We start from the raw sequence: 256,339 nt of genomic DNA, 5'->3' as shown, positions 1-256,339 counted from the left end.
TTTTTAAATTAGCATATATCCCTAACTTCCCTTGCACATACCAACTTAGTTCTCTAGGGCCCCATTTCAGCCTCCAGCAGGAAGAATTACATCAAAAAAATCAAAATCCATTTCAGTCAACAAAGCTCTATGGTTTGTGGTTTGAAATATGGTTGGGTCAGGGTTTAAAGATATTTAAGTAGATTGTCTCTCGGGTCCTTGGCTTTCAGACACAAAGAGACTTTCTTGTGCCTGGAACATGAGGTTTGGAAGTCATTTCTTTTATGTGGTGCATGTTGTCACAAGTCCTGCTATTGGGGACACCTCAAGGCAATCTTCTCAAGGCCCTTACTAGAGGAAAGAGGCACAGACCTCTGTGCTTTTGGGTATACAAACATATTTGGGGTTCACTACTGCTTGTCTCTGGGTTACGATGCTGGAGACAGCTGATGGCTTAGGTGTAAAGTATGCTTCTTGCACAAGGATGAAGACCTGAGGGGGCCTAAGACGGCCAGAGTTTGAATCTGGGATCCTACATAAATAGCCAGGCATGACCAAGTGTGCCTGTAACTCCAACCCCACAGGGGAACAAGAGGCCCAAGATCATCAGAGCCCAGTGACTTCTAGAATCAGTAGAAAAAGAAGAAAAAAAACCTCTGGCTCAAAACAAGATCAGGTAGGAGAATGATGGAGTGGGAAACGTGACATTTTGCTTAGGCCTCCATAGGTGAGCATCCCCATCTGCCGTGAGCATGTGGAATGCCACACCACACCACATCACAAACACATGCCCACACCACATTACATGCACACACACATGTAATAATAATAATATTAAATGATAATGGTAATAATTATGTGCTGGAGATGTGGTAAGGCAAGAAGGGCAGGGCGAGAAGTAGCCATTCATAACACAGCCTTCTTCCTCAGTGTAGGTAGAAACTGCATTTGCCCTTTCGAGCAATCTTCTTTCCTCCACAACGGAGATGGATGTTATAAGAACCAATGCTTCTACTTTCTGGACCTTGGGAAACACAAATTCTTGTCATCTTTAACAAAATCAGGCCTGTACAAATGAATGTCTTGCTTTCTAGCTTACTTTTCAGGAAGATATAAAAATTGCTCCAGCACTTTGATGATGCCTTTTTCCAGGCCTTGCCCCTCTTCCTTCCCCATGGATTCAAGGGGTGGTGTGTGCACAACCCAGAAGCAAACTGAAGCTGCAGGAATTGTGGGGAACACCAGAAATGCATCAGTATCCAGGCCAAGTTCAATGACTGTCAGATGCTGAGCACTTAGTGTTTGCAGGCCCTGCTCTAAGACTGTTTTGTTTGTTTTTATTTTTATTTATAGTATTTATCCTTATTTTTATTTCCCATCTCTTATAGAATTGGATGGATTGGCTAAAGCAGGTACCGCTCCCATCCACTTTGTGATGAGGAAGCCAAGTCTTCAGGGCGAATACCACTAGACTTGTCCAGCTGGGAAGGAGAGGAGATAGGATGTGGGCTCTGTGAGCGATACAGAGTTCTTCATTAGAACCACGCACTGCTCTTCCTCCAGGGGCATTGGGAGCACCCCCAAACCATTGAAGAATAAAAAAAAATCATCAAGGCATTTTCACCATATGGTGTTAACTATCAACTCATTCACACTTTCAAGGGGAGATAGCAACCATGAAAACACTGCACCAGAACATTCCAGAAGAAAAACATTAGCCAACAAATTGTTGCGTTATATCACTCTACTATGAGGAAAAAAAAATGATCAAACTGCCCCGCACCCCTGCAATGAAATTACATTGGCCACATGCCGTATTTGGGTTGTGGATGGCTCTGCCTGAGCCACAAGATTTCCAGTGATCCTGCATTAGTTCCTTGCCTCATTGTGGAGCATGTGTTTATTTTGGCTTGCAGTTCTAGGGGACACAGCTTTGGGGGGGGAGCATGGGGGCACAGCGTGAGGTGAGCGGTCACTTGGCATGCACAGGTGGGGAGCACAGAGCGCTTTCTTCCTCCTTCGCCTCAGTCCGCATCTTCCACCCGTGGAATGCTGATGCCCACGCTCAGGGTGAATCTTCCCTCCACATTACATCTTTTCAGAAACACACCGTAGCCGGTACTGTCTATCTCAGCAAACGATCCCACCAAAAGAAGTCGCTGGAAAGAAAGGGCTTATTTGGGCTTAGGGTTTCAGAAGAAGTTTCATCATGGTGGAGGAGGCGTAGCAGAGCAGAAATCGAGGGCAGGAATTAGTCCCTGGGAGATGTGTATTAAACACCCATAAGGGCTGGATGATTAAACCCCAGATGGCAGACCTCCTATTGCAAGGCTCAATCGCCCAAAGGACCACCAGCTTGGGACCAAGTGTTCAAAATGTATGAGGCTGCGGGGACATTTTCATGTTTAAACTATCACACGCCATCACAGAAAATGGGATCGATTCCTATGGTGATTCCAAACTCTGTCAAGTTGATAATGGAGATTCAGGGATATAGATATCTGTCTAATTAGGAGGCCATGCACTGCCAATTTCATTTATTCCCTATCACCTCAAACTCAACTCATTCACACTCTTAGTTCTAGGAGCTTACTGGCTCCAGAAAGGTTGCTACTCACTCCATCCATGATGATAGATACAAAATAATAAGTTAGATCTTTGTCATTTGCAGGTAAAACTTTTGGAGTGTGAGTCTTATGTTTCTTTATTATTTTGCTCAACATAGATTACATGTTAAATAGCCTTTACCCATCAGAATTTCCATTTCCAGGTTGGTCATACAGCTCCATTGGTAGAGTGCTTGCTTAGCATGCCTAAGGCCCCGGGTTCCACCCACAACACTGCATACACCAGGTATGGTGGCACACTTCTGTAATCCCAGCACACAGGAGGTGGAGACAGGAGGGTCAGGAGTTCAAAGCCATCCTCATTTTCACAGGTAGTTCAAAGCCAACCTCGGCTAGAGATGCTGTCTCAGAAAAATAAATCATAAATAAAAACTTGCATTTCCAAGTTTTGTTCTCTAAACATGAAAGGAGACACTTGTACGTAATAGAGGCAAAATTGTGAAGAGTCTGGGTCTCAGTAAGTGTGAGATTCAGAAATGTCCTGGCGTGTGCTGGCTGTCATAGAATAGTTACCTGTGTCCACGAGGAATGTAGTACGGCGTATGAAAAGTGGGGCATAGTAAGAGGGTAATAAGGAGTGGGACCCCTGGGAGCGGACGCACGGAGAGCAGCAAAAGGGTCAGTGAAAAATGAAGAGTAGGCAATGCAGAGAGTTCAGTCTGAGATGCAGTGTGTAGTCTGAAAGAATACCACGTACCTAAGCAGGCCCTGCTTGCTTTGGGGAACTGGAGCCCGCCCAGTGACATTACAGGCTCCAACAATGAGTTCAGTACATTCTATTTTATTTGCATGGACGTGCGTTTGGTATGAATGACTCTGTACATATGTGTGTGGGCCCATGGGTGTGTGCATATGTGTGCAAATGTAGGTAATCTCTAGAAAACAGTCTTCAGTATCATCCTCAGAAATGCCACCTATCTCCTTTGAGACAGGGTGTCTCATTGAGACGGGTTCTCTCATTGAGACAGATTTCTCATGGAGACAGGATCTTCCATTGAGGTGAAATCTCTCATTGAGTCAGGTTCTCTCATTGAGATGGGATCTCTCATTGAGACAAGATCTTCCATTGAGATGTGATCTCTCATTGAGATGGGATCTCTCATTGACACTGGGTCTCTCATTGAGATGGGATCTCTCATTGAGACGGGATCTCTCATTGAGACGGGATCTCTCATTGGGGCAGGGTGTCTTATGGAGACAGGATCTTTCTCTGTCTTGGAGCTCCGCTTAGGCTACTCTAGCTGGCCAGGAAGTCCCAGGGATCCCCCCGTGTCTGTCTTCTCAGCACTGGGATTGGAAGCATGTGCCACAATGCCTGGCATTTTCTGTGGCTTCTGGGGATTAGCCTCAGGTCCTCTTGCTTTCAAGGCAAGGACTTTCCCAGCTGAGCTCCCTCCCTAGACCCAGTGCATCTTTATTTAAAAGGCATAATTTAAGGCATATTTAAAAGAATATTGAAAGCATATTTACGATGTAAGGCATATTTGTAAGTCATAACATTAGCATGTGTATACACACAGACATACCTATACATATATGGATTGAGGGTTTAGCTCAGTGGTAGAGCAATTGTCTAACAAATGCAAAGCTCCAAGTTTAGACACAGGACCAAAAATAACTAGTAAATAACATATACACAAAAATATATGCCAAGTAGTAAAAGGTGTATCCATATATCTGAAATAGGGCCAAACTGGAGAACTGTCTCCATCATTTGATAATAATTAATTCAATAGATCACTAATTAGCACATCTCTGCTTTGTAAAACATAAACATTAAATAAGACAGAATGTCCTCCTACCAATATGGTCTTTATAAAGTATTTGCCTATGAGAGATTTGTAAGTGTGCAAAGGAACACAGAGAAAGAATTCAATGTGTTAGACTGCAGTGACTTTTCTGCATGGACCCTGCATGGGAATTCCCACCAAGCAACGCTTGCCCAGGCTTTGTGTGTGACTGAAGTGTTTTGTATGACCTACATCGTTTCTCAAGGACAAAGTGCTGAGTGCATGGAAGTGAACCGGAACAACTTAGGCTCCCTAAGTGATGTCAGACCCCGGCTGTGTGCACCCTGAGGGCCAGGAAAGATGCCCTACCTCGTGCAGTTACCACTGTCCATGTCAGCTGGAGTTATCAAATCTATTTTACAGAATTGAGACACGATGTCCTAGCCCCCCATACTATAAGATCCCACCGGGGCATCGCTGCCCAATCAGTAGGTGGGAAATGAAAATCCTTCTGTCTGAGAGAAGTCAGTTGTCTCCTGACAGCTTATGAGGGGAGGCCTGGCTTCCAGGCTGCCTTACTCTTGGACGCTGATCAAGAGCAAGGCGCTGGCTGCTGGCACCTTAGGGAAGCAGGGAAAAGAGAGGAGGCAACAAGATGGCAGGTTGATTCTGCATGCGAGCTTGACATTCTGAGTCCTGGGAACCTGCAGCCCCCTAGCTAGACCGAAGGGCTGTTAAGGAGTTTAAAAAAGAAGTCCGACTGCTTCCAACAATGCATAACAATCAGTCCCATGGGGAATACCTGCAACCCCCCTGAGGAAAGTCCCCAGCAGAATGGGGGCAGGGACAAGGGAAAAGAGAGTAAACACAGGATGTATCCCTACAAAGTATGTTCTTGATAATAATAAGTGGGGGCTGGAGGGATGGCTTAGAAGTTAAGGCATTTGCCTATGAAGCCAAAAGACCCAGGTTTGATTCCCCGGGACCCACGTAAGCCAGATGCGCAAGTGACCCATGAGTCTGGAGTTTGTTTACAGCAGCTGAAGGCCCTGGCCCTCCCTTTCTATCTGTCTGTCTCTCTCTCAAATAAAATAAAATAAATAAACTACCAAAACACACACACACACAAAGAAAAATTCTCACTAAAAACCTGATAACTCTATGAGGTATGTGAGGGGATGCATATGTTAATTAGCTCAATTTAGTCATTCCAGTATGTAAATATACTTCAAAGCATCATGTTGCATGTGGTGAATATATATAATTTCAATAATGTCAATGTAAAAAATAAAGTTTCTTTTTCCTGAAAAAAAAAAATAAATTTCTGCAAGCAGCTTTAGAGACACGGGAGAAGAAATTGTTGGGAACTGTGTGATTTAATGGACTATTTTAAAAAATGAAAAGAAAAAGGTGGATGGACAGGAAACAAAAAAAGAGAAATCAAGATTATGCGTGTTTCAATATTCACAGTGAGTATAATATGAAAAAGACTATCTTGCATATTAATAAAATGGCTAGTTAACTTCAGATTACTTTTTTTTTTTTTTTGGTAGGGTCTTGCTGTAGCCCAGGCTGACGTGGAATTCACTGTGTAGTCTTAGGGTGGCCTCGAACTCGTGGCGATCCCCCTGCCTCTAACTTCAGATTACTTTCTGAGAGTAGTGCCGAGGGGACCTGCGGGCTCGTGGCTTTTCCCTGGGGTCATGCTGGGGCGTCAGTGAATGAAAGCAGTAACCAGCCTCTCAGGAGAACATCTTGGGATGTGTGGCAGACAGCTTCTGGTTTGCTGAGATGAACTTCCCGACCAGGTACAGTTATGGAGGAAGGGATATTTATGGGAGCTTACAGATCCAGGGGAAGTTCCATAAATGGCAGAAGAAGCTGGCCTTCCTTCACAGGACCAAGCAGTGAGAAAGAAGTACAAGCCAAAAGGTCAAAAGCCACAGCACACTTCAGGAACTCCAGCTTGGCACACTTTGCATATTTTTAGATTGAAATCTGAAACCCACCACCACACCTTAAGATCCACCCAGTGACACTGCCTCCAGCCAGGTGGCTGCAGATGCAAACTACAAACAAATTAAAAAAAAAACTGAATATATTGGGGGTCATCTATTCAAACCACCAGAGGATGCCAGGTGAGGACCTATGAGGGCCTGTGGGCTTCTAGATGTCTTTCTTGCAAACATTCTTGCTCCTGGAGGCTGTCAGACCTGAACAGTATGTCCATCCTTGCTCCTGGAGGTGAGCCATCTTCACCTCCTCCCCTCCTCTCCTAATGGTTTGGCTTCCAGATCCACTAAGCAATAAAACTTTGTGTTTGTGGAGGGCTCAGTGATCATGAGAATTCTAACACTGGTCTGCATCCCAATGTGTCTTGGGGTGCTTCATTAGGAAGGGGCCGTCCTAGACTACCTGGGCCAACAAGAAATGCACTATGGTGTGCAAGGAAGTGAACAGTAGCAAAACCAAAGTGGTTGGGTGGACCCAATCCAGGCGGGATGTGAGGAGAGTGAGAAGATAAGAAGGACTTGGTTTCCTTCTGGTATTTTTTTCTTCAGCTTATCACTGTCTCTCCTGTGGCCAAAAGAGGACTGTGATTCAATAAAAAGAAGTGGGGCTGGAGAGATGGCTTAGCAGTTAAAGACATTTGCCTGCCAAGCCAAAAGATCCCTGTTCGACTCTTCAGAACCCACATAAGCCAGATGCACAAGGGGGAGCATGCATCTGGAGTTCGTTGCAATGGCTGGGGTCCTGGAGCACCCTTTGTCTCTCTGCCTCTCTCTCAAATAAATAAAAATGAAGTTTAAAAAAAAGAAGTGAATCCTGCAGCTAAGTAAGTGTTAATCTTAAACTTTGTTATTAACTAATCATTTCTATGATGAATCCCCTTACATTTACTTTCCAATATTGATTTATTCATATAGCATGAGCTAGTAATTAGTTATTGACTCTGTGAAAAACAAATTATTTATCCAACATATATGCTATGATGCACATGATACAAATGAGCTTTAGAATGACCAATGAGTTTTTCAAGCAGCTTAGTTCATACCTGTGTCTAAAAGTTCCCAGTGGCTACTTGGCTACTTACGAAACAATTCCAGTCCCCAGTCATTGGATGGCAGCCCTTAGAGCAGATTTGTTCTAAATACGCTTGTTTGCACAGTGATACAATAGCTAAGAAATAGTGTCAAAGAAACAAGAAGGTGACAGATGAATTTGCTCTTTGACTCAAAGTAGTATTAGAAAGGGGGAATTTCTAAGTTTTACAATTATTTCATGCCAATTCCCTCTTTGTAACAGGCCTTGTCATTTATTCATAAGCCAGTGTACAGGTCACTTTCTCTCTCTCTATATATATATTTTTTTTTCAAATGTACCACGTGACTATACTTTGGTAAAGATGAACTGCAAAATCAATGGGCGTGCCATAAGTTCATAGCCCCTAGTGATACTGGCACCTTCCTTGGTTTGTGTAACCACATTCTGTGATGTTCATATGTGACAACATTGCCCAGTGATCTCACAGCATGTCTCTGTGAAGTGACACATGATTGTAACATGTTCCCAAGTATGGCTGTGTTTTGGAAAAGTCCAGACTCTGAAGCCAGATGGGTTGCTTTCTACCTGTCTTCACAGTCTCTGAAGACAGAGCCAGGAGGACAGTGAATTCAAGGCCAGCCTGGGCTCCATTGCAAGATGCTACCTCAGAACAACAAAAACAAAGAATATTCTAGAAGAGAGATAATTCAGTTCCTAGCTTATGACTTTTTGACTTTCCCATGGTGTCAATGCAATATTCACTCAGTAGAAACAGATCTTCAAGCTCTGAATTTGGATCTCTTCCCCGATGGTGTGCAAGGTGACCCTCCTTCACAGTGCTGGGCAGTGTGGGGACACAGCCATACTCCACAGTGCACCATATTGCCAGCCATTTTTGGATAGAAGTCTTCATTAAATCACATAAGACATTAGATACTTTATTCTAAGATAGGCTTTGAGTTTATCTAGCTGCAAGCTCATAGAAGTGCTCTTAACATGTTTATGGAAGCTGAAGTTCAGCTACGATGCTTGGTAGGTTAGAAGTATTATAATGTTCATCTTTTACCTACTATGTTTTCACATTACAGAGAGAGAGAGGGAGGGAGGGAGAGAGAGAGGGAATTGGCATGCCAGGGCCTCTAGCCACTGTAATTGAACTCCAGACATGTGCAATCCCTTGTGTGCATATGCAACATTATGCACTTGCATCGCTGTGTGTCTGGCTTATGTGGGTCCTAAAGAGTTGAACATGAATCCTTAGGCTTTGCAAGCAAGTGCCTTAACTGCTATGCCATCTCTCCAACCCTATGTTTTTAATTTTGAAAAATATTTTTATCTGTTTATTTTCAAGCAGAGATACAGAGAGAGAGAGGAGAGAGAAAGAGAGGAGAGAGAGATAGGGGAGAGAGAGAAAAAGAGAGAGAGGATATACCAGGGCCTCCAGCTGCTGCAAATGACCTCCAGATGCATGTGTCACTTTGTGCATCTGGCTTTACATTGATGCTGGAGAATCAGACCTTGGTTATTAGTCTTTGCATGCAAGCACCTTTAACTGCTGAGCTGTCTCTCCCAGCCCTGTTTCCAATTTCTGATGGGCTCATGGGGGAATATGACCCCATGGTAAGTTGAGGAGCCGCTGCCTATCAACACCTCAAGACGGACTTAGTTAAGAAAAATCAGTAATTGCTTTTGATAACATTTTCCTGTGGGTTTGAACTTGTTACCATACCTTCTGTCCATGTGCCTTGTCACCATTTTTCCAGGAAACAACTCATGTGCTGTTTCAGGGTTAAAGTGGAAAATACCTGTTGCTTCTTTCCCACAGCTGGCAACCCTGGTCTGGAGCCCATACCTCTTTAGCAGACTTGAAGGAGTTCTCTGGGCCACTGGGAGACCTGGCCTGGCAATGGTATAAATAAAGGAGGCCGTCCATATTTTGTTAAATAAGCTGCTTGGGAAAAGAGAGGCATAGAAAACAAGGTTTTATAACTTTTTAAAATGAAGGCCTTAGAAGAGGGAGGGGAGGCTCTAAGAGAGGCTCTCTTTTGTTTTCAAGTCCTCTCATTAAAAGAAAGAAACAGAGATAGAAATAAAAAAGAAAGAGAGGGGCTGGATAGATGGCTTAGTGGCTAAGGCACTTGCCTGCAAAGCCAAAGGACCCAGGTTCAATTCCCCAGGATGCATGTAAACCAGATGCACAAGGGGGGCATGCATCTGGAGTTCATTCGCAGTGGCTAGAGGTCCTGGCATTCCCATTCTCTCTGTCTTTCTCTCCCCACCCCTCTCTCCCTACCTATTTCTCTCTCAAATAAATAAAGAAAATGAAAATATTAAAAAAGAAAGAGATGCTAGGTGTCAGGTACCCCGCAGAGTCTCTTGTGACCGGTAGGTGGCAGTGTTTCTGAGTCTCGGTGCGGCAGTGACTTGAGCTGAGCTGGCCTGGGCAGAGCTGCTTCAACCATCCAGGAAATGCAAATGAACTAGCTGATTGATTTGCTTTTTTTTTCTTTTTCAGTATCAGTTTGCATTTCTGGATGGGGAGCTTGTGCTTAGGTCTTGAATGTCTTTGAAAAGTTACAGTTTAGTGTCACTTATACGCAGCGGCTGAAGACCCTGGCGGACCCATTCTCTCTCTCTCTCTCTCTCTCTCTCTCTCTCTCTCTCTCTCTCTCTCTCTCTCTCAAAAATGAACGAATGAATAAATAAATAAATTTTCGCCAAAGATGAGCACTGCTAATGGCCTGGGGAAGGAAAACAAGAATACTTGGAGAGGAGAGGAGCTGGGGTTGACTGTCACTCCCAATGGCTCCTCTGGCGGGTTATATAAGGGATGGCGGTCATGAGAATAGTCAGACTGAACTTTGCAAGGATGGCTACAATGGTGATCTTTAGTCGTCAGTGTGGGTAGGAGCCTGCTTATATATCAAAGGTAGGTTGATGTACCACCAAGTGGATTCAACAATTCCTTCAAAAAAATTTTTTTTTCATTTATTTATTTCCAAGCTGAGAAAGAGAGAGAGTGAGGGGAGAGGACACAGAAAATGAATGGGCGCTCCAGGGTCTCTAGCCACTGCAAATAAACTCCAGATGCATGCCCCACTTTGTACATCAGGTTTATGCAGGTACTGGGGCATCAAACCTCAGCTATTATTCTTTGTAAGCAAGAGCCCTAACCTCTGAGACATCTCTCCAGCCCCCCCACAATATCTTTAATAGCAATATTAAATAGGTAGTAAGGAGATGGAGAAGAAATTTGCATTGTATTTGCAAATATCATCTATAGGTCTCATTAATGAGAGAGTGTGAGAAGAAGAGACATTAGATCGACAGCCATATTATTCTCACTCAATCAGATCAAGGTATGCCAATAATGGATACAGTTAATCTCCTCAAATAATAATCGTGGTGGGAATGATGATATTCATGTATATGTCAGCAAATTTTTTTGAATCATATATAATTCACAAAACCATGCATCCCACCAGAATTGTAATTTATTGTAAGTAGTATACAGGTACATGGTAGCTAAATTTCCTATATGTAAAGATCTGGGAATGAAAATCAGTGTTTTCCATGCAAAGACAGGTTTTTTTAAAATTTTTAATTTTTTTTTTTTGCAAAGACAGTTTGTAAAGCACGCAGCCTTGTTCCCTCCCCCATCCCCAGGCCCCATCCAGACAGTCATCTTTGTGCCCTTCCTAGCTTTGAAACCTTCCCTGGACAAGAGAATAAAAAGCCAGACGAAGTGGTTGTCAACTGGGTTTGTGCATCAGACTTAGCTCTGTCTCACACATGTCCTCTCTCTCTCTTTCTCTTTTTTCTCTCTCTCTCTCTCCCTCCCTCCCTTCCTCTCTCTCTGTCTCTCTCTCTCTCTCATGCTTGGATCCTGTATATACCAATTGTGATCCCATGGTTTTGCATCTAAGCCATAGGAGAAGCGTTTCTATGAGAGACTAGTAATTGTCATTGACTGTAGCTGAGCAGTGAGATAAGATGCAGAGCAGACAGGGTCCCCAGACCCAGCATGTGGCTGCTGGGAACTCACAGAAGCTCTTACAGGAATGTTGTCATGCCTGAGCAGGGGCGGGGGGGGGGGGGTGCGCGGGTGTTGGAGTATGGGGGGGGGGCGCTGTTTGCTGAAGAGAAGGGAGCCATAGTGGGGAGGGCCTTCTCACTCAGGGAAAGTGATGTGTTAACTCAAGGTTTGCTAACAAGGGTTTGCTGAATAGTTGTTCAAACTGACGTTGGACACCGTAGATTTAGAACTGGCATCAGTCTGCATCAATTCACAGATTCATCTAACACCTTTGCGGGTGCTGATAGAGAGGTGAATATAGTTCACAAGGACCCATTGTTTTAGAGCAGAGACACAGGAAACTGGTAACTGAAAGAAGGATGCTAATTTTGGAAAATGATGTGCGCGATCAACTAAAAAAGGAAAGCAGAGATGAGCACAGAGTGGGAGGGGGCACAAGAACAGGAGCCCACGAGAGGAAGCTGGATAAACCCAGAAAGATGAGGAGGGAATGGAGCCTTGGAAGGGCCAAGGGGCCGAGGACATAGAGGTCTGTTGCTAAGAGATGGCGGGAGCAGTGGCTGTGTTAGTGAGACAGGATGTGAATGAGAATGAAGCATCCCCCGGCCTCTGCGAGGCGGTGCCCTTCACACCTTACAGCATCATTTATCTCCTGGAAGAGTCCTGCTCAGCTATCTGCTGCTTCTGACCAGACTGAAGCCCTTTCGGGGAGGGCGCTTCTCCTACCGACTTGCACTCCCAAGCATAGCCGTCTGGGTATATATATATATTCTTTAGGCTCTGCAGGCAAGTGCCTTAACCACTAAGCCATCTCTCTCCAGCCCTCAGCCTTTCTTTTTATTCAATGACTTTTAAAAATTGTTTATTTTGGGCTGGAGAGATGACTTAGCACTTAAGTGCTTGCCTGTGAAGCCTAAGGGCTCTGGTTCGAGGCTTGAGTCCCCAGGACCCACGTAAGCTAGATGCACAAGGGGGTGCACGCATCTGGAGTTCGTTTGCAGTGGCTGGAGGCCCTGACACGCCTATTCTCTCTCTCTCTCTCTCTCTCTCTCTCTCTCTCTCTCTCTCTCTTGCTCTCTCTCTCTCTCTCTCTCTCCCTCTCCCTCTTTCCCTCCCTGTCTGTTGTTCTCAAACAAATAAATAAAAGTAAACAAAAAATTTTTAAATTGTTTATTTCAAAACAACACTTGAACATTAAAATAATTTTTTTGTTTGTTTGTTTTTGAGGTAGGGTCTCACTCTGGCCCAGGCTGACCTGGAATTCACTATGTAGTCTCAGGGTGGCCTCAAGTTCACGGCGATCCTCTTACCTCTGCCTCCCGAATGCTGGTAAAATAAATTTCTAAACAAAATCTTTAGAATTTAATTTATTTCCATTTGCCTTCAACTGCTCTGTCTTTGTCGACTTAATCATCCGAAGCTGAATGTGAAAACTTTAAAAATTGACTACAGAGCTGTTGCTAAGGTTCTATAAATTCAAATTATGGCTCTGAAATGTTCTAGAACTTTGGCAACCGCACTTATCTTTGACAATGCATTCTTTTAAAAAAATATTTTGGGCTGGGCGTGGTGGTGCACGCCTTTAATCCCAGCACTCGGGAGGCAGAGGTAGGAGGATCACTGTGAGTTTGAGGCCACTCTGAGACTACATAGTGAATTCCAGGTCAGCCTGGGTTAGACTGAGAGCCTATCTCAAAAAAAAAAAATTTTTTTCACTTTCTTATTTTACATAGAGAAGGAGACAGTACCAGAGGCAGATGCAGAGGCAGAGAGAGTGTGGACACACGAGGATCTCTTGCTGCTGCAAATGAACTCCAGATACATGCACCGCTTGGTCCATCTGGCTTTACGTGAGTACTGGGGAATTGAATCTCGATCATCAGCCTTTGCAAGTAAGCGCCTTTACCCATCTCTCCAGCCCTTGACAATATATTCCTTTTTTAAAAATATATTTTTATTTATTTATTTGAAAGCAGAGATAGGTAGAAGTGGGGGGGGGGAGAATGGGCACACTAGGGGCACCAGCCACTGCAAACAAACTCCAGATGCATGTACCACAGTTTGCATTTGGCTCTGTGTGCATACTGGATAATCAAACCCTGCTTGTTATGCTTTGAAGGCAAGCGCCTTAACTACTAAGCAATATCTCCAGACAGACAGTGTATTCTTTTTAAAAAATATTTTATTTGTTTATATGAGAGAGAGAGAGAGAATGTACATGCTAGGGCCTGGAGCTATTGTATATGAACTCTAGACACATGTGCCACATTGGGCATCTGGCTTATGTGAGTACTGGGGAGTAAAACCTGGGTCCCTAGGCTTTGCAGGTAAGCACCTTAACTGTTGAGACATTGCTCCAGCCCAACAATGTATTCTTTCTAAAAAAAAAAAAAAATTATGTTTTTACTTTTTTTAGAGAGAGAGAGAAAGACATATAGACAGACACACACATATACACAGACAGACAGACAGAGAAAGAATTAGTGTGTCAGGGCCTCAGCTACTGTAATCAAACTCCAGAGGCTTGCACCACCTAATGGGCATGTGTGACCTTGCACTTACCTCACATTTGTATGCCTGGCTTATGTGGGATCTGGAGAGTCAGACATGGGTCCTTAGGTTTTGCAGGCAAGCACCTTAATCACTGAGCAATCTCTCTAGCCCAAAATGTACTCTCTCTTTTTTTCTTTTCCTTTCTTCCTTCCTTCCTTCCTTCCTTCTTTCCTTCCTTCCTTCCTTCCTTCCTTCCTTCCTTCCTTCCTTCCTTCCTTCCTTTCTTCTTCCTTTCCTTCTTTTTTAAATTTTTTGGTTTATTTTTATTTATTTGAGAATGACAGACAGAGAGAAAGAGGCAGATAGAGAAAGAGAGAGAGAGTGGGCATGCCAGGGTCTCCAGCCATTGTAAATGAGCTCTAGACACATGTGCCCCTTTGTGCATCTGGCTAATGTGGGTCCTGGGGAATCGGGCCTCAAACCGTGGTCCTCAGGCTTCACAGGCAAGCACTTAGCCGCTAAGCCATCTCTCCAGCCCTGCCTCACCCCTTTTATTAAGGTAGGGTCTCACTCTAGCTCAGGCTGGCCTGTAATTCACTATGTAATCTCAGGGTGGCCTCGGAGTCACAGTGATCCTTCTATCTCTGCTTCTCAAGTGCTGGGATTAAGGCACGTACCACCACGCTTGGCCCCAACAATGTATTCTTAATTTTCCTGCTGCTCATGATGTCTTTCAACAAACCAGCATCCTATTTCACTTCTGGGCTGACGACTTTAAGCATGAATGCTAACCTTTTCTTTAAACTCCTTATTTGGAATTCTGGCTGTGTATGGGGAGGGATTTAATTGAACCAACCCAGGTTCTGTCTCTGGACATGTTGGGCAGCTCAATATTACCTGGCCAGCCTGCTGTGTCTCGCTGGCTTCATGAAAGCCTTTAACAAAGAGGAAGGATGTCTTGGTACCATCCCTTTTGTGTCCTCATATCCCACATGTACATTTCAGCATCTTTCTTTCTTTGAAATTTTTTATATTGTTGTTCATTTATTTGCAAGCAGAGAGAGATAGAGATCGGAGAGAGACAGAGAGAGACAGAAGAAAGGCAGACAGAGATAGAGAGAATGGGTACACTAGGGCCTCTAGTCACTGCATACAAACTCCAGATGCGTGCACCATCTGTTCATCTGGCCTTATGGGGTTACTAGGGAATCGAACTTGGGTCATCAGGCTTTACAAGCAAGTGCCTCAGCCACTGAGCTATGTCTCCAGCCCCAACATTCTTCTTTCTATACCTGTCACTTTCCACAAGAGACCATGTCCCTTCACTCAGAACAAAGCAGAATTTGATGGGATTTGAAAACAAAGATTCTTCTGTGATGCAGTCAAAAAGACTTCCTTAATAGTATGGGAGTATATATACTGACTTCATGTCATAAAGTCTTAAATTGAAATGCTGCCTTAATTCTAAATGAAGCAGGGTGAGCTATGTTCCCTCTTATTATTATTTTTTTAATCAAAGTGTCAGGAGACACTCATTCGTATTACAGTTTATTGACTTGTTATATTCTACTGGCAAGAGCAAAGTCATTTCGATTTATGGCAATTTAAAATAATTGCTCTGCTCAAAATGGAAGGGGAATTAGGCAGCCTGGTGGATCAACGTGTTCAGGCAATATGTCTCCATATGTCGTCAGCTCGCTGCTCTCCGGCACCTGCTTGAGTCCCGGGCAGGGACACAGAGCGATGAGATCACCACGCAAGCTATAGATCTTGGGCAAGCTAACTGGTTTTCTTGTGCTTGGTAATGAGGAGAGTGTCTCTGGAAAATGGGAAATTGGAGCCTGTCACCTCTCAGCGAACTGATGAGTGATTGGGACTGCTTTGCATCTCTTGGGGGTGAGCATCATTTATTAGTGACTCCTCAGCCCTGAGAGCTTACTGTCATTTCCCATTTTACTTGCAGGACACTGAGAAGTGTATGTTGTCTACCATAATGTTTGAAAACAAAGCGATAGCATTTTCCCCCCACCATTCTTAGAACACTGGCTCTCCCTATCTTGAACAGTTTTAAGAAGGGGGGGTTGGGGAGGTGATTTTCAAGGTGACAATGGCTGAGGACATAAATCAAAATGCTGACTGGAAATTCACTAAAATGCTTCATCTCTTGAGAACATTTGCTGTTCCCAAAATTCCCAGAATCAAAATTCACAAACATCAGTCTGATTTTGATTAGAAAGATCTGTTTGGGGTTTAGAAGTTTTTTTGTGGGGTGGGGTTGGAGGGGAGTTTCAAGATAGGGTCTCACTCTAGCCCAGAAGTAAGGTCTTGCTCTAGCTCAGGCTGACTTGGAATTCACTCTGTAGACTCAGGGTGACCTTGAACTCAGGGCAATCCTGATCCTCCTACCTCTGCCTCCCTGGGATTAAAGGCGTGTGCCACCGTGCCCAGTGGGAATTTAGAAAAGTGTAGTGCAGGAAGGACTCGGAAGGATCTTAGAAGAATGATTTTTTATTATTAAATGAAATTGTTGGAGGGAAGTTTCCAAGTTGTAAGCCATTGTTTCATTCTGTTAAAAAAAAAAAAAAAAAAAAAAAGAACAAGAAAGAAAATTTGGAGAGTGTTTCTCCTGAGGAAAAGCTGTAAGATCACAGAATTGGAAGAGACCTTCAAGATACTTGGTTCCAGACTATCTTCACACTTGAAGTTACAAGGTCATAATGAAGAAACTGTCACTGCCAGAGTAGGAAGAAAATGCTTACATGAAGCAGCGTAACTAGAAATTTAAGCTCGAGGTCATGAACACTGCATAAGACTTCATGAGCAGTTTTTAATTTTATTTACTGCTTTAAAAGACAGCCTGCCTCATGCAGCGTCTCACTGGGGTATGTCTGGAGTCTTGGAAGCTTGACTGCTCCGTGTTTTCTTACCAATGGACCTTGAGAGCTTGTTAGCAGGTTATAGCAGGGAAACCCAAGTGCTCAACCACTCTGGACAGGGGAGGCTGACTTCTTCAATCGAACATACAGCTTCCAGAGGAAAGTGCATGGAGCCGTGAGGGAGGGAGTGGGGAAGACCTGACCTTGCCAGCTGGGGCAGTAGAAGCAATCCTGGTAAGGTGACACATGTTGCAGCCAGATATCCTTACCATCCTCAGTGAGCATTAAAAAAGATGCCAATAGGCATCAAATAAATAAATACAAATAAAATAATTTAATTTTTTTATTTTTATTTATTTATTTGCAAGCAGAGAGTGAGAAAGATAGAGAGAGAAGAGACATACAGGGAGAGAATGGGCGTGCCAAGGCCTCCAGCCACTGCAAACAAACTCCAGACACATGTGCCCCCTTGTGCATCTGGCTAACGTGGGTCCTGGGGAATCGAACCTGGGTCCTTTGGCTTCACAGACAAGGGCCTTAGCCACTAAGCCATCTCTCCAGCCCAAATAAAATATTTTACTTTAAAAAAATGCCAGTGAAAGGGTAGGAGTGTGCTTGCATGCTGGGGCATGTAAAGCTCAGTATTAGATTGCTTGTCTAACATGTGTGAGATTGTCAGTTCCATTCCCAGCACTACAAACAAGGAAGAAAAAAAAGAAAAGCAACAATTAAAATTGGGAAATTTAGGGGATGGAGGGATTTCTTAGTGTTAAGGCATTTGCCTGCAAAAGCCAAAGGACCCAGGGTCGATTCCCCAAGACCCATGTTAGCCAGATGTACAAGAGGGCGCATGTGTCTGGAGTTCATTTGCAGTGGCTGGAGGCCCTGGTGTGCCCATTCTTTCTCTCTCCCTCTCTCTCTCCCTCCTTTCTCTCTCTCAAGTAAAAATAAATCAGCATTTTTTAATGGGAAATTTCAGAATATCATTCATATTGCAATGGCATCATGAAAAGTGTGTGTGTGTGACATATATTCCTTTCTGTGGCTTATGCAAGCTTGGAAAGTGCTGCTTTTCCACTGGAGGATGAGAGGGTGAAAAGAAATGGATTCTTTGCATGTCCTGGCCTCTTGGGCCAGTGACCTCGGCTGAGTAGATTTCATGGCCCATTATATAACACTTACAATTGTTTCCACAGACCGGATTTCTTTCTGTCCATAATACAACCAGAGCCCTATTTTCCAGCTGTTGGGACAAGCACTTTTCTTTAAAAGTGACCATTGTGTTCTGCACTCTCCTGCCCGGTGACTAGTCTAGGCCATGAATCAGCTGTGACTGCCTCTCCATTGTAACTACCTTCACATTTACGCTTGCAATGATTATGACTGTTTCATTGTCACAGCATTTCTTCTACCTTTTTAACAGAAGTATTATTTTGCTGCATACATTTTTCTAGGGCCATTTTTTTTTTTTACCAATATAAAATGCAGGGCAATACATTTAAATCATAGGACTTCATCTTAACCTCGTAAAAAGCACATTCTCTTGAGTCAAAAATGAACCTGCCCAAATTTCCATCTGGAACTCATCCCTTGAGTCCCTGCTGGCTACACACGAAAAGCCAGCATCGGTGAAAATTCCACCTTGTGTGCCATGAAGGTCTGCACATTTGCAAGAGAAAAGGATGGCACCGAGGGCGTGATCCTGGGTACAGACGTTACGGGTCACAGACTAACCGTCTCAGTACTGCCTTGCTTTTCCTATGGCTGTTGCAGCAAATTATCACTTAGGTGACTTAAAACAGTGCAGATTGACTCTGTTCTGTGCGTAAACCCAACTCAGGCCTCTCTGGGCTCACATCAAGTCACTGGCAGGCTGTGTTTTTCGGGAAGCTCTGGATGGAATCCAGTTCCTCCCTGTGCCAGCTCCCAAAGGCTGCTGGATTCCTGGGCTCATGACTCCTTCACTTAGCTTCTGCCGCCCTGTCCCGCCTCCTTCTGCGATTCTGACTTCCCCTCAAGCAGCCTGTGATTGATTACATTGGGCCCAACCAGACAATCTCTCCATGTCAAGTTCCCTAAATATGCCAGCAGCATCCCCTCTGGATAAGGTAACCAATGCACTCCCACGTTTTAGGGTTTAGGGTGCAGCTCCTTGAGAAGCAGGGTCCACTCTGCCCACCACAGGGGCTAGGAGAATGTGCCTAGAAGTACGGGGACAGAGTCCCGAGTGCTCCATCAACTTCCCTTGGTCGGTCGATGTGCCTTTGCTTTTACGGTGCCGTTGCCAAAGCACTGAATCACCAGGATCTTTTACTCTGGACATCTGCAAAACAGAAAGACTAGAAGCTGCGGCCTTTCCTAAAACCATGTACACATCTCTTACTTGTTTCTCTCTGAGGCTGCTCAACACATTTGTTCAAAAATGAGCAACTGGGGCTGGAGAGATGGCTTGGTCTGCAAAGCCTAAGAACTCATGTTAGAGTCTTCACACAGTGTCGCCAGGATGCAAGGTCCTACATGTGCCCAAGGGTGCGCATGCGTCTGGAGTTGCTTCACAGTGGGTAAAGGCTCTGGCACAACCATTGTCTCTTTCTCTCTCTCTCAAAATAAATTTATTTTAAAAATGAGCAATTGAGCCAGGCGTGGCTGTGCACGCCTTTAATCCCAGCACTCGGGAGGCAGAGATAGGAGTATTGCTGTAAAGCATCTCTTCTACCGACATTTTTTCCCCCCTGGGCGTTACTTTTAAGTCTGGATAAGAGACCAGTGCTTACAAAGACAACTCGGGAACAAAGCCCACAGGTGAAGCAGGACAAAGTGGGCATCAGAGCGCATGAGGCAGAGGCTGGGGACCATCAAAGGAAATCTCGAAGAAAAAGCACACAGCAGAAATGTCAAAGCTGCCTGTATCAATAACGGGTCAGCAGTAAAAGACCACAGAGAGGGGGAGTCCGCACACCGGCTGATACAGGAAGCAGTCACACTGCCACTGCCTGTGCCCTGGAGTTCCGCCGAGGGGTAACACGCTCAGTGCACAGCCGTCTCAGGGGACGTCTTCTCTGACTGTGCGACCTCAGCTGGCTTCCTGGAAGACCTGTGTGTGAACTGAATGTGTCTTGCCAGGCCAATAGCTTCTGGAACTTTGAACCTACTCCTCAGTTTATTTTTTGTTGTTGTTGTTTATTTTTATTTATTTATTTGAGAGCGACAGAGAAAGAGGGAGAGAGAGAGAACAGGTGCACCCTTGTGCATCTGGCTAACGTGGGTCCTGGGGAATCGAGCCTCGAACTGGGGTCCTTAGGCTTCACAGACAAGCGCTTAACCGCTAAGCCATCTCTCCAGCCCTCCTCAGTTTCTTGCATCGTGCTGCAGCTATGAGCTATCAAGGTGCAGTGGCCAGCAGCCGAGCCTTGAGGGACACCCAAATCTTCAAGGCAGCTTCTCTCATGGAGCTCTGGCAGGAGGACCTTGACTGGAAGTCTCTCTTCGGAAAGCAGAGCCTTCCTATTTGAAGTTTGTGCCTTTTCAGGGTCCTGTGCTTGAGATTATTATTTTTTTAATTATTTATTTATTTGCGAGCGACAGACACAGAGAGAAAGACAGATAGAGGGAGAGAGAGAGAATGGGCGCGCCAGGGCCTCCAGACTCTGCAAACGAACTCCAGATGCGTGCGCCCCCCTTGTGCATCTGGCTAATGTGGGACCTGGGGAACCGAGCCTCGAACCGGGGTCCTTAGGCTTCACAGGCAAGCCCTTAACCACTAAGCCATCTCTCCAGCCCTCGGGATTATTTTAACCTTCCTATTTTGAGACAGGGTACTATGTCACAGAGGCTAGCCTCAGGCTCACTATGCTGACAGTGGCTTTGGACTCATGATCCTCCTACCTCTACCTCCCAGGTGTCCACATGAGTGCCCTATACTGCCACTCACTGCCTAAAAACATCTTTGAAGGATTAAGCATTGATCCTTTAAAGAATCCTCTTTAACTATCAAAGTAGGCCAATATTAAATACAATAATTACTTAACTCGTGGAAACATCTGCCCAATTTCCAGGTTAGTTTCCTAGCCAATGGTGGGAGTTTAAAATCAAGGGCTGCTAAAAATGTTTATTTGGAAAATGTGCTAAAATTATTCATTCGACCCAAAATAAGTTTATGTCCAAAAAAAAAAAGAGGTGGAAAGATGAAACTGTGGGAACTAACATAAATTGAGATGCCAGAGAATATCGTGTGTGTTCAGAAAGGCTTGGAGCGTTCCCACTGGGACCATTCTACTTGGGTTTTTGTTTCCCTTTCTTGTCTCTCGGACCTAATGGCAGGAGCCATTAGATCCTGCATGATCCTGGTGCAGCTCTGCCAGGTGCACGCGTGCTCCACGGCGATGGGGACACGGCCGGAAATCTGCGACAGTCTTTCTTCCAAATGCCTGTGTGTGAAAAGTGTTTCTCCTAGATGGTATCTATACCCAGTGCATCCCCATCTGTGTTTGTTCATCATGCCCTGTGCCCAGATCCAGTAGGATCTATTTATTTCTAAAAGGAGTGTGCCTTGATCAAATGGGCTTCACGTGTGCCTGCCGTACAGAGTAGAGGCCCTGGGCCGGATGTGGCTCTTTTCCCTGACTGTCTTGATTCAATGGGATCCAGGCATTTTCCAACTGAACAGCTGTGGCTTGGGAAGAATCCAGGTGTTTTTCTCACTGGATATTTGTGGGATTGGCAGATTCTGGGTATTTCCTTTGCTTTCTCTTGCCTGGACTTATTATAACATATACTACATGCGTATATTCCAATGAACTTTGCTTCATCCTAGGGGGAATGGATTCCACAATCAATAATATGAGTAAGTTAAAGAGTGTTTTCTCTTCTGCGTTTGCTAGATAAATGCTTCTGTTTTATATAAATGTGTGGACATTCTAAAAATTCCTTCCTCTGAAAGCAACTGGATTACCTTTCCACAGGGACTACTTATCTACTCAGAAAGTGTGGGCTCACTGGAATGGGGGGAATCACACCTGTTCTCTTTCCTGCTTGTTAAGAACCTGCTGACCTAGGTCTTGGTTTCTCCATCACAAGGTAAGTTAGCCTCCCGAGGTTTGGCCATGCCTATACCCTCTCAGACAGTGGTGTGTGGTTTTTGGTTTCCACATCTTATACAGTATGTAGGAAAATTGGATAGAGTTCAGAGAACAGAAAGAAAATGATGAAAGGGTTGGGGAAGTTAGGAAGTTGGATTATTACAACGAAAAGAAAGCTTGAAGAGAAAGCAAGGTGGGAGTGTGCCAAAGATAAAGAGTTAGGGGCCTCAAACCTTGGGGGCTCATTTGATTGGCCCTTGTGAGGGGAGATGGTAAATCTGACCAATGACTGAAAAGGAGAATAAGCACAATATGAGAGAAAAGGGTACACGGAGAAAGCTAGACAGATATTTTAGTATGTATGTATGTATGTGTGTGTGTGTGTGGTGGCATGTGGATGTAAGCAAACACGCTTAACTACTGAGCCCTTTCTCCAGCAGCAGGTACACAGTCATGTGTGCCTCAGGAGCTCCTGTGCAGAGGCCAGAGGAGAGGGCTGGGTGACCTCCTTATGGCTCTCACAGTTTGTATCTTAGACGTGGCATCCGTCACTGAACCCTGAACAGCAGGTTTTTCAATCAGATTGGTTGGCCAGTACGTCCCAGTGCCTCTCCCTCCCTCTACCCTCTCAGAACTGGGTTTACATGTATGCATGTCTGTGACTGCCTGAACCACTGAACTTATGCCCTCATGGTTGAGCAGCAAGCGTGTTTACCCCGGAGCCACTGACCCTAGGTCCTTACTTAGCTCGAGATTCTATCCCCACATCCACTTTCTGAACAAACACTATTTGCGTGACAATGGGGTTGTTTCCTGATAAACCCACTATAAATTGAGCCTGTCAAAAATGAAAACACATTTAATACTCCTGACAAACAAAACATTCCAGCTTAGCTTGGAAGCTGTGCTGTGAATGCTGCTCTTACTTCTAGCCTGACAGCCAGCTTCAGGGGGATGGCGGCAAACAAGTTGATCAGGTAAACCTATCAAAGCAGAAATCTAGAGCTACAAAGCACTTAGCACTAAATCAGACTGCCAACAGGCCTGCCGTGGTTCAGGGAATATTGTGGAAGAGGGGGCAGAAAGACTGTCAAAGCCAGAGTGGGTGGGAATATCCAGAGGCACAGTATGTCCACTATTCCACTGGGACTGACTGAGGCCTTCACAACCCCACAGTGAATCCCATAGCCTCACCAAGGGGCAGGGGGCGCAGGGAAACAAAGCAGGGACAAGGGAATAAAAGTATATCATCTGTTAAAATTAAAATATATATATTGACCTGATTTTTTTCCATATTCCCAAATAATCAGAGGATTGGGGTTGGGATGTGGCTCAGTGGGTGAAAGTACTATCAGTCCAAGCATGAGACCTTGGGTTTGATGTCCACCATCTACATAGAAAAGCTGGATGTAGCCGTGCATGCCTGTAACGTGCACAAGCCTGTAACCTCAGCACTGAGGCAATCGGAGGCAGGAGGATGGCTGGGGCTCACTGGTGAGTCAGTCTGACCAAAAAAAATTGAGTTCCAGGTTTGGTGAGAGACTCTGAGGGAAGTAAGATGGAAGGGTGATAGAGGAGCGTGCCTGATGGTCTCCTCTTGTGTGCACATGTGCACACATGGGTGGATGCATCTGCACACACACATGTGTGTACATGTACACATCACACATGATATACACACAAGGAAAAGAGCCAGAGGAAAAATATATGTTGATACCTGAAACACATGCTATATAAAATAATTCTATCCTGTTGAATTGGAAATTAGAACAATTATATGTGGAATCAGTTCTCAGAATCAACAAAGAAAAAGAAAGAAAAGGTTATCTTTTCTTTTTGATAGCTTAACTTCTAAGATATGGAGGTGAGCTTGAGCGCCTATAAGGTATTTTTATGTCTCACATGACTCTTGATTTCAAAAACTTAAGAACACAAAATACATTAAATATTGGCTATGCAATATTGCACATTAAATATTGTACATTAAATATCGGCTATGACACTATTAAATCATCTCTATTTCTTAATAAGCTCATAGATAGATATTTATATATTGATCAACTATATATTTATATATTTTTTCTTATATACAATTTATCATGTTTTGTTTTGTTTTCACTTTAAGTAATTGGCTCACATAATTGTGTAGGCTGGCATGTCCAAAAATCTATATGGCAACATATAGCTGGAAATTGGAATGCTTCCCAGTGGTACATGTGGTGAAGGCTTGCTCGCCAGGGTGGTATTATTGGGAGATGATAATCATTAGCCATTGATCATCAGAGCATTGAGATTGTACCCTTGAAGGAAATGGTGGCAATCCAGCCACTTCTCTTGTTTTTTCCCTCCACTATGAAAAGAGCAATTTTCCTGTGCCATGTGCTTCCCCCTCACCCATAGCAACAGGACAACCAATCATGAACTGGAACTTTGAAAACTATGAGTCAAAATAAACATGTTCGCTTTATAAGTTAATTGTGTCTGGAATTTTGTTACAGTGATGCCGAGCTGACTAAGACAAGGAGCTCGGCATGCTGGGAACTCTGTTGGGATGTCTATGCCGTAATCCCGAGAGGGCTCTCTTGTGCAGGGCACTTGCCTTCGCTTTAAAGGCCTTCAGCTGAGCGAAGGAATGGACGCTTCCCCTCATGGAACCCACGCATGGACTACTGAGATATCATGGTCGTAGATGTTGATCACGTCTACAAATTAACGCCAGCAGATCCAGACGTGTGTGACCGAATGGCTGGCCACCTCCGTCTCTCATCTCGGCATGTAACAGTCTCCACGTCAGCTCCAAGTCCTCTCTGGCTCTATCTTTTCAGAAAGATAACATGTGCACAGCAATGGTAAGTGGGGGGGGGGGGCTTGTTGGGGGGAATCCCTGCTGTTGTGCCCCCATCCTAACCTGAAGGACCTTCCTATGGAGATTAGAAGCCCTCCACAACTCAATGGACTCTACTCGCTTGCCTTCAAGAGTAATTTGTAAACAGTTGACATCTGTTAGTTGCACCGCTAAGCAGTCGCTGGCCTCCCGTGGCTGTTCTCTGACGCTGCCCCCCACGCCTACAGCCATGCCAGCTATTGCGGCTCTTCTTTCTGCTCTCTGCCCAGATCCTTTCCAAAGTCTTATACCACTGTGCTGGTGTCCGTGAGCGTTCATGAGACAAGGCGCTCAAGGAAAACTGCAGCAACAATCAATGTCAGGTGGAGGGCTCCTTAGTGACCAGTGACGATGACGAACTCCGGGAAGGACACTGTCTAGTCCGCTGTGATTTCCATCATGTCACTTGCAATGCCCCTGGACATCAGTTTCCTCATCTGCAAGATAGAGGTCATCATAAGGACTCCTTTCCTTTGGGCACGGGATGCTTCAACCACCACTTGGAATGCTTGCTAATTAACTACCGCAATGCCAAGAACTATCTAGATTCCAGGAAGTGGAGTACCTGCGCCATCGCAAGCATAGATTCCCCAGGTGAAGATCCGCCCTGAGCCTCTTCGTCTATCAGAGTTTCTGTTCTTAATGTGAGCAGTTTGCATCCTTCCTTAGACACTCTGGGGGCTAAGAAGCCAGAGTGTGAGATTTCAGATCAGCCCTCAAACATTTACCATAAAAACAAGACTGCGAGAGAAATGATATCTGCCCAATGTACTCTGTTTGCTAATCCATGCTTACGGCTCCTAATGTCCTTACCACTAGGTTATCTCCCCCACAGAACTTGGCAAGACTTGAGTCACTTGCCCCACTTTACAGAGCAGGAGGAGAGCTAGCTGCTCAATTTCTTTCTTTCTTTTTTTTTTTTTTTTAGGGTCTCACTCTGGTCCAGGCTGACCTGGAATTAACTCTGTCATCTCAGGGTGGCCTTGAACTCATGGCAATCCTCCTACCTCTGCCTCCTGAATGCTGCGATTAAAGGCGTGAGCCACCACGCCCGGCTTTAGCTGCTCAATTTCTGACAAGACTCCAGGATGACGCTCCCCTCCAGAGCCTCAGACATCCATGTTTCTTGAGGGTTGGCATCTTGACATCTGTATTATCAAAAACTATTTCTCATCTATCCCAGAAAAATCTCTTTATGTCCTTTACAAAACTGAATTCTGAGTTCTCAGGATGCTACTTAGGACAGTCAATGAAAGGAATTATCAACTGGGCAGGAACCCCTGAATTGCACATGTTTGAATAGCAAAGCCAGAAGACCAATGGAGAAAACGATGTTTGAAGCCGCTGACTTTCCCTTTGTGTCTAAACGAAACCTCTGTTTACAAAGAACATGTCAGTGAAACACACAGGGAAAAGGTCCTGCTTTTCCTCTCAGACCCAAGTAAATATTTGATAGCAAAACTGTTTACACATAAGTTGAAGTTCCGATTGTAAGCAGAGCAAGCTCACAGGACGACTGCAATGAGGACAGCTGTGGAGATAGAATCCATCACCATCACGCAGAAGGATCGTGGGCAATTCATCTTTAGTCAGCGCTTCAGATCTCTACTTTAACAGACTCATCCATCTCCTCCACCATCCAGCCAGCCAACCAACACATCCAGTGTTGAGTGACCTACTTAGTGGGGCATAGCCTCCCCTAGGTGGAAGAAGACAGCGTTGCCTCAGGTCTAAAGAGAGGGTTGAGAGTGTAATAACCAAATACATAGGCAGAAGGAGAAGAGCTGATCTCAGATGCTGACGGCTGCTCTGGAGGAAATACAGTGTGAGAATGGTTCCTGGTGGAGGGGGCCACTGGAAGAGGGGAGCTCCGGGGAGAACTCCTTCAACAGTAAGAAAGGAGACTAAGCTCTGAATGAACAAGAGCCAGCTCTTTGCAAAGTAGAAAGAGATCTAGCCACGAAAAACTCCAGCAATTCAAAGGGCCCAGGATCAGGCAGAAGGCAGTACTATTGGCCTCAGAGAGGTGGCCAGGAACAAGGGCAGCAAGGCAGGTACTTTTAGGACGAGGTCTGAATTATCATCCAAGCCCAATGCAGTCACAGCGCAGGTTCTGAGTTGGTGGTAAACTTTAGTTGGCTTAAAAAAAAAAAAAAAAAAAAAAAAAAAACAACTCTGGATGTTTGGCGGAGAATCACTCATAAAGGGGCAGGAGGGAGTGAAGTTAAGGGGGCTGACTTCTTCCAGCGACATCCCAGAAGGTGAGCCCATTCCAAACAGGCATGCCCAACCTCCCAGTGCCTAAGGGCACTTCATGGGTAAAAAGGGAAGTGTGTATGTGTGTGTGTGTGTGTATGTGTGTGTGTGTGTGTATACACACTTACAACACATCTGTTACAAACGAAAATTTTATTCTATCAGGGGCACAGAGGTGATATGGTTGCCAATTAGTAGTTTTATATATGCTGCTGAATAGGAAAAGGCATTTTACTAGGGCTATAAGGAATTGCTAGGCCGGCTGTGTAATCCTTCCTGAAGGACAGACAGATCGACAGATCAGGATCTAGGGAATTAATCCTTCCTCTCTGGCTCAAATGCAACATTGCAGAAACCATTCGAGCCACGCGGCAGGCAGGTCATTCTTCGGTTCGCAGACACTCCTTTCTCAAAGCGTACCGTATCAGGAGCCTTTTTATCAGTTTGCACCAATGATTATGGATAGCTGAAGGGAAACCTTGACTTTGTGGGGGTTGGTCGGACTTTTCTCCAGCCTCAGCCACAAACTACTTTGAAAGTGCAATGGGCGGCGGCAGGGCGCGCCAGCGAACTTCCCGGCTTAGGGGCGGAGGTGGAGCTGGGCGGAGGAGGTGGAGCCTCAGTGTCCTTCCCCCCCGCTGTCTGTCTGTCCATAAATCAGCATCATAGAGCATGCTGGAAGTGTTACGGCGCCGGAGGCGCCGATGCCTCCAAAGGGGTTCTCAAGCCCAGTCCACGGTCGTCACTCCGGGTGGCAGAGGGGAAGCGACTGGATGCAGAGGGTCGCGCGCGGCATCATCAAGCGAGGTCTGCACCATGTGTGCCACAGACTTCTCGGGTTTTCTGGAAGGGTTCTCCAAGTTCCGCCTCCCCCACCCCTCCTTTGCTGTCATCCCGGCCCAGCTGTGCAAGGGCCTTTGACTCCATCTGTCCGTCCTCCCGGGACCCGTCTCTCGCCAAATGGCGAACACAAGTTTGGCTCTTCCAAGTGATCATTACCCCCACCTTCTTCCCTCGGCCGCAGCCAAGGGGCAGGGCCGACGGAGGGGCCGTCCTGAGCCTCTGCGCCCCCCCTCCCAACCTCTCTCTGTCTCTCTCTCCCCGCAACCTCCGCACCGGGCACGCACCGCCCGGAGGTCAGCCCCGCAGTCACCCGGCCGCTCCTCTCCCCGGCTCGCCCCACGGTCGGTGCAGCCCTCGGGGTCCCTGACCTTCGCCGCGCCCCCATCCTGCTGCAGGGCCGCGGCGCGAAGGTTGGACTTCGCCCTCGCGCGCGCCGCGTCACGCGCGGGGAGGGGTCTGAGCTCGGGTCGGAGGGGGCGCTGCGTGGTCCTCGGCGCCCGGGGAGCGGCGGGGCGGGGGGGGGACGCCGCGGGGAGCGACCGCCCCCGGAGCCTCGCCACAGCCCGCAGCCGGAGCCGCCCCTCCTCCCCGCCCGGCTTCCCTGCATCACTCGCTCCCTCCCTCCCTCCCCGCCCGCCCTCCCTGCCTCCCTCCACCCCAGTCCCCGCCGGGTCCCCAGCCTCTCCCTGCGTGTGCGCGCTTGAAATAATTTTCTCATTTTGGCAAAATAAAGAATGCACCTGACTTTACCAGGGGGAAGCAACCAGGCGAGCAGAACAAGGAACAGATGTAGAAGGACTAGGAGGAGAGAGAAAAAGCGATGGGACTCCTCTAAAGACATCCGGGGGCTGGAGAGGTGGCCGCAGCGGCCTGAGCAGCAGCTGGCGGAGGACCTGCGCACCGCTTGCAGACGTGACCCTGGGAACTCCTGGGGCTCCCGGTTGATTTGCCAAACAGAGTCTTTTCTGCTTGGGCTCCGACACTGAAGGGGTTCCCTGACTGCTCAGCGGTCCCGCCACGAGCTGCTGCCACTTATCACGAGCCTTTCCCGCTACGAGCTGGCGGAGACCTGAGCCCTTCTGGGCCGAGGATGGGCGAAGGGCGTCAGCTGCCCGGGTCACCCGGGGGGCGGCCCGGCGGCGGCGGTGCCAGGGCGCAGAGCTCCCTGCTCGGCTTCTTCGTGCACGCGTGGCTGTGGGCTGCCTCGGGCTCATCCGCTCAGGTCTTCAACCTCAGTCTCTCGGTGGACGAGGGACTTCCCCCTGGCACGCTGGTGGGCGACATCCGCGCGGCGCTGCCGGCCGCGCAGCAACAGGAGGGAGACGGGTTTTTTCTCTCGGAGGACTCGGAGGACTCCCCGCTGCTGGAGGACTTCCACGTGCACCCGGACACCGGCGTCATCCGCACCGCGCGGCGCCTGGACCGCGAGCTGCGGGACCGCTACAGCTTCGTGGCCGCCACGCTCCTGGGCGAGGTGGTGCAGGTGGACATCCGCGTCTGCGACGTCAACGACCACTCGCCCCGCTTTCCCCGGGACTCCGTGCAACTCGACGTCTCCGAGCTGAGCCCTCCGGGTACCGCTTTCCGCCTGCCAGGTGCCCACGACCCCGACGCGGGGCTCTTTAGCATCCAGGGCTACACCCTGGTGGCGGCAGCGTCGCAGCTGCCCGACGACCCCCAGGGACCTCTCTTCCAGTTGCGCTACGGGACGCCGAGGTCTCCACATTCGCCTTCCCGGCCGGGTTCACCGTCGTCGCCCCTGGAACCCCTAGACTTGGTGCTGCTGCGACGTTTAGACCGAGAGGCGGCGGCGGCGCACGAGCTGAACATCGAGGCGTGGGACGGTGGCTCTCCGCGGCGCACGGGCAGCCTGCACGTGCAGCTGCGCGTGCTGGACGAGAATGACAACCCGCCAGTTTTTGAGCAGGAGGAGTACCGCGCCTCCGTCCGGGAGGACGCGCCGGCAGACACCGAGGTGTGTCGCGTGCGCGCCACCGACCGGGACCTGGGGTCCAATGGCCTGGTGCGTTACAGCATCAGGGCGCGGCAGGTGCCCGGGGCGGGCGCAGGTGGCAGGACGCTGGATGACGCGGCCTCCTTCTGGGTGGAGGAGCTGAGCGGCGTGGTGCGGGTCCGGAGACCCCTGGACCGCGAGGCGCGGGCCTGGCACCAGCTGGTGATCGAGGCCCGAGACGGAGGCGCTGAGCCCGAAGTCGCCACGGTGCGCGTGTCCATCGCAGTGCTGGACGTGAATGACAACCGGCCCGCCATTCACGTGCTCTTTCTCACGGAGGGAGGCACGGCCCGGGTCTCCGAGGGCGCCCGGCCAGGTGATTACGTGGCTCGCGTGTCGGTGTCCGACGCAGATGGTGAGCCAGAGAAGGGAGAAGAGGTCGCCGCCGCCGGGGAGCTTGGTGGTGGTCTTGGGGCTGGGAGCATCTCTTTGGCTTTGGAGGGTGGAGAGGGAGCCTTCGCCCTGCGGCCCGGGGGCTCCCCTGGAGTCTTTTTCCTTTGCGTCGAGGAGATGCTGGACAGGGAGAGCCACGATCTGTATGACTTGCGCCTGGTCGCCACTGACGCGGGGTCCCCACCTTTGAGCACGGTGGAGACGCTCCTGCTCCGCGTAGCGGATCTCAACGACCAGCCTCCTGTCTTCAGCCAGGAGCACTATCGGGCTTCGGTGTCCGAGGCGGCGGCCCCAGGCACGGCCGTGGTGTGGGTCAGCGCCTCGGATGCGGACGAGGCTGGCACGGATCACTCCCGACTGCGTTACACTCTTTCCCAGCTATCCACGGACTGTCACCCGGGGGTCCTGTCGCCCGAGGCGGAATGCGGGCCATCATTCGGCATCCATCCTGAAAGCGGTGCCATCAGCACCATCCGAGCTCTAGACCGAGAGCTCCAGGAGACGGTGGAGCTGAGAGTGGAGGTCCAGGACCACGGAGAGCCCCCGCTCTCGGCCACCTGCTTGGTGAGCATTACTGTGGATGACGTAAATGACAACGAGCCCATCTTCCGGAAGCAGGTGTACAATGTCACACTCGCCGAGCACGCTCCAGTTGGACACTGCTTTCTGCAGGTGAGTGTGTCAGGCCCGCGGGGCCAAGCACAAGAGCCAGGAAGGGCTCACCTGGGTGTGCGAGGTGAGTGGTCCTGTGGGCTTGTGTAGCCAGGGGACCTGCTACAGGTGGTGTTGTGCCTGGAGAGAGATGCATGCACGCCCTCTGATCTCCACCGCCCCCCCCCCGCAAGGATTTGGCTGCATGATTGATTGCTAAGGTATTTTCTCCACCACAGGACCTTAACTTTTCCTAGGCGAGAGCCTAGGTCCCCTCATGCTGGGCTTGTACTCCCAAATTTGGTTGAAACTGCCTGATCCAGAGCAGACAGCATACCACAGGAAATGTCACGTATTTTTGGCACTTACACTTGGCATCCCAGGACATAAGGTCGTCTTTGTAGCTGAGTTTTTCAAGGCAGCAAGAGTCTGTCCCTAAACATTGAAAGTATTTTTGGATAGCCATCTGTGCTTCCCACCCTCTTTAGAAGTTTAGGAGGTTGTTGAGGAGTTCAAATTATTTCCATTATTCCTTCTGTGATGGACCCCTCAAGTGAGTCCCTCAGGATTGTAGGAGCAGGGACTCAACTTTGTTTCTCTGTATGCTGCTGTTTGATTCATTTGTTTATTTAAGAGACAGAGCAAGACAGAAGCAGAGAGAGAGAGACGGGGGGGGGGGGGGGGGAGGATGAGAATGGGTGCACCAAGGCCTCTCACTGCAAACGAGCTCCAAACGCATGCACCACCTTTGGTCTGGCTTTCGAACTCTGGTCCTTAGGCTTTGTAGGCAAGCGTCCTAACTGCTGAGCCATCTCTCCACCCTATTTGATTTCTTCCATGTGCAGCTTCCAGAGCTCTCCACTATTAGAAGGACATGTTCCTCCCCCTTTCAGTTACCCCTCCTCACTGTTTCCAACTTCCTGTTTCCTGTCTGAGATAACCAAATGTCCAAGATTGACTTACTCCAAGGACACTTGAAGAAGTAAGAATGAAGATTTGCTTAGCTCTGAGCCTGAGCTGTTTTCCGACCTCTGCTGTGTTCTTCCAGGAAAACGAGGTTTAGCCTCCGTGCACCATGGTCCTGATAACTTTTAGATAAGTGAGGTGCTACTATCTTGTAAAAATAGGTTTGGGGGGGGGCTTTTGATTTTCTTTTTTTTTTAGCCCTATGGATAACAATGATCTTCATTCCTTTCTGTAGCTCCCAACTTCTTGTAGGTTATGAGGTCACATAACCGAATAAGGGGCTTTCGAAAAATTTGGCACCAGGGAAAAGGTTTCTGGGCACACAGTGACCAAAAATTAATTCCAAACTAAACACATAATGAATCCAAGGTATTTCTAACAGCCCTTGACAGACACCTTGGCATCAAGGGACTTTATGTGCATTTGCAACTGCCTGTGTCCTGGGGTCCCGCAACTCCATGGAACATACCTCAGCTCAGGTCACTGTATGCCGTGACCTGCACTGTTCCTGCTGGACACACAGCTTTCCCTTTCTGCTTCCTCCTGCTGCTTCTCCTTCTCCTCTTCCTCCCTCCCATCTTCCCCCTTCTCTTCCCTGCCTGTTTTGGTTTCTCCGTCTCCTTCCCTGTCTCTTTCTTTTTCAGATGATTTCACACATAGCCCAGGCTGGCCTTGAACTTGCTGTGCAGTCCAGGATGCTTTCTGCCTGAGTGTTGGCTTTCCAGGTGCTTACCACCTGCTTTCCGCTCTTAAAGGGACACAGTGGTTTAATTATCCCGACTTTCAGCATGTTTCAGACGGGCACATGTTGCTGCTGGGCATGGTGGTACACACCTTTAATCTCAGCATCCAAGAGGCAGAAGTGGGAGGATTGCCATGACTTTGAGGCCAGCCTGGCACTACAGAGTGGGTTCTGGGTTACCCTGGGCTAGAGTGAGACCCTACCTCAAAAAATAAAAATTACTGATTGAGTTCCATAAATGTATTCAGTGAATTTTAGCTTGGGATTAGGACAGAATTTCTTACAAGTTATGAAGTAGCCCTAAACATACATCCACTGTTTTCTTCAAAATGACATTGTGAGTATCATCATTTACCAACCAAAATGCTGATTAACTTGGAGAAACATGGAAGATATTGTGTGTCTTGTAATATCAAATATTTGGTGAAGAGTTAATTCTTTTTGGAATGATAAGTACATTCCATCTCATTAGTATGCAAATGTGCTCTTGTCCTTAATAAATGTTAAAATTATATGTTTACCAATGAATTGTCTGAAAATAATTTTTATATGATTTAGTATCAATGATGTTTCACCTGTATACCAATTTTATATACCTGGGGGTCCTAAGTCATGTAGAAATTTTGGGAGAGCAAAGATGCTTTAATCTAGATGATCAGCAACTATAAGTTGCTAAGTTTTTAAAAGATGGCTTGATGGGCTGGAGAGATTGCTAAGCGGTTAAGGTGCTTGCCTACAGAACCAAAGGACCCAGGTTCAATTCCCCAGGACCCACATAATCCAGATGCACAAGTTGGTGCATACATCTGAAGTTTGTTTGCAGTAGCTGGAGGTCTGTCTGTCTGTCTCTCTTTCTCTGCTTGCAAATAAAAACAAAATACTTTTTTTTCAAAATGATGGCTTGGACTGGAGGGATGGCTTAGCAGTTAAGGCATTTGTCTGCAAAGCCAAAGGACTTAGGCTCGATTTCCCAGGACCCAAGTAAGCCAGATGCACAAGGCGGGGGTGCATGTGTCTGGAGTTCATTTACAGTGGCAGGAGCCCTGGTGCTTTCTCCCTCTTTCTCCCTGTCAAATAAATAAATAAATTAATTAAATAAATATTTCAAAAAATAAAAAAATAAAAATAAAAAAGGATGGCTTGAAAATCAGTTAATTCTTGCTGCCAAACTAGAGAAGTCTGCAAATTTCAGGCTCACGCTGTCAAAGTGTATCTATGTCTTCCTCAGAGTCTGACATCATATAGGTTGGAGGCTATCTTCTGAGTGACACCTGGTATGGACTTACGTAAGTTCCATGCTGTGACATTAGGCAGAGTTCAGCCATGTGGATAAAGGAGAACTGTAGAAAAGACTGCTACATGGAGGGGAACCCACAGATGTCCAATGTCTGAGGACGGTGTCATGGATCTCCATGAAGTCATGACTCATGGGGAGAGGTGCACTAGGTGAATTCCAAGAGTCTTTCCATCTGGAGGCCCTTAGCATCCCGGCATGAAAACAGTAGAACGTGGCTCCGTTTGAAGGAGAAGAGCAGAATAGATTCCTTGTGACTCTTTTGATTAGAACCTGTCTTTAGAGCTGTTTCTGACATGATGACAAGATTTTGCCACTGGGTGTGCTTTTAGCCCTTTATCATGCATCTGTGTGTGTGCTGAATCCGTGACGGTGGGCATATGACTGCACCTCTTCCAACTATACTGAGGACTTCCAAGGTGGCCTCATGTTGCTGTGGGCAGCATGAAGTGGTACTGGCTAGATTTTCTGGGAATTCTAAGCATTTATCTATCAACTCTCAAAGACCTACAGAGACTCTCTCACTTGCCTCGCTCTGGCATTCCCACAGCAGTTGCGTCCATGTCCAGTGTAATATAAGCTCCCTAGCTCCTGAGGTCCCCTGGCTCCTGGGGACTGCAGAAGAAGAGTGCTTTCTTTATTTCTGTCCTTAGTCTCTCTACCCTTCCCTCATCCTCCCTCTCTCCTTCCCTCCCACCCTCCTTCTCCTCTTTTCCCCCTTCCTGTTCTTTTTTCTTTCTCCTTCTTTTATGTTAATTGCTATGAGACCTTACCATATAGCCCAAAGCTGTCCTTGAATTTACACTCCTCCTGCCTCAGAGCCCAGCTGCTCAACATTCTTTGATATCACTTGCCAAATTTAATCTAATCTCCTCTTGTAGGCCTTCAATCTCCCTCCCTCAAGGGCTCGGTTCAATCACACTGCACAATTACTTGTAATCATCCTTCTGTCTTGCCCTTATCCCTTACTTTAGAAACACACACACACACACACACAAAATAGGAAAACATTCTTTCTTGTATTCTCTGCAAAGAATACCATATCATCTAATTAAAACAAACCAACCCTAGAACCCAAGGCTGGTGGAGAACCCCAGTGGCAAAATCTTGTCATCATGTTAGAAACAGCTCCAAAGACAGGTTCTAATCAAAAGAGTCACAAGGAATCTATTCTGCTCTTCTCCTTCCTCATGATTCCAAATGGCATTCTGGCTCTCTGTGGGTACAGTTCTGGGATTTCTGCCATTCTCACTTGTGCCACAATGCTGACCACCCTCCCCTCTCAGGTGCTTCCGACATAGCGTTATAGTCTTACATCCAGACCAGAGCCCTGGGTTTTAGTTGTTTTTTTTTTAAACTAAATTTGTTGAGGACCACCATATACATACACAGTGTGCCCTGAACGTAACTCTCCTACCCCCCTCATTTCCCCCTTCCCCACCTCCACTGACTGAACATTCTCTTTTTTGGTTCATTTTCTTTTCTCTTTTGATACATATATTCTATCTCTCACACATATGTGTATGTATACACATACACATGTAAACACACACATACACATATACACATCTTCCATCCTCCACAACAACATGTTGATGGGGCCAATATTAATCTTATGCAGATCTCTGCAGGCAACACCAGCCTCTGTGAGGTCCTGAGTGTAGTCACACTTTGGCTCTTGCCTCTCCAGTAGTGCAGACCAGAGCTTCCTAAAGCTTAGAAATATGAAACAATGTAGGAAATGTAGGAACCAACCCAGAGTGTCAGAGCTATGAGCACCTGAACTAAAGTCTAGTCCCAAAGGTTTTCTGTAACGTTTGCTGGCAAAGTGTCCCCCAGAGGTCCATGTATTAAAAGCTTGGTCCCCAGTTTGTTCCTATCAAGAAGTTGTGGAACTTTAAAAAAAAAAAATGAATGTAATGGGAAGTCTTTGGATCACTGGGAGTGTGTCCTTGCAGGAGATTATGGGATCCAGAATCTCCCTTTCTTTTTTCTTTTCCTTTCTTTCCTTATCTTCTTCTTTTCTCTTCTCTTATTTCTTCTCTTCCTTCCTTCCTTTCTTTCTGTTTTTTAATTTTTATTTATTTTTGTTTTTTGAGGTAGAGTCTCACTCTAGCCCAGACTGATATGGACTTCACTATGTAGTCTCAGGGTGACCTCGAACTCATGGTGATCCTCCTACCTCTGCCTACAGAGTACTGGAATTAAAGGCATGCATCAGCCTGTCTGGCTAATCTCCCTTTCTTTAGGCTTCTCAGCCCTGAGGTGAGCAGTTTAATTTCATCATGTGCCCTTGTCATTAGGAGCTACCACAGACTCAAAGCCACAAGGTCATGGATCTCTAAAACTGAGCTTTAAAAAGCAACACAAAACAAAACAAAAAAACCCTTTTGCTTTCCAAGTGTCTTCCCTCAAGGATTTGTTGCAGTAACGAAAAGTGAAGGAGGAGAGCTTTGGGGCACTTTCCTGAAGGTCTTACCTCCTTGCTCCTCATCTGGCCCTGAGTAGGGGAGGGTTGTCAGCATTGTGGGAGAAGTGGAAACAGCAGTAAGAGTGAAAGAAGTTTTATCATCTTATCATGGGTTCCTTGGTATTTTGTGACCTGAATTGCATTGCTTGAGCTGTAACTTTCTGCTTCCTCACCTTAAAGGTGAACCAGCAACAACGTTTCTGTCATGTATGTTAGCACAGAAGCCTGTGTTGTTTTGCCTTCTTTTAAGTGGACCCAGCTTGCTTGCACACATGCACAGGAAGCAGGTAAAATTTCCATCACAGGGCTGGAGAGATGGTTCAGGTGTTAAGGCGCTTGCCTGTAAAGCCTAACGAGCACAAAGTAGCGCATGCGTGTGGAGTTCCTCTGTGGCAGCTAGAGGCCCCGATGTATGCAGTCTCTCTCTTTGTCTCTCTGCTTGCAAATAAATATGTAAAAATTCCATGATGATCACTTGTACTTCATAATATGGCTAGGTGACTTTCCAGCTGCCATCTTCTCTAGTTACCTGGCCTACATAGCCTACCACAGATGTCCCTGGCTTTGTCTGAAGACCCATTTTATGCATCCTGGATGAACTTAACATTCTCTTCCTCCTCCCCACACAGCTGCTATCCAAGGTCAGTCAGCTGGCTTCACTTTTCCAGGTTTATCAGAATATTAGAATATTTGGTTATGTCAAAAAAGGAGAAGTGTTACTTGGAATCTGATACATACACACATGTACATGCACAAACATATATATGTATATATGTATACACACGTATATACATGTATATACATGTATACACATATACATATATGTATATATACATATGTATAATGACTGTCACTATAGGATTTTATTAGTTCTTGATTTTGGAAGGAAAGATTCATTGTATTTCATAAGCCTATCCTCCAAAATAAAGGTTATTAGAAACCTAGAATCATCTAGAGCTGTGTCACATCTCAAATCTCTGATTTTTTTTTTTAATTGCCCGCTGGACTGGAGCCGACCAGGCTTGCCTCAGATTTGTCACAATCCTCCTGCTTCAGCCTCCCAAGTGCTGAGATTCTAGGTTTGTGCCACTAAGTTCAAGTGGTTTGCTCTAAAATAGATTTTTGTCTGGCTTTCTTTTTTTCTTTTTTTCTTTCTTTCTTTCTTTTTTTTTTTTTTTGTATATTAGACTCCTTCTTACTTTGGTTCCTTCTTTGAGACCCCTTGGTCACTAACGCAACCCTTGCTCTCTGATGCCTGTACGTATATCACTGAAACTATACCAATCAAGCTATATGGTAGTTTTTCTAATTTCTTTTCATTTTATTTTCACCACAAGTTTGAGGCCACCCTGAGATCACATAGTGAATTCTAGGTCAGCCTGAGCTAGAGTGAGACCCTACCTTGAAAACCAAAAAGAGAAAAAAAAAAAAAAAAAAAAAAAAAAAGAAAGAAAGAAAAGAAAATTACATCAAGAAAACACATTTGACTACCTTTAAAAAAATTAATTTATTTATTTGAGAGGGACAGACAGAAATATATAGAGAGAAAGAGGCATGGGCTTATGCAGGTAGTGTCAGGCACTGTGAGGCCATGGATATCCAGGCCATTTTGTGTCTGGAGGGAGCATGTTGTAAGGAGTCCTGCCCTTCCCTTGGCTCTTACATTCTTCCCACCTCTTCCGCATTAGACCCTGAGCCTTGGAAGGTGTGATCGAGATATTGCAGTACTGAGCACTGCGGTCATTTCTTTCCATCCTGTTAGTCTTAATTTATAAAAAAAATATATAGGATTTGCTATTGTTGTGTAAATGTTTTGAAGAGATTAAGCATCACTTTTAGCCTTGCTGGAAATGGACTTAGATACTCTTTGTCTACTTGGAAATTTTTCATGTGGTAACTTCCTCAGTTTTTGCACTTGAAAACCCAGAGGAAGTTGTTGTTTACACTGAGACTGACGTGCCCAGTGCTTCAGAGTGTCTGTTATACAAGAAACCACTTAGGAGGAAGAGAGAAGTCCAGGCCTATGCACTGTTTACTCGCCTTTGAAGTAGAGATTATTTTACATAGGAGCTGTTAAAAATCATACAAAGCTCATTCTGTTACGTTAGGCATAAAGAGGGTAACAGTACTTCAGTGCTGGCCGAGCTGTTTCCTGGACTCGTCTTACGGGAAGTTCGAATAGCACTTTGCTCGTGTAGACTCTCATTCTCATGCTTTCGTCTGCTGGACTTCCATTGCCCTTGAGTCGCCAGCATAAAGAAGAGAGGTGACAGGAAGGACAGTTTATACACTGATCTTTGACAATACCCAGGGAAATGGGCTTGGCTACATTAAACATTCAGACTCTACGCTTATTGTAGTACACGCCTAATGCCACAAAATGAATTTGATATGATGACTTCAAGTCTGGAATCTTACCAAGTTTTGAAAAAAAAAAAAAAAAGATAAGAGCTGGAGAGATGATTTAGCAGTTAAGGCACTTGCCTGCAAAGCCAAAGGACCCAGGTTCAATTCCCCAGGACCCATGTAAGCCAGATGCACAAGGTGGCGCATGTATCTGGAGTTCATTTGCAATGGCTGGAGGCCCTGGCGTGCCCATTCATCCACTCTCCATCTCTTTCTCTGCCTCCTTTTTTTTTTTTTTATAAATAAATAAATAAATAATATGTTTTTTGGAACATGCTAATATTCAGGATTGCTGTATCCATTAAATTAGTAGTTGGGCTATATTGTTATGACATTTTCAATTAATTTTAGCATGTGAATAATTGCTACTGTTGTTTAGAATTTGTGACTCTTTTTCTTATAGTTCTTAAAATGATAAAGTTAAATTTATTCCATATAAAAAATCTTTATAGAATCTGCTCTTTCTTTATATTTAGTTTTCCTCTGCCTCATTTTTCATTTTCTCTGCTTAAAAATATTTTTATTTGAGACAGAGAGAGAAAAAGAGAGAAGGAAGAACGAGGTGATAGGTAGAGAGAACGAGTGAGAGAGAAAAGAATGGGCACTCCTGGGCCTCCTACCGCTGCAGACAAACTCCACATGCACTTACCACTTTGTGTATCTGGTTTACACGGGTACTGGGAAAGTGACCCGGGCTGTTAGGCTTTAAAAGTAAGAGCCTTTAACCACTGAGCCATCTCTCCAGCCATCATTTCCTGCTTCTGAAGTTCTAGATACACATATGTTAGATCTTGGTTTTTTCTCAGGCCTTGAGGCTCCACATATTTTTCTTTTCAATGATTTTCCTATTTTCCAGATCTGATGGTCTGTTTGGATTTATTTTCAAGTTCACTATCATGCTCCTCACGGCCATTCTGCTATTGCAACCAAATGACAAACTTTTATTTCAGTTACTGTCATTTTATTGAATTTTAACTTTTGTCTACCTTATGGTTTCTGTATCTCTGCTGATAGTTCTTATCATTCATTCATTATAAGAATGCTTCCCCTTGTCTCATATGGCCGAAATCACAACTTTACATTTTTACACACACACACATAGACACAGAAAGAGACAGACAGAGAGACAGAGAGAGAGAGAGGAGGGAGAAGAGAGACAGAGAGAGAGGGAGAGAGAGAGAAAGAGAGAGAGAGAGAGAGAGAGAAAGAATGGGCATGCTAGGGCCTCTAGCCAATGCAAATGAACTTCAGATGCATGTGTCACCTTGTGCATCTGACTTTAAGCACATACTGGGGAATCGAATCTGGGTCCTTTGGCTTTGCTGACAAGCACCTTAACCACTAAGCCATCTTTCCGGTCCTATAATCACAACTTTAAGGCATTTTTTTCTTTCAATTTTATCATTTGAGTCATCCGAGGTGAGTGTCCTCTTTCTCGTTTCCTTTTAAATAATATTCCATTACTAGTTAGCTATATGTCAGTGATTTTTCATTGCATTCTGGACACATTGGTATGGTAGATTCTGTTATAGTCTTCTGAAAAACTTTGATATTTTAGTTTTAGCAGGCAGTTCACTTGGTTAGATAATTAGAACCTGTAAGTCATTTCAGTCCTATTTTTTTCTTGATTCAGTAGTTTGCAATCTAACCTATGTGTGTGGAACACAGATGTAAATTAGAAATTTACATGGTTTATTTTCAAAATTGGAAACTTCTCCAGAGACTTTCCCTTCTTAGTATGACATCCCTCATCTTACAATGGCTAGAGTAATCCTGAACTGGGTTTTAAGGTTCTTTAGTCCAAAAAGATGATGAATTTCTATTGTAGTATTGCTACCACAATGGGTGCTTATCCTTAGGTTATCAGCACTCCCCAAATAAAAAAGTAAATACAAAAGGCACATAAAATTTGAAATATAGGAAACCCACCCTACCTGTCCATTTTTTCAACTTTTGGCTTCTGAAAATTCTTACTTCTATTCATCCCCCAGAAAATTTATTTCCTTCGCTACATTTTATTCCAACTTTATACCTACCTGCAGGATGATAGCTTTTGGTAGGTGTGTGCCTGGGTATACCAGAAGCAGACCTACTTTTTCCTTAAATTTCAGTTTGTAGTTCAGTGAGATTTAGGCGATTAAAACAATAGTAAGAGGGCTGAGAGGTGGCTCTGTGGACGAGAGCACTTGCCGGGTAAGTAAGAGGACCTGAGTTTGGACCCCAGCACCCATGTAAAAGCCGGCATGACCACTCCTGCTGGGAAGTCCAGCACCAAGGTGCGGTGGAGACGGAGGGATGGGTGGAGAGCTCCAGGTGAGTGAGAGACTTTGTGTCAGGGAGATAAAGTGGTAAAGGTCACGAGTGTCTTCCTCTGGCATGCACATGCGTGTGTACAGGTGTGCGCATTGCTCATATAAGTGCATATCTCACACATGTACCTACCACACACAACACTACACACACACACACACACACACACACACACACACACACACACACCAAAAAGAGGAAACAACAACAGGAGCCCTTTAAAAACAAAGCCTATAGAATCTTTATGTAATTTATATTAGGTTGTTATTGAGTAATATTATTATATATAGCAGCAAAGTTCCTTAGGCTAATCAGTGTTACTAGAGGTAAATCCTAGCAGTTTGGTCTTATGTATATTTCAGTTCACCAGTGATAACAGGTACGTTCATCTATTAGTAAGTCATGAGAATGCAGAAGCAGAATTCAGCTCCATGGATTAATCTGCATTATTTAGGAAATGTCAGTCACTGAGACCATTTGAGGAAAAACTGTCCTTAGCTGGCACTGTATAAATGTTAAAATCCACTTTCTTAAAAATCCTTAAGACTAGCTTTAAAAGAATTTTTTTTTGTTTATTTATTTGAGAGCGACAGATAGAGAGAGAATGGGCGCGCCAGGGTCTCCAGCCACTTCAAACGAACTTCAGACGCGTGCGCCCCCTTGTGCATCTGGCTAACGTGGGTCCTGGGGAACTGAGCCTCGAACCAGGGTCCTTAGGCTTCACAGGCAAGCGCTTAACCACTAAGCCATCTCTCCAGCCCTTAAGACTAGCTTTTAATATGAAAAGGAAGCTTGTATCCAAGCAGAAATTCAAGCTGGGTGTGGTGTCACAAGTTTGTTACCTCAACATGTGAGGTTAGCCTGGGTTACAAAGTGAGTTCAGGCAAGGCTGAGCTGTATAGCAAGATCCTATGTGAAAAAATAATAATAATAACATTTTGAGCCAGGCATGGTGGCACACACCTTTAATCCCAGCACTAGGAAAGCTGAGGTAGGAGGATTGCTGTGAATTTGAGGCCACCCTGAGACTGCAAAGTGAATTCCAGGTCAGCCTGGGCTAGAGGAAGACCCTACCATGAAAAACCAATAAATAAATAAATAAACTATATATACATACATACATACATACATACATACATACACACACACATATATATGCTTTTTGTTGGTTTTAATCCTTTGTAATTCAATGTGCTGGAACACAAGTTCCTCACCAAATTATCTATAGGTACATTTTTCTCCTATCACCTATCAGCTAGGACCTGACCTTTGTTAATTACTCTTTCAAATCACATATATTACAGCTCTTCTATTCCTCATGTTTAAGACTTTGCATGGCTTTGCACTCTTCAGATCAAGTTCAAACTCCAGTCCTAATTCATTCTACGTTCACTTCATTCTTGTTCCACATCTCATGAAGAGCTCACGCCCTCTCCTCTCAGGGTAGCTCTACATCACGCGCTCCCCGGATTCACATGCTGAAGCCCGTAAGTGCCAGTGGGGTGCTGTTTGGATGCTTTGGGGGGTCATTCGGGTTAGGTGGGGTCACGAGGATGGGGCCTGCACGCTGGGATTAGTGTGCATGTGAGTCAGCAGAGGAAAAGGGTGGAGGTAGATCTCTTCCAGCATGTGAAGACCCAGCTCTCTGTAAAGCAGAAGCAGCCCTCACCAGCAGTTGACCTTGACCTTGGACTTCTAGCCACTAGAACTGCGAAAAATAAGTGTCTGCTGTTTAAGGCCCCTCATCTGTGATATATTGTTCCAAAAGCCTAAGCTAAGACACTCTAGTTCTTTCATTTACGAGGAATGTGCTGTCCCTGTTCTTCACCATGGACGTCCCTCCTCCAGCTAACACTTTCTTCTGGAAAATATTTCTCCTTGACTGTGTAGTCCTTCCCTGCCTACACCTGCTAGTTCTGTCTCTGTCTTACAAACACTAAGTCCTTCTTGCCCAGGTAAGTGGCAGGCGTCTGTTTCCTGGCTTGTGGCAACCTTCCTGGGATAATGGCGGAGGCCTGTCTGTCTTGCTTCCTGGTACGCGCTTTCTAAAATGCCAAGCACGCAACAATAAAATCTGTTCAATGGCCAAGTGAAATGACCTGCATGGCATCCTCATAAACGAGCATTGGTGGCTTCTGGAGCTGGGTGGCTCCCACAGGATGACAGTGAGGTCTGTTCTCTTTTATGCTCTTGTGGCTTTCTGGAGGCAAGGCTGCCATTGAACCGTCTGTCATGAGCCTCATAAAGCAGTGAGACAGTTGATATCCCGTTTTATGTGGTAATTTAGTACCAGATAAATCTTTTCATTTCATGTAAAAAAAAAAAAAGAAAGAAAAAACATGAACATTGTCAGGGCCTCTTTTGTAGTGCCAGATTCTAAAACTGCAGAGGTTGCATGTCAGCCAAACTATTACTAAAGGGTTCTTATTTTTTAATTTATTTTTCCATTTGTAACATTTTCATACATAGTGCATTTTGATCTTATCCCTTCCAATTATCCTCTATTTAAAAACTATTTCTATTTATTTACTTGCACACACACACACACACACACACACACACACACACACACACACAGAGAGAGAGAGAGAGAGAGAGAGAGAGAGAGAGAGAGAGAGAGCTTGAGAAGTGAGAATGGGCATGCAAGGACCTCTTGCTACTGCAAATGAACTCCAGAGGTATGCACTACTTTGTGTATTTGGCTTTACATGGGTAATGGGGAATTGAACTTGGGCCAGCAGACTTTGCAAGCAGGTACCTTTAACCACTGAGCTATCTCTCCAGCACCCCAATCACCCTCTCTTATCCCTTTCCTCTCCCATGAACACCCTTCTTATTTCCCATCTTACTTTCATGTACTTTTTAAACCCATTGAGTTAAGTTATGACTTCTTACGTGATCCTGGATGGAAGGGGGCTTCCTGTTGAATGGGCATCTTACCAGTGGATACCCCGCGGATGAGCCTGACTCCTCCTCTCCCAGCAGCCACTCTCCGCCATCAGCTACTCCAGGACTGCCTGGGGTCCCATGTCTCCTTCCCCCATCAACGGTGAGTTATGGACAGGCTCATTCTTGGGCAGGAAACCTCAGCTGCTGCGAGTTCATGAGCGTGGTGGCCACGTTGTCCAGAAGGCAGCATTTCACAGTGCTCCTCTCCATCCTCCTGCTCTTATATCCCCCCCCACTTCCTTATGGTTCCCCAACCTTTGCAGCTTTGGATGGTGTTGCAGTCAGGGTTGCATTGTTGGCAGAAATCGCCCGACAAAGAACAGCTTGTGGGAAAAACAAAAGGTTTATTTTGGCTTACAAACTAGAGGGGAAGCTCCATAATGGCAGGGGAAAACGATGGCATGAGCAGAGGGTGGGCGTCACTGCCTGGCCAACATTAGGTGGACAACAGGAACAGGACAGTGTGCCAAACACTGGCAAGGGGGCATTGGCTATAACACCCATAAGCCTGCCCCCAACAATACACCACCTCCAGGAGGTGTTAATTCCCAAATCTCCATCAGCTGGGAACCTCACATTTAGTATGCCTAAGTTTATGGGGAACACCTGAATCAAGCCACCACAGATGATTTAGATGTTGTGTTTTTAATTTAATTTTTATTTTTTTTTTATTTTTTGTTTGTTTTTATTTATTTATTTGAGAGTGACAGGCAGAGAGAGAGAAAGGCAGATATATATAGAGAGAATAGGTGTGCCAGGGCCTCCAGCAAATGAACTCCAAATGTGTGCGCCCTCTTATGCATCTGGCTAATGAGGGTCCTGGGGAATCGAGCCTTGAACTGGGGTCCTTAGGCTTCATAGGCAAGCGCTTAACCACTAAGCCATCTCTCCAGCCCCTGTTTTTATTTTTTAAATGTCACAAGTTATCAGTCCGTCTAGTCCTTTAGACAGTCTTTAAAAGGCATGTGTATCTCTCATTGTTATCCCAAAACAACTGGCCAATAGGTTCAGAAGAAAGCAGTATTTTAGCTTTCCATTTGGTTCTGGCTTGACAAATCAACCAACTCAAACCTTAAAGGACAAAGGACTAATCGTAGAAGATACATTTTTTGCTTGAATTTGGAAGAATGCCAAGTTGTGAAGCATTTTTCCAAAACCCTTTGAGCAGAAGAGGAACTGACTTATGAACAGTTATGTGCTCAGTGGGAGATGGCAAGGGGAGAGGGGCCAGATGCACTGGAATCTGCCATGTTTGGGGTTTTTATAACTTTAAATTATATTTACATTTTGAAAAAGTTCATATTGACGGGACGGTGTGTGATAGTTCAATACAGTTATATATTGTGTACTGTGTAGCTAAATCAGGTTTCGGGTGCAGTTCTTCAAACATTTAGCCTTTCTTTATGAAGACATTGAGTTCTTTTCTGCATATGAAACAGGTGGCTTGTTATTGTTATCTCGTGCTGTCTTAGTGACACCAGCGTGACCAAACTTCTTGTCTGTACCTAACCGTAACTTAGCGCTTCTATCAACCTCTTTCCATTCTCCTCCCCGATCACCCCTGGCCGCTGGTTACCACCATCCTATTCTCAGCCTTGATGAGATGAACTCGTTCAGGAACCGCATGTGAGTGAGATGCTGCGCTGCTCTTTCTGTAGCTGGCTTCTTCCACTTAGCACACTAATCTGCGGCTCTGAATAAGTCTTTCACTCTTATTTGCTTGTGTGTGGTGCAGTGTTATGTTGTGTTGTGTGTGTGTGTTGTGTGTGGTGTTTGTATGTGTATATTGCAGCACCTCTGTGTTCACCTGCTGCATGGTGTGTTTGACCACCAGTGGCCAGATTGGAAAGTAGGGTGTCAAACTCCATCATCACTCTTCTACATATTTTTTTTAAACTTTATTTATTTGAGAGAGAGAGAGAGAGAGAGAGGCAGAGAGAGGGAGAGAGAGGGAGAGAGAGAGAGAATGGGTACATCAGGGCCTCCAGTTACTGCAAACGAACTCCAGATGCATGTGCCCTCTTGTGCATCTGGCTTACGTGGATCCTGAAGAATTGAACCAGAGTCCATTGGCTTTGCAGGAAAACGCCTTAACCGTTAAGCCATCTCTGCAGCCCCTGTATCGTGTGTTCAACCCATTCATCAGTTGAGACACTCAGGCTGTTCTCATTTCTAGGTGATCATGAAAAGCTATGCAATAAACATGTGACTGGAGACTTTTCTTCATCACTCCGTCTTCATTGCTTGGGCAAATACAGCCAGAAGTCAGGTTGCTGATTCTGATCACAGTTGCGTTCTTAGTTTTTTCTGAGGCACTGTCATACTATTCATAATGGGAACATTAATTTACATTCTCATCAACACTAACCAAGCATTCTCTTTTCTCCACAGCATTGCTTATGTCTCGCTTTTGGGTAACAACCATTTTTTACAACTGTGAGGTGATATTTCACTGTCTTTTCAATCTTCATTTCTTGAATGATTAGCATTTAACACTGCAAAATATAAACTATTCATGAACCTCATTTTATTCATCTAGAGAATGGGATAATAGGGACTTTGAAGAGTAATTTTGAGAGTCAAAGACAATATATTTGATATTTTTATTTCTTTATTTGAGAGGGAGAAAGAGGGAGGAGGCACACACACACACACACACACACACACACACAGAGAGAGAGAGAGAGAGAGAGAGAGAGAGAGAGAGAGAGAGAGAGAGAGAGAATGGGCACATCAGGGCCTATAGCCACTGCAAACGAACTCCAGATGCATGTGTCACCTTGTGCATCTGGCTTATGTGGGTACTGGAGAATCAAACCTAGGTCCTTAGGCTCCATAGGCAAGTGCCTTAATCATTAATCATAAAGACATCTTTAAGGTATCAGCATATGTAAACATTTCAAAGGTGAGGCATTTCTTATGCATCCAGACATGGAAATTCCATCAGACATCCATGTTTCTTGGAATGGCTTTTAATGAGTGGAGTGATTTCTGTGAGGAGCAGTATGGGAGAGATTTACTACAGAAGGGCAAATAGAATGTGAGCCCTCTGCTACTGGATTAATTTTTCTTATTTGCATTGATTTACTCTTTTTGGTCTAACAAATAGTTGGATTGGACATGGTCCTGAAAGCTACATTCTAGTCCTGAGGAAAACTAATTTAAGAAATGGCTGTATTAAGTGCAAAATGTGTGGGTAATTTAGCCCTTGAAAATTCTAACACTTGAAGCTTATCAGCTAAATGAATCTACTCTTTCTATCGCTCTCCAAGGATTAATTTATAGCCCTGCTGGGAAGAACTCTATAGTGTTCTTTTGATTCTTTCAGTGATGGATAAATATCAGGATCTGGAGTTTTTTTGAAACACCAAGCTTTCTATTGAAATCACATATTTTTTCTCCTTTCTCATTTGGTGGGGTTTGATGTGTTAAGGTTAGAATACATATATGAGTTTACTGGGAGCGCTAAGTACACCTGTTTTCATTCATAAAGAATATAAAAGCCATTTATCCCATTCCCTTGTTGAAAAATAATTAATGTGGTGACTATGATTGTTCTGAACAGTAGCAATATATTAACTTTATTATAATTGGAATATCAGGAAAAATGCAAATGATAAACAATAACATAACTTTTAGCTTCATTGTTCTACTGGCTTGTAACTTAAAGTGGAAATTGCAATATTAACATAAAAATTCATTTCTTGGGCTGGAGAGATGGCTTGGTGATTAAGGACCTCACCAGTGATGCCTAAGGACCCAGGTTCAATTCCTCAGTACCCATGTAAGCCAGATGCACAAGTTGACGCATGTATCTGGGTTTGCAGTGGCTAGATGCCCTGGCATGCCCATTCTCTCTTTCTCTCTCTTTCTCTTTCTGCCTCTCTCTCTCTCAAATAAATAAAGTATAAAAAATTGAAAATAAATATTTCTTTTTATTTCTCCTACAGAACAAAGCACACTCCCAATGATAGTGTGTAGTGAACATTTATTGAGTGCTTGGTCTGTGTCACACAGTTTCCGCAGTGTCTGTTACATTCTCTCGATGCCCTCTGTTGAAGGTATTATCCTCGTTGTGTGAATGGGGCAATATCAGACTCGAGCCAGGAGTGACTGTCCCACATTTCCCAGCCGTTTAAGTAGCACAGCAACTTGGCGTGGGGTCTGGGGTCTCAGGGGATGGGTTTTCTGGTGACAGACTCAGATGAAGAACTGCATGAATGAAGCGTACTGTTGAGTGGGGGGCTCCTGGGAACAGGGGCAGATCCCAACTTCAGCTTTGCCTGCAGGGAGCTTGGGTTAGAAGTACTCTTTACATTAGTCCTCCACTGCGTGATGGGGCTGCCCCCAGGAAGGGGCACAACCTCATGCTTGGCTAAGGACAATTTCCAGATACACCCCAGCAGCTAGGTGGAGGAAGAAGGGCCTGGAGCATGGCAGGAACTAACTGTGGACTCTACCATCCACTGTAGCCCACCATCTTCGGAAGTAGGGACTTTGAAAATGTAAGTAGTTAAGGTTTTGGAGAGGAGATCTGACTAGATTTGGGGTAATTCCAGTGACTGGTATCAGAGGATAAAGGAAGAGGAGGCTTGAGATAGAGAGAAAGGCCAGTGGAGATGGGGGCACACAGTGGGTGCTGCCACAAGCCAAGACATAACAGTCTCCAGAAGCATGAAGAGACAGGAGGTGCATTTTCCCAGAGCCTTCAAAGTGCATTTGGCCCTGTTGCTATATGATTTCATATTTCTGACATGCAGAACTGAGGGAATAAATTTACATTGTTTTGGGTCAGCTACTTTAGGGTACTTTATTATGGCTGTCCAAGGAAAGTAATCTAATACCTCTTGTGCTTTTTGGGTGTTCTGGTCTCCTTCTCATTGCTGGGATAAAGCACCTGACCAAAAGCAGCTGGTGGGAGGGAAGGATGTATTCTGGCTTACAGTCCTGAGGTGAAGCTTCATGATGACAGGGGAAAGCATGGCATGAGCAGAGGCTGGACATCATCTCTGCCACAGCAGGTAGAAAATAGCAGCAAGAGAGTGAGCCCAACTCTTACCAAGGAGGAGCTGGCTTTAATGCCCACAAATCTGCTCCCAACAACCCCTTCTCCAGCAAGGCTCCACATACCAAATTGTCATTAACTGGGGGCCAAGCATTCAAAACACATGAGTTTGTGGGGGACATCTGATTCAAACCACCACAATGGGTCATTTGCCTTCTGCAAGTTTATCTCATCTGGAAACTTCCCATACATCACCCCCCCTCCCCCAGGACTCTGGTTAGTTTCTTCTCCTAGAGAAACTGACAAGGACAAGATCAGTGGGTGGAACCACAGCCCTGTTCCCACAGATGATGTGGGGACTTCAGCTGGCATTCATCCTCTCCTACTTGCTCTGGAGCCCCTCACCCTTAGCTAGCATCTCTCCTGGCCAAGGTGGTATGTATGGGATCTTCACCTTCAAGAACTCTGAGCTCATGTCAACATTGGTGTTTCTTGAGCTATAACCATTGCACCATTCCATGGACTGTCCAGGTTCACCAGGCAGCACCGTAAATTTTCCTGGCATTTCCTCTGGGTGTCAGATCAGTTCTCCTTCTGGGTTACATGATGCCAGCAATTCATAATGACCACAGTCAACTGTCCCCAGTAGCACAGGAGGAAGTTTTCTTACTGCAGGTGACTTAGACCAAGAAGACCGAAGGGAGCCAACAGCAGCCCCGGCTTGGTTTCATGTGTTCCATGAAGAGGTGCTCTCTACCCCTGGATGCACAGGACCCAAAGCTGTGGCGGCCCATGTTTTGTACTTTGGTTTGTAGGACCAGCTGCAGTGCAGGAACACCTTCTAGTACCCGAGAACTCTGCCTTTTCGGAGCAGTGACTAAGGAGCTGTTTGCCTCATCCCATAGGTCCTGAGATGTGCCCTGAGCTGGTCCCCATCACACAGCTAAGCAGCCACTGAGCTGGGAGCTGTTGCTCTTTCCAGGATGGTGCCCAGCGACTTCCTGTTCCTTCTCAGGCAACTTTAATTACTGACGGGAAGGAGCAGGTATTTAAAACTCTGCTTTGCTGTTGAGTTGAAATTATCAACTTTCATTAATGAGTAAAATGTTATTGCCACAACAAAACAAACCTCTGTGAGAGATTCCATCCTGCAGGTATAGGGTGTGTGTGTGTGTGTGTGTGTGTGTGTGTGTGTGTGTGTGTGTGTGTAAAGTCGAGTCATCTCGAAACCTATGTACAGTGCTATGCCACACAATATTTTAGTTAATGACAGAAAATATGCAGTAGTTAGTGGCATAGAATTATAATGGAGCTGAGAACCTCCTATGGCCTAGTGACATCCCAGTGCAACACACTCATTGTTTGTGGTGACACCAGCATCAGTGAACCCACCGTACCACCTCACATATAACCACAGTGCACGCAAATGTTCAGCCCTCGATTCTCAGTTTCATCATCATCATAATAATGACAAACGACTGTGTCACCGATTCATGAGTTTACCATGCCATACTGTTCATGAGTACATCGTCTATAGAAATGCTGATTGAGAGGCACTGTGCTGTGTTCCCCAGCAACAGCCTCGGCTTCGTCCTGTGTCTACCGCCTCGCTTGCACGTGGTACACATCTGTACGTAATGTCAGCTGCGATACACAATTCCACTTACAAGGTGTCCATGCTTCTATCCATGCTAGCTTCTCATGAAGAGAAACGTTATAAAATGAGGGGCTGGGAACGGTGTGCAATGCTTAACGTCACTTGCTTGCAAAGCTGGCCAGACTGGGTTCAATTCCCAAGCAAACCATTTAAGTCAGTCACAAAAAGTGTTGCAAGTGTGCAGTGTTCATTTGCAGCAGCAAGAGGCCCTTGGATGCTTACACACACACACACACACACACACACACACAGAATTTAAAAGTGAACAATTTCCAACCTGTTAGTGAAAGAATAAGTTTTTCTGTTGTAGTCAGTCTTTATAAAAAATTTCCTGTAGATGCCAAAACTTTAGAGAGAAAAATGAGAACCTTCTAAGATGTTGCCAAAAGAAGTGTTCTTCACAAATAATTTAAGAGTGTAACTTTTACATTAGATGATGGATAGACATCCAGCAGTTATGCCAATTTAAGAGTGGCTAAGATGACTGTAACTGGTAAGGTGGCAGTTGTGCCATTTGTCTTTAAGACTATAGCAGTCTTTGCGAGATCCAGACAAAGACAATTGGAGCCCACATTATTTTCATACTGCCCAGTAATCACAAATGTGGGACTTGGAAGAGAACTCAGAACAGAGAATTATAATTATTGTCAAGGGGATAAAGTTGAGAAGAGAAAAGAGCCTTTTGAAACTGTGGATTATTTACATCTGTGTGACACCGTTGAGAGCCAGCCAAAGGAGCTGCTCTGCGGTTCCGCGGCCTGAAGCTTTGCTGACATGTTAATTAATACCTCCTTGCAAGGCAAACCACCTTCCTTGCCCAAAGCTGTGCTTTAAATAGCAAGTTGTTTTTGCTATAGACCAACAGGACATAAGCCATGCAGGATTTGTAGTGGCACCCTTCGTGATATCACTGCTAAAGGAAGAACTTGATTGTGTTTTCAGTCGGGAAGCTCTGGGGCATTCAGGTCACCACTTTGGTGAACATCCCTTTCAAAGTTTGCACTGCGCGCATTTCCGTGCTCCGCCTCTGCTTATGCCACCCCTCCTTATACACCCTTTGTAAAGATTTGGCATGGATTTTCATTAACAAGATCTACTCTTCCAGGGACAAGTCCGATCTCAGCCTCTAGAACATTCTCTAGAGTTCAGAGAATGGACAAGGCAGGGAAAATGCTGTGCACGTGACCATGGTCATGGTACAGCTTCGGTGCCGTAGGGCTGGCGGTGAGCGGGGGTTTGTTCTGGGGTTGGCTGTCATGAGATCATACGTGCGTGCGTGTGTGCGTGCGTACGTGTGTGTGTGTGTGTGTGCGCGCCTATCTGTCTCAGGAGGGTCAGTACATATTGAGTTTGACCCTGGATTTATTAACTGAGAAGCAGAAATTATCTGTGACTGAAGAGAGCCAGGAACGTACTAAGACGAGCCAGCTCTAACTTAAATAGAAGCCTAACTTTTTTTTTTTTTTTTTCAACAGCCGACCTTGATGGAAAGAAAGGGAAGTTCAGTGTGATCAATGGTGGGAAGTCTTGCAGACCAGCTTCCCTCCTGCTGGGATTTGAAAGAGCAAAATTTAGTTCAGGCCTACACCGGGACGCATATACGGGAGCCTTAACTGGCACAAATAATGGAGAATGATCTTTCTGTGAGGGAATTGTTCCCTTACAAAACCGGGCTGGCACAAGACACTGCGAACTTGAAACACTTTTAATGTGCAATTTTTAAGTATGTCAGTGTGTCTTGAAGCCACATGGCAATAGTTATAAGCTATAGTCAACACACACACACACATGCATGCACACACATATTCTGGGTCAGTCAATAGAAACCATTTGTAGACTTTTTTTTTTTTTTAACCGCTGTGAAGTGACTGGAAGGAAGTAACTTCTGGCGGGGGATGCTACTGATCAAACTAGGGGCTCATCCATGTGCTGCACCCCGCGGGGCTGCCTGCAGAAACCCAATGGTTCGGGCTCCCCTGCACAGCTGCAAGAATCCACTGGTCCAACCCTCCTCCTCACCTGCAGCCATGGCTGAGTGGTGTTGCTTGACAAAGTCTCTGTGAGGCTCCATCTGCCCTGGCATGACTTAGTTTTAACCTGGTATTAGGAAGGAAAAGTGGGGTGGTAAAAACTTCTTTTCACGGCTTCTGTTTGTGCTGTATGAAATTTTGCGTGGGTAAGAACCTAAATTTATCATAAATTCAGTGGTAGAGAAAGTTTTAGGACTTTCTGATATAGACTTTCCTGTGATATGTATATATGGCAATAAAACTGCTTTCAGTGAACATTGAAAACTGGGTGGAAGCCACTGGTATCTGAAAATCTTACATCATGTAATCCCCACCAAAATGCCAGTAGCAACTTTTACAGAAATAGAAGAAAAGAATCCTGAAACTTATTTAGAGCTACAGAAGACTCTGAATGGCTGAAGTCATTTTAAGTGAGAAGTATGAAGCGGGATGTACCACACCTTATTTCAAAATCTCCTGCAAAGCTACAGATGTGTAGACAATCCCCCCATACATACATACATACACACATATATATGTATTCATAATCATCTATCTATCTATCTATATACATACACACATATACACTACTGGAAAAAGTTCAGGAATAAGACAATGTATATATGAGCAAAGATGTTAGAACACACAATGAGGAAAAGTGAGCATTCTTTAATAAATACTGTTGGTAAGGTTGGGAAATATATTGTTATTGTCCTTCCCTTTTCTTCTGCAAAGTGGTGTGTGTGTGTGTGTGTGTGTGTGTGTGTAAGCTTTCTAGCTTGCTTTGTTTACCGAAAGTGGAGCCTGGGGAATTTTCCATAGCAGCAGATGGAGAACTTTCTTATTGTCACAGTAGCAAGGATCCACTGACTAGAATCCACTGCTTAACCGGACTTTACTGACAGGCTCTGGAGTGATTTCTTACCTTCTGCTCCCAGAACCATGTGCCGTGAATAAGGTGAATCATAGGTCACTTTATATCTTTATATCTGTGAGATGTAACTCCTAAGTGGGACAGATGGGTCAAAGTGTGCTTCTCGTAACACATAATTTTGGAAATGATCATATTTTGCTAAGTATTGCCAACTTCTCTGTGTAGACATTGTGCCTTTTTTTTTGGTACTTCTAATGGCAGCATGTAAGGAGGCATTGCACTCTCTTTCTTGGCTTGACTATCTTACTATCATTTATCTATATTTGCTCTTAGTCACAGCTCTCTAATTTATTTACTGATACTCTTTTTATTTTTTACTGTATGCACTTATAAGACACTTGAAGGCCATTTCATTTATGTATGTGAGAGACCATGAATAAATAGAAAAATAAATTTAGGTGCCTGAATTATTTCACTTAACGCACCATGTTATGAATATATATCTTTTTACACTTTATTCCTCCTTCCACTACACTGTGAGTTACTTCATAACAGCATGGTCTATACCTTATTTATTACTAGTAAAAGGTCAATTCCTAGTGGATATTTGTCATAATAAATTTTGACATCTTAATTTATAGTCTAACTTACATTTGTATCACTATTGAGCTTAGAAGAGATAAGTTGTAGAGCCATTTTAATATAGAGTATAATTGATGAATAAATTTAATGAATGGGTTAATGAATATGAGATTCTTCTTTTCAGAGCAATCTCATGAGAAGCAAAAAAAATACTATTATGGAATGGATTAACCTTGTTGTGTTTAAGTGATTGCTATTATAACATAAATTAAAATGATATTCAATTAGTACATGACATGAGAGCAAATTGAATCCCATACTGTATGGCAGATGAGAAATAGAATGAAAATATTTATAAGGAGAAGTGTCTCATGAATAAATTTGAAGGTTACCATAGAGAACTGTCCAGGTTAAAAAAAATACTAATGCTGAAGGCAGAACTCTGTACTACAGGGCTTTAAAAGATGACACAAATACTCCCCAAAACAGGATAACATGGTTAAACTTTTCTCAGTAACATTGCTACACATTTTATTATTTATTTATTTATTTTATTTGAGACAGAAAGAAAGGGAGAGAGAGGAAGAGAGAGAGAATGGACATGCCAGGGTCTCTAGCCACTGTAAACAAACTCCAGATGCATGTGCCCCCTTGTGCATCTGGCTTTATGTGGGTCCTGGGGAATCGAGCCTGGGCCCTTAAGCTCCGCAGGCAAGTGCCTTAACTGCTGAGGCATCTCTCCCACCCTGCTCCATATTTTAGAGTTATTGCTTTATGGGTTGTATCTAGATGAACTGAAACAACATTCTAAGACATTCAAAATGTGGTATGATTGCTCACAAAACATTTATGTGCAATCAAATTCTGTAGTCATTGTATAAGAATGTCCAGCTGGAGGGCCGCCCGCATTTAGGAATTCCTTGCTTGTGAGACAGCCATGGGCCACTGATTAAGCAGGCAGATGAGGCTCTGTGCTCAGGCCACACATTACTACCAGCTACCTGGGCAGACTAACTTAAGTGTGTATGTGCCAGGCACCATGCACCACAGTGACTGGGCGCGCATGCATCTTCAACATTTTTTTTCATGCTTCCTCAATAATTTTGGCAGGAGCACATAGGAGAATGATTGCACCAGGCTGCAAGGCTTAGGATTAACGAACGTCATTCTCCAAATGCTTACGAGGCATTTAAGGAGGCAACTCTTTTAAACAACTATGACTTACAAAGATGAACATCTTTTATTAAAAGACTACTTGATTAATAATTGACATCTTCAAAATGTCCTTTATGGGGCTGGAGAGATGGCTTTTGTGGTTAAGTCACTTGCCTTGGAAGCCTAAGGACCTAGGTTGTTTTTCCCCTTGTACCCAATGTAAGTCCAGATGCACAAGGTGGTATGTGCATCTGGAATTTGTTTGCAGTGGCCAGAGTCCCTAATACACCCATTCTCTCTCTCTTCTCTCCCCTGCTCTCAAACAAATAAATAAAAGTATTTTAAAAAGAAAAAAAATACCTTATGTATTTTCATGCTGTTTTAAAGGTATGTCAACCTACAAGTATCTATTTTTGTGCAGTTTTTCAAAACATGTAAATATATTGTTTTGTGCTTAGAAATCATTTTACCATCCTTTTTATACTAAAATTACAAATATTGCTTAAAATGTTGGTGTTTTTATATAAAATCCTTATAGTAATTGAATAATTGTTTTGAGTAGTTTCATTATTTTATCAATTTAGAGAGATGGGCTTCTATTTTAAAGATTTTATTTTTATTTATTTATTAAAGATGGGAGGGGGGAGAGAATGGGCATGCCAGGGCCTCCAGGCACTGTAAATGAACCCCAGATGCATGCGCCACCATGTGAATCTGGCTTCTGCGGAACCTGGAGAATCTAACCAGGGTCCTTAGGCTTTGCAGGCAAGTGCCTTAACCACTAAGCCATCTCTCCAGCCCAGCTTCTATGTATAAATTGTGGCGTAGCTATAGTGAGGATAATGTAATTCAAAAATCTAGTTTTAGTAAGAAGAAATATTTAGATATGTTATATTTTGTTAATAAAAATAGAACACGGGGGCTGAAGAGATGGCTTAGTGGTTAAGCGCTTGCCTGTGAAGCCTAAGAACCCCGGTTCGAGGCTCGGTTCCCCAGGTCCCACGTTAGCCAGATGCACAAGGGGGCGCACGCGTCTGGAGTTCGTTTGCAGAGGCTGGAAGCCCTGGCGCGCCCATTCTCTCTCTCTCTCTCCCTCTATCTGTCTTTCTCTCTGTGTCTGTCGCTCTCAAATAAATAAATAAAAAATTAAAAAAAAAATAGAACACGGCATTTTATGCAGGGCAAATGCCCCTCCTTATTCACGTTAAGCTGAATGTATAGTAAAATAGTGTAGGCTCCATCCAAAGTGCAGAAACCAGGTTTAGTCCTACTTCTTTATCTATATGGGTGAGTCCATTAGCACATGAGTGGATTTTATATTCATGGACATTTACATTTTTATTTTCTTAAAAGATTTAATTATATTATTTATTCATTTATTTTCAAGTAGAGAGAGAAAGGAGAGGGATAGAGAAGGGGTGGACACACCAGGGACTTTTGCCATTGCAAACAAACTCCAGATCCATGTGCCACATTGTGCATTTGGCTTTAAATGGGTCTTGGGAAATTGAACTTGGGCTTTCAGGTTTTGCAAGCAAGTGCATTTAACTGCTGAGCCATCTCTTGCACCCAATTTTTATCTTTGTAAAAGTTATTTTGGGGCTGGAGAGATGGCTTAGCGGTTAAGCGCTTGCCTGTGAAGCCTAAGGACCCTGGTTCGAGGCTCGGTTCCCCAGGTCCCATGTTAGCCAGATGCACAAGGTGGCGCACGCGTCTGGAGTTCGTTTGCAGTGGCTGGAGGCCCTGGCGTGCCCATTCTCTCTCTCTCCCTCTCTCTGTCTTTCTCTCTGTGTCTGTCGCTCTCAAATAAATAACTAAAAAAAATTTAAAAAAAAAGTTATTTTGATTGTAAAGAATGACCTTTTTACATAGTTGAACTTATCTCTGCCATGAGTTTCCCTAATCCTTGATATTGTGGGCAACGCATGAATCTCTTTGTGTGTCAGATTTTGACTTCTTTTTTGGGAGGTTGGTTTTGAGGTAGGGTCTCACTCTGGCTCAGGCTGACCTGGAATTCACTCTGTAGTCTCAGGGTGGCCTCAAACTCACAGCGATCCTCCTACTTCTGCCTCCCCAGTGCTGGGATTGAAGGCGTGCGGCACCACGCCCAGCTCTTTTTATTCAGCATGTACTTTCCATGGACACATCGTGCATTGACACTACCCTTTCCCTCCTCCCTGCCCTCATCCCACCGAGGGCCCCCCTCAGTGGGATTGCTGGTGTTCACCATGGGGTTGTGGGTTACAACTTATGACAGCAGCAGCCATTGTGGGGTGAGGGGAATGCCTCTTCCCAACCTGTGGCTCTTAAAATCTTCCCGCCCCCTTTTGGCAAAATTTCCTGAGCCATGGTGGGTGTGTTTTAAGTCTACTTCACTGGTGAGCTCTCCAGAGCCACGGGGTCTCTGCTTTGGTGTGTGTTGAGTATCCTCAGCATCTGTCTCCAGGTTGCCAGGTTCGCCATGGAAGCAGAGCTCTTGCTCAGCTCCCCAGTTCCTCTGTGGTTTCACCAGGGCCCTGGCTGGCTTTCTTACGGTCTTCACTGTGTGTCAAATCAATACATTTACTTGTCTTTAGTTATGGGTAGCATTCATGTTAAAACTCTTTCCTTACTTTTTATTTTTCTCTCCATTCAGATGTTTAACACATTCCCATTACATGTGCTGAAGTTGCTTAAATCCCCCTGAGTGATGTTTCAGATTAGAACGGTTGTCTATTTGTATGCACATGACTCAGAGTCAAGTATCTGCAAGGCATTTGAATTTGATCACTTATTGCTTATAAGATCTTGTAGGAGAAATTAAAGGAATCATTTAACACCTTCCTCTCTCTGTCTCTCTCTGATGATAGTCATTTCCCAGGCACTCAGGTTTTACTCTGAAAATGTGCATATAATAGCATCTTTCTCACTTTTTTATAGGACTGTGATGAGGAGAGAAAGACTGCACGTGATGCCTTTGTGTACCGTAAAGCAATGCGCAAATAAGAGGGTTAATATTTGTAGCTCATTAGTTATTTCATTATGAAGGGCTGGAGACATGGTTTGCAGTTTTCCATACTGCAAACCATGGAAAGGTGGATGGTGAAAGAATCAGATAACATTTATGAAGCCAAAAGTTTAAGGAAAAAAAGTTAATTGCATCATTTGTAACTTGAGAGAGAAGAGAAAACAGTGCAAAATCCACTCCGAGTTTACTTAGTTAGTAAAATCCGTTGTTGGTACTTAGGGGACTGGAGGCCTCTCTTTTTTGGGGGGTGCGGCAGGATGAGAAGAGGGTGTTCCTGCCAGGTGGCTGCTGTTCCTGTCCTGCCTCTGAATTTTAAATGCAGCACATCCCTCGTGTGATTAGCTTACCATCACGTGCAGGGCACTGAATATCAGTATCCACTCTGACCCCAGGGAGAACTTTCTGGGAAGTGTGGAAAGCCAATATGGATGGGAAAGCTTCCCTCTGACCAACTTCCCCTCCTCACCTATCGCTTGGAACAAACACTAAAAAATGTGCTGGTTGAGGCTTGCTTTGCTCTAAATGATAAATACAGTTCCTTTCTGGTGGATCTGATGAAACCAGATGTTCACAGTATTAAGAGCAGGAGGGAAAAGGGTGAGCTTTTTTAAACCTTGGGTGTTTATAATCATTTCATTTTACTTAGTAAAAATATTTTATGGTTTCATACTTAATTACCTATATACCTTTATTGCTCTCTCTCTCTCTCTCTCTCTCTCTCTCTCTGTGTGTGTGTGTGTGTGTGTGTGTGTATGTACGTGTATGTGTGTGGTGCTGGGTATCAAACCCAGGGCCTTGGGCATTGTTGGCAAGTACTCTACCACTAAGCTATAGCCCCAGGACATAGTTACTTTCAGACCTTCCATTCTGAGTTTTTTTAAAAAGTTTTTTTTTTATTTAAAATTTTTTATTTATTTATTTGAGAGCGATAGACACAGAGAGAAAGACAGATAGAGAGAGAGAGAGAGAGAGAATGGGCACGCCAGGGCTTCCAGCCTCTGCAAACGAACTCCAGACGCATGCGCCCCCTTGTGCATCTGGCTAACGTGGGACCTGGGGAACTGAGCCTCGAACCGGGGTCCTTAGGCTTCACAGGCAAGCGCTTAACCGCTAAGCCATCTCTCCAGCCCAAAAAGGTTTTTTTAAATTTTTATTTTTATTTATTTATTTGAGAGAGAGAGAGGGAGGGAAAGTGAGAGAGAGAGAGAGAATGGGCATATCAGTCACCAGAAACTCCAGATGCATGCGCCACCTTATGCTAACATGGGTACTGGGGAATTGAGCCGGGATCCTTAGGCTTGGCAGGCAAGGCCTTTAACTGCTAAGCCATCTCTCTAGCCACCATTCTGAATTTTGATATATCATCATACCATATCTACATCTTTTCCATTTTACAAATATCCTCACTTTATTCCTCTGTCTCAGAAAATATGAAAATAGAAAACAATGTTATACTTTAAAAAGTTAAGTAAATATGCATTTCCCATGGAGATATACCAACTGCTGCTATCATGTGAGATAGAAAGAGTTGTTGGGCTGGAGAGATGGCTTAGCAGTTAAGGTGCTTGCCAGCAAAGCCAAGGACCCAGGTTCAGTTCCCCAGTACACACTTAAAGCCAGATGCACAAAGTGGCACATGTTTCTGGAATTCATTTACAGGCTAGAGGCCCTGGTGTGCCCATTCTCTCTCCCGTTCTTTCCTTCTCTCTATCTGCCTCTCTCTCTCAATCTCTCCCTCTCTCATAAGTAAATAATTATAATATTTAAGTAGGATCTCACTCTAGCCCAGGCTGACCTGGAGTTCACTATGGAGTCTCAGGGTGGCCTCGAACTCATGGTAATTCTCTTACCTCTGCCTCCCGAGTACTGGGATTGGAGGCGTGAGCCACCACACTCGGCTCCATTTTTCTTAAACCTGCATTTATTTGCTTTAAGCAAACCTTAAGCAGCAACACATTGGATATGCAGCAAATGGACCCTTAAGGGAGAACAAAAAAAATGATGTTGCATAGGAAAAAAGACAAATGTTTTTCATGAAAGAAAAACCCTATAAATTATTAATTGATGGGCCTAAAATCCTGTCTGGATTTCGATGCTGCTCCTGTGTGGCGTGGCTTTGGGCCGGGGTGAAGAGCTCCTGCTCATCTTTGTTGTGAGGTTCAGGAAGACTGGTGGGCGTATTTTCCTGAAGACTAGATTTATCTCATGACGCAGTACTGGTCACAGCTCACTGAATTTCTTCTCTTTTCCCTCTGTTAACTAATTTTAGCTTGTTTTGCTCTGGAAACTTATTTAGGTAACATTGGAATTCAATTATATTATTTTAGTCAAAAGCTGAATTTGTGCATGTTCTGAGCATATTTCCAGGCTTGTAACTTATCATTGATATCATGATGTTCATCTAATATTGTATAAGCCAACAATCTTTCCTCACTGTAATCCTTTCCAGTAATTGACATGAAGTTGTAACAGACAGTAAAATAATTGTTAATATTAGTTGATGAATTACTGTGTGCTAGGCAATGTTATTTACTTCCTGTGGAATATCCGATTTAATCTTGATAGCATCCTTACGAGGTGGGGTATGAGATATAGATGTGGAAACTGAGGTTCAAATAGCTAGGAGGTAGTGTACCCAAGAGAAACCAATGGTGAATGGTGGATTGAGGATGCTTACGTTTGGGATATCAAGGTGGGTGGCAACTCTCTCAGGGATGATTGTTCCTAAGAGGAAGCCACACTACTTTACACACGTGATTTTTACGTCGTCATTGACTAAGTCATTCAACAAAAAGTATATCCAGGACTGGAAAGATGGCTCAGAAGTTAAGGTGTTTGCTTGCAAAGCCTAAGAACACGAGTTCAATTCCCTAGTACCCACATAAATCCAGTGGCGCCTGCATCTGGAGCTCATTTGCAGTGTCTGGAGGCCTTGGCACGCCCATCCTCTTTGTCTGTCTGACTGTCTGTCTGTCTCTCTCTGTTCTTGCTAATAAAAAATAAAAATCAATTAAAATGTATACCTAAAAGGGAAGAATTTGCCATTTATTATTTATGGGTCAATATGCCTGCCTTTGTTTTATTCTATAAGCATTTCTAATTAAACCTCTAGGGATGCTTATGAATTAACTCAGTGTGATTGATATGTGATTAATAGCTCCAGATGGAGAACACTAGCTCAGATTTAAGATGTGGCTTAGTATATGTAGCTTAGAAATGTCCCCTGGTCCATGTACAACATTGGTATTCGCCTGTCTATTCATGGCAGCGCTGACTGCTACACAGGGAGGCCAGCTACCATTTCAATAGGTATAATTGGTGGTCTGGCATATTTAATGCTTGGAATACCCTATTTAACTGTTAACTTAGTCCCTATTGAGTTAGCAATCTGGATTAAGTTTTGTAAATTGGGAAAAAATTAGGGGGAGGAAGGCAATGGCAGGACTCCAGGGGAGATAGAATAATTGCCAAAGATACTGCCGTAGGCAGTGGAAGCTCCTTGGGGTTCCTCTGGTTTTGGCCCTCAGTCTCTCGCATTACATTATACAAACCTAAGAGAAAACGATTAGCCAGGGCTCCTGAGAGAGACAGACTGGAGGACATCCCATGAGGCCTAGAGAAGAGCAGGATGGGGGAGAGACATCAAGGGATGGGGGGAGCAGGCGTGAGTGGTTGGTCCCCTTTTGCTCTCCGTTTTGTGAGGAAGAAGGGGGGCACACGCCTCTGGTTTTAAAAATGCTTTAAGATTTTCTTAAAGTACTAGTTGTGGTTTTTTTGGTGAAATATAAGATTTCTGTTGGGACATTCTGTGACGAGCACATTAAAAGGAGGAGCTCTGTCACCCGGCTTCTGCTTCTGTCCCTGGTGCCTAGGCAAAGACGCTACCCAAAGGGGAACAGGCAGGAGTGTAGCCACTTTTGCGAATTGTCAGCCATTGGCTTGTGGTTTGCACTTTATGATGAACAAATGCTTAAGAGGGAGAACAGCACTGACAAATCTAATCTTAAAATTTCCTTCCTTTAAAAATGCAAATAATAGGGCTGGAGAGATGGCTTAGCGGTTAAGCGCTCGCCTGTGAAGCCTAAGGACCCCGGTTCGAGGCTCGGTTCCCCAGGTCCCACGTCAGCCAGATGCATAAAGGGGCGCACGCGTCTGGAGTTCGTTTGCAGAGGCTGGAAGCCCTGGCGCGCCCATTCTCTCTCTCCCTCTATCTGTCTTTCTCTCTGTGTCTGTCGCTCTCAAATAAATAAAAATGAACAAAAATTAAAAAAAATGCAAATAATAATGTAGAGTTGTACAAATTTGAACAGTATGGAGTAATGTGACTTGTATCACATGTCAACTAACATACCCATCCTTTCAAATATTTGACATTTTTGGTGAGAACATTGAATGGTCAACTGTTGTGTCATTAATGGAAGCAGCTAGTGCGTCATCTGACTTCTTGCCACGCAACAACTGGTAATTGCTCGAAGATTTTTCAAAATACTGGCCTTCACGATATAAAGGAAGAGGTGTTTGTTTTTAGAAATATCTCACATGACATGGGGGCAATTTGGAAAGCAGTCTATCACTGTGGTATTGTCTATTCTTGAGCTTCCGTTTTATTTGCTTGAGGGAGAGGTTCAAGAATGAGGTACGGTAATAGTGTGTCCAGGGTTTCATAAGGACTGGTCCTGTTTTGTGCATCTATAATATATTTGTGCCCACGTGGGCAGCTCGTGTGCCACACAGGTTAAGATGTGAACAGGTGACGTGAGCAGTCTAATAAACTTGAGCATTTCATGAAAACAGAAGGCTCTTTTTTTTTTCTTTTAAGTCTCTAGCACTTCTATACTCAAATTCATGTACGTAGATTTTTTTTCCCCATTGTTACTTGGAGAATTTATTTAATACCTTTTCAGATACAAATTGAAAAGTGAAATATGTGATGTGTGCAAGATGGCATTTTGTACTGAGAGTAATCTCAGACTTCTAAGAGTTCATCCGCCATGACGTGGACTTGATCCTTTGAATTTTAAAATAAGGTGGGATCTTATAATGGTAAACACTATAGAGCACTCATATTAGAAATAACAAAAACATTAGTTTTCAACCATGAAGTTACAGGTTGGACATTGAGAACCACAACAGCTGTGTTCTAGCTTGTCCCCAGGAAGCATGGAACGTTCACATACGGAGTTTATGAACCACGTAACTTGATTCTCTAATGAAAATTCCATTTCATTGGGGAGATAGGGTCGATTTTTCTGTTTAAATGGTTAGGAAATTTTACTTAGAATTATAGCACGTTACTGTTTCTATTTGGACAAAAGAAACCCATTCTAAACTGAAATATTTAATTCTCTATAATTGCTTACCATTTGTTGTGTGCATTTTTCTTTTTAACTAATCGTAGTTACTGAGAGTATGTGTGACTGGCGGTTTCAAAGTACAAGTTTTCTGCATGAGCATTCATTTCTGCATCTAGCTGAAGATTAACACGAGGGGAAATACTTCCTAAAAGTTAAAGACACATGAAAGACTGGTTTAATTATAATAATGGAATTGCGTTAATGCTACTACAATATTTTTGTGTCTAGTTTCAATGAAATGATTTTCCAGGTCAGTGGTTCTCCAAGTTGGCCCCTATATCAGTGGCACAAGTATCACCCAATACCTTGTCAGAATGCAGACTCCCACATTTCACCCTCCTTCAGATCTACCGAAGCAGAAACTTCTAGTAGGAACACAGGAAGGGAAGCAGCAGTCTGTTTCAACCTGCTTATTCTGAGAAGCCTGGAATAATTACTGTAACTTGATATCACCTTCCAATTCAGATTTCTCTGTCACAAACCAGATGTTAGAGATTGCATGGATACTCTACAAAATAGCATCGCTGGAGCTAGAGAAGTATACTTGCCTAACGTCCACAAGGCCTCGGGTTCAATCCCATCATCATGCAAACACCCAGAATAATTAAATACTGCTGTTGTTTATTTGGCTAACAGAAGCCCTGTCAGGTAAAGAACTGTTATGGGAGTGAGCCCAGGAGACGTATCAAGGTTCTTTCCTGTTCTCTGTAATGGGGGGTGGCTGCCACAGAGCCAGGCATTGCTTAGTTTCATGGTTGAATCTATCCATGTGTGCACTGATATTCTCTGCGAGCCTGTGAATTTGTGGATGACAAAGACTGCAGCTCAAGCAACTAACATCACCAGCTTTGGCCACTGTTAATGACCCATAGAAAGGGCTCATGAAAGGTTTGCTCAAGAATGAATGTAGGTGCCGGAGAGGTGGCTTAGCGGTTACAGGAGCTTGTCTGTAAAGCCCGAGAACCCAGGTTTGTTTCCCCAGGACCCATGTAAGCCAGATGCACAAGGTGGTGTATGCGTCTGGAGTTCATTTGCAGTGGCTGGAAGCCCTGGCCTGCCCATTCTTATTCTGTCTCTCTCTTCCCTCTCTCTGCTTGCAAATAAATAAACAAAATAAAATAAAGAATGAATTTGCATCAGCCCTGGTGGTTCATGCCTGCAATCCTAAATACTTGGGAGGCTGAGGCAGGAGCATTGGAAGTTTAAGGCTGGCCTTTCAGTGAGACCGTGTCTCAAAATAAACAATACAAATAGAGCTGGGAATATAGCTCAGTGGCAGTGTGGCTGCACAGCCTGCAAGGGCCTGGGGTTCAAACCCTGATACCAACAAAAAAAATACCGTTTTCTTTTAAAAAGAACAGATTTAACATGGTAGTCTGGCTTTCAATCCCATAGCCTCTTAGACATAGCAAATTCAATTTTAAAATTATGTAAAATCTGGGCATTATGTTGAGTACCTGGCATTCAGCTCTGACTCAGAATGCTGAGACAAGTAACTTGAGCCTAGGAGCTAAGAGGCCACACACACACACACACACACACACACACACACACACACACACACACACGAGTCTTATTATAGGGACTTGATATCAGGAAAAAGATGTTCTTGACAACTTTAAAATAAAGAATATAAATGTGTGTGTATATATGTATATATATGCAAAGCTGCCTGATGCATAGATTGCTATGTAAATATTCATATGAATAGCAATATAAAGAACAAAGACAATTAATTGCAGCAGAGAATTCAAGTTCAAATTTAAAGGAAGGTGCGAGCATGTCACTGGTTTCCATCCCAGACCTTTTAGAGAAAAAGAGAATTAATGGAGCCCTATTCTGTCACATACATTCATTAAAGCTCACCGATGCCTACGTGTTGTGTTGTGTTGAGAGTGTGTGTGTATATAAGGTTTCTGAAGTAGTTGCTTAAAGATGCAAACTACCAACTTTCCAGGGAATTTGGCTTGTGGTAGCTTCCTAACGGTCAGACATGTGGCATAGCACATCCTAAGAAGGACCGGAGTGACAAAACTCATCTCACCCTTAAAAAAAACAAGATCAGGGCTTTTTTTTTTTTTTTTTTTTTTTTCCAAAGTAAGGTCTCACTTTAGCCCAGGCTGACTTAGAATTCTGGAATTTATTCTGTAGTCTCAGGGTGGCCTTGAACTCACAGTGATCCTCCTACCTCTGCCTCCCGCGTGCTGGGATTAACGGCATTAGTCACCACGGCAGGTTTTGTTTTGGGTGTGGGGTTGGGGATTGACCCCTGAGTTGCATTCATACTATGCACATGCTCTCCTGACTGGACTACACCCCTACCCTAGAGCACTTTTTCTTTTGACTCATTACAAATTTCAAGTGTGCTTTTGATTAATGGTATTTACTATTTAATAATGCTAGCTTTATCTAGTATCATGTTATTATGTTCACTTTCATAGCATTCTCTGCCAGAAAATATTGTACCTGATACTCATCCAGGAGTCATGTGCCTTACATTTCTAGAATATACTTCTCTTTAGTTCATAAAATTTATAAAAGTATTTTCCCATTTTCATCTTTTAAGTGTTATAATGGGGGTAGTCTTTTGTGGTTAAGAAACACTTGAGCCTGGCCTGGTGGCGCACGCCTTTAATCCCAGCACTAGGGAGGCAGAGGTAGGAGGATCGCTGTGAGTTTGAGGACAGCTGGAGACTACATAGTTAATTCCAGGTTAGCCCTACCTCAAAAAATAAAAGAAATAAAAAAGGACAGCAACCCTTGAACAGTGACTAATACCTGTTTGGAGTATTGTGTTAATTGAAAAAACACAGTGAGTGCCATACGGGGGAAAGCTGTGCAGTAGAGTTCTTATTTGGGGTCCCCAGTCTGTCCCATGGTAAGTCTCATCTAAATCCATTCGTTGTGTGCCAAATGGAGTTCAACAAACCTCTAACACGGGATTAGTTTGATAAAGAAATGAACTAATGTGCATGAACAGTTTTTTTGTTTGTTTCTTTGTATATATTTGAGAGTGACAGACAGAGAGAGAAAGAGGCAGAGAGACAGAGAGAGAGAGAGAAAATGGGTGCTCCAGGGCCTCCAGCCATTGCAAATGAACTCCAGATGCGTGCACCCCCTTGTGCATCTGGCTAACGTGGGTCCTGGGGAATTGAGCCTCGAACCGGGGTCCTTAGGCTTCACAGGCAAGTGCTTAACCACTAAGCCATCTCTCCAGCCCCAGAGTTTTTAATATACAAATCTACACTCTCAGAAATTGAAGGAACTTATATTGCAAAATATATGTTAAAAGACAGGATCCAAACAGTTGCCAGAAGTATCTAATTTTTTTCCATTCCCATCTCTTCCTTCCTATGATATTTCCCCTGACAATTGGTGAAGTTAGATGAGGCTTTGTTTATATAGAATGGCCCAGGCCCAGTTGCTCTCATGAGCTGGCTGGCTCTTTCTGCAGTACATTTGTTATCGAGCTTAAAGGGTTGGTAAATTAATTATAGATTCTAAGGAAGAAATCAGACACAGAGAAAGGAGGACGGACAATCAGCCCAGACCTGCCACATTCGGCCCTGGCTGGGTTTTGTACGGCTTTGCCAGTTTGTAATGTCGGTCTCCTAACGCGTTTACAGACAAACTGGGTGTACATCGCTATTATTTTCAATTTTTGTCATCACAAGGTTCATGCACAGCTGCTTCCCGTTAACGTCTTCGAAGACACAGCCTGCTGTGACACACATTTTGACAAGGAATAGTTAAAGAGCCATGGTTTAACATAAAAACTGAGTCAGCTAATATTTCACTTATCAAATCAATGGGGCCCTGAATCCCTGACCATGTAGGTCAGGCCACAGGGTAAGCTACACAGGACACATTTGATGGCAAAAGCAGCTATACTGGAAGCTGGAATTTTTTTTTTTTTTTTATGAGCATGTTCAAGGGTATGTTATCCCCCACACTTTCCTTATCACCCCCCCAAAAAAAAATTCAGAAGAGAGTGTAACACAAGTTTGCAAACAGATGGGGAGAGAAAGACTGAGGCTTGGAAGTGCTGTTTGGGCAAGCAAGGCCTGGGGGCGGGGAAAGTGAAATTGATGGGAAAAATTTAGGGGACAGCCCAAACTCCATGGGTGCATTAACGGTGAGCTGTGTCACTGACAGCGTGCTCTGGGCTCCCGGTGTCTCCCCTGCCCTTGCGCTGTCTGTGGAGTAAATTCAGACAACACACGGAGCCTGAGGAGAGTTGATTGCACAGCTTGGTGGAAAGTGGACAGGAGGCAAAGGACCAGGTAAGGAGGGAAACTGATGGGACCACTCAGGACACAGTGGTGACAGGGAGCTTTGTGTGGGGCACGTGCTCAAGTGGTGGCAGTGGACACTGGCCAGTCACTGGGCGGCTGTGGACTGTTTTCTAAGGCTGAGGTGCAGGTGGCTTCCTTGGGGGGCATTTTCCTGGTCAGAGCACTGACAGGCCTCTTTGGATTATCTGTGGAAAGGATGGACAATGGCCTGTCTTTGTCCTCCTCTGAAAAGTCCCCTGCTGGCCAGTAATTTTGTAATCCTCCTGGCAGTTCCCAAAGCCAAGTCTCTACCAAGAGCTGGAGATGCAATTCCAGATCCCGTTCTTTTGACGACAAAGCAAAAACCAAGTAGGTTAAGAGGGATTAAGGGAAGAAAAATGAGGCAGTGAATAAATCTATAAAAACAGCCATGCTTTCTCAGATGACAGCAGCCTTCCCTTGATGAGCCCCAACAAAACGCTGCTGCCCTTACCTTCCTTCCTTGCATAAGGTATTTTAATTAATTATTTATTTATTTTTATTTATTTATTTGAGAGTGACAGACAAAGAGGCAGAGAGAGAATGGGCACACCGGGGCCTCCAGCCACTGCAAATGAACTCCAGATGCATGCACCCCCTTGTGTATCTGGCTTACATGGGTCCTGGGGAATGGAGCCTCAAACTGGGATCCTTAGGCATCACAGGCAAGCACTTAACCGCTAAGCTATCTCTCCAGCCCGCATATGCTATTTTAAATCTCAAAGAGTGACAACTAGGTTGTTTTTCCTTCCCTTGACCTGGAACTTAGCAATGAAGGTGCTTGTCTGCAAAGCCTAAGGTCTTGAGTCCGATTCCCTAGGATCCACGTACAGCCAGATTCACAAAGTGACACATGCATTTGGAGTTCACTTGCAGTGGTTGGAGGCTCTGGCACACCCATTCTCTCTCTGTTCCTCTCTCTCTGCTTCCTTTGCCCTCTCTCTGTCATAAGGAAAGAAAGAGAGAAAGAAAGAAAGAAAGAAAGAAAGAAAGAAAGAAAGAAAGAAAGAAAGAAAGAAAGAAAGAAGGAGTAAAGAAATTTACACTCTCAGTATTCACTATTGGTTATTGGAAACTGTTACAAACATGCTTGTATCATGTGAAATTAAAGAGTAACCAGATTGAAATGACATTTTCCCTGTAAACCTTATGGCTAATCCTTTCTTATTTCAAGAACATTAGCCATTCTTACACGTCTGTATTCTTAGTATTCTATAATTGTGGTTTTGAAAGAAGCTTGCCTTAAAAATAATATTAATGGATTTCTTTAACTCTACATATAGTATGTGCTCATTTTATACAAATGCAAACGATAAAAAGCTTGAGGAAAATAAATAGAAATCACTCGCATGACAGAAGTGAATACACTTAATGTTGTGGCATCTCCTTCAGGCACTTTAAACAATGTGCACACACAACAAGGATCCTTAAACAGTGTCTGCAGATATCTATAGAAGTAGAGGGACAGCTGTGAGACCAAATCCCCACCCAGACACAGCTTCTCTATGAGTTGGTGACTGTGGCCTTTAGAGTCACAACAAAAGAAGAAAGACCAAACCAAACCAAAGTTACCCTCCAAGAAATCCCAATGGTGACTGCCATTCATGAATACTCATAAGCTTTTGAGCCAATGAACTTATCCCATGTTCCCTACATAGACTTCTTCCTCTTCCTCCTCCTCCTCTTCTTTTCTTAAAGGCAAGCCCAGCAAACTGGCCTCTTTTTTATGAAAGAGGGAGGGGGGGAATTGGTGTGCCAGGGCCTCCAGCCACTGTAATCAAACTCCAGATGCGTGCGCCCCCTTGTGTGCATGTGGGGTCTTGTGCTTGCATCATCTTGTGCATCTGGCTGAGGTGGGATCTAGTAGAACATGGATCCTTAGGTTTCGCAGGCAAGCGCCTTAACTGCTAAGTCATCTCTCCAATGCTAGACTTACTTCTAAAAATGCTGCACATCAAGGAGCGGGACTTTAAGGTCGCACTGAGTATGCTTAGAGAGAGAGAGAAAAGAACGACTTCTGTGCTGCTGTCTGTCCTCTCCTAGATTCCTTTGGACTGTGGACCCAGGGGAGCAACTCAGCGCCAGGGAGATGGTTAGGCAGTTCTTGTGCAGACACATTGCAGAAGGTCTGATCCTCAGTGGAGTGCTTCTCTTGGGAAACACATAGACAGGTGGTACACAGCCTATGGTAATGCAGGGTTGGTGTGACCACCTGAGGAGGCAGGCCAGAGCCATTGAAGTTGGGCTGTGGCTGTCAATTGTGAGACTCCATGTGTCTGAGAGAACCTGTACAGGATCTACACAGACAGAAACAGTTTCTGAGTGTGAGTGTATGTGTGTATCTGTGAGAAAAGAGAGATAGAAAGGGAACTATCATGTCATTAAAGGAAGTCAATAACAACTTCTCATTCTATTTTCTACTTAACATATTGAATATTTACTCACATAATTTTCTTTGAAAACATGATTTTAAAAGATATTTTTAGTTTATTTAATAATTTTCATTTTTATGTATTTATTAGAGAGAGAGAGAGAGAGAGAGAGAGAGAGAGAGAGAGAAACAGTGTGTCTGTGTGAAAATGGGTATGCTAGGGACTCTAGCCACTGCAAATGAACTCCACATGCATGCACCATCATGTGCATTTGGCTTATGTGGGACCTAAAGAATAGAACCTGAGTCCTTAGGCTTTGCAGGCAAGTGCCTTAACCACTGAACAATCTCTGCAGCCCTGAAAACATGATTTTAAAATGGATATGAGCATTTGATCATGTGTATGCTGCCATTTATTATTTTATTTATGCATACCTAGGTTTTATTTTTTTCAGTTTTAAGGTAAGATAAATATTTGCATTTATGTTTTTGACAATAGTGTAAATGATTTCTTTAGCATAAATTCCTCCAATGAGATTGCTGGATTAAAGGATGTCTTCATTTTTTAAGGTTTGGAATGGCCATCATTTATTTGCTTTCCATGGCTCCCCTAAGTCCACTTGTCATTCCATCTATTTAAAAAAATTCTTCTCTGGCTGGAGAGATGGCTCAGCAGTTAAGGCACTTGCCTGTGAAGCCTAAGGGTCTAGGTTTGATTCCCCAGTAACCATGTAAGCCAGTTGCACAAGGTGGCACTTGTGTCTAGAGTTCATTTGCAGTGGCTAGAGGCCCTGGCACACTCATTCTCTCTCTCTCCCTCTTTCCCTCTTTCTTTCTTTCTCTCCCAAATAAAAAGTAAAATATTAAAAGCATTCTTTTATTTCCCATGTAAAAATATATTACATAAACTCTTTGATAGTAAGTTAAGCATTTTTCTTGTGTTTTTCTATGTGGTTTTGTAAAGACTTTAGTTTTTTTTCTTCTGTCTGTTTTTCTCACAGGATATTGGCCTTGATCATATTAGTTTTGCAAAAAGTCCTTTGTGTATTATAGGCATCAACATTTTATATTCATTCTTTCCTCTGCACTTTCAATTGTTTTCAATGTGTACACGTTTCAAACCTCCATGTAGCAGATCCTTTTCTATTTCCTTTAGTGGCTTTTAAAATCTTCCATAACTGGATGCAAAACAAAATAACAGTTAAATATTTTAAGTAAAATAAAGCTGGAATCTCAAATTAAACCACATGCCAAAATTAATTCCAGCTGGAACAAGGAGCCACTCAATTCTCTCTGCCATAAACGAGGATTTCTTGTTCCCCATCACTGTCTGGCTTGTTTCTGTTGGAGTGATCCCTAGAGCTCACAGTAGGGGACAGTTTTACAGGTATGGATCCTTCTTGGATCAGGATGGGCACCTGCTCGTGCAGCCTGAAGATGCCCACTCCTGCTTCAGAGTCCTGGATTAGTGCCATAGGCAATGGTTTATAGGTTCTTTGAAGCATTCTGTAATCCTCATGTTGGTAGAACTGGTGAGAAACTCTACTGATGCATTTGGGATTTATCTGTACCTCCCGTAACTTTTTGATTTTTAGGGCTGGGTACCAAATGCAGGACCTTGCCCTTGCTAAGCAAGTGCTTTACTAGTGAGCTGAGTAAAGGAGATCTCAAGTGTGGGATCCAGGGTTAGCCTCTGCATTTTCTCACTTCTGTCCCCAGCATGACATCTTGCTGTGAACTGGAAAACAGAGTTCCTTCATGAGCTCTGGCTCGGCTTCTCAGGTTTGGCTCCCACCACGGTACACAGGACGAAATCTCCATCTGGCCGCAGGCATGACGCAGTCCCCCGCTGCCCAGCTCTTCCTGCTCTTCGGTGGTTCTAGCCAGTCCCGTTTGTGTCTGAGCAATGGCTGGTGGGAGTTTTAGAATATGTGGTCCTCCTTTCTTCTCAAGGTGGAGCTGCTTGCCAACATCCTTTCAGATGTATGCACAGCTGTTATCCCGAGGATGACATTTCTGTGATAAGGAAATCAAAGGACACAGCTGGCGGGATCTGTCCCACTCATTTGAAATAAGGAACAAATACAGCTGGCTGCTTTTATTCCATACCATTCAATTAAAAGTTTTTAAATATATTTATTTATTTTCAAGGAGAGAGAGAGAGAGAGAGGGAGGGAGGGAGGGAGAGAGAGAGAGAGAGAGAGAGAGAGAGAGAATGGGTGCCCAGGGCCTCCCGCTACTGCAAACAGACTCCAGATGCGTGCACCACTTTGTAAATCTGGCTTTAAGTGGGTTCTGAGGAATCAAACTCTGGCTGTGGTGGTTAGGCTTTGCAGACAAGTGCCTCAACCACTAAGCTATCTCTCCAGCCCTTCTGCAACAATTTTGCCTATAGCAGTTAGGTCCATCCTGCTTAGTTCCAAATAAAGTTCAAGGTTTAGATAGGTTTAGATTTTCACCTTAAAGGTTTGTGAAATAAAACTCACTTTTTCATGTTTTAAGCTTTTTTTTTTTCTTTAGCAGAGCATGTTTGCATGCCTTATTTTAAAAATATTTTAATCTATTTGAGAGAAAGGGTGTGTGTGTGTGTGTCCTCTTGACACTGCAAAAGAACTCTAGAAGCATGTTCCACATTGTGCATCTAGCTTTACATGGCTTTGCAAGCGAGTGCCTTTAACTGCTGATCCATCTCCACAGCGCCATGCATTCTTGATAAGCTGCTGTTTGTTAGAGATTGAGTGTAAACAGTGCACAATGATGTCAATATTCTTTCCACGCTATGTAGGACTTATGCTGAGCTATGGTATCAAGCTGCAGGATAAGTTATGTGCATTAACATGGACACACAACATGTGCTGAGGACTGGAGAGATGGTTCAGTGGTTAAAGGTGGTTGCTTCAAAGGCAGACGACCTGGGTTCAATTCCCCAGCACCCACCTGAACTCATGTGCCTGGAGTTCATTGCAGCAGCAGGAACTCTTGGTGTACACCACCACCCCTCCACAAAGAAAGAGAGAGAGAAAGAAAGATTTAAAAACCTGTGAAAGTAACTAGAAAAACAGGTCTTGTGTTCATGTTGTAGTGTGTCACAAGTGCTGGGTGACATTATTAATGAGCCTTTGAGAAATCACAAAGGTATCTGGAGAAAAGAGCTGGATCGTATCCACTAAACAGCTCATCCTGTTCACCTAATATTGAGCTTCTCTGCTGAGACCACCCTTTGATGAACATTCAGATGGCTGTAAATATCTTCAGGTATTATTTTCCCAGTTTAGGAAGGTGATCCATATTCTTTTCCTGTAAACTTCCCTTTGCACCACTTTTTTCCCCCCAGCTTCCTGACCTGCTAACCTATTAATTGGCTACATCCTATGAATCAGTATAGACTTGGACCTTTGTCCATCTCTCCTTCCAAGTGGAATGGACGTCCAGATGCACAGTTTGAAGTTCTGCCCGCTGGGAGGATTTCCCTTCACTACTGTCCTTCATGGAATCCCAGAAGTGAGCTGCGGGTTGCAGCTGTCTGTGTGCAGGTGGTGTTTGCTTAGCACACAGACTCATCTGCAGTAAATCACGTCTGTTTTCTCCCCATGAGGTCACAGAGGAGGATAGAGATAGTATAGCAAGAGTCAGGATGATCAGGGGTATGTTCTCCTCTTCCTGTACCTTCAAGGTCATTTTATGACTTATTTGTGCCTTCAAGGTCATTTTGAGTGCACACACAAATTTATATATATTTCTCCATTTCACAATAGGGTGCTGCTGGCCAGGCCTCACTTAAAATCTAATTCATCATAGGCATGGTAAGTTGGTAAACCATGCTTAACTCTCTACCTCTATAAAAGCTCATTTGTAAGTCAAAGCTATTTCTTGAAGGAAAGACTAGTCTGGAAAAAAAAAAAAGCTTATTCCCGTGTGGTAGTCTGAATGTCTGTGCCCCATCGACTCAGGTGTTGTGTTAAAGCCTGTGAAACACGGATCTCCAGCCACCTGGCTGGAGGAGGTGTCACCTGGGGCAGATCCTGGGGTCCGGCCCACAGGGGTGTCTGGGGCCAGATCTGATTTCCAACTCAAAGGAGCAGGAGAGCGGTGTGGCCCCTGGGGAGGCCCCTGCTCTTTGCTGCTGGTTTGCTGTTTTGTTGCTTCTGGTGTCCTCCGGCTGGTGATGGTTTTTCTCTGCTCGGGTATGTAGAGCGCGGCTTCTTCCGCCACTGATGGAACTTCTCCCTGGATCTGTCACCTTGAAGTAAGCCCCTTCCTCCCCTAAACTGTGCCTGGTTTGGATGCTCCTCCCAGCACCACGAAGCTAGGTACAACAACCTGTCATTCCCCATCACAAGTTTGAGGCTAGCCTAGGGCAGGAAGCGAGGCTGGATCTCGAAGCACAAGTAGGGATGGTGCAAAAGTCATCCACGAGGGGCAGCAGAGCTCTGAGCCCTGTACCAAGGCTCTGTGCTCGGGTCACCTGGGGGAGCCTGCCCGAGGCTCCGGAAAGGGCATCTCTGACGTCCACGTTACCTTCAGCACCGCTGCAAGTGCTGGGTCATGTGCGCCAACAGGCAGGACATCTTCCCCAGCTTTTGCCTGTAGAGTTTTCTCCGATTATGGGTCTCACTATACATTAGCAGCTTTCAGTTACTCACTAACTGGGCTGGACTAGTACAACCAAGTGGGGAGTATGCCACCCCCAAACTTCAAGGAGGTTTACTCGACGTTGTACCTCTTGAATTTTTTTTTTTCTTCTTTTATTTGTTTGTTTTGTAGTCTCAGATTGGTCTTGACTCACCACAATCCTCCTACCTCTGCCTCCCCTGTGCTGGGATTAAATGTGTGTGCCACCACGCCCTCTACATCATGATTCTTTATTTGGGGACAGGACCAGATGCAATATCTTACTCACTTTGCAAGGACCTAGTAACGTGCCACGTCTCTGACTCCCAGAAATTTCACTGTAGTGAAAGGCTCTTGAACTTTTGCTTAATGAAATCAAGATATTTTCCAGTATTTTTTTTTTCATTCCAAGAGGGATATATTTCCTGACCTCTCACACCATCCCATCCCATATTAAGCAGTCTATAGTGGCTATTAATTTTCAGTGAAGTTATTTAGAATAGCTCCCAGCACAAAGTTAAGAAAGCAGCAGTTATTATTTCTGGGGATTGGTGTAGAAAGCCTGCTGTGAGGATATCTCATTAGAAGAGGTCCAGTCCAACCCAGTATTCCAGTCCAAAAACCTAAAACTCTCTAGTATTCAACAGCGTTCATGTGCCCTGTCTGCGATGGCTAAGTTTTGTTATAAACTTGATTAGATTAGAAATGGAGTGAGAGATGCTCTTTGGGAGAGCATGAAACTGTTTCCAGGAAAGATGAACTTGCAAGTTATATTTATGCTTTAGTGAGAGCTACAAAGAATGGTATGGTAATATGTGAACTTCTGTCGGGGGAGAGAAAGGGTGGGCAAGTCGTATCTGACCAAGTACTGTAAATGTGGCTGGAATCCAAAGGGTAATTAGGAAACTAGATAGGAAAAATAACTGGAGAGCTGGGCAAGAATGACTTCTGTAGAAGCCAGAAACTCTGTGGCCAGAGGGGGGGAGGACAGGGGCCAGGTTAAGGACTTTTGTCTATATCAAAAGCCACTGGGCTGTCTTAAAGCATGGGGCAGGGACAGTCACAAGCATCTCCCAAGGATGCCAGTGCCAGGAAAGAAGTTGGAGACATAGTCACACATACTTGTGGTAATCGAGGTGAGGAGTAGCAACTGGGATGTGACTGGTGGCTGGAGCCATGGACAGGAAGGACCAGACCTGAGAAGTCCTTAGGAGGTGTGAAGGGGTAGGAGGGAGTGGACACGGAGTGTGACCCAGGATTCCTGTTACTTGCTTGGGTTAGTAGAGTAAGCTCATAATTTAGATTTTTTATATTGAAGACCGCTGAGGCATGCGTGGTGTTATAAAACTGCCCATCAGGGTTCCGTCCTCAAGATACGAAATCATGAGCAAGTCCTGAGTTGGGTTTGAATCAAGTCGTCTGGAAGGAGGAGAGTGGCGACAACTAATTACCAGAGATTGTGGGAAGAACTTGTGAAAGAAAGCTGGGGGAGGGTGGATTCTGTGAAATGAAGGAAACTAACAGATTAGGGGGAGAGGGACTAAGGATAAGCTCCTAAGGCAGGGCATGCCTGTCGCAGGCTCAGCACAAGGCAACTCATTCAAACACCAGGACTTTTAGTTGAACTTAGGACATGAACCCAGAGGATTGAAATAGGTTAGGGGATGGGTGAAGAATAAATGGGTGTGAGGGGATATAGTCCCTGAATGCAGACAGTTTTCTGGAGAATTCTGTCTCCTGGACAAAGGGCAGATGGAAGCAAATATGGGGTTGAGAGAGCGTCTTTCATTTGAGGGCTGTTTTCTGATCAGAGTCAGCTCTACTCAGATTGTTTCTTGAGCAGATATCATTCCCTTTAAAATGTGGTGTGTTCGATTTCATTCCTTTAAAAACTCTCGCAGAGAGTAGGCGCTCATCAGACCATTGCGTACTAATTTCAACCTTCCAGCAATGGCAATTCCACAGCTAAATGTGCTCACCTGGTGATATGAAGTCTCCAGGAGACTTCCCCTCAAAATCCACCGTGCTGAGAACAAAGAGTAGTTTGAAAGAAACCATACAGAATCCAGACCTCTTCCTAAATCTGTTCAAAACAGGAAAGCTTCTAACATTAAGGATTCTAACAAGTTGCAAATGTAATTTTCAGTGAGGTGAATGTTTACACACATAGATTTGGGAGGACCAACACAGGGACTCCATACACCATTCACTCAGTTTCTCCCAATGGGAACACTTCAACGTTTTACAAAATAGCGGCTTCGATTCTGCTGTAATCCACTTGCTTGCACTCTGTGTGCATGTGTGTGCATGTGCCTGGGTGTGTTTTGAGGGGTGCATCCTCATATGCGTGCATATGTGATAGGATGCATTTTGTTTCTTCTTCGTAATCACAGTTAGCTTATCACCATAAATTGGATGAAAGAAAAAGCTAATCTTCTAATTCGGAGTACTTGGTGGCCAATTATATATACACACATAAACAAAGGAGGAAAAATTAGCAACTCGCTTGCCTTCTTTTCCGTGACAAGTTAACTTGCTTTACTTTTGAAATGTAATTAATTCAAAACGCCTTCTGGAAGCAGCCACAGGGCTCCCATGTAAGGGAGGTGCGGCAGGTGGAAGGATTAGCACAGCAGCTGGAGGGAGGCCACTGAGGTTCAGGCTCCAGCTCTGTCTTTCCCTCTCTGGTGTTAAGCAGGTCACTTAACGTCCCCCGGGCTCAGCTCCCTCCGATTCTGCAGAGTGGAGACGTGATCCTGCCTCCCACACTCGTCTGGGGGACTCAGGAGGTAGCTGTCTGCGAACCACTCTGGTGCCTTGCTCAGGGTTAGTTCCTTACAGGCTGTCTAGTCTATAGGTCCGTGGAAATTCCAGATCCAGGTTCGGGGACTTCTTTCTTTTCTGTGTGAAGTGAGAACTTCTCTTGGCAACAGGTCTGCGGTAACCAGTGTCCACTGAACGTTCAGAACAAATTCTCACATGTTGCATCCGTTCCACTCCCAGCGACTGTAAGTTCTCATAAAATATTTTTATTTCAGAGCCGTGATCAAAAGCCTTAGCCATAACCTCTTTAACCTTCACATATTTGATGTATACTATTATGGGCTAGACTTTGAAATCTGTTATTTTCTGAGAAATCTTATTGATTTATTAATAGCTGACACCACACTGCTAACGTAGGCGAGTCAGACTCATTATTGGAACAGAAGGTGAAGTGTTCTGACAGGAAAATGGAGATGAAATTAGAAAAAAAATTCTCCCAGGAATACCCTCATCTTTTACAAATTCAGTAATGAAACTCGTTTCTCCATTGTACCCTGAGAGGTTTTGAAGTCATTTTCAGAGAGAGATTAATGCATTCTTATAATTAGGATTCTTTAATAAGTTTTGTTCCTTTCAGGGATCTGGGAAGGCTCAACCAGAGGCAGGTGACCTGTGCTGTTATCAGAGGGGACTTAGTACACCAACGACCCGACTGTCCTGGAATAGGTGGTTCTGGGGGAAGTGTGAAGAGTAAATAATACACTAAAGAACACACACACACAGGGCTGGCAAGATTTCTCAGTGGTTAGAGGCCCTTGCTTGCAGAGCCTACCAGCCTGGGGTTCTCATGTACTCATGTTAAGCCAGGCACACACAAGTGGCACACGTGTCTGGAGTTTGTTTGCAGTGGTAAGAGGCCATGGTGCATCCCTTCTCTCGGTTTCTCAAATAAATAAATGAAAATAATTATAAAAGGAATACACACACACACACACACACACACACATTTTCTTTGGTTACTTGAAAAAGTGCATCCTGTTATGAATACCTTGGAGAAATACAGTCTCTTTTTATGTCGTTTTTCTAGAGTTTGATGATAAGAACAACTCATGCATTAATTTATTTAGTGAATGTTTATTTATTTAAATATTTTATTTATTTATTTATTTATTTATTTATTTGTGAGTGAGAGAGAATGGGTACACCAGGGCCTCCATCCACTGCAAATGGACTCCAGACACATGAAGCGCCTTGTGCATTTGGCTTACATGGGTCCTGGGGAATCAAACCTGGGTCCTTTGACTTCATAGGCAAATGCCTTAATCACTCAGCCATCTCCTCAGCCCCAAATACTTATTTATTGCTGCATGACTAGGTTCCAGGTTCCCTTCTAGGCCCTGGAGGTAACATGGAGCAATGGAGTCGCTGCCTTTGGGGACTCATGCCAACGGGAGGGAGATGAAGAAATGGTCATTTACTGTGCGCGGTGACGGGCGCCGTGAAGGGAATCTGACAGCAACGGGCAGCCAGAGAGGCAGTGGGTGCTTTGCACGTAAGGTGTTCAGATAAGGTGTCCCTGAAGAGGTGCCATTTGACCTAAGGGCTTCATGTAGTCAGGAGCCAGTGGCTCTGCCCAGCTCTGTGGGACAGAGCTGTCTAGGCAGAAGAGAGCAAAAGATACTCATGCTGAGGAAGGAGCCTGGGGCTGGTGTTGGGAACTTCCAGAAGCTGAGGGAGGAAGAACAGGGAGAATAGGAGAATGAGACCTGGGCACGCAGCCAGGGGCTAACTGAGGGGTGTGCCACGCAGATTCATGGCACAGATTGACGTGTTATCCTGAGGAAGGCTTTTGAGGTCAGTGAAATGATGTGATCTGATTTATCTTTTATTGATTGATTGATTTAGTTGTTGCATCAATCAGTTTTGTTGCTTGTGACCCAACACCAGAGGGAAGAAAGGAGGGTGTTGCAGTCAGGTTCACATTGCTGGTAGAAATCACCCAACCAAGAGCAGCTTGTGAGGAAAAAGAGGTTTATTTTGGCTTACAGGCTTGAGGGGAAAATGATGGCATGAGCAGAGGGTGGACATTACCCCTGACCCACATAAGGTGGACAACAGGAACAGGAGAGTGTCACACACTGGCATGGGGACACTGGCTCTAACGCCCATAAGCCCGACCCCAACAATACACTGCCTCCAGGAGAAGTTAATTCCCAAATCTCCATCAGCTGGGAACCTAGCATTCAGAACCCCTAAGTTTATCGGGGACAACTGAATCAAACCACCAGAGAGGGCTATATTATTTAATTCTCAGCTTCAGAAGTTTCAGTCTGTCCTGGAAGGAAAGCTTTGGCCCAGTGACCCACTTCGTCCAACACCTTCTCGTTCCCACCACCCTCCACTATCTCATCATCTTATGAACCCATCAAAGGATTAATCCTTGCACTGGGTTGGAGTCTTCAAGAGCCAACCATCTCTAGAAACACCTTCACAGATGCACACGTAGGTGAACCTACTAGTTCCTCAATCCAGTCAAAGCAACAACCATCATCAACCATCACACTTACTGATTTGTGGTCAGGGACTGAACCCAGGTTTCTGTGAACAAGCCACACTGACCTAAATCCTCAGCCCCGATGTACCGTCCAGGAGGATCTCCTTGGACTGTGTGGAGAGATGCATGGTGCTGGCGCTGGTGTCGTGACAGCTTGTGGAGGGAAGAAGCATGGTGATGGTGATGGGGTGGTGACGGCACATGATTCCAAACAGGGATTGCCATTGCAGTGGAGCAGGCATAGCACGGGGAGACCATCCAGTTGGTAGCTAGTCCCTAGAAGGTGAAGGTCATATGCAGAGAAGAGGTGAAGACAGGGCCATTTTACTGGTGAGGGACGCAGATTACTCAGCGTACGGTGGAGTGGCTTGGAGAGATCAGTAAGTGTGAGTTCCCATCAGTGACAAGGTAGACAGAGCTTTACGTGGCAAGGGCCTAGAGCTTCAGGCTCTGCCATCTACGTGGACTTTGTTGTACACGTTTGAGGGATGATGACACAATCTGTCCTGAAGGTCGCAGAGGAGAGACATGACCAGATAATTGTGCCTTCCTTCTTGGGACCTTGCATGCTTGCATCACCTTGTATGTCTGGCTTATGTGGGACTTGGATAGTTGAACATGGGTCCTTAGGTTTTACAGGCAAGCACTTTAACTGCTAAGCCATCTTTTCAGCCCTGTATTCATATTGTTGGTTCTTAATAAAATCAATATTAAATATTATAATATTTATATAATACTGAATCAAATATTCTTAATAAAATAAATATTAAATATTAACAATAAATATTTAAAATAAAAATATAAGCAGAGATGTTTTCAACTTAAAAAAAAAAAAACTTTAGTAAGGGATTAAGTCTTCTGAGTCCACATTCAAAAGAATTAAGCCAGTTGAATTATGCTAACCAACAGGTGTTGCATGCATCACTGTTTCTCTTAACTTTGAAAAGAGGGTGCTCTTCTGCAATAGGATCTTTGAAACTAAACAGGTGAAAGAAATGTTCTGAAATGTTTACTCATGACGTACAACTTGGCTAATCATCATTGCTGTGAACACAAACGTTTACTCTTTTCCAGTGTACTGTGCTTTTGAACACATTACTTAGTTTTAAAAATGCATTTTGACTCATGTAGGCTGAAGGGAAAAAATTATAGATGATCTACCGTGCTTAATTCATGAAGCATAATCGCACTCCTTCTTCAATTTCTGAAGCGGGCATCATCTCATTGGTTCCCGGAGACTTAACAGTTTGCTGCAGCTGATGTGGGAATCTTTTGAACTTACTACTTTATCATACTGAAGAAATTTTGGCTAAAGTTTTAAAATATGATCAAATCAATTTCCCCTTGACTTTTAAGTCACCAAGGTTTTCGTTCTATTTTAGTACATGGTTACAGCAAAGGCTAAGAGCCCTTTCTTTTGAAAGCATTCTGATATCAAAGGACTGTCAGGGCTGGAGGAAACTTCTTTATTTTTGCCCATGCCAGCACCAGTTTGAGTCATTTTTCTAAAACCCTGGAAAAGTTCAAAGAGATTTCATAGCAACTCTTAACTTACTGGTAAGATATATATATGTGTATTTTGCACAATATAGCTCCAGGCCTCCCAAACTCTTTCCAATGGCATATGAAGTAATCAGCATATGAAAGACATTATTTGGTGAAATCCAAAAAGTCTGAATTGTGTGTCAAGAAAGGTTTACTTTGATTTTTTAATGCCTTTCTTTATATCTTCTTTAATATTATGTTCTTTGGTATTATAATTTCTTAGCCTTTATGAAGAAGCAGGGTAAAACAAATTATTTTTGTATAAATAATAGGATGACTTGTGATTTTTAATTTTTTTTAATTTAGAGAGAGTGAGAAAGAAAGAATGAGTGAGAGGGAGAGAGAATTGGCATGTCAGTGGCCACCGCCACTTGAACTCCAGACACATACACCACCGTGTGCATATGTGCGGCCTTGCACCCTTGCATCGCCTTATGCATTTGGCTTACATGGGATCTGGAGAGTCAAACATGGGTCCTTAGTCTTCACAGGCAAGTGCCTTAACTGCTAAGCCATCTCTCCAGCCCTATCTTGTGATTTTTATGTCTCATCAATATAGAATGAAGGGCTGGAGAGATGGCTTAGCAGTTAAAGTGCTTGCCTGCAAAGCCTAAGGACCTAGGTTCAACTCCCCAGAACCCATGTAAGCCAGATGCACATGATGGTACATGCATCTGGTGTTCATTTGCAGTGGCTGCAGGCCCTGGCATGCCCGTTTTCTCTCTCCCTCTCCTCTTTCTGTCTCTCTCTCCCTCAAATAAATAAATAGATAAAATGAAAAAACATTAAAAAAAATAGAACAAAGTTATGTGCAACCATTTGCAATATTTTATCTAGCCTGTGAATTGTTAATTGTGCAAAATTGGTTTAGGAGTAATACAGTTGCATCTGAAAATGATTTTCAGTTTCCCAAAAGGTTGTGGTCTATAAGTAGACATGGAGTAATATGGTATTATTCAATTATACTGAGCAGAAAGAACCCTTAGATGAATGTCATTAAATATATTTTTTTAAAAAGTGAAGAAACACTGTTCTGATCTTTTGAGATAAAAGCTCAGCTCCACAATGCAAGGGCCACCACCATGATAAGAATATAGACAGATTTTGAAATCAAATCCAAATTGCACATTTGCTATGGTTTGAATAAGTTTCCCCCAAAGGCCCGTGTGATGAAAGCTTGATCGCTAGCCTGGGGTGCTATTGGAAGGAGGTAGAAACTTTTTAAGAAGTGGGGTCTGATAGAGAGCACTTAGGTCCCTGGGGGTGCACCCTCAAAGGGTCTGTTGGGAACTGACTCCCGCTCTTTCCCTCTTCCCATCCCCCACGGGCTCGCTCCAGGCTGTCCCCTTCAGGAACAAGCTGCTTCCCTCCACGTGGACACACAATGCGGACAACTGACTGTGACTATGGTCCTACGTCATCTTTTCCTCTTTAGAGGGTGTCTGTCTTAAAATGTGCATTTTTTGTTGTTGTTGCAGTGATGGAAAGCTAAAACAATATTCTCCAAGTGCAACTTCAGTTGTTTGCTAACCATTAAATCATCAGCTAAAGATAACACACAGGCCCCAGGGCAGGAGGGTTCTAAAGCAGGGTGCAGCTTCCTTAGCGCCCCCTTCCTCTGCGGGGACAGGAGGTAGAGAAAGTCAATCCCCTGGCCTGGAGCGTTTCTGTCCGTGTAAGTGCAGACAGCTCTGAGACCACAGAGGAAGAATGGATAACATCCCAGAAAGTGGTTAGGGCAGGACTCAGCAGAGAAAAGACTTCAGAAAGAGAAGCGGTAAACTTAGACGGAAAAACAATTACATTTTTGTTTTTCAATTAGCTCCATGTGAAGTTTTCTTTAACGACTATGTTGCAAACCCCAGAAGTATTATCAGTCCCTGGACTTCACTGGTAGAAACCATAGATAGCTCCACATTACAATGAAGTTGCTACCTTTACCTTGAAATGTTGCCTGTGGTTTTGATTACATGGAAATTACTAGGCCTTGCCCTAAGTCTTATTATATAGCATGTTAATAAAACATGAATCTTATAAATCTCCGATTTTCATATTTATAGCTTCTGTTGGACCAGAAACGTCACAAAGTCAAAAGGAAAAATGATGCCACGGAATGAATATAAACACAGACAAGATTATTTGTAGCAATTAACTTCTCATTCTTGGGACAAAATACCTAACTAGAAGTGGCATCTGGGAGAAAAGGACTTATTGTAGCTTACAGGTGTTTTTTTTTTTTTTTTTTTTTTTTAACAAGAGAGAGAAAGAGAAAGAGAGAGGGCACATCATTACTTCATATGCCATTGGAAAGAGTTTGGGAGGCCTGGAGCTATATTGTGTAAACCAACTCCAGATGCATGTGCCATCTTATGCATCTGGCTTACGTGAGTACCAGGGAATTAAATGTGGGTCTTTAGCTACTGAGCCACCTCTTGTGCCCACAGCTTACAGTTTCAATGATAAATCTCATCATGACAGGGAAAGTGTGGTGAGACAGCAGAACATCACATCTTGTCACCTCAGCTGGGCGGAAGTCGTCTCAGTGAGCACCTGTCACAGCTAGTATTGTTGGACTAATGACCCCCTTCCGCAAGCAAGGCCTCACCTCCACAACTTTCCCAAACTGTCACCAACCAAGGACTAAGCATTCAAAACCTATGAGCCTGTCGGGGAGATTTCATTCAAACTGCTGCAATAATCATAACAAATATAGAGCTATCAGAGTGCATTTATTTATGCAATTAAGGGAAAAATCATTGGCTTATCAAAGAAGACCTAAGAAAACATTATATAGGAAGATATTAAAATGGCCGATGCAATTATAAATATATTAATATGACCAGTAGAAAATTAATGTGAAACAATTAACTGATAACATTTTAGCAAACTGTCAAAAATTTAGATTTAAAATATAAAGTGAATTGACAAAGGAGTCCTTTCTTAAGGTTGGGATGAATTGGTAAATCCATTTTTTAAGATCTTTTTTTTTATTTGTTTGAAAGAGACATAGAGAGAAACAGAGAGACAGAAAAAGAGAATGAGAATGGGTGCTCCAGAGCCTGTGGCCACTGCAAGCAAACTCCAGATGCATGTGCCACCTTGTGCATCTGGCTTATGTGGGCCCTGGGGAATTGAATCTGGGTCATTTGACTTTGTAGGTAAGTGCCTTCCCCACTAATCTATCTCTCCAGCCCAGTAAATCCTTTTTTAAGGACAATTTGGTAATAGCTTTGAAATTTTGTTGTTTTCAGACAAGATTTTGAAGTAGCCAAGACTGTCCTTAAACTTGTGATCCTTCTGCCACAGGCTCCCTAGTGCTGGGATTAGAGATGTGTGGCACCATGCCAGATGTCAGTGTTTATTAAAATATTACTGAGTGCTGATGCATAAATCTTACCTTCAATTTTATGTACGTATTGGCATATATGCATATAGGTGTATGTTATAAGCAGTACTTTCCTTGTGAAAATCCTGAGGAGACTTAAATGTCCATTAGTAGGAAAAATTATTAAATATATTAAATATTTATGGTGGCATCATAAAAGTTACAGATACAGCCATATCTCCTGAAATGGAAACTCTTGTCAGATAAAATGGTTGCATGGAAAGTCACCAGGAAAATATGCACCACAGTTCTGTTTATGTAGAAACATAATGAAGCCAAAACCCCAGCAGCATCCAGAGAGCATGGAAAATTGTGCTAATGGCCATGAGCCTGACTCCTCATGGACGCTCCCTTTGGCGGAAGGAGGGGGAGTTGAGAAGGGTGAGTGATAAATGGGTTCGTCTTTACACTCCTCTGTAGTGGTTTGTGATGGATTTCCGTTGGTATGTTACTTCATAAGTAAGAAAAAGCAAAACAACAACAGCAACAACAAAAAAAATCATTGCATCTACTGCATAAGCAAATTATTTAAACTACTTTGTGTTAAATGTCCCAGGAAATGCATGTGCCTTTTGGAAAGAGATTTATTAAATTTCACTGTGATAAAGAAAAGAAGGTGTGGCCGGATGTGGTGGTGCATACCTGTAATTCCAGCACTTGGGAGGCAGAGGTAGGAGGATCGCTGTGAGTTCAAGGTCACTGTGAGTCTATGCAGTTAATTCCAGGTCAGCCTGGGCCCAGAGTGTGACCCTACCTTGAAAAAAAAAGAGGGTGAGATGAATGGAAAAGAGATAGCATTGCATGCTTGCCTGTGAAGCCTACGGACCCACGCTCAACTCTCCAGATCCCATGTAAGCCAGACACAGAAGATGACACAAACATGCAATTTCACACATAGCACAAGGAGGCACATGTGTCTGGAGTTGGATTGTTGTGGCTGGAGGCCCTGGCACATCAATTCTCTCTCTCTCATAAAATTACAAAAAAAGAATAAATAAATAAATAAAGAAAGAAATAAAGAAAAGAAGAGATAAGAGGAGCTGAATGAAAGGGGAGATTATCAGATTCTTAAATTAGATGCTTCATTAAAAATCAGCATACAAAGAAGCGGGCTTCAGTATGGACGGATGTCATTTCATTTTGCTTATAGACATTTCCCTTTCAAACTGCATTCCCCATTTTCCTAACCCTCTTGGTTGTTCCAGCTGCAGAAGCACTGCATTCTAGTTTGGAAATCAAGCCAGGAAATTAGAAAAAATATGTATTTAACATATGATATACTTAGATAATACACAGTAACTATAGAGCTACTTCATAGGTATTAGCAGCACACATAATTAGATAATTTATTAAGAGAACCACAAAGAACCATGAATGTAAAAACGTTCAACTTCACCATTAATAATAACCAAAAAAAGAAAATCAGCTGGAGAGATGGCTCAGCAGTCAAAGACCCCTGCTTGAAAGTTGGCAGTAAAAGTCATCTTGTTTTTTTTCTTGAAAATGTGGCATTACTAAAAGAAAAATAACCTGCTGGTTCAGAGTAACTTAGTTAAGTACTCAGGAAGCACCCTGCATAAGCACTCTGATGCATTCACAGGGTCATTATTCTGTGACCTACCCTTACTTTTACTGCTTGTACTAAAACAAGCAGAGAGTCAGAAAGTTTGTTAATAGGGATGTTCTCATAATTTTACATATAAAATTTAGCTTAGAAATTATGCAAAGATCCAGTAATAGGAGATTTCTCAAATACATATGATTTTCTATAATAGCTTTATATTTATTGATGTAGAAAATATTAGCCATCATGATAAGTGTAGAGATCATAAATTTGCATGGATTATATAAATTTTTCTTATATGTAAAACATAAAAATTCATTACAGTCTTAAAACACTTTGAGTTTTGAGGATTTTTTTGCTCTTTGTGCAATTGTATTTCTAGACTATTATACAACACTGTATCATTATGTAGTGAAATACTTCTTAAAAATTTGAAAGGCAACAGAAAATAATCCTTCAATATTAAGTGACAGTTGCTAATAAGCGAGGTGGTATGATCCTAATTTTATTCTAAAAAGTCAACTTTAACAAGATTCTAAAAAAGAGAGAAAAATACATCAACAGTGCATAGGCTTTTGGCTTTTGTATTGTTTATCACTAGTTATGAGTGTTTTATAACACAACTTAAAGCACTAATATGTAGACAAAGTTTTACTTTATTTTGAGAAGTCCCATTCAGGTATCTCTTGTAATCATGAGGAAAAGTTTCATTTATTCAAAAAAAACCCTGAAGTTCTCATTTACTGCTTTGTATGTCTTAGAAGTGCTTTCAAAACCAACATTTTTCCCATATAGCCTTTATATAATCTTAAAATTAGGTTGAAGTGTTTATCTAACTATATTTTGAAGTGTCAATTTGCAGATACAGAATTCTTGGTTGACATTTTTTCATCCAATGCTATAAATATATCATCCCATGTCCCTCTGTCCTTTTTGTTGTTGTTGTTCATTTTTATTTATTTGAGAGTGACAGAGAGAGAGAAAGAGGCAGAGAGAGAGAGAGAGAATGGGCACGCCAGAGCCTCTAGCCACAGCAAAGGAACTCCAGACACATGCGCCCCCTTGTGCATTTGGCTAACGTGGGTCCTGGGGAATTGAGCCTCGAACCGGGGTCCTTAGGCTTCACAGGCAAGCGCTTAACCACTAAGCCATCTCTGTAGCCCCTCCCTTTGTCCTTTTTGATTTTTGATAAGAAACGAGTTGTTAGTCTTTTGTAGAACACTGTACATGATGTTTCTTTTCTGTAGTATTTTAATAGCTCGTCAATGTCTACCATGGCGTGATCAAGATGGCAATCAAAATTAACCATCACAGGGCTGGAGGGATGGGTTAGAAGTTAAAGCATTTGCCTGCAAAGCCTAAGGACCCAGGTTTGATCCCCCAGGTCCCACATAAGCCAGATGCACAAAGTGGCACATGTGTCTGGAGTTCATTTGCAGCGGCAGGAGGCCTTGGCTTGCCCATTGTCTCTCTTTCTCTCCCTCTTTCTCTGTCAAATAAATAAATAAAAGTAAAATATATATTTTTAAAAAAAGAACAAAGGAACCTCAAGATGTGGCTCACATAGGGTCAGACATGGAGAGCCCAGAGCTTGGTGGAAGAGGATAGGGACAGCTGCCAGATTGTTTGAGAGTATTTCTCTCTTTCATTCCCCTAATCCATTATCTTAAAACGTTTAGTCTCCATGCCTATCATTTCTGTTACTCCTCTGCCTATTTTGACGTGCATATTTAATTTTAAGTCTAAAACCAGCACTTGCACTTTCCTGTGGAAGAACGTAGGGCCACCATTCCCTCCTCCCTGACCGTGTGTGGCCGTGGTTTATTAGAAAGAGTTGCTATAAGGCGATGTCCTGTGATAAAGAGGATGAGGCACTGGGAGTTATGTGGCTTACACTAACAGAGCATACTCTGACAGTCTTATAAAATAACTTGTTTTAAATTACAACTTGACAAATCACAGTTCCATTAAAAACCAAGTCTTTTCATAACTTTATGCTAAAGTCCCTGTCTTTTTTTAGTCACTTCCAGGAAATAAGTTTTGTTCCGTTTAAGTCACACACGAAAAATCTTATTCCAGTAAATTGTATCCCAAGCTCCCTGTCACCATCAAAACTCGGGATTAGTTGAGCGTTCAGGGTCACCCTGCACTTCGGGAGAGAGGTGTTTGCTGTGGTTTGTCAATACTTTTCCTTGGTGCCCTGTGTTGAACTGTGCATTCAGTTGTATTCCAATAAAAATCTCAGCAGGGTTTTTCTTTCTTTCTTTCTTTTTTAATTTGGTGAAATGTGACAAACTGACTCTAAAGTGTCTATAAATACAGAGTTCTGAGAATAACTTTGGCACTCAAGGCAAAGGAAGAGGATGTGGCGACTGAACAGAAGTCTAATAGTAAAAGCAAAGGAATTAAGACAGTGCCTTGCTCACATGGGGACAGACAGGTCTATGAATGGAGGAGAAGCATGCTCAGAAATAAAACTGTGCACACAGGCCCTTGACTTATTTCAGAATTGGCACTGTGAAGAGCCACAGGGCAAGATGGTCTTTTTCAGTAAATGGAACTGGGATAATTGAGAATTTAGAAGGATGAAATGAAATGGAATCCCCCAAAGTCACTGAACTAGGAGATCTTGAAATTATATCCCATATATGTAATTGTATTAGATGATGAAAGGGATCGATAAATCTTTGAAGAAATGATGAGTGCTACAGCGCCACCACACAGTTCATGTTAAAGGTTAAAAAATTACATATTTCAGATTACTTTTCCCCTGGGAGTGCATGCCCACCAGGCTAGAAGAGAGTCTGCTCCACAGAGACTTGTGTAGATCACAGCTGGCCTCTTATCTTGGGGATTATCAACACCTCGCCTCAAGGAGAACCCTGATTTTCCTTGGCCTGGGGTCTTCATTTGTCTAATCAGAGTCTTTGGGGGATACCGAACCAGGGGAGGATATAATTTCCAATTTATATATGTGTATAATAAGTGTGTATCTGTACAGGCAAACATGTGTCATGGAGATGTGTCTGGAGGACAGAGGACAATCTCAAGATGTTCTCCCACCTTCTTGGAGACAGGGTCTCTCGCTGCTCCAGGCAAACACCACACTGTCTGCTCCTTGAACTTCCGGTTTTCCTAGCCCTGCCTGACAGTGTTGTAGGTGGCCTGTGGTCACAGAAGCATGGGCGGCTTTGTGTCCAGCTTTACACGGGTGCTGGGGAAGACCACACTTGCATCAGCTGGCTTTGCAAGCAAGTGCCTTTAGTAGCCGAGTCCACTCCCAAGCCCCTGGAGAGATGGCTTAGCAGTTAAGGTGCTTGCCTGTGAAGCCTAAGGGCCCATGTTCTACCCTCCAGATCCCATGTTAGCCAGACATACCGAGATGAGACCTACAGAGATGAGGCAAGCGCAAGGTCACACGTGTACACTAGGGGACACAGCTGTCTGGATTTTGACTGCAGTGGCTGAGGCCCTGGTTTGCCAGTTCTCTATCTCTCTTCTCTCTCTGTCTAAAAGTTTTTTTTTTTTTTAAAGTTGCAGAATTTGGGGATTCAGGAGAGGTTTCCTAAACTTCCGAGCCTCCATTTTGGGTCTTCATCCTATTTTTAACAAAGAATTGATAAAAACAGATTCAAGAAAAATCAATTATGAATTATTGAGTTTATTTAGGGAGAAATCAGAAAACGTGGGGATAATTTAAGGGAAATTGGGGTCCAGGACAGGTCTGGGGCAGAGCCACAAGCGCATAGGAGATGGGAAACACACACTTGTGTGGAAGGTACAGCATAGTTCGTGAGGTTCATTCAAGAGAAATGGAGTTTTAGGAAGAGGCTGGGGCAGAGCCGCAGGAGTGGAGAAAAAGAGCCTAGTAGTTCGGTTTGGGAGATTCAGAAGAAACACACACTTGTGTGGAAGGCACAGCACCGCTGTGAACCTCGCCATGGAAGGAAGTTCACGGTAAGTACCGATGACTTGAGAATAGGAGAGAGAGAGAGCCTAGGTGGTGAGATATAGGTAGTAAAGAGTTATATCCATGGTTGTCCCGAGGTTAGAGGAATGACCCAGGTAGCAGGCCGATGGTTTAGAGGAAGCAAGCACCTGGCAGGTCTAGAGTGTAAAGGAAATGCACACGTGGTAGACTCAGAGATCATACATGTAATTTAAGTAATAGACTCAGAGCTCAGAGGCCAATCATATGTGTAATTAAAGTGAGGAGTTGCCCCAAAGCCTAAAGCAGAGGCAAGTGGAAAATTTACCCAGGCCAAGAAACAGTTCTCTGCTCTCCCCCCACCCCTGGCTGGCTGGGGGTGGGGAGGGGCAGGGTCAGACTGACATTTATTCAGGCAGAGATCACAGGGCAGAAAGGGGACAGGAGAGAGAGAGAGAGAGAGAGAGAGAGAGAGAGAGAGAGAAGGGAGAGAGAAAGACGGAGGGAGCCCACAGTGGGCTAGTCAGTTGAACGTGTATTCTTCCGTCAGATTCAGGTATGTGAGAAGGCGAAACATGGTTTGTAGATTCAAAGGGCAGAGCACAAAGCCCAGCCCAGCAAGATAGTGTCCTAGACTGGACAGCAGAGGTCGCTGTACCATTGTGATGGATCTGTGTCACACATAGGTTCCATTCTTGCCAAGGAGGGGTGCGCGGGGGTGGCATCTGCAGGTTCTCTCTGGGCTTCGTCCCCGACTGAAACTGCCTAACAGATGCTAGCTTTCTCGTGCGTCTCCTTCATAATCACTCCAGATGCACATGTTTACTCTGTGTCATTCTTGTGCTAAACACGTCACATTATCCAATTTATTCCCACTACACCACCAGAACATGGGACCCCCATTTCATAGAAACAGCACTTTAAGCACAGGACATGGATGACTTGTTCAAGTTTACACAGAGAGTAAGAAGCGGACAGAGCTAGGGGACAAACTCAGCTGAGTCCTTCTCCAGCGGCCTGGCCACTCACTGCTGTCTAATGCTTCTTATTAAATGCAGAAGGAATCAGTTACAGAAGGGCGATTTTTGAAATTGTTTGGCAATAGAACAAATCTTGGATAACTTAAGTTGGAAAAAAAAAATATCTTTTGGAGCTTTAATCATGAATCCAAAGTCTAGGAAACTAGAGTGAGGCTGTGTGCGGAGAGCCAGGTCATGATGCTGAAGCGACCCGAGTAATCCTGCTACCACAAAGGCTGGATTCTAGACTGTGCCTTGACTTTGTTGCACTGCCTCAAAAATGTTAAGTTTTCTTGTAGGAGCATCTGTTTGGCCAAACACAGGGGACCTGCCCGTAGTCCATCGCCAAGAGTGAGGGGAGGGAGTCACGGGCCTCTCCCAGCTTTCCCAGTGAGACACGTGGCTTGGCTGAGTATCAGAACCTGCACTGAAGATGCTCTCCCGCAGCAGGAAGGGAGACAGCAAGTAACCAGAAAGGGTGCGGGGGTCGCGGCAGCCCTTATGTCTGCAGTCCTGTGTTCACTGTGGCTCCAGCTCTGCCCAGATGGTCAGAAAGGGCAGAGAGGCCCCTCATCTCATCCCAGCAATCAGGGTGGCCGCCTGCAGGAATCAGAGGAAGGCTTATTAAACAAAAGCTCCTTTTCCTTGCACAGGAACTAAGTGACCCCAGTTCAAACACCACTGCCAGGCTATGCTTCATGTTTTAAAGATTTTTCCCATGTGTTTAGAACCACAGTCACACGTCTTGCCAGACAAATTCTCCACCCCCTTTTTTTATGTTCTCTAAGTCCCTCAGCTGCATTATCTTGTCACCTACTTGTCACTTTCCTATTTCTTTTTGAGGTAGGATAGGAAGACAAGAAGAATTATGGAAGCATGGGGAGAAAGGGGCACCCCACTGGAGTGTGGTTAGCCTCTCACCAGTTGAGAATCAAGGATTTCAACGCAATTAGCATTCGCCGGTAAAGGTTGCCAACATAAAGACAGTGTTTCTTGTAAGAAAGTTAAAATAACACCAAACCAGACTTCAAGCCTAAATGTATGCGATCTCTGGTAGTGCATCAATTCTCTAATGGATCCCTTCTTGGAAATCTCACAGACAAGACTGTTCACTTTGTTGACAGCGGAGCTATCCTAACTTCCTACATCCCTGTGAGCTGCACTTTTACCTTCCCCCTTGTAATGCGGCCAGACACAGCTCAGGAACCCAGCTAGAATCTCATTTGTGATTCTCAACAACCCCTTGAAGATAATAGCTTCACAAGTCACCAAACCCTACGTACAGTGATTGTAAAGATAATCAGGTGTGACTCTCCCTGGAGAAGCCCACGCTCACACTTGGTATGTCATAATCTTCCCCTGAGCACCCACCTCCCGTTCTACGAATCCCTATGCTTAAAGCCTATGTAAAAAACTGCCCCCCCTTATGTGTATGTGTGTTTTACACAGCGTATGTGCGTGGGTACACATGTGTGCAGATGGAAGTCAGAGGTTGACATTGGGTGTCTCTCTCCATTTTACGGAGGCAACGCCTCTCATCGGGACCCCCGGCTCGCCCATTGGGCTACTTGAGCTTGCCAGCTAGCCCTGCGGCTCCCGTTTCTGCCCATCAGTGCTGGAATGACAGGTGGGCTACCACAGTAGCCAGTGCTTACATGGGCACTGGGGATCTGAACTCTGGGGCCTTCAAGTGCCTTATCCACTGACCCTTCTCCCCAGTACCCCAAAATACCTGTCAATAAACTCCAACTCTGCTTCCTGCTGGCCAAGGCGAAGATTGCCGCTGTCACCTCAGTGGAGATGGTTGACTAGGAGCTCCCAGGCTGTGTCTGCCCCCACCTTCGCAGACACTTTGGCACTAATACCCATGTATTGACCAAATCTTTTCAGTATGTTCACTTTTTAAAAGTATGTTTTTTTTTTCTTTTCAGTTTTTAAAACAATATTTTTATTTGTTTATTTATTTGACCGAGAGAGAGAGAGAGAGAGAATGGGTATGCCAGGGCCCTAGCCACAGCAAATGAATTCCAGACACATACGGCCCCTTGTGCATCTGACTAAAATGGGTTCTGGGGAATCGAACCTGGGTTCTTTGGCTTTGCAGGCAAACGCCTTAACCACAAAGCCATCCCTCCAGCTCTTCTTTTCTTTTTCTTTTTCTTTTAGAGAGACAGAGAGAGAGAGAGAGAGAGAGAGAGAGAGAGAGAGAGAGAGAGAGAATTGGCACACCAGGGTCTCAGCCACTGCAATCGAACTCTGGAAGCTTGTGCCACCTAGTGAGCGTGTGCAACCTTGTACTTGTTTGGCCTTTGTGCGTCTGGCATAAGTGGGACCTAGAAAGTAGAACATGGGCCCTTAGGCTTCACAGGCAAGTGCATTAACTGCTAAGCCATCTCTCCAGGCCAGTATGTGTGCACTTTTTAATAACCAGAATAACCTTTTATTTCCACCCTTGTTTGTACTTCCGTGACTTGCTTTGTGTCTAAACTGGATTTCTTATCTCTGCTTGCTGTGGCTTTCAGAATGCCTTGCCTGTGGCTACCAAGTCAGTCTGAAGCTCAGTTCCAGTTGTTTCACCCTCACAGCTCCACGAGATTCAAAGGCTGTTCAGAGCACAGTGCAGCAAGGCTCCTGAGTAACTCTCTGGCCTGGTGTCCCATTCACCAGCCTCATATACATGACGCTTCAGCCAAAATACAAGTGGACCCTATCTGTGGGCAGCAAAAGATTGCCTCCCACAATATACTTCATCACAGAGTTCCAGTGGAGAGGTCCTCAGTTTACAGATGAGGAGTAAAATGGCCGCACGGGCCTTGGTCAAGGTCTCTCCAGAAGTGTGGGACATTGCTGAGTTGCAAACCCTTCTTTAAAGCCCAGAGTTCTTCCTCTTCTTCTCAGCATAGCAGACAACCTCTTTGCATTAACCTCTTCACTTCTTTTGTCTGAAATGCTTGGCCTTCCCTCCATTCTTCCCCATCACTCCATCTCTCTCTTCTTCCATCTTCCCTCTCCTCCTTCCTCTTCTTCTATTTTCTTTCTTTCTTTCTTCCTCCCTCCCTCCCTCCTTTTCTTTCCTTTTTTGAGGCAAGCCCAATAGACTGGTCTTTTTTATGAGAAAGAGAGAGAGAGAGAGAGAGAGAATTCGCATGCCAGGGCCTCTAGTCACTACAATTGAACTCCAGATGTGTGCAACGTCTTGGGCACATGTGCAGATGTGCAAACTTGCACACTTGTGTCACTTTGTGCATCTGGCTTTATGTGAGTACTGAGATTCGGAGGAATCAAGCTTAGGTCATTGGCATTTGCAGGCAAGTGCCTTAAACACTAAGCCATCCCTCCAGCCCTCCTCTGGTCATTTTGCAGCAAGTTTTCACTCCATGGGCCGAGCTGGCCTGGAACTCATGGCACAAGCCACCGCATCAATCCTTCGTTTCTCACGTGGTTACATTTTTTTTTTTTCTTAGCCTTCACGGCATAACTGCCACTGTCTGGGTTTGTCATATTTGAATCAAGGTAGCTGGGGGCCATGGCTGTCTCTGTCTTCCTGTGAATATTCGTAGCTGCGTTCTTCCCAAGCAAGCCTTGGAAGAAGCCACACGCCATGCAGAGCTTACCACGTCATCCTGTGTCCTCACCAATGAATGAAAGGCACCCTGGTCCAAGGACACAAAAGATGAAAGTATGGTATGGCTGCCACCAACTTGGGTAATCTTTCCTCTGCTGGACATACGTTACTGCCTGTCACTTAGAAATCATTAAGGCAGCGAGATTTAGCTGCATATATTCAGATGAGATAGCAGGTTCTTTTGTGTGTTTGTTACAGGAAGACGCGGACAGTCCCTCGGTGACGCTGGGGCTGAGGTGGCTGTAGAGTGTATGTAGTCTGCCATGTAATTCTCTTCTAGGCAGGCTATAAATTTATCCAGAGGGGAAGAAAAGAAAGAAGCAAAGAACAAATAAACAGAGACCCACAAGTAAACCAAGCCAGGTCACAAATAAAGGGCAGGACAGGGAGAAAGCTCCAGGGTCCGTGCACATCTGTCCCCAGGGCATCCAGATCCATGGGCGCTAGCAAGATGGCCACTGCAGAATGTTCCAGCAGTGGTGCATAGCTTGGATCAGCAAGGACTCCCAAACAAAGGGCGCTGTGTTCAAAGGCTTTGTCCCCACCTTGTGGCATCACTGGGAGATTGTGAAACCTTTAAGATGCAGGGCTTAGTGGGCAACAGAAAGTCTGGTCACGAAGGGGTTATCGTGGCCCAGGGCTCTTCCTGTTTCTGGGTGCTTCTCTGATGATATGAATGTGAACAGACTTCTGCCACAACTTTCTGCCAGGATGCACTATGTCCACAGACCCCGAGGAACAGGGCCCTGAGGACGACGAGCCAAAATAAACCTTTCCTGCTCTTAATTCAATTATGTCCGCTTTTTTGTCCCAGTGATGGAAAGCTGACTGACTGATACAAGCAGTGAAATGACATGTGATGCTGAATGTGTCCCCATTTCTTGATCTGGGTCATCGTAGCTCTCAGAGTTTGGGTAGGCCCCTGGCAAAGAAACAGTTAGACACGTTCAACCGGGGAAAGGGGTCTTTAGGGTGCAGACTACAAAGACAATGACTGTGGCTCCTTTTAAAAAGCTCTGTTTGGGGCTGGAGAGATGGCTTAGCAGTTAAGCGCTTGCCTGTGAAGCCTAAGGACCCCGGTTCGAGGCTTGGTTCCCCAGGTCCCACGTTAGCCAGATGCACAAGGGGGTGCACACATCTGGAGCTCGTTTGCAGAGGCTGGAAGCTCTGGCGCGCCCATTCTCTCTCTCTCCCTCTATCTATCTCTCTCTCTGTGTCTGTCTCTCAAATAAATAAATAAATAATTAAAAAAAAAAAAGCTCTATTTAAAAGCAGACAACTATGGTTCATCTAAGCACTGTGGCTTTGAGAGTGACTTTATAGCCATGTGTTTGCTTTAGCTACGTGGCACTTGATGAACCAGAAATGCACTCACTTTCCATTGTAGGCTGTGAGCTCTTTGAAACGGACCCTCAGTTCCCGGTAAGTGTGAAAACACGGAGTCCTCCGGAAAAGCCGAGATGTGTCAGTTTAGGCCTCGAACTTAATAACAAAGGGGAATCGTCAATGTCCATTTGGCCTCTAATTAGAGTAGTGATTTTTGAATTCTTATTAGATGGTTTTCCAGGCACATTTGGCCTCGAACTCCTGATCCTCTTTAGCAGTATCCTACCTGCATGCGTTACCATGACCAGTTCCAGTCACATTTGGGAACACAAGTGATGTTAGTGGATGAAATCGTTCTGTCAGGAAGGAATGTACTTAGCTTGGAAACTGTACTGGGCTAGGAATTTAAGCACAGAGCAAAGTGCTTCGAATGCCACTTAAAGAGTGGGGGTGGGCTGGAGAGATGGCTTAGCGGTTAAGCGCTTGCCTGTGAAGCCTAAGGACCCCGGTTCGAGGCTCGGTTCCCCAGGTCCCACGTTAGCCAGATGCACAAGGGGGCGCACGCGTCTGGAGTTCGTTTGCAGAGGCTGGAAGCCCTGGCGCGCCCACTCTCTCTCTCCCCCTCTATCTGTCTTTCTCTCTGTGTCTGTCACTCTCAAATAAAATAAAATAAAATAAAATAAAATAAAATAAAATAAAATAAAATAAAATAAAATAAAAAAATAAATAAATAAAATAAAATAAAATAAAATAAAAGAGTGGGGGTAACTGGGGTTTGCACACTGCAGGAAGCAGGTACAAGTCTGGCTCCTCGGGCAGCGCTAGCGCCTTGAAAAGTAGTCAGTCCCTTCATTCAGCTTGTGACTTTGGGGATGACCTTGAAGTTAAATCTCCTGACAGAAGGGACGCGGCTTGCCAGGCCCGTTGCGCAGCCGCGGTGAATATCGGCTTGTCACCTGTTATTTGCTCGCGATCCCTCAGCCCTGCGATCCTGTTTATCTGCTGCTGTCGAGGCGTGCTTATCAGGAATCTGCCGTCTGTAGCCCCGTCACTCTGGCTGGGAAAAAAGATGTTAATTAAAAAAGAAATAGAGCTGCCAGAAGTGAGTTATTGAGTTCTGTGGTTATCTTGGGGCTTTACCTGTTGGAGACGTCACTGTCACAGGGGAAGGGGGAGCTCGGCAGCCGGAGTCCGCTGGCTGCCATTGCCTTGCAAAATGGGGGCGTTCCAACATGTGCAGATAACATAATCTTAAATAGGGGGGGCTTGAAGATTACATCTGCTTTTTGTCACACATCGGCTATAATCACATTGGTGGGAAAGGCTTACTGAGGCAAAAAGACTAGTTTACGGAAACCCAATAAGGTTTCTGACAAGCTCCCATTCCCCAACCCTCCGTGTGCCTTCACGCTATTCATTCTGAAATCTGAGAGATTCTAGTTTGATCCAGTAATCCAGCTGAATGTCTACGTGATTCATTTTCTCAAAGGAGAATTCATTTTCTTGTTGTTTGGGACTGTAGCGTGCTTTCATCTTCGCTTTTTTTTTCTGGTTCTCTCCATCTGCGGTACAACTTCCTTTTTTCCATATCCTGTATCTTCTCATTTTATTTCCCGCCTTATAATCATTGTTTAAGGACAAAGGAAGCCTTTTATTTCTTTTTTAGATGCTACACATGTTTTCTTGAAATGTTCAAAGACTTTCCTCCACGGTTCCCTTTTCATGCCATTATATTCAGCTCAGTGAATAACTTTTAGTTACATCTCTGAGTCACAGTTGTTTAGGGCTTGACTTACTTTTCTTCCTCTTGAATTCTTTTAGTCTCCAAGCTGCTTATTTTACTGGGTGCTTCTGCCCCACGCTCCATTTCTGGTGTCCACGAGTACAGCCACGGAGGCTTTATGTACCTGAGTTTGCTTATATGCTTGCAAAGTAGCAAGTCCTCAATGGGCATTTGTCAAAAGACCCTACTATGGACATCTTACACATCATGGTTTAAAAATAAGGTGTACATATGTTGTCAATGCCAGCAGGCTTGGAGACGATAAAGTGCGATGTTTTGAGACTCTGTGTTGAAAGTGTGATCTCTAAACCAGCAACAGGAGCATCACCTGGGACAGTGTTGGAAATTTAGACTCCAAGACCCCACCCAAGAGTCGTGGAATCAGTTTCCATCTCACCTAGATCCCCAGGTGATGTGTGTGCGTTTCACACCGAAGGAAAGTGTCCAGAAGTGTGCATAGCATTGATGAAGGCATTTGATTTTAATCATTACTAATGATGGCGAAAATGCGAAGACAGAGATTGGAGGGTGAGTTCTCTTCAGTGGTGAGAAGAGCCGTCGTTGGATTCTTTGTTTCCACTGCTAGAAAGACACTGTGCCAGGGCTTCCAGCCAAGCCCACTGTTTTTGATTTGTTCACAGTTCAACAAATCACTTTCGGATGCCTGTATGATATAGGAAAGAATGAGACACGGCCCTTGGTTTTGTGAAACTTGTATTTTAGCAGGAGTGGCAATCAATTTTTCAAGCATTAAAAATGATTTTTGAGGTCATAAGAAGGAATGAAGTATTGACAAATGGTGTAACACCAGTGAACTTTGAAAATGTTGTGCTCAGCGAAAAACGGCACCAATAGCCACAGAAAAATGCATGTCATGAGGCCTTTCAAATGAAGAGTCCAAGAGATGGCGCTCCACAGAGACAGATTCAGTCTCGTGTTAGCTTGGGATAAGGCTTAAGAAAGGAGCACAGGCGGATGATCACAGCGGAAGGGCACGAGACCTCCTTTCAAGGAGACGTCAAATCCTAAATTCCACTGTGATAATGGGCTGTTCCTATCTACTAAATTCCACTGAATACAACACTCTAAGAGGGCACATCTTATGCTCTGTGAACCATATGCAGTTATCCTATTGGATATAAATTGCATCCCAATAAATTGGTTATAAGTTATTTTGTCAGGGTGTCGGAGGAGTATCACTCACCATGAGTCTAGGTTATGGAGGCTTCGGGTCTGAACAAAAGAGACTTGGACATGGTGTCCCTGTAGCTAAGCTTAGGTGTGTATGAGAGGATGGCCAGGGCAGGGCAAGGAGAGCGCAGAGCATTCTAGACACAGAAGGTACATTGACTGGGGACTGCAGTGGGAGCCACATGGCACATTTGAGGCTAGTGTCAACTAGGAGAGCTAAGGGGAGGCATGTCAAAGAGGGAGACTAGGGGCTGGGGAGATGGCTTAGCAGTTAAGGCGCTTGCCTGCAAAGCCCAAGGACTCATGTTCGACGCTTCCAGATCCCACGCAAGCCAGACGCACAAAGGTGAGGCAAGTTCAAGGTTGTGCATGCCCACTAGATGGCACAAGCTTTGGGAGTTTGATTGCAGTGGCTGAGGCCCTGGTATGCCAATTCTCTCCTTCTCTCTCTGTCTCTCTAGAAGAAAAAAATAAAATAAAATAAAAAGAAGAAGACTAGGAAGATGAGAGCACCTGTTTCATTTTGCCAGGATCTAGAATCATCTAGGAGACAAATCCTGAACATGACTGTGAGAGAGTTTCTAGATTAGATTAACTGAGGTGAGAAGACCCACTTTAACTGTGGGCAACACATGCCATGGGCTACGGTGCTATACTTAATAAAAAGGGGAAGAGGCTGGAGGGATGACTTAGTGGTTAAGGCATTTGCCTACAAAGCCAAAGAACTCAGGTTCGGTTCCCCAGGACCCACGTTAGCCAGATGCACAAAGGGGCACATGTGTCTGGAGTTGGAGGCCCAGGCGCACCCATTCTCTCTCTCTCTCTCTCTCTCTCTTTCTCTCTCTCTGCTTCCCGACTGCAGATAGAATGTGCCCAGCTACCTCCTGCTTTTGTCACCATGCCTTCCCTGTAACCCTTGAAAGTGTAAGCACAAACAAACCCTCCCTCCCTTAAGATGCTTCTCATAGGGTATTTAGTCACAGCAACAAGAAAAGTAAGACATACAGGTGATGAGTGAGGTCACTGACAAAGACGAAACCGATTAAGGAGAGAGCGTGGTGTGAGAAGAAAAGACCTCTGAGCCCGTCAGCATTTCAAGATTGAACAGCCCGGTGTCAGCCTGGGAGACTAAGATAAACAAGCCAGGGAAGGAAGAGGAAAGACATGGATGTGGGTCGGTCAAGCCAGCAGGGGAGCATGCATCATAGAACAATGCGTGGTGAACTTCATTGACAAATGCTAGCTGATGCAATAAAATAAACATGGAGCAAGCCCTCTGGTCGTAGCACGATTCCCAATCTTGGAGTAGAGATTAATTTGGTAGCCATGGCAACCAAATCAGCAAAAACGATACGGTGGTAGGAGGAGGAGGGGAGGGGCACAGGACCTTCTCCTGAGATTCCAGTTATCACTCCTTTCTGGTCCTCCTCCCAGATGCCCCTGGGAGATGTTTGAATGAATAGGAAGTGGAAGGTTAACTGGAATGGGGAACCCAAGATACAGGGCCCAAGAGGCCATCATCCATAACAGCGTAGGACGTGACAGTGACGTGGCTGTGTTGGAGCCACCCATTCCTCATGCTATAAGGACCCCTCTCCCTGCTCAGTAAGCAAGCAGCCTAATAAACTCACTTGTTCACCACATTGGAATCTGGTCTGTCATTAGTGTCTCATCTGGGATGAATAGATGTTTCTTCACCTCGTTCTCCTCAGGAAAAGTTAATGCAAGAAACACAGAAGCAATTGGTGACTTTAGCAAGACATCTTTCAGTATGGGTAGTGTGACTGTAAACCCTATTGAAGCAGACTGTGAAAGTAGACGGGCCAGGGACCATGCTCGGCGGCTCGCCTTTTAAGTATGATGGCTGGTGACGGCCCAAGTTTCACTCTCCACAACCCACGTGAAAAGCTGGGCAGGGCCAAGCTTGTCTATTACCCCAGTCCAGGGATGGGGGTAGAGGTCAGATAATCACTGGGGTTCACCTGTAAAATCAGCAGCCCCGAGTTGCAGAGGAGACCCCCGTCTCAAGGAAGTATGTGCACATGGCGCAAAGGCACTGAAAATTCTTCTATGGCCTCTGCACGCACCTGCACATTTGTACACATGCATGCATACGCTGCATCTCAAAACTCTTCACACATACACACACAAAGGAGAAAACGAAGGAAATACAAGTAAGACTGTTGTGACTGAGCTGTCTAGCTACAGCAGGATGAGAGACGAAAGGTTGTAACTGCAACAGAAAATGGGTGCCGGGCAGCGTGAGTTCCCACAGGTCAGAATAGTCTAGTATGTCGAGAAAATTCTTGAAGGGGAATCATGTGACTCTTAAATTATGTTAATGTTTAATGGGCTGTTGCATATTATCAATATTTCCTGAGCTTCCATGCTGGGTCAGGCATTTTCCCTAGAACTAAGTTTATAGCAATGAAAATCCGTTTCTGCCCTTAGGTTACTTTTCATAATGTCTCCTGAATTATAAAAGTTCCCTTAGGCCACCTTCTGAGTTTCACCTGAAATCCTTCTCCATTATCTCAACATCTGTCACAGCAAGGATGGTCAAAAATTGCTGACTTGGTATTCAGCCTACATTCATGAGCATAGTTTTGGGGTTAGTTTGCTTCTTCTAGTAACTATAGCATGTATATTATGTACAGTAGTGATATTCAAGTTACTGGTAAGGATTAGACTTAGTAATACCCATCACCCACTAAAAGCAAAAGAACACTTTTCCTTTGAGGGCTGAGGAGACGGCCCAGTGGTTAAATAAAGGTGCTTGCTTGCAGAGCATCCTGGCCTGGGTCCAGTTCCCTATCCCCGCTCCTGCGAAGCCAAATGTCCACTTGCTTGCAGCTGCCAGAGGCCCTGGCCCACAAACCCACACTTACGCACATGTGCAATTCACACAGGTGCACGCACACACACACACACACCAGCAAATAAGCTATAAAAAGGACATCTTTTCTCTGGAGCTGCTTAGACCTTAGAGTTCCCTCCGGTGTGTTATGGTTCAATTAGGTGTCAGTCTGACTGGCAAGAAATGCAGGTAACTCACAGAGCATCACTTCTGGATAGGTCTACAACAGTGTTTCTGGAAGAGAGTGACATTTGAACCAACAGGCTAGGAAAGGACCCTTCTCCCCTTATGTGAGGGAGAGACATTCAGTCAGTTGAGGCTTTTGCAGACCAAAGGGGGCTTAGGACACCTTGTGCATATGGTTTTACATGGGTAATGGGGAATCGAACCTGGGTCCTTTGGCTTTGCTGGCAAGTGCCTTAATTGCTAAGCCATCTCTTCAGTCCCTCTAGGTTTTCTGGGCTTCATCCTCTGGAACTTGCCTCCCATCCCCCTCTATTTCTTCAGGTTTTCAGGCCTTTGATATCAGGTTGAGAGTTACCCCATTAGGCTTCCCTTGTCCGCAGGCCTTTGGATTTAGACTGAGCTATGCCACTTTCTTCAAATTGCACATGGGGTATACTGGGGCTTTTCGGGCTCTCTCATCGTGTGAGCCAATTCCCATCATAAATTCTCTCTCCTATGTCTGTGCACATATATGTCCTATTGCTTCAGTTTCCCTGGGATAGTGTACAATGCTGAAATCATTAATATTCCAATCTCCTCCCACAGGGCTCCAAGAGCTCAGTGTCTTCTCACAGCAAGTAATTAGGTGATTGCTCTCTGGAATGAAACAAACAGCTGGGATTCCTTTTTGTCTCTCACCTCTTCTCTCCATCTGGTCTCTTCAACCCATTTAGTCCATTTTGGTATGTATGTCAAACCTGTGGCCGTTGTGACAAGCCTCAGTGTTTCTCACCTTGGTTAATCTAAAAATCTCCTAAGCATTTTATTTGTCCTTTCCTAGATCATGACTTGGCTGTTACCAGAGAGGGTATTCTTTTATTAAATTTTTTTTTGTTTACTTTTATTTATTTATTTGAGAGTGGCAGACGGAGAAAGAGGCAGATAGAGAAAGAGAGAGAATGGGCGCGCCAGGGCTTCCAGCCATTGCAAATGAACTCCAGACCCGTGCACCCCCTTGTGCATCTGGCTAACGTGGGTCCTGGGGAATCAAGCCTCGAACTGGGGTCCTTAGGCTTTCACAGGCAAGTGCTTAACCGCTAAGCCATCTCTCCAGCCCACCAGAGAGGATATTCTTAAGTGCAAGGCCACACCTGGCCTCATTCAAGAAACATTCAGGAGACATTTGAATTCTCTGTTGTCTCCTCCCTGCCTATAGATTCCTGTAGATTCTCCTCCCCTTTTCCCCTACTTATCAGTAAGTAACTCCCAAATCCTTGCCTGCGCATTATTTTCTTCTTGGGATTTCTGTCTTACTTGCTTTGTTTTTTCCCATTTTGAGACATACTTCTCCCTCTCTTGGAATCTCCCCTAGCATTTTCAGACAGAGGCAGGAGCTAACCTTCCTCTCTGGACCCACAGTGTCCTGCAAAGCCTCCCCAAGGATGCTTTGCATTTTTTTCCATTACTGTTCAATTTCCCCCACAAAACAATGTGCTTCGGTTTCTTGTAAATATGCAATGGAGAACTTGATATCCAAGTAAGTGAAAAACCTATTTACAGCAATTCAGATCTGAACTTTGCTCTATAGAAAGACAAAATGCTTCCCCCCCCCCCCCGCCCACTGACTTAATATAACTTGAGATGCCCAAGAATATCATTAGCAAGTCAAATTAGAAAACAGCTGGCGTGTGCCAGAAATTGTCACCTTTTGTCAGTTTTTATAGCGAACAAACAAGCTCAAGTTTCATTGCCGACTTTCCTAAAATAAACATTTTAATAAATACTTTTAAAATTCCTTTGTTATGTCCTGTCTTCTGTGATGTCAGGGAGCTTCTGGCACGTTCTAGGCCAACACTGAGCTGGGCTCAGGAAGCCTAGCCTTAGTCATCAGTGCATCAAGGCCACGTGCCTAACTTTGGGCATATTCTGGAGTCCCCATTCCCACATGTGCAAAGGCATGCATCTGTTCATCTTAGTGCCTTTCCCATTTGTTCTGTTATGTCAGCCTCTGGAGATACAGACACTTTGAAAATTCTCATGTTAACTAGGAAGACATTATCAAAAAAAAATTGATTATATAAAGTAAAATGAAATAAAGGATCCCTGCCTACCCCTAGCTGAAACTATAGAAGAAGAGGGAAAATTAGCAAGAATGATGCTTTCTTGGTGAATCTGACATCAGCACAAGGTGGAGGAGATAGACACTGAGGACACTCAACACCTACCAAACCAGAGACCCAGAGATCCAGAGGCTCCTAAGAGCCCATCACTGAAGTAGACTTAAAACCCACCCACCATGGCTCGGGAATTTTGTGGAAGAGGGGGCAGAAAGACTATCAGAGCCACAAGTTGGGACAATATGCATAGATACATTGCCTCTCCCCCACAAATGACGGCTGCCCCCACAATGCACGACCCACAATCCCCATGGGGATGACCACAGCCCCAGTGGGAAGGGTCACTTTGGAGGGGGAAAGGGATGAGGGTAAAGATGGTACCAACAAGTGCTGTTCACCTACTCAGTAACTAATAAAAGAAAAGTGAGGGGAAAAAATCAGATTACCAGTAAAACCGTCCACCATTAAAAAAAAAAAAAAAAAAAAAAAAAACCTGCTCATGAATAAAGGAAACCTTTCCACAGGAAGGATGGAGCATGGGTTTCTTTTTTCTATTTATTATTTTTTTTTTTTTTGTGCTGAAACCACTTGGTGGTGGCTCACTGTTTCTACCACCCACTTGTATTTGCTTTCAGATAAGCAAAGCTGAACTTGGAAAAATTATTGTAACTGGAAAGCTAAAGAAACAAAAGGGAAAATTCTATCAACTTTTTTTTTCTAAACATTGAGAAAATAGCACACAATTCTATTCAGATGATGTAATATAGAAAGAAAATTGTACTGTAACTGAGCATTAGTTTTTCCTATTCGGAGGCTGGGTTTTGCTCCTTTGTTTTCTAGGTTTCTGTAATAATTATTTTTATTATGAATATATATTATAAATATTATATATATATATGCTATATATATATACACACACACACAACATATATATGTACATATGTGTGTGTGTGTGTGTGTTTTCTTTAACTTCAACCATGACAGGGTTAGAGTTAGCAAATAAAAGCACAGGATATCCAGTTAAATTTGAATTTCAGATATAATAGTGAATAGTTGTTGCTTTGGTTTCATTTGGATTTTTCAGTATACACGTGTTCCAAAACAGCATACAGAACAATCTGATTTCTGAAACAGTTGCTGTCCACCACTCCATGAATGTTTGCATGTTTTTCTTGTGCAAGGTCCAAAAACATCCCAAGGTCTCCTTTGAAGCCACTTATAAGGACCGCAGTTGCTCCGAGGGAGTTAATTCAAACAGCTGTTGAGCAATAGCAAAGTGCTTTAGCGTGGATGTAAATCAACGTGCACCTGGCCTAGGCAGTCTAGTCAGGGTTACTAACCCCGAGCATTAGGCTATGGGAAATGTGCTCACACTGCACCTGAGAGTTTGCAACATACACAGGAAAGACTGACTCTGTGTCCTCCTGTCCCCTGAGGAGCCACACCAGGCGGTGATAAGGGTGTCTGGGTGCCGTTCTGGCCTGTGTACTGTTCCGGGGGCTTCTTACAGAGGGCTGTGCACCACAATGGCTTCATTTAACCAGATCCAGAACCACGCCCTCTTGTGGCAACTCCACAGATGTGCTTAGTGCCAAAGAAGGGAAGTTGGTTAGTTTTGGCCCTTGTAATGTAGATTATATGGGAAATAAAATGAGCGAAGCTGACTCGAGATGTGAACCTTTGCTACGATTGTGTAAGAACCGTATAAGCAAGGCCTGAGCCGGCTCGAAGGTTTGGGAAAGCAACAACAGAAATTGTGTTGTCACACCCAGGAGATGGGTCTCACTTAGAGACGTTGCATAACTTAAGATGTCCCCAGGTTCTCCTTTGTGGACACTGTGTGGAATTAGATGAAGCTAGGCTGTGATCCCAAGGGACTTGAAGGTTGGATGCCTTCAACTGATAATGGAGTGGCACCCCAGAGGCAGTGGACTCCCAGAGACTGGGAGAGGCTAAAAGCTGTAATTCTGCCAACCTGAGGCTATTGAGGATGGTGAGGAAGGAAGAAAGCTCTGTTGTAAATGAGTCGTGGGTTCTAACTAAAGGTGAATATAATTAAGTTCATATGGAGGTCAAATATGTGAGGTCAAAATTGTGAAATGGGTCACTAATATTTGACACAGAAGGTTCTAAATTAGTCCAGCTAACTTAATGAAAATACCACTGAAATTCCTCTCAAACTCCTCAAAATCCTCTTTATTCTTATGACTGTACTTTTCTCATGCACTGACTTGCTCATCGAATGGACTCCATCGAGGTTCCGGGCGTCGTCACGAGCATCGGTCAATGATAGCCACATGTTAGGCATCGAACAGCTGCTGAGGAGGACAGAGTGTCACAGGGGTGAGCCTTCACCACACCCACATGAGCTCATCTAGGGACCATAGCCCCAACTTCACCCTGTTAGCAGCTGTCAGAGCAAAGCTGTCCCCTCCTGACTTTCCACAATCCCCTGCCAAGGTGCATTCAGATCATTCCGAGTCCTCTTCACTCCATCCACGCTTCCTTCCCCCATGGCTCACGGAATCTCCTTCAGGGAAGAGACGGGCAAGGCCTCACTGCTAGGTTTTCTTTTACTTGTGCTCTCTGTATTCAGGACCTCCATCAACTGTAAGAATAACAAGAAAAAAACCCAGACTTCATATTTATGGGTACTGATGTCTAGAACTTTAAAGACATATTTTTTGTTTGTTTGTTTTGTTTTTCAAGGTAGGGTCTCACTCTAGCCAAGGCTGACCTGGAATTCACTATGTAGTCTCAGGATGGCCTTGAACTCACGGCGATCCACCTACCTTTGCCTCCCGAGTGCTGGGATTAAAGGTGTGTTCCACCACACCTGGCTTAAAGACATACTTTTTGACGGGGGGGGGAATTGAAGTTGGGTGGCTATTTATTGACCATAGTGAATTTTTGTTTTGAGTAAAGAAACAAGTGCACTCATGATGTCAAACACGTTTCTTTAATTGAACCTAATTGTTTTTGGCAACTGTCATATTCCCCTTGGCCAAAAAAAAAAAAAAAAAAGTTGTTTGGAGATACTGGTTTTTTTCACTTTATCTTACACTCTCTTGGAATATTTTTGTTTTGTTTCTCCTAATGTCAGAATCCTAGCTTCAGGAAGGTCATGAACAGCATTAAGCATTTTGTGTTTTTATTAGACTTAAAGATATACCCCATTTGAGTTCTGAATTGCTACTTTGCTGTGCGTCTTGAAAAGGGGAAAATAGGTTTATAATAAACCTATTATATTGGAATCTTCTTCTAAACATATAAATGTATTGTTTTGAATTGGAACACATACACACATATTGAATTTATTTATTTATTCACAAAACATTCATTGACTACTTCCTGTTTGTCTGGCACTGTTCTAGAAGATGGGCCCCGTAATGCTTGTGTGGAGTTATTATTAGATTTTGTAGCAATGGGATTCCTGAATGCAAAGTTCAGTCAATTAAAATAATAAAAAATTTTCACATATTAAAAATAAGGAATTGGGCTTCTGCGTGAGAATGAAAATACTTAGTAGCAGAGGCCAGTAAGTTAAAAAGGAGACATAAAGGGTAGAGAAAGGAAGGGAGGAGGATACTTAATAGGTTGATATTGTATATATGTAATTACAATGATTGTAATGGGGAGGTAATATGATGGAGAATGGAATTTCAAATGGGAAAGTGTGGGGGTGGGGAGGGAGGGAATTACCATGGGATATATTTTATAATCATGGAAAATGTTAATAAAAATTTAAAAAAATAAGGAAAATGAAACACATGCATTCATTTGAGTTTCAACAGGACCCAAGCTTCACTCAATTTGGACATTTTGAGAAAAGTTTAATAAAATTCTAGTCACAAAAGCAATGACAGGGTGTGAGCTGGGAAATTCCATGAATTAGTGCCATTCTGGGGGCTAGTAGCTGAGATAACCCCAAGGTAGAGGATGCAGACACCAGAAGGACAGGGAGGACAGAGGGACAAGGGAAGTCTCAGAGTTTCTCATTGCAGTGAGATTTCCTTCATCTTCTGGGTTTCCACAGAAAATGAACCAAGAAAGAGAGCCTCCAACCTCACTGGCTCCCCACTGATCTAGTTCATTGGAAGTCAGGTGGAGACAGAAATATGACACCATCCACTCATGCAGGTTGGCTTTAGAGGGCTCAGAGTAATCATACAAGGCGAAACTGGGTGTCAACAAAGATCCGCCCACACGAACGGTGTCACTCTTGCCTTAGAGGGTCTTTACTTTGGAAGATGGGGAGACATTTCTTGGGGCAACCGTCATTGAAACTGGGCGTCGCAAGTCATTAGCTGTTGGAGAGGAGGAAGGAAAATGTCCAAGGAATTTAAGATGTCATGGGCCAGACTGCGCAGATGGGGACTGTCTTAGGAGCAAGCTGGTTACAGTGGCAAATGACACTGATCCTCTTAGAACCCAACTCCTAATTAAAAATAAATGTATTCTCTTCTAACCTTCCTCTGAAGGTAAATTTTGCATCTATTAGTATTGGCTCCCTTTCTCCCTTTTTCTCTTCCTTCCCCTTACTATTTCTCTCACAAAAAAAAAAAAAAAACACAAAACATTTATTTGCTTGAGGGAGGGAGGGGGAGAGAGAAAGGGAGAGTGGGCATGCCAGGGCCTCTCACCATTGCAAACAAACTCTAGAGCATGCGCCACCTTGTGCATCTGGTTTTATGTGGGTACTGAGGAATCAAAACTGGGTTTTTTGTCTTTGCAGGCAAGTGCCTTAACCACTAGGCCATCTCTCCAGCCCTTACTATTTCTCTATATTGCCTTCCTTATCTCTGTCTTCTCAACAAACACTTAAGACCACCCACCCTTTGTATAATTGCTATAAGTAAGCAGTATGTTACTGCCTTACACAAGCTCTTTGCTCTCACTAGTCAGAGCTTAGTTTCAGCATTCCAGAAGATTTCGGAGCCATTCAGCCGGATGATCATAACAATTACTGCTACATATGGAATATTTGCTGTGTACCGGACATGGTTCTTACTTGAGATTTGGTTTGTCTTAAAAAGGAGACATGAAAGTCTTAGAAGGGACTTTTGGAATGATCTTGCACGTTTGGGTTCTACACAGCTGCGTTTGGTTGTTGGAGAAGGGCTCGTTTGCTGAAATATTAATTTGTCTGATTATCTACTGCTCATCCCATGTGTATAATGTATCAGTGACTTTTCTGGATAACGTGGCAAATATCCAAGGAAGGCCGGAAGGGCTTAGCCCAGCTTACAGTTCTAGGGAATGGGGGCCAACATGGTGGGGAAGGCTGGGGCTGGGATCCACAGGTCACGTGGTGTCCAAGATCAGAAAGCAGACAGCAATGAACACGGAACACAGGTGCTCAGCACGCTGCCTCCTTTATATTCAGTCCAGGCCTGCCCGCACGTCAGGGAACGATGCCATCTATGGGTCCTTGGATCCTCGGGGTCGCGGACCCAGGCTACCATAGAGGGTTAGGGTCATGAGTGCAAGGAAAGATCCACTTTCAGGGGGCAGTCTCTGTGAACAGCTCGTGTATTTGTCAAGGAAATGGGCTTATCAGCAGTTGAGAGCGGGAAGAGGGTCCTAAGGAGATTGGTGGGTTCAAAGGCTGCTAGCTGATGCCTGGGGACATTCATTCATTCCAGCACATGGGGAAAGAGTCAGGTGATCTACATAGTGTGAAGGCTGCTGGCTGATAAGGAATTTCCTAGGCAACTGGCCAAAGGTCACAGGGCTATGGGCAGAGCCTAAGTGTGGCCTCCTATAGCCCGGGGGTCCTTACCCATGCTCAGCAGCTCAGACCCGTCTCCTGAAGGCTCCAGCTTGTGCCTGGCAGTGCCCCACAGCCATCAGTTAGAGTGGCTCTTCCCACCTCAGTTTACCTAATCTAGAAACATCCTCACAGCAATGCCTAGGGACTGGTTTCCATAGTGCTCCTACATCCCATCAAGTTGACAAGGTTTAGTTTCACACATGGGATCTCAAACTCTAAAGCTGAGTGTTTTCTCAGTGAGAGAGCCATACATACTGAGAGCAAGCCCAGTGTGACTTTCTTCTTGGTAGAAACATTTCTGGGATTCCTGGCCACTCAGAGGCAGAGAACTGAGATGGAAGATGAGCTTGCAGAGAGGACCAGCTTGAGGCTAAGCTCTAGGAGATCCTGAAGGTGAGAGGGGGTGAGGACAGAGTGAGCTGAGTTCCATCCCAGAGGAATGAACAGCATGATTGCGCTCTGTACCCACAGAGAGGGTTCTTCAGACATGTGCTGTGGGATCACTGTATATTCCATGCCAATAAAATATAGAATCCATTTTTTAAATATTTTTTATTTATTTATTTGAGAGTAACAGACACAGAGAGAAAGACAGATAGAGGGAGAGAGAGAGAATGGGCGCGCCAGGGCTTCCAGCCACTGCAAACGAACTCCAGACGCATGCGCCCCCTTGTGCATCTGGCTAACGTGGGACCTGGGGAACCAAGCCTCGAACCGGGGTCCTGAGGCTTCATAGGCGAGCGCTTAACCGCTAAGCCATCTCTCCAGCCCTAGAATCCATTTTTTAAAACTTTTATTTTTATTAGAGAGAGAGAGAGGCAGAGGGAGAGAGAGAATGGGCATGCCAGGACCTTCAGGCACTGCAAACGAACTCCAGATGCATGCATCCCCCCTCTTATGCATCTGACTTATGTGGGCCCTGGGGAATTGAACTTGGGTCCTTTGGCTTTGCAGACAAATGCCTTAACTGCTAAGACATCTCTCCAACCCCAGAATCCATTTTTTTTTTTTTAAAGAGCTCATTGTGTTACCTAACTAGCACTTTTATCCTTTTTTTTCCTTTCTGAGAACTGCATTTCCCTCAGAACTCTTACATCTTTCCATTTATTTATTTATTTTATCTATTTGAGAGAGAAAGAGGGAGAGGGAGAGGGAGAGGGAGAGGGAGAGGGAGAGAGAGAGAGAGAGAGAGAGAGAGAGAGAGAGAGAGAGAGAGAGAGAGAGAATGGGTGTGCCAGGGCCTTCAACTGCTGCAAACAAACTCCAGACACATGCACCATCTTGTGCATCTATCTGGCTTATGTGTGTCCTGGGGGAATTGAACCTGGGCCCTTAGGTTTTGAGGGAAACTCCTTAACCACTAAGCTGTCTCTCCAGCCCCAAATCTTTCCATTTTAAATCTAAGCTAGTTTAAAGAAATACTCCACATACAAACATGATGTCTTGCCTTAGAAAAGGCTAAGATAGTTCCCTGTTTCATTTATCTGTTATGGATTGATCTATCAAAGTTTTTATTGAAAGAGTTTCACTGCTTGTCCTTTTAAATTTTTTGCATTACATATAGTGTAGATGCCATCATAATATTTAAATTAGATGGATCATTGGGGTGAAAATTAGATGATATTATTAATGTGATTTTAAAAATGATCTGGTTAAATGTATTTCACAAGAGCGAAGTGTTTTAAACTTGCATTTTTGTTTCAAAATTCTCGAATCTAAGTATTTAATCAGCTAATCTTAAAGTTGTACTGGCATTAATTTTTATTTTAAACTTACTTTCAAAGGTTAATTTTGTATCAAATACATCTAGAGGTGAAAGACATTTAGCAGAGACCCTAAGGGATTGCCCGTGGGTGGAACATGGAGGAAGGATGGTATTCATGGTGGATGGGGGAACAAGAAGGAGGACCCACTTTCTGATAGTCTCAATTTTTGAATGAGATAGGAAGAGAAGAGGCTAGGAAGAAGGAGAAAATGCCAGATGTAGTAATGGGAATGCATGGAGATTAGCTTTCGTCCTGCCTGTGACAGAAAACGTTCCTCCTGGAGCTATTATAGAACAATTAAACACGCTTTGCAAACACCAGCACAGGCTGACTGTGAGGGACCCTGGGAAAGTCACAGGCAGCAGCGTGCTGGAGTCCAGGAGGAATGGAATCCAGGGTGCGTGGAGCACTCCACTGCATGACTGAGGACTCACTGACTCTGTGCCCTTAGCAGCAGCAGAGAGCCCGGAACCTCTGTGTTCATGGTGAATGGTGTGAACACTTTGAGACAAAGGGCTGGAAGGGCAGAGCACTCTTGAGAATTAAAAAAACAAAAAAATCACACCTGTCAATTTAAAAACAAATTGTTAGGGGCTGGAAAAATGACTCGGTGGTTAAAGCGCTTGCCTGCAAAGCCTAAGGGCATGGGTTCGATTCCCCAGTACCCACATAAAGCCAGATGCACAAGGTGGCATATGCAGCTGGCATTCATTTGCGATGAGTAGTGGCCCTGGTGTGCCTATTCTATCTGCCCCTTTCTCTCTAAATAAATAAATAAATATTTAAAAAAGCGTTCATATGTATACTCAGCTTACGAATATCTATTAGGACAAGGTAGAAACTAGAGTTTAGACTTGCCCCCTGAGTTCTGCCTCCACATACCTGAAGCCTGAAGTTGGGAAGCAAGTAGGAGTTGAGGAAAGAAGGGACGAGAACAAAGTGAGCTTGCACAGCAGATGAGGAGACCGGATATGAGACCCTTGGGAAGCTGACAGCCAAGGCCGGGAGGAATCTGCCTAACTAGAAATCCAGACCTGTATTCAAAGAACACTCATAAGAAGGAAAGACAGCCAAAGCCCCCAGTCTCAAGCAGAAACATCCCCGAGGCCCGGGATTCAGTTCCTTTAGGGTCTTTCATCCCCCCCTGCATTTCTGTCACCTGTATGTCTGCATGGACGGCCTTTCCTGACCCGTTGCAGACCGCAGCACGTGTTGGGAAGTCTCTAGACTGCTTAGGTCTTTGGGAAGAGTGGGATGCCTCCTAAATCTTCTAGCATCTGGCGTTTACTGCATTCATGTGGGGAAGGACTGGGACCTCTGGCATCTTCGGTTTCTTGAGAGACCAAGGGAAGCGATAAAGGAGAGGAGGGGAGGTTATAGCTAGATAATGGTCAGGTCCTTCCCAACACTGTCACATACAGCCCAGGTCCACGATGTGTGAGCCAAAGCTCTGGAGTATGAGGTCAGGAGCAGACAGGGAAATTGACAGTGTTTGTGAAACACAGAGGGGGAAAAAGAAGGTGGGAAGAGGGCTGGAGAGATGGCTTAGCAGTTAAGCGCTTGCCTGTGAAGCCTAAGGACCCCGGTTCGAGGCTCGGTTCCCCAGGTCCCACGTTAGCCAGATGCACAAGGGGGCGCACGCGTCTGGAGTTCGTTTGCAGAGGCTGGAAGCCCTGGCGCGCCCATTCTCTCTCTCTCCCTCTATCTGTCTTTCTCTCTGTGTCTGTCGCTCTCAAATAAATAAATAAAATAAAAAAAAAAAGAAGGTGGGAAGAGAAGATTCACTTCCCACCAGACAATGCCATGTATGACTACACTGGGAAGTAAATTGAGTAGTAGGTTTGTAAGGATTCCAGAAAGTTCTCTTAGAGTAAGATTTAGGTAGATGAAGGAATTTAGACATTAATATTCCCATGTGGTATTGGTTCTCACAAGAAAACCAAGGAACTGTCTTTGCACGCCAACCTCCAAGATACTGGAATGTTCCTCCCTCTCAAAACAGCATAAAACCAAACCGAATGTATGGGACAGTGGTTTTCAGGTGTTGGAGAACAGGCTGAGCCGGACTCGGAGCTCATGAGAAGAGAAGCACAGCAGAGGAGCCCGTGTTCACCCTGGATTCGGGTTCAGTTTGTGACATGAGGAGGTGGAGTCGGAATGCAGTAATGTTCTGAGAGGAACAAATGGGGGTTCAAGGCTTCTAAACGCAAGAAAAGAAGCTGATGAAAATAGAGCACCAGAATCAGTTTGCCAGAGGCCCGTGGCCCCAGGCCAGTGCTGTGAGGGGCAGCTGAGGGTTTGCAGTGAGAACAGAACCGGCATGGTAAAACTCAACTTCACTCAGTGATAGGAGATGCGGGAGTTCCATCTTGGAGCTGAGACACCCTGCTCAACAATTTGAACATTCTATTTATTTACTTATTTATTGAGAGAGAGAAGGAGAGAGAATGGGCAAGCCAGGGCCTCTAGCTACTGCAGATGAACTCTAGACGCATGTGCCCACCTCGTGCATCTGGCTTTATGTGGGTACTGTGAAATCAAACCTGGGTCCTTTGGCTTTGCAGGCAACTGCCTTAACTGCTAAGCCATCTGTACAGACCCTGAATATCTTTTTAGCTTATAGAAAAGCCATAACCTAACAGTGCTCCTTCAAGTAAGGGCCATGTCCTTGGGACAAACATGGCATCCTATTAAGGAATACATAATTCAGGCCATTCACAATATATCGCACACAGTGTCCAATGGACACTGCAGATCTGCACAGATAATATAAGCGGGAAAAAATGATTTATCCAAACCTGAGAAATAGATCTCCAAACAACACATTACAGTTGTCAGACAAGGACGATAAAACAGCTTTTGAAATGAGCACAAGGGATCAAGGGAAAGGATGGGTAGAATGAGGGAAATGATCAGGTATGGTAGCAAAATGTAGAAACTATAAAAATTACCTAGATGGAAAATATACAGATGAAAAGGACAATATCTGGAAAAGAGGTCTAATCTAAAAAGTGGAGTGGGGACTGGAGAGATTGCTCTGTGGTTAAGGTGCGTGCTGCACATGCTAATGACCAGGCTTTGATTCCCCAGTACCCACATGTAAAAGCAGATGCAGAGAGCGGCACATACACCTGGAGTTCGTGACAGAGGCCATAGGCCCTGGTGAGCCCATCCCATTCTCAATCTCTCCTTGCAAATAAATTAAAAAAAATTAAAGTATGACTTTTTAAATGGAATGGGCAATTGATATTGATCAAGTAGACAAAAGAAGAAGGAATTAGGGAAAATAACAAGAAGGAAAGAAAGGGAAAGATGGAAAGAAAGAAAAGAAAGGAAAGGAAAGGAAACTCCATCAATATCCAGCACATAAATTTGAGCAGCTCTACCTTTTACTAGATGTAATTGGCACTTATAGAACCCTCTACCCAAAAGTGCTGAATATGCAGTACTTTTAAATACATGTAAACTGCTCAATATAAATCACCTGCTGGGCCATAAAAACACGTCAGCACACTTACACAGTTAAAGTTATCAATTTTGTGGGCACTTGAAACGTTCTGTATTTTCATTGGCTGGTTTGATTACATGTGTCCACATATAATGTGCCTAGACAGACATAGATATAAGTTAAAAGCCATCCAACCTTATCCATGGCCTGTGTGTAGTGAGGGGGAAGGCCCGAGCTAAAAGCATGGACTTTGCACTTTTTTATTTTGGTTTGTCGAGCTAGGGTCTCACTCTAGCCCAGGCTGAACTGGAATTCACCCCGTATCCTCAGGGTGGCCTCGAACTCACAGAGATCCTACTGCCTCTGCCTCCCCAGTGCTGGGATTAAAGGCTTGTGCCACCATGCCCGGCTGACTCTGCACATTTTTAAGTGATATGCACTTGGGAGGTCATAGGTTGGGACCACAGATAGGTGTTCTCATTCTTGGTAGCAATGTTGATAAAGGAAGAGGGGATTGTGAGAGCAGCATCGTGTTTTGTGGCCTTCAGGCATAGGGAAAAGAGAAAGATTCCTAAGAGGGCTTTAGAAGGAGTTTTTTTCTTATTGGTTATTGGTTTTTTTTTTTTATTAATTAGAAACTTTGTTGTACAGACAGGCATGTGTAGGTAGGTCCCATTCCCTTCCTCCTGACCCCGTTCCAGTGAGGGGTCTCCTCAGTGGGGTTAATCATCATAGATAATGAGTTATGAGTTAGGACCGTAGCAGTTTTATTTAAGAGTCACCGCTGATGTACCAGAAGCACATTTTATTTTAATTATTTATTAGAGAGAGAGCGAGAAAGAGGCAGATAGATAGATAGAGAGACAGAGAAAGAGAGAGAGCAGGAGAGGATGGGCACACTAGGGCCTGCAGTTGCTGCAGACAAACTCCAGATGCATGCACCACCTTGTTCATGTGCCTTGCATGGATACTGGGGAATCGAACCTGGGTCTTTAGGCTTCACAGGCAAGTGCCTTAACTACCAAACCATCCCTTCAGCTCAAGCAGTTACATTTGAAACTATGCAGAGGCTTTCATCATCCTCTAAGGGGAGACTTGAGCGAAGAGCTCGCTCACCGTTCCTGGCCCTCAGAGTGGGCTCATGCTGCTTCTGGACATGCCGGGCACTCCAGCGAGGCCTCTGAGGGCTCCGCTTGCTAAGGCAGGTCAAAGCAGCTCAGGAGAGTCAGCATTTTCAAACCCCTTGTTTCACCATCAAACTCAATGCCCTGATAACACTGGAGAGGAAGTGGATGGCATGGTACCAAGGTGTGCAGTGTCCATTGCTGACTTCTGAAGGAGATGGCCCTTGAAGGAACTTTTACAGGTGAAGCAGGAATGTAGAAGTGGTTTTTTCTAAAACTCATCACGTAGGACCCCACAGGTGACTGACAGGAGGAACAAAGGGGGGCGTCTCCCCGCTTTCCCTTTGCCGACCCTGTTTTCCTTGGACCACTGCCTTGCCTCTGCAGGTCAGCACGTCCATTCCTCAAGGTGCAGCAGTGTAAGTGACCTCATCCCCCTTCAATACTAAAGTCGTTATCCTACACCTGCGGTCACCTTGGATTCCAGACAGAACAGTCCCTCTCAGGACAGTCCCTGATGAGGGCCACTCTGCATGAAGATGAGGCTGTACCCGGAGCCGACGTCCTCTGTCCTGAGAATGATCTTGTCCTCTCAAACAATAACGACTTTTGAGGACCATGGACCACACCTAAATCAGGGCTGCTTAATTGTGCATTCCTCTTGCCCCAATTCTTCCTCTATTTAAGCCTAAAAGCTCATTTCGGTCCTCAGATGAAGTTGGGTCAGTGGACCCAGTTCATTGTTACGTTTCCTAATGTGGACACACTGAATAGACTTCTCATTCTCTCTCTCTCTCTCTCTGTCTCTCTCTCCCTTTTGTCATTACTCTTCTCTCTAATTGGCATGTTGGCGATGGGTGACAGAGCATAGGTCACTGCAGACAGGTCCCGTGGTGGGTTTTGACCGTAAAACTCTCGCTGTATTTTATATTGTTCCACAACATGGGATGGCTGGTCTTCAAGACCTAGTCACTTTTAAAGCAAATCCTTCTGGTGATTTCTTCCTGAGTTGCTTGCACAAGGTGAAACGCCCTATGGATTTATGTGTTCTTGTAGTTCGTTCAGAGCAGTTTTGAATTCCCTCTCTGTTCTTTCACTCCCAGAGAGACCCTTAGGTTTCTCTGGCTGTTCAGAAACAGCTTGGAGCTATGGAAACCTCGACAGAACATTCTGGGCACAGCTGGAATTTACTCTGTGTACAGCTCAGTCAGTAATGACAGCCATTAGTTATGGATTCAATTTCTCAGCACATGGATCTCCTTGTCACCAACTCCCTCTGCTGGCCTTGACTTTGCATCTTACTCCTGAACTCTGTTCCCCATCAAATACGATTTTTATCTGCTTGGAGTATTAAAAATAGCAACTCCAAACAACAACAAAAAAACCCAAAATGTGTTTATTTATAAACATAAGTAGTCAATGAAACTTAATTGCTCACAGTAGTTTTCCACCCCACATTCCAGCCCGTCTACTGTCCCACTTTGTGGGTCACTAGCTCGGGCCCGCCACGCCTCAACACACCATCGTTGGGGTCAGCAACAAAGCATCTCTCGCATAATGTGCTCTCTCTCTTTGCTAAATATAAAGTCCTGAAAATATGTATTTCCATAAACGGTCACTAACTATTAACAGATTTGTGCTCCTGAGTTTTTTCTTTCTTTCTTTCTTTCTTGTTTTTTTTTTTTTGGCAAAATCTAATGTTAAAATTGTGCATGCCATCTGATTTAGAGGAGTGATTAAAATCAAAGGGGTAAGGGTGGGTAGGTAAAAGCTGAATTATTCTTAACAGTTCTGGGAAAGATACCATATTTTAAAATCAATCCAGAATGGAAATGGAAGTTGCTTTCAGGCATGACAGTCTAGTATTTGCAGTTCTGTTTCTGTTTTCAGCTCTCCCAGAAGGCACATATCATGAAGTATTTCATGGAACTCCCAGTCCCCTCTTACGATGGTGGTTTTTGGAGGCCAGGAACAAAAACCACCGAGGGCTCGGACTGATCTGTATTTCCTAGCCCCCTTCCACCTAGTGAGAAGGAGGTGTGAGTAGAAAGCAAAATCCTGCCTAGGAATTCTGCATCCTTCTAAACCTTCTGCCAGAGCCTTGGGCTGTGGTATGCAGTCCTGTACTGAACAATCTCCATGTAGAGCAACTTAATGAGCCTGACCCTGGTTTCGAGTAGGAATGGAGAACTGAACTTTTTGACTCAGTAAATTAATATGACTGTAGAGACAGGGCCTGGCGGTCAGTAATGGTGAAGGGTCCCACTTGAAATCTCACTGGAATGAGAATGACTAAGAGTGTCACAAACCCAGGGAAAGCTTTATAAAAACAGGGATCTAATAGCGTTTACTTTCCAAAATCTACTCAACTTTTGGAAGTTATTCTACATTATAAGCACATTATTTGAGACATGCCTCATGGCTGATTCTCACAGCAACGTGTTGAGGTGTGGTGGCGGAGAATTCTGGAACTGCACGATGTGAAAATAGAAGGGGTGGCTTGGATGGGAAAAACAGAATTGTAGAAGGAGAATGAGAGCTAATAACAGTTGAATTTGTTGAGAATTTATTATGTATTATTAGACATTGGGTACTTCCAGTATATTATTTCCTCCAAATCTTTGCAGTAACCCTGACAAGTCACAATTATCATCAGTTAACACAAGGGATGAACTCAGGATTCAAACTCCTGTCTACAGCTCCAATTTTTATAGAGCAGATACAATTTACTTTACTTATGCAATTGTTTATTCAAATGAATAAATGATGGCCTGGGTTTGATTCCCCGGTATCCATGTTAAGTCAGATTCACATAGTGGGGCATGCATCTGGAGTTTGTTTGCCATGGAAGGAAGCCTTGGTGTTCCCATATTCACTATCAGTCTCTCTCAATTAGGTAAAAATGTATGTTTCTAAACCAAGAAGAAAAAAGCAAACTCAGGCATGGTGGCACATGCCTTTAATCCTAGTACTTGGGAGGATGAGATAGGAGTGTAGTGAGTCCAAGAGACTACAGAGACTCCTGAGACTTCATAGTGAATTCCAGGTTAGCCTGGGGTAGAGCCAGACCCTACCTCAAAAAAAAAAAAAAAAAAAAAAAAAAGAAAGAAAGAAAGAAAAGAAAAAGAAAACAAGAGAGACAACATTTTCCTCACCTAACTTTCTAACCTATAAAATGGCAATTAGAATTCTTTCCCTGCAGAAGCACTCAATGGTGGAAGCATGTGGAATGAGCTGGCACACCCCACACACATAAGGTTTCATCAATAACTACAAGGCTTTTTGCCCCATTTTGTTAGCATCTCACTTGTCCTCATATGCATTTCTTTACTCAGAGTACTCCACAGCTTTCCAAGAAAACCTTCCCTGAGTTTCTTTATAGAACAGTTTATAGTTAACTACATGGGTAAGAATAGCTGCACTCTGGAAACGTGTTAACCCTTCATTTAAATTTGATGGCCTTCTCGGTGGAAAAATAGAGCTTGCTCAATGAGAAGAAAATGCTTCCTATAGGAAAGAGGATCTCGCTTCCTGCCCAGGCTAGACCAGGCTAGAACCAAGCAAGGAGGTGTGGGCGTCTCTTCACACACAGCTAGTGGCCACTGTAGGACTGACCTAGGTGGGTGTTACTGCCGTGGACTGGCAAAACCAGGACCACCAGTCCGAGGGAAAACAGGGCCTTGGGAGGTGGGCAAAGAGTCAGCGAAGTGACAAACAGACACACACACACAAGGTTGATGTATCTGAGTGTGCTTTACTGAAGTAGAGCATCAGGTTATATACAATTCTGGCTGCATAAGCTTAGCCTTTGTTTATTTAAGCGGTACAATTTGTATGAATAGCCTGTTCCAGGAGAGGCACAAATACATTGAGTAAAGATTACAATCACAAATTTAATAGTTAATATCTCACCAAAATCAGTGTTAGACAGTCAGTGGTTACAAATGACATTTGGTTTTTAACCTGCTTCAAGCATCAAGCAGTTTTAACAAAAGTTCTAACAGGGCAACTTCATAGCTCTAATATATTTTCTTCCTTGAACCATGCCATAAAAATGTAAGCAAGCACGAAGGTGGCCTCAACCTAGCAAGTCTGCCCACAAAAGTTAAAGAATACCAAGAACCATGCTTCCCACCATTGTATACTCGTGTATCTCCATTCTTATATACTCCTGGATAAGGCGATGGTTCATCGAATTGGTTCTGGTCCTCGGAATTTTGACTATGGCTTGAAACAATAGCGGGGTCTTTGGAGGAAATGTCACACCATCACGTGACTCAATTTTTTGGGAACATGTTCCATATCTAATTTTTACTAAATTGTGAAAGAACGTCATGCTGCTGTCATGTGTCAGGAACAGAACAGTAGTAAAGAAGAAAACGGCTATTAGAGAGCAGCAAAAGGTGCTACAAGCCTGGAGAATGCATGTCCTTCCAGGGGGCTTTCTTCCTTGAAGCTTTCGCCTCAGCCTGGTGAACAAGTCACGCAGACTCCGCTGGAGTTGGCGTGGCATGTTATGGTTGGGCAACTGGGGGATCATGAGGTCTATTTTGAGGAGGTGCTTTGTTCAAGGATGTTAGCCTGTGTATCATAGGTGGCATTTTGAAAAGCCCAGAGCCTTCAGCTACTGCGTGGGCATCGCTGGAGCAGGCACCTACGTGGAGGTACACAGGATGCTGGCTGAAGAAGCCAGATATGGATGGGGAGATGTCAGCAAGCAAGAATGAAGCACTTTTGCCATAAAGTGCATTATGCACGTAGTGTGAAGATACGTGCCACTTCTGCTGAATGGTGACATTAGTAATGGTGATACCAAAAAAAATTAAAAAAAACAAATCTAAGATTTATTACTTTAGAGACAAGTTTCATGTAGCCCAGGCTTGCCTTGAACTCACTATGTAGTTAAGGATGACCTTGAGCATCTGATTCTCCTACATCTACCTCCTGAGTGCTGGAATTCTAGGCCTGAGCTACCACACCCAATTTATAGGGTGTTGGAGGTCAAAGCCAGGAACCTGAGCGTGCTAGGCCGGCGCTCTGGAAAGTGAGCTGAGTCCGTCTTCAGCCCTCGAGTGGACTGTCGACCCCAAACACTCCCCAGGCTGACATTTCTTGGTCAGATGTCAATCATACATCTTTTATGCTTGGTGCATCCATTTCCATTGTTTTCTTTTTTTAATTGGTAAAATATTATGCACTTCATTTACTCTATAACCAGTGTGGAGCTATTAACTAAACTATGCAAAATTCAGTAAAATGAAAATAAAGTCAAATAAAAAGGAAAGTGAGATGAAACGAGGATGGACTTAACACCTGGAAGTACATTAGGATATCGCACACATACAAAGAGAAAGAAAGGGTGGTGTGGGTCTCAAAACAAGATTCATGGAGCCTCCAAGTTAGAGATGTCTCTGCCACTCAAGAGAATAAGGGTTGGCTTTCTATGATGTCACAACTTACAGGAGTGTTTTCTCCCCCATATGTCTTCATCAAGGGAGCATCGAAATCTGATGGCGAATGTCCCAAGCAGTATGTTTAAGACGCAGGCACTACTGTGCTAAAGGGAGCGCAGGGGAACGGCAGGCTGCAGCACGGCCCCCGCTGCCGCGCGAGCTCCCACGCGCTGCCTCTTGCTAGAGTGAGTCCAACTTTCCATGCTTTAACATTTGCTAAGTGTGACCCTGATCCCTTTGCAGGTGTGAAAACTGAAGCCATTAACTGTGGTTTAGTGCGTTGGAGTGCATACTAGAACTTGCAGCCCTTAAATTTCTCTCGCTGACTTCTCACTTTGCCTTGTGACCATTTGTATTTTGCATTAGGCATGTTCAAGCCAACAGATCTCTCGTGAGTCTAGAGGGCGCCTCCCTGCGCTTCTGTCTGCGAGGTGCGTCCTGCCGGTGGGAAGATCTCTGTGCATAAACACAGGGTGACTCTTTGTTTCACAAAACATATGCAGAAGTCAAACAACTAACAGGAAAGCTCATATGATTCCAATTTATGAGTCTCAGTCCCCAAAGAGGAGTTTAAGCATGAATCCTTTGGGGGAAAAAAATCCAAAATCCAGCTCCTTTAGACTTCGCAGATGTTGCAAGCTCTCCTTCACGGGGTGGGGACTGGGAGGCTCTCAGCAATCACCCGACATGGAACCTAGTTTCGGAACCCAAATGCAAATGAGCTGAGGATGAAGTGTTTACAAAAATATATCATTTAAAGAAACAAACATTTCCCATGCTTGCGCCCCAAGAGAGAGCACCTGCTGGTACTGTGGGGAAGGGTCGCTCAGGTTTTTATTTTCTATGGAAATAGTGAAGTGAATGTAACTGTACAGTGGTCTTCTGTCCGAGCTAGAATGTTGGTCAGAAGAAGATGCATTTTAGCTTCTCTCTGGTCATGTGGTGGCATGCCGTGGCCTAGCAACGTTGACAACTGGACAGGCCACTCAGGGAACCTAGTGTGTGCTGCTTATCCTCTGCTGAAGCAGACACAGGAGGATGACGCAGAGAGTCACTGGGGTTGAAATGTCACCCTTCCCTCTGGAGTCCTGTTGTCTGACCCAACTGGTGTCCAGAGGGTGCTGAGAGGTCAGCCCATGCGCTGAGGCAGTTAACCTTCTAGTTGCTGACCAGAAACAGCCTATGGGAGGAAAGGGGCTCACTTCAGTTTACAGTTTCAAGGACATTTTCATCATGGGGGGGGGGAAGCATGGCAAACCCAGGTAGCCTGGCATCCCATTTATGCCATCCCATCCCTTCAGCTAGGAAGAAACAGCAGGTGTGAGCCTGGCCAGGGACAGGGGCTGCATTATAAAATCCCCAGGCCTGCCATGCCTGTTTGACAACTTCTCTCCTTGACAATATGTCCTTGTTATTTTCCTCTGTTGTGTACCATTAAACCTGTTTATTCTTTTATTTATATATTTAAGTATGTGTGCCTATATTTTTAAAAACTATTTTCCTTCCTTATTTATTTATTTGATAGGGAGAGAGAATGAGAGAGAGAGAGAATGGGCATGCCAGAGCCTCCAGTCACTGCCAAGGAACTGCAGACACATGCAACCCTTATGCATCTGGTTAACATAAGGTGGTTCCTAGGGAATCAAACCAGGGTCCTTTGGCTTTGCAGGCAAGCGCCTTAACCTCTAAGCCATCCCACCAGCCCAGGTGCAGATAATTTTGAGACAGTGTCTCAGTATGAAGCCTAGTCTGGGCTGGAGCTCTTGATCCTCCTGCCTCGGTGAGTGATGTGATAAGAGACGTACACCACCACTGTACTCCCCTTGTCATTGGTGGGGCAAAGCACCCCGCACAAAGCAGCTGACAGGAGGAAAGCATTCACTACTGTCTCACAGTGTGGAGGAGAAGCCTCTTGATGGTAGTGAGAAGCGTGACATGAGCAGGAGCTGGGCATCACCTCTACCACAGCAGATAGAAGATAGACATAGGTGAACAAGCTGAACTCTGAAAAGGTGGAGCTGTGTATAATGTCACTCCTCAGTTCTCCCCCTCCAACACACCTCCTCCAGCAAAGCTCCACCTCCCAAATTGCCATCAGGTGCAGAGCAACTATTCAAAACACACGAGTCTATGGGGAGACATGTGATCCAAACCACCATGCCTGACTTGCTTTTACTTTTAAATAAGTGCATACTATCATACTATAGCAAATAAAATTAATTAATTCCATTTTGAAGGAACTTTTCATTATTTCTCATTTTTTTATTGGAAAATGAGGATGTTTTCTACTCAACACTGGACTTCCTCAACATCTTCTTGTTCTGGAAAAACAATACATAAGCTTTAGCACAAAGCTTCGTTACTACTGCAATCCAGTATTTACTTGCTTGCACTTCTCTTATTCATCATTTCAGCACATTGTGTAATTCTCATGGTTCTAGGTTGAGAGACATAGCTAGTTAGAAGTCACCTTCTCATTTCTTGGACAAAACACCTGACCAGAAAGAGCTTACAGGATCATAGTGTTTTTGTCATACAGTTTCAAGAGGAAGTTTCATCATAACAGGGAAAACATGGGAACAACGGGAAGCTGGCTGGCACGCTCACGTGTAAGGAGTAAGTAGGAAGCAGCCAGTGTGAGCTACCTGGTGCTGGTGAAGGGCTGGTCAACGAAGTACAAAGTCCCACCCAGTGACACACCTCCTCCAGTACGGCTCCGCCTCCCTAATGCTCCACAACGTCCCCAAACTGCCACCAGCAATATTCAAAACACATGTGTCTATGGGGGGACATTTCATTCAAAACACCACACTAGTCTATTTTGTGGCGACCCCTCCTTTTTAGGTAATTTTTCTTGAAGTTATGAAAAAGTATAGAAGGCTAAGTCCTGCTTTCTGACCTAAGCCACAGGGTAGAAGGGGTCTCCATGGCATTGGGGAGGAGTGAGAGAGGCTTGCCTATGCAATGAGTGGGCGGAGCTCAAAGTTCTGTTTCAGTTTTGCTAAATGTGAGATGCCCATCAAAAGTAAGCAGGACTTCTAGTTGCAATTTTATAATACATGTACATAATGTGTTTCGATCATAATCCCCTCCTACTGTCTTTTCTTGTCCTCCATCTCTGCCTCCTTTTCACTGAACCTCTTCTTATTTCCTTCTAGTCCCTCTTGTAGTTTGATGTCCTTTCCCCCCTTGAATATTTAACCCCACTAAGTCTAATTAGGGTTGCCTTCATGAGTAAGCTGTTTTTTAAAAAATTTTATTTATTTCCTTATTTACTTATTTGTTTATTTGCATGCATAGAGAAACAGAGAGAAGAGAGAGAGAGAGAACTGAAGAAAAAATAAAGAAAGAAAAGGGCATGCCAGGCCCTCCAGCCACTGCTTCTTTTTTAAAGCTTGAATATTTTTTATTTTTATTTTTTATTATTTTTAATTTTTAAGTATTAATTTATTATTATTTAAAGTTATTATTTATTTTATATGTTAGAGAGAGAGAGAAAATATCAGTGCACTAGGCTTCCGCCACTGCAAATTAACTCGACAGATGCACCACTTTGTGCACCTGGGTTTATGTGGGGCACTGGGGAATCAAATTCTGCTCACTTGGTGTTGTAGGCAAGTGCCTTTACTGCTGAGCCATCTCTCCAGCTCTGACATGGCTTTTAAAGTATGGTGGTACTTGATCCTTAATTCCATGCCACCAATAGTCACTATTTATTCTTTCCCAGATGAGCATCTTACTGATGTGAAAGATTTGAGCTCGTTGACTTACTGCGGGTGGAGGTGAGTTCAGGAAGCACTTTTGTGTGGTTGGGAAATGGGCCCATGACTCTTCTCCTCTGGATTTAACTTCTTCCCATCCTTTCAGCACAAAACCTTCAGATGGGTTTTTGTTCTCCATTTGGTTTGCATATGTACATGCATAGAGAAAGGGTAAATTTGACTAGTAAAATGAAGCATTTGTCACATATAAAGTCATGATAGAAAGGTTTACCTCTATTGCCCTCTGAGTATTTATGTTAATGTCCATATATTGGTACTGCTTTCACATTTTGTTAGAGAAGTTTCTTTTCTCAAATAGTTGTAACTGCTGGGGAGACTTACAACAGGTCCAAGTGCCTAGAAGAAGTTACGGTGGAGTTATACTAAAGGAGACAGTTCTATTCACTTTCCAAGGCTCAGAGGGCATTGTAGAAGAGGTGACAGAAAAAATATAAGAACCAGTGGATGGGGGTGGGGTGGCTGGAGAGATAGCTAAGTGGTTAAAGGCACTTGTTAGCAAATATTATGTCCCAGGTTCGATTCCCCAGTGCCCATGTAAAGTCGTATGCATAAAGTGGTGCATGTCTCAAGTTGTTTTGCAGTGGTAAGAGCCTAGTGTGCTGAGTTTTCTCTCTTTCTCTCTAACTTTAAAAAAGAAGAAAGGATAGGGAGGAGTGTTTTAAAAAGATACCATCCAGACACAAAATGGTTGGTGCATTTCTACCTCATAGCAGCCGTTGCTATCTGCCCCAGATCTACATAACATTGCACCCAGAGCATGTTGTCATGGATGATGTAGGAGGGCAAAATAAAATATCAAAATAGCAGAGGGACCAATTGGACAAAAACAAGGGTGTTCAATGGAGGAGAAGATGGGAGAAGGGAGGCAAAGAAGGGTGGTGGGAGGGGATTATGATCAGGGTACTATAAGTGTATATACGGAGGTTGCCAATTTAAAAACTGAGAAAAAAGAGATTTACTTCCAGTTGATCCTAAAGGTAAGTGCCTATAATCCAAGCACTGGGGAAATAGAGAAAGGAAGATCAGGAGTTCAGGGTCACCCTAGGTTACATGAGACCCCATCTTTAAGACTAGCCCAAGACTAAGATGAGGATGAGAAAGAGGAAGATTTAACAAACAATTTAGCTTCTACATTTATGCTAAGTGAATAGAAAAGAAGCAATGGATATTGCTGACATGACCAGGTGGAACACAATCACAGAGTCTGTATGAACTATTAAGATGCATTGGACTTAAGTAATTAAAATTATATTACTTATTTTTTAAAATCATAATCTATTTTGAGAGATAGACAAAGAGAGCAAGACACAGAGAGAGAGGAGGGGGAGGGGGAGGTGGAGAGAGAATAGATGAACCAGGTCTTCCTGCTGCTGCAAATTAACTCCAGATGCATGTGACACTTTATGCAGCTGACTTTATGTGAATATTGAAGAATTGAACCCAGGCCTTCAGTCTTGGTAAACAAGAACCTTTAATTGTTGAACCCTATTATTTGGTTTTGATGTGACAGGCATACATTATATAATTTAATGGAGTTCACCATGATATTTTAACCTATACATACAACATGTACTAAGCAGCCTCCTGTGTTAAAATTGATTTTCTCTTGATTAGCTCCTTGCTTCAGATCAGTGGTTGGTAAACTATGGTACATGCACCAGAACCAGCCTGTTGCATGTCTGTGCCACCTGTGAGCTAAGCATGGCCTACATACTATTTAATGATTGATAAAAAGGAGATAAATAGTATTTCTTGACAAATGAAAAATAAATGGAATATAGATTTTGGTTTTCTTAAATAAGTAGTTTAGTATTTTTTTTTAAGGGAGAGAGAGAGACAGAGAGGAGAGGTTGAGAACTGGCATGCCAGGCCCTCAGCCACTATAATCTAATTGAATTCCAGACACTTTCACCACCCAGTGGGCATGTGAGACCTTGCGCTTGTGTATCTGGCTAATGTGGGATCTAGAGAGTAGAGCATGGGTCCTTGGGCTTCGCAGGCAAGCGCCTTAACTGCTGAGCCATCTCTCCAGCCCTTAGATAACTTTTTTTTATTGGAACACAACTATTCACCTGCAACTGTCTATAGCCCTTCTGAGCTGCGATGGCTGCATGGAGCAGTTATAAGAGAGGCTATATGACCCCCAAAGCATAAAGTATGTGCCATCTGGACCAAATTCAGAAGTTTTCCTAGCTCTGGGGTAGAAGTGAATCATTCTGTTGGGGTGTACGTCAGTGCCAGAACACTTGCATGGCATGTGTGAGGCCGGTTGTTTTATCTCTATCATGGAAAAAATAAAAATAAAACAGCAAACAAAACAGAAATGACTGATGGTGTGGACCCTGTGACTCATACACATCCATCCTATAATGAGTTCTTAAGAATGAGATGCTGGAAAAGATGTGTTAATATTGGCAGGATTAATAGATGGCAGGTGCCGACCAGGTACCAATTTATTTTTAGAGTCAGATTTTTTTCATGCCCAGCTTTCTTCCTAATATGGTTCCTCTGAAATTATTTTTGTAAATTTGTAAAGATTACTGGAATTAAAACATGAAATCATTTATTTCTCACATTAGAACATTTGGCTTTTCTCTGATTTTTATAACCCTATACATTTTTGACATACATAATGTATGTTTCATCAGTATTTTACATGGATATTTAAAATTTTTATTAACAATTTTCATGCTTGAACATAGTGTAATTTGATCAACATTCCTTCCCACTACCTTATTTTGCCTCTTCTCCTGCACTCCCATTCCATTGAACCCCTTCTTTCCAACTAGCTCCTCTTCCGTTTTGATGTCTTTTGGGGGTACTCCTCCATCATCCACGTCAAAATGTTGCGGGATCAGTATTCTGCAGGTTTTATGGAAGCAACGACAGCCACGTTAGGGCCATAAATGCCACAATTGCTTCATGTGTGGATAATAGTGTTCCCAAAAGACTCTTTTCCTCTCTCCTGGCTCTTACATTATTTCAATTCCCTTTTGCACAATTTTCTCTGATAGAAGGCATGGAGGGCATGATAGAGATGTCTCATTTAGTGCTGAACACTCAATGGTCACTTATTCTCAGCATTTTGTTGAGTCTTTCCACTAGTCACATCCATCGGCCAAAAGAAGCCCCCCTGACCAAAGATGAGAGCAGCACTAATCTATGGGCATAAACATAATGTAAAATTTAGAGGACAATTTGATAAACATATCATGTCCATTTTAGGCAAACAAAACTGTTAGCTTCCCTAGTAAGGTCAAAGACTTTCCCAGCCATGGGCTTTTGACTAAGCTTTAATTACCAGGCATGAATTCCCTCTTGTAGAGTGAGCCTCAGGCTCAGTCGACAGAGCTGCTGGTTATTTCCATCACAATGATACCACTATTACAACAGTGTGTTAGTTGGATATTTTTCTAACTAGTTACAATATTGTGGACATTTTTTTTAAATTTATTTATTTATTTGAGAGCGACAGACACAGAGAGAAAGACAGATAGAGGGAGAGAGAGAGAATGGGCGCACCAGGGCTTCCAGCCTCTGCAAACGAACTCCAGACGCGTGCGCCCCCTTGTGCATCTGGCTAACGTGGGACCTGGGGAACCGAGCCTCGAACCGGGGTCCTTAGGCTTCACAGGCAAGCGCTTAACCGCTAAACCATCTCTCCAGCCCTATTGTGGACATTTTTAATGTATCTTTAAATAATACAGTTTTCCTATGTACTTTAAATTTTACCCTAATGGTGAATTATAATTCATTTAGCACTTCATTGTTGGATATTGGGATTCTAGATTAATATTATATTGTATATATTTTATGCAAATACATATATATATGAAAATATTGAATTAAATGAACATTTTTAGACTTTGAAGAATATTTATCATGTATAAGAAATTTATTTCCATATAATAGATATTTGATACATCTTTTCTACCACTTAATACTTTAATGTTATCAATTTGTAAGGCACAATTACTTTTCATTATTTTTATGAGTGTGGAAATTTAATTTCTTAAATATATTTATCTTTTTAATTGTTCATTTTCTTGGCTTCAGATATATATAATAAATATATACTCATATCTACATTTATATATATATGTCACATATGTCATATGAAATCTGCCCTTTGTGTATGATATTTTTTGACATAGTGCAGTATCACATGCTTGTATTATCATTGTTATGTTCTTTTTACTTTTTCCTTTGTAATTTTTGTCCATTATTTTAGTTCCTAAATTTCTTTTTTATCTTCAAGTTTGTTTTCAGTCTGCAGATTAGCCAGATCTATACTTGTGTTTTCAATGATTTCATTATTTACATTTAACATACCTGTGTAGAATTTGCTTGAGCATGAAGATATTGATCAAACTTGAGTTTTCCTCCATGTACTTTGCCAATTTTTCAAGCAATTTATGTGGGTCACCCCAAATTCCTTAGTGGTTTCCTTTGTAATTGTACAAAAAAAAATGTAGTCTGACCAGGATCTGTTGCAGACCTTACTTTGGTGCTCACAGATCTGCCTGCAAGTTCTTGTTTTAGATGCACTGTTTGCTTGTTTTTGAGGTAAGGTTTCGCTCTAGTCCAGGCTGACTTGGAATTCACTATGTACTCTCAGAGTGGCCTTAAAACTCATGGCGATCCTCCTACCTGTGCCTGCCAAGTGCTGGGATTACAGGCGTGCGCCACCATGCCCAACATATTGCACTGTTTTAATTGCTAGCGATGTAGCACTCCAGGAGACAAGAGATCCTCCTACTCCATCTACTCAGGGTTTGTTTTTGTTGTTTTTTTCTTTTTTGGTGGGGCATGGGTAGACAGAAGACACTAATTAAGAACTTGACTTAGTGATTTCTTAATCTCATTCTTTAATTAAGGCAATGAATATATAACATTTTTTGACTGTAACTTAAGAATATGTACTCAATTTATTAATCTCATAGCTATATCACCTTGTTTTTAATATTTTATTTGTTTATTTATTGGGAAGAGAGAGAGAGGAGGGGATAGGTATGTCGGGGCTTCCAGCTACCACAAATGAACACCAGACACATGCATCTGGTTTATGTGGATTCTGGGGAATCGAACTGAGGTCCTTTGGCTCTGCAGGCAAATGCTTTAATTTCCAAGCCATCTCTCCAGCCCTCAGAAGTCTTTAAAAATCTCATTTTCCACATGAGGTAGTAATCACTCCTCGATCGTTTGAGGTGATGTTTGCAGGTTCCTGGCATAAGGACATCAATGGGACTTTTGTGAAGTCAGCATTCATACTCCAGTGAGTAATCAGTATGGATTAAACCCACACTGGAGAGACAGAGGTAGGAGGATCTCTGTGAATTCAAGGCCAGCCTGAGACTACATAGTGAATTCCAGGTCATCCTGGGCTACAGAGAGACCCTAGCTCATACCATCCCACTCCCCCACAAAACAGAAGCAGCCCCATAACAACAGCTCACACCACTGTTTGGAAGCCTAGAGGACCACAGAGCTAGGAAGCCAACTGAGGATAGTCCATTAGGGTGTGTACGGAGGTCAGATTGGGGTGACAGAGAGGGATGTTCCAACGAGCAGGGCAGATTAGCTGTGTGAAGGCTTCTGAGTGGCTCAGATCATAAGGAAGGAAACTGATGATCAACTTTGGCAAGCCAGGGTTGATCGTTGGTGAACCTGCTAAAATTGTGTTCGGTGAGTGTTGCAGTCCAGTTCGCATTGCTGGTAGAAATCACCCAACAAGAGTAGCTTCTGGGAAAAAGAGATTTATTTTGGCTTACAGGCTCGAGGGGAAGCTCCACAATGGCAGGGGGAAACGATGGCATGAGCAGAGGGTGGACATCACCCCCTGGTCAACAGAAGGTGGACAACAGCAACAGGAGGGTGTGCCAAACACTGGCATGGGGAAACTGGCTATAAAGCCCTTAAGCCCACCCCCCACAATACACTCCCTCCAGGAGGCATTAATTCCCAAATCTCTATCAGCTGGGAACCTAGCATTCAGAATACCTAAGTTTATGGGGGACACCTGAATCAAACCACCACAGTGAGTAGCACACTTGCAAGCCCATTGGTTTTCTATGTTGAATCCAACTTTGCAACTTTATATCTCCATTAAATGTGAGATAGACCAGAATCTGGGAGTATCGTCCTGATTCACAATAGGCTTAAAGCAAAATCATCAACTCCATCTTGGTGTAAAAGGTAATTGAATGGAAGGGAGGGGTTGAGAGACACAGGGAGTGGTACCCACCAAGAGTGGATTCTAGGATGTAGGCCTCCTGAGCTCCCTCAGGTCTCCAGTTCATGTCCCGAGACTGAGATAACAGAATGGACGTCATCAAGTAACTTCTTGCTCTTAGTTCACTAATTATTCCTCAGGAAGTGGTGCATGAAGCTTCTTGTTTTAGCTTTCCCTGTGACTAAGAAAGCCTTTTCCATTTTGTAATTTTCAAATTGTCTGAAATTTTTATATCTGTTGCTAAATTGAAAGTCTCATTAAGATTACATATTAATCCTAATCATTCAAGACCCATTGTTAGTAGGGGATATGTTGGTAAGGAATAGTGGAGGGCTGAGGAGATGGCTCAGCTGTTTAAGGCACTTGCTTGCAAAGCCTACTGGCCCAAGATCACTTCCCCAACAACCCATGTAAAATGGGATGCAAATGTGGCACAAGCCTCTGGTGGTGTTTATTCACAACGTGAAAAGACCTGGTGCATGTGCGCGTGCGCACACACACACACACACACACACACACACACACACACACACATATGCAAAGGAAGAAAAAGTAAGGAAAGAAAGAAATAATAAATAAAAAAGAAAAGGAAGGATGGAGAAAGAGAGAATGGAAGGAAGAAAGATCAGGAAAGCTGGGTGATATTTCTAGGTGGTTGGTCCCAGCTTATGGATTGCCATGAGTTCGAGGCCACCCTGAGACTACCTAGTGAATTCTAGGTCAGCCTGGGCTAGAGTGAGACCCTACCTTGTAAAACCAAAAAAAAAAAAAAAGTTATATATATATGGATACATATATCTATATATATATGTGGAGAAATACCCTCTTCTTATATGTTCTGAGACATGGACTCTGAAACACCAACATAAACCGTGATCAGTACATTTATCCCACTTTCAATTCTCTATGTTTTGATCTACAGTGGAAGCAAGAAAACCTGCCTTTATGTATGCCAAAACACTTGTTCCTAACTGCTATTAAAATGAAGTTTTAATTAAAATTTATTTAAAAAATTTATTAAAATGAAGTTTAGTCCATTTTATTGTCTCCTAATCCAACCAGTTCATGAGACGTGTTGTCTTTGGGAACATAAGGTTAGGTAGTTATTGACAGCTGACAGAGTACAACACACCACATGTCAAATCTCTGTAGCAGGAAAATGTATGGATTTTCAGGTTCTGCCCATCTAATGAGAAGTCACTCAAAACTGTTAGCAGATTTCAGAGGATATGAGATATCTGAGACAGAGGAAGTGAATAGCTGTAGACTGCGACAGGATATAAGATTGCATTTGTTTGGAGTTTTGTCTGGCCTAGTTCTTCTGCACCTGACCGTTATTGGCATTTTGGGCCAGGTAACCTTCTGCCATGGAATCTGTCCCATGACTTGTGGAACAATTACCAGTGTTTCAGACCACAACCCGCTAGCTGCCAGTACAATATCCGCCCTGGCTGTGACGGCCAGAAATGTCTCCAAGCAATCCGGGGTACCCTGTTGGTTGAAAATCACCCCAGACGTCACATCTCACTTGTCCCACACAGCACGCTACAGAGATGGGCTTATGGGAAGCTTGGTTGTTGAAACGAGTTGGAGATGGAGTTTCATTTGGGAAGTGTAACTAAGGAATCAGCATTGCATATATATTGTGTAGATGAGAGAACAGATCTGTTTTTCCAATTTTAATTTAAAAGACTATAGTAATACCGAAAATCCAGAAATATTTATTAAAAATATTTTATAATTATTTATGAGAGAAAGGAGAGAGAGAGAGAGAATGGGTATGTTAGGGCCTCTAGTCACTGCAGACGAACTCCAGATGCATGTGCCACCATGTGCCTCTGGCTAACTTGGGTATTGGGAAAACAAACTTGGGTCCTTAGGCGGCAAGTAAGTGCCTTGACTGCTCATCCATCTTTCCAGCCCCCAGAAATATTTTTTTAGCCTCTCTCCAAAAAGCATAATTACAGAAATATGGTTGAATTGGAAGTTTTTTTCCCCAAAGCCATCCTGTTGCAAGTGGACACAGAGAGAGACAACTTTCCTGAGTTTAATTTTCCATTTGTTTAAATTTCACTACATGATAGAGACTATTCGGACACTTAAGCCATCCTGTTCATTGGTACTCATGTACAGGTTAAGTGGCACTGGGGACAGACACTTTGTTTATCCTATCCTCTACATTCCTTAGCTTCCTGTGCAGGGAAACGTGAATTGACATAAGCTGGGGACTGAGGAATTTACAGCCAACTGTCCCCTGCTTTTCGGTCCCGAGGCCCTATCAAGGTGAAGTGGATTAGACAAGGGAGTGTTCCTTGTGCCTATTGTGCGTGCTCTTCCTCTCTCCCAGGAACGCAGACGCTGGGCTTTCTTAGTTAATCTGATCACTTCACTTCCAAGTTCTTTCACTTTGTTTTTGTGCTACCCCAGGGGGAATTTGACCACACAAATCCCAGGTCCAGCCCTCATGGCTGGGACATCAGTGCTAGTGACCTTTCTTCACGTTAGCACTATTGTGGCTAGCAAGACACATGCCAAATGGATAGAAAGTTATTTGGTTTTAGTGACAAATCCATAAAGAGATAGACCCAAGTAAACTGAAAACAAAGTTCTGCTTGTATAAGGACAGGAATGCTATGAATAATGGCAAATTGTGTATAGTTCTTAATTATGCATATATAGGTATAGATGTATAAAGCTGAAGTTCAAATATATATATATACAGACATGATTTTAACTTATGTATTGAGAGGAATTAAAATGAAGAGGTTTGCACTTTCACAATAATGTAGTAGCCTAATGTCAATGAATGTATATGTCTCAATGACACTGTAAAAGCTTCAGGACAGCAGACAGAAACACACCCATAACCTGGGCGTGGTGGCGCACATCTTTAATCCTAGCACTTGAGAAGCAGAGGCAGGAGGATCACTGTGACTTCGAGGCCGCCCTGAGACTCCATGGTGAATTCCGGCTCTGCCTGGGCAGGAGTGAGATCCTACCTCAAAAAAAAAAAAAAAGAAAGAAAGAAACACAGTACCTTGGAGTCAGTCCAATATCTATATTATATTGTGCCTGGTTAAAATCTCTCCAAAATGTATCACTTTCAATTCTTCATCCAATCCTGATTGTGTCTTTCACAGTGCAGTTCAGTAAAGAGCAGAGTTACCCATGAGGGGGTGGGCATTATTTGGAATGTTCTTACACATGATGTAGGACACTCTGTTTAAGGAAGTGAGATCTGGGATTTTCTTTTCAGTAACTAAAACACAACATGGCAAGAGTTCGGGTGGCATGCAGCACAGATATGCCCGGACCATTAAGAGCTTGTCTCTGTTGTTACTGCCTGGGTAGGAATCCTTGGCAAGTTACCCAAGTTCCCTGGTTTGATTTTTCTGATCTGCAAATGGATATCTGATATGCCTATGTTATAGGCTATAAACATGTAAAAAACGTTAACACCTTAGGAGCACACCCCACCCGTTTGAACAGTCTTCCTCCCTCCCTCCTTTTAAATACTTCCCTTGTTCTCTCACTACCTCTTTCTTTCTCTTCCCTTAATTTGCTTCATTATTGTAAGTGCTATTTCGACCACTGCTGTTATTATTCAATGGGTTGTAAATCAAAGGAATTGTATTGAGCCGATGAACTCAAGAACTTCAGAGCTCTGTGCAGCCTGCCGTATTTCTCATAATGTAGACACCCTCTTCCACTTATACCTGAGGTCCAGTGGTCTAAGAATATTAATGGAAAAATTCTAGAAATACAGGTTTTCACTGCTATTCTTAGTAGTGTGATGAAATCTTGCATTGTCCTCCTTTCCACTAGGGACATAAATCATCTCTTTTCCCAGAATATTCACACCATATTGTTACGTGCTCCTGGGTTGAGAAGGCAATGAGAGAGAGAGAGAGAGAGAGAGAGAGAGAGGAATAGAGAGAGATCTTACATAATGTTTGTTTAGGTGTATCTGGGGTGTTGTAAATTTCACAGTGTACTTGCTTATAAATTGAACTTTATCATAGGTATGCACGTTTAAGAAAGAGCTAAGTATAGAGTTGGCTACTACTCTGTTTCAGCGCACACTAGGTTTTGGAATGCACCCCTCCCCCCTTGATGAAGAGGGTCCACTCGGGTATGTACATTGCATGGTTAGTACAAGCAACATGTGTGTTTTCATAATTCCAGCTGTTTCATGCTTTCTCCTGGGCACAGGCCTGCTGACAGAAAGGGCATGTAGTGGAGCAGAAGTGGCCTTCCCTGGGTCAGCTATCACTCTGTGCCTATGTACCTGCTTTGGTGAGCAGAGAATGACCAGTACGGCACTCCCTTGTGCGCACTGGGCAACCGTGGCAGTATGTGGTTGGCATGACTGTACAGGGCCCTGGCAGGGACATCATTCCCAACAGGAAGCCTAGCCTGTGCAGTGAGGTGCCTGCCCATGTCATCCCACAGGGTGAGTTCTGTCAACAGCGTTGGATTTCTACTCATCATGCCGCCTCATGCATTGATGGCATTGCTGCTCTCAAAGGACGAGGTATATGAATTATCTGATGGAGGACGAACGTGGAGACAGATTTGCCAGGCAGGGAAGAGGGAGAGGAGATAGCCTATGCTTCCTGAGTAGCTATGGGGTGACTTGGTGGCACAGTTGAATGATGGTCATAACTCAAGATCAGCTGAGCTGTCGTGCAGGCACATCTACAGCCTTACTGAACACCCCCCTCTCTCGCAGGTCAAAGCCTCGGATGCTGACGCAGGGCTCTATGGCGTTGTGGGGTATTCTCTCGATGATGGATTCCAAAGTTACAAGGCGCCTCCCATGTTCCAGATTGACCCACAGGATGGGCGAATCTGTGTGTCCCAAGATATTGACAGGGAACGGGATCCGACCACTTTTGATCTGCTGGTGAAAGCTAAGGATGGGGTAAGTCTTTCCATTTGACATCCTAAGCATCCTGAAAAGCAAGCCACCATACACACTTCCCAGAGTGGCAACAATGATCAAGTCGCTAACTGTGCTTCATGTATCCATGTCCTATGTCTTTCTCTAGAGTCTTCTTGAAGCTAATACCAGGCATTATATTACTTTATCCATCAGTACTTATAGACCATCTTTAACAAGTAATGACTTTAAAGAAAGCTCTGAGATACATTAGCAATAAATCTCTGGTAGCACCCAATATCTGTATCGTGTTAAATTTTCTGGCTTATCTAAGCACATATTTTAATTGGTTTATTTGAATCCACAGCTAGTATGCTCGCACATTAATTTGTTCTGTATGTCCCTTAAGTTTCAGCCCTGCCCTGGCCATGCCCACGACATTACTTGAGATACAAAAAAACAGGTCACATGTCCTGTAAATTTTCCATGTGTTAAAAGAGGTTGATTGCATTCTTGGAATTCGTTTAATTTGTTCTTTTATTTCTACCATTTCCTTCAAAGTAGCATTTAGAGCAGAAACCTGAGTAGTTCCCAGGCTCGTTCAGTGATGCGCATTTCCAGTCCTGTCAGGATGGACCATCATCTCAGCAGGGGCTGCAAAACGGTGACCTTCTATTGTTCTCTTACGCTTACTTCCTGGGCGGCTACAACCAAAGTGGTCTTACACGAACTCTTCATTGCTTGAAATATAATGTACACAGGAAAGGGAAGAGACCGCTGTTTTCCCTCATTATTTTTGCCATTTTTAGAATGGTCAGTTGACACTTTAACTGTCTCCAAATGTGACCATTTTTTTTTTTCCTAATCTGAATGTAAATTCCTGGATTCTTATATATTTGACACTGCTGACCTTTACTATTGTTCATATTGACCCAGATTTGACCACTCTTGACTAGGTTATGGTATCTGTTTAAAAGAACTCTTAAGTTGATATATAAAACGCATACAGAAAAGTGCATAAAATCCAATACCCAACCCTTCTCTTCCCCAGAATAACCTCTATTGACTTCTAACACCAAACACTGCTGTGCTGGCCTTTTAATTTTCATTTAGTGAAAATATGCAGTGTATTTTCAGTTTTTATTTTCTTTTGCTAGGAGAATCATTTACACTATTGTGTGCAGCAAGTCCACTCATCCTTACTAGTCTATACCATGCTTTTTATATGAATATATGATCATTTCCATTGATTCTCTAATTATTGGTATCCAACTTAGCTCTTACGAATAGCCTATTAACATTTTCTTAAAAATAAAATTACTTTTAAATTGATGCATAAAAATAAAATATGCATATTAGTGGAGTAATATACAGTGTTTTAATACATACATAATAATGTAATATTTTAATCAGGTTAAATATGCCCACCTGCTCAAACATTCATTATTGATCTTTTTGCTGTTGAGCCATCATGTCAGCCAGGAGAGTACTATTCACCTCCTAAAAGAATCAATTTATTCTCAGAATGAGCGTAGAAGGACACACCTAATCTTGGTAAAGGTAAAGATCATGGAGTTTCTGTCCTCTTTTTTTTTTTTTTTTTTTTTTTATTTCTTTATTTGAGAGAGGGAGAGAGAGAAGGAATGGTTGTGCCAGGGCTTCCAGCCACAGCAAACAAACTCCAGACACAAGCGCCACCTTTTGCATCTGCCTTACATGGGTCCTGTCGATCCTGGGTCCTTTGGTTTTGCAGGCAAACACCTTGACTGCTAAGCCATCCCTCCAGCCCCAAGTTTCTGTCTTCTAAGTTCTCTTAGAATCACATGATTGGAAATGGGTTATCAAGATTCTTAAACTTCTAACAGCTTCCTGACCTTCATTTGTTTGACCTAAAACTACTTGCAATGTACATTATGTTTACCTGAAATGCACATACACATACGTATGTGAAATATGTGGGATTATGTGTCTATATGTCCATGCACATCCTTTGTATCTGCAAACACAAGTAAGCATTTATGCCTATGCACACGTATGGAGTTTTCCAGCATGTAGCCATCACTGTGTAATCTTCATGAAATTTCTGTTACACTGTGGTTTCAGCAGATTTTTCTCTGCATCTCCCATAAAAGTACTGAGCAATATTGACTGGCATTACATTGCTCAGACACTCATCATCCAAAAGGCTGGTAAAAATGGTAAATAAAAATTGATAAGGGAAAAACTAGTAATGACTTGGTAGCCTGCCCCTAAATATAACCTGAACTGGGTCCATAAAATAAATTAATTCAGATGTGATATGTAAACTTGGAGCCATGGACTTTGGTTCCTAATGAATTTACTTAAAACAAAGAGCTGAACCTTGACAGAAGTCCTTTAACTTTTTGTGATCATGCTGACAATCTGTGTTTCTTTTCCTTAGCTTTTTTCTCTTTCTAATAAATGTCCTATTCGTCCTTGGTAAGAAAATTGCTGAAAACTCATTTGCAGGCAGTTCCTAAGAGATTTTTATCTGTCAGTGGAGTAATTTTTCTTATAAAATACCCTAGATGTTCTGTGCTGTTTTTCCAACTGCTCTATTTATCTTGATGACGAGTGTCAATATTTTTTTAAATCCAGTCACCTCTCCTACTTTGCTGACACTACATCTGAAATGTCCTATTTTTGCCCCCACTGTTGCTGATACTGCTGTGTATCTCATGCACCAAAGCCACGGTAAGGATGCTGTGAAATTACATAATGGAAACAAATAATTGCACTGTGATGGCAATCAAGTAGTTTTCCACAATACGGCTCTATAATTCTATTATCCCGTCCTTATAAAAAAGTTTTATATTTCTTTTTTACCTCATGTATTCCCAATGGAGTTCTTATTTGTGGATTTAGGGTTTTTATTAACATCTTTCCCTTTATTTTCTGATCACTTTCTGCATTCTGTAGTTGAAATATATGTCTGAGATAAAACATTCCAGCTCCATCACGCCCGTTTACTGGAGGCTTAAAGAAAGATTTGACAGATATAAAATGTAGAGAGTAAATTGGCCTGATGCCTCCACACTATTTATATTCATGATGAGAGGTGGATATTGAAATTATGCTATGTGATATGTATGCACGCTGAATCCAGAGAGCAAAAGTTCTCGGTAAAACAGTTAATTCTTTCAAATTCTAGTGGCTTATTACTTCATAAAGTGTTCAAGCTCTTTTACCCTGCCTTTGTTTTACTGATGGCCACTCCCACGCCCGCCATTCCAAGAATGCAATTGCCCAATAACTAGACGTTTTGTGGGCTGTATCTACAATGGATCACCCACCATTCTTTCATATACTGCACATACTGCAGGGAAGGGATGTGAAATGTCTTATATACCACTTTCTTCCTTCCTATCTGCAAAACATTACATGTCTCCACCACAATCCACATTTTCATTCTCACCCTGCTCAGTTCAACTTGCAACTCATTATAAACTAAATTTTGTCTTTGTCTCTTTATCTCCTAACCCTGATGGTTAGCCTGTGACCTGAGGGCACCAATTCTCTTCCTTCTCAGAGATTCCCAGGACGCCACTCATTATAATCCTGGACATGGTGCTTGTTGCCTAGCATCCAAGTTACTTCTTTTCCTTTCTCTATCAACTCACGTCGGAATCTAACAGACATACCTCTGTTTGTTGCTGTAACCAGCCCTTAACCCTTAGGACCTTTAAACCTAGCTCACGTCATCATCTTTCTTTCCACCAGTGCATTAGCCATCTTTACATCACTGCAAGAAAACACCTACAATGATTATTAGCTCTTTTTATTTGAGATGATGGGGTGTGTGTGTGTGTGTGTGTGTGTGTGTGTGTGTGTGTGTTGGTTGCTAGTATATACACAGCTATGCAAACAGATGTGGATGTATTTTCTCTTTAGAATCTCTCTGGATATGGGGCTGAGTTTTACATGAACCCCAACAATACACTAGTTTCTGCTCCACATAGGACTGGGGATACAGATGTGTGTGGCCACACCCACGTTTCCATGGGTCCTGGGGAAATGAATTTGAGGAGTCTTAGGCCCTCATGCTTACAACAAGTGCTCTTACATGCTGAGCCTTCTAATAATTAAACTGTAAAGAGAAAAAGTTCAGCTTGGTTCATGGGCTGAAGGTGTGAGCCTGTGATTGAGTGGACCTGTTGATTTAGGCTGCTGGAAAGTCCTCAACATATGACAGAGTAAACAGCCCATCTCCTGATCCAGAAAACAAAGAGACAGAGGCCAGAGTCCCACCATCCTCGCCAAAGGCACATCCCCAGGGACCTAAGGACTTCCCACAAGGACTCATAGCCTAAAGATCTACAGCATCTCCCAACAGTGCCACCCTGGGGACCAAGCCCTTAACACATGGGCCTCTGTGGAGACCTTCACCATCCAAACTAGAGCAACCAGTGCATTCTACCATTTCTTGGCTCTTTTACTTTCCCAAGCCCCCCCAAATCCCAAGCCTCCTCATTCTCTGGGTTTCTCACTTGCAAAACTCACCACCAGCACTCACCCCCTCCCAGAAGTCTTGATTTCAAGCGTGTTCTCCTCAACTGCCACTGTTGGTAGTTCTTCCCCCAGGGTGCCCGACTTTAACATTGCCAGCTCCATTGCCCAGAAATTCTCCTGGTAGAAGCCTAGCTTGTCTTCTCAGCACTAGGCTTTTTCTGACCTTGTGTCTCTCAGTAGCTGGAAACACCTGCAATCGAGGAACATGGCTGCTTGAGAGTTCTTTCCTAAGCACCAACAAGCCTTTCTTCTACCTGTCTCTGCTTGTCCCTCCAGGCTTCAAAGTACCATCCACTCCAACCTTCTCTAAGATTTCACTTTTATATTGACTTTTTTTCTTTTTCCTGAACCATCAGTGTTGCAAATTCTCTTGTGTGGCTTCAATAAGCAAACGCGGCATAATAGTAATTGATACCTTAATAGCTAGACACATCTTAATTTCATATGCTTTCTTAGAAATAAAACTTTTAGAACATTTTATTACTTTTCTCTGTTTCATAGCAAACATGTCTTCTTTATTCCACTTTCAAAGTTCATATATTCATCCTTTTCTCCCTACCTCTCTAGAAAAGCTGTGTTTATCAGCAGGATTATGATTTATTTATTTTCATTTCATTCAACCTTTCAATGAATATGAAAACAGTCTTTGAATGCCTCTTAACTTAGCTTTGGAGACGTAAAATTGATATTTCTTTTCTTTAGGAAGCTGAGGCCTCATTTCTCTTCATCTTTTGTACATGGGGTTTAGACTGAAATGCATTGGCATAGAAAGCTCCGTAGAATGCAAGGAGACTCATGAGAGCTATGAGTTGTGAAGAACAGACATTAATATTCTACTATGTAAAAATCCCAGAAAGCAAGTACGAAGAGAAAAGAAAGTAGATAATTTCCGAGGTAGAAATATCAGTAGGAAAATTTACATATCAGCTGACTGCCCGAGGCAAACTTCCAAGTCTTTTACAGCTTGGAGCATTCTAGATGTACTTACACTTTTTTTGTTTGTTTGTTTGTTTTTGGTTTTCAAGGTATGGTCTCACTCTGCTCCAGGCTGACCTGGAATTAACTATGTAGTCTCAGGGTGGCCTTGAACTGGTGGCAATCCTCCTACCACTGCTGGTATTAAAGGTGTGCGTCACCACACCCAGCAAGATGTACTTACACTTTTTACAGCCTAATTTGAGAGAGATTGCTTAGGAGTCTCTTAACATGATTTCAAAACTTAATTGATTAAAATTAACCAAAGTGACCTATGATTTGTTGATGGAAACAATGAGGTACAATTAATATTCATGCAAGAATTTAGGGGATGTGTTAGTTGCATGTTACAATGCAACAAATTATTCCGCGAGTTAATAGTTTAAAGTAACATAGTTGCTAAGAGCCAGGAGCATCGGGGTGGCTGGCTGGAGTGGTACTGCCAGGAGTGCTTCTATCAGAATAGTTTCTACGTGCTGGGCAGAAGGTTGTTACAGAGCCTTGGGAAGGGAACTCATTAAGAGGCTGGAGAAATGTGTTCATTTAACTTTCTTCATACTGTATCTTATAGGATAATGGCTTCCTAACATGCTCCTTCCAAAGAGCATTCTAGCTGGGTGGGGCGATTCATGCTTACTTTAATCCCAGCACTGGGGAGTCGGAGACAGGAGGATCTCTCATGAGTTCAAGGCCAGCCTTGAGCTACAGAGTGAGTCCCAGGTCAGCTTAGACTAAAGTGAGACCCTGCCTTCCAAAACAAACAAACAAAATCAAAATAAAACAAAAGAGAGTTTTATGGTCCAAAATGTATGTATAGGGTCACGACTTGACATGACTATAGCCATCTTGATTGTGACTTATCCCAAGTCCTGTGTCATAAAGTCATTAATACAGTCAGCTGAGCATTTTGTGTTGTTAGCTATAATGTCTCATATAGGGATTTGGGAAGAAAACATTAGATCTTGGAATTTTTATCCTTTAAGATTTCATTTTTAGTGTAACTAATTACTAATATGATAATAAGTATAAACAATTTGTTAATAAATAAAGACATAAAGCACTGAAAGACACACCAGGTTTTCACTGATGGAGTCCACTGCATGCTGAGTGAAGTCTGTCCTTCTTAGCTTCTGATTACTCAAGTCCAGGAGGTAGTCAAGGCTAAAACAGCCTCTGTTCGGTGTTCATGGGTCATTTTGTAATACATCTGTATGTGATGTAGCCCCACAATGCTATACCTTTGTTACTAAGGCTCCAAAAACTTAACTGCTGAGAGAACGGATGGGAACTTATATGAGACTGATCATGGTTTTTAAATCCTTCTCAGTGTGTCTATTCATACATTCTGTCATGAATTGTGAACTGCTTGAACACAGGGCACTGCCCCAGACACTACTGAATTTATATGTGCACTGCATGACCCTTCTAAACTGCCAACAATGCAAAATTCCAACATTAAATCTGTCTAACCCTAAGTATTTAGGACAAGGAGTCTGTGAGATCTTGTGTGCGGGGGTGGGGGGGGGAAGGCACTGTTTCTGCTGGGTTGGACATGCTCATTATTGCTTTCTTAAGTCAGAGTGGCTGTGACCACTGGCTGGAAGCACTCATGAGATTGAGCCTACTGATATCCCCACGAGGACGTAGACTTTACACCACAGAAAAATGCTGACCCTTTGATTCACAGGACATCACAGTCAACGGCTCAGAAGAACTTAGTTCCAGTTCAGATCTGCCACATATGGTCTTGGGCATCTTGAGCAAGTCACCAGCCTCTCTGGTTCCTTGTCGCAATAGAAGAGAAGCCACAGAGATTTGTAAAAAGAGAGATGATAAGTATGGAAAGGATAAGTGATAGAAATGCCAGTTAGAGAATTCATAACTAGTTCTCAGAAGAGGGAAGCTCCCCTATGTGATTAAGTCAGCAAACAGTGGATTTACATTACCAAAAAACAAAATGGTGCGACTGAAATCTTTTAATTATTTCCTTGTGAAAACATACATTGTTCTATGACAGTTTATTCTCTTTGTTGTCTAGCTAGCACTGGCTTATTTTATTTTTTAAATAGGGTTATCTTATTTGGAATCGTCATGGAAATAAGATCTCTGTTCACCTGGTGGTGTATTAATAGCTTCTGCATATCTTCCTTCTTTTTATTCCTTTGCTTACCTGCCTTCTCAGTCCCTCTTCTACTCCAGTGACCGCCTGAGCCCAAGGAGAACGCAGTAGGATAGGGAGAAGGAGGGAGGGATCAAAGGTGAGAGGCCAGGCATCCAGCACAGTCGGCTGTGTGTCAGATGTCCCCAAGGAGTCTCTACACAGTGGCGGTCAGCCCGTGGCCACCGTGTCCGCGTCTCTTGGGGTTAGTGCCGCTTGTCTGCATTCGCTGGGGATGGAAGCCCTTCTCTCCCAGTACATGACCAGCGCTGATCACCTCATTACTTCTGCTCATGAGCAGTCATCATGTCCCCTGCTCTTGTCAGTGACTGTCAGCACTCTGATACATTTTTCATCTCTGAGAGAGCATGGAAAAATCATGTTCATTTTAATCATGTATTTCTCAGTCCTTCCTTTTTATTCCCAAAAGCGTGGTGGACATGGAACCACAGGGCGTGAGAGCCACGTCCAGATTCATGATTAACTTCACCCCCAGCCACGTGGTCCCTCTGCGCCCCGTGTCTCACAGCCCTTTTTCTCTTGCCAAGCCTCCTTCTCTGTTCTTCCATTTCCTCTTGACTCAGTGCCTCTGCCACACCAGAGAAAGGGAACAAAAAGAAAGAAGACAGGAAAGGGAGGGGGGGGCACAGGAGTGAGAGCCCAAAGGCTATTGTGACTTAGCAAGGATTTTTGTCAAAGCTGAAAGTCTCAAAAATGTCCCAGATGCAAATGGAAAATGGTGTCTGCAAACGGGAACAGATGTTTCACTTCGGAGCGGTGACGACAAGGATGGCTCCCTCCTCGGTGCTGGATGGAGCCGGCATAAAATAAACACGCTTCCCTGCTCTCTAACGCTCGAAGCCTGCTCCCCACTCCTGCCCCCGCCGCCCTCCCGTCCCCCCTGAGCCGCCCGTAGAGCAGCAGTTAACGCTGAGGTGCCCCAGCATGACAGAGCCCTGGTGCTTGCAGAACACCACGGTGGCCCTCTAGGGCTCGTGCTGCCTCTCTGCCATCATCCCCCGCCTTCCTTGCCCTGTCACCTCCTCTCCAGGGAGACGCTCCGTGCTCCTGCGTCAGAGATTTTGCACTGGGTCCTTCCTCTGTGTGGTAATCTTTTCTTCCAGGTGATGGAAGCCTAGCTCCCTCATGGAGGCCTGTCTACCCTCAAATATGATTTTTAAAAGATATTTTATTTTTATTTATTTATTTATTGACAGAGAAAGAGGGAGAGAGAGAGAGAAAGAAAGAGAGAGAAAATGGGCATGCCAGGGCCTCCAGACACTGCAAACAAACACCAGACATGTGTTCCCCCTTTTGCATCCGGCTTATGTGGGTCCTGGGGAATCGAACCTGGGTCCCTTGGCTTTGCAGGCAAACGCCTTAACCGCTAAGCCATCCCTCCAGCCCAAATTGTGATTTCTTAGTGAAATTTTCATGCCATGCTATGATATAGGAACTCATATCCTAAAATAAGACTAAAACCACCATATATGAATATGTATATTATTTATATATGTGTAAAGGCTATTTTACGATCATTGTTAATTATTGTGTCCCTGTACCACACACACAACAAACCCACATGCACACACACACATTCATTTCATTGTTTTTAAGTCTATTTGGGTCTGGAGAAATGGCTTAGCAGTTAAGACACTTGCCTGTAAAGCCAAGGACCCAGGTTCAATTCCCCAGGACCCACATACATAAGGTGGCACACATATCTGGCATTTATTTTCAATGGCTAGAGGCTCTGGCACACCAATTCTCTCTCTCTCTCTCTTTCTCTCTGTCTCTCAAAATAAATAAATGAAACTTTAAAAATTTAAAGCCTTTGGGGGATTGTTGTTGACAATGCTGTATACGAGTGTTCAGCCGAGACATGTTGTAATACCTGTTCGTTCATCTCAAAGGGTGGTCTAAGTGCCCAAGCTTTCGTCCGCGTGGAGCTGGAGGATGTGAATGACAACCACCCCGTGTTTGCCCCATCAACCTACATGACCAGCATCAGTGGCCAGAGCCAGCCAGGCACTGAGGTCATCAACGTATTTGCCAGTGACAGGGATTCTGGGACGTATGGGACGGTGGCGTATGAACTCATTCCCGGAGACCTGTCGTCTCTTTTTACCATTGACTCCACCACAGGTATGTGATCTTGAGACAGTTTTTACCCTCTGTTTAGTAAACTTCTTCTGAACTATTTAAACAGTCAAAATAAAAGTAGAAAAGTGATTTTCTAAGACAGGGGTCTTACAGGTTCAACTTTGTAGAGGATACTGTGGTGAATCATTGTTGTTATTTATTTTATTTGCAGGGAGGAGAGAGAGAGAAGGAGAAAGGGAGGGAAAGAGAAGAGGGGACAGAATGGATATACCATGGCTTCTTGCCACTGCAGATGAACCCCGGATGCATGCACTTAGAGCATGCAGTTTTATGTAGGTACAGGGGAATTGAACCTCAGCCGTCAAGCTTTGCAAACAAGTACCTGTAACCGCTGAGTGTCTGCCCAGCCCTGCCATGTGCATTGAAGAAAAGGCTGGTGTTTGTCATTTGCTAAGACCTGAATCTAAGGCCCAGCTTTGTTTGTTTTGACCTTGTAACTTTTGGTGGTCTCAGCTTCCCAGTACTGCTAATAATTACAATGTTGCAAAGTCGGTGTGAGAACTAAAGGCAGTAAATATTTGGAAACCATTAGCCAGTTGTATTTATTTTGCAAATGTTCATCTCCCTTAGTTCGTGTGAACATTCAATCTAAGGATGGCAGCCTAATTTCAATGTCTTAAAAGATGTTAGTAGGTTAGAGCTGAGGTACAATAGCTGCCTTTCTTTGTTCTAGCATCTGCATTTCTTTTGACCTTTGGGTTTTAGTTTTCCTGTTTCTAAAATGATACCTAAAGTTCTTTTTGTTCCTCCACACTGTCATTGCATATCCGCCAAAGAACTCCAGTGGGCAAACAGAATCTCCTAGAATAATAAATATCTGAGAGATTATCTTCACTTTCTGCTCGCTTGTTGCTAACAAAGTAATGTTGGGAATATTTGGTTCCAAGAAAGCTCCAAATTCCAAGTATACTGTTTTATAATACTTTTAAGATACCTAGAGGTATTTTGATTGCAAAATGAAGCTATAAGACAAGAGTTCTTTTCTCTTTCACGTGTCTTCACCAGATCTGAGAAATGGACCACAGGAGTTTCTCTTGTAAAGACAATGATTGTGCCAGCCAAGGATGAAGAAAGACATTGCACATTGCCTTACTCTGTCTATACAACGTCTTTGTGATAACCACTGGCGTTTAAAGCCAGTCAACTTCTGCACAGGAAATGCAGCCTGCTGAGTCAGTCTGTCCTTCCTCTCAGCCCCACAAGTTAGAGGCAATGCTCCGGCCTGGGTGCTGCTGGCTTGTGTGATGGCTGGGAATTCATTGTTTACCCTGGCACTCATTACAAGACAAAACTTTCTTGCTCAAAATAATCCACCGACATGTAGTTCCTTTAACATTTCAGAGATCTGAAGAGAATACTTTTGTAGGAAATTAAGTCTGCTTATCTTCGCTTTTTCAAAATTCATCTTAGCCGAGGTCCTTAACTGCCTGTAGAGTCATCAGGCCCCATAGGGCACTATCCTTGCCAAAACAATATATAGGTCAGCCATAATCGGGAAACAGGATCTAAAAGCACTGAGTGAATTGTTTTTAAAAGACAACAACAGACTCATCAGCCTGGCTTCCCTGGGAAAGCTTGAAGAATGAATGGTACTGCATTCTGTTTATAGAAGTGACTTCTGTCACCCTATGGTCCACAGCCAGCCCTGTGCTGCCCTTCCTGCGTGACAAAGACCATCACTAATCACAGAGAATACCTTCTCGGGCTGTTATCTAGGAAAATACTACAGGTTATCCTTTCATTTCTTTCCTTTTTAAAAGCAAAGACCAAATTTGTAATGGAAATAGCCTTGGGTTACTATTGTTGGCAATTTCAATGGCCGTGAATTTAGGTGGAAGACATTTCTCAAGCAAATAGCATTTGGGATTTGGCTGTATTTAATCACATATTGTGAGTGATCCAGTAGGCCTGGTAATGGTTTATTTTAACCTTTAGAGAATGGAGCAGCATCATGACTAGCTGTGGGAAAGGGATGTTCAGAGAACAGACAGTCTCCATCCCGAACCACTGAGTTCCAGAAACCCACTTGTGGAACCTGAGAACTCGTGTATGCTTTTGGCGCACCAAGAGGTGCGTTACCATATGCATAAATTATGAAATGATTAAATCAAGCTAATGAGCATCTATCGAGTCACATATTTCTTTGTAGTGAGCATATGTAAGATCTTTCTTGGTAATTTTTAAGTATACAGATTACAATGAATTATAGTCAATATATTACAATAGAGCTATAGAAATTATTATCCTTATGATAGAACTTATTATCTGACTTAAACTAAACGCCTTTTGACCAGTCTTTTGTTTTCCCCAATTCTAGCTCATGGTAACTTCTCATTCTACCTTCAGCTGCTACAAAATTGACATTTTTGGTTCCACATACCAGTGAGATCAGGCAGTTTGTCTTTCTGCACGTGGCTTATTTCCCTCAGCAAAATGTCCCTTAGGTTTGCCCATGTTGACGCAAAGATGGAATGTCAGTCGACCAAAGATACCTGTTAATAATAAGCTTGGTCCTAGGACTGTGGCTCTGCCAGTAAGTGTTTGTGCCATCAGTGAATATATGGCATCCGGAAATAACTGGAAAATGGTTTAAATTCTTCCTACAGCCTTCTAAGAAATCGCATGGAAGTTTTACTGATAACATGAAACAAAGCTTAATTTAAAATCATTGTTGAGATGCAGTGCGGTCGGTAACCCTGTGGCATTCCACCCTTTTTTCTTTAGGGCTCTTAGACTCTCTCTTAGGTTACTTCTGTGGAAATTTTATCTTTTCTCCCCTCCTTTTATTTCTTGATTTATGCTATTTCCTTCCAGGTGTCACTCTGCCCTTTACCTTAGCAATGCCAGCCTCAGCGTCTTTGGCAACTCTCCCTTCCTAAACTCCATCCTCACTGGGTGGGCAGGAGGAAGAGGGGTCTTGCCCAGCCCTGACACCTGATGAGTCCATCTACCCACGATGGCTCCTGAAATCCTCACACATCTCTTCGGGACAGCCACTCTTTTCCTTTGGGGGCTCTGCGACTCCTTTCATATGGACGATTTCTATACCAGACGATGTTATTTTACATAATTTGTGCTGCAGGATCATGTTTTTCTGAAGATGAGAGATTACTCATTGATCTGTCTGTGCCACGACGAGACTCATGCATTAAAAATAGAGCTCTTTGACTTACTGAGTTCGTCTGGTAAGAGAAATGTTTTGGAGAAAACTGGAAAGGGGTATGGCCATGTCATGGTTGTTTTCTCTTGTGGGTTTATCTTCCTGTTCTGTTTTTGGTTTTCTAAGTTTGTTGTTGATCCAAAAAATATTTTTGGAGGATGTGTTTGGGCACTCAGAGAGAGATACTGAATTGAGCCTTCACGTCTCCTATTCTCAGCTCATTGGCTTGCTTTGATGTGGGCACAATGCAGACCATTCTGTTTTGAGTTTTAAAGGAAGGAACACAAGCAGTGTGCTTATTAATAGCTTGCTTTCGTGTATTTTCATCCCACTTTATAAATAAGATGTAAAATATTTTCCTGTATTTTTGAAGTAATCTCTTTAGGAGCATTAAAACCAGCAACGCATTGTTATTTGAATTTGTCCTCTTTATTTGGTAGGTTTACACTAAAGAGAAACTTGACTGGCAATTTGGATTCCTTTAAGGTGACAGTTTCAAGCATTTGGGTTGAGCATTTACTGCCCCCTAAAACTTATGGTTTTATTACGGCTACTTTTGATTAAACGCTTGTGTTTTACCTTTTGCTTTAAAAAAAAAAATAGAAGCATGGTAATTATATAAGGAAATCCATTAAAGTCCTATAAAGAATGTAGCATATCTACTCAAGGCAAATAACAGAAGCAAGGGCGTCTGTGAGACTCATCGATGTGATCATGGTGTAGCAGGTTCTGTTCTAGGTGTTCAGAATAAACCAGTGAATAATGCAGACAGACCTTCCTCTCATAACGCTTTGAGCAATAGGGTCACATTGCCTATCCTGCTGTCTGGTCTGGGTGTGTAGTGCTTAGCACTACAAAAGAACAAATAATCAAGAGTTAACATACTGCCAGGCCAGGGCAGCCATGCCTCAGTGTTTCAGGCAATCACTTGTTTCTGTGGGTCGTGTGGATTTTAACAAGTCATGTGGCATGGGCTGGTTTTCTTTATTTCAAGGGTAGGTTCTTTCCTGATATTCATTTTGTACTCAGATTTCATATCATATGAAGATTCTCATAATTCTTCCTGACTTCCATTTTCCTGCACTCAACATTTGATGTTCTGCTATGTATTTAATAAATTAATACCATACCTCACTGTAGAAGGATGCAAGCCCGCTCATGAAAAATATATAATGATTTTCTTGTTTATGCAAGACAGAGTCTGAGATTAATCGTGAGCACCTAATAAGTAAGTGTTACTTTCAAAGGAAACAAAGGCATGGGAGAGAATTTTCTCAGTAGCTTTCTCATTACAAGATCCTAGACAGCCAGATGGAAAGATTTTTATGAACCAGCTGAGATTGAAATTGTAGGTGGAGGGGATCCAGTGACTTGTCTAAAGGTTGAAAGAGGCGATGTATGGTCAAGATGGTTAAGATAATGTTTCAAACCAGGCGTGGTGTTCTAGGAGGAAAGGGTTCATTTCAGCTCATGGTCTCAGGGACGTCTCATCATGGAGGAAAGCATGGCCCAAGCAGAGGCTGGGCTTGGAACAGAGGTGATAAACACCCAGGTTTTCCCTCAGTGACACGCCTCCTCTAGCATGACTCCACCTCCCAAATTGCCACCAGGTAGGGATTGAGGACAAGGCTTAATCATAAACACATGAAGCTGTGGGACACTTTCCGTTCCTACCACTGGCAGTTTGTAGGTCTGAACAATACTTGGTATTTCTCCTGGATACAGATGATTTCTCTCTCTCTCTCTCTTTCTTTCTTTCTTTTTTTTTCTTTTCTTTTTTTTTTTTTTTTATGTAGGGTCTCACTCCAGCACAGCCTGACCTCGAATTCACTCTGTATTCTCAGGGTGGCCTTCAACTCACAGCAATCTTCCTACTCTGCCTCCTGAGTGCTGGGATTAAAGGTGTGCGCCACCATGCCCAGTTTAATACAGATGATTTCTGAGGGAGAGAGGGATACGGGGTTGTCTTTGGATTCTGTCTCAGGACCAGACGACCTGCTACCAATTCTGCAGCAGACTAATAATAAACAATCCCAGCACTTATATATTCACTTCTGCTAAGGTAGCTTCTGATTATAAATTAGAAAGTTGATCAAAATGAAAACAAAGAAGAAGAAAAAACAGCAACAGGATGGTATCTGCTATAATTTGAGTATTGAATGTCGCCAACGGGCCCACATGTTAAAGGCTTGGCCTTCAGCCCGTGGTGCTTTGGGAAATTAGGGGAAGCTTTAGGCAGTGAGGCCTTGTCAGGGTGTAAAGGATCTTATATGGGTGCCTTGAAGGGCATCTTGGGACCTTACTCCCTCTCTCTGACCACTGTAAGGTGAGCAGTCTCCTCTGTCTTCTCTGTCATCATGAGGTTCCATCTCCCCCTCCAGTCCCAAAAGCCATGTGCTCAACTTCCACAGACTGAAACCTTCAAGACTATGAGCCCCCAGAATCCCTTTTTACAAGCTGATTGTCTCAGGTATTTGTGACAGTAATGGAAAGTGGACTGGCCATGCCTGTAAGGGACAGTGAGTTGTTTTTTTAAAAAAATTTTTATTTATTTATTTGAGAGCGACAGACACAGAGAGAAAGACAGATAGAGGGGGAGAGAGAGAATGGGCGCGCCAGGGCTTCCAGCCTCTGCAAACGAACTCCAGACGCGTGCGCCCCCTTGTGCATCTGGCTAACGTGGGACCTGGGGAACCGAGCCTCGAACCGGGGTCCATAGGCTTCACAGGCAAGCGCTTAACCACTAAGCCATCACTCCAGCCTGGGACAGTGGGTTTTAAACTACAGCCCAGGCTAACGACAGCTGTGTGGGTGTTAGGTCACTGTGACAATGCCAGCCAAGGAAGAGCTTCCTTTCCCTCACCCACCCCTCGTGCCTTCTCTCCCTGCCCCTTTCTTGAATGCCGGACGTTCAGAAAGTCAATGACTGTTGACCCTACCTGTCACAGCAAGTGGAGAGTTCTAATATTACATCACTTTTATGTTTTATTATTAACTTTTAGGTTGCGACTCCAAGCAGCAGAAAAGATTTTAACTGGTCGATAGTGACTGTTGAAATCATAGGAGGTTCCAGAATTTTCACTTAGTTTTGAACAGTTAGCTGCATACGATAAATTTAAATAGGAAAAAGAAAAAAAAAAAAGAAAACAGTCGTTCTATGACAGCATCCCATTAGGTGGGTCGTGTCACCATCGGTGCTCCATGTCGAGGTGACAGCAGGCTCTACCTCTCTTTGAAGGGGAGCGTGTGGGCAGTTGAGTCGCGGCAGGGCATAGTTAGCGAGGTGGTTTATGAAAGAACGCGAGCGCGTGGCAGAGAGCCTACGCCTGTTTATTATGGGAATTACGGTCTTGTGTAAAAGCGTGGAGCATCAGTGTGACATGATGAAAGCTCTGCTTAAGGAAAATGACTCCAGCATTAGCGAGCTAGGTGAAATGCGGGAGTAGAAATTTCGAATCAGGAGGCTAGGTCCTGGTGTAATGAGGTTTGTACTTAAGAAGCCGGCAATAAAAAAGAGCAGAATTAACTGAGTGGAGGATATTGTAGAGGGAAATGTTAAAGGAGCGGTAACTAACTGGATTTATTAATGATGGAGAGCATGCATCACATATGATTTCTTAATTTTAACTAAGGTGGTTTATAGTCCAACTGGCCTAATTGACAAATGACTCAGGGGAAATATCATCTGTGAAAAGGCATAGAACTGCAATTCAGGAGAATAAGCACAGATACTAGAGGAAATTTAGCTATCGAAGTCAAGAAAACATGAATATTTTGAAGGAAAGAGTGATTTTTCAAGTTTTATGTAATAATTACAGTTAGAGCTTGTTAAAAATGAAATTCCCGTGGCTAGAGAGATGGCTCAGCAGTGAAGTGTGCTTCCTGCACAAGCATGAGGGGCTGAGAGACCCTGAGACCACCAGAATTCAAATCTCCAAATTCCACATAAATATTTGGCCAGAGTCAAGTCTACCTATAACACTAAATCCTACAGGAGAGCAAAACCTGATTGTCCTCAGAGCCCTATCAGCTTGAGACTCAGTAAAGAGACTCCATCTCAAATGATGGCGTGGGCCACTTTACAGTCAACTCTGGTCCACTGTAGATGAAGGCCTCTCCACCACAGGGTAGAAGTGTGGGGAATCTTATTTTCTCAAACTCCCCAGTGTGGATGAAGATTGTCAAGGACACTCTCTGACCCTTCAGGGAATAGGACAGAAAACTTAGTATTCAGGTAGAGGGATGATTAGAAGTCAGGGGAGAAAGGAAGATCACTGAGAGGCCCAAAGGGTAATTAGAAAGAAAACAACTATAGAAACCCTGAAAGGAAAGAGTCAGAGAACAAGGGGACATCATGTGTCAGAGAGCTACCAGAGAGATTGCAGGAGTTCATGATGTCATCCACTGTCCACTCCTATGTCCATCCTGTCCACAGTCTTTGTCTCAAGTGTGTTTCTTATAAATAACACATGACTAGGTTCATTTTAAAATTGGTATATTTTTTAAAATATTTATTTATTTGAGAGAGAGAGAGAGAGAGAGAAACAGAAAGAGACAGAGAGGAAGAGGTAGGCAGAGAGAGAGTGAGTATGGGCCTCCTGTTACTACAAATGAAATCCAGACATGTGAGCCACTTTGTGCATCTGGGTTTACCTGGGTACTGGGGAATTGAATGCAGGATATCAGGCTTTGCAAGAAAGCATGTTTAACCACTGAGCCATCTCGCCAGCCCTAAATTTATATTTTAACTAGAGTATTGTGCCTTATTTTACAAAGTCTTTTCTAGTTTAAATATAAGAGCAATTTTCAGTCTCATTTCTTCTAATGTAGTACTTCTTTTTCTTTTACTTTTTAATTGTGTATGTGTATGTGTATGTGTGTGTGTGTGTGTGTGTGAGAGAGAGAGAGAGAGAGAGAGAGAGAGAGAGAGAGAGAGAGAGAGAGAGAGAGAATTGGCATGCTAAGGTCTTCAGGCACTGCAATGGAACTCCAGAAGTGTGCACCACCTTGCGCACATGCGTGATCTTGTGCATGTGTCACCTTGTGCATCATGGGATTACATGGGATCTGGGGAATCAAATGTGGGTCCATTCACAGGCAGGTGCCTTGACTGTTACGCCATCTCTCCAGGCTGTTACTACACTGCTAGTTTTTCTCCTTCTTCTTCTTCTTTGTCAAGGTAGGGCTTCTCTCTAGCCCAGGCTCACCTGGAGTTCACTATGGAGTCTGAGGGTGGCCTCAAACTCACAGTGATCCCCCTACCTCTGCCTCCTGAGTGCTTGGATTAAAGGCGTGCTCCACCATACCTGGTAAGCCCTAGTACTTCTCTTTTACTATATTTATTTATTTATGAGAAATAGGAAGAGAGAGAAAGAGAGAGAGAGAGAGAGAGAGAATGAGCATGCTAGGGCCACTAGCCACTGCAAATGAACTCTAGTAACATGCTACTTTGTGCATCTGGCTTTATGTGGGCACTGGGGAATCAAGCCCTGGTACTTAGGCTTTGCAGGCAAGCACCTTAACTGCTGAGCCATCTCTTCAGCTCCTCCACCCCTTTTAAACTGTTGTCTTGGATATTTTTTTAAGAGAACTCTTTAACTCTGAAGATGAAGACTAGTTTTTCTGGAAAGTATTTGTGTTTATTTTGCTCAGGTGTCCTAAAGAAATATGTCTACACTGTGTCTGTGTGTTTGTATGCATGTGTGTTATGTGTGTATGTGTTTGGGTGTGTATGTATTTGTTTTGTGCGTATGTGTATGTATGGGTATATATGTGTGTATGTGTATTTGTGTGTGTGCGTGTGATCATTTCCTATGTAAAGTCTATACCATTAGAAAAAATAAAAACCATTCTTAGCTTGAAATGTTTCACATTATCCTGTATTGCGAATTCAGACTGCAAATTAATGCAAGAGCTGTTTTATGTTTAAGAAGCCTCAAAAGGAATTTTTATTGCCTGTATTTAGCACCAAATTTCAAGTCAGACAATATTCTTAGAATTCTCCTGGGGATGAAATGGTTTATGCTAGCTCAGCCTTAAACTGAAACTTTGTGGGCCTAATTTTATTACACAAATTCTTGAGGGACTTTCAGTCCTTAGCCTTTCTTTGCCTATAAAAATCGGTGGTCTGGTCTCTCGCCTTCTGAGCAGCACCAAGTCACTAATAGGAAAGCTCACTCCCAGACGCTAGGATTTGGCAAATGCCCCAAAGCACAGAGCTCAGTTGGGGCTCCTGCTTAATCTCTGTGTTCCTGACATCGCTTAATTTTTATTCTTCTTTATGGTTAATTTACTTAAGCACTTCAGAGGACATGTTTTGTCTTGTTTTGTTTTGTGTTTTAATTCCACAGAGCGATCACTTTCAGGAAAGGCATCAAAGTACTAAGTGAAGAAACTGAAGTCCACCACTAATGTTCCTTCCAGTTGTTCTCAGCATTGGTCTGTGGTTATCACATATGTGATAGTTAATTTCACCAATATTACCTTATGGCCATCATGATTGAGGCCCAGGGGAAAGCCTTGAATGAGGAGACATTGGGAGCACTTGCAAAGAGACAGGATGCATGAAAGGCTGCCTCTAGATGCCTGGCTCTGAAAGATTCCCAGCCCGACTCCTCCACAGTTGGAGGGATGGTAACCCATCTCACCCAGAAGGTCACAGTTAGCTGAGTGAGGATGACAGAGGCTGTTGCTTATGATGTTTGCTTTATTGACTTAGAAAAGACTCTTTATTTAGTCTGGTTGGTTGAGATAACTTAGGGCCTGCGATGACTCTAGATAGGACTTGAAAACCTTTATAAAAGTATTACAAATGCAAACATTTAATGTAATGGTTGACAGTAATAGCCCTTTCATTTCTGCACAAACATATGGCTTCACAATATATGTTGGCAGTTAGGTCACTCTATATTGCAGTAGGTTGGAAATGGCTAGTTATAACTGTGATTAATTTGTTTTGAACATACATAGCTAGTAGAAATAGCAAATGTCTTATGGCATCCCACGCTTTCATTTAAGGTTAAACATTTCAATAATCAAATTTGTTAAATAAACAGTATCAGTTTGGGAGACTCTGCTTATGAAGGCATTTTGAACCTTTCCAACCTCAGTCATCTGCAGTTGTCTGTTTTGAGGATGGTGATAGATGCCGCATGACAGCTTTTAGAATTTGTATTATCATAGCAGCCTTATATTTTTGGTAACTTACCAACTGTATTATAACACCAATGGGTGGTGAATATCATTCCTCAGCTACACCCCTCCTAGCCCCCAGCCCCATCCACACTACGTCCTTCATGCATTTGGGAACTAGTGTAATAGCTTCTTTTCTGACCAAAACACTCTTTGGAGACACACTTTATTGGAGCTCTTAGAAGGCTTCCTTCTACTTTTCTTTTCTTCTATTGTCTATTTTTCCCAGTTCCCTTTGCTTCATTTGGGCCGTGCTGAAAGGAAAATATGCTTCTCTCAAACACCCAAGTTCACAACTGCTTTCCTCAGGGGTGCCTTTCATGTCAGCCAGTCTACAGTGGGACCTGTCATCTTTTTTTTGAATAATACTTCATTTACTTGCAAGAAGAGAGAGAGAGAGAGGGAGAGAGAGAGAGAGGGAGAGAAAAAGAGAGAAAATGGGCACATTCGGAACTCTAACTACTGTAAATGAACTCCAGATGCATGTGCTACTTGGTGCATTTGGCATTATGTGGCTACTGGGGAATTGAACCAGGGTCATTTGGCATGCATGCAAGTGCTTTAACTATTGAGCCGTCTCTCCAGCCTTTGGAACCTGTCATATTGGCTAGAAGATATGGCTCTTCTTAACCTTCTGCCCATCCCTTTGACCCATTAACCTACCCCCTGAGGTCTGAATTCTCAGTTAATTTCTTATACTTTACACTTTTGAAGCGCTGGTATTGTTATGATGTTGAAATAAGAATGAATGGCCCTGCTTTGAATTCTGCAGGTCATTTCTTTGCAGAGAAATGTTTTCTTATAAATTTTAAAGTGTTTCTGATGGTAAATATGTAAACTAAAGTTATAGAATGCGATGAACTATTTTATGTTAGAATAATTAAAATCAAAAGAATTCAGTATACAATGATATGGAATATGAGTTTCATTAAAAAGTTTCTGAAAACTTGCCACATGGAAAATGCCATGGCTGTTTCTTCACCAAGTTCCTCAGAATTCTTCCAGGTAGAAGCCATTAGTGCCCTGTGTTCCCAGTGAAGACTCAAATGTTCAGAGGACATTGGTGACTTGTGTAATGTGAGATGTCTAGGACAGACAGGCATCAGCTCACCACATCAAACTGGAAAACTTCAAATGGGTAGAGTCTAATTTCTGAAGCAAAGCCAAGACTTTAAAAAGTGAAGAGTTTTGATTGGTCATCATCTTCCATAGATTTTTACTGGAATTATCTCTCCATCTTCTTATTTTTATTTTTTTTAAATTCCAAAATAAGTCAAGATTCTGGTTTACTATTCAAGGAGTATTCATCAGTTATCTTTTTGTTTATTTTCTGGAAAGTAATTATAATATCCCATTGAAATATGTATCATGTGAGTCAGCATTTGGTTACAACTGCCACATGCAAAAAAATAAAATAAAACAAAATGCATGAGTTTCTTGATAAAAGCTATAATTTCCCTTAGCCACTAAACCCAAAATAGACCTAAAAGACTAATCATGGAAACATGATTTTATTCTGCACATTTAGCCATACTTTAAAAAATAATTTATTTCCATTGTCAAAATGTTTCTATAAAGAAGACCAAATTATATGTTATTGAACATACAAGACTATAGTAATCTAGTCTATAAATAATGATGAATTTTCTGAAGTAAAATCTGTAGACAATCCATTGGTCTGCCGGCCAACGGAACCCCAGAGGCACTCACGTTGGCATCCTATGTCACTAAGCAGAAACTACGTTAATTACCTTATCTTGCAGGAAGTCAGAAAGATCACAGGCCAAATCCCCAAGTGGTGCAGTTAATGCTGTCGTTATAAGGAACCCCTCTACTTTATGTGGGTCCTGGGGAGTTGAACAGGGATCCTTTGGTTTTGCAGGAGAGTGCCTTAACTGCTAAGCCATCTCTCTAGCCCTCATGTCTAATTTTAATCAAAGAATTGAATAAAATAAGACTGAGAAGGATAATCATGGAATAATCACGTTTATTTGGGAAGAACAGAACCAAGGAAAGACAGAGCCCACATGGAGGGCCTGAAGAAAACAACCATAGAGAGGAGAGAAAAGAAGGTTCAAAGAGCTCCTGCCTTGTGCGGGGCTGGAGGGGATAAAGAGCCCACGTGGAGAGGACGGGGTCGGGGGCCTCCCAGGAGTGTCCTAGGAGGAAACTTGCCAGCAGCTGGAAGTTCAGGGATGGTCAGGAAGGACAGAGACATTGTTCTTTCCTCGCAAACATATCTATAAACTTATGGTGATGGGCCCTACCTTCCCGCTCAGGTGAACCAGAGTGAGGGGTGATTGGTCTGGGCTAGGCACTTTCTCAAGAAGAGGCTAGCCAAGTTCTGGGGTCCAAGCTTGACTCAATAGAGTGTTAGGATTAGACTTAAATCCTAGGACAGATCCCCCTCCCTGGAGGGGCCCATGTTGTTTGTGGAAAAACAGCTGTAGGGAAGTAGGCAAGAGATAAGAGGTCAGGTCATCCTTTGATCTCTAGAAAGTGTAGACTTTTTGTCTTTTCAGGGTCCCAGTCACCCTAACTGCCTAAAAGAACTACCTGACTCTCAGTAGGGTATTTGGGGCTCCCCAAAACACAGTTATATTGTTCATATATGTCAGCATCTAGGTTTATAAAGTTAGACAGGCTATTAAGTGATTGTGAAACATTAACTTCAGAGGATACGTATAAATCCCAATAAAAGCAATAGTAGGTCTATGCACAGAAATAGGATGAGTGGAAAATACGAATCCATCTAAGACTGATTTAAATGAAACTAATTCATTAGGGAGCTGCGGCGCGTTCATACAAATCATGCCATCCCAGCCTCGTTCACAGCGTAGTAAGTATAGCTGCTTCGCCTTCCCAGTGACTGTCTCATGTTTGCTTTTCTTCTCACAGCCTACAGAATATTGATGTGACTCAAGTCTCCCAGCTTTCCCTTCCCTCAGAAGATGTTTAAGTTACTTATGATCAAGTCTTTCCTACTGCATGGAATTACCCCCCAAAGTGCCTTGCAAACCTCAGGAAGGAGGAAAGGGAACTTGTATTGTACTATGCACATGGAAGGCAATGTGCTAAGCGGTTATTCGCATTGCTATTTAATTGATCCTCACAGCAACCCTGGATCAGCAACGACACTGATCTCATTCTGCGGGCTATTTACAGTCGATTAACAGACCCAACCTTACGGAATTGCTCAAGGTCAACTAGGAATGGACAAAGTCAGGGTTTGAACCCAGCTAGATCTGATTTTGAGCATCCACCTCCATGGCTTTTTATGAGTCTGTAAACTCTAAGGAATGGATGTGTTTGTTGACTTGCTTCTAGGAATAAACTCCCCACATGGGAAATGACTGAGCTGCCACGTTTATGCAGTCTGGTTATGCTAACATTTAATCAAAACCATTCACCTAGTACTGAGAACATAAAATTAGCATATAGAAATATAACCTCCATAGCATTTGAAGGCTGCGAGTCACAAGCAAGGTAGGGATAAAAATCATCACAAGCTTCATTCGGTTGTCTGTGGGGCGCTGAATGCAGGGGAAAGATTGGCATTTTAAACCTCAGAGAATGATTGTGTGATTGAAGTGCACCCCGTTGATTAAAGTGGTGTTTTAACTGTCACAGAAGTATCGCTTATGCCATCCTGAGCAGGTTCACAAGACTTGCATATGTCCAATCACAAGTCAAAAATTTTCACTGACAATCAAGGTATTTTTAATTGTCTAGTTTTGTGGCACTATATTTGCTGTTTGTTGCAGTTAAGTATTTGACATAAAGTAAAAGGAACAGGGTTAAACTGTACGTGATTAGGATCCAGTATGAGGGGGAATTTTATTTATTTATGGTTCTGATGCTTGCCTTGGAGCTATGAGCTGTTTTCTTATAGTTGTTTCAACACCAGAGTGCCTCTCATTGGCTAGTGACAGATTTGCATGGTCTCAAGACGTAGCTCAATGAGCAAATGACTTTTCAGGGACCCTTGGACAGTGGCTTAAATGAAGGGCTAGATACGAATCTGTATGGTAACTTTCTTTATTAAGCTGGAAATGAGGTACTCTTCAAGGGTAATGTCATCAAAATAACTGACTAGGTTGATTATCACATTTGACACTAATATTAGATTGATTAATGCTAAAAAGTTGTGGGGTGTTTTACCTAATTTGCTGATTTTAAGTGCAATGAAAGCCAAAAGAAACCCTTCATTAACACCAGAGTCTTCAGGACTGAACCCTAAGTGGACCAGCATTTTGTTTTGTTTTGTTTTTTCAAGGTAGGGTTTCACTCTAGCTCAGGCTGCCCTGGAATTCACTATGGAGTCTCAGGGTGACCTCGAACTCATGGCAATCCTCCTGCCTCTGCCTCCCAGTGCTGGGATTAAAGGCATGCACCACCACGCCCAGCTGGACTAACATTTTTAGGGGCTGTATGTCCTGTTCTATTACCTATCATTGAACTAGTACTATAAAGTCTTACTTCTTAGGCGTATAAAAATAAATTTAATATTTGACTTAAAGTACTACTCCTGTGTTGCTCTTATGTCAAGGGCTGCATGTTTGTACCCTTCCAAAATCTGAGACTGTAGTAGTTCCCAGTAGCATAGCATTGGGAGGCGGGATTTGGGGGCTTTAATTATGTCTAACAGATGTTTTGAAGATGGAGGTCCCATGCCGGGATTAGAGTCCTCAAAACTTCATCACGCGTCATGCCACGTATTCCCAATCAATGGAAAGACAGCCAACTGCAAACCAGAAGGGAGCCCTTCATAGACATGGGATCTGCAGCTGCCTTCAGAACTGTGGACAATAAATTTCTTTGTTCAGTCTACCTGGGATGTGTTATTATTTTTTTTTTTGTAGCATCCCAGATTGACAAAGACATCTTCTCTTTCTTCTCTTTGCAATTCCTTTCACTAATCTCAAGCAGAATCTTGCACTTTTGTTGACTCATTCAATAATTGTTTGTGGTGTCCCTTCTCTGGGTCTGGGACAGTCCCAGGCCCTGGTTGGTGAGGAATAGATATTCTCCTTGTCCTTGGGGGCCTCATGGGAAGCAGTATTGTCACCATGTTTCAAGTTACAGCAGCCACACCACAGCATTCAGCACATCTTCAGTACAGTGCCCTGTACTCTCTGCATGTCTGAATCTAGCTGCACACCACCTTCTGAGATGTTAGCTACAAGGAGATTCTTTGTAGCTGAAGGTGCCTTCTTTGAGGTGTCGTCTCATAGCTCCAAGTCCACGGTGGCTCTGCCTCCTCTTCCCTTTCACATGAGTAATACCGCCTTTTCCACAGACTTAGAGAATGTCACAGCTTCCTGCTGTTATTGCATGTCTCCCTCTTCTGACTCATAGGATCACTCAATTTAATTAAATGTCCTCTAAAATCATTGGGCTTGCACACACACAAATAATAATATTAATAGTAAGGCTTAAAACCAGGAAGAGGAAGTGTAGCAGTTAGTCTGAAGGTAGCAGAATAAAGGCAATGTCCCAATTTAAAGATATCCAGACATGAGGAATTGTCTCTTACTCTTGAGAGGGTCAAATCTCATGTCCCATCCAGGCTTTCAGTTGATTGGATAAGAGCCATCCACATTACAGAGAACATGCTATTGTATTCCATTTGTGGCTTTTAAATGTTCATCTCATTTAAAGACACTAGCAGAGATATATCCAGAATAATGAGTAATCGCAATATTGGGTCAACCCAGACTCAGTCAAATTGATAGAAATTTAAACACCACACAATAGTCTTCAACAAACCAGGTGCCATTCTCAGTATTGATTTGCATATTAGGTACTTACTGAATTTCCCTTTTCCAATGTAGGAATTATTTACTTAGCATCAGCCCTCAGTCATCTGGAACCCACCACAATTCTCCTGATGGTCCTTGCTCGTGATGGTGGTGGGCTCACAGCTGCCGTCAACGCAGATGTCACTGTGCACGTCCTGCAGAGCACACTAGCTCCGGCTGAATTTGAAAGACCGAAGTACACGTTCTCAGTGTATGAAGATGTGCCCCAAGACAGTCTTGTTGGAACAGTGAAAGCAAGGGAGTCCTTGAGTAAGTACCTAATTATGCTGTGCCACCTACCATTCATTATTGGAAACTTTCATAATTTAGTGGGCTACACAATCTTAAATAAGCCTTTCCTTCCCTGTATACAAGGTGGAAACTGTCCAGTCCATGGCTTGTTGATGTTTTTTTCAACACTGTCTCTACCCACCTGTAGCAGACACCTTCAGGTTCACTGACATGAACTGCTAGACCAGGCACAGTTAGGGAGGAAGGGATTTATTGAAGTTTATAGATCCAGGGGAGGTTCCCTAATGGCAGAAGAAGCTAGCCTGCTTTCATGGGACCAAACACAGAGAGAGAAGCACAAGCCTAAAAGCCAAAAGCCACACAGCACAGCACACCTCAGGAACACCAGGTGGAACTAGGGACTTTGCATATCTTTAGATTGGAATTTTAAACCCACCACCACACCTTAAGATCCACCAAATGACACCTCCTCTAGCCATGTGGCTACAGATGCAAAGTACAAACAGATAAAACACTGAATATAGAGGCCATTTATTCAAACTACCACACCACCTTATATATATATATTTTTTTTCCTAACAAAAGTAGTATGTATATTTGAAAGAATTCTTAAATAGTGCAGAATGATTATCCTGCAATCAACTCACTAAAACACACATACTTGACCATTTTTAATAAAAAATAGACCTTACTGTTTATTATATAATTTACCCCCCAGTTTACTTTATATAGCTTTCCAGATAAAGTACATTAACACTCTATCTTACTACATAGCAAGTTTCAGTGTTTTAACTTCAATTTTATTTAAATATTTCCTTTTTATGCTAACAATTGGGGTTACTCTAACATCACCTGCTAGTCCAAATAGTACTTGAGAAAGTGTCACTACACGTGTCCCTTCAGAACAAGCTCTGTGAGGGAATCCTCTCTCCGGGGGTTTGTCCTTTTCCCTTCTGTGCAGTTACACTGGGACAAAACACCTGACCAAAAGCAGCTGACAGTAGGAAAGGATTTGTTTCAGCCTACAGTCTAAAGTAAAAGTTTCATGATGGCAAAGCAAACATGGCAGAGCAGAGGCTGGACCACCTCTGCCATGGCAGGTGGAGAATAGCCGCAGGAGAGCGAGCTGAGCTCTAGAAAGAGGGCGTCGGCCGGGACGCCACACACACCACTCTTAGCAGCACACCTCCTCCTGCCTGGCTCCACCTCTCAAATTGCTATAAGCTGGAGAACTCCCGGGCATTCAGAACATGTGAGGTTAAGGGGAGCCTCTGATTCAAACTACCAGCCCTTCTATCTCTCTTCTCTCCCTCCCTCAGCTTCTGAGGGGGTTCTTCATACTAGATATCAAAGAAAAATGTGAACCTAAATGGGCTTCCTCAAATAAATAAGTAGAGGATGCCAAATTATTTTATGAATACTTTCCCTTTTACCTAACACAAAAAAAAAAGGTGAAAAAAAGGGAGTGAAACATATAGCTGCCTTTCATATACCGACAATTTTCTTTGTATGAGCCTGCATGTCGGGCCCATATGTGTACACTGGTGTGTGTGACACACACACACACACACACACACACACTCCTAAACCATGTGTTCACTTTTCAGTAACCTTTGGGGACAGGAAAGGGAACACATTGCACAATATTCTCTGTAGATGGCGTGTTAGGTATCTCTGCGTTCCCCACAAGCTCATTGCCTTAGTTTGCATGCAGTGATTACACTCTCTTTTCAGATTCCTCAGAACCAATCTCTTACCACATTTCCTCTGGCAATCTGGACGGCAAGTTCTCCATTCACCCTTGGCTGGGCACAATTCGCACCCAGGAGCCTCTGGATCATGAAGCCCAGCCCGTGGTGGTCCTCACCATCCAGGCACAGCTGGGCAACTCCCCCATCTGCAGCAGCACTGAAGTCAATATAACGGTCATTGACATCAATGACCATCACCCGGAGTTTCACACTGCCTCTGATGAGATCAGAATACCCAAGACCACACCTCCTGGCACAGCCTTGTACCTGGCCCGTGCAGAAGACAAGGACAGTGGCCTGAATGGACTCATCCACTACTCTGTTGCAAGCCCGAAGCCAAGCATCTTCAGCATGGACCGTGCACAAGGTCTGCTGTACCTCAGTGGGAGCCTGGGGGGTGATGTACCTCAGGAACTCACGCTGACCATCATGGCAGAGGACCACGGCTCTCCTCCTCAGGCCTCTCTGATGATGTTGACCATCGTTATTGAAAGCCAAGAGCAAAGGCCAGCCTTGGCTTTTGAAAATCTGGTCTATCAAGTGGAAGTGAGTGAGAATCTCCCACTGATGACTCAAATACTGCAAATCCAGGCCTACCCACCGGGTCCATGGTGCCCAGTCTCACAGGTGGTCTACTCCCTGGACGCCAGTGCTGACTCTGCAGTGTTCAGAATGCACCCTCACACGGGGTGCATTTATCTGCGGAGGCAACTCGACTCTGAGTCTACATACATGTACAGGTTCAGAGTGTTTGCCCGGATCCTGGGGGACACAAGATCACAAAATGTGAGCACATCCGTAATTGTGCGTGTCCTGGACGAGAATGACAATTCCCCCATGTTCTTGCATGACAGGTTGTTTTTGAAAGTGGAAGAGAGTCCTGTTCCCCTAGGGGTAATAGGCAGAATCACAGCTGTTGATGCAGACTCTGGGAAGAATGGACTTTTATCCTATTTCCTTTTGTCTGATGGAAAATTCTTCAAGATGAACCCTAACACAGGTAGCTCTTTGCGGCTTCTACCTATGCCTTTAAAATTAGATTCAAAAATAAGAATAAATAAAGCATTAGATAGCCTAGCTTTAATACATGCAGTTAAAAATTACAAGTTGGTTTTTTTTTTTTGTTGTTGTTGTTGTTGTTTTGTTTTTTGAGGAAGGGTTTAACTGTAGCCCAGGCTAACCTGGAATTTATGATGTAGTCTCAGTGTGGCCTGGAACTCATGGTGATCCTCCTACCTCTGCCTCCTGAGTGTTGGGATTAAAGGTGTGTGCCACCATGCCCTGCAAAAATCACAAATTTTAGTAAGCCTAATTTTAGTAAGTAAAATTTAGTGAAAACTTGTGGTTTTTAAAATGGAGTTGAAATTGAAAAGAAATTGATCTATAAAGATTCATGTTTCTCTGTCCCCTCCACCCCATCACACCTTGTTACGCAGTCCCATGCCTCACAAGATCTCAGCCAACATCCCATTGCCTGCGAGGCAGACGGGGCTCCCATCGAATTGGAATGAGGCTAAAAATTCCCATTGCCCGGAGTTTAAATGTAGATGTTCCTTGTCTCAGTATAGTTAGGTATAGCGATATTTTCCCTATGTAGAATTGCCTATTGTGTGCAGTATAATGGCCAGCCATACAGGTTTGTAGCCCAAGAACAAGAGGATGTAGGCCCGCTGACGGGATATATAGTAAAGCCTACGTGTACAGTAGGCTGCCATGAAGTCTGCACAGCTATCACGTTGGTCAGTGACGCAGGCTCAGAGTGCATCCATATCGCTAAGTGTATGTGACTATCCTGATATTACATTAGAGATGTGATCAGGTTGGGATTGAATACCTCCATTCTAAAGGTTAGTTGTTGGCAACTGTCTCGAAAAGACACCCCCCCACGCACACACACACATGTCTTGGATAGACTGTCCTTTTCCCAATCCAACTTTATTCCTGAAACTTTCCTACTGGGGCTCTTTTCTGGTAATCTAGCAAATCTAATGAATGTGGAACCCTGCTGCTCGTCCCTTATTGCAGAAAAATGTTTGTCTTCAATTGTTCTTTTTTCATCGATAGACTACTTTTTAAAACAAAGACTCAAGAAGTATTTTATGAAGCATAAATGTCATCAAGAAGCAGTAGGAAGTAATTTATCAGTTAAGATTTCAACATCACTCTAAGAACATATGTGTCCAGTTCATTTTGGTAAGGGAATCAGAGGGCATGGGGAATAATTACAGGGATGTAGTTTATCTTTGAAGCCAATTTGAAAGTTAAATGTAAACCATTACTGTCTTTTTAACTTTATATTGTATGAATGTATAAGGACATCATTCAGAACTTGGCAGGCCACCCACCTTTCACCCCTGTGTGTGGAGCAGTATTCAGAGTCAGGGGTCAGGGGTGCTCTAGCTTTGATCATGACCTCCACTCATTGTCCAGGCCAGCTCCAGGCCAGGCCCCCCCAGTTCCTTCCACCCTCATCCTCAGAACAGCTGCTACATAAAGTCAGCAATGTTTTATGAAATAAAAGTCAGTTAGCTCATCATGTCTTTGGGCTTTTCAGAATTACAGATTTGAACTTTAAAAATGTGGTTGTGTATATGAGTTTTCTTGAAGTCACGGTGACAGCACACACTATTTAAATGCAGTTTATGTAGAGAATAGCTGTAGTAAACCCTGTATGTAAGCTCACTGACTCATCAGCATACCCAAATATGGGTTGTGATCCTCATTGCAGATTTCTGTTTCATACAGTGTCACTTTATTTGGATTGGGAGGGGGAAACAGAATCTCAGCGAGAATGGCAGCAGTGTAGAGTCTTCATATTTACTTTCTCACAAAAAGATTTCTTCAAAAATGTTGAAGAAACTGGCTTTTGGGCTGAGTGTGAGAGCAAAAGGCATGAGGGGGTATGTGACCTCCAAAAGGGGACAGGCACTCGGGATTCTAAGCAGGAGCCTCCGAGACGGAAATGTGTGGGGCTGCACCCAAACAGCGTGTTTCCAGACACGACTTGTAACACTCAGACTGTGGATCGTTGCTATTTACTTGGGCTATAAAATTCGAGGCATACCCGCCATGACACAGCAGTTCTTCCAGCAAGGCTCCACCTCCTTGCTGATCCACAAGTTTCCTGAACAGCGGCATGAGCTGGGGATTAAGTATTTAAACACATGAGCCTATCCGGGACATTTTACCTTCAAACCGCAGCACAGTCCTAAGAGGTGACCTCTAAGAGGTCATGAGATGGGGATCTGGGACCCAAACCCAACCTAAAGAAGAATAGGTAGTAATTCTAACTGTTCCAAAATCATTTGTCTTATGAACTCATTTCTGGTTGTAAATAAATGTCACGTGAAAAATAACAAATGATATGTTTGAAGTGGTGTTTTCTGGAGCAACTTCAACGATTTGATTTTATTTCTTTTTTTTTGCTTTGAGACAGTGCCTTGTTGCTGTGTAACCCAGGCCGCCCCGCAGCACATTCAGTCAGCAGTCCCACCGGCCTGTGCTGCTGGGTGGCCCTGGCTGTCACCCTGCTGTTCAGAGCTTTGCCCTTGGCCTTCCTTCCCGTGGACTTGTTCAGAGGTGGCCCCTGAGCACCCCAGTGTCTTCATCATGTTCTGCCCTGTGTTCCCCAGGCGAACTGATCAGCTGGTTGGCCTTGGATCGTGAGCATCAGAGACACCATCAGATGACCGTCCTAGTGACTGACCACGGCTCCCCACCACGGAATGCCACCACGATGGTTTATGTCACCGTTACCGACATCAACGATAACAGGCCGTTTTTCCCACAGTGTCTCCCTGGGAAGGAATTTCATATCAAGGTTTGTGACTTAGCTTTACAGGAAACTTGTACTATTCCTTGTTAGACGTTTGTCTGGAGCACCATCTTGTGGTAAAAGATGTGAAATTGTTAAACCAGTCTTGGTGGAGCAAAATATATTTGTGGGGCATCTAGAAAGAGTGCACTGGTTAGAATGACAGGGAGGAGCCGGAGGAAGGAGAAGAGGAGGAAGAGAAAGAGAAGCAGAAGGAAGAGGAAGAGAATAGATGTGCATACTCTGGAATTGCACCTCCAGTTTGATAAAAATCCCCATAGTTCTTCCCTGTGTGCGCAGACTACTGACACCTGAATACTAGTGATGTTCACATGTGCGTTGCGTTATACCATTTAGCGTACATCTCAAAATCACTTCTTACCACTGAGTGACGCATGGCACTAAGATGGTGGGTTGAGGGCTGGAGAGACGGCTTAGCAGTTAAGCGCTTGCCTGTGAAGCCTAAGGACCCCGGTTCGAGGCTGAATTCCCCAGGTCCCACGTTAGCCAGATGCACAAGGGGGCGCACGCGTCTGGGGTAAGTTTGCAGTGGCTGGAAGCCCTGGCGCGCCCATTCTCTCTCTCTCCCTCTATCGGTCTTTCTCTCTGTGTCTGTTGCTCTCAAATAAATAAATAAAAAATGAACAAAAAATATTTAAAAAAAAAAAGATGGTGGGTTGAAAGCAGAGACAATGTAATCATGAAGTGGGTAGAGGTACATCCAGTGGTTGTACATGTGGTCTTGGTTAGCACAAACTCTTAATTATATGTACATTAAATAAACATTTAACTATATTTATATTTTTATTATATTATCTCCTAGTTTTTTTATTTTGGTTTTGCTTGTTTATAGTGTATATAATGCATCAGCATATTAGTTTATGCACAGGATAAGTTAATATATTGTGGAAGCATTCCTAATACTTTTGAAAGGATAGAGTGTATACACATAATGTTGTCAACTACAGTTCCAAAACAATTGAGTTGTCTATTCAAACTGAAAAGATGGCTCAGCAGTTATAAACGCTTGCTTGTGAAGTCTGCTGAACTGTGTTCGGGTCCCCAGGAATCCATGTAAAACCAGACAGGCATTCATTTCCAGTGGCAAGAGACCCATACACACACACACACACACACACACACACACGTGCAAAAGTAAATAAATAAACATTTTAAATATCTCGTATCTTATTGGACAGTTGAGCTTCACATTTAAATTTCATTATTCTGGGAAAATTCCTGTTAATAATGTGATATTTTTCCTGTGTAAAGTGCATTTCCTGAAACAACAGCTCATGTTTATCTTACCGTCTTTTGAGTTGTGATAAGCAGCCCAAAGAGTAACTTGAAAAAAAATCACTTAAATGAGAAAATGCTAGAATTCTTTTAAAGCATCTAACATAGAAAATTAGTTAAGTTGATTTCCTTTATTATTATCTATTTGCTCAATTAGTTCAGATATCCAGATAACATGTACAAACTGAGTAAAAATTTATATTTCTAAGATGGATTATTTCCATGGACTTCTGTCCATACAACTTCTATATGACAGACATTTGAATGGTATTCAGATTCAAAAGGTTAAAAGTACCTAGTGTAATGGGTTTATTTCATTTATACATCCATTGATACTTCATTTTAAACTTCCACTGGCTCATTTATAAGCCATTTGTTTTGATGACAGGTTCTGGAAGGGCAGCCCGTCAATATGTTGGTGACAACCGTGTTCGCAAAGGATCCTGATGAAGGAACCAGTGCAGAAGTGACATATTCAGTCTCGTCAGGTAAATGTCACCATGTATGAAGAGTTAAGAGCACTTAGAATTCCTTCTGTCATTTACCACTTGTCTCTCTCCATAGCCAACTTTCAGTATAGCCATCAGGAATGACCTTCATTTTTTGCACATATGTAATGCATGTGGTATGTATGGACGTATGTGTGGGGTGATCCCCATGTGCTTGCTCACCTGTGGTAGCAGGATAAGAACTTGGGGCGTCTGCCTCCTTCACTCGCCTGCCTATTTTTCCTTGGGACGGAGGCTCTTGCTCACTCTGGAGATTGAAGGTAGAGAGCTCCAGGGTTCCTCCGCTCTCTGTTTCCCATAGGACTGGAGCTACAGGCATGTGTAGCCACACTCAGCGTGTTCATGTGATGTGGAGACTCCAATCAGGGGCCGTCTCCAGCCCCTCTCAGGCCCTCGGGCTTGCACAGGAAGCACGCTTAACCACCGAGCCACCTCTGCAACCCCGCCTTCATTTTTTTTTTTTTTTTTAAGGAAGACTGTCTTAAGTTTTGTAGAAACTTATAGCTGCTTTCCTGTATCTTAAATACAAACCATCTTAATAAGAAATTTGCAATTATCTGAAGTCTACAAATTGAAAGTGAAGCGGAAGCTGATGGATAGGAGTTGTGTTTAATGTGTGGAAAGTATCATGCGCTCGTGAGTCTCTATGATGGCCATTACTCATTAGAGCAGTTTAAGTCATGTCTACCTGCATGATACCATAAGTCATAAACATGGACTGTGGTATATGGAGGCTTTATTGAAATATAATTACTTTTAAGGGTTTTGATTTTCTTTTAAATGTACAGTCATCAGACTGGTTCCAGTAATTGGTTTTACTTGGCATTGCATTTGCAACCATTTGTTAGACCATTTGGTGTTTTACCTTGTTGGACAACAAGCATAGGAAATCAAGACAACAGTGCTCTTGCCTGCGGATGACTGGGTTGTCTTCATGGAAAGCCTAGGAGATAGAACAGACAAGCCCAGGAATTAATGTCAGCACGTTCTCTGGGAGTAACGTCAACACGGAAAGCTTCCTAGCATTTCAAAGTGAAGCAGTTTTACAAATGTCTATCACAGAGATTCTCTAGAACAGCACAGGATACCGGTGGGTTTTACTACAACACTAAAGAACCCCAAAATCCAAGGCCCTTTGCTCCCTCAGACTTCTCCTGAGTCAGGGGATAGTATGCAATTCCTATTAGTAATACATGCCATGTTTTGATAAGGGGGTCCCCTCAAGTTGTATAAGACTCTGAACCACATGCATCAAAATCCATGTCTACACTATTCTCATTCAACATGTATAAGACCTCCATGAAGAAATTTATAATTTCAATGAATGACATGAATGATAAATAAGAAATAGCTATGTCATATTCATGCCAGAAAGACTTAGTAGCCTAAGGATAAAAATGTTTCAAAATGTATTTATTAGCTGAGTGGTGAGTAGGGAGTGGTGGAATTTGACAAGCTAGTTCTGATGTCATATAGACTAGCACAAAGAAAAAAAGAATGGTGAATATTATGTCAAAAGAAAAGTGGAAGACTTGCTCTACAAAAGCTTAATTTTTAAAGCTTTGGAAATTAAAATATTATTGTTTTAAAGCCTTGATTACAGACTTCAGCTCATCTCACATGCATGACGATTTGATACACCATATGTGCATGTAGGTAGAACATCAGTTATGATGCAGATGTAATTAGTGACCCATATGGAAAAATAAAATAGTCTACCTACTTCTCAGCATAGAGAAGATGGTTTAATTCAATTTGAAGACCCTTAACTTGTATAAAAGACTATGTCATTATTTGACATTGAGGCTAAAGACTCATGTTTAGACAATCAAAGCAAACATTTCAAAGGAATTGGTAAATGAAACTGTATTAAGAGTCAACACTCCAGAAAATGTGCCTTTGTTTATGCTGTTATAAGTCAGATCGCACAATGGGAAAAAATAATTGCGACTCATATAACCAGTATGGAATTGCATTCTGACTTTCTTCAGAATTCCTAACCATAAGGAAAGGATAAATTGTTAAATAAATTAAGTGGACAGAAGATACTAACAGAAAAGAAGTCAGAATGATCAAAGCTATGCTAGGGCATAATCTCTTGGCATGTGTTTGAAGAACAGCGAAATGGCATCTGATAAACTTAGAGGTTTGGTGTGGCTATGCGCTGCCCTGGAAGTTCAAATCCTCTTTTATACTTTCAACTGGCAGGTGTGTTCAGCCTTTGGGCACTGTGACACAACATTGTCATCCACAAAGTTTATACTCAAGTCACAAAAATAGAAAACCCTCAAAATCAATCTTCTCAGTAAGTTTGTGATTATGTGATGGGCCACATTCATAAGCCACCCTTGGTGGCATGTGGCCTGTAGACTGTAGGTTGGGCTCATGTACTGGAGCAGTGTGTGTGTGTGCAGCGCAGGAAAGGATGGAGCATTTATGCAAGCATGGTTTTACATGCATGCAAACTACGGTGTGCTCCAATGGAACCCTCTACAGCAACGAAAACGATTGTCCACATCCAGCTGGACAAACCTTGAAGTTTAATTGAAAAACGCAACTTAGAAAAAAGAAAACGAATTACATCTTAGGTTGTACCACCTTTCGCTGGGAAAGAAACCAGTGGTTCTCTCCGTCACATGACTAAGAGGGGAATCAGAGAGTGAGGTTCACTTTCATGCGGCTTGGACGCCACAAAGAGGACCGGTAAATAATTCTCCACCTGGAAATATTTCTTATCTTTCTCAATCTCTAGACATGTGAACAGTCAATTGTACAGAGGTAACAAGCCCGAGAAGCGAGAAAAGCCTCTCCCCCCCATCCTTCCATTAGCCCCCACTCAATTTGCACTTTCTGATCTTTTTAAATTTATGGATTTTTTTTTTTTTTTACAAAAGGTTGCACACATAGGCCCCTTCTCTTGCACCCCAATTCTGTGGAGGGTCTTCGGTGGGCCTATTGGTATTCATTGTGGGGACCAAGAGGTCTCAGTCAGTCTCAGCAGGGAAGGGGGAAACACAGTGTCTCAGGCTGTTCCCACCCACCCTGAGGCTCTTATAATCTTTCCGCCCCCCTCTTCCACAATGCCGTCTGGTCCTTTGCAAGCAAGCCTTAAAATGTGTCCCCTGGCTGTTCTGTCAGTTAGGTCAGTGAAATCTTTGTGCCATTATCCCTCTGTTTCATTCTGAGCTCGCGAAGAATATGAAATACCTGGGAAGGGCAATGGGGAGTGGATAGGAACACACACACACACAGAGCTATGATCCTTTAATAATGCCATTACCTCAAAACCGGTAAGCCAGGCTCCACGTGGACCATGAACTATGAAGATAAACCCCCACATCGGTTAGGAAGGTGACTGCACAGGGGAATAGGGGGGAATGTGATGGGAGCATACCACTTTCTTTATTTCATCATTTCTTTTTTTAAAAAATTTTTTGAAGAAATATTGAGAATCAATAAGCCAATAAGGATGGTCATTTTTTTAAATTATTTTTTAAATTTTATTTATTTATTTGAGAGTGACAGACACAGAGAGAAAGACAGATAAGAGGGAGAGAGAGAATGGGCGCGCCAGGGCTTCCAGCCTCTGCAAACGAACTCCAGACGCGTGCGCCCCCTTGTGCATCTGGCTAACATGGGACCTGGGGAACTGAGCCTCGAACCGGGGTCCTTAGGCTTCACAGGCAAGCGCTTAACCGCTAAACCATCTCTCCAGCCCCATTTTTTTTTAATTTTTGAGACACTTTTAAATTAGCTTCCAATATGATACTTGAGGCAAGCAAAATAAAAGTACAGTGAAATAAGCGGTATGTTATGTTTACTACATCTCATTAAAAAATATAGGCAACTACAAAAAGAATACAATAAGAAACAAGATAAAAAGTAGTCTAATGGCACCAGGAACCTTCATCATTCACAAGAAGCATTCTACAGAATTCCTGTGAGACAGGAGAGAGGAGATTAAAACAGAAAACATGGGCTGGAGAGATGGCTTAATGGTTAAGCACTTGCCTGAGATGCCTAAGGACCCCAGTTTAAGGCTCAATTCCCCAGGACCCACATTAACCAGATGCGCAAGGGGTCACACGTGTCTGGAGTTCTTTTGCAGTGGCTGGAGGCCTGAAACGCCCATTTTCTCTCTCTGTCTTTCTCTCCTCTCTCTCTCTCTCTGCTTCTTTCTCTCTCTGTCTGTCGCTCTCAAATCAATAAATAAAAATAAAAAAATAAAAAAACAGAAATCATAACTAGTAAGTTATGTAACTTCCTGTTCCATCCTCTGAATTTCTCAGCGATGATTCATTTTATTTGCTGTTCTGTCCCCTGCAACTGGTAAAGAATTGATCAATGATGGTGACTCAAAAACTATTAAATCAGAGAATAAAACACTGTCTGTTCAAGATTTACCTGAAGTTTTGGATTGATAGAAGTAATCAGATTTTACTGAACTTCCCAACCTATTATTTAACTAAGCACATTGAAGTACAAACCTGAATGATTAGAATTAATATGAATGTATGATAAACTTTAGTGTGCATATACATCTATTCTCTGTCCACGGAGAAGGTCTGGACACCCTAACTAATCCAGAAACACTGAGCATCCTTCCTGTCCAAAACGTGGTCTCACAGAACTATTATCTGCCAGGAGGAGTCAGAAGTCTTGGACAGGAAATCCACCATTCTGTACGCAGATACAGGGAAGTTGATAAAGACTTCTGGGATCATGTCCAAAAGACCCATCCATAAAGATAATAATAAATAAAATGTTGGAACCCCTTCCTGTAATGAGCCCTTTCTCTGGGTTACCATGAAGTAATTGGAAGGAAATTTCTTTTTATTGGAATACTCTAGCCAATAAATAAAGGGGGATAAAAGGGACATATTATATGTGTTATAATACTTAATGAATCCACAGATTAGACATTGAACCAAAAGGACCAACATTAAGACCCAAGGGCAGCCAGGTGTGTGACTCTGAGGGGAATGCAGCATTTGTGAAGGAATCAGGCCCAAAAGTCCACCTGAACCTCATCATTTTTTTGGCTCTTCTGCCAGATTTAAAGTACTTCAAGGAAACAAGCATTAGAGGAAAATACAGAGGAAATTATATAGCCACGTATTAGAAATGTTAACCACCAAATATAGACCACAGAAAACTTCAGGATGCGTGATCCAGTCTCTTCAGCACATGAATTAAAATTAAAATTAAAATTAAAACACATGAATTAAAATGAATTAATACAGATATGGGTGGAAGAATTATGTTGATTGGAGAACTCTGCAATATATTGACTTTAATTTGGTGCAAATTTGAATACACTTAAAAAAACCAGATAGTTAGAAGTTGAAATCTTCCTGGACAATTTAATAATATTAAGGGATCCTTATGACTTCGTGTGTGTGTGTGTTTAGTGTGTGCCATGTGGTGTGTATTCTGTCTGCCTATGTGTGTGCAGATGGGCGCACCTTGTTAACGCATGTGGAGGCCCAAAGGGAACATGGAGGACCCTCCTCTATTGCTCGTGTGCTTGTTTCTTGAGACAGAGTGTCTCACTGAGTGTGGAGCAGCTCCTATGATCAGACGACTGAGCAGCAGCCCCAGCCATTTTCCAGTCTCTGCTTTCCCAGGACTGTGGTTATAGGCTTGTGCGACAAAGCCCAGCTGTCTACGTGGGTTCCTAAGAATTGAACTTGGGGTGAATCAAGCCCTCCTGCTTCTCATGCTTGAATGGCAAGGGCTCTTATCCACATAGCCATCTCCCAAGCCCCTACTTTTTAACGCGTGATATGGTACTGATTATTTAAAACTGTCTTTTCGAAATTCATTTTATAACGCACAGGGGGAGTAATAGGATTACAGAGACTTGCTCCAGAAGTACTTGTGGAAAGCACATGCGTAAGTGAGGAATCCATGAAATAAAATGGACATAGAATTTATAATTATTGAAGTTTGAAACTACATAATATGCACAAGGAGTTTATTATGTTTAAATTTTAATCTTAATCCTTCCTTAATCTACTCTTTCCTTCCTTCTCTTCCCTTTCTCCCTTCCTTCCTTCTTCCCTTCCTCCCCCTTCTGTCCTTTCTTCTTCCTTCCTTGCTTTCTTCCTTTCTTCATTCTTTCCTTCCTTCATTCCTTCCTTCTTTCCTTCCCGTCTTCCTCTCTTTTCCTTCCTTTGAGACCGGGTCATATGATGTAGCCCAGGTTGGTCTAGAGCATTTAGTCCTCCTGGTGGGTTAAGGGAAGGCACTCACCATACTCAGATATCTACTTTTTCATCTTAATATGTTTGAAACTTTTTAAGAAAATCTCTTATGTATATTGTCCATAACTTAGTGGCATTTAAAATTTTTAATTTATTTTTAACTTCACATAAAATATATAAAAGTGGCACAGATTAGTGGATTACTACACATTGTTGGAACATATGTACCCATTTTATAAGGTTTGAATAGGGGGGCTGGAGAGATGACTTAATAGTTAAAGTACTTGCCTACAAGCCAAAAGACCCAGGTTCAATTCTCCAAGACCCACAAAAGCCAGATGCCACAAGGTGGTGCATGTGTCTGGAGTTCGTTTGCAGTGGCTAGAGACCCTGGCCCACCCATTTTCTCTTTCTCTCTCTCTCTCTTTCTCAAACAATAAATAAAAATAAATAAAAAAGTTTTAAAAAAGATTTGAATAGTGTAAACATATCCATCTCCTAATATTCTCAAAGAACTCAAAGCAAAGTAAATATTCCTAAAGAATGGAGATAAACTCCTTTTACTGATCTTTGTTTTCTGCCTTGTTACTATTAGTTTCTTAATCTCTGTGTTTATCTAGACAATTATCCTGCTCACTTCAAGATTGATGCCAACAATGGTGAAATCAGAACCACTACAATCCTGTCACACCATTATAGACCTGCCTATAGGATGACAGTCACCGCCCGTGACCAGGGAACACCTCCACTTCAAGGAGAGGCAATTATTAACATCCAGGTAAGGGAACATTCTGATATCAGTTGATGATTACACAAGTATGTAGAATGAAGCTTTACCCAGTGTTTGGATAATATTCTAAGAGCATGTTATGCTTAGTACTTCACTTATATAGAGCTAGAAGAATTTCTTTTAAAAATAGTATTTATTTGAGAGCTGGTCTGGTGGTTCTGTCAGGGGAGCGTAGTTACTCATGTACATGTACCCATGACCGAAGACCAGTCCTCCTCTATTCGGAGAAGTTCGTCCTCTTCTGCCAAGCGGGCAGCTTTTGGAGGGACTCACATGGAGCAGAGAGGAAGGGAGGGGACACCCACCTAGCTAGCCAGATCAGCCAAATCATCCCTGGTGATCAGTGGGGTGACAGATGTCACAACTAGATCACCCTCACATCCAAAGTAATATTTATTTATTAAATTTGTGTGTGTGTGTGAGAGAGAGAGAGAGAGAGAGAGAGAAAGAGAGAGAGGGAGAGAGAGACTGAGAGAGAAAATGGGCATGCCAGATCCTCTTATTTCCAATATATATATGCTACATTGTACATCTGCTTTTACTTGGGTACTGGGGGATCAAACCCAGGTCACTGGCTTTGCAAGCAAGTACCTTTCACTGCTAATCCATCTTCTCAGCCCTAAGTCATATGATTGTTTTAAAATCTCTTTCACAGAAAGTGAGAGAGAGAGAGAAAGAGGAAGATAGGGAGAATGGGCATACCAGGCCTCTAGCCAATGCAAACAAATTGCAGATGCACATGCCACCATGTGCATCTGGCTTGTGCGTATACTGTGGAATTGAACCTGGGACCTTAGGCTCCATAGGCAAGTGCCTTAACTGCTAAGGCATCTCTCTAGCTCCCAGATGATTTTTTAAAATTATTTAAATTTTTTAAATTATTTTTAAAATTATTTAAAATTAACAAGATATTCATCCATGTATGGACACTTATGTTGCCTTATGTATGAGAAATCAAGAGCCTTCTCTCATATTTATGACTGCAGGGACCTGATGAATCTGTAGGTGAGCCTTTAAACACATCTGTTTGTAAACAAATGGTCACAGTATAAATCATGGAGTTGTTTTTTTGTTCACTTGTTAAGACTTAGAACTATTCCTCAAGGTCTGTTTTAAAGTTCTATGTTACCCATAATGAATAAACAAGCTATGTGAAGTCTTCATAGCAGGAAAAGTTACCTCAACCAGTCAAAAATAGGTGACTATGTTAAGCTAGAGTCTTTGTTGGTGCCCATGACAATCAATAATATTAATATAGGTACATAAAGGCACATATGCAATAAGAGTAAATTTCCCTAAGGCTTCTTCTTTCAATCTCTATCCTTCATAGATTAAAAAATATGGACTGGTAGGAAAACTGACATGTTCATACCTCAGGTGTTCTGTGTAAGACAGAGATACTTGATATTTGTTTATTTTAAAAATGTTTATTTCTTTGAGATGCAAGGGAGAGAGAGAGAATGTGTGGGGGGGTGTATGGATGCACCAGGGCCTCCTGAAACTGCAAATGAACTCCAGACATATGCACCACTCTGTGTATTATCTGGATACTGGGGAACCAGACCCTGTCCATCAGTCCATCAGGCTTTGCAAGCAAGTGCCTTTAACAACCGAGCCATCTCTCCAGCCCTGATACTTGATATTCAAATGTACAAACATGTCATTATCAGTAGAGAGGTCTCTATGATTCCTGGCAATTTACAAAAGTAGCTATCCAACACTTTCTTTCACTAGTCTCACAAAACTATCATTTCATGCCTTGTAGCAAGTGCAAATTTCTGTAGTTTCTTCTCGCCTCAATATGCAACATTTAGTCTTCTGAGACATACTAAAATTACATTAAAATTTTCTTCTCACTAAATGACATATTTATGTATGTGTTATATACATATATATTGATATCTAAAATAAATATACATATATATTTATATATAAAATAAAGCACAAGTAGGATTTAGCTTCCAAACAATATCATAATCATATCTACAATTATATTTCAATGCTGATATTTAACAATCTTTTTAAATGTTTTAAATTAACAGCTGTTTTTGTTTTGTTCTTACTTCAGGTGATACCACTATCCAAAGGGAGAATGTTTGTTTCTCAGAATATCAGACATTTAGTTATCCCAGAAAACATGAAGCCCACAAAAATAATGAGTGTGATGAAGTCACCGGATCACTTTCCGCCACATCCTAGCGGACAACCCCACTTCAGTCTTGTTCCAGAGGACAAAGATGGCCACTTTGAAATTGACAGCTTGACAGGAGACTTGTTCCTGTCTAAGGAACTTGACTATGAAGTGACGTCTCATTATCTCTTCAGGGTGATTGCTCGAGACCACAGCCAGAGTCCTCCCCTGAACAGTACCATCTTCCTCAGCGTTGATGTGGAAGATCAGAATGACCATACCCCATCTTTCCAGGATGAGTTTATTGTGATAAGTATACAAGAGAATGTCCCTATAGGGACTCCAGTATATGTCTTCAATGCCAAAGACGGTGATGGCAGCTTCCTGAACAGTAGGGTACAGTACCTCATGGAATCCCATCATGTTGGAATGAATCCGTTCCTCATCCACCCATCCTCTGGCACACTGGTCACTGCGTGTCCCCTGGACAGAGAGCGCGCTTCAACTTTTCTCCTGACCATAACTGCATGTGACCAGGCTGTCAATGTGACGGACCGGCGGTGGGGGTCACTGGTGGCTGAAGTGGTGATCTTGGACGTCAATGACCACAGCCCCGCTTTTGTGAGCTCTCCCCTTGCCCATGTCAGAGAGGATGCTGCTGTGGGCTCCCTGGTGCACCGGGTCAGTGCCCAGGACCCAGACGCAGGAAAGAATGGAGAAGTAGCGTACCGCATCCTCTCAGGAAATGAGAACTCAACCTTTGTGCTGGATGAGTCATCAGGTACAGTGCCCTGCATACACTTCTATTTTATTTTATTTTATTTTATTTTATTTTATTTTATTTTATTTTATTTTATTTTATTTTATTTTATTTTATTTTATTCTACTGTAGTAAGAATTTTTGTTATTATTGTTGTTGTTAGAGACAGGGTCTCATGTAGCTCAGGCTGGCCTCCAACTTGATATCTCTCTGAGAATGACCATGAACTCCTGACCCTCCTGTCTGTACCACCCAAGTACTGGGATTACATGTGTGCACCATCATGCTCAACTTTGTACTCATAAAACTTAACGAATATTAAGACTTACCTTTGTAACATTGTTACTTGCACAATTCATTCCTCTTTTTTTTAAATTTCTTTGTTCATTTTTTATTTATTTATTTGAGAGCGACAGACACAGAGAGAAAGACAGATAGAGGGAGAGAGAGAGAATGGGCGCGCCAGGGCCTCCAGCCTCTGCAAACGAACTCCAGATGCGTGCGCCCCCTTGTGCATCTGGCTAACGTGGGACCTGGGGAACCGAGCCTCGAACCGAGGTCCTTAGGCTTCACAGGCAAGCACTTAACCGCTATGCCATCTCTCCAGCCCCATTCCTCTTTTTTTTAAAAAAATTTTTTTGGTTTATTTTTATTTATTTATTTGAGAGCGACAGAGAAAGAGGCAGAGAGAGAGAGAGAGAGAGAGAGAGAGAGAGAGAGAGAGAAAGAGAGAGAATGCGTGCGCCAGGGCTTCCAGCCACTGTAGACGAAATTCCAGATGCGTGCACCCCCTTGTGCATCTGGCTAACGTGGGTCCTGGGGAATCAAGCCTCGAACCGGGGTCCTTAGGCTTCACAGGCAAGCACTTAACCGCTAAGCCATCTCTCCAGCCCCAATTCATTCCTCTTGAGTGTGGGCGCAATGGTATGAACAGATCTGTGTATCCTAGTCATCTTGCTTAGCTCAAACTTCTCTGTTCCCCATTGTCCCCTTGAGCCAGCACTTGACCCGCACCATACCACTTTATGAGTCTGTGAACTTGACTATCTCAAGTACTGAAATAATATAGTTTGTGTCTATTACTGGATTATATTATTTAACAAGATGTCCTCAAAATCTATTCATGTTGTCACATACTATAAGCCTTCCTTCCGATTTTTTTAGAGGATAGGAATGTCAAGGTCTAAATTTTTTGGCTCATTATGCTGATTAACCTATATATGCTGATTAACCTATATATGATAAACATAGATGTTGCATTTTCAGAATCAACTTTCATTGGCCCATTTGCTATTATCTGTGCTTTGTAGCCCGCTCACATCTCATAGACTAGATACGCAATAGCTCCCCTAATGTTTCATTGAAGTTGGAAAGGGTCCTTAAAGTGTCATTGACATGACAAATTAACATTTTTTTAAAGACCTTGACGTGGAAACTCATCTCTACATTATGTAAACAAATATTTCTAAACAATTGGAAATAATACCTATGATTTCATGGCTGAATCCATGTGCATAGTAAGGCTCTTGCTTTTCACATCAATTGTAACACTAGTCTTTTGTTTGTTTGTTTGTTTCCTTTTTCTAGTTAGACCTTCACTCTCACCCAGGCTGACTTGGAACTCACTCTGTAGCTCCTCGAATTCGAAAGCAATCCTCCTACCTCAGTCTCCCGAGTGCTGCTATTAATGGCACACCTTACTTTTTACAAAAGCATCTCCTCACTGTCAAATGCTCTACAGAAATGTCACTCACCATATCTTCAATTGTCTTGCTGTCTTGGCCTGGCCAGAGAAGCAGGGCATGTTTTAGCGTCACTTGAAAACTAAGCACAAAGGGTCAGCCTTATGAATTTGGAAAGGAACTTCCCTCAACTTTATTTTCAGGGGATAGTAAAATATGAATGGGCCACAGAATCAATCTCTAAAATGTACTCATTTCAACATGAACTTCGGGGCGGGGGGGTTGGACATCTCAGATGTGTACAATCTGGCCAGTTGTTAAAAGGAGCATTATTTGGAATGGAATCGAATGTATAGGATTTTGGAAGTTGTGATTAGAGTCTGGCTGTATTCTGTTGGAAAATTTTATCAGAATATTTATTAAATCCTGTACATATGGTTCCATTCTGAGGCATGCATACACACCACCTACATGCCCAGCTGAGGAGAGATACTCCAGACACAGGCTGTGGATTCCTGCTATAGCTATAGCTCTCCAAGGACCCGTTTTAATGGTACTTAAAATGCTTTCCAAGATGGCTAAGGAAAGTCTATTTCAGATTGTTAAAGAGGACGAATAAAATTGAATTGTGTCTTTGTAACGTGGGGCTCATGAATCTTGAGCAATTTCACTGGCTATTTCATTTGAGATATTTTTCAAAGACATAAAATGATAATTGCAGAATGCATTCGCAGGAGATATGATTTTTCTCCCCCTCTCTGAAGGCTTGTGTTTCTTATGAAGAAGACATAGTGAGCTTTTCAGTGGCTAATGGCTGTGTACTACCAAGCGATGAGTAATTGTTGAAAAACCATTTCATAAAATTGGACTCAGTAGACCTTTTAAATTCCTTAAATAAAAGTTCTTTGAGATGCCACTGACAATCTCAAAAAAAGAATGTGACAATCACAATCAGAGAATGGCTCTCCATGGGATGCATTTCTTATTGGGCCCATGTGTTTACATGGTAGTGGGACAGAGACACATTTCATTTGTGAAATGTAGTGTCTGATTTTCACCATCTTTGCTCTCTATTGTTAAGAAAGCAAATGCCATTTAAGCGAGAGTAAATATAAACAGACAATGGCTTTAGAAGAAAACAAATGTCCTCATCTAGATGGACTCACATTTTTATAACTTGGCTACTTTCACATACGTCATGTCACATAAAGCTACAATGTTGTTAATATCATAGCATCATAGGTATTTTTAAGGTGAGGGAAATGTTGGATAGGTAAATAACTTTGATGTTCAGTCAGCACACAATGCTATAGAATAGAAATTCCTTTGTCATTCATCCTTACATTTTAAATTAACTTTTCTGACTAAAAATGTTAACTTTTTATTGCCAAAAAATATAAATTTCAAGTTAGTCTAATATATTTCATTCTCTTTTTATGATTCACTTTTGTTTTAATTTTTATTTATGAGAAAGAGAAAGAGAGAGAATGGGTACAGCAGGCCTTCTTGCTACAGCAAATAAACTTCAGACACAGGTACCACTTTGTGTGTCTGGCTTTACGAACTGGGGAAATCAAACCCAGTTCATCAGGTTTTACATGCAAGTGCTTTTAACCACTGCACCATCTCCCCAGCCCATGATTATCTTTTTATCAATGAAAACTTCTAAGGTTTTAACCTTGTAAGGCATTTTATTTCTTGGTAGAAGAAATATAGCTAACCTAGGAGGGTATTCATAACTTTCTGTGTTTCCTCTTTCAAACCAGGCTTTCTACTGACAACTTGTCCTTTGGACTATGAAGTCAAAACTCAGTACATCTTGACTTTCCTGGCCCTTGATGGTGGCATACCATCACTTTCTTCAACCCAGACAATGACAATTACTCTCCTTGATGTGAATGATGAGACACCAGTGTTTAAGCAACACCTGTATGAAGCTTCAGTTAAAGAAAACCAAAGGTCAAGAGAGTTTGTCATAAAGGTTGAAGCTGAGGACAGAGACTCAGGTAATTATAAACCTATGGAAACCTGGAAACTTATCCTAAACAAAATACTCCCAATTTATAGTTGACATAAAATGATAAATAATAAAATAAAATAATAGTTATGGAAGATCTGTTCATTGCTAGTTATTTTAAACTTCTATTATTATGAGACACAAAGGTAATATGCACTTTTATATAGTATTTGTTCTTATTGAACTTTTTTATTGTTGAGAGGGTTATACCCACTTAACATAATTTATTGATTTGACTATGATAGCAAACAGAAAGGCATCACATGTGATGGGTGCACTGGGCATAAGAAGACAATGGTCCATTATTTCTTGAGACTATATTTCCGAAGCTATGGTGTTAGCATTGGACTACCTGGGTTTGAATCTTAGTTATTTCTAACTTAAGCTGTGTAACCTTGAACAAATTACTTATCTTTCCTATTCCTCTTGTCTGTTAAAAAGAGATAACAGTACTTAATTTGTTAATTTTGTTACCAGTATTAAGGAATTATTATGTAAAATGAGCGCTTTTACCACTGTCAGGCACAAGGCAATATCAACTTCTATTATAGACCATAAATGCAGAGAAATGACTTTGAGGCTAAGTATCCATGAACATCTCAGATTTGTTTTCATTATCACTGTGGCTCTTTGGGCACATAAAGTCCAAATCTTTAGTAAAATTCTGTTCTCATTTTAAGCAAAACAATGACAAAAAGTATTGTGTTGTATCCTGTTGCTAGCATAACAGAAAATTCCAGATTTCCATCTGAACTGATACAAATAATTTAATAAGCCAGTCCTTAAGTTTCCTTTTGTGTGTACAAGCAGCATTCTATGGAGCATAAAGTGTCTTCTTGTCCTTGCAAGGGTGATCATAGATATTTCCATAGAAAGAGCAGCATTAATCATAGCATTTCCTCATCAGTCATTGACCAAAGGAGAAAAAGTATTTTTTTTTTGATCCTTCCAACTACATATCATTTGGTTACTTTGGGGAAACATGTCTTAATGAAATGCTTTGACATACATTTATCTGTATGTGATTGCTAGGCACACTAATTTCCAGCACTAACTTAACTTTTCGCTGTCTGACCAGAGTGGGGCAGTATGATTCTAGAATTCCCTTCCGCTGCTCAGAACCACAGGGGTGGAGCATGCTCACAGTGTTAGTGTCAGTCTGCACTTGAGTTTATTTGGCACAAATCTGGCGGTGTTGTTTGTCTTGGGGGTTCCAGGGACCATGGGGAATATACATCAGCATTGTGTTTCACAGTAATTCCTGTTCAATAAAATCCTATTAGGATGCTCTCTGTTGTAATGGAAACTACAAAGAGTGCAGGCGTACCACGAAACCATTGCTGTGTGACTTAGTCACCGGGTGAGAAGCTTTCTCCTCTCAGCCTTACTATGTACTGTTAATCTAAATATTCTACGACGAACTCTGCTGAAATGATTTCGTTTCCCATAATATTGAGAGGGGAGAAAAGAACTTCTCTCTCAAATTTTCTCAGAAATTAACTAAAGATGATAAAATCCTTAATGTACTCTTTTATTTTTTACTATCAAGCTGCCTATTATTTTTTTTATTTTTTTTAATTTTTATTAACATTTTCCATGATTATAAAATATATCCCATGGTAATTCCCTCCCTCCCCACCCCCACACTTTCCCGTTTGAAATTCCATTCTCCATCATATTACCTCCCCATTACAATCATTGTAATTACATATATACAATATCAACCTATTAAGTATCCTCCTCCCTTCCTTTCTCCACCCTTTATGTCTCCTTTTCAACTTACTGGCCTCTGCTACTAAGTATTTTCATTCTCACGCAGAAGCCCAGTCATCTGTAGCTAGGATCCACATATGAGAGAGAACATGTGGCGCTTGGCTTTCTGGGCCTGGGTTACCTCACTTAGTATAATACTTTCCAGGTCCATCCATTTTTCTGCAAATTTCATAACTTCATTTTTCTTTACCGCTGAGTAGAACTCCATTGTATAAATGTACCACATCTTCATTATCCACTCATCTGTTGAGGGACATCTAGGCTGGTTCCATTTCCCAGCTATTATAAATTGAGCAGCAATAAACATGGTTGAGCATGTACTTCTAAGGAAATGAGATGAGTCCTTTGGATATATTCAAGCTGCCTATTATTAATGACACTAGTTTTAGAATTCATAGCCTGCATCCTGTTGAAAATGATTGAGTTCCAAGCTCATGATTACAGAGATCATGATTACAACTGAAAATTTACATGCAAAATTGTTGATTTTTTTTATTTGCTTTACTGGGTGTTCAAAATGCATTATAACACCTTTGTAAGTCTCAGGAATCCTTACATATTTTAGAGATGGTTTGAGTTTACTGGAAATCTCCATGTTTTCTAATGAGGCACGAACTGTGAAGCAGGCTGTTATGTAAATATCAGTTATGTTTGAAATTTCCCCTCAATCTTTTGTTTTGTTTTGTTTTATTTTTACTTAGTAGGTTAAGACAATGAAACAGGATTATACAAGATAATTAAATGACGTACTTGAGAATTTTAGCATAACTGGCATTGGGTTGGAATTTATGAATGGTTTACTTATAGCATGCATTTAAAAAAATACTATAGCATTACTTAATTACAGAGAACTTAACATATGTTTTCTGGCATTCTACAACGCAGTTTGAAAAAAAATATGTAAGCACACTGTTTTGTTTGGCATCCAAAACCCACAGAGATTTGAATGTTTATGTTGTATGACTCATACTAATTCCAGCAGGAGTTTCCTCTTGTATTAAAAAAAAAAAACTACCAGATTTTTAACTGGGGTATTAAAACCCCTCCAGCATTCGGTGCCCCCAACAAAGCTCCATTGTTAATGACGAAGGACCTGCCCTTGCGGGTGCCATCCCACCTCCCTGGAGGGAGATGTTTCTCCCTAGGGAAGGTGACTTACTTGGGCTGGTACAGTTACCCATTAGTGGATTATACACAATGATTTAACAGGATATTGATATGCAGAAATATAAAATTTGTTAATGAGATGTTATTTTCTATTCCATTAAAAATGCATTCTCTTGGGGCTGGAGGGATGGCTTAGCAGTTAAGGCACTTGCCTGCAAAGCCTAAGGACCCAGGTTCAATTCTCCAGGACCCACATAAACCAGATGCACAAGGTAATGCATGCATCTCCAGTTGGTTTGCACTGGCTAGAGGCCCTGGTGTGCCTATTCTCTACCTTACTCTGTCTCTGTCTCTCTCCCTCTATCAAACAAAAAAAAATTAAATATTTTTTTTAAAAAATGCACTTCTGGGCTGGAGAGATGGTTTAGTGGTTAAGGTGCTTGCCTATGAAGCCTGAGAACCCTTGTGCGACTCTCCAGATCCCACAGAAGCCAGAGGCACAAAGGTGAGGCAAGCACAAAGTCGCCTATGTCCAATAGGTGGCGCATGAGTTTGATTGCAGTGCCTGGAGGTCCTGGTGCCAATTCTCTCTGTCTCTCAATCTCAATTTTTCTCCAAATTAACTAATTAATTAAGCAAAAACCATTCTCTACCTGGCATCACCTTGAATAAACTACATCTGTTTCTTGACATGACTTCCTCTGTGTAAGATGTACAATGTTACCCTCCAAAGCTCCTCTTGGAGCCAGAGAAAACAGTACTTACTTTTCTAAGATGCCATTAATCATAAGAGGCATCTACTATCAGATACGTAAAATGCTGGGGCGGGGGGGGAGATGAGTCTGGAAGTAATGAAAGGAGATAAGTAAGGTTCCTTACCCCCTTCACTGCTGAAGTACACTATACTAGGCATTGTCCTCATGAACAATTATAAGGCACCATCTATATACCTTTTAAAGGAAAAGTACTTGTGCCTGTACCGAAGAACAGAGAGGTAAAAAAATAGCTCCTCCTCTTCATTCTGTTCCTCAGTTTTGGGACTCTAATCCAGGGAATTTCAAATGCTACACAATTGCTTTACCACTGAGCTACATCCATAGCCCCAGATGCCAAAATGACATAATCACCTTGTGTAAAACATATGGTTCTAGTGGACACTCCAGCTGGCTATTCAGGGTACTTTGCCAGTTTCGCCGCGCAGTGGCATTTCTTCTGGGTTATCCACCGAGGCACGATGCCCATCACAGCTCACCTGCGTGTTATCGGTAGTGACTCACTGACAGGCTTTGGATCCTGTGCCAAGAGCTCGTCCTGCGTTCCTACATTCAGCCCGACCCCAGGATGCAGAATGAGAGCCGCAGGACTTGGGCAACCCATCCGTCTCACTCGTTTTGTGCCCAGTTCTAACATTTTTGGTTTTACCCAAGTCCAAACATAAGAAATTCGAGGTGGACTAGGACTTTGGGCCCTTCAAAGCTTGAATTTCCCCACCTGAGGTCCTGGGCATTGCCAGAGGAAGTCACAGTGACAGGCCAGGTGGTCACCACCTGCCCGGGCTCTGGTGCTTGGGCTAAAGTCTTACGACCGCTCTGCTGGCCTTCTGTGGATGGCTAGTTGGTCCTCTTCATGTAAATTTTCTCTATGTAGACTCAAAATATAGATGTATTTGCAGAAAGATCAAAACAACTACAACAATAACAACAACAACAACAAAATAAGGACCAATCATGACCTCACTAGATTACAGATGATCCCTGGAAAATCTCTGGTCTATGTTCTGGCTGCATTGGATGCGCTATACTATAACTGTGTATTTTTTTTTTTCACATATCTGCCTCCCATCTAGGCTCTGAACTTCTGGATTCAGTATGTTTTATTTACTTCACACTCAGATCACTAGGGTAGTGTAAGATAAGATAAACTCAAGCAGTGATTTTGTCTCTACGGTCTCAGCAAGCCAAGCATGTGAGACATTGATGGCCTTGGGCTGCCTGCCCTCGAAATTGATCATTAATTCACTAATTTAATTCTTTTGACAATTCAGCAGGCATGTCCTCCTGTGGCTTTAGAAATATCTCAGGGGTGGATATTGTGCGATTAATGAATACGTGGAAAAAATGGTCTTCCTAAAATGTTGGCCAGAATATTATACTTTGTCCCTGTCAGAATTTCCTATTAATTTCTTATAGTCTGTGTATGGGGATAAATTTCTCTCTTTGACCTTAATAGGAAGACATTTTAAGATGTGGCTTCAGCACTTATACAGTACTTAAAACTCCAGTCACTCCTCCATCTTCTACTTTAGAACAGGATTTTCAATTACATTTTCCTACAAAAGTCAATATTTTAAAAACTTACAGGTCTGTTTATGATGTCTGTTTCTCCGTTCTGATTCGGCAGCAAGATGACAGCTATGGTTAACTCATAATAAAGTGAGTGTGGCTGCATGCCAGCCAATTTCTACAAAACAAGGATGAGACCAGATTTGCCCACTGATCTGGATTTTGCCATCCCCATTGTCTAACATGAATGGCTCATAAAGGCATCAAAATGACTGCTTTTTGTTTATCAGATCCAAGTATCACAAAGTCATCAAAGATGTAGACTGATGGGACATTCCACTGGACACCCAGGTCACTAATATCTCTGTTGAGTCAATGCTGGTAAAGAGTGAATGTCTGAGTACAGATATCCTGGTTTTTTTTTGTTTTGTTTTGTTTTCCGAAGTAAATGCAAGTGACTTCTGGTAGTCCTTATAAATTAAAGTGTTTTTTTCTTCAAATATGGTCTCATGACTAGTGACATATTCACCCATAGCCCACAGAGGACATCTCCCACACAAGATGTCACGGAGAGTGGTGTCCTCCTAAGTAGTTTAATTCCTAGTGTCTTTATGGAGGGAGGCTCCTCTGAACTCTGGATAAATTTACTGAGGTGAGGATGGGCATGCCAGCCACAGAAAACCCATCTTTCTTTCCCCATTTCCTTGCATTTTGGATTCTTTGCAGAACAGTATTTTAGAGAGGATTTGGCTTCTCAACTGCAGTTGATTGTAGGGTCACACTGAATCCAATCAATCCAATGGTCACGGACAAACCCAATGAGCCAACACTTTCAATTCAGAATCCCTAGTTGATATACTCTATCAGTAATTCTATCACTAGCCAATGCTATGTTCTAGCTTCCCACACACTTCCCTTCTTCCATGGATCAGTGTCTTTAGACATGATTTTTACATGCGTGCCTCTGATTTGCCAGCATCAGTGGTTATCATTCTCTGACTGAGCCAGGTTTGCTCTCTGCTGCCTGGAGTATATCAGAACATAACTGGATTTTGGTTTGAGTGGGACTAGGCACCCCCCCCCCCCCCGCAATGTATCAGCCACTGAGTTTGTTTGGGTCTGATGTGGACAGAGAGGTAGGTATTTGGGGGCTTTCCTAGTAGTCCAGCAATTTTCTCAGAGTTGAGCAGCATGTTCACAGTCTCAGCTTATAACTTACTTTCTGTAAATCTGTGGTGCATTCAGAAACATCACCCGATATTACCCCCCTCTTCACCACCGTGCAGTCGGAGTTAGGGCCACTCGACGTGCTAACTTCATCATGGTCCAACCCAGAGTACCACTTACTTCACCACTTTATCACTGAAAGCAAATTTCCCCTGGCAAGAGACTTAACACTGTATCCAAGGATGAAACATGCCAGAATCCCAGCTATAGAAGACCTTTTCCTTTTGCCAAGTAATCATATCTGTCAGGAAAATTAGATGCTGTAATATAGATGCTGGACATTGAATAAGCAAAGACAGACTATGAAGAACTCCCAGAAAATGAAAAAGAAAGAGAAAAAAAAGAAAAAAAAAACCTCTAGGGAGCAAATAACTTGTGAGGCAAAGAGGAGTTTGGGAGCTGAGGAAGAACATGAAGGAGGAGAGCATGCAGAGCCGGGATGGAACAGCTTTCCTGGTCAAAATAGGGGACACCTACTTCTTCCTCTTTCTGACTTTCAGTCTCCTTCTAGTGTCCTTGTGTGACAACTCTTGGAGGAAGTAAAGGGAAAAGCACATGTGTGGTCTCAGATCCTAGCATCAGGGACCAGAACAGGAAGAATGGATGGAAGTGAAGCAAAGAGAACGGCAATTCCAAGCCCGTCCCCACAGAAACAGACAGCCTGCTTGGGGAATATAAGAGAAGTCCAGGAACATAAGGAGCGAGTCTGTGAGGAGAGGTGGGGAACTAAACAGGTCCATCACATGAAGGGCTTTGTAGATGCTGAGAAAGTGTTTGGACTTTGTTTTGAGCTCACTGACGCTCATTTTTCCCCTCTCCCTCTCTACTGGTTAATTCCTGCTCATCTTCAGGATCCCGTAGGAAGCAACCAGGCTTAGCCAGTGCTTGGTTTTCTCATGTGGAATTTTAATCACGTTTGCTTGTCAGCATCCAAGACTGTGCCATAAGGCCCGTGAGGACAAAGACTTTGTGTCCTTGCTAGCACCTGTATTTTTAGCACATGGCCTGTTACCCTGGAGCTCTGTTGATTGAATGGGATAATCAGTGCACAATCCACCTATCTGGGACAGCCTCCCTGCTCTGTTCCCTCATAGCTGCATACATCCCATCACTCCACAGCTCACTGAGTTCATTGTCTCTTGCACTAATGGGGCATTCTGATGACCAAGATAATTATCGTAGCAATGCCCTTTCCACTCGGGTCTCCGTTCGTGACTGGGACCGAGTACTTAAAGGGAAACTGGATTCACGTTGGTTCAGAGCGCCAGCGCTTCCAGCAGACACGGAACACCGCGGTAGGGAAGACATCGCAGTAGGGGCTGGAGGGCACTAGTCTCATCCACCCACAGCTAAGCAGCCGAGAGACAGAAGCTGGAGAGACGGAGACAGAGCGGGAAGTGGGGCTGGGCTATGCACCTCAATAGGTATCCCCGGACAGGCTCCACCTCCCAAAGATTCCACCACCTCTCCAAACAGGGCCACCAGCTGGGGACCAAGGGTTCAAATCCACGAGCCCATGGGGGGCATCTGACTGAAGACAGCACTGACATTAGGTGAACAGGCATTGCATGAATAAGCACATGAGGAAAAGAGGAGAGGAGGGAAAGAAAGAAAGAAGGAAAGAAAGGAAATAACCAAACAGCGGGAGGTCAAGGCAGCTACGTGGCACCATCTGTATAGGGATAGAAACTAACATCCTTAGAAGGGGCAGAACACAGGATGGATGTGCGTGGTGAGATGCTAATTAAAGGACATCAGTTGCTAATGAACGTAAATCACTGTATCCCATTCCAGAAATCAGTGAAAAAATGTCATAAAGAAATGGCAAGGACCACCTCTGGGGCTCAGTAGAGGTGTACTTACCAAGCATGAAAGACACTGTACCTAGTACCATAAGACAAACTCTATATATGTCATTTGCAAAAAAAAATAGCAAAAACAACTTTTTAAATTTTCTACTCCTCTTTCCCTATTTCTCTCCTCTTCATTTATTCTACCTGATATTTTTAAATGCCAAACAGCAGTACATGATGCCTTAGATAAGAGAAATGGTTAAGAACTACAGATGACCAGCAGATTTATGACCAGAAAATCATCAGTTAGAGCAGAAAGAGTAGCTTGGAATGACGGTGGGCTTTCGTTCACTCCAGAGAATGGACAACATTGCTCAATAAAATTTGGCTACCAAAAAATAAACAACAACAACAACAAAAAGCAGCAGGAGAAAGGAAAGCTTACTTTTTGTAGATAGAGAAGAATATACTTAAGGCAAGAAAATTCTTTTGGAGAAAGACTACTGCTGGTAGGAAAATTCTAAGAGAGACCATGGATGAGTTGCCTGTGCCACTGAGATGGAAATTTGAAAGGCAAAGTACAGGGCAGGTTTGGAAAGTGGAGAGAGTTCTTCCTTACTGCTTTTTCTTTCTTTCCGTGAAGGAGCCTGTGAGACTGAGCCAGGAGGCACTGGGTAGGAAGGAGAGAGACTTCACGGAGGTGGGGTGACTGAGGACAGCTGCCAAGATGGCAGAGACATTTCACTGGCCTCAGATTGTGCTGGTGTGACTGTTTCTTCCTCCGGGCCTCTGTGGGATAATCAAGGAGAGCAGAGGAGCTGAGGCTGTGATGGGCATCTCTAGCCAACAGCCATGTGGCCTGAGGAAAAAGCAGAGGGACACTCAGGCTGGGCTGGTGCTCCAGAGGAAGTCACCTAAGAGAGGACATCGTCCTCGAGGGATGTATTAAAGGAGTCACAGGGCTGCAGGGACTGAGGTCTCAGAGTGGGGAGTAGAGAGTGCTGTGTACCCACACAGGCACATGCCCATCTTTCACCAGCAACGTGCCCCCTGGATCTTGCAAGGATCTCCAGGTGCAGATTTCCAACGTCTCGTAATGTGATGGAATTAGGCAAAACCATTGTGATTTCATTTTAGTTTTCTTAGCTCTCTTGTTTGTTTTCTGAAGGATTACCAGAGGGTGGGCACAGTGGTGGGGGGGAGGGGCTTGCAAAGAGGTAAGTCACTACTTACAACCACAAGAAGGTGGGAAGAATTATGTCTCAAAGTATGTGGCATCACATGTCTCACTGCAGATAGGAGATTGGCTGCTAGGTCAGCCGAAGAGCAAGGCATGAACAAACACTCAGCAGCCACTCGGTGGGTTACCTCCTAAGGCTGAGAATAAACAGGGTCCTATTACTGAGCACAGACTCTTAACTAGTGGCTAACCTACAGAAATTATCATCTGCCCCACAAGCTTACAATTATGTCGTTAAATCATAATCATGGGTGTTAGAAGGAGTAATTAGGAATACGTTGTAGAATTGCACACTCATAAGAAAAATTTTATGGGCAGGGAAAAATCCCGAACATTCACTAAGGTGAGGTCTCACAAGACTTTTGAAAATCATACATTTCGGCTCATGAGACCTTTATTTCACAAGAGCATGCAGAGAGGGTTTACTCTGACCTTAATTAGAAGACTGTTTAAGAATCCAGCTTTTCTTATCTATGGCCTAACGTGTGCATAAGAAAATGGTCAAATTACCCAAAGAGATAATTGCTAAGTTGTTTTTTAATCTCTTCCTGAAGGAGTCAATTCCAAACTTCAGTTTGAAATCATGCCGGGGGCTTTCTTTGGGTTGTTTGAGATCAATCCTGACACAGGAGAGGTGGTGACGGCTGCCACGCTGGACAGAGAAGCTGAGGAAGTCTTCACTCTCCGAGGTAAGGCACCTCGCCCTCACTCTGTGTATCCTTATAAAATCCAGACAAGGGTTGCAAAGATGGCCCAGCAGGTAAGGCACGTGCCTGCAAAACCTAACGACTTCAGGTGGAATCCCCAGCTCCCATGAAAAGCCAGTGGCACAAAGTGGTATATGCATCTGGAGTTTATTTGCAGTGGCTGGAGGCCTTGGCATGCCTATTCTCTCTCTCATCTCTGTACCTCTCTGTTTGCAAATAAACTACATATATATACGCACACACACATACACATACACATACATACATATATTCAGAAAGGTCACAGGGTCAGTAGGATGTCTTTAAATGAAATGTTGTAGATATAGGTCTCTCAGTTAGTAGTGTGCTCTGTCTATGGGGAACAGGACAGCTGAGAGAGGAGTTGATGGCCACAATTCATCCATCATTGTGTTTTTTGTCAGTACTTGTACGAGACGCGGGAGTCCCTTCATTATCCAGCACCACAACAATTCTCTGCACAGTCGAAGATGAAAACGATCATCCCCCAGTGCCTGTTGCCCCCAGTCATGCCATTGAGGTTCTGGAAAACCGAGAGCCAGAGGTCGTCTACACTGTGTGGGCTTTTGATATGGATGCAGGCAGTAATGGAGTGGTCACATATCACATCGTTGGTAAGCATTTGTAAATCAGAATTCTCTCCACGGTGCAAATTGCAGGATGATTCTACTTGGTAGCTGTTGTGTTGTCCTGCAAAATCTGCACCCACTGATGGCTTCCCGCAAGGTTTCCTCACCACCTCTTCCCATGGCCACTGTGATCCGTTGCTGTCCAAGTTCTTTAAAAATGGGCTCTTTAAATTCTCCTGAATTTACTTCTACAGTAAACGCTAGGTGGTATACAGATTTCCTAATTTGTCTCTTCCATAGAATGAGTTATTTATTTTTATATTCTGAATTAATGTTTTTCCTACATCCTTGTAGAATTTATGAAAACAAAATAGATTTTTATGCTTTAAAGTTCAGTTAGGGCTGGAGAAATGGCTTAGGGGTTAAGGCATTTGCCTGAAAAAACTAAGGACCCTGGTTTGATTCCCCAAGACCCACATTAACCAGATGCACAAGGGGGCACATGCATCTGGAATTCGCTTGCAGTGGCTGGAGGCCCTAGCACACCCATTCTCTCTCTCTCTTTCTCTCAAATAAATAAATTAAAAAAAATTTTTTAAAAGAGCAACTTACCTGAGCAGTACTGATTTTTTTGTGTTAGTCAGCTTTCTGTAACAGCCATACCTGAGAGTGAAAAGTTAGTGGGGGTCACAGGTTTGGATCTTCCTGTTCATCATCATGAGCAGTGTTGCTTTGGGCCTAGGGAAGCACATGCCAGACCAAACCTTCCAGCATCATGATCTAGGAAACGTAAGAGTGAAGGAAGGAGCCAGATGCCCATCAACCCTTCCAAGGTCACATCCACTGTGACCTAAATCCATGGGAGATCTAGTCAAGGGTCCAGCTAATTGTTACAAAGCAGTAGGTCTCACATCCAAAGCATCCGAGGATGTGTCACGGGGTACACACCAATGGGGCATGACTGGTGTAGTGAGTAACATTTGGGAAAATTATTATAATCTGTTATTTCTTTATCATTTTATTATTTATTTATTAGTTACAGAGGGACTGAGGGATAGAGAATAGGAGAGCCAGGGCCTCCAGCCACTGCAAACAAACTCCAGATGCATGCACCATGATGTGCATCTGGTTAAAGTGGGACCTGGAGAACTGAACCTGGGTCCTTAGTCTTTGCAGGCTAGCTTCTTAACTGCTAAGCCATCTCTCCAGCCCTGTTAATTTTTGATTGATATAAAAATGGATATACTGTTTCTTATGCTTGAATCTTCATTGCAAATGAAACACACATTGCAATGTTCTCAAGAAAAGAAACGTATGACTACATAAAGTTGTAAATACACACAAAAATTATTCAAGGTGGGCTGGAGAGATTGCACAGTGGTTAAAGCACCTGACTGTGAAGTTTAAGGACCCAAGTTTGATTCCTCAGTACCCACGTAAGCCAGACGTACACGATGGTGAATGCATGTAGAGTTCTTTTGCAGTGGCTGGAGGCCCTGGCATGCCCATTATCTCTCTTTGCTTTTATTTCTCTCATAAATAAATAACTATATTTTAAAAAATCACTCAAGGGCTAGAGAAATGGCTAGGGGTTAAGACACTTGTGTGCAAAGCATAAGAACCCAGGTTCAATTCCCCAGTACCCACATAATGCCAAAGGCACAAAGTGACACATGCATCTGGAGTTTTTCAGTAAGTAGATGCCCTGGTGTGCCCATTCTCTCTCTCTTCTCTTTGCCTGTCTTTGTTTGTGAATAAATAAAATTAAAAAGCCATTCAAGATGTATATACCAAGATGTATAGTGAATGATATTGCTCATCTCCTGTTGGAAAATTTATAAGGGAAGGATGGAGTTTACCATGCTCACTGTTCTCAGAACCTACAAAAGTACTAAGATCTAGCAATCTGCAAATAAACATTCCCAAATGACTAAGTGAACACATTGTAATGCTGGGAAAAGTATATGGCTTTTTTGATTCAAATACATTTTCAATTGTTTCCCACAACAGATGGAAATACTGATGACTACTTTGCCATTCATGAAAGGTCAGGAGAGCTCTCAACCACTCGTGCTTTGGACCGGGAGCAAATCCACAATTTCACCCTCATTATTCTGTGCTCTGACCTGGGGCATCCACCTCGGAGCTCTGTGATGCAGTTGCAAGTCAGGGTTTTAGACGACAATGACCACAGCCCTTCCTTTCCCATGCTACATTACCACTCGTCTGTGAGGGAAGATGCCCCGGTGGGAACCGTGGTCGTGACACTTACTGCTGTGGACAGGGACGAGGGCCTCAATGGGCAGACAGAGTACTTTCTGCTGGATCAAAGTTCTGGTGCGTTCACTATCGACCTGCTGACAGGCGTTATGAGAACTGGCCTCCCTCTTGACCGAGAATCCAGATCTCAGCACACATTTCAAGTTGTGGCCAGAGACTGCAGTGTCCAAGGCCCAAGAAGCACTGTGGTTACTATAACGATATCTGTCACCGATACCAATGACAACTACCCCATTTGGGAACAGAACCCTGTGGATGTTTTTCTTTCTCCCAGTCTACCTATAAAGCACACCATTGCTCATCTGAGAGCCCACGACCCAGATGCAGGAGCCAACGGGACTGTCACTTTCAGTTTTGAAGGCGCGCCCTCACTGTTCTCCATTGATGAATACACTGGGGACATCAAGCTTCAGCAACACCCGGCTTCAGCATACTTTCCCACGTGGCTGCTGGTAAAAGCCACAGATCAAGGGGCTCCAGCGAGGACAAGCACAGGTCTCTTGGTCGTTCACATGGAAGGAGAAGAGGTGAAGATCACCTTCAGCCACTCTCTATACGAAGGACTTGTGAGTGAGAACTGTGAGGCAGGTGAGTGACCCCCCCCCATCCGACACCCCAGTTTGGGGGAAAAATGTTTCTGTTGGTCTTCACGCCTGTGTGTGTGCATTTACCCGTTGTTTCTCTGGTTTTCTCTGAGGTGAGGTTGTGTGTTCCCTCTGCTTTCTGTCGTTTTGTCTCTGCGGGGTCTTTTGCGCTCCCGCGTGTATTTTCAGATTGCCTTTCCTGTTTCTTTGGGAAAATGTTATTAGAATTTTGATGGGGATTGCATCCAGTCTATAGATCCCTTTCCATAACATAGCCATTTTCACATTATTATTATTATTTTTTTGGTCAGTTCATGGGTATGAGCGCTCTTCTGTTGTTTTTGTTTTCCTCAAGTAATTTAAAGATTTTTATTGGAAACAATTTTTACATTCTCAATTAGGTTGATTACTAGGTATTTTATTGGGTAGAAAAAACTTATGAATGGAAAATTTTCCTGCAATCAACCAGCCAGACAAGAGTTACACACTTATGCAACAGTGGCACACAGCCTCTGCGGGTAACCATCTGTTCTCTGACTGAACAGGAGGCCCGCTCAGTGGGAGAGGCCTTGTTTCCCGATTTCTTTCTCCACATGTTTATCATCAGTAGGTAAGAAAGTTACTGCTCTTTTGTATATTTCTTTGTACCCTGCTACACTTTTGCAAGTGTCAGACCTAAGTCTCCTAATGGATTCTCCAAGGTCTTCTAAGCATAGGATCATGCTGCCTACAAACAGTGATATTTTTACTTCTTCTTTTCCTAGTTGTATCTCGTTAATTTCTTTCTCATTTAATTGCTCAGTCTAATTCTTAAAGCACTATAGTAAGTATGGTCTGGCAGAATTAACACCCTTCTCTGTTTCCTGATATTTGAAGGAACACTTTCTATTTCTCCCAGTTTCATATCATGTTGACTGCAAGCTTGTCATTTATAGCCCTTTTAAAATGCTGAGTCATGTTTCTTCTATTTCTCTAGTTTCTTCTGAGCTTTTATCATGCCTTTCTAAAAGCAATTTTTTCCTGCTCCTATTGAGATGAGATTTCTGTCCTATAATCTATCTGTGAGCTATATTACATTTATTGGTTGCATATGTTGATAACCATTCTCGTATCTCTGGATTGAGATCAACTTGGCCATGGTGTATGATCTTAATGTGTTTTTAATTCTGTTTGCAAGTATCTTATTGGCACTCTTTTCATCCATGTTTAGCAGGGAAACTGGTCTATGGTTTTATTTTGGTGGTATCCTTTTCGGGTTTGAGGATCAGGCATCATAGAATGAGGGTTCCTTCCTTCTGTATTTTATGGCATTGTGTGGAATAGAAGTTTTGGTATTCTTCAAAGGTTTCATAGATCTGTCCAGTCCTAGGTGTGGCTTTGGTGGGAAGCTTACTGCTGCAAACTCAACTCATTATGGATCTGGTTAAGTAGTTTGTGTCCTCTTGGTTTCGTTATTTTTTTCTTGATTTAATTTTGATATAACCTATATGTCTAGGAAACTATTGGATTCTTCTAGATATTCCAGCATTTTGTTAATATGAACTTTTAAAGCATTTCCTAATGATCAGCTGGATTTCAATGGAATTTGTTATAAATGCCAAGTTTTCAATTCTGATTTTATTAATTTGGATCTTTTTCTTTTCTTTCCTCTGTTACTTTCAGTTAGTTTTCGATCTCTTTTTTTTTTTTTCAAAGAGCTAGCTCTTGGCTTGAATTCATGTGTTATTGTTTTAGTCACTGTTTCATTAATTTCTGTCCTGATCTTTATTACTTGCCGTTTATTGCTTTCATGTTAGGATTGTTCTTGTTTCCCAAGGCCTTGAAGAATAGCACTGTGTTATTTACTTGAGATTTTTTATTTTATTTTATTGTGTGTATATATGTCTGTGCCGTGTGTGTGTGTGTGTGTGTGTGTGTGTGTGTGTGTGCTTGGGTCCAGAGTATGATAAGGGTTGTCTTCCTCAATTGTTCCATTTCATTTTACCAACAGAATAAAGGGTCTCTCACTTGAGCCCAGAGCTCACAATTCAGCTAGTCTAGGTATCCAGCTGGCCAAGGACTTTCCTTGTCTCTGCTTCCCTGTGCTCTGGGATTGCAGACAGTCTACCATCCCCTCCTAGCACAGAAGCTGGTGGTCTGAGCTCTGATCCCCATAATTGCCTGGCAAGTGCTGTATCCACAGAGCAATTGCCCCAGCTTTCTCTGGTTTTTATTATTTATTTATTTATTTGCAAGAAGAGACAGAGATAGACAGAAGAGAGGTAGACAGAAGGAATAGGTTCACCAAGTCTTGCAGCCACTGCAAACAAACTCCAGAAGTATGCAGCACTTTGTGCATCAGGCTTTACATGCGTAATGGGGAATTGAACCCAGCTTGTTAGGCTTTGCTGGCAAGTACCTTAACAGCTGAGCCTTTTCTCTGATTTTTAATATAAGCAGTCATGGCTGTCAACTTTCCTATTGGATCAGCCTTTGCTATAGCTCAAAGGTTTGAACAAAATGTGCTTTCACCTTTAACAAATTCTAGGGATTTTTAAAAATATTGTGCATTTGCAAGCAGAATATTAGAGTGAGAGAAAGAGAGAGTCATAGAGGGAGAGAATGGGCACACCAGGGTCTCTTGCCATTGCAAATGCTAATGAACTCCAGATGTATGTGCCACTTTGTGTAGCATCTGGCTTTATATGGGTACTGCGGATCAATCCCAGCTCACCAGACTTTGCAAGAAGGAACCTTTCCAGCTCCCAATTCTAAGAATTTTTTCAATTTCCCTCCATATTTCTTCAGTGTTACACTGGGCATCCTAGGCTCTATTGTTCAGTCTCCTAGTATTTATATCAAGTTTCTTCCGCCTTTATTGGTGGTTGTATTCCTGTAGAATGACGTCCAGAAGGAAGGCTTCCATGGGACTGATTCATGCTGTCTTAAGTTACTTGTAATTCCCTTCCCCACCTCCTCGACCCTTACCTCTTGAAAACCCTCCCATCTCTCTCTTCTGTCCCTCACCTAGCCTGGTAAATATTTCCTCCTTTTCTCCCTTCTTCTTTCTCCTGGCCTCCTTCTAGTCTCAGGTCCATATTCCTGACACTTACTGTCATTTACACACATCTCCACTTGATCCAAGTTAGAATCCGCAGATGAGAGACAACAAGAGACTTTTGTCTTTCTGTGCCTGGCTGACCTAGCTTAAAATGACTCCCTCCCCCCCATGACCCCAACACCATCCATCTTCCTACAGATTTCATTTTTCCCTTAACCACTGTGGAGAATTCCATTGTGTGTATGTTCTTCACCTGTCTCTCTCCCAGGGCCTGTGGCAGGTTGGATTTGGTGTCCCTGACTTGTGAGATCTCCCTATGTTTAGACACCCAGGGTAGCCCAGTTGTAAGCAACATGATACCTGTGAAGATGGCGGCTGACCATTGTCATCTGAGTCATATCTAGTGACAAAGTGGAATTCGGCCCTTTCCAGAGAAGTCACGGTCTCACCAAAACCCTCACCTGAATCTGAGGCTGCTGAGAACGGTGGGCTTGGTGTGTGAGCAGTGACCCCAGCCTCTTTCCAGCAGGGGCCCCTGGACGTGGCTGCTGTCTTCTTGCCATTTTCTTTCTTTACACGTTTCTGCTCCTTAAGAGTATTCCCAGCACTCTATCTCTGTTTGGAATAGAGTACATTCTTTCTTAGCCTGACCCTTGTACATCTCCCAGAGGCAGCTTCTCATGGGCCACATTACCTGCAGGTCTTAAATCTTTTGAAAAGTTTAGAATAAACCCTTGAGAACCCACAGTGTTGAAATCTACTACACGACACCCAGCAGCCTTCCAGAAGTCACTTTAGTCTTTCCTTCCTTTTACTTCCAGTTCTCTAGGTATCCCAGTGAAGTTGAGCCGGCAACACTCCTCCTCAGTCCGTGCTATTCAGAACTGCATGAATTTCTTTAAATTATCCTGAGGGAGAAAGTTGCCATTATGGATTATGTTGATACCCTGGCTCAAAGGAAGTGCTCAGGATTAGAAAAAGCTGAAATAATACTGAAACATGAGACACAGGAGGACACTCTAGCCAGTAAGATATTTTTAATATTGTAAAATAAGTAACATAGATCTTGATGTTTTGGAGGGAAAAATACCGTCTTCCCGCACCTTGGCAGAGGACGCAGTGAGCTGCCGCCCTCCGTCAGCTGAGCAATGTGGGGACGGGAGCCGGGTTCCCGTGGCAGGCTGGCCGAGCCCGGCATGCCTCCCCTGCCCACGCTGAACAAGCTCGCCTTCTTCTCTCTAAGCAGAGATGGCAATGTCCTCCTCACAAGGATGCTGTGGGAACTAAATTGGGTTGTAGGAGGACAGTCGTCATCGTGGCTGCTGCTGGATGCCATCTGTGCTAATCCTTACTTGAAGTGCACAAAGTTAGCGGCGCAAGTCCTCAGCAGAGCTGGCCATCGCCACACAGCCGTACGATCATTAGGGAATCCTCGCAGCTTTTAAAGCGCTGCCATTGGGTTCATTTTCTCCTCAAACTCGTTAAGTATCAAACTTTCCCGAAAAGAGGCTCTGTGTTGCTGGTGAGTGTGGGAATTTTTATCATGCTGGAAAAGAAACAAGGAAACAAACATTTTCTTATTCCTGCTTCATTCCTTAGGACCAGCCTCATGGCAACATGAAATTCACTGTGCGTACCATGTAGACAGCCACGCACAATATGGAGTTCATTACCTTAGCTCTGCGGGAGACAAAAACAAACAAACAAAAAAAAGTTGTAGGCAAGATCAAGTTTTCTCAGAGGAAGATGCATCCTCCCTAAGGTAGTTTTTATCTTGTAAGTTATCCCAGCTCCACAGCTCCACATCCAGGCCTCACCTAGAGAAGCTCAAGGTTTCATTTTATCAACATAACAAGGGGCTTCTTCTCCCAACAGTGGGACTTGTCAACCAATATGAAAGAGACTTTTAAATGTACCACGATGCCAGTTTGATAAATTTATTGGCTCAACTATGCTGAATGGATTACCAGGGTGATGCTGAAGTGACTCAGTCTCCCTGGGGCGGAGGGGCGGGTCTGATATTGGAAGCCAAAGTGCTATCAGAAAGAGACTTGCCTATCCTAACTCATTCAGAGCTAGATGCAATTCAAGTGTCGAATGCCATCAGCTGGGTGTGACCTTCTCCTGGAGAATAGCTTCACTGGCAATGCCAAGCGGGATTTAGTGATGCTCTGCTGACCTGGGACAGGCTGCAGCTCCCGGCTCAGTAGCTCCCCTTTAATTCACACACTCTGCAGCCTGGCTTTCTGTTATCTCCGTCAGCATTTCTGCCCTGGAGGCTGTTTATTATTTCTTCAGGAAATGTTTGCATGACTCTGTTTGAGTCATGATGTTTTGTCTATAAATAGAATGGGGATACAATTTTTATTTAATTTTATTTTTTATGATTAACAACTTCCATAACTGTAAACAATATCCGGTGGCAATTCCCTCCCTATCCCCGCTTTCCCCTTTGAAACTCCACTCTCCATCATATCCCCTCTCCCTCTCAATCAGTCTCTTTTATTTTGATGCCATGATCTTTTCCTTTTATTATGATGGTCTTGTGTAGGTAGTGTCAGGCACTGTGAGGTATTAATAATCCCGCCTGTGTCCTCTATCTGTGGATAAGACTTCTGCTCTTCTACAACTTGCAAGATGTTAGGATTGTTCTAGCAGAAATGCAGAGGAGGTATTCAGTCTTGGACAGATACCGATAAAATATGTGGTCCTTCCTACAAACAGAGATGGCTCCTAAGGAAGGGTGCTCTGTGGAAGGAAGGGCCATCCCCCTTCTGGGCAGAAAGAAGCATGGAAAACAAGTTGTCAGCCTTAAGCATAGGGGCTGACACTTTCCTTGACACTGCGATCCAGGAAGAGCCAATGAGATGGTGTGAACTAAAAGCTGATAGCAAGGCTGGAGAGATGGCTTAGCTGTTGAGGCGCTTGCCTGGGAACTTAAGAATTCCTGTTCAAATCCTCCAGATCCACTTGCAATCAGCTGCAACGGTGATGCAAGTGTGCAATGCCACGCATGCCCACAAGGGGGCGGAAGACTCTGGAGTTCACCAACAGTGGCTGAAAGGCCCTGGCGCTGGCTCGTAAGCTAGCTCTCTCTCTCTCAAAAATAAAAATAAAACATAAAAGCTGAAAGCAGAGGCCACTCTACGAAACTACCGCCTAGTGGGGTGGCCCTTTGTAAATACAGAACAAGGGGCCCCAGAGCAAGATGTGTCGCATGCTTAGGCAATGGGAAGGTGCGAAGGGATGTTCTATCCTTGTTCAGCGCTTGCAAGGCCTAGAAGCCGCAGCTGCTCCACCATGGACGCAGATGAGCAGAGCACAGGCCTGCAGCTCTCCTCTGGGGAACACCAGGGAATGGGGTGAGCTCATCCCCAAGTGTGTGCATGGTCAGCCGGAGACGCAGAATCACACGACAGTGGATCAAAGGGTCCAGTGTCACTGAAGGTTAGCAGAAGGGCTGAGTCAGCCAGGGTGGAGCTCTGAGCTCGACCACAACGTCCGCCAGATTCATTAAGAGCTGGAGGCCAGCTCATATGTATCTCCCTTCACCATTGCAGGATCCCCACCCACTCACGAGTGCCACTTCCCCCACCCCTTTTAAATTTTATTTTTATATAGAGAGAGAGACAGAATTTGCACGCCAGGGCCTCAGCCACTGCAATCAAGCTCCAGACACTTGCGACCCCTAGTGGGCATGCGCGGCCTTGCACCGGCCTCACCTGTGTGCTTCTGGCTAACCTAGGATCTGGAGAGTCCAACGTGGGTCGTCAGGCTTTGCAGGCAAGTGCCTTAACCGCTAAGTCATCTCTCCAGCCCTCCAGGGCCATCTTAACTGAGCAGCGCAGGAGGGAGGAGAACTGAAGTACTGAGCGTGTTCTCAAAGACGTCCTTTACTTACAAATAGCATTTAGAGGGAATATACTAAGATGATATTAAATAGCTTTTTCAAGATGGGTATCTTTTTCCTATTATCAAAGTTGGTTAGACTTTATGACAAAATGCCTAGGGGGGGGGGACATTCAAAACTTTCTCTAAAAGGAAGACAGGTTTGTTTTGGCTCATTATTCCAAACGTTTTATACCATGGTCTCTTGTTCTCATCACCACAAGCCTGCATCAGGGGTGGAACATCATGGCAGGGAGTTCATGGCACAGAAATCTGCTCTAGAAGTCCAAAAGGAGAGAAAGGAATGGGCCAGAAACAAAACATGCCCTCCGATATTCCACCCCAACGAGGTCTCACGTCTTCAAGTTTCCACTACCATCCAGTCGTCTGTTTAATTATGAGCTACCAGTGGGTTTGTTGATGAAGGTGGACCCCCCATGATCCCGTCTCTCCAAAGTCCCCACCTTCACCACGTGGCCTTCTGAAGACGAATAAGAGTGCTACTCATAAGATGTAGTAGAGCAATCATTTAAAAATGAACCATCATTTTTGGGCTGGAGGAATGGCTTAGCAGTTAAGGCATTTGCCTGCAAAGACAAAGAACCCAGGTTCAATTCCCCAGGACCCACATTAGCCAGATGGACAAAGGAACACATGCATCTGGAGTTCAGTTGCAGTGGGTTGGAGGCCCTGGCGCACCCATTCTCTCTCTCTCACTTTTGCTCTGTCAAATAAACAAATAAATGAAAAATAAATAAAAATACACTATCTTCTGGGTGTGGTGGTTCACGCCTTTAATCCCACCACTCAGGAGGCAGAGGTAGGAGGACCACCATGAGTTTGAGGCCACCCTGAGACTCCATAGTGAATTCCAGATCAGCCTGAGCTAGAGTGAAACCCTACTTCAAAAGATAGATAAATAAATAAATAAATAAATAAACTATCACTTTATTTAAAATGATAAAAATAAACAACTGGGCTGGACAGTTAAGGTGCTTTCCTGCAATGCCTAACAACCTGAGTTTGATTCCCTGGTTCCCACTTAAAGCCAGATGTACAACATGGCACGTGCATCTGGTGTTTATTTGCAGCAGCTGAAGGACCAGGCATGACTACTCTCTTTGTCTGTCTCTCTTTTCTCCATCTCTCTCTCTCTGCTTTCAAATAAATTAAAAAAAAAAAAACTGTCACTTTAATTGCTCAGTGTTATGTTTTAACATTCAGAGCGAAGCAGTCTTATTCTCATTAAAAATTATATTAGTCTGGGCTGGAGAGATGGCTTAGCAGTTAAGCACTTGCCTGTGAAGTCTAAGGACCCCAGTTTGAGGCTCGACTCCCCATGACCCACCTTAGCCAGATGCACAAGGGGCACATGCACCTGTAGTTCATTCGCAGTGGCTGGAAGCCCTGGCACACCCATTCTCTATCTCTATCTGCCTCTTTCTCCCTCTGTCTATCTGTCACTCTCAAATAAATAAATAAATATTTTTTAAAAAATTATATTAGTCTGATTTCATAAGAGAAATCAAAACTCTATCAGCTGTTGATAGCTTCTTGGTTTTTGAAACTCATTCTATAATTAGCATTCAGAGTGCCATTGACGTAACAGTCTGTGTGATAGTATTAAAGACTTATTTTAAGATACTTGAGCCCAGGGTGGAGAGATATCTTGGCAATTAAGGCACTTGTCTGCAAAGCCTAGGAACCCAGGTTCGAGTCCCCAGTACACTAGTGACAGTGCATGAGAGGGTGGCATCAGTATGCCATCCAAGTTGGAGGACTATTGCTTCTACAACAACCATGAGGAAGGCTGGGGCCCTATTGACAGTGCCTGAGAGGGGGGCACCTGACAAAGGCAGAGAGCAATCGGGCAGAAGGTGGGCAAAATAAAGATGAAAGAATGACAAAAATTTCAGCTTTCTGGCTGTTCCCAGAGCAAAAGTGAGTAGGTGTTTGGTTTCCACACGTGGAATGGGCTATGATGCCTTGGGAAGAATTCACCTGAGGTGGACTAGAATGTTACCTTGTTAGAAGCAGGTAGGAATAGCCAGAAAGGAAGACGTGCCTGGAGTAGCATGCGTCAAATAAGGCAGCTAGGACTATAAGGGAATGACATCGGTAACGGAATACGGGGCAAAGGGAGCCAAAAGAAGTCCTGAGGAGTGAGGAGGCTTAGTTGACATGATTCAATATTTGGTCTAAAAATAGATTCCAAGAGCGGAGACCCACCAACGTGAATTCTAGGTCATCAAGCTGCGGCTTCTTATAGGAACGGTTCACAACTAAACTGAATCTAGCACCTTAGGAGGACTTGGTAACTTCAGAGAGAATGATCCAGCCAGTTTTATTTCAGAAGCCACAGGACAGCACTGTGCAAAGTGAAATGGAGACAGAGAATTTCAGAGCATCTTTCCAGGCTTTGGTTGTGAAGGGCAAGAAAAGAATGTGACGAGAATATGTTTAGAAGCGGAGGGGTGTTTTGTTCTATTTTGAAAGCTGGAAGAGATTTTGATATTTGTGATTTATGGCACTTGAAGTTTACTAGGAATTTACAATAATATTTAATTCAAAAGAAGACGAAGACATTCGGCTAGAAATACATAGATGTCCTCTCTTTTATTTTTGTTTTTAATTAGCACCTATTGTTTGTGGATGTTTGAAGGCTGGTTTTCATATTATTTTAAGGATAACAATGCCATCTTCCCAAACAGCTATTTTGACAAACCAACGGAATCATTGAAACAGCAAATTGTGGGTTGCAGAGACACAGCTCAGTGGATGAAAAGCTCAGGACTGAGGCTGGAGCACCCGAGCGTTATCTCCAGACCCCGCATTAAAACAAACAAACAGACAAAAGCAGCCTGGAAGCGATGACAGACTTCTGCCATTGCAGCATGCTGAGGGTGAGGGAGGTGACAGAGACGGGACGATTGCCCAGAACCTCATGGCACACACAGCAAGCCGCAGAGTAAGAAGCGAGAGCGAGGACCCCTGCCTCAAATGAGGTGGGTAGGGAAGGGACTGACCTCCACGTTGTCCTCTGACCTCCACGTGCAGGCTGTGGCATGTGCACCTGAGTTCTCCCTCTCCTCCTTCACCTCCCCTTCTCTTTCTCTCTCTCTCTTACACACAGACACACACAGAGAAATAAATAATTTTAGGGCTAAAGTGATGGTTGAGCAGTTAAGACACTCAGCTGCAAAGCTTAGGGACCCAAGTTCACTTCCCCAGTACCCACGTAAAGCCAGATGCACAAAGTGGCACACATGCGTCTGGAGTTTGTTTGCAGTGGCAGGAGGACTTGGTGTGCCCATTCTGTCTGTCTGTCTGTATGTATGTCTCTCTTCTATCTCTTTCTGCTTACATTTTTTTTAAAAAAATATTTAAAATAAAATAATTTTAAAAGCAAAGATTTTTGCATTCACTATTTAGTAAGTAAAAGTACCTCAGAAGGCATTTCTTTTAAGTGAAATATAATTGAGAGATGTGTTGTGTATCTCAACACTAAAGCTGAGATTGGCCCTTTCAGAGATGCTGAGTGACCTTCCTGGATTCAATTGGTTCTAGAACAGGGTCTGGAGTTCCATGGACTGGGAAGGAAGGTATAGACAGGTCTTGAAAATGTGGAAAAAATCTAAAGTCCGAGCGGTGATGTGTGAATAGTGGCCCAAAAAGAAGTGGCTGGGCAATGAGGGGAGAAGTTCAGAAACACCAAGCCCACAGCAAGATATGGACTCAGGCCCCTATGGCCTCCACTGTGAGAGATGTGGTGAGAACATCCAGGGGTCATTTCAGTTCCTTCCTTTGTCTACGTGGTTGTGTGTACTTTTAAATAATTGAACACAACTATCTATAGGTAATCACTACAAAATATTGGCCATCACAGTCTGTAATACCATCATGGAGGGAGTATAATTCAGATTTAATTAATTGCATTTACTTCTCACTGCATGTATTAACTATTCTTTTTTTTTTTTACAAGGTGTTTAAAAACATTTATTGCATGAATGATGATTTGCCTTGAGGCTTGAAGATCATTTTTCACACACTCTCTCTCTTGTTTGTTTGTTTGTTTGTTTTTTCAAAGTAAGGTTTCACTCTAGTCCAGGCTGACCTGAAATTCACTACGGAGTCTCAGGTGGCCTCAAACTTACGGTGATCCTCCTACCTTTGCCTCCCGAGTGCTATAATTAAAGGCATGTGCCACCACGCTCAGCTTATTTTTTTGTTGTTTTATTATCATTTATTTTTCTTTTCACCATTTTTATTTTTAACATTTTCCATGATTATAAAAAATATCCCATGGTAATACTCTCCCTCCCCCCAATATTAACTACTCTTTTCTATATGTCTCTTTTGAAAAAAAAAAAAAACTTTAAAGTCAGTGAGAATTCAGTAACTTCCTCTGTTATTTTTTTATTTTCTTGGCATCTACAAAATCTAATGTGTTTAAGAACACATTCAACTCCTATCATCTAGTTTTCAATTCTTTCACAAATTTTGGGAAATGATCCTTTTAACCATATATATTTCATGGATTGATTCCCTTTCTTCTTCCTTCCCTCCTCCCCTCCCTCCTTCCTACCACTCCTTTATCCTTCCCTCCTTTACCTTTCCCTCTCTCCCTTTCTTCCTCCTCCCTTCTTCCTTCTTTCCTTTCTTTCTTCCTCCTCCTTCTCTTTCTTTGGAGAAAGCTTTCCTATCAATTCAGCTATTTTTTTTTTTTTTTTTTGTAATGAGAGGGACAAATCAAACTTTTCTCCCTCTCAATGTGGCCAAAACATACACTGTAAATGCTAGACATTCGTAAGTGCACAGCACTCCCACAGTGTGCTGTGTTCTGTAGAAGGTCTCAGACAACCTTCATATTCACGATGAAATTATGTACCCAGTGAGCAAGTTTCCCCTGACACTTTGTCTAGCCCATGGCTAATGCCATTCTTCCTCTCCTCCTGAGATTATGGCTGCTTTAGATACTTTGCAGAAGTAGAATCATACATCTTTGTCTATTGTGATTACCTTATTTGGCATAATGTACTCAACATTTATCTGTTTGGAGCATATATCAGCATTTCTTTCTTTTTATAAATAGTATTTGTTTATTTAAGAAAGAGGGTGAGAGAGAAAAAGATGAAGAGTCTGACAGAGAGAGGGAATGGGTGTGCCAGGGGCTTCAGACACTACAAACAAACTCCAGACTCATGTACCACCTTGTGCATCTGGTTTACACGAGTATTGGGGAATGGAACCTGGGTCCTTTGGCTTTGAAGGAAAGTGCCTTAACCACGAAGGCATCTCCTTAGCACAGATTTCTTTCTTTTTTAAGGCTAAATAACATCCTATTATATGTTTCTACCATGTTTGGACTATCCTTTATCAGTTGATAAACATTTGGGTTGTGTCCAACTGTGGGTTATTGTGAATACTGCTAAAGTGTAGATGAGATTATAATGACCTAGAGATACTGTCCAAAGTTATTTTGAATATATATCCAGAAGAGGAACTGTCAGATCATATGGTTTTTATTTATTTTTAGCTGTAAGTGGTGGCACACACTTGTATTCTCAGCACTTGGATTACAGAGGAAAGAAAACCAGCATCTTGAGAACAGGTGGGCTCCAAAGTGTGTGCCACATTGATTTAAGCTATTAAACCTTCCTTGCATTCCAGAAATTAGCTCTACTTGATTATGGTGTCAGACCCCGTAACATGCTGTGTATTTCTGTTTGTTGATATTTTCTTGAGGATTTTTTCACATACAGTCATCAGGAATGTTGGTCTATAGTTTTCTTTTCTTCTTATAGCTCTGCCTGGCTTTGGTATGCTGGTTCCATAAAATGAGTTTGGAAAATTCCTTCCTCATACTAAATTTTTAGAAACAGTTTGAAAAGGTTTGGCATTGTTTATTCTTAAAATGTTTGTGAGAATTCCCAGTGAAGACATCTCATCTTTTGATGTTGTTTGTTTGTTGATTGCTGATTTAATCTACTTATTAATATATTTATTTTTTTATTTCTACATAATTCAGTCTTGGTAGGTTGTATATTATTAGAGGTGTATATATTCTTCTCAGATACCTAATTTATTGGTATATTTGTTCAAGATAGTCTCTTGTTTTAATTGTCTACAGTCCTTGTAATAATGTCAATTCTACCACTTCCAATATATTTTTTGAAGGCAGGGTTTCACTGTAGCCCACACTGAACTGGAACTCACTGTGTAGTCCCAAGCTGGCCTAGAATGCATGGTGATCCTCTACCTCCTGAGTGCTGGGACTAAAGGTGAGTGCTGCCACATCCAGCTTGACTTCTGTTTTTTGTTGAGTCATTTGTCTATTTAGTATAGCTATAGTTCGTTATTTAAAAATATATTTAAAAATTGAGCCAGGCGTGGTGGCGCACGCCTTTAATCCCAGCACTCAGGAGGCAGAGGTAGGAGGATCGCCAAGAGTTCAAGGCCACCCTGAGAATACATAGTGAATTCCAGGTCAGCCTGAGCTAGAGTGAGACCCCACCTTAGGAAAAAAAAAAAAATTGGACTGGGGAGAAGGCTTAGCAGTTAAGGAGCTTGCCTGTGAAGCCTAAGGACTTATTTTCAGCATTCCCGGTCCGACATAAGCCAGATGCACTGTGACACAAACGTGCAAAGTTACATAGCATTCAAGGGGGGTTATGCATATAGAGTTCAATTGCAATGGCTGGAGACCTTGGTGTGCCAATTCTCTCTCTCTCTCTCTTTCTCTCTTTTTCACACACTCTCTCATTAAAAAGTTTTTTTTTTAATGAAATAAAAAATTCTAGTGCTTTTATTTTCTGTAGCTTATTTTTGCTCTAATCTTCATTACCTCCTTACTTTTACTAATTTGGGGTTGAATTTGTTCTTTTTATACTACCTTGCATTGTAACATTGTGTTGCTGATTTGATATTTCTTTTCTTAATGTAGGTGTTTTTCATTAGTAACTTCCTCTCAGTAATGTTTCTGTTGCATCATATAAATCTTAGTATGTGGTTTCTGTTTTCATCCCAAAATGCTTTCTTTCTAATTTCCTTTTTATTCCTTTCTTATGCATTGGTTGTTCACATATTTGAGACTTTTCCAGTTTTCCTTTCACTAATGATTTCAAGTTTCATTCTGTTGTGGTTGGAAAAGACATTTGGTATGATTTCAGTTTCGCTAAATTTATTAGTTCTTCTTTTGTGACTTAATATGTGAGCTATCCCAGAGAATGTGCTATGTGCTTGAGGTGAATGTGTATTCCTCCATGTTAGAGTAAGGTGTTCTGTGTATGTCTACTGAACACGGTTGGTCTACAGTGTTATTCAGGTTCCCTGTTCTGATTAATCTTCTCTTTGATGTATCAGCTATTGAAAGTAGGATCCTAACGCCCTCACCTGCTTTTGGTTTTCTGTTGTCCCCACTTCAGTTAAATCGTCGGCTTCCTATGTAAGCATATACTCACCATGGCTACATATTGCTAGTGAACTGAGCACTTCATTAAGTTGTAAATGTCCCTCTGTCTCTTGCAAGAGTTTTCAACTTAAAGGCTACTTTGCCTGATAGAATTATGGCTGCCCCTGCTTTATTTTGGACAGAATTCCATCAGTATTTCCTTGTGTCCTTCCACCTTCAGCCTGTGTTTGTGTCCTTGCATCTAAAGGTGCTTTCTGACAAACAAGCAAAGCTGAAATTTCAGGTTTCTCAGCTTAGGAAACTTCAGTGTTCTTTCCCCTGTTGTCTGACTCCTTTCTTTCCTCCAGCCTTCCGGACTCTTTGAACACACACATGTACAAAGCAACCCAATTTTGATATACAAAATTACATACTGTATTTTTTATTATTTTTTATTTGTTTGACAAAATGAAAGAGGGAGAGAGAGAGAGAGCACAAATGGTTGTGCTATGGTCTCTAGCCCCTGCAAAATCCAGATGCATGCGCCACCTTGTGCATTTGGTTTATGTGGGTCCTGGGAAATTGAACCTAGGTCCTTTGGCTTTGCAGGCAAGTGCCTTAACTACCAATCCACCCCTTCAGTCCTACATACCTTATTATGATGTTCTTAATGTTGCTGAGCAAAGTTGGTAGATACTGTACATTCACAAATAAATGAATGTTTAACAACATAATGTGATGGCTAGGGAGATGGCACCCATGTAAATAGCTGGGAATAGCGATGTGTGCCTATATCACTGGTCCTATGGGAATTCAAGAATCACTGGGGCTTAGTGATCGGTCGGTCTGATTGAAAATGGCAGTTACAAGGCTGGAGAGATGGCATAGCACTTAAGGCACTTGCCTGTGAAGCCTAAAGATACAGGTTGATTCCCCAGTACCCACGTAAGCCAGATGTATGAGGTGGCATACGCATCTGGAGTTCATTTGTAGTGGCTGGAGGCCCTGGCATGCCCATTCCCTCCCCCTTCCCTTGAATAAATAAATGAACACAATATTAAAAGAGAAAGAAAATGGCAGTTATAGGCTCAGTGAGAAACTCCATCTCAAAGAAACACAAGGGTAAGAAAAGACAAGGTCACCTTGTGCTCTCCTCTGGCCTCTGCAGATACACACAGAAGGGCACACATATACAAACATGTATATGACACACGTGCACACACACACACATACACGCACTCACTGCATAAACTAAAAAGGACTATATTAATTATAAAAATGTATGAAGTATAGTATGATAACCTGATACACAACACAGTGTGTAGTATTCAATCAGAACACTTAATTCTGTCTTGAACTTTAATAACCCCAAGGACTGAGCTCCCTTCTACCTGGCTTGCCACCTTTACCACACAGCACCCTGCGTGATTGGCCTGATGAGGACAGTAACCGTCACATCGATGAATATGTTCTATGAAGCAAATCGTGCCCAGGGTTTGCTCTTACTTTTCCATGAGGTTTTCTTTTTCTACCAATGTTCTGCTTTATTCAATTTAACAGGTACTTCTGTGGTTACCATAAAGGCTTTTGCTCCTGATTCAACTCAAGACAGTGTTAAGTATTCAATTTTCAGTGGGAATGAAGATGGAGTTTTTTCCCTGGATTCCAACTCAGGTAATCCTCCTCTATATTATGGTAGCTTTTATTTTCTTTTCCACTTAATGTTTATAGTGATAAGTAGTTCTGTAAATTTTTGAAGGCAGAAATTGTTTGTGGTAAATAACCTTTAGGGTAAACAAGAATTATTATGGGACCTGATGATGAGCAATTATGAGAAACGTGAAGCTATAAAGGCATTTGTTTACACACATACACACTAATACATGTCATATGTGTGTGTGTGTGTGTGTGTGTGTGTGTGTGTTCACTAAGAATTATGTTCCTACAATTTCCAAATCAGACCATGTCTATCCCACCCTTTGAGTTTTTTGAGATAAATTGGTTTGTATTGATCATTTATCTATCTGCTGGGAAAACCGGTTATTTAAAATTGTGTACTCAGTCCTTGTGCTTAACACACATTTTTGCTGGTTTTGTGATTCTAGACACAATTAATTTCTTGTGTCTTATTAATATGCCCTGCTAGCTTCTGGCTTCCCACAATAGCCGTAAGATGTACTCATGTGCATCATTTTAGGAACTTCAAGTAGACTAGTCACATGCCCTGTGACTCCCTCATAAAGCTATGTTTTATTTTTTTTTCATGTCTTTGTCTTTTTAATTTTTAGTTTAGGAATCAATATTTTTCATTTCCAGAATGTATTAGACAGCTCCATGATGCTGGAATGAATATCTAAAACAGACAGAGTTCATGTAAGGATGAGGTTTATTTCAAGCTTACAGATCTAGCAGCAAGTTCCGTCAGTGGTGGGAGAACTCACTTCCATGTGTCCAAGAGAGACAACCAAATAGCCAGAGAAAAAGCAAAAGCAACATGCATGAACTGGCAGCCAGCAGGACCCCAGAGCTCAGACCTTTCTGCATACATTTGGGCTAGAATTCAGATCTGTCCCCCGGACACACCTTTGAGCTGAACCCCAGGATCTGTCCCCCAGTGACACCTGCAACAGTCAGGCAGCTGGAAACCCAAGCTATAAGCTTAATAAAACACTTGAGTCTATGGGAGAAATATGTTGAAACGACCACACCGGAAGTTCTCTGGCTGGCTTTCAGCTGGTTGTTTGGTTGGTTGAGTTTTTATTTGTCTGTTTTGTGTCATTATTTTTGAGCCAGAGTCTAGTGTATAGCCTGGACTTGAATGGAACTTGTTGACTAGCCTAGGCTGGCCTTGAATTTGTGAGGTCTGCAGGTATCTACTACCATCATGCCTGGATCTCCGGTTATTTTTCAACTCTTTTTGGCCTTTAATAGTAAAAAAAAAAAAAAAAAAAAAAAAAAAAAATTAAAAACATCTTTTCTTCCTTGATCATGTTTCCAAACTTCTTTACATTTAAAGCAGAGAGAGCTGAGGTCGTAGTCAGTGCTGAAGTGATTGCCTAGACTATGAAGGTCCTTGGGTTCAACATCTAGCACCATGAAATGCAGGTCTATCCATGTGTGATTGCAAGTTTATACATTCACAGACTATATGATTCTGTGTCCAGCTTTGTCTGACGGCCTGTACAATTCCATTCTGTCAACACAACATGACATCTCTGTGGCTCTTTTGTTTGCAAACAATGTGCCACTTCTTTTCCTTTGAACTTGTATCTGTGGAGCCTTTGAAACTCTGTGTCCTGTAGGAAAGATTTTGTTAGACAATGTCCTTTAATTCTGAAGAGCTCTTAAACCATTCACGACTCTGGTGACCGTCATGGGAAGTGTTATGGTCAGAGCCTGGACCCTGGTCGTCCCAGATGGCTAGGCTTAGCCCCCTCATCCTCAACACACCAATGAAGGAGACAAGACGTGGTAAAAAAAAAAAAAATGCAAACAAACATAGAAAGGAGATTTATTCAATGTGGCTATTTTGGGAAGAAGCAGGGGGACCAGTAGCTCTCAAGTCCATCTTTCTGGTACCAACATGAGGCCTAGGTTAATATAAAGCACCAAAGGGACTCCTAATTAATGAAGCAGTCTCAGTCAAGGTGTGGTCTCACCTGATGTCGCCAACCCATCATCATCTTGGTTCAGAGATGTTCTGTAAGATGATCTGAAAAGTTATCAGATCTGTGATTTCTTCCTCTAGCTGTCGCCAAGGCACCAGTCTTTCTGTTCCCCCAACACAGCATTCTCATTTGCGGGGCTTGGGGTTCCATTGTTGCAGTAGTCTTATGGCCAGTGGGTGACAGGCAGGTGTTTCTCCTCACAACATCTCTTGCCACAGTGGCTGGTTACATAGCTATCATAAGTTCAGTCTTAATTGGGTCTCTGAAATGGTAGATTTCCCTCCCCTTCATCCAGAGAGTGGGTTTTTTTTTTATTGTTTTCTCATTTGGACTCTACATAGCCTTTGAATTTCCTTTGGGATGCTGTCTTTCCTACTAGGCCCATAATCATTTGCGAATTTTTCCTCACTGTGTTTTCAGTTATCAGAAATGAACCTCAAAGTAGAATGTCTTGGCTCACACATGGGCTATTACTACCTTTATTATTTCCCAGGATTCCTGTCTTATCTGAGGATATGTTATGTAAGGATAAAAGAGCTGATATGAATGATAATAACCATGACCTCTAAAATTATGGTCACTTTTCTTAAGGGTAAAACTGCAAGGAACTCTGACTATAGTGACAAACCGAAGGTTAAATTTGTACTTAAATTTCATGTCGCCTTTCATTGAAAACATCTACTGCTACCTGAGTCAGTGGGGATCTTGGAGTTTGATGAAGATAGTGTGTATAAATAACAGATGGTATCATTTGGGCCATTATTTGGTAGAGTTACATCAAACAAAATGAACAAATTTTTCATGTTTCAAAAGACAAAGTAGCCAGGCATGGTGGTACATGCATATACAATCTCAGCACTCAAGAGACAGAGGTAGGAGGTTTGCTGTGAGTTCAAGGTCAGACTGGGTTAGACACTCTACCAACAAAAAAAAACCAAAAAACAAAAAACCCAAAAGCATAATACTAGCAGGAATGAGTTTAAAGGCTAGCAAATAACAAATAATATTTTCTCATATGCTTTGCTTTGGGTTTATGTCCACAGTGGGTGATTGAAATAATCCAATTAAGTACCATTTGAAGAGTCTCAATCTCACTTTGATGTGCATTGTATGACTCAGACAAAGACCATGCATGTCTCTATGTGGGGAAATGTTCCTACAGTTTCATTCTCAGGCTATTCCGTAACCAGCAATGCACCATGGATCCAGGAATGTAAAGGTGACGTCTGTAAAACTTCTTGTCACAAGATGTGGGTTTCACCTCAGTAGTGCTTGCATTTCCCTGGTGACCACCCCTTCGATGGCTCTGAGAAAAGCAAAGCGTGGACTCAGTAGGTGTGCCAGCCTCAAGCCATCTCACAGACTGGCTATATTGTCTTTTCCACTTACACAATTTGCACAGGCACGTGCCAATTATTATGTCAGGAGTAAAACGGAAACAAGGAAAGCTTTAGAACATTAGATCCATTCCACATGCTAAATCTCAATTACCAAAGCTGTAATGCAAGCCTGCCATGTGCGAAACCTGCTTGGATCCTCACGTAGTTGGAACGAGCTCAACTAGAGGATACTGAAAGTTCACTATTTCCCTTTACAACAAGTGTGTGGTGACTTGACATTCTGCTCACAGCAGATAGAAGTTTGCGTGAGACCTTCAGTCCCATGTTTACCTCGGGCTTCTCTACCACTTGGGGTGCAGCAATCAATCTTTACACCACACAGACTTCAGAAGGCCAGCGAGTTTCATCTCAATGACTTTGCTGCTGCCAAAAGTTAAAGCTGCCCAAAATTCTGTCAGCTGTGGTTTTATAGAAGTATTTTTGCCCTACTACTCAATTAATGCCAAAATCTCATGTCAAAAAATGACGCTGAGGGGCTGGAGAGATGGCTTAGCAGTTAAGGCATTTGCCTATGAAGCCAAACAACCTAGGTTCAATCCCAGAGAACCCATTTAAAATAATATTTTTCAAAATGTCAGTGAGGTTATGACATTTTAAAATTGGAAGTAGAGTTACCAAGTGCTTGCTGTAGAGCTGCTGTTGCTTTGAGGAAGGGTCTCATGGTGGATCAGGCTGATCTGGAACTCACTATGTAGCTCAGGCCAGCCTTGAGCTCATAGTGTGCCTCCTACTCCAACTTATACCATGAAGAGGCGGGCCACCAACGATGAGCTCTTAATATATGAGATAAATGATTTTTCCAAATAACAGAACATAAACCGGGAAATCTGTATATGATCAATACTAGAGACGCAGTACCAGGACAGACTATGACTCCTTGGGTACCATTAGTTAACTTCTAGGTAACTACTAGAGGGCCGGAAGGTTTTCTGGACCAGACTGATTATCTGAGAAACTGGTTCAAACCAAACAATAAGTATGGCTTCTGGAACATTTTTCCCCAGATAAAGGACAGGGTTTTCCCCAAAAAGCTCACACTCCTAAAGGTCCATGTGTATTGAATTTTCTTCTAAATTCAGAGTTCAAGGAGATACTAAACCAACAGCTGAGGATGTAAGGACACAATACCACAGTAGAAGGGCCGTGGAATCTTCTAGTGACTGCAAAGACAGTTGTTCCTCACAGCACCCCTGTGAATTCGTATACTCAATTTACACAAGAGAAGCCTTGCATGTATTGGACCTGAATAACTTACTTCAAGTCACAGAAGTTAGTAAGGCAGGGAGACAGGTAGTTAACCTGAATTAACTTATATTCACATGTCTCTACTCCAGAGCAGTGCTCCTTTATAAAATCTCAATTTCATGGAACTTCTGACAATCAAACACAACTTAGTAAGAATAACATTAAGTTGGATCAAAAGTTTTGTTTTAAAGTGGAGGGGAAAAAAAGCAATAAAAATTAGAAAAGGTACATGTATGAGTGGTTTCTTAAATTAGTGGAGAAACTTGAGCCATGGTGCCTAATGTCGCCCAAATTCCACTTCTGTGACCCAGATTGTATTTTACATGAAAACGTGAGGGCAATACTAAATGCCATCTTAAGCAGCCCCTGAGCTATGGGCACTATGAGGCTATAGGCACTGGGGATATGATGGAGTGCAAAACACAGGTGGACGGTCCTCTCCTGGTTCACCTTACAATCGAGGGGCAGCAAGAGAACTAAAACAAGTACACAGCAAAGACGTGGGCGTCTGAACATTCATGAGCTGTGGGAGAGTCTGCCGGGTGCTGACATAGTGTGATGGTACTCATCAGAAAAGACGCCAGAGGAAGGTCTAAGCAGAGCCATTCCAAGCAGACAGAGTTGCACACAGGTCAACTCTAAAATGAGTGACAAATGTAGGATAAGGGTGTTACACGCACAGCACAGAAGAAACAGGAGCAAGTGACCCTGCAGGCTAATGGTGCTTATCACCCTAGCTGTGGAAAACAACCGAAAGTCTTTATGTAGGACAATGGCAAAAAAAAAAAAAAAAAAAAAAAAAAAGTTTCTTTTTTTACTGACTTTAGAGTGGAAAATGGATTGATGGGGGGAGTAGGCAAATTCTGAGGCAATGAGCATGGAGGGAAGTGCTGGTGATTCCTAGGAGGCCAGCCACAATGGAAACATGTAGAGTCAAGAAATGTTTTAAATGCAGACTGTGTAGACATGATAGTAGGCTAAATATGGAGAGATAGGGTAGAGTTAAGAGAAAGTTCCAGATTGTAGACATTTCATACTTTCCTTCTCCATGAATGTTTGAAGTCTGCAAATATCTTCCAACTTTTTCCACAATGACCTAGTGATAACCTATGAGTCAATGGTGTTTTGGGACATTGTTAAGTAATACCATCATCACCTTTTCTTTTCTTTTTTTTCTCCTTGGCAATAACAACAGGACAGCTCACTGTGGAAGAACCCAAGTTTCTTGACTTTGAAATCAGGAATGAAATTCAACTCATTGTTTTTGCGGAGAGCAGTGGACATAGAGCCTACAGCCAAGTATCAGTGTCCATACAAGATGTAAATGATAACTCCCCACGCTTTGACCGAAGATCCTACCAAGCATCAGTGTCTGAAGGCCAACTCTTCAATGCTCATGTCATACAGGTATCTGTGTGTGTGTGTGTGTGTGTGTGTGTGTATCAAGCAATGCATGTCAAAGTATCTCTGGCTCATAGTCAACACATAAATTAAAAGTTAAATGTCTCTAACGCATCTACAGCATGTTATGGATGGATTGGATGAAACTTCAGCCTGAAGAAAATCTGAAATTTCTGCTTTCTCTCTCTTTTTTCTCTTTGTTCATTCTCAGCTCAGTTCCTGGAGCTCTGTTTTCTCTAGGGACACTGTAAGCATTACCAAAGATTCTTCAGGGACATTCACACAAGCTGACTAGTCTTAAAAGTGCATAGGAGGGGCTGGAGGGATGGCTTAGCAATTAAGGCATTTGCCTGCAAAGCCAAAGGACCCAGGTTTGATCCACCAGGACCCACATAAGCCAGGCGCACAAGGTGACCCATGCATCTGGAGTTTGTTTGCAGTGGCTGGAGGACCTGGTGTGCCCATTCTCTCTGTCTGTCTGTCTGTCCCTCTGTCTCTCTCTCTCTCTCTCTCTCTCTCTCAAGTAAACAGATAAATAAAAACTTAAAAATACATACTAGATTTAGTGGGGAGGTTGGAAATGAATGTATAAAACTGAATGTTACCCAATGCTGTGATAGAGTGTGCATTGAGCAAGTGTCATGAGAGAAAAGAGAGAAGGAGTGCACCTCCTCCCACGGGGAAAGAGCAGTGCTCTTCAGCATGGTGTGTGCACTGGGCCCTAGAGGGTGAGCAGGCACAGAGACATGCTGTCAGGACCAGAGAGAATGTGTTCGTGTGATCACGTGTTCAAGTTCAAAGCCCCGCCTTTCTCTGATGGTTTCTCCACGTGCGTCAGGACTGTTGACCAGTTGTCTCTTCTCTTCACCATTGCACTGAGCGTTACAGCCATGACAGGGGGATTCAAAACACCCACAGACACCCGCAAAGCTGAAGTCAGCATCACTTCCTGGCGGTGTTCACCGTGGGGAGAGACATTTCTTTTGTTTCTAAAAGGTTGCTGGTATGATCCAACCTCATCGTTAGTATGTCTTGGGCTTTCTCTCTGGGCTGGCTGAAGTCAGGGAGTTCCATGACCTGCTTCTAGACTTGATAGTCTTCCTGGGCAGCCTTCTTAACTTGAACGAACAGGAAAATGCCAGGTCTCCTGAGGCATGTGATCCTCCCTGTGGGCAGAGACCAGTAGCGCTCTTACTTGTCTAGCTCTGTGTCCTTTGTCCCCAAACCACAGCCCAGCATACCAAGGTTCCTCTTGGCTGATTGATCTGGAAGGGCGATCTCTTTATTCTGGCTTTAGCAAAGATTGGGATGTCTACAAGCATCAGGACATCTCCTTTTCTGATCGTTCTCATTGCTGCCCAGTGATGCTGCCAGGTGGCATGGCAGATAACGCAGTGCCACTTTGTCATAGGAAGAGCCCTGCCCTGGGTCATGGAACGCTGTTCTCTGTCCCATCTGCTGACACGGTAGGGCCAGACTGCTGGGTGTGGGATCAGGGTAGCTGACGGCACTTTGTGAGCCCAGATACACACATGGAGAGGGCCACATGCGCCCGGCTTCCAGGAGGTGGAGTCACCGACAAAAACAATGAACCTTATTCACAGCATTTAGTTCCCAAGGAGCCAGCACTGCATTTCTCTGTGTGTTCAGAAAGCTGGGGATGTAGAAGGCTCAAGAGGTTGTGCCACCTGGCATGGCATTCCTATTTGTTTTTTCATCCTATCAAGTCATGTGCTGCACTCTCCTTTTGGTCCCACAAATTTCCTTGAAGGAAGCAGTCTTTTCTTTCCCTATGGGATACAACCTTGACATGATTGTCAAGCCTCTAACTTGCCCAACCAAAGATGTTATGAATGCCCTCCGACAGACTTCCTCTCAATGGAACATGAGTCTTGCGTGAAAAGACATCAAGACAGGTGTAAAACAGCGCTCACTCACTTTGAAGGTGACAACTCAGGATACATGTGGATCCCCAGAGTTTTACAATTCTTTCTTGTGTTTACCAGGGAGCTAGACACATTTCTTTTCCCATGATAAGCTTTACCAGTATACTAAAGGGTTGGTACTCCATCCTGAGAAATCACACATCCTAGAACTCTTATCTGCCATGCTTAAGACATAGAACCTCAGAGGATTTTATTTGTTCCCACTTGGAAACTAGTTTTGTGTCCTGATGATCCCAAAGGACACTGTTGCTGCCTTTCTGTTCCATGGAGCTGGACTATGTGCTTTTCTTTTTTCTTTTTCTTTTTTTTTAATTTTTATTTATTTATTTATTTGAGAGCATCAGACACAGAGAGAAAGACAGATAGAGGGAGAGATAGAGAGTGGGTGCGCCAGGGCTTCCAGCCACTGCAAACGAACTCCAGACGCGTGTGCCCCCTTGTGCATCTGGCAAACGTGGGACCTGGGGAACCGAGCCTCAAACCGGGGTCCTTAGGCTTCACAGGCAAGCGCTTAACCGCTAAGCCATATCTCCAGCCCAACTATGTGCTTTTCTGATGGTGTCCTGAGTGTGCCATGTCCTCCTCATGGTCCCTTGAGAATTCTAGTGGCTGTGTGAAGGACGGATTGAGGAAGAAGGAATTAGAAGCAAACACCCACTAGGACATCAGTGGAGTAGCCACAGAGAGAGAGAGGATACACGACTTGAGGCAGAGGGTCCCAGAGCATGTAAAAATGTTAATTAAGACAATTCAATAATTCTCCACCTTCTTGTTAAATAAGCTCTTGGCTCCACTGATATAAATGATTGAGTGATCAAGACTTAGTGTAAATTGAGCAGTATATGTCCATGGAGTATAATGGAAAACTTTTGTTCTCTCAATTATTTCAGTAGATCATCAAATAAATAATGAGAACCTGAACTTATTAGCACTAAGTTTAAGTTTTGTTGCATTATTAAAGGATTTATCAAATTGAAACTTTAAAACAATATTAAAAACCTACACATTGACCCATTTTAGGGTCAGTACCTTTAAGTTGATAAGAAAGAGCAAAGAAAAGTTATCATTCAGTTGAAAGTTTCCAGTGACATTCATTTCCTTTTCTTGTACCAGCATGAATTCAGAAACAGAACTGGAAATCTCCTATTCAAGAAAATTAGATACTTTCCCCCCAGTAATCTTGCCTGTTGCAAAACTATAGCTCAAAACATGTGAGGGTTATCTGGAAATCCCCTGGATGAGTGTACAAAAACTTTCCCTCGCGTTTTCCAGTTTATTAGCATAAGGTTAAGCACATGTTTCAGCTGCAGGCTGGCATTGTTACAAGCAGTTTTTAGGATGCATTGGACAGCCTGTGATTCTTTTGTATACATTTTTCTCCAAAGCAGGTACAGCAGATATGGCAGGTTACATCTTTCCTAATGGAGCAGTTGGTTTCTCACAGGTTTTTGCTACTGACTTGGATGGGGGGTTGAATGGCCTGGTCGAATATTCCATCATCTCTGGCAACCAAGATGAAGCCTTCCAGGTGGACGCGCTGTGCGGGGTGATAACCACAAACGCCATCCTGGATCGTGAGTCCACCGGCTCCTACAGGTGTGTGCGCAGCCGCGTCTGTTACAATGCTAGACCCCTGCCCGTGCTTTCTCCCCACACTGCTGCCTCCCGGCCTGGAAGCCGAGTGGTGCCGTGTGCTTTCCCATCCTAACCCTAACCCTAACCCTAACGCAGCTTGCCATCACCTTTGGATATGCTGAGATGGCTTTAGGAATGTTTTGCTGTCTCGGGGGGGGGGGGGGGGGGAGGGAGGGGGTGAATGGACTAGTTCCAAAATTTTAAAGTAAATTTAAGTTTGATTTAAATTTGATGGTGTTTGTTGAATATCTACTGCCCTCTGAAAACGTTTGTTGTTACTGTTCTTAACAAAAAAAAAAATTAAAGACTAAAATGTTGCTCTTTTTAAAAATTTCTATTCTTTTGTATAGGCAAGTACGCCCCTGTCATCAGGGTCGCTGTCGCAGTACTGTGTTTAGCAGAAATGATCCTATTCAAAGCACATGCTCAGCATCTTAAAAAATGTTGCCTAGGGCTGGAGAGATGGCTTAGTGGTTAAGCGCTTGCCTGTGAAGCCTAAGGACCCCCGTTCGAGGCTCGGTTCCCCAGGACCCACGTTAGCCAGATGCACAAGGGGGCGCACGTGTCTGGAGTTCGTTTGCAGTGGCTGGAAGCTCTGTCGCGTCCATTCTCTCCCTCTCACTCTCTCTCTCTCTCTCTCTCTCTCTCTCTCTCACGCGCTCGCACGCGCGCTCTCTGCCTCTTTCTCTCTCTGTCACTCTCAAATAAATAAATAAAAATGAACAAAAAATAAAAATGTCGCCTAGACTCCAAGGGACACCAGCTTTACACAGAACTCTATACATGGGAGAATAAGAGTGCCATGACCTTCTGGGGTGTTTTAAAAAGTGTTACTAAAGTCTAGACTTACATGCACAGACATAATTACATACGCAGATATTTGTGTCATTCTAATCTGTAAAAACAATGTGCTCTAAGAAAAGTTAAACAGTCGTGAATGGTATTTCTTAAAAAAAAAGCTATGGCAAAGCCCTTCCAAGGAACACCATAAAACTAATTTTTAAATTGTATTTATTTATTGATTTATGATAGAAATAGGCAAAAAGAGAGAGAGAGAAGAGAGAGTAAGAGAGAGAGAGAGAAAGAATGGGTGCACCAGGACCTCTAGCCACTACAAACAAATTCCAGATGCATGGGCCACCACTTGCATCTGGCTTACGTGGGTCCTGGGGACTTGAACATGGGTCCTTAGTTTTCACAGGCAATTGCCTTAACCGCTAAGCTTTCTCTCCAGCCCCATAAGACTGATTTTCCCAAACAAAAGAGTCTGCCTGTGCTTGCACACAAGAAGGGGCTCACCAGAGCGCTTACGCAGCAGGACTTTGAAGGAAAGCACACTCCTTGGCTTAAAGCACCCCTGGGAGAAAGTGTCAGCCTTATTTTGTTGGTCTTCAGCGAAATAGTAGGGTTAGCCTGTGGTCAGGGAGAAGCTTGGCTTTCATAGTGTACATTTTAGTGTGTTTTCTATTTGCATTTTGTTTTTATGTCTTTGCCAAAAGCCTTGCACATTGGGTAGCCAATCCCCTTTGTCCGTGGGGAACATGTTCCAAGGCCTCCAGCAAAGACCTGAGATTTAGTACTAAACCTTACATGCCTCATGTGTTTTTCTTTTCCTAAATGCCCCAGAGGATTGTCACACAGCACCAGAGGTCACCTGTCCTTCCACATTTTATGCTCTGGTGCCCCCTCGGCATCACTAATATTGAACTTTGGGATAACAAGCAAATAAAGGGAGGGCTTCTTAAATGCAACACTGCTATGCTTCTGTAGCTAAATGAAAACCAAGATGAGTGCTAAGTAACTAAGAGGCGGGCAGTATATGCAGTGTGGACACACTGGGCAGGGTGATAACAAAGGGGCAGGACAGAGCACATGAAATGTCATCATGCTCCTCAGAGTAGTTGGCAATTTGAAATGTATGAATTGTTTGTTTCTGGGATCTTCTATTTTAACACTTTTGGGTAGGCATTGCCCGTGGGTAATTGAAACCATAAAAAGCAAAACCATGGTCAAAGGGAGGAGATGTGTGTGTGATGTGCTTCACTTAATCCTTGTGCAGATCTCACAGGGACATTGATACGAGCATCTTTTCAAGTTACTGATAAGGAAATCTCCATGCAGTGGCTTACTTTGGGTCACAGTACAATTTAGGGATCACATTTGATTATCCTAATCCTGAGTCACACTATTTCCCCCATGGAAGCTACAGAGCAAGCCTCTTATTTGAGGGGGAAAAAAACAACAAAAAAACAGGAACACAAAAGACTGTCAATATTCCCAGCTCTTTTCATGTTTTATGAGGAAAATGCAATACATTCGTGTGGTTAGGCAAGAGAGTCGGTTAAAATGGAATATGTTACTAGGAGGATTGGGCTAATTGGCCACTGAAAAATCTTCCAACTCTGAAGGTTTGATTAAGTATTTTGTTTGGTTTTTATGTAATATATTTCAAAATATTGCTTCAAACATATTGCAAAAAGTCTAAAGCCTTATCCTGCATTAAGGATTGGGAAACATTTTAGTAGGATTTTATACTCATTGATTGTTGTACTTAATATATAAATATATTAAACCTTCTTCTTGCCAGTTTGCTTCCATAGTAATTTTCAGCAGGAAGCATTTCCCTTTCCATAGAGGACAGCAGGTAAATTTCTGTTCAAGGGCCGCTTGATTGATTACAGCCTCAGAGATGATTGGCAAGCTGGTATGTTCTAGGAACTAAGCACTTTCCAGTTGCAATGCTTCTCTGTTACAAAGTTCTTCTTACTCAATGAGCCTAATTAGCAAGTAAATATAACTTCTTTCAACTTTTTTTCCTATTTGCGTCATAGTTTCTAGGTTCACAACAGTTAAATTAGTCCCAATATTTAAAATTGCCTTTCTCTAATTCTCTATGAAAAATTTAACTGGAAATTTGGAGAAGCAAAAACAGAGAAATTGTTGGCCCCCAACTGCAACACACACACACACACACACACACACACACACACACATACATCTCTGGCATCACCAAAGCAAAGACGTTTTCTACGACTTTCCCCGCATCCACTCCCAAACCATCCCATTGTGTGCAGTTTGTGTTTTTCTTTAAAAATAAAATATAGGGTGGTTTCTGTGAATGCTTTTGAAAGGGTATCTTTATATAAATTTCATATATCTTTTCTCATTGAGAAAAATTATCCTCCGTTTCAGTCCTTCAATTTAAAACATAAAATGAGAGAATAAAGCAATCGTAGTGCCAGTGATAATTCTACTGACTATAAATGCATTAGATAAATAAGTTTCGTTTTCACAGTAAGGCACATTTCAGAAAGCTCAATGGGAGGATGAGGAATTATAAAATAGGCATTGAATACTGTCTGCTCGGTAGATGTACTTTTATGAAAACTTATTTCCCAGGCAGGAATCTGGGACACACAGACACACAGTCCTTATTCTCTGGGAGTTGAAGAATTGAGTTCCAGCAAAACCATCGCAAAGAACGTGTTCGTGATCCCCAGCGTAGCCATTCGTGGAGTGCCTCATCATTGACTATTGATTATGTAACTGAATTCTTAGACTAGCTGTGCTCAACAGAATGAAGCACTTAATCTCAGAGAAGTGAAGTTGTTTGGATGAGAACCCGAAGTTGGTAAATAAATATTTCTCTACTGGTCAGAGTAGTGGCCACATAGGTGTTTCTCAGGGTTGAAAGCGAAGCTTCAAATAATGGAAGTGATATTAACAAAGTAACCCCAGCTTGCAATTGGGAAATAACATATGCTCAACTGTTGTGAGCATGGGAAATGAAGTGGGAATCACTGCTGTCTGTCGCTGGGCTTATAATTGATACACGGAGGGGTACCACTGTGTAAATTGGTAATTTTATTTATTTATTTATTTATGAGAAAGACACAGGAGAGAGAAAGAGAGAGAATGAGCATGATAGGGCCTCCAGCCATTGCAAACGAACTCCAGATGCATATGCCCCCTTGTGCATCTGGCTTACATGGGACCTGGTGAATCTAACCAAGGTCCTTTGGCTTTGCAGACAAGTGCCTTAACCACTAAGCCATCACTCCAGCCCTAATTTGGTAATTTAAATCCATTTAAGCTTTGAAACACTATATGGCCAAAATTTTTAATTATTTAAGGAACTTGAAATTAATACGAGAAAAAGATCCTAGACAACTTGTTAATTTAGACGTTTTAAAAACCCTTCTAGAGGGCTGGAGTGATGGCTTAGCGGTTAAGCGCTTGCCTATGAAGCCTAAGGACCCCGGTTCGAGGCTCGGTTCCCCAGGTCCCACGTTAGCCAGATGCACAAGGGGGCGCATGCGTCTGGAGTTCGTTTGCAGAGGCTGGAAGCCCTGGAGCGCCCATTTTGTCTCTCTCCCTCTATCTGTCTTTCTCTCTGTGTCTGTTGCTCTCAAATAAACAAATAAATAATTTTAAAAAATATTAAAAAAAAAAACCCTTCTAGGGCTAGGGCAAGTCCTCAAGGTAAGAAAGCAATTTGCCAGGGACAATGCTCAAGTCATAGGATAGCCTATTGAATGTGACTGAAACAAATAGGAATCGTAGAGGCTGGCTGGGTACAGGCAAGTTTTGCTGGGCTCTCTATGTCATAGAATGGAAATTGTAATGTAACTTGTGACCACTTGAGTGAATGAGTGTTTGGATCTCATGTTGAGAAGGTATCTTGTAGGTAGAAATTATTTGCAGGTCATAAAACCACCATCAGGCAAACATGGAAAGCCAGATAGCATAGAAAGGAAGTCTAAACCTTAAAAAAAAAAAAAAAAAAAAAAAAAGTTAAAGGTAAAATATCATGGGGCTGGGAAGATGGCTCAGCGGCTGAATGTGCTTGCTTGCAATAGTCCAGGGTTTAGTTTCCCCCCATAAGCCAGATGAAAAAAAGTGACAGAAGATACACTATTATCTGATATTTGTAAGGGGCAAGAGACCCTGGTGCATCCATAAACAACTATACACACAAACAATAAGCAAATGTATTTAAGAATAAAGCAGTAATTGTGAAATAATAGTGTGAGCATGAAAAGAGCCATAGGATTCCATGCTCTCTGTCACGTGATCTATAACTGACATGCAGAAACTTAATACATCTCAAACTTACAATATAGAATTTAATTAAGACTGGAAACGGTGCGTGCTCACAGGGCCTCGCCTCATGCTGGCACAGGAAGTGCACTGAACTGCTGAGCCATCTCTCCAGCCCTAAAGCACCTTGCTTTTTTCAGCAGTGTAAAATTAGAAGATAGGAATGTCATCTCGTGGTGTTGAGTGGGTTTTAGGACTGGATTGCTTTTAAGCATGAGATTGACATGTACGTGTATAGCCACAAAGGAAGTAGCCAGTAGATGGATAAAGGGTTTGGAGAGATGACTCAGCAGTTAGGTGAGCTTTCTGAGCAAGCATGAGGGTCTGAGGAAACTCGAGACTCCTGGAGTTCAAATCTCCAGATCCCATGATGTGGCCACAGCTACTGTAACTCTGGTTCCATGGGGGAGCAGAGACCCAAAAATGGATGGAGCCCCACAAGTCTGGACACAGGTGGGAAAGAGAGAGAGAGAAAGTGTGTCTCCACCTCAAAACAAGATCAGACAAAAAGAGCAATGGAACAGGGCATCCATAGTTCCACTCCAGCCACCACAGGCAAGAAACACCCTCGAAGCTTATAGGGTGCTACAAAGGTACACATGTGCATGCACACACACACACACACACACACACACACACACACACAGGCAACACTTCAAAATATCATATGGATAATGCTGAAAGATTTTTGTTTATTTAACATATTTTCTGACTTAAAATTTCACTGCTACCAAATTAATATTTATATTATATGTATTATATATTAATATACACTATATAACATTAATTATTATATTAATATATGGCATGCATTAATATATATCATATAATATTATACATAATATAATCATTAATAGTAATATGTATGCATATATACACATACATATTAAAATATCAGCTTATAAGTAAAATATACTATAATAAAATATATTAAAAATCAAATAATTGGATAGAATATGAGTCTGCTTATATGAAAGTCAGCAACCACTGGTTGCCCTCTCCTGGAACAATACATTTCTCTAGGATTCTCCATTAGAATAACCGATATCGCCATTATTTCTCAGCTTTCCATTAGTCAGCCTTCCATCCCTCCGGTAAGGTACTGGACATAATCAACTGAAGAGGAAAAAAAGGCTTGTCTGGGCTTATGGTTTCAGAGGTCTCTGTCCATGGTTGGTTGGCTCCTTGCTTTGAGCTTCTGGTCCTCACAGCAGGCAGCGTGTTAGAGAGCCAAGCCATTTTTCCTCATGGTGGCCAGGAAGTAAAAGAAAGAGCAAGGGGCCAAGTTCCCACTAAACTTGATATGGAGCTCATTAAAAACTATCTTCTGTTAGCCACCATGTCTTAAAGGTTCAACCCTATCTCCAGACTGCCACAGACAGGGCACCACGCCTTTAGCGAATGCATGGGTCTGCGAGGGAAGTCCAGGTCCCTTCTGTAAGAATTTCCTTTCCTGGTAATGGTGTAAAATATGTAACCTTACATTGCAGCTCTCGCTCTCTCTCTTTATACTCCTATGACTGTTTTTCATTAAATCAATTGCCAGTGTTCATATCATATGACTAGAGATCTTTCCATCATAGCTAGGGCATGCTGTGTGATTTGTCCCTCCTCATCTTGAGCTAATAGTTCACATTCGTTTTTGTTCACCCAATGTGCTGTGATCATGCACTTCATACCTTTTAATGTTTCATCAGCTCTGTGACATCCCCTGTCTCCTTTCCCTCTAGGTGCATCTCATATCAAATATTGTATTAAATCTTTTCCCTACCTCGTTGGGTTCCATCCGTGATCTCTTTTCTTCTCCTGGTCCAGTCCAGCTGATCTAGGGCGCTAAGCACGTCAGGGCTGTTATCTATCAACTCTCTTATGCTTTGCCATTGAGCCTATGATCCTCATGTCCCCTGTCTTTCTTTTAATTTTTTTTCTACCAGTAGCTTTAAGGGAAAAGATACCAGACACAGCTGGTGTATCTAAAAATGCATTCAATTATATTCTCAAGTATGATATATATAACAGATGGTACAAAGGTAGAAAGAATCTTAAATTTTTGAAATCATTTTTTTAATCTTCTGAAACCTAGGTTTTCTGTAGAGCAGTCTCATGCAGTTCTCATTATTTTACTTTATATGATTCCTTCCCTTCTCCATGGATGTTTTAGATTATTCTTTTACTTCTCATTGCTTCACTTCTCTCTGAGAAGGAATCTCTGCTTCTCACTATCATTTGCCATGAGTATAAAAATCAAGCATTCTTTTGCCCGAGAATGAAAAGCATTGGATGACAGCGACATGGTTCTCCGGCTCGTTCCATTGTATTTCTACCTCACCACCTAACCCCACTCTCGGTCGTACCCCAGGTCTCCCCTTATTTACTGCTCCTCCTTCATCATTATCTGCCTCAGAATATATTTTGCAGAGAAATTATTGGAGCAATAGAGGTCCATACCCAAGCTGAGATATACACAAAGAAGTAGGTCATATGACCCCTAGCCACACACATACATAGACCCGCATCATTAACACCCCTCCATGTAGCTATTAACACACAAGTTTAGTCCATTTGTTCAGTTAATGAAGCCATATGGATACGCCATTATCACCCAAACTCATCATTTACATTGGACTCCAGTTTAGAGCTGTAATTAGTGAATGCCTTCTTCTAAGCTCTGATTTTTAAATATTTCGTTTACTTACTTATTCATTCATGAGAAAGAGATGAGAGATAGAAAGAGAGAGAGAGAGAAAGAGAGAGAGACTGGGTCCACCAGGGCCTCTAGTCACTGCAAACAAACTGCAGATGCATGGCCGGCCTGTGCATCTGAGTTACATGGGTACTGGGGAATTGAACCTTGGTCCTTAGGTTTTGCAGACAAGCACCTTAACCCATAAATCATCATCCAGTCCTCTGATTATTTTTTTAAACACACTTGGCTAAAACTACTCCTTAATGTCAAATATTCCAGAAACTTTAATCCTTCTTATCTATTTCACCTCCAACATCTCCTGTCATTTCATTTTAACTTTCTACACCACATGTTCTGTTAAATTTCTCATCGATCATTTTAGTGGAATTTTTGGAAGAGAAGATAAATTTGAGAAGTAAGTCTTCCATCTTTCACCAGAAATCTTAGTTCCTTTTATAGATATTTCCAATGTTAGCTGCTATTTTATTTATTCTTAGAATTTCAGAAGGAACAAAGAAATTCTTGATAGATATTTCATTAAGATATATTTGAGAGAATTTTTGAAAATTCCTCCACCAACCACTTCAGCATTTTAAGGCAATTAAATAAGATCCCACATGGCCAATCAATGTCCTCATTTTAAGTTTGACATGGCGAAAGAAGTTTCCCATGTTTGGGAGAATAGGAAAATATATTCCGGAGTTACAACGGGCCTGTTCTTAGTCTGGTCAGCTTCATTTCCCTCTCTGCTGATCACACAGTCAGGGCAGTGGTTCTGCAGCGTGCAGCCAACTGGACAGACTGCAACCACGGGCTTCACAAACACTGCCAAGGAGCCTTCAGAGCCAGCTTGATGTCTCACAGGCTCTGGGTAGATTCTCAGCAGATCAGCTTTCCTCATTTTGCATTTGCTCCTTAAGCCACTGGGAAACTTTTTTCTTGCTCTTATTATTTTGACACAGAATAACGTATTTCTTTCCATATCAAAGAATCACACTGTTTTTCTCCCCACCTGACATAGGCAGTACATGATACCCAGAGGCTGTAACATTAGAAAAATAAGGGTCTTTGTGGCTGTGATGGAAGAGCTGATGGAGCCTTAACTTTGACATCTGGGCTGACACTTTGGGTCACGTGGGAAGGGCAGCTGAAGGAACAAAATATTAGGAACTGATTAATTTTTCAGAAAAATCTTTCCATGTGTACCTGATGAAAGGTCATGCTAACAAAGTAAATTTCCCATGGAAAATTATTTGGAGACTATAGAACTGTCAAATTCGAGTGGCATTTTTGTTGTTTCCCCCCCAACTTTTCAAGTACAGAAGGCAGTACCCTGTTGGCTTCCCGAATGGTAAACAGTGATTGTTTGTTCTTAATTGGAGTTCAAAACAAGAAAGAGTTGGGACTTATGTTATAACATTTTAAATTTTAGGGCTGAGAAATAAACAACAATTGAAACATGAATGGGTCCACCTTGAAGACTTTGTTTCTTAAAAGACCAATACCACCTCTGAACTAAAGATGGTGTTGAGTTTACGGCTCAACTGCTTCTCCCGCAGACTTATCACAAGCTCATGATGACCCACTAGTGGCCCGTGTATAAGCAGCAAGAGAAGCATACTGAGAAGGGAGTTAAAGAGTAGCTCAGCTTTTGAGTTGAGCCCAAGCTAAACTTGAATTATGACTCTGCTGTGTACTAAAGGTATAACCTTGGGCAAACTGTAAGATACCAGCACTCAGCATTTGTTTTCATATTTTATTTATTTACTTATTTATTTATGAGAAAGACAGAAATAGAATGGATGTTCCAGGCCTCCAGCCACTGCCAACAGACTCCAGGTGCATGTGCTACCTTGTGTATCTGACTTTTGTGGGTGCTGGATAATAAAACCTGGGTTATTGTGATTTGCAGGCAAGCACCTTTAACCACTAAGCAATCTCTACAACCCAAGCACTCAACAGTTTTAAAGGAAAGAAGATTAGGCAGTGAGATGCTCTCAAGGAACTTATGGATAAGGCAGACAAATACAACATCAAAATATATTTATATCTCTATCTATCTATCTATCTCTATCTCTATCTCTATCCATATCTATCTATCTATCTATCTATCTATCTATCTATCTATCTATCTATCTATCTATCTATCTATATGTCTGGCTGAGGAGATGGCTCAGTAGTTAAAACCAGATGTACAAAGTTTGTTTCTAGGGGCAAGAGGCTCTGGTGTGTCCTCCCATAAATAAAATATATGTATATAAAGAAACTGATTATACTTACCAAAGTACCTGCTTTGGCAAAAGGGCATGTAGTGTGCTATGAGGGAAGATTAGGAGGCTTCCAAATCACATGAAAGTTAAAGACATCTCACCAGAGGTATGAGCTTTGAAAGGAACCAGAGTCTATGGCTGGGAATTCTGGGTAGAATCTGGCATGTCTTAAGAGGCTGTATGTACGTGCTTGGCATTGAAATAGCTTTGACATAGATACTGACGAAAAGGTTTAAATAGGGGTCCGAGTTTTCAAATTACAATTGCAATTGAGCCTCTATAAAAGGATGCAATAAGAAAACAATAATGAAACGGGCAGACCACTGGGGCTATAGGCACTGAGCAGCCCAGGTATTCACTTTCCTGCATTTTGGCCAGAAAGTGCCGTACATTCCTGCATTTGGTACTGAAACCCCCATCCCATGTGCCAATTTGCCTACACTGTGCTAGTTGTAAAAGCACTAGATGTTTCCATGTCCTTGGAAACCTGAGTCTGTCAAGATAGGAGTGAAATAGATAGCAATGCTTATCCAAGTGACCTCCAGGTAATAAAGCTGATCAGATTTGTAATTAGGTAGATGTTGTAAAGATGATAAGGGAAAAGGAGAAATGTGGTCTGTAGCTTGACTGACAGAAAGGTCAATTGTAGCATCACCCAGGAGAGGTTGAATGACATCATAGAAATGCTTTCAGAACAGGACCTTTCAGCTCTACTTCCCAGTCCTAGCCCGTCGTGCACCTTGAAAAATATTTTTGTTATTAATTTGTAGGGAGGGGGAGAGTGAGTGTATCTTGCCACTGCAAATGAACTCCAGATTTATGTGCCACCTTGGGCACCTAGCTTTACATGGGTACTGGGAAAATCAAAGCCAGGCTCTCAGGTCTCACAAGCAGGTGCCACCAACTACTGAGCCATCTCTGCAGCTCACAGAACCCACCTTTCACATTCATTCATCATAGCAATGTGCTCTCATAATTCTCTAATTTTTATTTATTTGAGATTTGAATATTTAAAAAGTCAGTATAAAACAGTCTTTACTGGTTCTATGCTTTGATGTCATGATAAGAAAGAAATATATAAGGTAGACTGGGCATGGTAGCACACACCTTAAACCCCACACTCGGGAGGCACCACTGAGAGTTCGAGGCCACCCTGAGACTACATAGTGAATTCCAGGTCAGCTTGAGCTAGAGAGATCCTGCCCTAAAAAACAAAACAAACAAAAAAAAAGAAAAGAAATATGTAAGGTAAGTGCAATCCCTGTATCCAATGTACTAGTGTTGATATCTGTTTTTATAGGCTGTTCTTAGTAGAATAGGATTGAATTTTAAAGTCTCTCTCCCAGAAATGGTGTATGTATTTTGACATTAATACCTCATGATCCCTGGCACCTTGCTAGGTTTGCTTCTCTAAACATGTCAAAACCACACAAAATTCAAGCTACCAGTCTTATGAAACAAATTCTAAATGATGCCATTTAGCAAAGACCATGAGGGAGAAATAAAAGGGCTAGACAGCTCATTTAAAAATTTTCAACTAGATTTGATATTTATGTTATTTTTATAGTACTTGGATAGTGTATAACATTCCTTGATTCTTTTCCAAACCAGCTTGATTGTGCAAGCCACAGATAAAGGGATGCCCAAGCTCTCTGACACAACTCTGATAAAGGTTCAAGTGGCTGATATAAATGACAATGCTCCCATCTTCCTCCCCTCCGAAGCTGTGGAAATAGCAGAAAGTAAGTGTCACTACTTAGAATAGTGATTCTGATTAAGTTGTATAATTTATCATTTTATTCAGCCAGATACTATGTTAAATATAAATGCTAGTGTTCAATAGCTATGCAAGCTAAGCAATTTCATCTTTATTTTATAAATAGCAAATGGTCTACAAGTAAAGAAGTTTCTAAAATGTTCCTGATATTTTACTATGTTCACTTTCCAAACAAAATGTAACCACCACTCTCACTGTGGTATATAGTCCAGAAATCTCTACACATAAGGACGTCTAAAGCTATTATTTTCCACAAATAAAACATTTCTCCAGCTTTGCCTTCCACTTGCGGATATATTTTGCTTAATATGATGGGAAGTGTTCTTACAAATCCTAAGCTTTAGTTTTAAAATACAACAATGTGCCTTCTATAAGTCTACCACAAGAATAAACTGCATAAATCAAAGCTCACCCAACAGGGTAAGGTGTGACTGGCACCCTCCAAAAATGCTCAGGCTTAAGATTTAAATGGTATTAAGTCTCGTGTCATGTACTCTGTGTGTGGGGAGGGTGTTTCTTGGTGAATAAAATTGCAAATTTGCTTCCCTCATTACCATTATTTATACTATAGCCTTTCTTGATACCTTTAATTTTGAGAAACAAGGAAGGGGAAGCAATGTATGCCACTATAAAACAGATTTTCTTTGAAGATAAGTACTAGGCAATAAGTACTAATTCTAATATCTATATAAAAATATCTTCATCCAAATCTAGCTTGCTTTTCAGAACTTTATGTTTTGTATTAATGTTCTCACCCACACCGCCTCTCAATATCTGATTTGGACACAGAAACAATACAATACTGATACTTAGGATCTCAATTCTGGAATTGTGTTGTATGCATATGATGAAAAATTAAATATTGAGGGCTAGAGATATGGCTTAGTTATTAAGGCATTTAAAGGCAAAGCCAAAAGACCCAGGTTCAATTCCCCAAGATCCACGTAAGCCAGACACACAAGGAGGCACATGCATCAGGAGTGCGTTTGCAGTGGCTAGAAGCCCCGTCACACATATTCTCTCTCTTTCTACCTGTATCTCTAAAAAATTAAAATTGATTCGACTGTACTTCCTCATTTTTCTACCCTGTGTTCAATTTTTACTTTTATTGGACTCATAAATTCTTTATAGTTTTGGCATAGTTCACAGTGAAATATGTGTGAAAAATCTTGCCAAAAAGAAAAAAAAAAAAGAGCAAATCATTTTGGACTTAAGACGAACCCACTTGGATTGAACTATTAAAGAAATGCCTTTCAGTGGATGGGTTTTGATGGAAGCTGACACTGGCCATGATTATTGCAGATTCTTTGCCAGGTGTGACTGTATCCCGGGTGTCAGCTTATGATGCGGACTTGAATCCAGCCTTAACCTTCAGCTTTGCCAACAAGAGCAACCCCGGAGGCCACTTCACCATCGATCAGCACACTGCAGTCGTGACACTGGCAAAAACATTGGATTTTGAAGACACCACTGACTATGAGCTGCTTGTCCGGGTTTCTGACTCAGTACACCAAGCAGAGGCGCCCCTCGTGGTCCGTGTGCTGGACGTCAATGATAACCCTCCAGTGTTTCCTCAAGATTTCTATCAGGTAAAGAGTTAGGAAGATGTGGGACTGAAAACAGCAGTGGGTAATGCTGGCCGGCTCTGAGGGACCAATTTAGGTCATAAGCATTGTTTTCTCAGTACTAAGTTAATGTTACAGACTTTATCCTTAATTCTGTCATACTAGAAATACATATAGACTCGAATGTCTCATTTCATTCAGTTTACTAACCATAATGATCACCAACCTTCTAAAGCAATTTTTGCTGGTGTTGGAGTCTAAGTTGTTCATAAAAATGGAACTTGCTTAGTATTTGCAACGTCACAGATAAGACAAGGGAGTGAGGATTATCTGAGGTTAACCTGAAAATTTTCCTTCTTTCTAAAGTATTCTTTTAGAATGCACAGGTCAATACTTTATAGAAAGTAACCATGAGCAAGTCTGTGCAGTGAAGATGTTAGAATTTGAAGCACATTGTAAGTCAGGGCATTGAGAGCATCCTAGTAAAGATTTAGACATGGATTCAAGCACGCTTGCATGAAACAAAGGCGAGGTTTCTGTGTTACCAGAAGGGGAAAGCTAACTTAGTAACAGTCCTACCTGAGGACTTCCTTGAGTTATACCATGCTTAGCAATGTAGTGATACACTAGTGACTTCACTGGCTTATGCTACAAGACATAATTTAGAAGGAAATATTTTCCCAATTAAAGTCAAAGCTACATGAAATTCAGTTTTTTGTCTGAAGTAGGAGCTATTAATATAATCATTGCAATATATCAGGTCTAGACATTAATATATTTATGAAAGGCAGGTTTCTATAATTAGAATGAAGGGAATGGCCTCTGGTTCTGGCCCTGCTCATGCAAATTGATTTTTGTTTAAATATTTTTTAAACTTTCTTTTAATTGACAGCTTCCATACTTACAAATGGTAAACCATGGTAACTCCCTCCCCTTCCCACTTTCCCCTTCGCATATCCACTCTCCATCATATACCCCCTTCCTTAATCAGTCTTTCTTTTATTTTGATGTCATCATCTTTTCCTCCTATTATGAAGGTCTTGTGAAGGTAGTGCCAGGCACCATGAGGTCATGGATATCCAGGCCATTTTGTACCTAGAAGAGTGCATCGTAAGGAGTCCTAACCGTCCTTTGGCTCTTACATTCTTTCCACCACCTCTTCTGCAATTGGCTCTGAGCCTTGGAAGGTGTGATAGAGATGTTTCAGTGCTGAGCACTCCTCTGTCACTTCTCAGCACTATGGTGCTTTTTGAGTCATCAGAGGTCACTGCCATCTGAAAAGAGAAGCTTCTATAACTAAAAATGAGAGTAGCATTAGTACGAGCAGTTTGGTACACATAATGCATTCATTTAGCCAAACAGGAGCAGGCATTACACTCCTAAGGCTCATGAGCTCCCTGACCATAGGTTTTTGATTCGATTTACAGTACCAGGTCATGCACATGTCTTTAACCTTATCATGTCCTTTTCTGTCCTTTGCCTCAGGCCACACTTGCTGAATCAACACCTGGAGGGTACCCAGTACTGACTGTGTCTGCCACAGACTCAGAAAGCAATGGGAACATTTCTTACAGAATCCGGTCCTCTGTTGAGGACTTCTCCATTGATCCCACAAATGGTGAGCTATGTACTATGGCTTTAGCATCTCACAGGTCTGCGTGACAGGGTGGAATCTGAACCCTCCAAAAATCCTGCTCCCCCTCCACTCCCTGTAGCCCTAAGTGCTGCCTTCTTAACTATCCACACTACACTAGCGAAGGCTTGTGGCTCTTCTTAGCAGCTCACTGGCCAGAAAGCAAAGGACATCAGTTCCATGTTAGTAAATGCATAGAAATTCAGAGACCACCCCCCCCAGCTCATGTGTCCATTCAAACACGGTTCCAGAAATTGTCCCAGGACCCAACAAGAATGAAAATAACACTGAAAGGATAATATGACTGAAGACTTCTTCACATGACTCAAGTTTGGAATCTGTTTTTGTTTTTTTTTTTTAAGATAGGTGTTAAAAAAATTCAGAAACAGCGTCCTATGTTCAGTTAAGACAAGCATAATCAAGAAAGAAAAGTGATTCAAATGTCCTTCTCTACTTATTGAGAACCATGGGGTGATCTGTTTCATTTGATATCTTGCAAGACTCTGTGTATTTTTGCCAGAGAACAGGATGTTTATGGGGTGAAATGCATTCGGATAGGCAATTTCTGATTAGAAGAGTTGAACAGAGTACAGTGGCTGTCAACCACTGGATGGCCATGTAAAATCTAAACTTGGAGAAGGTGATCACTATCAATACAATAGCTTAGCAGGGTATACCCTAGGAAAGAATGACAGATGAGACATGTGACAGTGTGTTCCCCTCTCTGCCCACCCCTGCATCGCAACCTAGGAAGAACTGAGGCACCCGTTACCATCATGGTTTCCTGAGAGAAGACTTTAGTCCTAAAATATCAAAATAAGTCCCAGAGGGCATTTATAAAGGGAGAAACAGGAAATGTCACATTGCTTGTGGATGAATGACTAATGGACGAACAAAACATGTCATGAATGAAGCTGTCCTTTCTGTGTTTGTCTTTGTCTCTCTTTCTCATCTCAGATGGCATCAGATGTTGGCATCTACTGTCCTAGCAATGTATTTGCCTGATAGGTGTTATCATCCAAAATTATAGCACAATGTTGATTAGAATGTTTTGAGGCACAAAGTGTTACTAAGTCAATTGAGGCCATGCTGTGACTCTCTACTTGAAAAGTGGCATTTAAGTGTCCATATTCAGTATTCATTTGTAGTGACCATACTTAAAACACATTTGTCTTAAAAAATGTTCTTACATACATAATTTCTAGGGAAGATATTTTTATAATTAAGCAAGAGTTAAGGTCTACATTACAGGGCTGAAGAGCTTGCTTAGTGGTTAAAGAACTTGCCTGGGAAGCCCAAGGCCCCAGGGTTCTGTTCCCAAGGACCCATGTAAGCCAGATACACAAGGTGGCACATGCATCTGGAGTTCCTTTGTAGTGGCTGGATGCCCTGGCAACTCCAATCTCTATCTGCCTCCTTCTCCCTCTCTGTTTCTCTTTCGCTCTCTCAAATAAATAAATAAAGTATTAAAAAACTTTTTAGAAGCCTACATTATTATTTTTACTGACTTCACTTGGTGAATTTGGCTAGAATAAGCTTCTGATGGTATTTTCAAAATAAACTTAAACGTGTGTGTGTGTGTATGTGTGTGTGTGGGGGGATGTTTTACAGGGGATTGAATTAAGGGCCTGGAATATGTTAGACACATTCTCTACCACTAATTTATTTCCAAAAACCTTTACTTTTAATCTTTATTTGGTGAAGATAATCATCTTGCCTCAACTTCCCAACTAGCCAGATTACAGGAATACACTCTCCATGCCCAGCTCAGAATAAGTATCTTGATGTCAGAATATTGCTATATACATATTTATGAGTAATAGAATAGAATATAAACTTGTCAAACAAAAATCAGTTTCCTTTTTAAAATAGTAGTGAAATGACTATTATGAAATAAAATTCAGAAAAAAATTATGGAAAAGACAGCTTCAAGTATCACATGTCTTTTAGAGTGGAAATGATGAAAACTATTTCTGGATCTTAAGTATAAAATGTATTAATTCTAAATTTCTATTTGGACTTACTCTTGGTTAGGATAATACAACTAAAAAAAAAAAAAATACCCAAACGTGTTTCAGTATTCAATAAGCATTTGCTAGCTACATGGGACATAAACACTTAATTTCTCAACATTGATATACTATGTCTTATTTTTCAGGCACCATAGTCACTACCCGTCCAATATTACTTCTGGATAAAATATCAACATTTCGGTTTCTTGTTGAAGCCAGTGATGGTGGAATTCCTGCCCTAACGACTCTTACATTAGTTGAGATAGAAATACAAGATGCAAATAATTATGCCCCTGAGTTTTCAGTGGGACACTATAACCTTAGCTTGCACGAAGATGTTCCAACCGGAAGCACACTCATGACATTTTCCACTATTGACTATGACTGGACTCTTGACAACACACGTGTCGAATATTCCATCCTCAGTGGTAACTCGAAGAATACCTTCCACGTAGAAATTAACTTAGCTCACTCAGAATATCCTCATCAGCAAGCTGGTTCCCTTGTGCTGCGTCACCCTCTGGACAGAGAAGCTCAGGCCAGCCATACCCTTATCATTCTGGCATCTGACCAAGGCTGCCCTCCGTTGAGTGCCACAGCCGTCGTAGGCATACAAGTGCTCGATGCCAATGACAACCCACCCACTTTCAGCAGCCGAGAGTACCATGCCCAGGTCAAGGAAAACACCCCTGTCGGAAGCCACATCACTGTCGTGTCAGCCAGTGACCGAGACGTGGGTTCACATGCGGAAGTCACCTATGGCATCGTTTCTGGAAATGAGAAGGAACATTTCTACTTAGAAGAAAAGACTGGTGTTGTGTATCTGATTAAACCTCTAGACTATGAAGAGATGATAAAATTTGCTTTAACCATCCAAGCTACAGATGAAAACCGACGCCATGCTGCGTTTGCGATAGTGTTTGTCCATGTCTTGGACGACAATGACCATGCACCTCAGTTTATGTCATCTACCTTGAATTGCACTGTTGCTGAAAGTCTGCCTGCTTTCTCCACTATATGCTCGGTCAAGGCTTTGGATTTTGATGCGGGTCCTTATGGAGAAGTGACTCATTCTATATTGTCACCCTGTCTGGTCACACACGGAACACCGCCCTCTCAAAATCTCTTTGTCATTGACCCTTTGACGGGGGATATTAGTGCTAAGCAAATGCTTGACTATGAAAGTGTTGACAAATACTGTCTCTTGGTTCAGGCTAAAGACAGAGGCGGCTCCACGGCCTCCTTGGTTGTTTGGGTGGAAGTTGAAGGCGTTGATGAATTTGAACCCATCTTCACTCAGGATCAGTATTTTTTCAACCTCCTGGAAAAGAATCAAGGGCGACAGCTTATTGGCAGGGTGGAAGCGTCAGATGCAGATGCTGGAGTAGATGGGGCCATTCTCTACTCCCTGGGAACCTCATCCCCTTTCTTCTCAGTAAACAAAACCAATGGCAATATTTACTGGATGAGGGGTCCTTTCCTAATAAATAGCCAAATTAGCAAAGAAGACACCTTTGAGGTGAAGATAATTGCTCACAGCCCGAAACCGAGCTCCAGGTTCACATCGTGCACTGTGTTTGTGAACGTGTCTTGGGCCTCCGAGGGAAGCCACTCCGCGGTCTTTGCACAGAGCTTCTCGGTCAGTCTCGCCGTCTCCTGCTCAGTGTTCCTCTTATTGGCCTGTACTCTGCTCATACTGATTTTCAGACATAAGCACAAAGGCCCACTGCACAGCTATGAGGAGACGAAGACGTCGCCACCTCCAGAGGCCGATCTGAAACTGGCCACGGATGCCAGCAAGCTCAAGGAGGCAGAGGAGACCCTGGTGTGCAAGGTGGCCTCGGGGCCTGGTGGCCTGGTGCCCACAGAATGGCTCAACTTAATGAGCCTCATGGGCGAGGACGCTGGCTTGTACAGGCTGTCCACCTCCAGCGGCCACTGCTCCGTAGAAGGAGAGACGGCAGAAGACAAGGAAATCCAGAGGATCAACGAGCATCCTTACAGGAAGGACTCGGGCTCCCCCCTGAGTGATCGGGGATCCAGGGTGCCAGACTCGGGCGTCCCCAGGGACTCAGACCAGCTTTCTTGTTTGTCTGAGGAGACAGACATGATGGCCGGTGCTGAGGCAGCAGAAGGCAGCCGTCCGTTTGAGGGAGTTGAAAGCTGCCAGGCCGTCTATAACCCAGATGATGTGTCATCCCAGAAGACAGAGGTGACAGCAGCTCTCTCGGCTGACAGCCAGAGACAGCCCCTCCCGTCAGCTGAGCAGGGCGCAAGATGTGCAGGGCTTTCGACTCACACTGACTCTGGCGAGCATGCAAAAGGCGTCTACCCCTGGGATTTTCTCCTCGTTTGGGAGCCCAGGTTTCAGCCCCTTGCCCCAGTCTTTAATGATATTGCCAAGCTCAAGGACGAGCATTCCCAGACTCCTGGCGTTTCAAAAGACACGTCTTTTGTCCACCCACCGCCTCTGATCACAGCCATAGCCCAGCCCGGGATTAAGGCGGTTCCACCACGCATGCCAGCCTCAGCCCTGGGGCAGCTTCCTCCGACATTCCCCCGCTCCCCCCTTCCCTACCACAGCGGGGCTCTGCCAGAGGCCATGACTCCCAGCTTTTCACCATCTCTGTCCCTCCTGACCATGCAGACTCCCACCAGGAGGCCGCGGGTGCCAGATGGAGAGTTATTAGGTATGCACAGAAGTGTCACATGCCACGAACTGAAGACAGAGGGCGAAGCTGAGCTCTAAGGCAGCAGTGGGGCCACTCCTGTTCACCTCCCTCAAGCCGGCCCCTGGGGACTGGACCCAACCACCCTTCCCCAGAGCAAGTGACTTCATCTCGCCAGGGTTTTGAAAACTCTCGCATTTAAGTTTCTTGATTTTCTTCTAGCCTTAACGAGAAGATATTTCTTCTTTTGGATGTTATGTTTTGTTCTCAGGACTCATATCTGTGTACTGGCCTTTCCTAAATGATTATTTTCTATGATTAGATTTCAAAAGGACACGATGAACTTTATTGACCACCACAAGGTTCGGATACAAACGAGAGTCCAGAGTGTACGTGCTCATAGGACCTCTGAAAACGCTGCTATAGATAAAACAAAGAAAGATTGACAAGCTAGGAGACGAGGCTGGGATAGAAAGTAACAGTGAGGGACAAGCTTATGTTTTAAAGTGACAGTTTGGGGGTCTGATGCAGAGATTCGTTTCTCTTCTTCTCCCCATACCACACCTGGGGGCGGGGGTAGCCACTATTTGCATTTGAAAATGCGTGTAGTTGGAAATACATTGAGCAACCATGAATGAAATATGTTAGAGTTTTAGGCCAATAGGGCAAAACAAAACAAGCATTCTTGACTGAATGAGGCAGATCATGTTCTTGACATGGGCAAGGATAGATAGAAGAAATAGTTACATGTCTGCCAGAGACACGTTGACTTGGCCTTTTCTACAAATGATATTTTTTTCTTCAGTATTCTGTCTTGTAAGGCCATAGATATACACAATTAAAAGATTAATTTATAGAAATGTCTCCATTTTATTTTTTTCCACACAGAGGAACTTTGAGAATGAAATAATTTATCCCACTCAATGTCCATTTTAGAAGTTGTGTAGATAAAATTGTGTTATTAGCTAGTGATAAATTTCACAGAGTAATTTAGCAGTATATTTTTAAATGATTTTTTTTTTAACATGAAAAACTTCTACTTTAAGAGCTAAGGACAGATGCCAGGAACCTCTTTCCCATTAGCAGCATGTGCGCACTTGCCTTCAGTGGTCATTGCCTGGAGCGGATTGACGACACGGGGCAATCCATTCTCTTCTGCACAGTTCCTGCTTCGGAAACACGGTGGTGTTATCTGGGACTTACATGCACTGTTACTTCTTTCTCTCAGTGAGCCCAAGAGCACATCAGAGATGCTTCTCCCCTTCAGCCAGACGGAGCACATGCTGGCAATGGTGGCCCAGAGGGTCAGGCTTCGGGATCACAGTTTAGGAATTCTAATGTGAAATTTCAAGGGCCTCTGGATACTTTTCTTAGTTGTTTGGGTGGGCTTCGGCTATAGAAATGTTTTCTCTGTGTTTTATTATTTTTCCTTGTGCCTCATCCATGAAATTAGGTGAAGTAATTTTGTTTTACTTTAAAAACATTGCAGGTGAATTGAGATCTACTTCTGCAGACAAATAGTTTAAAGGCTTCCTGTGCCAATATGCATTACACATTGCCACAAAGCTTTGCGGACTCAAGTTGAAAGCACGTGTATAAACTCACATTAGTAAGTGCACAGGACATGAAGGTTTTTAGACAAGGCTGGAATTCTAGGGAAAGTCATTTAGGTGTGGAGCATCTTAATATTACAATACAGGGGCTGGGAAGATGGCTCTGAAGTTCAAGGCGCATTTTATTCAAGCCCGCTAGTCTGAATGTGATCGTCCTCAGCTCCCACGCAAAGTGGGATGCAAAGGGGTGCATGGCCTGTAATCCCGAAGTGCCTGTGGCAAGGAGAGGCAGGGCCGGGAGAATCCAGAAGCTCACAAGAAGAAACCTGAAAGACCCTGTTTCAAAGAAAATGTAGGAGAGTTGAAACACCCAGACATACTCCTTTGACTTCCACACACACACAGTACATGCACACATATATGCATACGTGCAAATAAATAAAGGAATAATCATAGAAATTAAATATTACAACATAGACTCATGTCTCCTTGTCTTCATTACATATGGGGAAGGTATTTCATCACTTTTATTTAAAAATAATTGCAATTGTTTCACTGTTCCAGTTACTGTCTCTTCAGCAGGCTGCATTGAACAGAGGGGGGAAAACTATGCTATTTTTTTTTTTTTTGCTAACTATATGTGAAACTTTTATTTTGTAACAGAATTATTTGTGTAAGCATGACCTTTCTGTTGTTTTTAAACAAGTTTTTTTTTAAATTCACTTATGCTTTTAAAAGAACACTCCATCTAACCCTTCCCCAAGCTATTTGCCTGTGATCTATCTCTGTACATGAATTTGTATTTTTTTCTAGCTATTTCATAAAAACAGAAGACAAGACATGTTTCAAGTTCCTTACCAATATTTAGCATTTCTTTAATTGATGGCTTTATTAATACTGTTTCCAGCACCATGCTCCCATCAAACAAATGTCATGAGTGGAGTTAGGAGTACAAATCTGAAAATGCTGGCCAAGTGTTAGTAATAAATCATGTGTCCAAACTAGAGAGTTTGTTTCTTTCTAAGTAAACAATATAATTTCTACAGTTCTCCTTCACGTTTAATATTAAGTTGCCTCATATGTTCCATGTTACTTAGCTGATCTCGACACTGGCTTTAGCGCTCTGGAGGGGTACAGAACTTGTTAGTGGAAAATCATATTAAGCCCCCAAATTCATAAGCTATAAAATAAAAGACAGTTGTCTCTTGTGGAATTTTGGCTGCCTGAAATTCTGGACTGGCTTGTTGGCAGCCTTAAAAATACTGGTGTAAATCAGTACCAAATGGATATCAAAATTCTTCAGCCCAGTAGTAATCATTGAATTGGCTTCCAAAACAGATTCCTGGGCAAATATAGGGGGAAAATGCTGTATCTTTAGGGATTTGTTCATTTCACTGTTTTTAAAAATAATAAAATGTGTTATCCACTACTGGCAGCCTACAAATGCACATTGAGACCATATTAGACAACCAGGTGGGAAAAGATCTACGATAGGGGTGAAAATTAATCATGAGCTTAGAGCTATTTCTACCCAAACATTCCAAACCTACACATTACTTTTGCTTCCATTTGCCACTTTGTCTATAACTTTAAGCTGCAAAGAACATGCCATAACTCAGGGCCTAAGATGATGGGCTGTTTCCAAGTGATGAAATCCATGGAGTGAGTGTTACCAATGAGTCTCACATGGCATTGTAGATAAGCTGGTTGCATTCCTTTTCACAGCACATTTTGCCTGGGCGCAGAAGTACAGATCCATCTGCTCATGTAAAGAGGGTGAGAATGGAAGATCACTGGTTCAGGAGAGTCCAGGGGTCAGCAGCGTAGCAGAGACTCCACTTAGGACCCGAAGCAGGTGTGAGTTCCTGCCCATTTCAGACGTGGGAGGAGAGGAGGACGTAGATAATAAAGGATGGAGGAGAGAATACAGGATTAAATGTGCAAAGGCATAGTGTAGGATGCAGGCAGAGAAATGCAAGAAAGCAAAAGGATTAGGACTTACGGGGCTGGAGAGATGGTTTAGCAGTTACAGTGTTTGACTGCAAAGCCCAACAACCCAGGTTATATTCCCCAGTACCCACAGGTACATGCACAAAATGACACACGCATCTGAAGTGCATTTGCAATAGCTAGATGCCCTGACGTACCTATTCTCTCTCTCTTTCCCTCTCTCTTGTCTCTGTGTTTTCTGTTTGTAGATAAATAAATAAATACATATTTTTTAAAAGGGTTAGGACTTAGAAGTTATCCTTACTAATTCACTTTCCCTTTACTGGGTCATGATTTCCAGGAATCTCTTTCTGCCTTCCTTTTGTTTTTAAGATTTTGATTTATTTTTATTTTTTTGCCTAAAGAAATATGATTATATGAAATTTCCTTTTTGTAAACTCTTTCCGTTCATTTTATTATTTATTTACAGAGAGAGAGAAGATAATGGGCATGCTAGGGCCTTAGCCACTGCAAACGAACTCCGGACGCATGCGCCCCCTTGTGGCATCTGGCTTAAGTGGGCCTTTAGGCTTCGCAGGCAAATGTCTTAATGGCAAAGCTTTGACCTATTTGTTTTTGTTTCTATTTTTTAATTGTGAACTTTACCTTGTGAACGTATTGCATATTGGTTATATTCACCTAGAATTACAGTTTTATTTTCCCTCTCCCCTACCTCCATTCCCCTGAGGGCTCTCCTCAGTTATCTGTATTCTATTGGGGGAGGGGGTTGTAAGAGCCGCAAGATAGAAAAGAGTGTCCTGAAACATTGTCCCCTGACAGGTGCATTCATGACTCCTCCTTCCTTATGATTTATCAAATTATAAAACTAAAGCTAGGTGAAAATTAACTAAAATACATCTTACTACAAAACACACACTTATTCCTCACCCCTGCTGTCAGTGAATTTCAGAAGAAGCAGAAAGAATGATTATCCATGCTCTCCAATTTGTCATCATGCCACAGTATTAAATAGCTTACTTTGGATATGTAATTAAAATAGTTCAGGAGTAGTTGTGGTACAATACGTAATTTTAGGACCTAATCTCCCTCTCTCCCCACACTCCAGGTAGTTAGTCCTTTTTGTGAGGAAAAAAAAAGCATTCTTACTTGATTTTGTAGACAAATTTTATATTTTACATAACTTTAAAAGAACTACTTTATTTTTATTTATTTACTTCTGAGAGACACACAGAGAGAATGGGAGTGCCAGGGCCCGTAGTCACTACAAACAAACTCCAGACAGATGCACCACCACGTGCATCTGGCTTACATGGGTTCTGGCTAATTGAACCTGGTTCCTTACACTTCACAGGCAAGTGCCTTAACCACTAAGCCATCTTTCCAGCCCCAGTTCTACATAACTGTCAAGACACAGTTTAAGACATGAAGCATAGGCAATCGTTTATTCACAAGAATTCAATTTTATTTCAACGCTGGCAATGCAAACGAGCCTAATTCCATCTAGATGAAAGAAAAGTGTCTATTAGAAACAGAATTATGGCAATCAGAGGCGGATACGGTGCCAAATGGCTCAAGTATCGAACTATACCTTTCTCTTATAAACTTAGCACTTGGCTATTTGATGACAATTAGCACATCCTACTGTCTGCATCTATATAGCTTTGTTGATTTCACCCAATGCATTTGCTAAACCAAAACTGTAGAGTGCGTAATGTAAGAGGGAAAGGCATGCCAAATAAATACCAGACACACAAGTGCATCTCTTGAATGAGAAAGCATCCTTTTGGTTAGACAACTAAATACATGGATTTCCTTGTTAGATAGTCAACCCTGAGGGCAAAGGCCTGGGCTCCAGTTATATTTATGAAGCACAGATGGTTTCTAAGAATAAATGAGGACATTTGTGACAGGGCGTGGAGTGTGTCACCATTAGGTGACAGTTCTGGCAGACCTCTGTGGTTTTAGGCATGCTGTGGGACAGAAAAAGAAAGTGTAGTGTCTTAATGATCGAGCCTAAGGAACTAGGTTCACATCAATATTGGGATGCTGACGTGGGAGGGTGCTGTGAGTTCAAGGTCAGCCTGGACTACAGAGTGAGTTCCAGGTCAGTCTTCACCAACGAGACCCTACCTCAATAAACTATGTGTCCTCTACGTACACACACACACACACACACACACACACACACACACATCCTATTAGAATAGCTTAGGAAAAGCCTCGAGAGCAGATGAAGGATAGCTTGTTTTCTCTTCCGCTCTCCCTTCCTCTAAATGTAAATGTATATTTTGTGTGTTTTATAAGTAAGAGAAACAACCTGGAAGTGGCATTCTTAAGCTCATTGTTTGAGGCAGTAGCAAGACATAGCTAAGCAGGTTGACTTAAATTTTATTTTGGAGCTTGTAATCAGCCACGGTTCTCCATGGCCAGCAGAGTGGAGTTTTGTCAGAATGAAAGAAGAATCCAGTTTGGCAGGTATGCCTAGACTGTGCATCTCAAAATTTGTTCACATTTAAGGTAAATAAATAAATAAATAAACCAAGAATATCTGAGAAAATTTGATAGAAGTAAAACTATGTAGATTATATTCCTGAACATCTTTTAAAATGACTGATGAAAAACTACTTGGGGCCCAACTGAAACTAAGGACAACTGGCGAAATAAGCAAGGGTGATGTTTTCCTGTGAACCGGATACCAGCACAAAGGGGAAGGAGATCAACGCAGAGAAAAATCAACTCCTACCAAATCAGAGAGCAAATCCTCAGAGGCCCCCAACACCTCAGCACTGAAGCAGACCAAAAATGAACCCAACATGGCTCAGGGAAATCTTGCAGAAGAGGGGGCGGAAAGAATGTCAGAGTCACATGTTGGGTCATGATTTGCAGAGACATTTATCATACCAATAACTGGGGGCTAACTCCACAATGCACGACCCATTTACATCAACAAGGAGGGTCTAATGGGAGGGGGTAGATCACAGATGAGCCTAAATAATGGTACCAAACTGCCTGTATTCACTGAAATGAAAACTAATAAATTAAATTTAAAAAAAAGAAAAAAAGAAAACAAAAAAAAAAAAAAGAAAAACTACTTGGGGCAATAAAACAGTAAAGATGCAAAATATAAATGATTGTGCAAAAATCACATCAATATCCATCTGTCTAAATAAAATCTTGATGAGCAAAGCTATTTAGGAAGAAAATGACAACACCTCCCAAGAGACCCGGAGTAAAATAGAATGGGTATGTTTAAGTAGAAAAACTCAGTGCTAGAAATTTTTCAATTGTTTCTAAGTAAATTTATAAGTTTAATCTGATATAAATACCATTTTGTAGACTTAACTAGCAATCATGCCTTTTATTTGAAAATAAGCAAGAATAGCCGGGCGTGGTGGCACATGCCTTTAATCCCAGCACTCGGGAGGGAGGCAGAGGTAGAAGAATCACTGTGACTTCGAGACCACCCTGAGACTACCTAGTGAATTCCAGCTCAGCCTGAGCTAAAGTGAGACCCTACCTCAAAAAAAAAAAAAAAAAGAAGAAGCAAGAATAGCTATTAAACACTGTAAATATTGATCATTGTTTGTAATCATACATGTGCTCAAATAGTTCTAACTTTTTCATATGAAATCTGATGCCTCCATGATTAAACTAGGGTGGTGTTGGCCCATGACTAGATGAGATCAATGGAACATAAGGGAAAATACAGAAGAGGATACAAACGAATCCAAGCCTTCCAGCAATGGGACTGTTTCTAGTTGGGTACCAGCTGTACTACTGAGAAGCACAAAATCTGAGTAATTATAATAATTGTTCAAAGGGAAATTACACATCATACACAACCTGATAGCATATGGAAATACAATGTATGAAAAAGGTAGCACATCAACTCAAAAAAAAAAAAAAAAACAAATAAAAAGATTTCTTTGCAACAGGGTTTCTTCACAAAGCCCAGCTGGTCTCAAACTCACAATCCTATTGCCTCAGACACCAAACACAGGGATAATAAGAGAACTGAGTGATAAATTTTATTTAAAAATGTCTATCGTGGCAAATATTGCTAAACCAATCAGTGTCTGGGAGGATGGAATCTGTGGCCACATGTCAGCCTCATGGTGAGACAGGCTGAGGCAAGGGTCAAAAGATGGTGAAGCAAGACCAGCTCCTAAAAGGAACATATGCTTTTCACATCATGCAATGAGACACACGCTACTTTCCACTGCTAACCTGTGTGCATACCTCATTGGCTAAACCATGAACTCGCCAGTGTGGAGTGCTAATTTACAGATTTTGCTTACATACCAAACAGAAGGCAACCACTTTATAGTGTTAGTAACAGATTCTTCCTGTCATCTCTAAACTTAGCTGCTTTAAACTTGTAATGTTGATTCTTTTTTTTTTTTTGTCAATTGGAATTTGCTATTTATTTTTCTCTCCAGCTAATAACGTGGAAATAATTTGCATATTCTTAGAAAAAGATTAATTTATTCCTTCAGTTTCCAATACAGACAGATACCAACAGAAGATAAAATACTTAATGCAGAAATAAAAATAAAATTGGAATCATCAAGTCAAAAAGTATAATCATCTCTGTAGCAGTATCTAGTAATCTATCTCAGTGGCAATATCTAGTAATGCTGAAGATAGAACCCATGGCTCTGCTCACCTTAGGCAAGTACTCAGCCATTAACTTACACCTTCAGCCCAAGTTAAAGACTCTTTATCTTACAAAGCTGTTTAATTCCATTTCTACTTATATCCTTCCCCTAGAAATCTCTCTCATGCCATCCAAAACATAAATGAATAGAAAAACTCAAAGTAACATGCCTGGCTCAGGTCTGGATCATTCTACTATGGTGTTGCTATAGGGGATATATATATATATGCAGAAGAAAGTCCTAAAATAGGGTCTAAGTACAATGGGGGCCAGAGCTAGACTAAGGCTTAAAACTAGGAACTGAATATGGCTGATGATCCCCCTTTTCCTCCCAATTAGGTGAAAAATGGTGAATTCTTGAGCAGGTGGGACCTTGAGAACCTGAAGGGAAAAGATTTGATCTCATGGATGAAGAACTAAGTCAATGTGCCCAAAACTTAGTGGCGATCCTAAATTACTGAGAGATGTGGGTATCTGAAGTCATGGCCTTAATGTGTAGTAAGTGATTTTTACATGTAAATTATTATGACTAGCAGAGACTTTATAAGGTTCTTGACATCAATTTCAGATGACAGTAACATCTATTTATACCATCAAATGGAAAACATGAAGCATTGGATGAAAATATGATTAGCTCACAAGTTCAAACACAGTAACCATGAAGACTATAAAAGCATTTAAGAATTCTAACAATATTTTTGAGGCTGACTTAGAGAAATTTTTAAATATTTCAGGAAATAAATTAAGGGTTTATTAACTGAGACTGTGTACTACAAATAAACATCATCATTTTAAAGATGATCATTTTCTATGACTTTTTAAACTAAAAGCAAAGCAATAAAAAAGCCTAAATAGCCATGCATGGTGACACGTGTCCAGCCCTCAGGAGGCTGAGACAAAAGAATGGCTATGACTTCAAGGTCAGCCTGATACCTAGTGAGTTCCAGGCCAGCCTCGCATATAGTGTGAGATCCTGTCTCAAAAATTTACAAAGTAAAATAAAATAAAAAAAAACAAATAAGAAATACAAATATTAGTGTAGATTATTTGTAGAGTGTAGCAGTATTTTTAAAAAATACAGATGACCAAAGGCCCAATATTAATGAAGACAGCATTGGAGATAATAGATAAAATCAAAAGAATAAAGAAGAGAAAATCAAGAAAGAAAAACAAGAAAGGATAATCTTGGAATATAAAGAGATGAAAGAGAATATATTAGAAGCATAGAAATATGTATATACACGTATGGAAATCTGACCTAGAGATAGCTCAGTAAATAGAGGATGAGTAACTTAATAAATATGATGCATTAATGTGTTATGGTTATAAAATGCGAATTGTATTTGGGTTTCACAATCACAGATGAAAATTAAATTGGTAAACTTTGAGGAGAACAAACAGTAGAATATGTTTATGGCATCAGAGGTGGGAAGACTTTTTTAACATGATACAAAACATACACAAGTACAAAAAGAAAAGGTGGCCAAGGGAATTTCTTTAAAGATTAGAACTGGCATTGAAACATCATATAAAGAACATTATAGCCGGGCATGGTGGCGCACACCTTTAGCCTTCAATCCCAGCACTCAGGAGGCAGAGGTAGGAGGATCACCGAGAGTTCGAGGCCACCCTGAGACTCCATAGTGTATTCCAGGTCAGCCTGGGCTAGAGTGAAACCTTACCTCGAAAAACCAAAAAAAAAAGAACATTACTGAAGAATCCCTAACCTAGTGGAAGTCACTGTGACTTTATTAAAAAACAAACAAACAGGTTTTATCTATAAGTTTAGGAAAGCGATGAGCGTAATGGAAAACAGACAAAGCAGAGCTACAGATAGGGCAGTTTGTGGGATTAACAAGTGTGATTATGCTTAACGAGACATCGTATGGCATGCCCATTGGATTAGAAAAAGTAAGAAAATCTGAGATAGGGCTGAGAAGGTGGCCTGTGTTTCATTCCCCAGAACCCACAGGAAGCCAGATGCACATAGTAGCCCATGATTATGGAGTTCATTTGTAGTGGCAGGAGGTCCTGACATACCCACACCTCTCTCACACTCTCTGTCTGCCTCTTTCTTGTCTCTGTCTCTCTCTCTGAAATTATATACATATATATAAAATCTGAGAACGCTGTGTTTACAAACTTCTTACAATATGTGTTAGATTTTTGACCTGTGACAAAATACCCGAAGGAAACAACTTCCAGAAGGAAAGACTTATTATTTAACTCACAAGTTCAATGGTTGCAGGCTGTGACAGGTGAGTTCCAGGTTTCTGGTCCTTTGGCAGGCAGGGCACGCACACAGCAGTTCAACCCAGGGCAGCCAGGTGGCAGAACGGGGCATCACAGCACCTTTCACCCTTCCGAGCTTTCCCCAGACTATGGGATAGTGCTGCCCATATCCAGGACCTGACTTCTTTCTTCAGGTAATCTTTCTGGAAACACATCCGCACTCCACCCAGACCAGAGTTTTCGTACCCTCGGGGTTTTTCAGTCTACTTATGTTGATAATCAGGATGAATCAGGAACACAATACTTCTGAGAATCACATAGGTTTTGTGCACTGTGAGTTGCTATTTGCAATCATGGGCAGTAATTTGGTAAATATCTTTGTGCGGTTAAAGACACTCTAACATTCTAGTTAATTCCATTTCTAGATATTTCCTTAAGAGAATTCTCTATCATGCATATGAAGGATGCTTACAGAAATACTTGCTGCAGTCTTATGTCGAGAACAAAAACTGGAGACAATATAACTATTCTTCAAAAGAAGTGGTTTTTTTAAAAAAATGTGGTATATCCATAATGCAATATAGTAAATTTGACTGAACTATGTTTATAGCAAACTAACTGAGCCTTTAAAATATAAGAGACTAGCATATTCTACACTATATCATTTATATATGGTTCAAAACACACACAACAATGGGATATAAATTCTTTAGCAGGGGCTGGAGAGATGGCTTAGCAGTTAAGCGCTTGCCTGTGAAGCCTAAGGACCCTGGTTCGAGGCTCAATTCCCCAGGCCCCATGTAAGCCAGATGCACAAGGGAGCACACGCATCTGGAGTTCATTTTCAATGGCTGGAGGACCTGGCGCACCCATTCTCTCTCTCTCTGTCTCTTCCTCTTTCTCTCTCTCTCTGTCACTCTCAAATAAATAAGTAAATAAAAATAAACAAAAAAATTAAAAAAATTCTTTATCAATAGATGATATGCAGTGTATATAAAACATTGGTATAAATACATTCCTGGGGAATGGTAAACAGGTTCACAGTGGTCCTTACCTTTAAGGAAAGGATGAAAGGTCAAGACTCTTTCTGTGGCTGTAAGATTTTTTTTTTCTTTGCCAAATCCAAAGCAAGTCTGGCAAAGTATTAAGACTTCAGAGAGGCAGAATGTTGGTGATGTTTTAAAATATATGATACTTGTTACACAGAAGGGTACTTTGAGATGCTTGGCTGCATTTAAGTTCACTCACATGTCTAACTTAGGAAGAGGGATCTGTCCTTTGGGAGTGCTTTCCTGTACAAACTGCTGTCGTGACCCTTGAGCATTCAAGAGCCGCGGAAGGCATTCTACAGAGTACGCCGCAGTCGGCAGTTTCTGCCAACGATCTTTGCTTTCACCATATGAAGCCCTCCTGCAAACGAAGGCGGACACGTGGCTCTGCATGGCTGGGGTGAACCGCAGAACCCGAGAACTGTTGGGTTTTCAAAACACTCATTTCAATATTGAGCAAAAGAGCCCCTTGCTTCTGTGACGAATATGATGTGGCATTTCTGATTGGCAAGTGACCCCAACACAGTGCACAGGGAATGATCGTGTCACCGTCCAACTCCATAATGAAGTGGTGATTCGCTTGTGGCCTTAATTGCAGGCAGTGGAAAGTGAGTTCTTGATTTCCCAAACATGTCTGCATTCTTACTTGGTTATGTAAAAATGGATAAGAGGAGGTATATCTCCAGAGCAACACGAAGTTTGGAGCTCTGTTTGGCATGAACAGCAATGGGACGATTATTCCATTCTTTGGCTGCTATCTTCCTCCTGGGAAAGAGCTGAGACTGCCTAGTCACTTAGTAGTAACTGAGGTGTGTCCTTTGTGCTAATCTGACCTTTGTCCCTAAGTTATTTTATTTTTATTTTTATTCACATCCTTGCTAGCGTAGGGGTTCAGCTGGTTCATGTAGTCTTGCATACACAGATGTACCATCCCAGTCCAACTGTGGCTGACGCGGTGCCTCCAGAGCAAGATAAGGAAGCTGAAAACTGTGGGACACTGCTTTGAACGCTGAAAACTATTTTTTTTTTTTTCGCATTAGAGTCTCACTCTGGCTCAGGCTGACCTGGAATTCACTATGTAGTCTCAGGGTGGCCTCGAACTCATGGTGATCCTCCTACCTCTGCCTCCCGAGTGCTGGGATTAAAGGCGTGTGCCACCACGCCCGGCTGAAAACTATTTTAACAGCGTAATGCGATGACCTTGGATGTAGTGCAAAGCAAACCCAGGATTAGAATCCTGTCTGTATAACTCTACCTTCCCTTCCTTAAAAGATAAAGGAAGCTAGAGAAATGATGCTGCAGTTAAAGACGCTTGCTTGCAAAGCCTGACTGTCTGGGTTGGAGTCCACATAACCCACATAAAGCCAGACCCACACAAAAGAATATGGTGCATGCATCTGGAATTTGTTTGCAATGGTAAGAGGCCCTGATGCATCCATTCTCTCTCTCTCTCTCTCTCTCTCTCTCTCTGTCTGTCTTTCTCTCATAAGTAAAAATATTTTAAAACATAAAATAAAATAAAAATTTAAGGGATTTTTAGCAACA

General features: G+C 42.8%; 1 protein-coding gene across 1 annotated transcript; it reads left to right on the top strand.

The window, feature by feature from the left end:
• Positions 1–27,964: 27,964 nt before the first annotated feature.
• Dchs2 (dachsous cadherin-related 2) lies at positions 27,965–245,910 on the top strand. Its single transcript, XM_045130640.1, has 21 exons — positions 27,965–28,415; positions 28,774–30,926; positions 137,113–137,304; positions 146,839–147,070; positions 163,274–163,510; positions 165,227–166,243; positions 168,876–169,063; positions 170,742–170,841; positions 177,689–177,846; positions 179,927–180,770; positions 184,198–184,437; positions 194,425–194,559; positions 195,000–195,209; positions 197,175–198,032; positions 213,907–214,020; positions 219,855–220,066; positions 223,451–223,602; positions 235,309–235,439; positions 236,777–237,063; positions 238,525–238,657; positions 240,831–245,910. The coding sequence occupies exons 1-21, from the start codon at positions 27,965–27,967 to the stop codon at positions 243,431–243,433; spliced, it is 10,647 nt and encodes a 3,548-aa protein (XP_044986575.1). The 3' UTR covers positions 243,434–245,910.
• The last annotated feature ends 10,429 nt before the right edge of the window (positions 245,911–256,339 follow it).

This window comes from Jaculus jaculus, chromosome 12 (assembly GCF_020740685.1).
Source record: "Jaculus jaculus isolate mJacJac1 chromosome 12, mJacJac1.mat.Y.cur, whole genome shotgun sequence".
In the NCBI taxonomy this organism is placed as follows: Eukaryota; Metazoa; Chordata; class Mammalia; order Rodentia; family Dipodidae; genus Jaculus; species Jaculus jaculus.
Note: the sequence above shows the minus strand (reverse complement) of the source record. Positions and strands in the feature narration are given on the sequence as shown.

Coding starts and splice junctions, on each gene's coding strand:
- Dchs2 (XM_045130640.1), top strand. CDS start 27,965: ATGGCGAACACAAGTTTGGCTCTTCCAAGTGATCATTACCCCCACCTT. Junction 28,416..28,773: donor GAGCCTCGCCACAGCCCGCA/GCCGGAGCCGCC, acceptor GACCCTGGGAAC/TCCTGGGGCTCCCGGTTGAT. Junction 30,927..137,112: donor TTGGACACTGCTTTCTGCAG/GTGAGTGTGTCA, acceptor CCTCTCTCGCAG/GTCAAAGCCTCGGATGCTGA.